At 45.4% G+C, this 239,015-nt stretch overlaps 4 protein-coding genes across 5 annotated transcripts; all 4 read left to right on the top strand.

The window, feature by feature from the left end:
* The first annotated feature begins 14,978 nt into the window (after positions 1 to 14,978).
* On the top strand, positions 14,979 to 16,760 carry LOC135921472 (acetylcholinesterase-like). Its single transcript, XM_070526595.1, has 2 exons — positions 14,979 to 15,245; positions 15,798 to 16,760. Exons 1-2 carry the CDS (start codon positions 14,979 to 14,981, stop codon positions 16,758 to 16,760), a joined length of 1,230 nt encoding a protein of 409 aa, XP_070382696.1.
* A 25,674-nt stretch (positions 16,761 to 42,434) lies between these two features.
* Positions 42,435 to 99,720, top strand: LOC135921428 (acetylcholinesterase-like). The gene is made up of 4 exons (XM_065455785.1): positions 42,435 to 42,554; positions 70,227 to 70,512; positions 79,058 to 80,280; positions 99,579 to 99,720. Exons 2-4 carry the CDS (start codon positions 70,246 to 70,248, stop codon positions 99,718 to 99,720), a joined length of 1,632 nt encoding a protein of 543 aa, XP_065311857.1. The 5' UTR covers positions 42,435 to 42,554; positions 70,227 to 70,245.
* A 25,359-nt stretch (positions 99,721 to 125,079) lies between these two features.
* LOC135921417 (acetylcholinesterase-like) lies at positions 125,080 to 229,802 on the top strand. Its single transcript, XM_070526669.1, has 4 exons — positions 125,080 to 125,114; positions 135,646 to 135,936; positions 224,925 to 226,147; positions 229,649 to 229,802. Exons 2-4 carry the CDS (start codon positions 135,670 to 135,672, stop codon positions 229,788 to 229,790), a joined length of 1,632 nt encoding a protein of 543 aa, XP_070382770.1. The 5' UTR covers positions 125,080 to 125,114; positions 135,646 to 135,669; the 3' UTR covers positions 229,791 to 229,802.
* Positions 163,822 to 202,513, top strand: LOC135921416 (acetylcholinesterase-like). Of its 2 annotated transcripts, none has more exons than XM_065455771.2 (4): positions 163,822 to 166,098; positions 180,486 to 180,776; positions 182,567 to 183,789; positions 202,187 to 202,513. In XM_065455771.2, exons 2-4 carry the CDS (start codon positions 180,510 to 180,512, stop codon positions 202,326 to 202,328), a joined length of 1,632 nt encoding a protein of 543 aa, XP_065311843.1. In that variant the 5' UTR covers positions 163,822 to 166,098; positions 180,486 to 180,509; the 3' UTR covers positions 202,329 to 202,513. The 2 variants fall into 2 exon arrangements, with proteins under 2 accessions (XP_065311843.1, XP_065311842.1); XM_065455770.1 differs by lacking the exon at positions 163,822 to 166,098 and adding an exon at positions 178,039 to 178,163.
* Positions 229,803 to 239,015: the final 9,213 nt, after the last annotated feature.

The raw sequence follows: 239,015 nt of genomic DNA, 5'->3' as shown, positions 1-239,015 counted from the left end.
CGTGTCTCTTACAAATATTGTACTAGCGCAATCCACACCGATGACATCGATCGCGTGCTGATTCTGTGAGCACAGAGTTGGGATTTTTCTCGACGCACAGGTCTGCCGTCGAATTTTTTAATTTAATCCAGCCGTTAATCTTCCTTCGTATCAGTTGCCTACGTATTCATACTTCGTCAGATGACGCGATAATGTGATGTTTACTACTGCGTGCAATGTGAATCGATGACTGTAGCCTACTCCCAGCACGCCAATCGTTCTACAAGCCAATCCGTCCTGAAAGCACTCTTGGCTATAGTACGTTATCACATGGTCTGCATTAAGGAGGCGACGTTTATGTCTTGTCAGGTGTTCTCAGTTTTCTAAATTTTCATTACCGGGAAGAAACATCCTCGGGGTCTTGAATAAGCCGACTTGCGCTCTACTTTATCTTGTCGTCCTAGTCGGTATTTTAGGTTGACTTTTATCTATTCTGCTTGTTTTTTCTTGAGAACCGCAGAACACCAGTTCTCACTGATTTATTTAGAAAAGATTTGCACATCCGCACTCTGGGTCTGCTCTATGAGCCTGTCGTCGAACCGTCTCGATGAACAAAAGTGGTATAGCAATTGATGCTGTTTAATCCAATGCCTCCATGACACCGTTACATTTTCTCGCAATGAATCGCCCTTACATGCTTCTAACTACTGCATGTTTTCCATTTCTTGCTTTGGCGTCACTCTGCAGAAAGTGAAGGATGCCGTTGGATAGTGAATTCTTTTTACGAACTGAAACATTTCCCTCTTCATATGTAAACCACTCATTGTCGGTATCTGCAACACCCTAAAATGTAACTGAGCGTCTTTCACCATAAACAAAAACGTTGCACCCGAAATGTGAAACACTGAAAGCAATTGTGACATACTAGACAATTGCATAACACAGGGCACATCATATTGCCCGCAGATAAAGGAGGGACAGCGGAAGAGAACACATAAACAACACGGCCGGTATTTTTCAACTGGTTTATTCATTGCAGCCCGTGGGCATATATAGACAAACAGAACATGCGCAGAACCAAGCAAACAAGAACCGTCATCAGCCTAGCGGGGCAACCAATTATCAAAAAATCTATTTCCGATTGAAACAACCGAATGGAAGTGTCACTAACACAGTATTGGCTTTTCTTTTTTATGAGATAAGCCTCCATCAGTTCGCGTGCAGTCTAGTCCTGGCTTCTCCCCACAATCTTTATCTGCTTAAAAAGAGGTGCAGAGTGACAGGCATTGCAGTGCGCAGGCAAATGCGCGAATTCATCTTTCGTTAACTTTCGTTCATGTTCCCTGGCCCCTACATTCAGGCACCATCCTGTCTGCCCCATGTAGGACTTGCCACACGCCAGGGGGATTTCGTACACAACTCCTAGATTGCATTTTGCATAAGGCTTGGTATGGTTCTTGCCACAGCCTTGCCTTCCTTTAGGATCACGGGAGGTAAAGGGGCAGAGCCGCGCCAGGTTCAAAGAGGCTGAAAATACAAGGGGGACTCCAAACCTGCCTGCCACCTCCCTTAGGTTGTGAGTGACCCTGTTAATATACGGTACCACTTCAGGTCTTACGGACACAGTAGTGGTCCTCACCCTTGCTTTGCTCCTAGATCTTTTTACTTTCTGCAGGAGGGTTTCCACCATTGACGTTACCACCGAGTCAGGGAACTCTGCCGTCTCAAGACGGGAAATCTGACTGCCAATGGCAAGCGGCATCATGTGCACACACGACTTGCGGAGAGCCGTTTCTAAGTAGAGCATCACGACTCCTCGTTTAACAATCTTTGACTGGGAGGAGTCATATGGCACCAAACTAGGGGTGTGCGAATATACGAAATTTTGAATACAAATCGAATATTTTCCTTATTCGAAGCGTATTCGATTCGAGAAATCCATATTCGGAAATTCCCGAACATTCCAAGACGGCTAAATAACGGTAGAAACGGCGAATATTCTGCCAGACGGAATAATTAAGCAAGTAACGAATTATATGCATGCTCTGCATTCTCCCAAGAACATGTTTATTGACCAAGATCTTCGCATGACCAGCTCATAATTTTCATACTTTGTTTCAGTCTATCTGCATTACGCCCGTGAGACACGATCAGTTTCAGTTTCTTTTTACCAAGCTCTATTCTATGGCTCTTTCATAACCATATATGATGTCCTTTAGGGCTCTGTAAATGACATATGTATCCCAAAAGTTTTACCTGGACAATTTTCAGATGTTTGGAAATTAAAAAGAAAAGAATATACGTCCGAGGAGAGCGTTGTATCGCCGTCGACGACTACCGCCTTGCGTTCCCGTTTTTCACATGTAATCACCGGCTCTTTGCTACCTGCTGCCCTGCTGCTCCGTGAAACAAACGCTTAACGCGCTAACTTCACCACTGAGCACTTTGCAACTAAACCTCTGCTGATAAAGCCCTGGATCAAGCGTGTTCTCCAAGAACGGCATAAACTGCAGATGACGAGCCACCGAGCTAGCAAAAAAATAAAGCCGGAAGAAGTCTCCTTTGGCGTCACTGCACAAAACTCTCGCTGTCGACAGCTCGGAGCAAGTCGTGCGAACATGTGCTTAAAATGCCAACCGGGACAACCACTTCTCTTCAAAATCGCATGAAACAGCACCCTTTGTGCTGTTTCAAAAAGATGCCACCTCAAACGCTCCGTTCGAGAATCAACCGACACTAGATGGTATACTTCAGCAGAGACATCCATCATTGTCTCAGAAGAAAGAAAACGCATTTCACCAGGATGTGGCAGCCATTCATTTCTTCACTATTTCTGCCACATCAGTTCAAAGCACCGGTCGAAGCAGCTGTAAGTCGTGCTACAGTCGGCCATCTCAAACAAAACTGTCGCGTGTGCTCATCCCGCACCTGTACGACGACACAAGAGCAAAGGTACGACACGAGCTGCGAAAAGCACTTGAACACGGAACAAGCATTCTCGCTTTTACGAGCGATATCTGGACGTCGCGTGCCATCGGGGGTTTTGTAATCCTGACGCGCCATTTTCCTGCCGTGAAATTCGACCTGAACAAGTTCCCTTTGAACACGCGACATATGCCGGAGAGTCACGCGGCTGTGAACAAAGCTGCGTGATTGGAGCAGCTATGCACCGACTGGGAGATATCAGTCGACTGCATGAAGTACATCGTGACGGACAGCAGCCGTAATATCCGAGCGACTGCCAGGAGACTGCCTTGGCTCCAGCGAGCCTGCTTTGCGCACACACTGCACCTGGAGATCAGCAATGAAATGTCGTGTACTCCGGAAATCAATAGACTCTGCGAAGAGGCGAAAGCGATTGTAGGGCACTACAAGCATAGCCCTAGTGCACATAAATTACTGAACGATCTGAGGACGTAGCTGAACAAAGACGTGCTCCATGTTGGGCAGGATGTTGGCACAAGATGGAACAGTCAGTACCTCATGCTCTCAAGGCTCCTTAAACTCTATAAGAGTTCATCAGACTTGAGCTCACCACTTCGGACACGAGCGTAGATACCTTTACCCTGCAGAGTGAAGATATGCAGTGGAGTTTTTCGAGGCATTGAAGGCCTTATTTGACGCAACTGTGATCTTAAGTGCTGGAATGTACCCCTCATTGTCATGTGAAATTCCAATTATTTTTGGAATGCTGCATTGCCTCCATGATTGCAAAGGCAACTCAGCATTTGCTAAGAATCTCGGAAAATGCATCAAGACTCGTTTTGCTTATTGCGAATTTGACGAAGTGGGCAACCTGGCCATGTTTCTTGATCCGCGCTTTTAAGGACACAGTTCATCAGGTGTCTGCTCAGATGATCTGGCTGAAAGACATTGTAACAAGGGAGCTCCACGCAGCTGCGTAGAACCCAGTGAGGACACTGCTGTGCCAGCGTCGAATTCATGTCCACTGGCGCTATACACAGTATGGAAAGCTTTTGGCGGTCTTGTGATGACCAAGGAGAATACACAATTGGCATCTGCCTCCGAGAGAAAAGTTACAGTCTATATACAGTGAAAGCTCAATAATTCGAACTTCAATAATTCGAATTTATGGATAATTCGAACTGTACGATTTGGTCCGGCCAAGCTCCACAGAAGTATATGTATAAAAAAGTCCGTTAATTCGAACGCGAGAAGGTTCCCTCACGGATAATTCGAACTACGCTCGCCTGGCACACGGCCAGAGAAACGTGCCTACTGCCTACACACAAGGCTGTATTGCCTCCGAAATAGAGAGAACGGCGAGAGAAGGCAAAATCGGACAAAAATGTAACCGACGCGGGTCAGCCAGAAGGCAGCGGCGGCTGCCGCCTCTCCGTTCTACGTAACCTCGGAGACTTCTTGCCCGTTGCGAATCTCTGAGGCTTTGCAAATCTTGTACAGCTGCTAATGTTGTGCGGAGATGGCACGGCAAGCTCCAAAACACAGCGAATCAAGTACGTCGCAGCTGCGCTTGCAATCAAGAACCAACGAATCAGGGCCTTCGCCACCTTCACATGTTCAGCGGCTTTGTCTCGGCAGTCTTCATCGGTTGTGCACCTCTGTTTTGAGCTTAAGAGGTATCGGCCGTCACGATTCATTGGGATGCTGTTAAGCCTCGGCTAGCGTTCGTTTCGGTCGACATCGGTGGTGTGGCACAGTCGGACCCAGAGCTTCGACTTGAAGATGGCGTGTGCCCACGGCACACGCCATCACTTTCTGACACGCCAAATTTCTGACATGCCCTATACTGCTTCCAAATCGCAGTGTACTGTTGCCCTCCTTCACTTTCATTAGTTCGAACTTTCGTTAATTCGAACTGAAGTGGCTTCCCCTTGCGGTTCGAATTAACGAGCTTTTACTGTATACAGAAAAGCTTCTTCTCGAAAGGGGCAAGGATCCTTGTGAGTAGTGGCAATCCATTGGCCGCTTCACGTATCCGCTTTTAAGTACACTCGCCTAGAAGTACTTCGCCATCCCTGCACCTCATTTCCAAGTGAAAGTATTTTCTACCATTGTAAATATTGTCACAGTGCATACAGAGAGTTTTTTTTCCGAACATGTTTAGCAGTTAATTTTCCTTCATGATACTCATTAACAAGTGCATTACTTGACTGAGGGCATTACCTGTCATTATCTGAGCGCATTATCTGTAATGAGTGCCTGTTTAACCTGCAGCAGCCATGTAAAATGCAATATTATTTTTAAAAGAGCATTAAAGCTATTGTTAGCATGTTTTGCATCTTTTTAATACTACACACATATTCGATATTCGAAGACAGTTTTTTTTCTTTTTCGTATTCGATTCGTATTCGAAAATTTCAAAATTCGCACACCCCTACACCAAACTTTTCTGTACCCGAGGGAAGTACTGCCAGCACGCGTGGCCATTAACGAAGGAAATGCTTAGGTTTAAAAAACGCAGGGAATTGTCGAGTGGAAGTTCGTGAGTAAAAGAAAGCCCTTTACCGTAGGGTATCGAGCTGTTCAGGCCGCGTAACTTGCCCACATTCGCTTACTAACTAAACCAGCATGGTCCCGAGCACACGCAGACCTCAGTCAATGACCGTAAGGGCTCGCTGTCAGAATGTTGGCGTGCGCAGGCAGCAAGATACGAGCGTGATTTTCTCGAGCCAAACGTATTGCGTGGCCGCTAGCTTCACGATTTCAACCGCATCGCGTCTTCAAAATTTAGTTTAAAAATCCTGCAATAGTTGGCTCGCAGGAAAAGGGTCTCGAGAAGCCAGTAGATATTTCGGCAAGCTCGTACACGCTCGCTCTCCGCGCCGGCACCCGCCGCAGATGAACAACACTATATGATGCATGGACTCTGCGCTCGACCACGCTGGCAGCCACGGCTAGGTTAGAGCAGACGATGCACGCTCTGCTCTAGTACCCTGATCGTGTGACACCAGCGGCTCGATCACGCGACCACCATCGTAGGGCGCGCGGGAAGACAGCGGGTACCAGCCGACATCCTGGGCTCGCTGTCGCATGCTTGCCCTTGCACCTGTCGCACATGACGTGGCCACTAGGATACTGCGCACGCGTCATCATTCTCCTTGTGCTTGGACTACATTCGAGATGGCAAGCTGACGGCGACGACACCGGCGGAAATGCGCTGGAGTGTTCGTATAATTGATATTTGAATAAAAGCGAACCGCAGACAAAGCGATGCGCTGAGTTCGAACGGTGCAATTTGTTCTGTGACTGTCACACTGCTTGAGATTCACGTGTGCTATTAGTACCTGATGAGATGTCGTGGTGTTGCGTGTGCCGATCTGCCGTCCATGGCAATAGCTTGTACTTGACTTGCTGTGAGGGAAAATTCGAATTTCACTTTGGTTGCTGTCCTGGTATAACGGATGAAGCTTTCACTGTAAAGCGTGAAGTTTCCAAGAAATTATGGAAATGCGAGTCATAATTATGTAGGGTGGTGGGGAAGGAGGCGAATGCTGAAACTGAGTGGTAAAAGCCGCATAAAGACATAGCAGTTTGACTTCTGGCAATCGAAACAAAGCTAGATGCCCTTCTGGTTTTTCCAACAAAGGTGATGGCCCTGGAACCGTCTGTGCAAAATTTTCTGATAAATTCTATGAATTTCAAATTAGGCTGGGAAAAAGTTACCACGCGAGTCTCAACCAGAGTTCACCACATTAAACTGGCTTGTCGGAGCCGTAAATGGACACAAATCAAACTGGATATGGACAACTTTGAATACCTTAATCTTAGGTTAAATATTGAGATGCACCATGTTCCGGTGAACATACACGTAATGATGAGGGTAAACAAAATAGCGTGACCAATTTAGCTTCCACTACTGAACAAGGAAAGCATGGGCGAGGCGGGAGATGCAAGTCCAAGAAGATGAGCAAAACGAGAACAAGGCGAAAGCAGGAGCCAGCGTTTCGACAAGTGGACTTGTCTTCTTCAAGGCAATACGTGCTTTCCTCGCCACAGTATATATAGGCGGGGTTCTCCGAAATGGGAGAGGGCGTAAGGTGGGTGGGTTGGGTGCAGCAACGAGCAAAGGTGTGTTAGCGCCGAGGGTGGAGAATTGAGAATACAGGAGCGCTGTGCACAAGGCTAGTGACATCGCCGTCTGTCAATCACGTGTAAACGCCCGTGTATCAGCCGGCGTGTCAAAGATGTGCAGAGCAGCCCTCTATTACCTGTTTTGCTGGTGGTCGTGGGCTATCGTGTCTCTGAAAAAGATAATAGGAGTGACAGAAAGCCGTGCTCGTGAAAAGAAAAGATAATGAAAAGAATGAAAAATAAAAGGAAATACTGAAATAGAATGCAGAAATAAATAAAATAAAAATAGGAAAAAAGACCTAAGTAACCAAACTAAGTGTTGCTACCTATAGCTTGAAATTTAGCATAGCGAATAGATTCTAAAGCTCCCTTTCGAACGTTAATGCCATTGGTCGCAATTGTCTTGAACTTATGGATAAGGTATGGTTAACTGTATTTTCTTTCTCGTTCAGAACGGAAATTTTACGGTATGATGTAGAGCTTAAGTTCATCAAAGTTATAATATGGTTGGTTGAAATGCTTAGCGACGGCTTTGGGAAGCTTTTTAGCTGTGTCCGCGTGATGTCCTTTTAATCTGACGTTCATTGATTGTCCCGTTTCACCGACATAATATTTCTTACAGAGGGAACATTCAGACATCACATCACACATCACATCACATCCATCACATCCAAAGTTCTACAAGTGAAGCTAGATTTGACTTCGTGTGTACAACTACTTGCGGTGCTTTTAATTTAGTAAATAATTGTTGCTTGAATGGTGCTTTTAATAGTAAATTAAAAGCACCATTCAAGCAAGAATAATTTTGTAATTTCTTGTACACCTTTAAAAGTGGCCCATTTGACATATGAATAAGTTCAGGCCAATCTTCGTACTTTCTGTCTTCGCAATAACTGCTGAGCGTGCTATTAACAGAAGACAATGTATTAACGCGATAGCGTTAAGGAGCTCGTGTCGCAGAAAAGCCGGTGTCGTCGGCGGCGGTGTCGGCGTCGGCGGCGTTGACCGTGAGCGATAAATCACGGCAGGCGCTTCATAAATAAAAAGCAACTTCCAAGATTGGCCCGGTGGGAATCGAACCAGGGTCTCCGGAGTGTGAGACGGAGACGCTACCACTCAGCCACGAGTTCGATGCTTCCAAGCGGTGCAAACGCGCCTCTAGTGAATGCGGTGTTGCCTTCGAAACGAGCCGTGGAAAGTTATACTGCGGTGCATATCGGTAATTATGAACATGTAACGTACAGAAGTCACAATTACACGAGTTGCGAAGTGCGTTTCCGCTGCATTTCTTCTGCGCTTTCCGCACACGCAGAGCCATCTTGCGGCAAACACAGAAGACCCCCCTCCTCTCAATGTACGGCGCTGCCCCGACAGGAGGCGCGCCGCGCGCGCATTGGGACCGCTGCCAGGCGCGTCGCGGGACTCCCTCTCCCCTGACGACGCTTCGCCGTGCTCCCGGTTTAGATAACTATCTATCTCTCTGCCCGTGCCGATCACGACGTTTGGCTGGCGCAGATCGTTTCCCCTCCGAGACACCGAGTTCTTTGGTTCGTTCCGTTCGCTCAGGCGCGCGTTTCGTTGCCACGCCGAACGCTGCGTTGCTCGACGCTCACCGCGTGATAGGTGGGCGCTAAGTCCGATGCGGGGCGCATGGTAAGTGATCGCTGTGCCGTAGCGCATTGTCGACCCCTTGGCGGGTCGACGGGAACGCTGTCGCGTCCCACTCTTGAAGGCGAAGCTTAAGCGTCCTCCAATTTTTTTTTTGACGCGTAGAAAATTATACCACAGGAGAAATATGGTTTCTGCGAAAGTAAATCTTCAGAAACAGCTTTCCATGAAATAAATGAGCAAATCCTTGACTACATAGAAAAGCGAATGCTAATTCTAGGTATCTTGCTCTATTTTACGAATGCCTTTGCTTGCAGCATGAAGGCGTTTTCGGAAAGCTACCTCTTTATGGAATTGGAGGTGTCGAATTATCCTTAATAATTAGCTATTTCACCTGAAGAACACAGTACACAATAATAAACAGTGTAAGCTCTAAAATTCAGTACATTAAATATGAAGTGCTACAAGGACCTGTTCTAGGGCCTCTTCTATTTTTACTGTACATTATTTATATTGTAAATATCCACGAGTGTTCCAATATACGCGTATGATACTAACATGTTCGCCGCAGGAAGGGGCATACCAAATCTTTTTGAGCAAAGTAACATCTCTATACAGCAACTAAATTTGTGGCTGAATGGAAATAAACTAAGATAAGTAATAAGGCTAAATAAGACTAAGTATTTAGTATTTTAATTGAAACGAACAATAACCCATCAACTACAACTTAAATTTCAGAATATCAAAATCGGACAGGTAACAACATGAAAATTCGGAAGTTCGGAACGATCATCGCTTGTTAGGAGAGCCGCTTCGCATGGAACATCTGGTGGATTGGATTGGATCCAAACGGAGGCTGTGGCAGCTGATTCGCACGTTCGGATCCAATCCATAGTTTATTTCGAGAAAAATGGCGCTTGCGTTGGAAACTTCAGTGTTTGCGCTGGCGCTGCTCGAGGAGGAAGTACAGCTAGCGGCATTGCGAAACGCGTTTGAAGAAATGGCAGAAAGCGAATTCCGGCGTCACTTTCGTTTCTCGAAACAAATAGTGCGTTGGTTGTACAGTGAAATCAACCCAATCATCGGTGCCAGCGAGCCATTGGAATGTTGTTGCTGCTTCTTGAAAAGTGCGCCGCTGCTCCCGTCGTTTCTTTTTTCTTTCTTTGTTCTCGCTGTGCGCGACACCACCTAGATTCCACGCAGAGAAACTAATAGTTATGAATTGTAGTATTCACACTTACTACTATTTGAAAATGTGTTTTGTCTTCAGAAGACAGAAATACAATTTTTAGATAAAGATTTCATTCATTGGAAGACGAGAAACAATTGGTTTTGTAGTACTGCAAGCAGACGACAAACGAGAGAAGTAAACTTCCGGGAAGTTCACCGCTTGCCGAGTGGCTGCTCTCTCCACCCCTTCTCAGAAATTTTGCATACTGTCACTTTGTGACATTGCAGCTGGCAACCGAACAGAACGCGTATCAAACAAGAATCTCCAATTGCGCCCCTGGGCAGGTCGACATCTACGCAATCTAACTTAAGATCCTATCAAACACGTCTAAGCCGCACACTGCCTGCAATAAGAAACTTACTGCGAACTAAAACCCCTCAACCACAGTGCAGCAAATATTTAAAATGCTAACAGCACCAAAACATCACAATTTTATTTATTTATTTATTTACTTATTTATTTATTTATTTATTTACTTACTTATTTATTTATTTATTCATTTGTTTCAGTAGCCTAAAGAAATAACGGGATTTTACGTGGCAAAGCGACTTTCTGAATATGAGGCAAGCCGTAGTGGCGGAAGCCGAAATTTGGACCACCTGGGGTTCTTTAACGGGCACCTAAGTCTAACTATATGGGTGTTTTCGCATGTAGTGTTGATATGGTAAAGATTACGGTAGAACGAAAGTCGTGTTGATTTCCTGCGCATGTCAAGAGAAGATAAGTTGAGTGATTTCTTTATATCTGACATCTGATATCGAGAGTATATTCTCTTCTCGATACCTCTTCTGATATCGAAAGAATGAAGATAAGACGAACCGCACAGCTTTATTTTTGACGGATTCGAGTAGATTCGTGACATTAAAATGATGGGGTGCCCAATTATGGATTCATATTCTAACGATGGCCAGATAAGGGAGCTGTATGCGCAGAGTCTGGAATCTCTATTCGCAAGGTGTAAGCGCCATATCAGGTAACCAAGTTTTTACATGCTTTTGTGGTGATGTGTTCAATGTGAACATTCCAATTTAAATTGGAGGTAAACAGAACACCCAAGTACTTGATTATTATTCATCGAAATATCGCGGAAATTCTGGGAAGACAAATTTTCCTTCTAAACTAAGCAGCATAGTAAAACGACAGGCTATATCTTCTGAAGAAGATTCATTATTATACCTCATTATAGAAGAAAATATGGAGATCAAGAACTGGCAATTCAACTTCCTAACCTTCTAAACGACTACCCCTTACTATTGAAATCCTAAACTCTTTATTTTCATATCAATATTTCAAGAAGGCGGTAAATATTTTGTATCAGAAGACTAATAATAATGTTAAGCTATAGCTGCAAAATATTTCATATACATTTTTGTTAGGTCTTTCAAGTACTTGGCAAGCTGCGTAAGACTAAACTTTTCCTTTTTTTCGGGAACTCTGTATTGAACTCTACAAAAATATGTATACTAGTTAAATTTCGAATATGCTTTCTTACATGTCTGCCATTTTTGCCATACTGCTGCCACTGTACGGTTGACACATCCGCCGTGGTTGCTTAGTGACTATGGTGTTGGGCTGCTGAGCGCGAATTTGCGGGATCGAATCCCGGCCACCGCGGCAGCATTTCGTTGGGGGCGAAGTGCGAAAATGCCCGTTCACTTAGTTTTAGGTACACGTCAAAGAACACCAGGTGGTCGAAATTATTCCGGAGTCTCCCACTGTTGCATGCCTAACGATCAGACCGTGGTTTTGGCACTTAAATCCTGATAAATGATTTTTATTTTCTAACGGGTGGCAGGCTATAGTAAGCCAAATATTCGCCCTTTAACCGTGTCCCCTTAGACAATATAAATATTGTGTAAATAGATCAACGAACAAAAAAAACAATAAAACAATGCTCCCTTTCGCAATCTTACTTTTGTTTATCTTATAAAACAGCCTTGGCTCTTAAGTGAGGAGCTTGGCGAAATCTCGTCTGGTAGAGCAGGACCACGAAGAATGCAGACGCCGTCCAGTGGGAAAATAATCATGACTTAAAGCTTCACGTTTAAGAACGTCACTCTGGAGACTTCATCAGAATAAAATGTAAGGATTAGGGCTAGATTGTAGGTGGTTGGCCACCTCACGCAGGGTGCCATGTACAGGATCTTAATAAAGTTCTTGTTTACATTTATATTGAATGCTCGTCAAGTCGTTGAATAAGCAGTGACTGGAGAAACCGATGTTCATGCAACCTTCTGTATTGAAAAAAAAAATATGAGCACGATACCAGCCTCTGTCCAGAACCATGGCGTCGCCATACCCAGAAAGGGTGGGGTTTCTCTGGCTTTGCGATTCTAGTTTACGTCCTTCAGATGCTACCAGAGTTACCGCTTCCAGCGATGTCTTATTGCAGTCGTACTGCGCACACGCGATAGCATACACGACATGAGCAAAACTTCTCACGTTGCAGATAGCGTTTGACGTTCTCGAAGGTGTCTTTCAGCTTACGTGAGGCCATGGGGGCTACCAGTAACAAGCCCCAGTGAGGCATATTACGTATGTGCCACTTCCTGTGTCAATCACGATGATCACGCGAACGTGTAGAACCAACATTAATTTCAGCTTTGCTATCCTTAAAGATAACCGATGAACTAATTGTCACTTTACAGATGTAGTAAATATACACTGATTGGTTGATTTATTGGTTCGTTCATTCATTGATGAATTGACTGATTGATTGGTTGTTTAATTTCATCTTTGGAAAGTTATGTTGGGGTTATGTTAGACGCTGCATTGGAGGCCCCCGGAACAATTTCTATAACCAGGATCACTTTAAAGTGCGCCTGAATCCAAGTTCACGAGGATTTTGTCTCTAAGTTCGAAATGTGGCCATTGCGACCACTACCAGGAATCGTACCCCTCACCTTGCGCTAAGCAGCAAAACGGCATATTCACTACGACACTACCGCGAATTGCAATGAAAGAAGAGTAGCTACAAGCTGCACGGTCGTATAGCACTTCTCAGCGTCCAGGATACAGCTTTCTTAAGAGCGCACTGTTTTCACAAGCCACAGCAGCGATGACACGACGGATTTCGTAGGCGTGGTTGAGTGAATGGCAATGAAATGTAAGGTGAATGCACTACGGGTAGGCTGGTAATCTTTGACAAGCAGAGAGGTGAGGATTTGCCGGCAACAACTGCAAGGCTAATCCCACCAGTAGCCTGTAACCGTGCACTCAACAACAATCAACTCAAGCTGAGGTTAAGGTAGTGTGTTCTAGTGAGCTAGTGACGAGAGCTTGGAACGTTTGCGTATGAGCCCATCTGGTTTATGTCACGCAGAGATTAAAATACATTGTTTCTTGAACATGTAAAAATCCGCTCTGTGAGAAAACGCGCCAGTCGCAAACGTGTCCTGGGACCGCAAGGCCTTCCAAAAGCCAGGAAAGCACGCAGTGACGAACAAGCCTGCGCTTGGTATGCGTCCACAATCCTTTAATATTGTTACTTCTCCGCTACAGTAGCAACATCACTTGCTTTGTATGTGTGAAACGTTCAAACAAATTTGCTTTATCCTCGTAGACCATGCACCCTGGTGAATGTCTGCTTACGATCAAACGGCAACTGTTGTGAAGTCCACATGCGATTGCGTGTGTAGTTTGCATATGATTTATTTAAACATTTCAAGAGAGCTTCCGGCAGCATCGACTCCAACAGGGGCGTTCGATCTGTGGGCTTTTTAATTGACAGAAGCGCAGACATAAAGACCCGATCGATAGATATTTCATTTCATTCATTTTAATTCTTCATGTTTTGGACAATACAAGGCATTGCCCGGGAGTCAAGACCAAAGAAGTGGCATAACCTCCTATAACCTTGCACTAGGCGTAACAGCAGCAGTGCTCAATTCAAGAATGAGAATGACACATAAGCTTGCTTTTATTACCCTAATCAGACCTAAAGCCGAGTACGCTTTAGCCATATGGAACCCACATCAAGCGTGTATCGCAGATAACGTTAAATCCTTGCAGAACCGTGCTTCTCGTTTCATTTTTTTCATATTACTAACTTTTCACTAGCGTCACGGCGTTAAATGTCTCTGCGGGTCTTGATGACCTTTGCCATCGTCGCAAACTTTCTCGCTTACCTTTTTTTCACAAGATTTATCATCATCCCTTGCTTGATGATGATCTCATTGACTGACCTTCAGCCGTCTTTTCACGCTGTGACCATCCTTTCAAGATCAAGCGCATCACGTGCCCCACTTCTTCTTTTGTCAATTCGTTTATACCCAAAACCAATATTGAGTTCAACCAACTGCCTTCTGCAATCGCAACTGAAATGAATGCGACTAATTTTCATGAACTTCTCAAAAATGAAAGCGACGCGTAGTTTTTTCTTGTAGTTGTGCACCGTTGACCGTAATGTGTTTGATTTTTTGCGAACTTTTTATTATGTTGCGTTTTTTTTTCATTAAGTTTCATTGAGTCTTGTTCCGCCACGTTATGATTCTTGTTGTCAATTCATTTTCTCTAGTTTGTTATGTATTTATGCCACTCCGTTATGTAATACCCTCGTTGTGAGGGCCTTTAGGGGTTTCCTTAAATAAAAAATAAATAAAATCCAGATGTATGAGGATGCAGTACACTTAGTTGGTCATATCTATAGTGAACTGTATATCTTATTAGATTTCATAGAAATCTATTAATATATGCTGCTACTGATAAGGATCTTCGTGCTACGAAACAGCAGCACTGCCTCGTGCCAGTTCAATAATAACAGGGCGTTCGTCACACGAACTAATAATGTGACAGTTTGTCGTTTGCTTCCAATAACTGATGCGCCCTATTTTTACATCCACGTACGTTTTACTCAAGTAGAAAAGCATGGTTCCTGCTTATAGAGTAACTACAGCATGAAATGCAGTCCCTCGGTACTTGGCAGTTACTGTCCATAGATAACTTAAGCTTGGAAATAAGGCAAATATGTGCATTGATATGCTTATCGATCGATAGATCAACATAAATGAGTGTGTATTGCTTGGTTGTGTTCCCTTACCTGCGGATTTACAGAGTGTTTGACTGAAAATGGTCCTTCCATCCACAGGTAAGCACAACAGTAATAATGATGCAAGCCACATCAGTACTAGTGCCCATGCTCTTTGCCGGCCTGCTGAGCGCCGTGCCTAACGACATGCCCGTCGAGAGGGTGACCACACTGGGAAGAGTTCGCGGGAAATTGGTGCGCTCTCTGGGCAAGGTTGTTGAGGAGTACCGTGGCATTCCGTTCGCCGAACCACCAGTTGGCAATCTCCGGTTCCGACCTCCAAAGCCCAAGGTGGCCTGGGAAGGCACTCTAGACGCCACTGAAAGGTCTACTGCTTGTCATCAGGTGAGAAATGATTCATATGTGTCTGCGTTAAGCTCTCAATATTAATTAAGGAGTGTGAGAGACAGCGAGAAGCCTGACACTAATGCATTTTATTAGCTTTTTAGTGAAACGAGCCTTTAGCTACCCGAAGTCAAGAAGGGGGGCCACGGTGGCAACACACTGTGGGGCAAACGTTTGATGAACAGAGTCGAGGTGTCTCAGACAGGCTCGTCGTCGTTTTGATACGTGGACCCATCATCGGTGAAGGTGATCTTGCCGTCCTTGGCATCCTGTATATAAACGAATTAGTGGAGCGACGTCACGTTCTGCTTTTGTAGTTGGCGGCTGTATACTAAGGAAGAAACTAAAAGTAAACTAGTGCTGTTATCGCGTATGAAAATGCCTCAGGTGCCGTTGGCATCGCAAGAAAGATAGAAGTCGACATGCATTCTGAATTATAAGAGTTTCGTTAAGAATATGAAGCCATTTGGTTTTTAATTATATGTACCGACACAAACTTTTGGTATCAATCAACGTAGCTGTTTGTATGCTTGTCTATTTCGCATCACACAGGTGACTGTATCTGGGATCACGCTAGACGGCGCTATTGTAACAGAGGACTGCCTGCACCTCAACGTCTGGGTCCCCCAAAGCACCGAGAACGTTACCTCTGGCCGACCTGTCCTAGTCTGGATCCATGGAGGCGGCCTCACATTTGGCAGCGCCAATCAAGCTATTTACAATGGATCCGTGCTCGCTGCGCTTTCTGGCATGCTTGTAGTCTCAATGAACTATCGGCTTGGCATCCTAGGCTTCATGAACGCGAACTCTCCCGAAGCACCGGGTAACGTTGGCTACATGGACCAGAACATGGCTCTGAAATGGGTGTATGAAAATATCGGATGCTTCGGAGGAGATCGAAAGCGAGTTACTTTATTTGGTGAGAGCGCAGGGTCAACCAGCACGCATGCGCAAATCTTGTCGCCAATGAGTCGGGGCCTTTTCAAGAGGGCCGTGCTGTTGAGTGGCAGTATGTACAGTATCGATACGTGGGACACTCTCAAAGAAAGCATGGCAAAGGGCGACAAAGTGGCGAATGCTGTCAGCTGCTCCGTAGGAGGAAGGATCAGTATGTCGTCCCATCCAGAAGAGATTGTCAATTGTCTGCGAAGCGTGCCGGCAGACGTGCTCTTCAACGTTTCTGTGAACGTCGTAGCCCCAAAATTTGCTCCCTTCAGCCCCACCTACCACAACGAGTTCTTTCCCCGGAATCCTCTGGTGGCCGTGAGACGCGGTTTCTTCTCGCCAGTCGACGTAATAGCTGGCGTAACCTCAGACGAAGCGGCTGGGCTCCTCCTGATTCCACCGAAACCAGAGCTCTTGGTTGAAGATCTCAGCAGCTCAAACACAAAAGAGCTCACTGATTCTCTTCGAGATGCACTGTGGAAGTTTGTGAAAGCAGACCTACCGGTCGTGCTAAAGAAATACACGGATGAGGTGCCTGAAGGCGACAAAAACGCACTGACAATACATTGACTACATGTCTGACAGGCTGTTCAACTGCCCTCTGCAGTTCTTTGCAGAGAACCATAGCAAAAGGTGCAACAAGGTGTTCGCTTACGTGTTCGCCCATAGGCAGTCAAAGTACCCACTACCGCGATGGATGAGGGCCCCGCATGCCTTTGATTTACCATTTGTATTCGGTCATCCCTACGCAGAAGACCCCGATTCAGTTGATGGGCAGTTAAGCAAGGCCTTTATAAGGATACTGGCAAGCTTCAGTGAAAATGGGTGAGTACATTTTTCGTTACAATATCCAGCACATAGCACGAACCTTCAGCAAGATTCTTGTTCCACAATCTTTTCTATGGGTTATTTCTTATTTGTATTTGTATTTGCGTATGCTCCAGTTGCCGTTTCAAATGGCACACTTTATTAATGCACAGTACGTTATTCTAAACGTATACGTCTGCTTCCGTCACGACTGAAGTGAAGTAGCAAGAAACTTGTAAGATTCCACCGTTTAATCTCAGCTGATCCTGTCTCCAAACGTGCCACCTTTAAGGGAAGTGGACTGAGGGTAGTGTACGAAAATAAATGACATAATGTTTGTCTGCATCCTTACCGTTGTTCTCACGCATGAAAGACAGCGCAGTAGATGTTTGTTTCGTCTAGCAACAGTCCACAAAGTAAATATGAATTCATTATTACTTGTGAATTGAGCAATTTAACGCCCGCTCAAATCTTCGCTTTGCTCCTTACGTGATGACAAGGAATGCAGCCTTGGAGCTCTTTCTCAGCTGACCACCAATACCAAAGGAGTTGATGCAATTACATCTGTATTTGACAAGAACAAAAGGGACCGGTCGACTCTGTGTTTGCATTAACTGGCAAACAGACCTGCCGATTTTGATAATTATTTTGGTAGGCCCAAAACAAAGGATACAAGAAAAAATATATTATGGGGTTTTACGTGCCAAAACCACTTTCTGATTATGAGGCACGCCGAAGCGGAGGACTCCGGAAATTTCGACCACCTGGGATTCTTTCACGTGCACCTAAATCAAAGCACACGGGTGTTTTCGCATTTCGCCCCCATCAAAATGCGGCCGCCGTGGCCGGGATTCGATCCCGTGACCTCGTGGTCAGCAGCCTAAGACTATAGCCACTGAGCAACCACGGCGGGTGAACACAAGAAAAACGACAGGACAAGGCTTTCTGGCCACGATCGCCCGCTATCGCGTTTTGCTGCCGAATTTGAGATCCGCGCGCCAATAGGTCTTCCGTTACATTCCAATACGTACATTCTAAATACGCCGAGAGCGGCATCGCAAGACGTCTCCTAGTTAAGAAATTGTGACAAAATTATATTAGCATTATTTTTGAAATAATACTTGGAACGGCTACTTGAATCTAGGTACGGAAATGGTGTCGAGGATTAAGACGTAATCAAATTAGCCTTCGTTGGCAGCGAGTAAAAACATATTTCTTATACACAGCGTATTTCGCATAGTCTTGAGAATATAGCCCAGTGCAGTTCACAGCCGTTGGCTAAAATATCAATCTGAGGATCTGAGAAAAAAAAAAGACGAGAACGGCACGTAAGCTGCAATATAGGTGCTATTTATTACATTGCAGTGGCACGTGGGACAAGTTATATTGGTCAAACGGAAATATGTTCAAATACAGATTACGCGATCATAGCAGCGAAATAAAGAGTAGACAGAAAGTAGTTTAGCGCTTGACTGCAATAGATTTGCATGCGGACCTTTCCTTCACTACAAAAGCGATCCTGGGCATGAGTATCAATGGGCTGACGAGACTCATTGAAGCTGATGGGAGAATACGTCTTCGGGACGTCTTCAAACTTCGTGCGTGCGTGCGTGTGTGCGTGTGTGCGTGTGTGTGTGTGTGTGTGTGTGTGTGTGTGTGTGTGTGTGTGTGTGTGTGTGTGTGTGTGTGTGTGTGTGTGCGTGTTCGTTTGTGTTCAATTCTTGTGCTCTGTGTCGTAAGCTATGCACAAATGTTATCCCCATAGCCATTGTGATAAGCTCTTTACGACTAATGGTGCTTCTCTCCTCTCGCGGTTGATATGGTAGCGCCAGATGTTGCTGTCCATAATTGCTCCTGGGCTTGGTAAGTTTTCATACATGCATAAAACATTCTCATTCAATAATATGATGCACTTATATTCATTTTTCCTTTTTTCTGTTTTGTTAAACACCTTGCTGCTCTTCTACATGGAGGATTTCAGTTCTAGTCTTTGGTAACAGTAACTGCTAACGCGTAAAATAAATTTTCGTATCATGCCTCGCTAGGCTAGTTGCCTCTTAATGTCATGTATTTGTATAAAGCGCAGAAAAGAAAGATAAACACAGAAGTACACATAATACATGCGTATGCGGCTGATTGATGAAAAGGCCATGCTACCAGTTTGACGGTTCCGTGTCCTTCACGGAGTCCCAGATGCCAGTCCTGGACTAGGAGGGCGGCCGGTACTTCCCTACGCTTCAGTGCGGCGCTGTATTGTCAAAACAAAACAGACAGCATATAATAACGAATTTTGAAAACTCTGCTATGTGCGTTTTTGTTATTGCCATTGCTTCGACAATCGCACACTGGGCACCACAAACGGCAAGTATTACTGCACGTAGTAATTTTATTGGGTTTCTTGCTACATTTCATAAAAAAACGATAAGGCATTTTTTTCTCATTCTTCCCTGTTTTACCCCGGCCCACACATCTCTATGGTCACCGTACGCACAACAAACATACGCGCCGCCACAAGAAAGCAAGAATTGTCAGTGGGCCACGAATAATAATGTCATTAAATCATAACTGTTAGGCGTTGTTCTTCCAAACGTGGTCATGAGAGTCAATATGGTCATACATCAGTGCTAACTATTTACGCGTCCAAAATATTTTTGTTACAAGGAAAATAGTCGCGCAGCAATCATTACTCCAACAAATGTTTGCGCAAATAGGACAACTTTTTTTTCTGCAGCATTCCTGAACTACCGAAGGGAAAGCAATGGCCACAGTACACCAGTTCCTCGCCAACGATGATGCTGATCGACAAGGGACACTTCAATGTGACGCAAGGATTCCGATCTAGGTACTGCGACCGCTGGAGATCACTGTATTAAAATAAAGAATATATCTTCGCAGATGTGAGCAAGTCCCAGCAATCTATGCTACCCAAGCAAATAATCTGTATAAGGGGGAGTCCCAATGAGCCCGATTGCCAATGTGGGAAGGTTCCGTTGAAACCTGTGTAAATATAATCTCATTTAGAAATTTGAAAGCCTCTTCGAGCCCTACACTCTATCAATTTGAATTCACTGGCAGTACCTGTGGTCAGTTCGCACGTTTCACTATACTGAGTGTACTCGTTCATTCTACCCAAGGTCTCTTGCGCACTTAAAAGAGCTGAAGTCCAGTTTTATCGTGGCAAACGACTGTCTCCGTTCATCTCAAGCGAGGAGACTTCACTATGCAGTTATTTGCATACAACCCTATTCGAACTAAAAGGCCACCTACAGAAAAATTGTTCTTTGGCTAAATTTGTTATAAATTAGCCCTATACTTTTCAGTTAACTATCGATAACTCAATTATTATTATACAAAATGCAACTGGCTGACAACTCGAGCCTGCACCATCTTTATGAGATGTCCCTCGCATTACGTATAACTCCGAATGCCTCAGTTGAAATAATTCTTTGTTCTATTCGCGTTAATTACAGCCAAAATGCAAGTGTAACTAATTATTATACAAAATGCAACTGGCTGACAAATCGAGCCTGCACCATCTTTATGAGATATCCCTCGCATTACTTATAACTCCGACTGCCTCAGTTGAAATAATTGCTTGTTCTATTCGCTTTAATTACAGCCACAATGCAAGTGTAACTACAATGAATTCTAGCTTAAATTTTTTTGCATCTCTCATATCGCAGTAGGATACGCTATTACTTCTTTTGGAAACATTTCATGAAGTATATCCCGCCTCCTCGCCTATTAAGCTATAGAAGCACCTGCGCAGTGAACTATTCTGCTCTACCGATTACATTTCACAACGGCTAGACCATTATTGCTAAGTAGCCATCCACCATGCCGAACTCATATGCTTTCTTTTCTTGTTTCTTTTTGCAGTCATTCTCAGCCCCGCGAAAGAGTGGAAACATACTCCATTTAGGAAACTTTGAGCTGGCATTACGTAACGGGTTTCTGGTATCTGCATTGTGCATAACCAAATTCTCTTTGTAATATCTACTTTACCACCACCTTCATCATCATCAGCCTGGCTGCGCCCACTGCAGGGAAAAGGCTTCTCCCATACTTCTCCAACTACCCTGGTCACGTGCTAACTGTGGCCATGTTGCCCCTGCAAACTCGTCAATCTCATCCACCCACCTAACTTTCTGCCGCCCTCTGCTACGCTTCCCTTCTCTTGGAATCCACTCCGTAACCCTTAATGACCATCTGTTATCTTTCCTCCTCATTACATGTCCTGCCAATGCTCATTTCTTCCTCTTGATTTCAACTAAGATGTCTTTAACTCGCATTTGTTCCCTAACCCAATCTGCTCTTTTCTTATCCCTTAACGTTACACCGATCATTTTCCTTTCCATAGCTCGTTGCGTCGTCCTCAATTTAAGTAGAACCCTTTTCGTAAGCCTACAGGTTTCAGCCTCATTACTGGTAGGTGACTACTGATACTTTACCGCAATAATTATTAAATAAGTTTTCTGTTCTCATAGGTTGTCAAGACATCCGTCGAACGACCTTGATGATAGCCTACGTGAACTTGCTCTTCTCTGTCGGAATGCCGACATGAAGAAACGTGAAGGTAAAAGATGACGCCGGCGTTTGTTTTTCGAGGCCTGCTGTCAAGACAAGTCGCCGCAGTCTTGATCTGGTGTTGTGAGCTCGCGGGGCTGCCACAAGCAGTCTACACTGAACATGTTATGTTGCCTTCTTCTCCAACATGAATTTTCTAACTTTCGTCCAGTCAACGTATGTATTGACTGGCTGCCGAGAAAATGACGACGAGGATGCCCATGTTCGACTAGGCTTGATAGCAACCATTTAATCACATTCGAATTTTCGCTCGTGAGATAAAGGAAAAGCTGCTTATTCTTCTAGATGGATCTTTATCCGAAAACGAGCAAATCGCACCTTTCAGGTTATTTCGTGGCAACGAGAGCTGACTTTTACTTATTAACGTAAGTTTTAAGTGCGTCCAAGACAGGGACAGTAGGAAAACATATGAAAAAAGGACCAGCGCCGGTCCTGTTTTCATGTTTCCCACTGTACCAGCCCTGTTCGTGCACGAAACTTTCGTTCACGATGAACAAACTAGCCCATTCCTGGATTCTTCTGTCTTTCATGTATGTCACAAGAAAACTGTCTAGTGTGAATAGAAAGCATAGAGTTCAGCGAGTACTTGCCTCGACATTGTGGAGTAAGCTAACCGCTGCGAGTTTCAACTGTAATTACGTTTAGACGGTCATTTACCTCGGAAATACAGGACTGGCTTAATATTCGCCGCGATGCCTGGCATAACCAATGGAAGCAGCATTTCTAATCCCAGTGATACTGCAGAGCTCAATCTTAGCTTGTTACCGTAACTACTGCTATATGCAACGATATCGGGAGCCTGGATGTAGATGTAAATGCCCCTAGAATAAACGCAAATTATGGAAATGCAGCTGTGTAGATTGTGATGTTGGCTTCACTAGGCTACCACGTATGCCAGTCAGGAATATCCTCAATCTTGGTTCAAATTAAGCAGAATGAAGTGTGAAATATGACTATGACGCAATATAACCGCAACGTGATCAAATCAACGATTTTAATAAGTATGGATATGTTCCTATAATTATACGTTCAGGAGAAAAATAACTACGTAGGACCGTGCACATTAGACAAATGTCACGAACTGGGGAACTTATGAGAGCCCAGCTGAACATATGTAAAGGTCACACGACTAATAAAGAAAATTATTCCGCCTAACTTTCGTGCCAAAACCACCATCTTATTATTAGGCACGTCATAGTGGGGCACTACGGAATAATGTTGAGCACCTGGGGTTCTTTAAGGTGCACTTAAACTAAAGGAAATAGATTTCACTGAATTGTGAAAGCTGATAAACAAAAAATGGCTGTGGCTTAGGTAAGGTTAAGCCCAGGATGCGAAGCATACTAGCCTTTATTTTAGTTGTTGAACCACTGTTTAGCCTGGTGAACTGCTGTTGCTTGGCTATATTTGGTTCGGCTAGACGAAGAAACAACTCATGCATTACTGCTTCGCCTTCAAGAGTGGAACGCGACAGCATTCCCGTCGACCCGCCAAGGGGTGTAAGACAATGGGCTACAGGGCAGCGACTACGCGCCCCGCATTGGACGCGGTGAGCGTCGAGCAAAGCAGCGTTCGGCGCGGCAACGAAATGTGCGCCTGAGCAAGAGACGCACGCCTTAGAAACAGCTCGTTTCTAAGGCAACACCGCATTCACTAGAGGCGCTTTTGTACCGCTTCAAAGCGTCGTACTCGTGGCTCAGTGGTAGCGTCTCCGTCCCACACTCCGGAGACCCTGGTTCGATTCCCACCCAGCCCGTCTTGCAAGAGTTGAGCCAAAGCCACTTCTCCTCTGTCGTGACGTCACGGTGTCACGTGGTTTCATGGCGACACCGCCGCGCCTGAGGAGCTGGGTTGAGCTCTCGTAATATGCTTGGCATAAAAGAAAGTAAGCGATATTGCAAATTAGGACGTAGGAAAGATTGATAAGGCATGGAAAAATTCACCGGTGATTATGATGCTCGTTAATGCGAAACTTGAGCGCAGCTGTATATGTGTTTTCATTTCGCGGTATATTAGGTGGCACGGACAGCCTGTCTTGTGTACCAGGTTGCAAACGAGTGAAGCGTGGCACGGCTGGCTCGCTTAACCGGACAAAGCGAGAGACAGCACGCGGGTGACGCGTGGTCGCGATTCCAAGCAGCCGTCGCGGACAGACCTCCACTCATGCAGCGCTTTGTTCATACAGCTTTAAGAAGAATCCAACCTCCTCAAAACGTTACCTTCAGCATTACCTTCAATTTTCTACACCACAGGGGCGAACTTGTCCAAAATCATGTACCTCCATCGAATACTGCGGCCCGTCCGCGGGATCCAAGGAGAAAGAGCGTGCCGTGCGCAGCGCGCACAGCTGGCGCGCGAGGAGAGTAGAGGAGGAAAGAGCCGTAGGGAGGAGAATGCCGCTGCTTTCAAATTATCCAGGGGCGTCAGGTAAACCGAGCGTGGTGCCCCGTAGTCTTAAAATGCAGCTGCGGCAGAGCGGCCGCACCAACTGGCGGCGAAGCGCTGCTGCAGCCACGTGACAACCCGAAAGTCTCGCCTCCTCTATGTAGGTGCGAGATGTCAGATGCTTATTCCTTCGTCTGTTGACAGGTCGGCGTTATATTTACTTTCTTCGTCCTCCGTTTGCACGAGAGTCATGTTTTACGAAGATGACGACGTCGTTGCCACTGATCATAATCGTATTGGTGTGCTGTCTTCAGTTGCGGCATCGCCGCGTCAAGGCCAATGAGGTACTGGGTGTCCCCCTGCGTCCTTGTGTTCAAGGTTTGTCTTGTAGTATGGAAATGGAATTGCAGCACTCGGCCTCTTCGATTTTCGGAGTTCTGGCAGCACGCTGGGAGCCAGACGGCAGCCAGCTAGTTGCGGTCCTGATAGGAAGTCACGTGGGCTTGGATCCCAAGACAACCCGAACCTGGTCGAAGTTTGTAAAATCTAACGCCGGGAGAGATGACCGAAAGTAAACATGCTACCAGCATGGCAGCGCCCGGCGAGGCTTGCGCGCGCTTGGCGTAGTCGGCCCATTTATGCGTTGCCAGCTTGAAAATATATAGTTGTATTCAGGGATACGATCACTCTCGCGCGACTCGGCGCAGGACGCGAACTGGGCCAACCTCACCTTTCGCAGCGCAACAGATGTCCTCCGTTCGATGCGTCCGATGACCAGACGCGAAATCGCGCATGATTGTATACTCGAAAGCGATAGCCCGAAGATCCCTGCTCGCAGCGATCACGTCGCCCACCGCCGACAGTGATGGGTTGGCGTTGCGTCATCACTTCACAAGACATGAAAAAGCAGGATATCGGGTACGTCTCATACGCATAAAATTTCGTGCCGACCTTCCTGGGCTAGCTTCGATTTCAGAAAGTTTGTTGTGGCTGGTGCTGCTTCTCATTTCGACCCTAAGGAGCTGGGGACGCGGCTGGCGCATGAAAATGCACGCCGCCTGTGGCCAGCGAAACATCTCACACGAAAAAACTACATTGGTCGCGGTCATGAGAGCATTAAGCCAATGTGCGTGTGTCTAATGTACGTGTGCCAATTACTCAATCAGTGCATTCTTAAATCAACGGCCTGCAGTTCGAACACATATCTGTTTGGAGCTGCCACCCAAGCATACGACGGAGAGATGGAGCGAGCACGGGCTAGCTGCAAAGCTAGCCTATGCAGAAAAAAGGAGATATCTCCGCATACATACGCAAAATATGTGAAGAGGAGCGCCACCATGGAGAGACGAACCCAAAGTGTACCGCATTGCGTGAGTGACCGTCTACAACATGCGTGGAGCACGATTCAGATAACATGCACGCATGAAAGCGCCACGCGCTGATCACCGCCGCGAAGAAGCCTTCAGGAGACACATACATACACAAAAGCTTCAAATGGTTCACCACTGCTCGTATCACACCGCTTCGTAATGCGGAACGGAGCCTTAGCACCTAAAAAGATAACGCTAGAACTAAGGAAATCCGAAAATTACCATAGGCAATTGGCTGAGCGAGGGAAAATTAAGTCCTGAAGCGCACACGTTGCAATCCGTGAAGTCCCCGCAAAGGTGGCGGCGATCGCCCATCGCCTCTTTTCGTCGTCTGCTAGCCAGAGAACTCCCAGAGAGCAGCCAGACCAAAATCGTCCTGGCAGGTTCTGGCAGCCCGCGGGTAGCCAGAACCGTCCAGCCCCAGCAAAACGAACGCCCGGCGGAAGTGCGTGGCGCGGTGGGCGGAGCAACCCGAGAAAAACGAAGACGCTCTGACTGCCTCTGGCAACCCGCGGGTAGCCTGAAGTGGAAAATCTAAGAAGCCCACTGTCTCGAAAAGCCTTTCCATCATGGACGCGTTGGTTCAGACTCATCCTTGTAAAGAACATTTCAAACAATGGTAATTGCCAACAAGCGCGAACGAGTCCAAACCAAACAAGCGTGAGCGACAGCTGACGCGAGCAGGCGATAGTACGAAACGAGAAATCGAGCTAGGACCAGATACGAGCGCGCATCATGCGGTCGGGTATTTGTATTGGATAATCTGCTGCTCTCGTCCTTGTTCATATTTCTTTGTCTAGTATGGATCATTCTTTAGACCATGCTTTCATTGAGCGGAAAGTGTTAAAAGTATTAAGGTATGTCGATGATTTTTTGGTATTTTTATCGCTTGACTTGCCCTACCAGGATACGATCAACAAGCTTTTAGAGGATCTTAAGGCACACGGGAAAGGTCTTATGTTTACCCACGAGAGTCCACAAAACAATGTATTGCAGTTCTTGGAACCGAAGCTTGAATTCTGTGAACGCCATGTGTGTTGGGCGTATCAACCCCGTGCGAAAAAGGAACTGTTGTCCTTCAGGTCTGCGTACTCGAAGATTTAGAAAAGAGGTATTGCATCGTCATGTATAGAAATGGCTCTTAAAGGGAAGCTGAAACGGTTTTCAATTTCCCTGAATTGCTGGGATTGGAAAGAACAGAGCCAATATTTTACGGTTCCGAAATTTTTTTTTCGTTTTGTTAATATAAGGGGCGGAAATCGCTTTCTAAATCACCCGCGCGGACACGCCCCCATCGCTTCCCGGAGCGCCGGGTGAGGTTGTTGCCAGAGGACAGAACCGGCGAGAGTGACGTCATGGGCGGAGGCCGAGCCAACCGAGCTGCGGACCGGCGTGCTGACATGTGCTGGCATGCCTCTTTCCGTCCTGCGCTTTACTGAACGACGCTACGAGAGATCTGCCGCCGCCGCCGCTCACGTTCGTTTTGCGATTTTCGTAAACTGTTCTTTCCTTCTGTGCTGCGTGAGTGCCTACAGCCAAGGGCGCCCAACATGCCCTCGTTCTGTGCAGCATTCGGCTGCGCGAACACAGGCGGGCGAGACGATGTGGTGTTTCACAAATTCCCGAAGGAAAAGAAGCTTGCAGCGCAGTGGGTACGTGCGGTGAGGAGAGATAAGTTTGTGCCGACGAAATCAACTGTGCTGTGCTCGGTCCATTTCCGCGACAGTGACTATCATCAGAGCTTGACAACGATGCGGGCAATCGGTATTCCAGTTAAATCGGCGTGACTGAAGCCCGGCGTTGTTCCGTCTATATTCTCCTACAAGAGAAACACCTCGCCACCTCCAAAAGCGGCCTTCGCCAAGAGGAGAAAGCGTGAGGTAAGGGTTTTAATGTGCACACGGGCAATTTTTTACCAGATGATCACCTTAGTGTCGAACAAACGGTCTAGGACGAAGCGAGGTGGAGGCACAGCCGGGAATATGCACCTACGCGCAAAGTGCTTGCCGTTTTCATCCTGTTTTGCCTCTCCGCTGTGTCACGGAACACTGTACTACAGCTGTTTGTTCGGCGCTGTTCTGATACGGTGAAATAACTGGCCGGGGGTACGCTTGCGCATTCAGTGATATTTGTTATTCGTCCTACCTCGCGGTGCCCGCAGATTTAGCAGTTCAGCATTCGTGTTCAAATCGCACGACATGAGGCGTTACGGTAATATTTTCATGCTCGCGTTAGAGTAGTTGAACTCGGCGCGTAAAAACTTCGTTCCGTAGATTTCGCACTCACAGCTTACTACCAGCAGTGAAATGCCGCAAAAGCGAGCGTCGGCACAGCCGCGCCCGTGGCAAGGCGAACGGGCTCAAATAATGAAGTAACGTTGTGAGGTATTGAAGTTATCAGCGTTCGACGTGGTCTAGCCCAATACAGGCATCGCTGCTTGGCAAAAAAAATTTTCTTCGCCTTGTTCCTAGGGAACTAGCTATGCATCACGCATGGGAAAATTATTATTTGAAAGTAATTATATTACAGTACTCATGACTGTCTTATTACGCTCGTTGATTTGAATTACATTACCAATTACCACCTTAAAAAAGTAATGGTATTACTTTACGATTGCTTCTGAAAAGTTTTCATGCATACAAGAAGCAAAAAGCAAAGTATAAAGGGACGCCAACCTTTCTTTAAGGTAACATACACTTTCATGCCCCCCCCCATGTTTCTGAACGACACCTCACCACATTACCAACGTTCTGACGCCGTACACAGCTTACTGGTGCATATTTAGCGCAATTACTAAATTACTGTAGCCATGAAATTACAGACACAATATTTCACATTACTATCACTAGACAACTAATACATCACATAAATTACTGAAAAAGTATTTCAATTATTGTAAGTAATCCAACTGCTGTCATGTATACTGGTATGCTGAAATTCATGACATCCATGCCTTGCACTCTTCCAGATACTAGCAGAGCTCCTTGAGAACCGAGCCCCTGATGAACCTGTTCCACTACCATCACCAATCGAAGATTTTGAAGCAGCCAGTGTGACAGGCATATAATAAAGAGCTTGAAGCTAAGATTTCCAGCGCGCGAGAAGGTGCACACATCGCTCTCGCTGTTGGCACGCTCAACATCGTCGTTGCCGCCGTTGCCGCCATCGTTTTCCGTATCGGCTGTGGGTTCAAACATGTACGGGGAAAATGCAAGCTGTCGGAGACAGTGAGAACGTTCCATCTTACAACTCAGCTATGAAGCCAGAACAGCAGAACCATGTGCTACCAGAGAGAAAGGAATGGTGCTACGCTCTGAAACGGAGACATGCGGCGGCGCCGACCGGCGTCTACCGCCGACGACGTCACAGCGGCCCCGACCAATCACGGGCAACAGCGGCGTTCGCGCGATGCCCTGAGACGCTGGTGCGCGTTTTCTTCAAAAAAACAGCCGCTTGCGTTTGTTTCCGCCCTTTTTGAACCTGATATTCGTGTTCAGGGGACTCAAAACTGTAGAATGCCGCAGAGAACTCATTTTTTTTCGAAAAGTGTTTCAGCTTCCCTTTAAGAGCGAACATTGTTTAACTGCGCGAGGAAACGAACCACAAAGACAGCGAGGGACAAGGACGGGCGCTGTCCCTCGCTGTCTTTGTGGTTCGTTTCCTCGCGCAGTTAAACAATGTTCGCTAATACCTACCAACTCGCCCAACAACAAGTTCTACTAAACTATGTCCCTTTAAGAGTTCGAGTGTGCACAAGATGCATGAAAGTTTTGATAATCAGATCAGCCGACTTTTGGCAGCTGGGTTCCCTTTGTCGCTTTTGACTGCCGTGGTTGAAGCTCTAATCTAGAGAAGAAAAACCACAAAAAGGCTGGCCGCCCAACGTGAAACGCGAAGGCCTGCGATGGTCCCTTATACGCATAAGGTGGCCCATCAATTCAAGAAAGTTTCTTGCAGGCATGGTGTTCCTTTGGCGATTTCTGCGCCAAACAAGCTGTGAAAGCAATGTACCCGCACCTGCGGAGAGAACAGAATATGTTGCCAAATTCGGCATGGTGCCTCATACGTGTCCTGCGCTGTCGGCGTGGTTTATGGCATTCCACTCTCATGTGATAAGACTTACGTTGGCCAGACAGGGCGTTGCGTCAATGAGCGACTCAGGGAACATGCGCAAAAAGTAAACGACAATGTAGATAAAGGAGCGTACCTTGTTGCGCATATAAACTCTTGCAGCAATTGTGAGGCACGACTGGATCGGACATTAATTCTTGGAAAAAGCAAGAATAAAACATGCGCGGCTTGCCTTAGAGGCCTACCACATAAATAGACAAGGCAATAATTGCATTAGTGACACGTCTTTGTCCCTGCACCCATCAGAATTTGAATTCCTACGTTTGCGTATACGATAGGTTGGTAGATGTCAGTAATGTGTTCTCTGCGCCTGCACGGTTGTGTGGCCTAGGTATATATTTGCATCAACGACGAAAGGAAAAAATGAAGTTGTTAGTCAGCGCCAGTGTGTGTCGTGTCTTTCTTTTTGTGGATCGTCTTAAGTGTTTGCGCTGTAACGTTAAGTTCAGAATTCGTGACTAGTTAAGAAAATACAAGTTTATTAAAATTTACGATTAATATTACATACATCTCTATCTAGCGCCATCGTTACAGGGGGCGTTGACGCCGCTATCACTCACAATGCAACGCAGCTCTTGAAATGTTCAGAAATGCGCGCTCGTAAAGTTCACCTGTTGAAATACGCACCCCTCACACGTTGTGCTTTTTGCTTGAAACATTTCTCTGAATGTGGCGACGCGAGTAGTTTGATCGCTTCTTAACCTGTTCAGTCAAAAGCTACGACCGCCAGATAATTGTTTAGTTGTTTTCGTGCGACAATGCTGGCCGAAGGGCTTGGCGTCCGACGATAGGACCAGCAATCCGCACCTAAAGCTTTCGTCGGCCTCCAAAGAAAATGCGTTCTTTGCAGGGGTGCGATTTGGACAACCGTACAGCTGCCCTTTTCCTGCATCGCTTACCGCGCAGAAAGCTCGAAATGGCCATCAAGTCGAATGGCGGGGCATTTGAATATATAGCTCAAAAGGCAGCCCTGCAATACCAATTTCGCGCCTTGAAAAACAAAATGACGTCACTTCTGTTTTTTAACGGATTTAGCGTCACATTATTTTTTCTTCTGCCGGAAGTGTTCCCTCCACATACAAATGGCGCTGAGCCCCATGAACCACAGATGAACCGCCATGTTTTGAATGTATGGGCTCCTATGGAAGCTTCGCTACCAGGTACATTTACCTTGATGTTTCCGCCTCTGCCGTGGCATAGTTCAGTCTGCATATCATACATCATATGTGTCCTGTCACCAGGCTGACACACCCAGCCACAACTAAAGCTTTCAGGTGTATTTACCATACGCTAAATAACTTAGTTTGGTAACTGGCACGAGCCATTCTTGCGGAGTGGGCGCCCGCATTGCATACCAATTCCATTCCGGGGAACTATAATTGGTCGTACTTCAATTCCTTTGAATTCCTAGAAATTAAAAAGAAACTTAGCCCATTCCCACTTCGGAAATGGTCGGGCAGTTCAATTCCATTCCTGTAATTCCTCAACGTAATGAAGGCTCATGTGGGTAGTTTTATCGAGGTACCGATGAGCACACCATAAAGCTCATGTCATCAGACGCAAACAGTAGACTGTAAAACTACGCAAAACACATTACCAAGGTCGAGGGGTAGTAGCTTGGTGACATATCTCATGCAATACAACCACCCTACTAATTCTCAAAGGGGCAGTTGTCCCGCTACCTATCGTATTTTTGTGATCAGCATGTTTTAACGACGTGCGATGTTTCAATATTTTTAAGTTTAAATTTGTTAAGGCTAAAATGACAACATAGCATATTTTTGCTTAGGTGTCCTCGTGATTTTGTGACGCTGCAATAAAGGTCACAATCAGTACAAGGTGCAAAAAGAAGCTTTATTGTGGTTTTATTCAACGAACTTTTGGAACAAAATGTCACGAGCTGAATAGGCGCTTCGCCGTTTAGTTTTGAAGACCCGAAGTGTGAATGACGGCTGCTACAACCGTTCTAAAAAGAAATAAGACAAAACAATTGCCTTCTACGTAACTATGGGTTGCGCTTCACAAACATGACATGCTCGAAAGACGTGCTTGACAGGCGATTTCGCTTCGCCGTCATTATCAGGGATGCCGTAAAAAACACGTCCCACGTCAGCTGATCTCGTCGCATTCACAGTGAAAACGGCTCTTGCGAGGCGTGAAAGCAACTGAAAGCGGCTAGCGTCCGCTTTTCGATAGATCAGGGGCTTAACCATGGCTGCGCAAGGTAAAGACAACTTTCCCCCGCAACAAAATCCAGCCATATTGTCTCGATGGGCATTTTCATTTTGCCTGATGTTTTTAAGCATCAGGCTGCTTGGCCCGGGTTCAGGGTCTGCATTCGTGACGCTGCTGGCGACCATCGCGAATGTTAGGGCAGGACAGTGCCAGCTCATAACAAAAGAGGCTTCCTTCCAAGCACAGCAGAACGCATCTGCTTGGCTGTTGCAGCTCATCACCAAGAAGACTTGATGGATCTAGGAGGGTACCCATGGAAAAAACAAAGTCAGTCCACGTGCTTGCGAACCGCTTCTGCAGGCTACGCTGTAGGCCTTTAGCCGCCTCTTTGCAAAAAAGTGTGTCTTTGCTTCAGATTTCCGCAAGGGAAACTTCCCTATTTTGCAACGCGGGAAGCTAAAGTCCGGCTGTCTCGTGCCTCTTCTGCAGCAGCTCCGTGGCTTTCTCTACACGGGAGAGAGTCTCAGCCAAGTCTGTCGCCAGCCTCAGTTCATGTTTAGACAGGTTAGCCTTCTTTCACGCTTGTAGTGATTCTGTCCGGCTAGGATGACTAGTAAAAGTGGTAACGAGCTTTCCCATCATTCGCAGCTGCGAGTTCCACCTCGTCGCGTTGTGAAATTCCTTATGCAGACGAGCCACATTCAACTCTTCCATGTTGGCGGTGCTGCTGCGTATTGATGCAGCGATGGGTCCGTATTTTTTTACTACTTGCTTGGCATATGGTTTCTAAAATAAAGCGAGAACGACCATTAGGGAATATTGACACTGCAAGTACAGCTACCGCTAACGGCAAACATAGAATGCAATAGACTTGCAAAAAAAATAATGACATACCCAATCGCACGGTATTTCACCCGAGGAGACGTTAGACAAAACGAAGTGGAGACAGACAGAGTCGTTTTCTCCAGCCCTAGAATAAATTCAGTGCACATTAATGCATAGGCTGCACCTTCCTGTTCTTTAGGAATAAATGTCGTGCACGTAGTGCCATGGATACGGCACTAGGGCTGGTATTATCTTAATGAAATGGCTTCGTAATTGAAATAAATATACTCACAGCAGGCTAAAGCTGCGCTGACTGGTCTTATATGCCAGGCAACTGTGTTTACGGGCAGAGCGATTTGCAATGTGTAGGAGTGTAGGAACTGTGTAGGAGTGACGTACGCAGGCATTCATTTTTCCGGGCAGGGGGGTTGTTATAAAGAAAGAACAATTAGAGGGAGATCACGAAAGGAGACAAATAGCAAGGAGCACAAAATACAATAAGACAAATATCACCAGAAAGAAAATCACAAAGAATCAACCAAATCGAAATCTTTTAAAATATAAGTTCGGGTCGCCGTGGGAGTTCTTTACATGATATGCCAGTTTTTCTTTTTTTTTTGTTCGTCTTTAGAGGTATTTCAGAACGGTTGATTGACGTGTTGAGAGCAGACCTCGAAGTCACGTAAGCTTGATGACTTGCAAACGGTAGAAATAATGATCCACAACCATTATTTGATGGCAACCAGAGTTCGCGACCTCCGCCATGGCTATAAGTGCACCACGAATCCCTAAGATGAAAAAGCGAAGCACGGTCTAAAATTCGGCTAACCATTCCGCTGCGTTTCCGCTAAAGACGATGATATTTTGGTCTGTACCGCTGATACTAGAGAGTTTTAGCTTGAGCGTTTTTACGGCCAGCGGAGCGGAGCGGGCGAGCGGAGACGCGACTGCGCATGCGCACCACGCTGAGGCGGCCAGCGGTTTTACGGAGCAGCGTTTACGCCCGCTGGAAAGCACTCCCCAGCGGAGCGTATACGCAGCGCGCGAGCGTGCGTAAGGGCGCGCGGGCGTGTATGGGAAATGCAAGACGGCAGCCGCGAACATGAACGCCGGCAGTTCTGCATCGAAGACGGCGACTGCCGCGCTGACCCGTACATTAATACTCAGTACATTATTAACAAATAATGCACTGAGAACATGTAATATATCTTTATTCAACATTTCTTGCATAATAAAAGCAAGCGTAATTCAATTTCATTTCTCAGTAACTCCTATTCGAACCACTAGGTGGGGCAGCAGAGCTCCCCGCTCTTTACCCCGCTCGAGCGGGTGATCCGCTGGGCTAAAATTCTTTTTTCGCGAGCCGCTCCGCTGGCGCAACGGTGGAGACCGCTCCGCTCCGCTGGCCGTAAACCCGCTGGGCTAAAACTCTCTACTTTCCCGGGCGCAAAGAATACAAAGTACTTACATTCTCGAGAGCGGCTTATCATATCATCAAACTTACAGTTACAAATTGCTTGAATGCCTCCCTCTCGACAACAGGAAATGGTTCCATGTCAGAAGAAATCACGTTGATGATGGCGTCGTCAATACCTGCATTTCGATGAACAGCCACAGAGCTGCACCCAGCGGTGAAGGCCGACGTTATCTTCGGATGGCTTGGCTGCACTTTCTCTTGTTGCGTGTACTCACGTTGGTGTTTTCTTTTTAGGCGGCCAATCAAATTTACTGAAACTCCGACTGCAGCATGTGTCGTTTCGGAGCAAGGCTTGCAGCACGCAACTTGTTTGTATTCTTCGCGCGTACTTTCAAAAATAATGTTTCCGATGTGCCGTGTTGACGGACTTACGGCGTACGTGAGACGCTGGGTGCAGGAGCCAGTGTGGCAGTGCGTTATGAAAGCGCTTTTTATTTGCAACAGTAAGGCTGGAAAGGAGGGTGCGGGTTGTAGGACAGAAAGCTGAGAGGGATGCTTCCAAGCATTGCCTAGTATTCAGCGTTTCATCGAGCTACTTAGTGAACCGGTGGGCTACTCTAGCCGCCAACAGGCGCCAGCGCGGCGGCGGCGCCAGCCGGACCTTGCGCCACACCCCTCCCCCACCCTCCCCCACCCTAGAATAGAGCTCCATAGAACAGAGCGAACGTAGGTTTTCTTCGGGGAGGTTCATCGCGTTGGGGCTCGGAGAGGCGCCGCCGTGGGCACTGGTACGTAGGCCTTCTTCGGCTGCCTTCCAGAATCAATGTTTTCAAAAGTTTATTACCCCTCTCTCTGTATGGAGAGAGAGGGCTCACCGTTAATCGTGTACGTCTGTGTGCTGCGCTGACCTGCAGACCTTCGTCGACAGAGTTTCGGGCAAAGGCGTCCGCGTGTCTAGAAAGCGAGGACAATTGCAAAAGTGTTTGCGAGGGGAGGAGTATGAGGTCAGACGGCGCGCAAGCTAACATCCGAAAGCTTGCAGTGAACACAAGCATCGCACCTGTGTCCATACGCATTACAACTTAAGACAAGCGCTTTTTCGAATATGCGTCCGAGTCGCCTACGGAGACAGAAGACAAAAAAATGGATGCAGTTCCGCTCAAGCTGAAAGCTGTCACGAGTGCGGAGCAGAGATTTGCCAGAGTTCCTTTTGTACGTCGTGTTTATCTTCTGTTTATTTGTGTTTTCTTTGTGCGTCTCAAACTTGAAGTTGGATATTCCCTTGCCTTTTTTGCCGTTTCGCTTGAGCTTTCTGGACGTAAAGTTGCGGATTCGCTTTTCCTCGCTTTTGTTGAGCCTTCAATGCTGTCTGACCGGGCTGAAGATTTTTCTCTCTGTTGGAGCTTGCCTTCTGCCTCGCGTTGTCGCTCAGACAAATCGGCCCTCCGGTGTCGCGGTCCTTCGCGAACAAGCGGCCGCTGTCGCTCAATCCGTGTCAACTGTTCGGCGTCCACAGCCGGAAAGAGCGACTCTTTGTTCGCAGGGTCTATGGATGGATGGATGTTATGAGCGTGCCCTTTGGAAGGGGCAGTAGATTGCGTCCCGAAACTTTTGCTATTATCATCATCAGCCTAGTTACGCCCACTGCGGGGAAAAGGCCTCTCCCATACTTCTCCAACTACCTCGGTCTTGTATTAATTGTGGCCATGTCGTTCCTGCAAACTTCTTAATCTCATCCGCCCACCTAACCTTCTGCCGACCCCTGCTACGCTTCCCTTACCTTGGAATCCAGTCCCAAACCCTTAATGACCTTCCGTTATCTTTCCTCCTCATTACGTGTCCTGCCCATGTCCATTTCGTTTCCTTGATTTCACCTAAGATGTCATTCACTCGGGTTTGTTCGCTCACCCAATCTGCCCTTATCTTATCCCTTAACGTTACACCAATCATTATTCTTTCCATAGCGCGTTGCGTCGTCCTCAATTTAAGTAGAACCATTTTCGTAAGCCTCCAGGTTTCTACCCCATACATGTGTACTGGTAAGACGCAGCTGTTATACACTTTTCTCTTGAGGGATAATGGCAGCCTGCTGTTCATGATCTGAGGATGCCTGCCAAACGCACCCCAGCCCATTCTTATTCTTCTGATTATTTCAGTCTCATGATCCGAATCCGTGGTCACTAACTGCCCTAAGTAGATGTACACCCTTACCACTTCCAGTGCCTCGCTACCTATCGTAAACTCTTGTTCTCTTCCGAGACTGTTAAACATCACTTTAGCTATTAGTATACGGTCTAATGTGCTACCTAGGCTACAAAAAAAAACACGACGTATTCTCATAACCAAATTTTTTACTAGCTATTGCGGGCTTTGTTTTTGTACGTCTCCCTTTTTTTTTCGATTCCCTAGTTTTCTTCCACCAATCATCCAATCACAGCTTACTAATAGCCTCTATTGCGGACATGCTTACTTTTCCCTGCTCTCGCTGAACCCAAGGGGTTCGAGGAGGCCAGTGGTGCATAACTGGACCGCTGGGTAGATATTTTCACTCTAATAAAATATGCTCCATCATTTCTCTAGCTTTAACGCAGCAAGTACATGCTTCTTCTTCCTTTTTATATCTCGCTTATAGCTGTGTGTTCTAAAGCATCCTGATCGTGCTTCAAAAAGTAATGAGCTTTTTGAAGCACGACGTATTCTCATAACCAAATTTTTTTACTAGCTATTGCGGGCTTTGTTTTTGTACGTCTCCCTTTTTTTTTCGATTCCCTAGTTTTCTTCCACCAATCATCCAATCACAGCTTACTAATAGCCTCTATTGCGGACATGCTTACTTTTCCCTGCTCTCGCTGAACCCAAGGGGTTCGAGGAGGCCAGTGGTGCATAACTGGACCGCTGGGTAGATATTTTCACTCTAATAAAATATGCTCCATCATTTCTCTAGCTTTAACGCAGCAAGTACATGCTTCTTCTTCCTTTTTATATCTCGCTTATAGCTGTGTGTTCTAAAGCATCCTGATCGTGCTTCAAAAAGTAATGAGCTTCCCTTTGATTTATCATAAATTCTTTCTTTCCTGATATCATTTTTTTCCGCTTAAGTAGTTACTCATTCCAGATTTCTTTTCCATTGCCAACACCCATGGGATTAACTCAGCCTCTCTGACTTTCCGCTTGAGGTCCTTTGTTGCTGGGTTGCTCACCAAACAAGCCGCATAATTGCTGGTAAACTTCCTAGTTATTTTCCTCTACTGTGAGTCAATGTTTTTCCAATACAAAGATATCAACACTCTGACAGCCTATTTACTTTCTTCCATATTCATCAGTCGTTCCTCATAATCAATTTTACTGGGAGCTTCCCTCCCGTCAAAAGTTGTGCAGCCCATATCACCCTGAACAGTTTTATTTGTAATCTTCCTTGTGAGCGCCCACTTACCTTTGGTTGCCATCGAATCCTGATTATACCCCTGATTTAAGGCAAACAACCGCATTTCCAAATGTAAGGCCTATTCAGAGAGGCTGTGGCGCCCTATCTTGACTAGTTTTGGTATCATGGTGGATGGATGCTATCACCTATGTAACTGGGTGGTGGGTTGCACCACCAAGTCTTGTTAGTATATTACCTAATGTCCTACCTATGTTAAAAAAGATAGACAAAGGACAGGAAAAAAACACGATGAATTCCCATAACAAAACTTTCCGAACCCCTGTTGTGAACTTTGCTTCTGCACGTTTCTGTTGCTCGTCATTTCTCTACTTTTCTTGCAGCAATCTTCCAATCACCGCTTACTAATCTCTACCTCGGAGATGTTTACTCTCCCCCTACTATCGCTGAATCCAAGGGTTTCAAGGAGGCGAGATGACTAAATCGACCACTGCGCAGATATCTTTATATTCAAATAAAGCATGCTCGATTGCTTCCTTAGCTTTACAGCAGCAAGCATGTGCTTCTTCTTCCTGCTTATATCTGGCTCCGAAATCTAATGAGCTTCCCTTTGAGTTATTAAAGAATATTTCTTTCCTGATCTCGTTTTTTCCTATTAAATAGTTACTTATAGCAGGGTTTCTTTTCCATTGCCACCACCCATGAGACCATCCACTTGACGTTCTTTGTTATCATGTTGCTCACCATAGAGGCCGCATACTTGCTGGTAAGTTTCCAAGTTCTTTTTTTGCGTTCAAATACCTGAAAACTCTCCCAGGCCATTTACTTTCATCCATATTGCTCAGTCGCTCTTCATAATCAATTTTACTGTGAGCTTCTATCACTTCAAAGCTTGTGTAGCCCATTTCACACTGTACAGCTTGATATGTAGTGATCCCGAGAACGCCGAATGCGAGGCGTCCCACTGACATTTGATTGCCGTCGAGTCCTGATTGTACTCCTGATCAGCCAGGGTACTGTGACGCCCTCTTTTGACTAGCTTCAGTATCAGCCTGCGTTACTCCCAACGACATTGGACGGAAGACATCCTACGCCCCTAAAATGCCCCGTACTTACAATAAAGATGTGAAGGGTTGAGAGAAAGCAGGCGGCGGGCAAACGCGCTGCCGAGGTAAAAAAAAAAAAGAGAGAGAGAGCGAGAGAGAAAAACTCACAAGGCGGAAAGGGGGGGGGGTGGAGTATGCCGCCGCGGTAGTTCCGCACGACGGACACCAATGGCACAGAGCCGCTGTTACGTGAATAATCGATAAAAACTTCGGGGCAACTCACTCTATAAAGACAGAATTGTAGTGGGGGCGTTGCTTATAAATGTACGGTGCTTGTAATCAGCCAAGCCATGTTAAAAATACTGCTTTCTTGTTAAATTTGAGACTCTGACCTAATAATGTTTGTACGTGGGCTGGTTGGTTCTACGGTGTATTTTGACAAAAAAACCGCGCGTAGAAGAACACGCTCTCAATTTTAGGCAAAAGCCGTAATTCCATTCCGATTCTATTTTGGCAAAATGAGCCTAATTCCATTCCCATTATAATCCTACAAGGGCTGTCGCCATTCCGTTTGTATTATATTCCGGGGTCGCGAGCATGTCGAATGAGTCTGAAGTCTATGACAATTGCGTATGACCATATATAACGGTCCAGCAGGCACCAGTTTTGCTGCAGAGTTAGAGCGTCTTCGAAAAGTAAATTATACTGCTGTACAACAAGAAAACTGGATGCAGGAGCTCGACACATGGAGGACATTCCTAATATCTAAACACGTCAAGAGCATGTGCCTGTAGTATACTGTAATACAATGTACTTGTGCGTGGCCAACTTCAGTGTCAAATATGCGTGACCGAAAGTGTTCTGAAGTCTTGAGCGCACTGCTGCCGCAGCGCGGACAACGGTTTCACCCGTATGATAGCAGGAGCGAAAGAGCGGCCCCAAAAATCTTCCGGGCATGGTCCTCACCAGTCCGCTGTGCCGAATCACAAAGCGTGTTTTAACGCGATAGCGTTAAGGAGCTCGTGTCGCAGAAAAGCCGGTGTCGTCGGCGTCGGGTGTCGGCGTCGGCGGCGTTGACCGTGAGCGATAAATCACGGCAGGCGCTTCATAAATAAAAAGCAACTTCCAAGATTGGCCCGGTGGGAATCGAACCCAGGTCTCCGGAGTGTGAGACGGAGACGCTACCACTCAGCCACGAGTTCGATGCTTCCAAGCGGTGCAAACGCGCCTCTAGTGAATGCGGTGTTGCCTTCGAAACGAGCCGTGGAAAGTTATACTGCGGTGTATATCGGTAATTATGAACATGTAACGTACAGAAGTCACAATTACACGAGTTGCGAAGTGCGTTTCCGCTGCATTTCTTCTGCGCTTTCCGCACACGCAGAGCCATCTTGCGGCAAACACAGAAGACCCCCTCCTCTCAATGTACGGCGCTGCCCCGACAGGAGGCGCGCCGCGCGCGCATTGGGACCGCTGCCAGGCGCGTCGCGGGACTCCCTCTCCCCTGACGACGCTTCGCCGTGCTTCCGGTTTAGATTACTATCTATCTCTCTGCCCGTGCCGATCACGACGTTTGGCTGGCGTAGATCGTTTCCCCTCCGAGACACCGAGTTCTTTGGTTCGTTTCGTTCGCTCAGGCGCACGTTTCGTTGCCGCGCCCAACGCTGCGTTGCTCGACGCTCACCGCGTGATAGGTGGGCGCTAAGTCCGATGCGGGGCGCATCGTAAGTGATTGCTGTGCCGTAGCGCATTGTCTTATACCCCTTGGCGGGTCGACGGGAACGCTGTCGCGTCCCACTCTTGAAGGCGAAGCTTAAGCGTCCTCCAATTTTTTATTTTTTTGTTGTTCCACTGGGAGGAATGCCTATTTTTAGGTTCTGAGATTAAGGATGCGAATTAGCGCATTCAATTTCTCCTATAACATACGGCAATAGTTTGACGTAATAGTTCTGCGTAAATCCGCAAAGTAAAGATAAGTAATAAAGGAAAAATCACACATCCACCCGTTCTTAGCAATGGCTACAAAGGAAACCTTTGCGGGTTATATGAAAGAACAGCCTCGCCGCTGCAGAAAAATTCGTCCTGGACCAGGGGCCCCGTAAGGTACGTAAAACTATTCCAATATGTTTCTATTCCAATCTCGTAACGTCAAATTTCCGTAACCACCAACGCAAGCACCGGGCAGTCACCCGCAGGGTTGTCTGAACAGACCAATCAAACGCTCTCCTCGTTCATAGGAGGTCACTTTTGTTTGCTTGAAAAACGAATAACATTGCCTACACTGAGCGGCCTGTCGTATCTAATTGGCTGACAAGATGCGAGGAGAGCGCTCAAGTGGAGAGGGGTTCGATGGGGCTGAGCCACTGCACTGAAAGTCGATAACCGGATGAAAAGGGTGGTGCCGGCGTCCACGATTAGTCGGCTTTCCCTTACTTTGCTTGCGGTGGCTGGTCGAAAATCACGGCGGCATGCAACGGAAGCTCCAGAATGACGTTAAACGGACCCTCAGCAAAGAAGAGTTGGCAGAATGAGGGGGTAAACGTGCCGAAAGTGCTCGAAAACATTACACGACCACGCAATAAGTTTTATTAAACGCAAGTACACTCATGCTCTCCGGCAGGTGCGAGTAGCCAGCGTCTGAGCGATCGGCGGCAGCCATCTTTTATTCCTGTCGGAGCGGGGCAGCCTGCGGCTATTCCGAAGAAAATTCAGTTTTGTTCGGCATATTAATGCATCTTTATCGCGTACACATCACTTTGACGCGGTGAGTTCTTGCGGTTTTGTGACGTCGCGTGACAGGCAGGTGAAGTGGGTGCAGCCGGAAACCTTTTTACCAATAGCCGAGGGCTAATGGCGAAAAGGGGTCGAATAAGAAATAACTGTTTTTCGTTTTTCTCTCAAATCATGCATAATCAGTGTGTACACATCATATCAGATGGGGAGGTATCGCGGTTTTCGTGACGTCGCGTGACAGACAAGCGAAGTGGGGGGGGGGGGGTCGAAAAATGTTTTTGACCAATATGGAGGGCTGATACCAGAATTGGGATAAAAAAGTTTGGAATAGTTTTACGTTATAGCGCCCCAGGACGCATTTTTCCTTTATTACTTAACTTACGGCAATCCTGGCGTAAGTTAGAGAGGTGCGTAAATGAGAGGTGTTGAAAATCTGCCGTCTTAGAATTTAACGCCCTCCAGCTATTCCATATAGCGGCCGATGATTTTCTTGCTCTCCAGATTTAGCGGATTACGTAACCGGGGCGAGGTAGTTGCCGCGGGACATCGTCGCAGCGGTCGGATTCCACTTCTGGAGAGGCTCTGCTTTGAGCTACAGTCGTTTCTGTCAGAGGAGTTGTTCGTTCTTGGAGGAGTTCCTTCGACAGTGGTCATGCCGTTTCCACTCAGCGGCTGATGAATGCGTATGGCCTGAATTTCGACAAGCCTGTTTCTTGTAGCGAGGCCATCAAAGTATTCACTGAATGTACATTTATATGGGTGCCCGTGGTTTCTGTGCGCTCTCGTATGCATTATCATTTTTGTACATACACATCTTATAGCGATGTGAAGTCACATCGTCATTCTACATAACCACTCTGCACACTGTATGTATTGAACATTGTTTTGTTTAATGTGACAAATAGTTTATGCGTAGCTGTGCGTTTCGTGGGTCTATGTGGTTATATGTTAGTGAATGTGGACTCGGACACTTCTTTCAAAACTGCCATGTATACAAGGATTCGTACTTCATATATGTTATCGTCCTGGTGGAAATGTGCCGTAACTGTGACTTAGTGTTCGTATCCTCTTTTGTTGAAATAAACTTTTCTAAAACGTCAGTGAGAAAAAAAAAAGAAGCCGTCCTGGGCCTAAGTTTGTAAACATTGAAACGGCCTTATTGGTGGAAACCAGACAGTGGGTTAGACGCACGAGCGAGAGCGTTCACGAGTGTACACGAGTTTCATCAAGAGGAGCTGTGCGCTGTTGTGAAATCCATACTCGTATCCTTGACACGGGCATGCACCCGCGGTGGCGGTGAGGATTACAGCAATTCGTTTCATCTACTCCACGCTCTCGCGTCACACGCGAGGTTTCCTCTTCGAGCCAGCGACGATGCGTGCCGGCGAAAAACTCACAGCGTCGCCGAGATCCCGCCTACAACAAGCGCATCGTCGGTTGTACTTGTCTGGAGTTGTGTTGTTCGCGATAGCTGGTCGGGTCCCGGAGTCCTTATTAGAGGATGAGGTAAGTGCCAACGAATATGCATATGCGCCAAACGCGTCCCTTCGTGAAGTCCGGTAGTTGAGACGATCAGATTGTTTTGTATCCATGAGCCGCATTTTAAAATGCTTGTATTCATTTTTCTCCACATATCGCCTTTTTTTCTTGCCTTGAACAGGTTCACGTTTCTCTTGGTTGTATGCATGAAATGTTAAATGCTTTAAAAGAAGAATCGTATTATATTATGGCTCGAGGGATATACGTTTGTGAATATTTTCCCGTTGAAGGTCTGTCAGTTAAAATGAAACGCCAGGAAAATGTGCCCACTCTGACAACTTGCATTGGAAATGAGCGAATATATTGTAATCCTTTTCATTCCCCCTTTTAGTGAGTTTTCCGACCACCAGTCCACGTGCATAATAACTGAATCCGCTGCTCTTGAGCAACGTGCGATTACAAAGGAATCAGATAGAGCGAAAGAAATCTGCACGATAAGCTCGCCCTGATATTTATGCCTTCGGCGTTTCCGGCGAACATAGGAGTACGGAGAAAGACCACTCCCCCATAGGCGTATCTACCGGGGAGGGGGAGGGGGAGGGGTGCAAGAGGCACCCTTGCCCCCCGCCCCCACTTCCTATAGAGGAGGGCTCAGTAAGTAATTTGCGCCCCACTTTTGAAAGCGGGCACTTTCAGCTGCCTCGCTGCAACGTCGAACAAAAGGACAGATGAAGCTAAATTTTCTTTCTTAATAGAGTGACAACAAAAGTAAGGCTTTTCTTTACGTCGCATTCCCTGCTTCGACAGCGAAGATTGTCTTTTGTGCCTTCTTAGCGGGCACAACTCGCGTTGCGGAGAGCGCCTGACGCTGGGCAGTTAGCGCCCTAACCAATGTCAGCTTGAGCAATGTGCATCATGCCTAGGTTTTTGGGACCGCTCTTTCCCTTTTGGAAAACAGAATCAGGTTGGTACATTTAACCTGTGGGCTAGGGGCAGGTCCGGATAAAACATTACAGTCAGCGGCGCCCAACGACTGGCGTGGCTTACGGCATGAAATCGATTGTTTATGGAGTGCTGGAACTATTTATTCTCCGTCTAGATAAAGCCTACGTAGCGTTGCAGTCTCAGTATATTAACAGTGCTAATGGGTTTATTTGTTCGCACTAGGAGCAGCGCAGCGGCGACAGCCTAGCCAGAGCACGGACTCCGAGCGCGAGCGCCATTCACGAGAGAAAGCGCTGGAGAGGGCGACCCACTGTATCGTTTAACTCCTGCTCTACAATTACCCCCGGTAACGAAAAGGGAGCCACCCGGCGACCTAACAGCTTGTCGCCTGAGTGGGTTATAGCAGGTCTTGAGGCGGTCGACGCTGACAGCGTCTTCCCCGCGACGGCGTATAGAACATGCGCAATGACAACACGAGCGGTGCACGCCGCTATGGGGTGAATACGCTGGGCACTGGCTCTACATCAACAGTCTAGTCAAGCTTCTTGCACATGTAACTGTCTAATTTCATCGTGTAATCACGACTTATCGTAGATATGCTAGCCAAAATGCTAGGTGAACGTGCAGCGCCATTTGAGTACAAATAGGACCCTGACTTGAAAATTTTCTAAAGGAATTTGTCACTGCTGACATTGACGATTTCATTTTGAGCCTGATTTTAGATAAGAGCAACACTATTACTCGTTTACTGGCAGGAGAAAGAAACGGCAGATATTTCGTCTTTTCAAAAACGAGGGCAACGTTTTTGTGATATGTAGCGAAAATTAGCACAGTGTTGGTAGCTTATGTGCTCAGAAAACATTTATTGATAGTGCTTTCTCCCAATTCTTATGCGTCATACACGGCATTTAGTTGTTGTCCCCCAGTATCCTCGGTAAAATACGTGGGGCCCGGTGTTTATGTTTATTCGAAGTACGAAGCAATGTTCTGAGTGACGGGCGAAATATGCTTATTGTGCGTAGGATCATTACAGCTTTGTAGAAAGTTGCTCAGGGAAGCATTGCAGAATGTCATATTGCCGCTAATTTAAATGTTTCCCAGACTTCTAAAACAACAGCACAAAAAACGGCTGTCATTCCCTGAAAATAGAGTTGATTTTTACATGCAATGTGTTGCGAAACTTTCACTTTCCTGCTTTAAATGGAAGTGTTTCAGATAATTCCTTAATCCCTTTTTTTCATCTGTTTTCGTGCATCATCCGAGATTCGTAGTTTGATTTTCTGGTGTCCACGGTGAGCTAAACAAGGGATCTTGTTTATATCGGGGCATAATTACGGGTATAGTATGGCCAATGTGTAGGTAATGCTCCAAGTGGGTGGGTTAAATGCGCATTTTCTAGTATATTACATATACAAGCGCTCCATAGCGTTATTAGTCGTTTTACAAGGCGTGTAAAACTTAGACTGCTGCGCTCACGTAATTACAACTACAACTGAGGTCGAATTTTGCGAACATAAGGGGAACAATCTGCGAAGTTCATCTGCGATGGTGAATGCGTGTTGATCTAATACAGTGGTAAAAATTGTAAGCAAGTGTTCGAAGGTGTCACGCTGCTGCTATTAGTTAGGTTTCCCATTGTCCCAAGAGAACTCTGCTTTTCACATATTTTATACTTTGAAGGAATAGGCAGAATTTTACGTGCTAACGTTTCTGGTTTGCTTAGAAGCGTTAAGATTAATTATTGAACCCTCATCTTTCTTTTTTTTACTTTTTCGTGCGCGATATATTTCGCCTGGTACCCTTCCTGAAATAAAAGAGGCACATTCGTTTTATTTCGCGGCTGCAAAGACAAGTTAATGGGTAGAGTGTAATGGGTGCAGTTATTGGGGACAAGTTAATAGATTGCCTTTCGCAATAAATTACGTATGCAAATACTCTAGAGTGTTATGAGCGTACCTAACGAGCTGGAGAAAATTGAGCCCACTGCCATGGCAGAAATATGAAAGCCGCCAAGACCAAATTTTGCGATAAATGGTGGTACGCTATGGAATCCCTCTGTGCGAAGTGTGCCTGCATCAAACACAACCTTAGTAAAAAAAATGCTTATTCAAGTCTCAGAGCGTGTGATATGGCTGCTATAAGGTATGCTTCCCAGTGTCCGGAATACCTATATATACAACAGGTTTATATTTTGTGCAACGTGGACGGGGACCATGGGGACTGGAATGTGTCCCAAAATTTTTCGTTCCTTGTGCAGTTAGAAGCGTTGCAAATAATTACTGACAGAAAATCACTGATAAGAAAACAGAGGTAATTTCTTTCGGTATCTTCAGGCGTCATAACATGTTCCAACTGGGTTTCAGCGTTGTCCTCGGTGAACTGAACAAAACATTTTGTTTATAATTGGCGAAATTCAAGGGCACGTTATGGGCAATATGTAGGTAAACTTCAAAGACAGGCGACTAATTAAGGCATTTGCACTTAATTACACATGCAAGCGATCCGGAGTTTTATGAATATGTTTTGCAAACGGAGAATTTATCCCAATGTGAAATCAACTCAAAACTGTGAACTCAACCGATATCAAATCTAGCAGAAAGTTAGATGGGGGAGAGACCAGGGAGGAAAGTAGGAGATCATGGCCAATGTTATGGCGAAGTATCATGTGTGCTGAAGAATAATTGCTGGCATATTAAAATTTCCAGCTAGAAGTGCTCCAAAGCAGTACTAGTGGGCAGGGTTTCAAGCGGGACAGTCATACATGTATATATATATATATATATACACGGGAAACTTGTTAAAGGATGCTATATAGTTAAAAGAGACCTAAACATTTATTGCAACTGTTCGGCAGAGACAGCTTCACTGGAAATCGGGTTGTAATTCCCCCAAGGTCGCACACATCTGCTGCCCTTTTTTTTTGCAAGTAATATATGTTGATTGTACTTCGATGCCTATAACGTCGATAATAATTTCACGTAGACTAGTGACAAATTTATGCTTTAGACCTAAACATCACGTACAATTCGTTGTGTGATTGTTAAAATTGTAGAAGATGCGCATTCTTTATGTGCGCTGTACTTTTGCTACTGGGCGGGATCCTGGACCTCTGCGATGCACTCATTGCCATTTGTACACGTATCATCTTGAGATTTCAGAGAGTTGCAAGAAATAAAAGAAAATTCAAATAATTTTTTGGGTCACCATGGTTCATCACGTCTGATTGATAAATAAGTGTGTGTTTGTTCACAAGAAGTACAACTAATAGACGCATTTCCAGGCTTTTTCACTTATTGTATTAGTCAGTGTTATATATATATATATATATATATATATATATATATATATATAGAGAGAGAGAGAGAGAGAGAGAGAGAGAGAGATGAGGTCAGCTCATTTGTGCATTGCCCCCCCCCCCCGCACTCAAGAAATCGTAAGTGCATCATATGGTGTAGGCTGCCCCCTCGGGGGTCGTCCTGCGTATTTGCTTCGCCAAGTTCGGCGTCCCTGCATGCACCTCGCTCGAATCCTAATTGCATTAGTATGATAACTCGGCGTACATATGGGTGGCACGGTAGGCTATGATGGCCATAATGGTACCTTGACCCTTGCCACCTTCAACCAAAAAATCAGGACTGATATCCGTCAAGCTGCCATGGCGGTGAGTCGGCCTTTATTCCTGCCGAACGTCAAATTACACCTGTTCCGACGGTAGAACACAGAATGATCGTAAAGGCACTTTGAAAATTGCTACGGGATGGTACTTGATTTTGCATTATGCCGATCGCACAACAACCCCCGGAAGCGCGCTGGCCTCGGTTTCGGGTTTCACTGCTGGAGGCTGCCAGGGCATAGGCGTCGAAGCCGCACAACGGGCAACCTTCCAGAGCACAGTTGCCATGTTATGAGTGACACGGGAAACATAAAGCTGCGCCGACAAAGGGCTCCAAAATAATATTGGTGTCCCTTCATTTCAGTTGTGTATTATTTTGGCCTCCCCCTGCAATCTGATAGCCGAGTCAACTAAGATGCTAGAGCAGCAGCCTCTGACAGGCGTGCGCCCCAGGAATAATCTTCAGAATAGTAGATTTTTTTTGTCACATGACAAACTTTCTTCTGACAAAGCTATATGAGTCTCTTTTTTATTTTTTTAATTATATTCTGGCAGATGAAAAAAAATTGGAGGACGCTTGAGCTTCGCCTTCAAGAGTGGAACGCGACTGCGTTCCCGTCGACCCGCGAAGGAGTCTAAGACAATGCGCTGCGGCGCAGGGATCACTTACGAGGCGCCCCGCATCGGACTTTGCGGCCACCTAACACACGGAGAGCGTCGAGCAACGCAGCGTTCGGCGCGGCAACGAAACGTGCGCCTGAGCAAACGGAACGAACCAAAGAACTCGGTGTCTCGGAGGGGGAAACGATCTACGCCTGCCAAACGTCGTGATCGGCACGGGCAGAGAAATAGATAGATAGTAATCTAAAGAAGGGAACGGCGCTTGATTCTGCAACCCGCGTGGGAGCACGGCGAAGCGTCGTCAGGGGAGAGGGAGTCGGGGCCGGTCCGCGCACAGCCCCAATGCGCGCATGGTGCGCCACCTGTCGGGGCAGCGCCGTACATTGAGAGGAGGGGGTCTTCTGTGTTTGCCGCAAGATGGCTCTGCGTGTGCGGTAAGAGTAGAAGAAATTCAGCGGAAACGTACTTCGCTACTCGTGTAAATGCGACTTGTGTAAGTTACATGCTCATAATTACCGATATACACCGCAGTATAACTTTCTACGGCACGTTTTTAAGGCAACACCGCGTTCACTAGAAGCGCGTTTGTACCGCTTTCAATCATCGAACTCGTGGCTGAGTGGTAGCGTCTCCGTCTCACACTCTGCAGACCCTGGTTCGATTCCCACCCAGCCCATCTTGGAAGTTGCTTTTTATTTATGAAGTGCCTGCCGTGATTTATCACTCATGGTCAACGCCGCGGACGACGACACCGACGCCGACGACACCGGCTTTTCTGCGACACGAGCTCCTTAACGCTATCGCGTTAATACTCCGTTCAATTCAACGGTTTCCGAGCGGCCTGTTTCAGGAGAAATAAAAAGGCACACTTCTGCAAAATCCACAGCACTGAGCCCTAAAAAAATGTGGCTTGTTTATTAAGACACCCGGACACACCGAACGGTAAACAAGAATGTTATATTAGTACTCGGTGGGTGCTCTGTCCCATCGCAGATGACTTATAAGATAGGGCCCGCGCCATAAGCAGCTGCCGCCGAAGTAGAGCGACCCCTCTCTCCCCCCTTCCTCCGGTGCATTGAGCACGAGAAAAAACGGCGGGCTTCCTTCCTGTATCCCTCCCTCAGGCGCGCGAGATTATGCGACCATCATCGACTCACCCTCGCACGCTTTCCCTCGCACACACAGCATAGGGGGCGGTCAGATGTTATCGTCCTTGGACTTGAAACCTAACATCACGGCGACGTCGATGTCGACGACAACCGCAGAAATGCACCTGAAGTGTCCACATATTTGCTATCCTAATAAAAGGTGGGCAATGGCGTGCACAGCAGCGAAACAAGGTGTCGAGTTGTGCTAACTTTAAGATTACATTATGAGTACGGAGTTGACAAATGAAGCATGAAAATCACACGTGTGTTTGCTACTGTCAAAAAGTTTTCATGCTGGGGGCATAGTGGTATGGAATTATGGGTATTTATCCTTTGAGGCTAGTATTTCAAGAACAGTCACCTTACCAAGAGGTTGCATATCTTCACGTTCCTAGGTTAGCTATCGAGCGTACGCACACAATGCTGCAATTAACTCGTATTTGTTTGAGCCTGTTGGCCGTCGAATGTATAGTTACAAGATCTAGTCATTGGTAAAGAATGAAAACACAACAGAATAACTGCTATTATTCCGCAGAGAACACTAGTGACCCTTCATACATAAAAATGAGACCATGAGAAGTACTGACAAAAGGTTTACGTGAATGACATATTCTCCTAAGAAAACAAAAACAAATCATGTGTTCACAAAAGCCTATAAAACCACACTGAGTTTCACTGTAAGCTACGTGTCATGTACAGTAACGAGTTAAATTTAGTTGCACGGCAGGCCAGGCTCTGCTGCAAGAATATGCTGAGGCAATAAGTGCTAACTTAGCCACGCGCAAACGCGTATACAGGTGCCTCACACACAATTTTAGAGCGAAGCTCTTAGGCGCCCGTTCCTACGGCTTGCGGTGGCCTCGGCGTCGGCGTAACTGAGCGAACGAGCACAGCGAAAGATGAAAGCGAACGCAGAGTGCGGTGGGGGCATGAAATACGCGAGGATGAAAGCGGACAAAAGAGTCCAGCGCTACCAGGAAGCGGAAAGCGGAAAGCGGAGGAGGCTATGGCGAAAAGGAAGGGGAATTAAGCATAGTGTCGGCACGACCAGGCATGTGGTCGGCGCGGAAACAAAGCGCTGGCATGGCCTTCGGTCCAACTGGGCATAAGGTACTTCGCCTCTGGCGCCACCGCCCCTACAAAATGTGCTCCACGCTAGCTACGCATTGGCCTTTTGGCACTTCGTTCATAGAGGAGGAGACTCAGCAAGAGGGGGCACTCAGTGAAAACTGACGACACGAAATATGTCACGCTAGTATTAATTCGGTCCGGAAAGAGGAAAAGCAGTAGCTGCTGAATCTAATTATGCATAAGAGCAGCTATTGTGGAAAGTGTTTACGACTTCGGGGACAACACCAGCAGCGATCACTGATACCGGTGAGCCACCGTGGCGGAGGGGCAATGCAGCGACGGGTATGGGCAAGCGTGGCAAGGGCTGAAGCTGTCATACCTATGTTCTTTTGTGCTTTAAAAGCCACATTTGACGCGATTCTACGGGCTAATAACCTTCCGGAAGACAAGGCCGTATTATCGATGGAAGAAACAATATTGTAGAACACAGCGCGGGCCACTGTGCAGGCGGGGCATGAATAATTGTTATCAAAATGTCATATTCCAGTGGTACGTAAATAGTCTTCGCTCTATGTGGGCAGAGTTTAGAAAACTGGTGGCTCAGTTCTCCTTTCCTGTGGTATGTATTGCATAGGCCGGTGTAGGCAACGCTTTCTGAGTACCCAACTACATTGTTTATAGGTCCTCTTGATCTTCAGAACTGAGCAGAGCGATGATCTGTGTTTGAAGGGACCTGCCGTCAGCGCTATTAAATGCCGCCGCATCAAGCATACCAGAAAGCGTAACATGTGAACTTCGGTCTGGCAGAGTAAATATCACTATAGTAACAATTTATCTACGACCTACTACAAATATTTCACTTTCTATAATGGTGGGCCTTTTTAAGAAATAAAAAAAAATGTAATATCTTGCGGACATTTCAATACGCACCATGACTTGTGGGGAAGCGTCTACTGTGGCTGTTGTGGAAATGAGCTACAAAAGGCAATTCGGGAGAGTGATCTGTGTTTGTTGTATGACGGCTTAGTAACATTCCTGCAGGGTTTTAATTATTGCAGCTGTCTGGAGCTCACGCTCTGCTTAAACGATATTGCATGTGGAGCCGCCCGGAGATAGGACGTTGAAACTAGGGGTAGTGATCATTTTCCTATTCTAATACAGCGTCCTAGACTACAATTTTCGGCTTTTCAGTGCTCTATAAACTTAACAAATTGGCAGGCATTTCAATATCACATTGCAAGCCTAGCTGATACGGTCACAGATGCATACAATATATTATCGCGTAGTTTGTTAAGGTTCATGAAGGTCACGCTGACGTAGACTCTCAATACGAAAGGCTCGGAGCTATACACCCCAGAGCTGAAAGAAAATACTGAAACACAGGCCTTATTAAAAATTACCGAAAATGTCGAAAAGGTCATGATCGTATGGGTCGGTCGCTGGAGCGCCTAGATACAGAGCGCTGGCAGGGTTTTCGCACTGAACTTTCTCCCCTTACACCAGAATCAAAATTATGGAATTTTCTGCGGTTTTTGAGTGAGTCAGTAAACACGATTCAGAGCTCTAGCTTTGGTTCAGAAACTACTCGAAACCACCGTTACAAACGAACTCTGTCCACTTATTACACGCGCAAATGCAACAGTAAACATACCTCTATACTGTAACGCTCTCGAAGAAGTCAAAGCATCGATCAACTTTTCTGTCAGTAGCCATCATCATGACCTAAATCAGCTATTTTCACTAGAAGAATTAAAGAACGTACTTGTATCGTGCCGCCAGATGACAGCGGCTGGACCTCACGGGGTCACATATGCTACCCTGAAAAACCGGCGTGCTATCGCCGCAAAGCAGTGTTAAAGTACTAAATGATGCATGAATATCGGAATGTCTTCATCATGAAAAATTGCACGAGTGGTTCCAGCACTAAAACCAGGTAAAACTCATTTATCGTTAGATTCTTTTCACCCTGTCAGTCCGACAAGTTGCCTATGTAAAATTGATGAGAGACGCTAGGCTTCCATGGTGTACAAAATGCACTAATGTGCTTCCCAAAAATACGGCGGGTTTCCGCAGGCACTGGTGTACGACGTATGCTATATTAGACCCTGTTACCTACTTAAATCATGAGAGAAGCTGTGGAAGAATCATCATTGCTGTATTTTTAGATCAAAGCACGCATTTCACACACCCAGCCGCACTCACGTACAATATGGGATTATTCAATAGGGCATAGTTGGCGGAACGATGAGATGGATTGTGTATCTCTTGAGGAAGTAAAATCTTTATCGAAAATGGTGATGGCAAAAGTACAGAGCAGAAACTGAATCAAGGTGTTCCGCAAGGTAGTGTATTCTGTCTGTTTCTATTTAACTGTGTTATGGCGCAATTACACCTTATCCTGCCTGCTACCTTGAATTATTCGCTATATCCAGACGACTTGTGTATATAGGCATCTGACTCGAGTACTCAAACCATTCAGCAAAAGGTACAAGCTGGCCTAACAATAATTAATGATTTTTTTAAAGAGCAGAGGTATAGTTGTTTCACATGCGAAAACTGCTGTGCTTCCGTTTACAAGGAAATGCGTCAAGCGATTCAAACGCGTGCTACATCCTCAGCGTCTGCAACTTGTGCGACAACTTCTTGGGCAATATCATAGGGAGACGGCTATATTAGGCGCCCCAAATAAAAGCATTAGAGCGCAAAGTCAACTGCCTAATCAACATTCTTCCTCGATTTGCTGCAGTAAGAAGGGGTAGTTCAAGCTCTTCCTTACTACGCATTGACACGGCGATCATTATACAAAGTATAGCATACTCTTCTCCTGTGCTACATGGAATATCCTGTATTCTAGAGGGAAGAATTGAAAGATTGCTGCCCAGAAGCCTTCGCATATGTACTGGCGTTACACGTGCATCTGCCACTGCAGTCGTAATTGGCGAGTCCCGCCAACCAAATTTCATGCACTAAGATTTACGGACCTTGTCGTCACTTCTCTTCTTTGGCAACACAATACGCTAATGATCCACTATGCCTTCGCGATGGAACCGCTGCGCGTATACATGATGATATACGGTGCTGGAAAAAACTTACTGCCTGCTTACCAATAGTGGCCTCCTTGTGCAACTGACCCGCCGTGGCAGCTAGCCATTCCCAAAATAGTCACAAATTCCTGTAGTAGGTTTCGATTGTAGTATGCCTGTATTCGCGATAAAGCAATTAACTTCATCACGTCTTTACACTAAGCAAATTGAACGCATTCATGTGTATGACGATGGATCATGCAGGAAACAAGGCTTTACATCTGCCTTTCATATACATGCATGCCAAGAGAAAACAGGTTATAAGCTTTGCCAATTTAGAACGTCCACAACCGCAGAACGTTACTAATACTGCCAGCTTGACGTTACATACGTCAGCAGTCAGAACCACTCAGCTGGTTCATCATCATCGTCATCTCCATCAGCCTGGTGACGCCCACTGCAGGGCAAATGCCTTTTCCCACTTCTCGAACTACCCCGGTCATGTACTAATTCTGGTCGTGTTGTCCCTGCAAACTTCTTAATCTCATCCGCCCACCTAACGCTCTGCCGCCCACTGCAACGCTTCCCTTTCCTTGGAATCCAGTCCGCAACGCTTTATGGCTACCGGTTATCTTCCCTGCTCGTTACAGGTCCTGCTCAAGCAAATTTATTTTTCTTGATTTCAACTAAGATGTCATTAGCTCGCGTTTGCTCCCTCACCCAATCTGCTCTTTTCTTATCCCTTAACGTTACACCTATAATTATTCTTTCCATAGCTCGTTGCGTCGTCCTCAATTTAAGTAGAACCCTTTTCGTAAGCCTCCAATTATCTGCCCCGTACGTGAGTACTGGCAAGACACATCTGTTATACACTTTTCTCTTGAGGGATAATGGCAACGTGCTGTTCATGATCTGAAAATGCCTGCCAAACGCACTCCAGCCCATTCTTATTCTTCTGATTATTTCAGTCTCATGATCTGGATCTGCGGTCACTACCTCGCCTAAATAAATATATTCCCATACCACTTCGAGTGCATCGCTGCCTATCGTAAACCGCTGTTATCTTCCGAGACTGTTAAACATTCTGTAACGAAGAAGAGTAGCCGGCCTGCGCCACAGCACCATCGCTACCAACATGAGCTCGTGGTTTCTCTCCTTCGCCGAACGCTTGTGACGGCTACCCGTTCGCGCCCGTTGCTAATAAATCTCTTAGCAAGTGGTGGAGGTGCGGGGTTTCGACCACCCTGGAACTTCGGAGTCGCACTCTACCCCCTATCATGCCCGACGGCGCACGCACTTCTCCAGCTCCTCCAACGGCGCCGGCCACCTTGGTTTGTGCCGGCGACTTGCGCCATCGAGATCCCCCTTTCTTCTCCGGCACAGATGAAAAAGACGTTGAAGATTGGATCTCGTCTTATGAGCGAGTGAGAGCCCATAACCACTGGGACGACGTTACCAAGTTAAGAAACGTCGCATTCTATCTTACATACTTTGCGAAACTATGGTTTCTAAACTATGAAGCCGACCTCACTTCGTGGTTGGTCTTCAAGACGAACTTTACCCAACTTTTCGGTCGGCCAGCAGTAAGAAAGCTTCGTGCAGAACAACGTTTGCGCACGCGATCCCAAGAGGCCGGAGAGAACTTCACGAGCCTTTGCAAACGGGTGAATGCGTCGATGTCAGAGGAGGAAAAAATCAAACATTTAATGAAGCGTATTGAGGATGACGCGTTTCAAATGTTATTATCGAAGAGCCCTCACACTGTCGCTGAAGTGATAGAATTGTACCAGAGTTACGACGAGTTGCGCAGGCAACGCCTTCAACTCGACATCCCACCCCGCCCGCCGACTTTCTGTCAAACCTTGGAGTCAACCACAACCATGCTGCTCTGTTAGTAAAAATTCAGGAATTCGTTCGCGCACCACCACCACCTGCTGTGCATGCTACGATCCGCGACTTCATTCAAGAGCAAGTATCTCAAGCCGTTCCTCCAGCCTCTGAGCAGACACCAGTCACGGCTCCTCTCACTTACGCTGGAGCAGTTTCCCAAACGCCCCTGCCGCCCTCTATGCATCGACCACCGACATTTTTGCCGACATCTATGCCGCTTCACGACCGACGGCATTTTCCTCCTATGCCGCTACCCGACCGACAGCATTTTCCGAATCCTAAACCACAACCCGGACCTTACCCCCAACAGTGGCGCACGTTCGATGACCGTCCAATATGTTTCGCTTGCGATGGTGCTGGTCACGTGGCGCGCCATTGTCGTCGTTGCATGCTTCCTCCTCAGAACATCCGGCGAGCGCCACCTTTCCCCGCTCCGTTTTTCTCTTCGCCTTCCAGCCTTCCTACCTCTTCCTTTTCCGCTGACCGCCCAACCGCGTCTACTCGCCCCTGACTACCTCCCTGCGTCGCTCGCTTTCTCCGATGCGACGCCGTCCCGTGTCCACCGAGCAGGACAAGTGATGGCCGCAGTTCCCGAGCACGAACTGCGTCCACGTCGCTGTGCCCAAGTCCTCGTCCTTCTCCAGCCAAGGTAATTGAAGTCTCTGCCGATGGAATCACCGTCCTGGCACTTGTAGAAACAGGAGCCGCCGTATCAGTAATTTCCGCCGAATTCTGCCGCACACTACGACAGGTTTTGACGCCTCTCTCCGACTTCTCCCTTCGAACCGCGAGCGTTCAAAATATGACGCTTCTCGCTGCCTGTACTGCTCGCGTCTTCATTCAAGGTCTTCTGTATACCGTCGAATTCCTCGTGCTGCCCTCGTGTTCCCATTACGTTATATTAGGCTGGGACTTCCTTGCAAATAATAACGCCGTTATTGACTGCTGTAACGCCGAACTCGAACTTTATGCACTTCCCGACCTCGAGACTATCGAAAACGGCCCTTCTAGTGTTAAAGTGTTTGTGTCCGAACACAATGACGTCCCTCCATGCTCTTTCCTGCTTGTGCCTGTGTCGTGCGGTGCTATTTCTGATCACACAGTTCTCTTCACGCCCTCTGAGGTGTTCATTCGCCGCCGATGTTCTCCGCTGCCCTTTGTTCTCCTTACTCTTCGCAGTGGCGTCACAAAAATGGTCGTCGGCAATCCCACGGCCTTACCTTTAGCTTTATTTTATGGTGAATGCCTAGGCCTTGTTCAACTGGTTGACACCTTTTGCATTTTTGACGGTCCCGCCGTTTCTACTTCTGCGGACCTTGGCACACTTACTTGTGACCCTGCGGCTGATCAGTCACTCCTCGACGCTTTTCACTGCTCCATCGACGATGGCACGTCATCTTCAGAACGAAGCCAGCTTATTGCTCTCCTGCAGAAGTTCAGCGCTTCTTTCAACTGCCATGCTTCCGGTATGGGCCGGACATCGACCGTTTTTTACCAGATTGATACCGGCAGTCATGCACCTTTACGGCAGCGCCCTTGCCGGGTATCCGCCTCCGAGCGCTGTGTGATTGACCACCAGGTTGCTGACATGCTCAAGCGTGGCGTTGTGCAGCCTTCCAACAGTCCATGGGCATCACCGGTCGTCCTCGTTAAGAAGAAGGATGGCTCTATTCGATTCTCCGCCGTCTACCGACGTCTGAACAAGATAATGCGCAAGGACGTTTACCCGTTACCGCGCATTGACGATGCCCTCGACTGTTTGCAGGGAGCTGAGTTCTTTCCTTCGCTGGATTTGCGTTCCGGATACTGGCAAGTCCCTTTGGCACCATCTGCTTGACCTAAAACAGCATTTGTAACACCTGACGCATTGTACGAATTCATCCTAATGCCTTTCGGCCTGTGTAACACTCCAGCAACTTTTGAGAGAATGATGGATAATATTTTACGCGGCCTCAAATGGAACACATGTTTATGCTACCTGTATGACGCAGTTGTCTTTTCCGCTCATTTTCGAACCCATCTCAGCCGTCTCGATAAAGTTCTCAAATGCCTTCCTGACGCGGGGCTTCAGCTTAACTGAAAAAAATGTCGTTTCGGCGCCCGAAAGCTCACTATTCTTGGCCATGTTGTATCGCGAGACGGCGTCCTTCCGTATCCAGCCAAGCTCAGCGCTGTCACCGACTTTCCGCAACTAAAGATGTTAAAGGAGTTTCAAGGTGTCTTTAGTTTATGCTCATACTTCCGGCGTTTCATTCGAAATTTCGCTTCCATAAGTGCACCCTTGACAGCCCTTCTAAGTGGCGACAGAGAACTTTCCGTTTGGTCGCCCGCCTGTGATGACGCCTTCACGAAGTTAAGCCACCTCCTAACCTGTAATTCTGTTCTGCAAACTCTACTAATAACTCTCCCCTGCTATACCTAGAGCCTTTGTCATATTCCCTCACAGGCTTGTCTCCAGCCTGCTTCTTGCCTACCCTGGCATTGAAGTCGCCCATCAGTATAGTGTATTTCGTTTTGACTTCAGCAATTACCGATTCCACGTCTTCATAGAACAAGACCAGCTCCCGCCCTCTGGGTAATGCTACAGAATTCTTGTATATTACCAGCTATATCCTCATCATTTAGGAATGCGACTTCTAGTTCTCGTCTCTCCGTTAAACCCCGGTAGCACAGGACGTGCCCGCTTTTTAGCAGTGTAAATGCTTCTTTTTTCCTAACTTCAGTAAGCCCTATCATATCCCATTTACTGCCCTCTACTTCCTCCAATAGCACTGCTAGACTCGCCTTACTAGATAATGTTCTAGTGTTAAACTTTGCCGGGTTCAGATACCGATGGCGACCTGTCCGGAACCAGGGATTCTTAGCCCCCTCTGCTGCGTCGCAGGTCTGACCGCCGCCATGGTCAGTTGCTTGCAGCTGCTGGGGACTGAGGACAAGGGTTTGATTGTTGTATTCATACAGGAGGTTGTGGCCAAGTATTGCAACAGGGTGGCCAATCCTGCTCCGGTGAGGGAGTGCGTTACCGGTTCTGGTCACCGGGATCAGGTCACACTCCAGGCCTCTTTATGCAATTTTATCAGCACCCGGATTTTTTTTTAATCTGGTGGAAAATTGCGCGGAACCGGGATTCGAACCACGGTCTTCTTGCACGCGAGGCGGATACTCTACCTCTACGCTGCCGCTGCCCCAAGACTTGGCTGGGTAATTATGGGTTACTCAGAAGCCTCATTGCTGTGCGTAAATGAAATCAGCCTAAGAATCGCAAACAGCACATTGACATACAAAATACAAAAGACATAACCCCTAACGAAAGATGTACATCACAATTCCAAGTAGCTGTAAAATCATGGCAAGTGCAGTGCACCAAAATAATAAATTGTCACTACATACTTCCTCTAGCGGTGAGCGATGCGCGATGCCTATTGAACAAACTATATGCTAAATTGAACGCACATCCGAAAGTCTCAGGTACATGGCGTCCTATGATCTCGTCAGCAAATGTTAAGAAATCGTATACAACATTTGTTGTGATAATTGTAATATTGCTTGTGTGGCAGAAACAGAGTACTAAAACATGTGCATTACTCAGCATGGCAATGATGTCAGCAAGAAGCCGGAATGAAGAAGCGCTGTCGCTTGATACACATACACCATGAAACATAAGCTTTACTGAGATGATTTAAAATTCCGGAAGTAGAATGAAATCTGTCTTTAATCTATATCTAAACTATTTGATTATTTAGTCTACTACCATTGCCTTCACCAGAAATATTCATAATCATTATCCCATCTGCGCGAAACCGTTCCTAGAAATATTCAAGCCTTCATCAGCACTTTTTTAGCGCCAATTCTTCGACGGAAAGAGGCGCCTCTATGAAGATCGAATGAGCTACTTGTTTCCCATCTTTCGGTAAATGAGAACTGGAGAAATTCGCACTAGAACTGCAATAAGCTTGAGCAACTTCTCTGCTCGAAGCTGTTAATTCCCTTTCCATTTGCCATCTTTGACCCACCTTCTTATCTAGTAGGCAGCGATGCAAGATAATGATGGCGGCGCGGAGTTGTACTTGTTCCGCAAGCAACCTTTTCATAGTCGCTGCAGGAACAACTGCTAGCAGTCTCGGATTATGTGGTCAACTGCGATGGTGTCGACACCTTTCTTGACGGCCCTGATCATGTCGAAGAAACCTTGCCTCCGCAGGCTCCATAAGAAATGATAATTTTGTGAGCTTTTTTAAAAAAACCATTCAAGTTGTATTCGTAGCTGTGCGACACTTTCGGGTGATGCCAGTTTCACTTTATTGCACAAGACCATACTCATAATCGAGCTGTGGCCGTTCTGAATTCAGCTTGCAACAAATCACAGGGTTATATATAGAAGTAAAGTGCAGCCCACAACAAAAAGCTTGTCATAGCTTTTGTGTCTTGTACTATTCGAATGAGACATTGCTCTTCCCAAATCACTAAATTTATTTCCAAGTATTTCACATGTGCAACTTGCTGTGAGCCATGGAAGAAAGTAGCAAAAACATTCTTGCATTGTTTATTTTTTTAATTCTTTCATCACGGTTGGACACCATGAACCTATTTACACAAAGCTCTATGTGCTTAAATATATTGCAGATCTAAGTAAAATATTACAGTTCTCATATTCGTGTCATACTGATATTATTGGCGACTATGGCTACTTCAAATACTTTTTTTTCAGTAAGGTACAAACTGTTTTCAAATTAAATTGTGTTGCAGCAAGGGTGTGCAATCCAGAAAATCAAGCTGGAACTTCATGTTGTGGTCAGTATTCACATGTTTAGCTTAGGGTGCAGATAAAGTGGATAATGCATGGCAAATATCATAAACACTCTTATGGCTTAACCGGTGCGTTGACTTTTCCAGCCATTAAATTAGGAGATGCAGACACATTGTATTTTGAAACTGGTTTCACCAAGTGCTGTAGGATTCCCGAACTTCTTCTCCAGTTGTGAAAGCTGCATCCACTACATGAATTAGTGATGAGGATAAAAAATTATTTCAACATTTGCGAGCTACCAGAAGGCTCTTTGGGCTCCTAGCTTGTCTTGCGTAAATCAACTATGCCACAGTACTTTCTTTGCGCCAGCACCAATCACTTTTCAAAGCAATGGGTTCAGAGCCCTTGCCCTCAGTTTTTCTCCTTTGGAAATGGTTACCTTGTGTTCAGCTGGGTTCGAGAAAGCGGACACAAAAAATTGGAGGACGCTTAAGCTTCGCCTTCAAGAGTGGGACGCGACAGCGTTCCCGTCGACCCGCCAAGGGGTATAAGACAATGCGCTACGGCACAGCGATCACTTACGATGCGCCCCGCATCGGACTTAGCGCCCACCTATCACGCGGTGAGCGTCGAGCAACGCAGCGTTCGGCGCGGCAACGAAACGTGCGCCTGAGCGAACGGAACGAACCAAAGAACTCGGTGTCTCGGAGGGGAAACGATCTACGCCAGCCAAACGTCGCGATCGGCACGGGCAGAGAGATAGATAGTAATCTAAAGAAAGGACCGGGAGCACGGCGAAGCGTCGTCAGGGGAGAGGGAGTCCCGCGACGCGCCTGGCAGCGGTCCCAATGCGCGCGCGGCGCGCCTCCTGTCGGGGCAGCGCCGTACATTGAGAGGAGGGGGTCTTCTGTGTTTGCCGCAAGATGGCTCTGCGTGTGCGGAAAGCGCAGAAGAAATGCAGCGGAAACGCACTTCGCAACTCGTGTAATTGTGACTTCTGTACGTTACATGTTCATAATTACCGATATACACCGCAGTATAACTTTCCACGGCTCGTTTCGAAGGCAACACCGCATTCACTAGAGGCGCGTTTGCACCGCTTGGAAGCATCGAACTCGTGGCTGAGTGGTAGCGTCTCCGTCTCACACTCCGGAGACCCTGGTTCGATTCCCACCGGGCCAATCTTGGAAGTTGCTTTTTATTTATGAAGCGCCTGCCGTGATTTATCGCTCACGGTCAACGCCGCAAACGCCGACACCGACGCCGACACCCGACGCCGACACCGACGACACCGGCTTTTCTGCGACACGAGCTCCTTAACGCTATCGCGTTAAAATACTGCCTGCACCTCTGATCTCTACTATGTTTAGCCAGCGGAAATTTTTGCCAGCGCAAATGTGGTGTCGTACAGCGGATTGTCCCGGAAGCAGGATGTATGCGGCACATACAAATGCCTGAAGTCATAAAATTGCTGCCGTAAGGATTTTAACGCGACTGCGTTAAGAAAACTGCGTTAACGCGACTGCGTCGCTGAAAAGCCGGTGTCGCTGGCGTCGGCGGCGTTGGCCATGAGCGAAAAAATTCCGGAAGGCAATTTATAAATAAAGACAACTGGCAAGATGGGCTAGGTGGGAATCGAACCAGTGTCGCCGGACTGTGAGACGGAGACGCTACCACTCAGCCTTGAGTTCGATGGTTCAAAGCGCGACAAACGAGCCTCTAGTGTATGCGTTGTTGGCTTAGAAACGTATGGCAAAAAGTCATACTGCGATGTATATAGGTAATTATGAGCATGTAAATTACAGAAGTTGCAGTTAAACGAGTAGCGAAGTACTTTTCCGCTACATTTCTTTTGCGCTTGGCGCACACGCAGAGCCATCTTGTGGCAAACACAGAGGACCCCCTCCTCGCAATGTACAGCGCTGCCCCGACAGGTGGCGCGCCACTCGCCCACTTCTCCCCTTCGTCTCGTTTGAGCGCATCGGGGCCTTTTGGGGACCGGTGCGAGGATGCCCCAATACTCAACTCGAACCCCTCGTGTTTAGGCGACGCGGCTCCACTTTCCGCTCATAGCGCGATTCCTAGGTGCAGCGTCCGATGCGGGACGCCTCTGACGTGATCGCTGCGCCGTAGAGCATCTGGTGGGAAAGCGTCCCCTGCGATGTGCGCCGTGCTGCTGGCGAGGAGTCATCTTGCTGCGTGGTGCTCCCAAGCGAGATAGAGGACGATTCCATCGAGGCGTAAGCCCCATGATCGCGGCCGCCTTCATGGCGCGTCGCATCCCGGCTGTCCATGCCGATCACGACGTTTCGCTCTCGCAGATCATTTCTCCCTCCGAGACGCCGAGTTCTTTGGAACGTTCCGCTCTCTTAGGCGCACATTTCGTTGCCGCGCCGAACGCTGCGTTGCTCGGCGCTGACCGCGTGATTGGTGTGTGCAAAGTCCAATGCGGGGCTCCTCGTAAGTTGATCGCTGCACCGTAGCGCATTGTCTTACATCCCCTGGCAGGTCGACGGGAAGGCTTTCGCGTTCAACTCTTGAAGACGAAGCTTAAGCGTCCTCCAACTTTTTCTCCGTGGTTTTCTGTATTTCAGGAGATATGTGCTCCACATATCTGGTAAGAGCTGTTACCATAGTCTGTACCCGTATACTGTAGTTCTTTCTTACATGAAGTGTCTTCTCATTCGCCATTGTTTTCAGCGCGCTGCACTCATATTAGCGATGTGTCGGTGCTGTGATGAAAAATTCGGGACGTCACTCCGTCCTGCTTCCGTAGTTCACAGCACAGCAGGCAGGTAGTGAAGATGAAGAAATGCCGCACTCCCGTGCAAGCGAAGTGCCACTGCAAAGTGATAAAGAGCCAACTTCCGGTTGCAGGCTGGCTTCAGTCGAGGGCGCTCGATTCGCTGTCCAGCCCTTATAGTAGAGATCAGTGGTGTACACCCTCTTATACTGGCTTTGCTTTATACAGTCAGAACAGTGGCAAGAGTTCCTACGTTGCTTGACTCAACCTGTGTCATGGCAACAGAAAGCCACTTCACTGTGTTGGTTCTATGGTTGTAGTTATCTAAGTGAACTGAGTGCACATTCTAGCAAATACTTAAAAAAATGTCGACACATGTTTACTACATTTACAAGAGGGGCTAGTTGACTGGTAAGGATGGGAAACACGTTACCAGCTCTCTAGTAGGATGGAAGCATACAATCATATATTTGAAAGCTGGACTCCAACTGAGACTAACTTGGCACAGGGCTACTGCAGGCAAGTATGGTTACTGTATCGCCTAGCCTTGTGCCAAGCAAAAGTTCAAAGTGTTTATGGTGCATTTCAACTTATTCTTAGCTATTAAACTGCACAATACATGCTCTAACTTTACACATGGTTGGCTTTTCATTGCCGCTTTGGCTTGTTTTCTCCCTACACATGCACCAATCCTCTCTATCCATGCAGGGAAAAACACCATGATCTGAATATGTCGTGTGCCATACTCTGGGCTGCGCCTTAACTTTGACCACCTGGGATGCTTTACCGTGCACCTAACTCTAAGTAGACGAGCGTTTTTAGCATGACAGTGCTTTGCGTTTCGCCACAATCGAAAGGCGGCACCGCCTCCTGATCAATTGCTTGACCTTGAGGTTAGCAGCACAACGTCACAGCCACTAAGAAATCGCGACGGGTCGTTATAGAATGTTAATCTATGTCTATGTGACATGGTTTATGTTGAAACCACAATAATTTTTGTGCTCCTGAGAGGAAATGACAAAAACTGTTCGACCTAGGCCGAAAATGAAGGCGGTAAATTTCTCATAGCTTCTACGTAGCGTTATCTATTACGAGGAAAAGACTGGAGTGTGCGGGCCGATCGCGAAGTAGCGCTTGCATGTAACACATTGTCTCAAAGCCCTCGCTGCCCAGAGAAATGAATATGAGTAAGTGACATGTGACGAATGCGCAAAATGTCTCAAAGAGCTATTTGGCTTCAGGTCGATAAAAGTATGCGTGCGACCGTGACCTATTGGTTAGAGCAATGCGTTGCAGTGGTGGAAATCAGAGGCTTAATTGCACTTTCGGACTTGCATATCTTTTGAATGAAAGAGGCCTGGAATTAAACGAGTAATGAACATACATACCTACTGTAGGCGAGTCGGGGTCAGGCAATGAACAACTTTATTGCAAGAATGAACGGGATATATATACGAAGTAGTGCCGCAGTGGGTCATGCGCAGTGCATACATATAAGCGTGACGTAGCACCTATTCAGCCTTGCTACATCTTCCCTTTTACAGGGGAACTTAAGACGTGGTTACCGTGTCTCTTGTTGAGGGTACCGACAGGGCTCACGTCGAAGTCTTGTGCTTCGACGTAGTTCTTGCGGGGGCTCCGTGGAAGATACGTCTTCGGGCAGGAGGCTCGCTTCCGTCTGTGGGTCTACCAGGCGGAGGTGCTCTCGTGTGCGCCGAAGTTCCCGGCCGTCTTCAGTCTTGACTATCGTTGAGCGGTGTTCATCGGCTGGTCGGAGAAAGACGGCGGGAGACCAGGTCCGCTGGTTGGTATCGTACACTGTGACCTGCTGACCTGGCATCACAGGCGGCAAGTTCCTGCTGCCACGATTGTAGTAGGTCCTCTGTCGTTGGCGTATTTCTTGAAGGCGGCCCTGGACCACGTCAGGGGGAATTGTCCGGGGTTCCAAGTGGCTGGTAGGTACTGGTAGAAGCGTCTTAGTCTGGCGTCCCATCAGCCTCTGCACGGGGGACTGGAGTACATCATCACGTGGGGTATTGCGCCATTCAAGCAATGCCATTTGAAACACAGGCATTTTAAAGGCACACTTCTTTAACAGCTTTTTTGCTTCCTGAACCACTCTCTCAGTCATGCCATTGGAACGCGGATGATAGGGGCTTGAGGTGATGTGATCAATAGCCAAGGTGTTGAGAAAGGTTACTTACGCCGTAATTTTAGCTCTGGCCCTTCTTCACTGAAGCTAACCCTTTATAAAACTTTAGTTCGCTCCAAATTGGAATATTCTTCAGCCATTTGGGATCCGACTCAGTCGTCATTAGTTTCTTCTCTTGAAAGTATTCAAAACCGCAGTGCACGCTTTATATTATCTAATTATTCTCGCTATGCAAGTATTTCTTCAATGAAACGAACTCTTAACTTACCTGATCTTTCGTCACGCCGCAAATATTCCCGTCTCTCCCTTTTTCACAAAGTTTTTCACTTGAACCCCCTTTTAAAAGAGACCCTTCTTACCCCTCCGTCATATATTTCTGCCCGCACTGACCACAGCCTTAAAATCGGGGTGCCATTGTGCCGTACTAACCGGTACAGTGACTCCTTCATCCCCAGGACAAGCACGGACTGGAATCGCCTTCCCGCCTCAATCGCACTCATCACCGACCCTACTAACTTCAAAACCGCCGTTCAGAATGCCTTTTGTTAATATCTTTTGTAAATTTTTTGTTAATACTTGTTTATTTTTTACTGCATTACTTCTTGTTTTGACTCCACTCCTTTCTGTAACGCCTTCGGGCCTTGAAAGTACGTGAAATAAATAAATAAATAAATAAATAAATAAATAAATAAATAAATAAATAAATAAAGTCCTTAAACTCACTGCTGTTAAAAGGTGGACCATTGTCAGTGCACAACTTCCTGGGCAAGCCATGGACTAACAAAATTTGAGAACACCACGTGTTAAGAGAGCTCGCCGTTGCTGTACGAAACTCTCGAATTTCAAAGAAGAAGGAGTAGAAGTCGACAATAAGGGCGAACTCGTGGCCTTCAAAGAAGAACAAGTCCATGCCGACAACTTGCCATGGCAGTGAGGGCACATCATGACTCAGGAGTGGCATTTTAGGCTGTCGAGGCTGATGCTTTTGGCACACTTTACAGGCTTTACAGAACTACTCAATGTTGCTGGAAATATTGGGACAGAACGTCACGTTCCTTGCTCTCGCCTTCATCTTATCCACTCCCGCGTGTGCCGCGTGAAGAAGACTCATCATTTCCCATATCTTTGATTGTGGTACAATTACCTTGTTGCTTCGAAACACGAGGCCGTCCTGTGCATGTATCTCATCCCGGTACGCCCAATACGACCTAAGTGGCTCCGAGACTTCTTGCTTGTGAAAGGCCACGTTGTATTCGCGTACTCCCGTAGCTTTACGAGGGTGTCGTCATCATTGGTTGCTGCTAGTAAATCCTGCAGGGAGCGTTGAGAGGCTGAAACACATTCAAGAACATTTACTTGAAACCGCTCGTTTTCGTCCAAGAATCTTTTACTAGGAAACCTTGATAAAGCGTCAGCGAGGAACAGCTCTTTGCCAGGATTGTACGTCACAATGATAGGATAACGCTGAAGAGTTAGGCGCATGCGTTGCAGACGTAGCGGGCACTGGTATAGCGGCTTACTGAATATCGCCGCTAAGGGGCGGTGGTCAGTTTCAACTGTTACAGCATGCTGTCCAAATATGTAGTCATGAAATTTGGTGCATCCATGAACAATAGCTAAAGTTTCTTTTTCGATTTGAGCGTATCTTGTCTGTGCCTCTGTGAGTGTCCGTGAGGAAAAAGCAACAGGCTGCGCATCCTGTATCAGCACAGCGCCTACCCCCAGCTGGCTTGCATCAACTGATAGCGTCACGGGTTTGCTTGGATCAAAATAGCTGAGCACAGGTGCTTGAATAAGAGCCTCACGCAATCTCAGAAAGCTTTCTTGCTGTTTTTCCGTCCAAACCCATACAATGTCTTTTCGCAACAAAGTTCGTAGTGGTGCTGTTACTACAGACATGTTTGGGACAAAGCACTGTACAAAATTCATAGTGCCCAAAAACACTTGAAGTTCCTTACAGTTTCTTGGTGTCGGCATTTCTAGAATGTCTTGAACACGTTGGGCGTCCACACGCAGGCCTTCGGCGCTGAGCACGTGTCCCAGGTAGCGCACCTCTCGCTGCAAAAAGACGCATTTCTTCAAGTTTAGTCGAAGATTCTGTTCTCGGCAGCGCGTTAGGAGAAGTTGTAGATTGTGGTCGTGCTCTTGCTTAGTCTTGCCCCAGAGAAGAATGTGATCCATTACTACTGCGACATTTGGCAGACCTTCTAGGACGCGGTGCATCGCTGCCTGAAATATCTCCGGAGCAGAGGCAATGCCAAAAGGCATGCGCAAGAACCTGTAGCGTCCGTACGGTGTACTCATTGTACAAAGTTTTGAACTTGCGTCGTCTAGCTTTATCTGCCAATACCCCGATGCTGCGTCTAAGGTTGAAAAAACGTTGGCGCCCGCAAGCTTTGGCACAACGTCTTCGAGAGTAGGCATAGGATAGTTTTCCCGCAATAACGCCTTGTTCAGCGCTATGGGGTCTAGGCAGATCCGCACTTTAGCTTTTTTAATGACTGTGACCATGTAACTCGACCATTCCGTCGGGCCCTTTACCTTTGCTATCACGCCTTGTTCTTCCATGCGCAGAAGCTCTTCCTTGACTTTGTCTTGAAGACCCACTGGAACTCTCCTCGCTGGCACGACGACTCCTACGGCTCCTGGCTTTAGCTGCATTGTATACTCCTCGCCTTTCAGCTGTCCCAGTCCACTGAAAACGTCTGCGAAAGGTTGTGCTGCCGGGTATAACTCTTCGGCGTGAACGTTTTGCACGCGACAAAGAAACCCGAGGCGTTCCGCCACTGATCCACTCAGCGTCACGGGCACATTTTGTTCGACCACGAAAAACGACTCTTCGTGCACTCTGCTGTTAGCTGACAGTCGCAGCCGAATTTTCCCTCTCGCTGTAGTCTTATGACCGAAAAAAGCGGTCAATGTGGCGTGGCAGGTTTGCTGTGGCTTGCTCGGCAGCAGTTTGGCATCCTTGTTTGAAATGACGCAGCAGTTAGCACCTGTGTCTAGCTTGCAGGTAAACTTACGGCCTTCAATGTCAACTGCTGCACTCCAATGATCTGCCGCTTCGACTGCACTGACAGTCAGGGCTTGCAAAAAGAAATCGTCTTCTTCCGCTTGTACCTCGCGCAGCACGTTTTTAGCGCCTCTGGTTTGTCGTCGCACTGAGGATCTACATGCTTGAACGAAGTGATTACGCCCACCACACTTCTTGCATGTTTTCCCTTCAGCCGGGCATATTTCGCCACGGTGAGTGGTATAGCCATAATGACCACACGGTTTCCTTTCTTTGGTGACTGCTTGAATTACTGTGGCACGTGCTGCTTCTGCGCCTTCACTGATTTCTTTAAATTGCTCTTTGCCCAGTTCCTGGGCCCGGCAAATTTCAATGGTCTTACTGTATGACGGGTTCTCGGAAATAAGCCTTTCCTGCAAGCTTTTGTTTCGCAGTCCCAGAATGATTCGGCTGCGGAGCAAACGGTCTTATTTATTTATTTATTTACCCACAGCGCCACAGTGGCATTACAGTGGGGGGTTGTCTTCTAGGTCCCCGAACTCGCAGTTTTTTGCTAAAAGCCTGAGGTCGGTTAGCCAATCATTGAAACACTCCCCTTGCTTTTGGTCTCTTGATCCGAAATGAAACCCATTAAACGTCAAATTTCTCAATGGTTTGTAGAATTCTTCAACTTTCTGAAGCAAAATGTCCACGTTGTTCCTATCCGCTTCATTTTCGAATTTGAAGGCGTTTTAAGCTTTTCTGCCCTCCTCTCCAACTGTTACAAGTAACGTTGCTGCTTGGACTTCTTTGGGCTGCTTACTTAACTGGGTAGCCGTGGAGAACAATGTGAACTCACATTTCCAAGTTTTCCTTCCAAGCCATGCGTCTGCTGACGGGTCCAGTGGTTTCGGCGGGGGAAGCAGCGTTGACGGGGCCGACATAGCGATAGTGAACCGCTGCCACCATGTAGGCGAGTCGGGGTCAGGCAATGAACAACTTTATTGCAAGAATGAACGGGATATACAGTAAAAGCTCGTTAATTCGAACCGCAAGGGGAAGCCGCTTCAGTTCGAATTAACGAAAGTTCGAACTAACGAAAGTGAAGGAGAGCAACACTACACTGCGATTTGGAAGCACTAGGGCATGTCAGAAATTTGGCGTGTCAGAAAGTGATGGCGTGTGCCGCGGGCACACGCCATCTTCAAGTCGAAGCTCTGGGTCAGACTGTGCCACACCACCGATGTCCACCGAAACGAACGTTAGCCGAGGCTTAACACTATCACAATGATTCGCGACGGCCGATACCTCCAAAGCTGAAAACAGAGGTGCACAACCGATGAAGACTGCCGAGACAAAGACGCTGAACATGTGAAGGTGGCGAAGGCCCTGATTCATTGGTTCTTGATTACAAGCGCAGCTGCGACGTACTTGATTCGCTGTGTTGTGGCGCTTGCCGTGCCATCTCCGCACAACATTAGCAGCTGTACAAGATTTGCAAAGCTTCCGAGATTCACAACGGGCAAGAAGTCTAGGAGGTTACGTAGAACGGAGAGGCGGCAGCCGCCACTGCCTTCTGGCTGACCCCGCGTCGGTTAGATTTTTTTCCAATTTTGCCTTCTCTCGCCGTTCTCTCCGTTTCGGAGGCAATACAGCCTTGTGTGTAGGCAGTAGGCGCTTTTCTCTGGCCGTGTGCCAGGTGAGCGTAGTTCGAATTATCCGCGAGGGAACCTTCTCGCGTTCGAATTAACGGACTTTTATATACATAGCCTTCTGTGGAGCTTGGCCGGACCAAATCGTACAGTTCGAATTATCCATAAATTCGAATTATTGAAGTTCGAATTAACGAGCTTTCACAGTATATACAAAGTAGTGCCGCAGTGGGTCATGCGCAGTGCATACATATAAGCGTGACGTAGCACCTATTCAGCCTTGCTACACCTACTACAAAGAGCTAGGAATAAGTGAAAAAAGTAGTTCGCTTTGACGTAACACTGCAGGGTAACGGGACGGCGCCCCGCATAGCGTGCCATTGACGCTAAATTTATTCGGAAAGGCAAAGATGAAGTGATGAGCGAAATGGCGGCCACGTCCCGGTTGGTGAAGAAAGCGCGTTGTACTGGCGGCTCACGACTCAAGCCACAGGCCCACGCATGACGCTAATGATGATAGCACATTTCGTAAAACACGTTGGTGAAAACGATAACATAAACGGCTCTTCTAACTAGCCAAACTGACCATGACAAGAGGCTTGGTGAGTCAGTATGGTCTTAAAAAGATCAGGTCCTATGGCAACGTAACCCGTAGGTGGCCGCACCAGCCTACCCTGTAGTGCCACCGGTGTTAACAGCTCTTACTCGCATGTAATTTTATAAATAAGGAAGGAGCAAACTGTATCGCAACGAACCAAAACACGAATAAGAGGGCTCTGAGAACTTTTTCTCCACCAAAACTGCCGAAGTATTAGAAAATGCGTGCCACATGAGATCCATGACCTCTCGTTCACGTGTCAGGGCCGAGCTTCCCCCGTAACATTCTGCAAGTGAGGCCTCTCGCATACAGTCTCTCGACTAGCATTCAACTTTGCTCAGCCAAATGAATGCTATAAATTTGAAAGGGTAATTTACAAGCCTAACCAGACCAAGTGTCACTCTCAGAGTCTCTTTAAGCACAGGGCAATCAATCAACCAGTGCAACAAATGATTATTGTGTTTATTCGCGTGATTCCTTTTCACGAAAACATTGAACGCGCAGGTAAGCTGAGTGGAGAGAAATGGTGGTCAAAGCAGCGTTGTTCGCGCTCCTTGCCCTCACGGCCCTTCTGAGTGCCCTGGCTGAAGACATGCACGTCGAGAGGCAGACAACGGAGGGCCGTGTTCGCGGCAAGGTTGTGCGCAGCCTTGGGAAGAGTGTGGAGGAGTACCGCGGCATTCCTTTCGCCGAGCCTCCCATGGGCAAACTCAGGTTCCGTCCTCCACAGCCAAAGGCACCGTGGGAAGGAACGTTAGATGCCACTGCAGGATCTACAGCGTGCCCTCAGGTACGTATATAAATGACTGCGATTACGTGCAGAAGGGGCATGTTCTTTAACATTCATGGAGGAAACCCCAAACCGACAAACGGGGCAACCGCCTAATGTTCCATTCCGTGGGAGCTCAAAAGCTGTAGAGCAAGGAACCTCGCTTGAGCCACGTTCCGGCAAACATTCTTGACTTCCTCAGGGCAGCAACTGCTATCTTTAGCGTTTACCTGCGCCTAGCTAACGCCAAGAATGTGGTAGGAGGAAGAGAACAAGCTAGTCCGGCACCGGCTATTTCGCTCTCCTATTGAGTATGGTGGGGAGTGAACTACGCCTACGTCAACGCCAAGGAAAGCAGTTGCACCCCTGAAGTTTATTTTTTTTATTTCAATATATTGCAAACCTTTTCCGTCCAAGCACGAGTGGCATACAAGATAGGCAATACAGTTACAATGGTGTCGCATACATAAAGAGAGGAACACAATCCAAGTGTAGAAAGAAATAAATGCGGAGTAGACTGTAAACAACAGTGCAAACGATACAATGTTCAGCTCACATGCGAGAACCTACAAAACCCAACACGAAGCGGGAGAACAAAATCACAGTTTAAAACAAACCATGCAGTCCTACCCGTTACCTCGTACTTTAACCACGTACTAATACATTATTTACAAGAAATCGATTTCTTGGATTTCTTGAGCAAAGGTTTCTATCGTTTAGCAGTTCACCGCTGATGAAGGTAGATCATTCCAGTATGTTATAGATTGTGGAAAAAAACAGTTTCTTTGAATGTTGCTGTGGAATTTAGGTAGCCGCATTGTCTTCTGGTTTGTACTTGAGGAGTTCCTGGGCGGTTCAGGCAGATGCTCTGTTCTGTATATATTATATTGCTCATGATAGAAAGGATACAAAAATCTAAGTTTGGATATTATTCTGCGTTGATCAAGACAATGAAGTTCGGCTTTTTTACGCAGAACGGTAACACTGGTACACCTGGAATAGTCTGAAAACGCAAATTGAACTGCGAAATTTTTCACTCGTTCAATTTCGTTAATCAAAAATTTTGATGGGGACTCCAATGATATAGGCATATTCTAGAGCTGGTCTAATCAGCGCGTTACGGGAGCTTAATTTTACTTCAGGTGGAGCTGTACGCAGTTTTATTTTGAAAAAAGATATCTTTCCTTGGCGCTTTCGAACGAATACTTGCTATATGCGGTTCCCAACTGAGGTTGGATGTTAATGTAACCCCCCAAAACTTTGCGTGATCACATCTAGTAATTTACAAACTTCCTTATGTGTAAGGAAAGTTGAGAGGCTTTCTTTTCATTTGTAAAACTTATCGCTACGGTAGTGCCATTCCCCATCGGAAGCACCATGCCTGATGTTTTTCTAAGGAGCAATTAAAGTTATCTGGTCCTTTGTTTAATTTACCTTTGTGTACACAACGCGGTCATCTGCGAAAAGCCTTATTTGAGTGGATGAGTCGACACTAAAAAGAATATCATTAATATATATAAGGAATAAAGTTAGCGCTAAGACGGATCCCTGGGATATACCAGACAGGACGTCTAAGTTGCTCGAGATGTTGTTATTCCCAGAAACAAACTGTTTACGGTTCTGCAAATAGGATTTTGCCCATTTATTAACGTTATGTTCAATACCAATTGCTTGCATTTTATAATTAGATCATTATAATGAAGAACATCGAACGCTCTGGCAAAATCAAGAAAAACAGCATCAATTTGTCCTCTTGTGTTGAGTATACATTTGCAATACCGTTGCTTATCTCGGCTAGCTGTGTGACTGTTGACAAGACATATCTAAAACTATGTTGCCGAGAGCAGAGTAGATTGTTAGTTTCTAGATGCGACATGATGTCTATAAAAATGATATGTTCTAATATTTTGCAGCACGTCCTCGGTAATGAGACCGGGCAGTAATTAGTATCTTTAATTTTGAAAGCGGATTTGTGTATAGGATTAGCCGTAGCCGCACGCCAGTCACCAGGGATTGTGTGTGTAGATATGTAGCTAAGGTATACTTCATGCAAATATATTTTATGACATCAACACAATGCTTCATAGTTTCAGGAAGAAAACGGGGACTTGGCAGCGCCGTCAAGGTTAAGGAACCGTCTCGAATGGAATAAGTGTGTTGCTCACCAACCTGGATAACGAAGAACAGACGGATGAGCATCCGTTCCTTTGTGGTGCAACTAAGTCAGTTAAAACACCTGCCTGCGCTCCGGGCATTTATACGGTCGAAGTAGGGGCCTTCCGTTGACGTCAAGTGGTTGGTCAACCAGGGTTTGCGCAATGACCCTGCACTGTTGACGGGCGGCGGTAGCTCCGTTCTTTGCATGGCGCATTGGTCTGGCTGCGAAAGCTAAACGTTGAAATGCAGCCAGGCATTATCACCGGCCGCAGCGATATGCCCGAAAGGTCACAACGCGACCTGGTTAACCGGGAGGTAATCAAGTCCTTGCTCGAAATCATTGACCCATCAACATTAATTGTTTAAGAAACACTAGGTCACTACCAGCTTGTAGCTCCCGGTCAGCTGCTCTTTTGCTTGGATTCCGTAAGAGTGAAATTCATGTAAAACATTACACTGATAATCCAGAAGAAACGCGCACCGCAGACTTTTGAGACTTTGCGCAGCCACAGCGTTGAAGCGTTTTTTTTGTTTTTTTTTTGCAAACAGTTGAAAAAAATATTTCAATTGTCTCTGATTGAACCGCACACTTCATTATTTCCATCCAACACATTGTGTCCCATTATTTCGAAGTTTAAACTCAAGATAGTTTATTCTCGCAGGACATCAGTAACGGAAGCGTCAAATGCTTGTAAACATAACATGATTGACACATGTTTAATGAATTTTGCATGCGCATAAGCCGTGCCAAAAGCCGTGACAAATTATAGGTTTGTCTACCTGTAGAGTATCTGGGGGTTTGTCTGAACTACGTTGTGTAGAGAAACTATAGATCATGAAAGGGCATGCCAATCATTACCTTTTTATTTTATTGGGTGTTACAGTAAGAAGCCCTATATGTCGTTAATCTGGCATACCTTCTTCGAAAACGTGATTAAAGCGCTTCAAACTAGAGACGGGCGAAGACACCGACACCATTAATTTTCATACTTAATGGGCTTTCTCCAAAGCCCAGCAAAAATTATCCGATGATTACGATACTCCCTAATGCGAAATTTGAGCGCAGCTCTATACGTGTTTCCATTTCGCGATATTTTGAAGCAAAGAATTTGAGAGAGACATGTAGCAGAGTCGGTAATGGTCGAAAATCTGATCTGCGGATCAAGCGAGCCGGCGTTTATACATGACTCGTCAAAGGTTCCAGTGTGATCGCTGGTGCCACATGGCTTCCAGAAAGTACTATACAATTCGCATAGCGCATACAAGCAGATTAAGAAACAATCTCACACAATAACAACCAAAACAAGCGCGAACGAGACCGACCCAACAGAACCAAACAGGCGCGGGCGAGAGCTGTGGCGCGAGCAGACGATAGTACGAAACGAGCGGATCGGCTGAGACCAGACACGAGTGCGCATCGAGCCGTAAGGAGGGTCCGCATGACACCAGCATCGCGCGCGCACGTCACTGAAGGGGCCGCTCTCATTGGTCTCCGCCATTCGCGGCTCGCGTCCTTCGTGTCCCACTCCAGCGAAGGGGGGCGGAGCTGGTTACGAGGCTGACAACGCCGACGACGACGCGAAACCCAGGAACGGACGCCAAAGAGCTGCGCTCTAAAATACCCTCGCAAATGATAACGCCAAGGAAAGCACTTCTTTCCGTGTTGCTGAGCACAATCCGGAACATTTCCAATGAAGGTAACGCGCTGAAGCGACCATTTAGCATTTGCAAGAATAGATTTAGCTACCTTTAAAAATAATCAAACCTTAGAACTTACTCTGCGTAATTCCTGACGACAACAAACAATATAGTATTGCACTAAGGCGGATAACCTGCATATTAGCCTAACATTTATCATGAGAAATTTTATAGCGCTACGAAAAGACGGGAAACCACACAACAAGGCTTTTACTTGAAATGGAAGAAGCATCACATATATGCGCATAGAAGTTGGCGCGCATACCGACCAAATCAAGGGATGAAAATAAGAACGATACACATGTACAGGCGCTCCCAGAATAATTCGGAACGCCACACACGCGGCCGCTCGCCGGCGGAGCGCACCCGCGGAAGAAGTAGTACCATGGTCTGCGCGTGCGCGGTCTGCCTAGCGAGCAAGGTTGGCTCCCTAGCGCATCTAGTTTGTGTTGCGCTGCTCCAAAACGGTAGCCCTAGGTGCCGCTTGATGTTTTGTCAAGGGGGGCTGTGCCGATGGTGTCTGGGACAAGCTGTGTCTGCGCATGCACTCGCGTTGGAGCGTAAGCGCTCGTGTCTGCATGTTCGCGTCCTTGGTCCTTTTTTTTCATTTTTCGTGTGGGCCGTATTTATCACTTACTAAAGATATTTATGGTAGGTGACCGGGACTAGCGCTGGCAAAGGGCGGCGTCTTCGTCTGATGCAACCGTGATGATATCGGCGGCTCCATTGATGAAGGGAAACGAACATATTTAAACAGTGACAGTTACGCGAATTTCGCCCTCTTCCAATCGAGGCAACATGCCGAAAAGAGTGCCGATGAATGGGCGGAGAAATAAAGTTAAGCTCAATTCACAAGGTATACCTCAACGTGAGATATGCCGCTTCACAGGAAAGTCTATAAGTGCGGTCAACCGAATTCAACCGAAGGAAAGCTTATACAAGCTGAATCTGGGAGGGTCCAGTGCCGACGAGCTCTGGCTCACCATAACGCGCGAGTGGAAGCGCCTTGGTGAGAGGAGGGACTTCGTCGATGCGCTCTACGAGTAAATTCCACGCCGCGTAGAAGCTGTGCTTCGCGTGGACGGCGCATTCGCGAGATACTGATATCGGAACACACCAATCGCTTTAGACAAAACAGTTACGTTTAGATTCTTTTTTTTTTACTGTGGAAAAAATAAACCCCGTGTTCTTCCTGTTATTTAGATTTACTGTGTTCTCCTTACTATTTTCTTTTTGCATTCAGCTCACACAGCCTACCCGTGATTATCATTGTATATTTCCTCTGAGCAAAAGAAAGTGAGTATCTTCGCCAACAAACGCCGACTCGCGATCAATACGTAAGGATACTCGCTACCAATGGTCCAGATTCCGTGGTTGATTGGCGCACAATATATGCGAGCCACGTAACGGGGTGCGCTAATAAATGACTACAGTGGTGAAGAGTTCATTAGAGTGCCCTTTGCATGAAGTTACTTCCTGTGCGGGAAATTGGCCTTGATGAACGTGCCGCGTTATTTCATTTTGTGAACTCTTTTATTGCCACTATTGCAGACACACCCGTTACGAGGGGTCATGTAATAGTGGAAATTGTCCTCTTATTACGAAGCTAGTAGTAACACGGATAGGGAGATATTTTACTAAGAGCTAATACTTCGCAGGACAGGCTAACACGGTAGAAAAATAAGGCAGCGTTGCATTGTAGCCAAGCCGTCCCACTAGCACGTAATCACGCAAAGCATTGCTATCTCCCAGACGGGATGCAGACCATGGCGAGAATACGCCGCAAGGAATGCGGGAGCCTTTATATGCAGATTTCGGTGCATGCATGCTGTGCTACAGACGTTCATTCACCCAGCCCCCATTGCACAATGCTAAAGGGCACCTAGCGCCCTTCTTGGAGCAAGGCAACGCCAATCTAGATGCACTAGGGAGCGAAACTTGCTCGCTAGGGAGACCGCGCATGCGCAAATCTTGCCTGTATTTATCCGCCGGCGCGCTCCGCCGACGAGCAGCTGCGTGTCCAGCGTTCCGAATTATTCTGGAAACACCTGTACTTATATACTTAAAACCTGAAAACAAATCACACGGTACGCGTGTACGAACACTCTAGAAATGCAAATTCCTTATAATGTAGAATGACAGAAGGCAGGCTGACATAAGCGTCGTCTCTGACTATTCTCGCGTGAGCTGGCTAAATGATTTAGAAAACTATCCCTCACAATTGTAACGGTAACGGACCCGATGCCTGTGCAATTTGCGATGGCCGAGACTATTGTTGTGGCGCCTGATCCTCACCGTATTGATTTTGTATGAAATATATTGCACTACTTACTCGCTATGTCTAGTATTAAAATTAGGGAATTTTGTATGAACACAGGAGAAAATACATTCAAGTTTATTCTTAGCAGAAAACAGGACGTTAATGTTACGTCCAGAACCTACGCGCTTAAGCTCATGAGTTATCCTGTGTAGGTACGGAACAACTGCTAATTTCCTTTAAAAATTAAATTATGGGATTTTATGTGCCAAAACCACTTTCTGGTTATGAGGTACGCCGTAGTGGAGGACTCCGGAAATTTTGACCACCTGGGGTTCTTTAACGTGTACCTAAATCTAAGTACACGGGTGTTTTCGCATTTCGCCCCCATCGAAATGCGGCCCGTCGTGGCCGGGATTCGATCCCGCGACCCTCGTGCTCAGCAGCCTAACACCATAGCCACTGAGCAACCACGGTGGGTCGAGCTAATTTCCTTTCCCGATAATTTCGATGATAGCGCGCCTTTCAATGGGCGCCTTTCCATTCCTTAGTTAATTTCCCACATACTGATGTGACAACACTCTGCAGATAGCCAGCCTGCTCCAACTTGTCAACCTGCCATTGTAAGGTCAATTTCATTAGGTATTCGCGCCGTTGTTACTTTGTAAAAGCATCACTGGCTTGGAAGATTCCTATTTTTAGCAGTTTGTATTGCACTGAACTATAAACAATGATAGGATTAATAAATCTGAGTACATGATATAGGCAGACATGAAGCTGGCTAAACAACTATCTTCGTTTGAAGAACTGCAACTAATTATCATAGGGCGAATAAAACAAGAGTTTGACTTTAGGCCCATCTCCATGAATTTTTTTTTAAATGATTGCGACATCGCAGGAGGCATTAACCACGTGACTGAACAAAAGCAAACTTATGTACGTATCTAAATACATTTTGAACAAGTTTAGAAAGATTGAATTCCTTCTCTATATCAATATTGCCGAGAAATTTGTCGCTCTAGACGCAAGTGACATACGACCCGTGCAGTTAATTAAAAAAAACAATTTGAGAGGATGAAATCGTACTATTCGAAACAATACGATATGTCATCAGACAAAAATTTGTTGAGTTGTACTCTACTCAAGCTGATTAACCCAAAGGGCAATGAAGCCAGAGTGCAGGCCGACTAAGGAAGGGGTGTTCTACAACGGATCGAGTCAGGTCACCAGCCAAGGAATTGAGAAATATGCGGAGTCAACTACTCTTGATAGATTTCACAGATTACAAAGAATATCCTAGCGAATACCTATGAAAGAATACACGACTACCTCTATCATTCACTAAAAACGGAAACTACTGAAAAAGGAAGTGAGGCATGGCGATACAACCTCTACAGTGCTATTCACTCCATGCTTAAAAGTTTTAATGCGGCTAGACTAGAAAGAATTAGGAGTGAGGATGCAATGAGAACATCTTGTCAAGCTGTAGTTTGCAGATGACAGCGTCCTTTTCAGTAATGCTGTAGATGACTTACAATAAATTCTTGAGCAAATTAGCCGACAAAGCGAAGGAGTAAATTTCATTCGTAATGTGCAAAGTATAAATGTCGTGTCTGATAGCTAGCGAGAGCACGAGAATGTGTGATTAGCAGTCAGCCTCTAAAATTAGTGGAAGAGTAACTTTTACCAGGCCAATTTCTCACATGCGACCCCGTTAAACAGTAATTTACTGAAGAATACTAATGGGTGGAGAGCATACGGCGGGCAATAACAAAGCATGACCGCCAGCCTGCAATCAATGCATTCTACCGGCACTAAGGAAAGGGATGGAAACTGGTGTTAGCAAAGAAGCTCGCGAAGTAGACAACGAGCTATGCAATGAAAAATGGTAGGCGTAGCGTTAAGAGACAGCAAGACAGCGGCGCGAATAGAAGGGCGAGCTTTACGTAGCAGATATTATAGTTTACACTAAGAGGAAGAAATGGAGCTGGCCTAACCGTATCTAATGCGCAGGGCAGATAACAGGGGGTGTATTAGGCTTGCAAAAGAGGTGCCTAGAGAAGGAAAGCACACTGAAATACGGCAGATAATTGAGCGTTAAGGCATTAGGTAGTGTCTACTGGGGCTAAACAGGTGTAATTGGAGATCGCTGAGAGGAGCCTTCATATTGAACTGAGCATAAATAGGCTGCTGATGGCTGTGATTATATTATATCCACCTTCTTGCTTCATACCTGTTACCTGCTGGCAAAATTTCCAAAGTGCCAGTTGTATACGAGCAAATTTCTTGCGGCAGATGGTCGCTGTTATGTGCACCAACAAGAAAATTCATACACTTGCCCTTAATTTCAATTCAATGTCAGTGCCACATCAATCTCGCAACTCACTGCTACCATTACACGATGTTGTTGTTGATGTTGAAGCGCACCTCGGCTGCCTATGTTTTTATGTACAGGTGCGCTTTCCCGGCATCGGCATGGAAGGGCTCGACGATACGGAGGATTGCCTTCATCTCAACGTGTGGGTGCCTGAGCTCGCCAGGAACCACCCTTCGAGTCGACCGGTCTTGATCTGGATCCATGGAGGGGGCTTCACGCTCGGCAGCGCCAATCAGGCGAACTACAGCGGAGCCGTGCTGACTGCGCTCGCGGACGTCCTTGTGGTGTCCATGAATTACCGCCTAAGCATCCTGGGCTTCCTGAACGCGAACTCTCCAGATGCGCCCGGGAACGTCGGTATTCTAGACCAGGTCATGGCGTTGAAGTGGGTGCAGCGCAACATCGAATTTTTCGGGGGTGACCCACAGCAAGTCACGTTGTTCGGAGAGAGTGCGGGGTCATGGAGCGTGCACGCACACATCATGTCACCGATGAGCGAGGGTCTTTTCAAGAGAGCACTCTTGATGAGTGGCACTATGTACAGCATCGACACGTGGGACACGGTTCATGAGAGCATGGTCAAAGGTGACAAAGTGGCTGGCATCGTCGGCTGCTCCGAGGGTGGTTCAATCAACCTGTTTTCAAATCCTGAGAACGTCATAAGTTGCCTCCGCAACAAGTCCACAGAGGAGCTCGTTGCCGCGGCTGCAGAAAGCGTGGCCCCCAAAGTTATGCCTTTCTTTCCAACCTATCACGACGCCTTCCTTCCCCGGAATCCAATAGAGGCATTGAAGCGCGGTTTTTTCGCACCTGTCGATGTCATGGCGGGAGTCACCTCCGACGAGGCGGCTTTCTTTCTGCTGTACCCGCCGGTGCATGACCTCCTAGCCGAAGACCTTATTTCAGTGTCTCCAAAAGGACTCGCTGATTCTCTTCACGGCCATTTGTCACGTTTATGGAAACAGGACACACCAGACGTGCTACGAATGTACGTTGACGACGCGCCGCAAGGTGACAACAACGCTTTCAGGAGGCAGTACGTCGACTTCTCGTCGGACAGGGTGTTCAACTGTCCGTTACGGTTCATGGCAGACAAGCACAGCGAACGGGGAGGAAAAGTGTTCGCCTTCGTCTTCGCCCACAAGTCGGCGACAGCCCCGCTGCCTGGCTGGATGGGGCAGCCACATTCCTTCGAAATACCATTCGTTTTCGGTGAGACGTACGCCGCGGAGCCAGCATCGCGGGACGGACGCATGAGTGACGCCTTCATGCGGATGATGGCCACCTTCTCTGAAAATGGGTTTGTTGCGTATTCTTACCTTCACTTCACTAAGAACCAATCTATGTTTACATAATCAAGGGTTCCACGAATGTTCATCTAGTTATATAGCAACGAATGAGGAGAATCACGGTTACTGCCCAAGTCTGTTCAAATAAATGACGTTTCAGAACCGCGTACGGGTTCCTTATGCACTAAGTTGGACATGAAGCTGTCGTCACTTATGTAGCCAGCACGGGACGTAACGAGTATACGTAAAAGGCAGGCATAGTCACTGATGTCCGGTTCATCGTAGGTGGCGTCGACTGAATGATTAGCGATTCTTGCAGCCGCCGGGAGGACATGCTCTTTTCCTTGGCAACAACAGTGGCATTGTCCAGTCAATCTTGGGGTTATGTTCTTGCGCATGCTCGGCAGTGGCGTTCGTCGTGTGACTGTTATTTCTTACGTCACGTTTAATCATAACATAAGGAGCCAACAAACATTGCCAACAAGGACAACATAGAAGAAATTACTTGTACTCATTAAATCAATTATTTCATGTAGTACGTGCGAATAATTTACCATATGTTGTCCTTGCTGTCAAGATTTCTTGGCTCCTTATATGATTAATGAAAATCTTGCCCCTTGGTTAGCCCCCTTCCTTCTCTTCTATTACGTCACATTTGTGGTTCTTGAAGCGTCTTGAAAACTTTCGTGTTTTTCCAATATATGATTGATGGCAATCAGCGCATGGTGTTTTATACGCGACTGCTGGAAATGATTCAATGGGCAACTTTTATTTCACGTTCATTAGGTGGTTGCGGAAGTCGGGATGTGGGCAACGCGCAAGTGTTATTTGAACAACATGCACGATAAGGCCTCGCTGATATTTGGACGTAAAGAATGGCTGTACGTGCACAGATTGTTCTGTTGATCTCTGAGCTTGGCTGTAATATGCGCTTGTCGGTACTGCATAAGAAACGACTAGGGCACCACTTTCAGGCTAGCTCACGGTGGACCACCCGCAATTCCTTTTTCAATGCATCGCCACCTGAGCAGACGCGCATGGCGCGTGTTATCAAGGACGATACTACGGACGTCTTGTGGTCGAGAGGATGACAGGAACTAAACTTGAGGTAACCACCCACGTGCTTAAGCTTCCTGTAAACCGAGAAGGCGAGAGCACCCCCATCCAGGTGAACCAGTACATTCTAGAAAGGCAGCAAATTGTCAATCTCTAGTTCAGCAATGAATGGTATGTGCACATTTTGTTCGTTCAGGCAGTCCAGGAAACGTGGGCTGTTCTGCTTCTTCAAAATACAGAGGCAGTCATCCACGTAGCGACAAAAAAAAAAAAACTTTAGTTGTCGGGTAGAATGATACTTCCAATGCTTCCAAGGCGCCATTGCCGAGCATACAGAAAAACATAATCTCAAGATTGACTGGGACAATGGTAGTGTTGTCGCCTAGGAAAAGAACACGTCATCCCGGCGGCTGCTTGAATAGCCAATCATTAAGTCGAGACCAGCTACGATGAAGCGGGCAGCAGGGACCATACCTGCCATTTACGCGCGCTCGTTGCGTTAGGTGCTGGCTACATAGGTGACGACAATTTCCTGCCCGACTGAGTGAACAATTATTCCGCACGCACTTCCGCAAGGTCAGATAATTCACCAGACTTAGTAACCATGATTCTCCTCAATCTGTGCTTAGTTCAAGCGCGTCTAGAGGCATACTATTGAAATCGAATATCAGTTATTCGTTTTCACTTCCCTAATGTGTATAGGATCGATGTAATGAACACCGTCATTGAGCATTGAGTGCGTATTGTTTTGACCACTTTGGGTTTTGCAAGGTGCATCCAAATGTAAGCACACAAGCGTTCTTGCACACCGAACACCATCGCACTTCACCTGACACGACTGGGAATGAAGCCTGCGATCTCCTTTTTGGCATTTTTGTTCCCGTAAGTTTATAAGCATTATACCTAAGTTTTATCAGCGCGAGTAAATCAAGGATGCACAGAAATACGCTGACAGGAATCTTCATTTTTATTTGAGAAAGGCCAGCTTTTATATTAACTGCCCAGAATATGGATGAGTACACATATACATATACAATAAAAAATTATAGCCTACCAAGCACGAGATGGCCCGCTAATACAACTATGTATAAAAGGACTCCATTATTTCGCTTACCCTCTTGCTTTCTCCTTTCCCAAAAAACGTATGTGTGTGTATGTATGTATGTATGTATGTATGTATGTATGTATGTATGTATGTATGTATGTATGTATGTATGTATGTATGTATGTATGTATGTATGTATGTATGCTCTATATAGGAGTGCATGAGTTATTACTACACAGCCCCGCTAAGTCGCTTCCATAGCGATCCTTGACGTCAGTATAAGTGGGCATTCAATCCCATGTTTGAGAAGACGAAATTCTTATCGAAAGGAAAAAGTGAATAGAAAAGAGAAACGATGGAGGCATTTTATGTTAGGATGGTTGGAGATAGCTGTGTACGCGCCCTTGCATGCTATATAGTAATACGAAGCGCCATTTTTGCATGGTAGACTGATTTTGTAATGTATTTTCCTCAGACACGAAGCCCGCTGGGGATAACATTCGAACCCGGTTCCTATTACAGACTGGTATAATATGAACGTGAAATCACGATTTTTTCTTTTATATGCACCGGATAGATCCTGGAGCCAGCATACACATGTAAATAGATAAAGTGTGTGCTTACCATTCTTCTCATAAAAATACATTTTTATCGACTAAAAGACACAGATGAATATCTAACATCGTGTGGTACGTTGGCGTCTCGATGCTGCATCCTTTATTTTTTGTAAACTCAGCAATGTAGAGGTAGAGGTACTTCGTGGTTGCCTTTATCCTCTGTGACTACACAATGGCCTAGACGAAATGGGTGGGAATCTTGGTAACAAGCTTACAGAGGTAATGCACCTAATCCACTTTCATGCAATTCCACGTGCTTTAGAACTTGAGACGGGGCATGTTAATTTAAGCATGTTAATACTTAATTCTTAAGACGGGCATGTTAATCTGCAGAAAACTAAAGTAATTGTAACGAAGAAGAGTAGCCGCCTGCGCCACAGCACCATCGCTACAGGCATGAGCTCGTGGTTGCTGTCTTTCGCCGAACGCTTGTGACAGCTACCTGTTCGCGCCCGTTGCTAATAAATCTCTTAGCAAGTGGTGGACGTGCTGGGTTTCGACCACCCTGGAACTTCGGAGTCGCACTCTACCCCCCATCATGCCCGACGACGCACGCACTCCTCCAACGGCGCCGGCCACCTTGGTTTGTGCCGGTGCCTTGCGTCAGCGAGATCCCCCTATCTTCTCCGGCACAGATGGCAAAGACGTTGAAGATTGGATCTCGTCTTATGAGCGAGTGAGTGCCCATAACCAGTGGGACGACGTTACCAAGTGGAGAAACGTCGCATTTTATCTTATGGACGTTGCGAAACTATGGTTTCTAAACCATGAAGCCGACCTCACTTCGTGGTTAGTCTTCAAGACCAACTTTACCCAAGTTTTCGGTCGGCCTGCAGTAAGAAAGCTTCGTGCAGAACAACGTTTGCGCACACGATCCCGAGACCGGAGAAAACTTCAGGAGCTACATTAAGGACATTGTCGACCTTTGCAAACGCGTGAATGCGTCCATGTCAGAGGAGGAGAAGATCAAACATATAATGAAGGGTATTCAGGACGACGCATTTCAAATGTTATTATCGAAGAGTCCTTACACTGTCGCTGAAGTGATCGAATTGTGGCAGAGTTACGACGAGTTGAGCAGGCAACGGCTTCACACCCGACGTCCCACCCCGCCCGCCGACTCTCTATCAAGCCTTGGAGTCGACGACAACCATGCTGCTCTCTTCCTAAAAATCCAGGAATTCGTTCGCGCAGAGGTCGCCCGCCAGCTGTCGTTGATCTCTTCTGTCCAGGAACCACCCCCTGCTTTGCATCCTACGTTCCGCGACTTCATTCAAGAACAAGTCTCTCAAGCCGTTCCTCCAGCCGTTGAGCAGCCATCAGTCACGGCTCCTCTCACTTACGCTGAAGCAGTTTCCCGATCTCGTCCACAGGCGCCCCTGCCGCCCTCTATGCATCGACCACCGACATTTTTGCCGCCATCTATGCCGCTTCACGACCGCCGGCATTTTCCTCCTATGCCACTGCCCGACCGACAGCATTTTCCGAATCCTCAACCGCGACTCGGACCTTACCCCCACCAGTGGCGCACCTTCGATGACCGCCCAATATGTTTTGCTTGCGGTGGTGCTGGTCACGTGGCGCGCCATTGTCGTCGTGGCATGCTTCCTCTTCAGAACATCCGGCGAGCGCCACCTTTCCCCGCTCCGTTTTCCTCGTCGCCTTCCGGCCTTCCTACCTCTTCCTTTTCCCCTGACCGCCCAACCGCCCCTACTCGCCGCTCACCATCTCCCCGTCGTCGCTCGCTTTCTCCGATGCGGCGTCGTCCCGTGTCCACCGAGCAGGAAAACTGATGGACGCAGTTCCCGAGGCACGAACTGCGTCCACGTCGCAATGCCCAAGTCCTCGTCCCTCTCCAGCCAACGTCATCGAAGTCTCTGTGGAAGGAATCGCCGTCCTGGCGCTTGTAGATACAGGAGCCGCCGTATCCGTAATTTCCGCCGAACTCTGCCGCGCACTACGAAAGGTTTTAACGCCTCTCTCCGACTTCTCCCTTCGAACCGCGAACGCTCAAAATATAACGCCTCTCGCTGCCTGTACTGCTCGCGTCTTCATTCAAGGTCTTCTGTATACCGTCGAATTCGTCGTGCTGCCCACTTGTTCCCATGACATCATATTAGGCTGGGACTTCCTTGCAAATAATAACGCCGTTATTGACTGTTGTAGCGCCGAACTCGAACTTTCTGCCCTTCCCGACGTCGAGCCTATCGAAAACGACCCTTCCAGTGTTAAACTGTTTGTTTCCGAAGACAATTCCGTCCCTCCACGCTCTTCCCTGCTTGTGCCTGTGTCGTGCGCAGCTATTTCTGATGCCACTGTTCTCTTTACGCCCTCTGAGCTGTTCATTCGCCGCCGATGTTCTCCGCTGCCCTTTGCTCTCCTTACTCTTTGCAATGGCGTCATGAAAATGGTCGTCGACAATCCCACAGCCTGCGCTTTAGCTTTATCTCATGGTTAATGCCTAGGCCTTGTTCAACCGGTCGACACCTTGTGCATCTTTGACACTCCTGCCGTTTCTACTTCTGCGGGCCTTGGCGCACTTACTTGTGACTCTGCGGTTGATCAGTCACTCCTCGACGCTTTCCACTGCTCCATCGATGATGGCACGTCATCTTCAGAACGAAGCCAGCTTATTGCTCTCCTGCAGAGGTTCAGTGCTTCTTTCTACAGCCATGCTTCCGGTTTGGGCCGCACATCGACCGTTTTTCACCAAATAGATACCGGCAGTCACGCATCTTTACGGCAGCGCCCTTACCGAGTTTCCGCCTCTGAGCGCCGTGTCATTGACCACCAGGTTCCTGACATGCTCAAGCGTGGCGTTGTGACGCCTTCGAACAGTGCCTGGGCATCACCGGTCGTCCTCGTTAAGAAAAAGGATGGCTCTATTCGATTCTGCGTCGACTACCGACGTCTCAACAAGATAACGCGCAAGGGCGTTTACCCGTTACCGCTCATTGACGACGCCCTCGACTGTTTGCAGGGAGCTGAATTCTTCGCTGGATTTACGTTCCTGATACTGGCAAGTCCCTTTGGCACCATCTGATCGACCTAAAACAGCATTTGTAACACCTGACGGATTGTACGAATTCATCGTAATGTCTTTCGGCCTGTGCAACGCTCCAGCCACTTTTGAGAGAATGATGGATAATATTTTACGCGGTCTCAAATGGAACACATGTTTATGCTACCTGGATGACGTAGTTGTCTTTTCCGCTGATTTCCGAACCCATCTCAGCCGTCTCGAGCAAGTTCTCAAATGCCTTACTGACGCGGATCTTCAACTTAACTTTAAAAAAATGTCGTTTCGGCGCCCGAAAGCTCACTATTCTTGGCCATGTTGTATCACGAGATGGCGTCCTTCCGGATCCAGCCAAGCTCCGCGCTGTCACCGACTTTCCGCAACCACAGAAGTTAAAGAAGCTTCAAAGTTTCCTTGGTTTATGCTCCTATTTCCGACGTTTCATTCGAAATGTCGCTTCCATAACAGCCCTGACAGCCCTTCTAAGTGGCGACAAAGAATTTTCCGCTTGGTCGCCCGCCTGTGATGACACCTTCACGAAATTACGCCGCCTGTTAACCTCGCCACCTATCCTCCGCCACTTCGATCCTGCAGCGCCCACAGAGGTCCACTCCGATGCCAGCGGCGTCGGACTTGGCGCCGTACTCGCACAACGAAAAGCGGGCTTTGATGAATATGTCGTTGCCTACGCGAGCCGAACTCTGACAAAGGCCGAGGCTAATTACTCTGTTACAGAGAAAGAGTGCTTAGCCATTATTTGGGCTCTTGGCAAATTCCGTCCTTATTTGTATGGTCACCCTTTCGATGTCGTCACTGACCATCACGCCCTTTGTTGGCTGTCTACCCTCAAGGACCCATCTGGCCGACTTGCTCGCTGGGCCCTTAAGCTACAGGAGTACGACATCCGCGTCCTCTACCGTTCCGGCCGCAAACACACGGAGCTGACGCCCTTTCTCGCTCACCGGTCTCCGCTGACTGCGCTTGCCTATCCGCCCTTGAGCCCACAGTTCCATCTCATGCACTGCGCAACATGCCGTCGGAGCAGCGCAAGGATCCCTGGATCAGTGCTCTCATCAGCATCCTTTCTGATCCACCCACCTCTTCCCCATCTCGCGCTCTTCGCCGCCACTTCTGCATTCGCGACGGCCTTCCTTATCGTCGCAATTACCTCTCTGACGGTCGCAAGTGGCTTCTCGTGATACCCCGCCATCTCCGTGACCTTATCTGCGACGCTTTCCACGCAGACCCTCAGTGCGCACATGCGGGCCTCTTCAAGACCTATGCTCGACTACGCATCCGATTTTATTGGCGCGGCATGTATAACTACGTCAGAAAGTTCATTCGCTCCTGCGCGCAGTGCCAACGCCGAAAATTACCTCCCGGACAAGTCTGCCCGTCACAACCCCTTCCCTGCCCTCGTCGGCCTTTTGATCGTGTTGGCATAGACATCTACGGACCACTACCCTCCACACCAGCAGGCAACCTTGGATTATTGTTGCAGTGGATCACTTGACCCGCTATGCTGAAACAGCTGCTCTGCCGACTGCCACCGCCCGCGACGTTGCCTCGTTTCTGCTACGACATTTCGTTCTTCGCCACGGTGCCCCTCGCGAACTTCTGAGCGATAGAGGCCGCGCCTTTCTTTCCGATGCTTTGAAGGCACTACTCGACGAATGCCGAATCGTTCACCACACCAGTACAGCGTACCACCCGCAAACCAACGGCATGACCGAGCGCTTCAACCGTACTCTTGGCGATATGCTCTCCATGTACGTCGCCTCTGATCATTCAAACTGGGACCAAGTTCTCCCTTTCGTGACGTATGCGTACAATACTGCGACCGAAGCAACTACTGGTTTTTCCCCTTACTTTCTCCTATACGGACGAGAACCTTCTACTACTCTCGATACCATTCTGTCATATACACCTGACGCGTCCGAAAGTACTCCGCTATCTGAAGCTGCTCGTCATGCCGAGGAATGCCGCCAGCTTGCCCGCTCTTTTTCCACCGAGGACCAGTGGCAGCAGCAATCCCGTCAACCTGCCGGCCGTTCTGCACCAACTTTTTTGCCTGGCTCTCACGTATGGCTTCAGGTACCCGCTACTACACCCGGCCTCTCCTCAAAACTTGTCGCAAAGTACCTAGGACCAGTGGCGTAGCAACAGGGGGGGCCGGGGGGCCATGGGCCCCGGGTGCAAGGGTCCAGAGGGAGGGGGGGGGGGTGTCATATACGTCTGAAGACACCGAGAACTTGTTGATATCCTCGCCTTCCTTGACTACAGCCGGGGGGGGGGTGACAGAAGACCTATGGGCCCCGGGTGCCAGACGACGTAGCTACGCCACTGCCTAGGACCCTACCGCGTTCTCGAGCAAACGTCCTCCGTCAATTACATCGTAGAGCCCCTCACGCCATCGACGGACCTACGCCATCGCGGCCGCGAACTTGTCCACGTGTCTCGCATTAAGCCGTACTACGACCCAATAGTAGTCTCTTCGCCTTAAGCCGCCAGGATGGCGCCTTTTTCTGCGGAGAGCGATTGTAACGAAGAAGAGTAGCCACCTGCGCCGCAGCCCCATCGCTACCGGCATGAGCTCGTGGTTGCTGTCTTTCGCCGAACGCTTGTGACAGCTACCCGTTCGCGCCCGTTGCTAATAAATCTCTTAGCATAATGTTTAACAGTCTCGGAAGCGAACAGCAATTTACAAAGGTAGCGAGGCACTGGAACTGGTAAGGGAACACATCTACTTAGGGCACATAGTGACGATGGATCCGGATCATGAGACGGAAGTAATCAGAAGAATAAGAGTGGGCTGGGGTGCGTTTGGCAGGCATTCTCAGATCATGAACAGTAGGTTGCCATTATCCCTCGAGAGAAAAGTGTATAATAGCTGTGTCTTACCAGTACTCACCTCCGGGGCAGAAACCTGGAGGCTTACGAAAAGGGTTCTACTTAAATTGACGACCTCGCAACGAGCTATGGAAAGAAGAATGATGGGTGTAACGTTAAGGGATAAGAAAAGAGCGGATTGGGTAAGGGTACAAACGCGAGTTAATGACATCTTAGTTGAAATCAAGAAAAAAGAAATGGGCATGGGCAGGACATGTAATGAGGAGGGAAGATAACCGATGGTCATTAAAGGTTACGGACTGGATTCCAAGGGAAGGGGAGCGTAGCAGGGGGCGGCAGAAAGTTAGGTGGGTGGATGAGATTAAGAAGTTTACAGTGGTGACATGGCCACCATTAGTACGTGACCGGGGTTGTTGGAGAAGTATGGGAGAGGCGTTTGCCCTGCATTGGGCGTAACCAGGCTGATGATGATGATGATGATGATGTTAATTTACGCAATTGCATCTGAGCTAATCCTAAAGAATAGAAAAATCTACCTAATGAGGTATTACGGCACTGAAGTGGTTATATGTATTTTGGTAGGCATGCCTATTGTGGATAGGATATATAAAGGCTGGAGTTCTTGAAATAAAAATTGAGTCGGCAGTCAGTGTTTGTTCTGTGGTATTTGTTTCGTTGTGCGTGTGTGTTTTAGCCGCGCTATTTGAGCTTAGTTTTAAAGATTGAGCAACTAGCTCTAACCAAGATGCTACGAATACTAAATTTGAATTACGTCTTTTTAAATATCAATGATGACTTAGGGAATCTTACCCCGAACATATCAAGATAAGAAGCGTTACTAAGATATCCAAAATGTAAAGGCGATGAAAAAGTTATTACTAAATATGTTTAATTAATAACTGCCGCAGAAGGGTTGGTATTCTTGTTTGCGGCATTTTCAACCCCCCACTCCCCTTAGAATTAAGTTCATATACATTGTACATATAAGCACATAAACATAGCAGCTGGTACTGCGACATACGTCTGCGAAGTTTCATAGTTATATACGTACTTAAAGGGACACTAAAGGTTGCCAGAAAGTCAAGTTAAAGTGGTAGAGCAATGTTCTAGAACGTCTAAGGCGTCAATATAATCGCGAACAGAGCTTTAGTAACCGAGAAATTGAGGTAAATGCATGACACGATTTGAGATCCCCCAGCGACATTCCGGTACTAAACCGATGACGAAAGGTCTCCCCGTAATTTATGTTACTAATACTCAACTACTCGTGATAAAAATATCATTTCATTCGATTATAAGACGGAAGAAAATGCTACTTGTCTACGTCCACTCGGTTCTAACAAAAAATAAGATTTTGACGTTACCCTTCAGTAGTATGGGTGGTCGAAAGGTTTCGTTTTCGCTCGACTCTGCGCGCACGACTCTGCGCCGCGCATGCTTTGGAGTTTCAGTATTTTCGTTATCGCGTCGTGCTGTGAGGGTTCTGCTGGCTCGCGAAACTTTCATTTGGAACAAGCAGCGAGAATGCCACGTCCATGTGATGTCGTGGGAAGCCCTCATTGCTTTCCCGCTCCGGAGAGCCGGTGTCGAGGCCGCCGTCGTAGTACGCAACGACGCCGGCAGTGCGAGCCCTCAGCAGCAGGTCGCGCTCATCGGTGCTCAAATCGCTGAAGTTGAGCCCACCATCGCGAGCCAATCTGTCGGTGTCAGGGTCCATTGCGACGAGCGTCGAAGTTTGCGTCATAGAATGAAGTACCAGCTTATGGGCGTCTTGCGCTGGAGCTTGAGGTATAGTAGCGGCGCCTGGTGGCGGTGCGGGAAACGACATCTGGGTCGGCTGTGGCGAAGCACGTATAGGCCGAGTTTTGCGTCGATTCGCACTTTATTATGCCCTGTTGCGAGTGCGGAAAGGCTCGTCACTTCTCACAGACCACGCCGACCACGCTGCGAGCTCGCCGCAGCCTATAGTTTAACGAAAACGGACTTTCCGTGTCCCGTGGGACGTAATGTGGGACGTAATTAGTTTCTCCTTCCGCTAGCCACCGTACTCCCGCTTTCGCTCTGCTGTCGGCTCTGTCTTGGCTCTGTTTCTGGCCGCGCGTTTGCGTTTTGCGCAGAAAAGCCGTAGCGCCGTCTGCGGACGCCGTTCTACTCACCGATGACGCAACGTCACTACGAGACCATGATGTCAGTTCTCCTCGATCGGAGGGCGGGCGATTTGAACTGCGCTAGAGGTACGCGGACGCTTCAGAACGCATTTTCTCATAAAATAAGTCTCTCCTTGCCACGAAACAAGCGTTTCGAGGTTTCTGTGATGGTATTTCAACAGTCCACGTTGACTTAATAGTAACCTTTAGTGTCCCTTTAAGAGGGAACTACACTATTATTGTGCATTGCAAAACATCAAAATAAGAGTGACACCTCTGAATGTCGCTACATTTCTAAGTTTTAGAAACCATTATGCACCTGTCTTCGAGAGAAATCGGAGTAGGTGTGCGGTGTGCTATACGAAAAGGGCCCTTCTATACAGCGATGCGCGAAATGATAAAAACTGCGAAACGAAATATTGTGTTACTTAGAACAAAATAATTCATCATGGCCGCTGACAGAATTTACTGTTGAAACCACATAAAGGGCAGTTTATTGCACCAGCATGCTTAAACATTTAAATTTTGCGCCAGACTCAGTAGTCACGCGTGAGGTTAAAAATATCTACAGTAACTTTAGTGCAATGGCACACTTAATATATTCATTTGTTTAGAAAAGCCAGAAATGCATCACATCGGGGGACACAACCCTGAATAAAATATGGTAGCGCAACATCTTAACATACAGAACCAAGCATAAACACAAACTCAATCAATACAGAAAAGATTGAGCAACGACAACACTAATGTCACATATGATCAATATATACGCAATGATTAATCATAACAGCAATTGGAAGCACGTCATACATAATTTACAAATGCACCGTAACCAGAAGTATATGCGATGCCACAACCAAAAACACAACTGCAAAAAGGAACCTCTAAAAAGTACAGCAAGACTGACGTACTGCAATGGATCTGCAATATGTCAAGATGATCCAATTTTGCTTCCAAGAATAATTAGCAGGCATGAGTGTATGGTTTGAAAAAGATTTGAGATGGTTCGCAAATGCATTATGATCAGTGATACGCGCGATGTCAGGCGAAAGCTGATCCCCTGAGGTATGGCAAGATGTAGCGGTGAGTCAAAAAAGAGATTAGGTCTGACGAATTCCGAGGCTTCACTTTAAGCTGAGGACCAAGTCTGAAGGACACACGATGGGCTGGTCTGACCTGAAGCGTAGCCCATGATGACTTATTCTGGTAAACCTTGTGAAAAACTGACAGGAGCGCGTGCCGTCTGCATTTTTTTCCAGAAGAACTAGATTAATTGACGATTTCATTTCTTTTATCCTTGATGTTCTCAAGTAGTTCTTTCTGAGGAATCGAGCATCTTTTTTTGTGAAGAAACTCAAATTTCTGTATGAGGTAGGCCTCACGCCGGTTCTATGTTAGGGATGCATATTGGATCTTAAAGCGTACAAAAGTGCTGTAAGCGAGAAGTTTAGTGGCGGGGCTAGCTAAATGCAAGTTTCACCGTACGAAGCCGAGTGTTTCAGATGTTTGCTAACTATAGCATCTATATGAGTGTTCCTTAACAAATCTGATTACAAATGGCCACCCAAGTACTTTACAGAGCATGCTGAGGTTATAGGCCTATTGTTTATTGTGTAGTTACACAACATGTGGTTATCTGTGGCCGTAAATGTAAGGCTTTGATTTTATGGACGTCAATTGCATATGCCACTCATTACACCATTTAGTGAGCTTGTCTAAATCAGATTGTGAGCAGCAAGTACACAAATTATTTGTAATTTATCTGTAAATCAGGCAGTCAAAAGCAGACCACTACTGATATTGTTAATATAAAGTAAAAACAATATGACCCCGAACATGGACCCTGTAGTACACCAGATATAACGAGATTTAATGGAGACGAACGTTCCTCACAATAAGTGATCGGTAGCGGCCAGTTCACAAATACGTAATTCACTTAGCAATTCTCGTACTAATGTTGAGGCCGGTCAGTTTGTGATTCAGCAACAACTGAGGAACCTTGTCGAAAGCCTTCGCGAACTCCACAAGTACCGCATCAACTCTGTTTAAAGAATGAATAGAGGGATGCGTGTCGGTCAATAATTCGAGGAGTCGTGTTTCGCAGGATTCAACGTGTAAAAACCCATACTGATTCACAAAAAAATAAGTTTGTTCTATCAGAAACTTCATGATTTCAGATGAAATTATATGGTCAAGAAGTTTTCAATACAAGGGTTGGTAATGAAATTGGTCTGTAGTTTGAGCTATTAGATCAGTCACGAGATTTAAAAATGGGAATGACACGAGCTGCTTTCCAGTCACTTCGAACGTACCCCGAGTCAATATATTTTTGAAATAAGGTGACTAATGTGTTACTAATAATATTGCAGCTTTCGCTAATTTGAGTAGTTTAGGGCTTAAGCCATCAGGACCAGGTGCAGATTTGGCCGAAAGATGGTCAATGGATGATTGGGTTCCTTCAGCAGTAATAATTACATCGCACATAGTAGAATATAAAACTGGAAATTATTATCGGTTATTTGTTATTGGACTGTCATCCTTGAAAACACAAGAAAGAAACCTCATTAAATTCCACAGAGACATGTTCAGGAGAAAGAATACCGCCATCCCTAGATACCAATATCGTTGAACCTGACGCGTAGTTAGGGTTTCAAACTTGCGAAAATGATTTCGTATCGTTTTGAACCGCGTTTGAAATGTCATTGGTAAAAAAAAAAACATACCACTGGCGGCTGTTATATGGGTGTTCTACAAGTGCGCACGTTCACGCTGCAGTCTTCCTCCTTGGTTGATAACATCGTTTTTGACGGCCACGGCGGCCGCATTTCAATGGGGCCGAAATGCGAAAACACCCGTGGTGGTGTTTTGGTGGTGGTGCACGTTAAAGAACCCCAGGTGGTCGACATTTCCGGAGTCCTCCACTACGGCGTGCCTCACAATCAGAAAGTGGTTTTGGCACGTAAAATCCCATAATTTAATTTAATTTAACTTTGTTTCTGAGTGCAAACGTTTCTTTTTGTTCGTGCAACGTTTTACGTGCACAGTGAACCATGGGCTTTGCGTTGAGACCGTTATATTGACTTCAGGGATGTACTTCTGTTATGAAAAGCCAACTTGTCATGCATGATACAAAATAAATTTACACAGCGGGCTGGGCGAGTTGATGACTGTACACATTGCTAGGGTTAGGGTTGCGCTGTCCATACCTAGGAATATGCACGAATGAGAGCCAAGGTCGTGCTTACATTGCGAAGGTGGAAAGATCGCATAAAATAGAGAGGAAATGTCGAAAAATCACCAGTCACCACATCGATATTTGCTTAGCCGTAATCAAGAAAAACTTTCTTTGCATTTCCTGTTTTTTCTGCTTGCATACAAATTCACAATGCAGCATATTGTGATTGCTCATGCAACCCAGAAAAGTTACTGGGAACTGTTTGGCTCTTTGGTTAATAAAAGCTCTAAAAGTAAATTTCGACGTGTTGAAGCACCAACCACCTGGTGCAGTTCAAATGACGACAGTACTTGAAGAAATCATGTAATTCACGCTTCTTTGAGCTACTTAGAGGCCTGAATCATTGCCATTCATCATCATCATCATCATCATCATCATCATAATCATCATCATCATCAGCCTGGTTACGCCCACTGCAGAGCAAAGGCCTCTCCCATATTTCTCCAACAACCCCGGCCATGTAGTAATTGTGGCCATGTTGTCCCTACAAACGTCTTAATCTCTACCGCCCACCTAACTATCTGCCGCCCCCTGCTACGCTTCCCTTCCCTTGGAATCCATTGCCATTCAACATGTGGATAATTGAAATCGTCAGCTAAAAATGTTGGCGAATTGGTTACCTGCTTCGCATAAGAGTTACTAATTCAGGCACTCAGAAAATTCGTCCGATGAATCAAGTAGGCGATAGCAGACACCAATTACACAGGTGTCCCGTGGGGACAACCACAGGGCTACCCAAACAATTGTGTGGCATGAATAAATATGAAGAACATAAGTTTCCAGATTGTTTTTACTGCCATTAACGCACCACCACCTCGCGACTTCCCCCTACGTTTTCTGAATGGTGCAAATTGAAGGGACAATGACAACTCGCAGTGTGCAATATTGTGAATAGTAGCCAGGTTATTGTGTCTAAAACTGTATCCGCTGAAAATGATTCAACTGAGGAACAAAGTTGATCATGACGTAATAGTTCTGCGGAAAAACACAAGGTGTAGAGAAGTAATAAACCCGTATGGGTTTTTTTTTGTAGCAATTGCTACTATTGGGTGGATGTCTCATTTTTACTTAATTAAAGCTGACCTTATTTATGGTACAGACAACGTAAGCTTGACACAAGAATCGACGAAAATTGTCCTGGCTTTCGTGTTCCCGTCACTCGATTTTAGTGGGGGCATGGGGCTTCGGTAGGGCCGTCAGCCTGCTTGTGTGTGGTGGAGGGTGTAAATTCTGTTGTTTAAGGCACGCTTGTGAAACACAATGTCGGATTTATATCCAGGCTTTCATTCAATACGAGCAAAGCCTCTTGGCTTCGGCCTTATAAGTTGCAACTTGGGCGAAAAGTCCCCTTCAATCCATGCACGTGGTTATTTGAATTCTTTCAGTTTAGATGCATTTTTTTTTTCCGCGGGTAATTTTTGTGTTTGAAATTGAGGAACTTTACAATGTCCGGCCGAGAGTAATCTTGTATATTCTCCCCTATTCTATGGACAGGCCCAATTTCTTCAGTTGAAATTTCAAGATTTTTTTATACAAATTCCGTTTAAAGATCTTCGGTGTTCTTTCATGACTGAAAATGAATCACGGCTTCCGTACAAATTTAGGTTATTTCGGCGCATTCTGTTAATGAGGTCCTTAACTACTAAGCTTGACTATATGCAGTGTAATAACAACATTAAGCGTCTCCTGTGCGCACACAATTGTCCCATTTGCCTTTGAAAAATATATTCAACATTACTATTAACTCCACGACATATTTTATATAATATTTTTGTTTCAAATATATTCGCTTCCTAATTTGTGGTTGATGAAGAATTCAACACTGGAAATAGGATCACGCACACAGCACGGCTACATTGTAATACTTTTGTAATGGGTAATTTAAGGCGTAATCTAACATAATAGGCATAGAACATTGTATTGACAGTGGACATTGCAGCAGCGTTCCGGACAAACATTGGACCACTCTAAAGTCCGCAATGTCGCGCTATGTGTTTGATAAATCTCACCTGACTTTCACAAGCCAACATACTGATTCCATCGTTTGTGCAAGTACCCGGAAGGCTTGTGTTTGTGGTTGACGGCTAGTGGGACACCTTGAGTAGTGTGATGACTTTTTTCACAATCAAAGCTCTTTGATCGCCCCTTTTTGGGGTTGCAATTATTACATTCAAGAAACCTTAGTACTATCGCGTGGTCAAACTTCAACTGAATATGCGGAGTAAAGCTTCGAGCACAATGGCCATTGCATGGTATTTTGTAATACTGTCACAGATACTCAATAGCTTGTTCATAAAAGGAACCTGCCCTTCGACAAGACAAGCCACTCCTTTTCAGGCTTCAATGAAAGTGTAGGGAGATCGTTATTCCTGCACGTTGGGGCGGAATCTACCACAAAATTCAACTATTAAATTTTCATTGCAGCTGCCTACATATGACAAGCCACATTAAGTCGCCGACTACGGAGCGGTGGTTAGAAGCTCCCTCAGTTCGTCAATAACATTTCCAGACACTGTAGCGGCTAGTTATTCAGCAATAATGTCGAACATCTTAGCTAAACTCAAGCTTCTTGACTTCGATTGCATAATTTGATCAAAGACAGGGCTCAATTCGTTCCGGCCGCATATGAGTTTAATTCCGCCAAATATCCCCTCATCAGCACGTAAGAAACGACTCTCTGCTGTACGATGACTGCTTTTTCTGCAGTCAACTCCATTGCATTTAGTCAGGTTCGTAAAAGTTCATCCCTGAATACCACTCCTCAGGTGCGTGATCTTACGTTAACCTCCTCTAGTATATAAAAAACGAAGCTGTCCTAAAGCCAGAGAAAACGTGGTTCATCCTTATCACAAATTGGTGCCATGTATCGGTTTCCTAGGAAGTGTCATGGACGTGAAAATATTCAGAAAACCTTTTTGTTGAGTGACTGCTAGCACATGCTTCTTGATGAACATACAAAGCGCGTTCTCCAGACAAGTTAAGCTGCGGCTCCAATGTCGCATGAACCTACAACGATAACTCTTCAATTATTTATGAGTTCGAAGGCTGCATGCGTTTTCGCGCTCAGCTTCGACCCAATTTCATATTCTCATGCTCCTGGTATTTGCGAAGTCCCTGCACAAGTTATCCGGCACTTTTATAATAGTACTCCATTAGGCTTCATAAGTACTCCATAGTCTCCAATTACTCCATTAGGCTCCATTAGCTGCCATCTAAGAAACAACTTCGAAATCTTTAGATAATTTGACAAGGATCACAGCTGAAGAGGTTGACCAGGTTGGGGTCACGCAGGGCGACGTTCGCGAGGAGCTTATGCTGGAAAATAATGTTGTTCGCGGAAATGTCTGTCACAATCACAACGATGACGAATTCATGTGATTCGGCTGCAGCAACCGCATTCTTAGAGCCCTGGAAGACATTCTTACCCCATAATTATCTTGCTAAATAGATAAGCAGTATACATAAGATTGTTAGTGCCACATAGAAGAAAAAAAACACGCGACTATGTTCACGATAATTTTGTAGATGCTCTGCTTGCAGCTGCCGAGCCTCTCCTTAAGACCAAAGGCAGAGCCTGTTTTCCTGTAATTTTGTAGTTGAACTTTATGATTGCTTCTGAAATCATTATTGAACATTCAACCTGCAGCCAGAGCGTTGAACTTTTGTCGTTACGTATTTTTCTCAACCCAAAGCCCATACCATGCGGTTGGACTTTGGTCAGTGAATTTCTGAACACTGCACTTGACGGGCAAATTCAGGATACTTCATGTTCATCATTATCATCATCAAAAACATTTATTGGTCTCCGCAGGATCTTTTGTTGTAGTCCGTCAGGTGAGATACCAGGTGATTGACGCACAGCGCGCCTTGTGCCATTTTAAAAAAAGAGAGATCGCTGTTCTTTAACTAATTACCACCGTGTTTCTATCATAAGTAGTTGCTGTAAATTATCAGCACATGTCGTTACAGATTATAATCGCGATTTTTTATAAAATATTGACATGCTGTCGCCATTTTCACGAGAACAATATCTGTAAACTTGTGACTGCACTGTACGATATTTCGCTAGTGTTTGATAGGTCTTGGCAAGTTGTTCCGTTTCTTTATTTTTGGAAGGCGTTCGAAGAAGTGCAGCATTGAAATCTATTGTTTAAATTTGAAAGTATCTGACTTCCATGAGGGGTCCTATAAGCTGAAGGTAATCGAAGCTGTTTTTATTCTAATCTCCTGGCGTCAAATTCATGCAACCACCGACGAAAGCATCGGCCGGTAATCCGCTGCGTTGTTTGAAGAGCCCAATCAAACGCCTTCCTCGTTTAGAGTATGTCACTTTCTTCTGATTTCAAAGCGAATAGCATTGCCTACGTTGAGCAGTCTTTTCTTATCTAATTCCCTCAAAAGAAGCGAGCAGCACGCTCAAGTGGAGAAAGTTTCGATGGGTTGGAGCCAGAACAGTGAAAGTAGATAGCCAGATGAGGAGGGTGCTGCCGGAGTCTACGGTTGGTCTGCTTCGCCTTACCAAGCTTGCGGTGGCTCGTCGAAAATCGCGGGGGTCTCCAATGGAAGGTTAAGAATGCCGCGAAAACAGAGCCTTATCACAGGAGAGTTGGCAGAGTGATGTCGTATATGTGCCGAAAGGGCCTGATAACGTTGTACGGCCACGCAAAACTTTTAATGAACACAAATAGATCCATGCTCCCCTGCAGCTCCGAATAACGGATGCCGGAGCAATTGACGTGGAGGCATATTTTATTCCTTTCGGAACGGCGCAGTCTCCCACTGTTCAAAAAAACATCTAGCTTTTTTCACCATATTAAAGCATCCTTAAGGCGTACGTGTCGCTTTGACGCGGTTAGTTCTCGCGGTTTGGTGAGGTCGCAGACCCGACAGGCGAAGTGGTCACAACACTAAACCTTTTTAGCAATACGAGAGGGCTAATGGCGACAAGGCGCCGAATCAGCAATAATTATTTTTCATTTATTCAGTCTATTCATGCATAACCAGTTCTCACGCGTCATATCAGAGGTGGAGCGAAAAGGCTGTTTTTGTACTAGTATTGCATGTATTAATTTGCACGTTAAGTTTTGTATTGTATGTAATGTCTACAATTGTATTTTGTCAATTTGGACTTCATGGTTTGCTCATTCTTATTTACTGCTGCCTGTACTGTTTTATTTTTTTTTGTTTTGGACGAATGAATGCCTGCAGTGTTTGTAAATAAATAAAAAACGCAGCATGCCGGGAACTGCTGAGATTATAAGGTCTGTCTTTATTCTCGTATGTTTCTGGAAAACAATTGTAAATAAGTATCGGTGACAAACAATATTTCTCTTCTCCCAGGGTTCCCGAATTGCCGAACAACCAGGAATGGCCGCCGTACACGCAGAGTTCTCCCACCATGGTGGTGATGGGCCACGATACCTTCAACCAGACACAGGAATTTCGTGCTAGTCACTGCGAGCGATGGAGGCCACTGTTCTAAACGAATTAAAAAAGGGTTTACTTAACCATGTCTATTATCATTATTCAAGTATTCTACATTTTACGAGTATAGTGAACAAGTTGGAAATCTGCTAGCCTTATTCCCCACTTGAAGAAGTATATATCAAAACGTTTATTTAAAAGAAAAAAAAAATGCAGAAAGCGAGTGGGTGGAGACCCTAGTCCAGGGCCCCACTGGCTTGAGCGGTCCGCCGTGCTCGTTCGAGGAGTGCTAGTTGCATCTCCCGATCCTCGCTGGCGCGCCAAGTCTCCCACTGCTCCCTTCCGAAAAGTTTGCCGGCTATTCTTGGTGTATTAATTTTGGGTGGCCTGTTCTGGCAGTCCCACGTAATGCGGGGGAGAGTTGGCCGGCCTCCGCACCAAGGACAGCGAACGCTGTACAGCGTTAGGTGAATGGCATTTTTCAAATAAAGGTTTGGAAATGTGCGCGTCTGTATTCGGCGCCACTCATAAGAGTCCTGCCTGGATAGGTCAGGGTGTGGTGGACTGTACTTTCTTCGCTCGCGCCGGTGATGCTCAAGGATGTCTTGTGGTAAAAAGGGGTTTTCGTCAGAGTGGTCGGCCGCTCGGTTGACAAAAGCACGAGCTGCGCCGTCCACTCTCGCATTGCCCTCGAGTCCTGCGTGACCCGGGCACCAGATGATCATGTGTCTCTGCGTTAGGTTGGATCCGAATAGGTGAGTGGTGCTGTGTGGTAGCCTCCCGGTGAGGAATAGTCTACATGCGACTTGGGAATCTGTAAGAGTTATCGACGATTGTCCCAGAGCGTCCTTAGTTTTAATAGCAGCGCGATGGCTGAAGCTTCTGCGATATTCGCAGATGCAACTCTAGCCGTGGCGCAAGTCACAAGCCCTTGATTTGCGGCCGCTCCTACCACTGCGAGGGCGTATTTGTAAGCACCACATCGAGCGACATCTGTGTAGACTGTATCCGGGTTTCCATTGAATTGCTGCATTAACTTTCGAGCTCGAGCACTTCTACGTCCCCGGTGGTATTTTGGACTCATGTTCTTAGGGATTGGGGCTACTATGATCCTTTCACGAAGGACTCTGGGCAGAGATTCGAGTTCTTCTCCCGCATACTGTGAACGAGTAGGGTAACCCACGCGGCAAAGTAATTTTCTGCCGGAGGAGGTTAAGCTAAGCCGCTCCCGTTGAGATATGAGCGTCGCTGCCCGTAGCTCCTCGTAGTTATTGTGAATCCCGAGGGCCAGCAGGCGTTCAGTAGAGGTTCCCTGTGGTAGGCCGAGAGCCGCTTTGTACGACGTTTTAATCAACGCATCTAGGGCATTTAGTTCTGTTTTCGTGGGGTCCTGGAAAGGGAGGCTATATGTGAGACGACTTAGCACAAAAGCCTGAACGAGCCGGATCGTCTCTGTTTCCTTGAAACCTTTTCGGTGATAAGTTACTCTACGGATCATACGGGAGATCTGTTTCACCGTAGTCCTAAGGGTTTTAATGGTGTAGTCTACTCGTTTGTTGCTTTGCAGCCACAGTCCGAGGACTCGCATTTTCTGGGCCTCCTTTATCTGGCTGTCTCCTACAAAGAGGTTCACCGGCTCGTGAGTTTGACGGCCTCGACCGCGTATCCTGATAAATTCTGATTTATCGGGAGCGCAGCTCATTCCACTGCTGCCAGCGAAGGTTTCAACAACGGTCGCTGCTTCTTGCAGGATTTCTTCTTTTTGTCCTAACGAGCCGCTGGTTGCCCATAGGGTAATATCGTCTGCATATATCGCGTACCCTAGCCCAGGTATGACGTCCAGTGTTTTGGCTAAGCGTCTCATGCCGATATTGAAAAGAAGGGGGAGAGTATCGCCCCTTGCGGTGTACCTCTATTGGGCATGGGAAAAGGGTCTGAGCGCGTAGTGCCAACGCCTATTGTCGCGATGCGAGAGGTCAGGAAAGAGCGGGCGTAATCACAGATTCTTTGTCCACAACCGATGTCACTTAGCTCAGATAAGATAAGTTCATGTGAAATAGTGTCGAATGCGCCTTTTAAATCAAGAGCCAGGACGAGATGTTCCGCACCAACCGTAGTGTTGCATAGAACTTCGCGAATTAGCAGGAAAACATCTTGTGTCGACAAATGTTCGCGAAAGCCGAATATGTTTGTGGGAAATAGGTTGCGGTCTTCAATGTAAGACGTGAGACGTGTGTGGATCACCTTCTCAAATAATTTGCCAGGGCAGGAGGTTAGTGATATCGGCCTGAGATTTTGTAGATCATGAGGTTTTGCTGCTTTTGGAATAAGCATCATTTTGGCCTCCTTCCACTGTTGTGGAACTACGCCCCTCTCCCATATCTGTTCATTAAAATACCGGGTAAGCTGTTCTCAGTGCTCGTCGCTCAGGTTCCGGATCATAGCATTTGTGAGCTGATCTGCTCCTGGAGCAGTATTTCTCTTGGGAGCTTCAGCTGCCGCGAAGAGTTCTGCCTTAGGTATCGGAGCGTCTAGCACCGCGTTTTCTTGCCCTTGGTATGTCAAGGTGCATGGGGGAGTGATTACTGCTCCTACGCACTTCTCTTTAAGCTTAGTGAGGAGGGCCTGATCTGTTCCTGAAAATTCTCCGGCAAGTTTTTGAAGAGTGCGGTTATTGGCCGTTTTTGTTTTTGCTGGTTCCATTATGCTGCGAAGTATCGCCCATGTCTTGGAGGTATGTAACGTTTCGCGAAGTGAGTCGCAAAAGCTCGCCCAACTCGCTGTCTCTAACTGCTGTGCGTAAGCGTTTGCCCGCTCTGATATTTCAGCGATTCTGTGGCGCAGTTTGCGATTAAGTCGCTGTTTTTTCCATCGTTTAGTCAGCCCCCTTCTGGCTTCCCACATATGTAGCAGATGGTTGTCAACTACCGGCGTTTCCGCTGTGAGCGCTAGCGGCTTAGACGTTGCTTTATGAGCGTCTCATATGTGTGTTGCCCACTCTTCAGCGTTCTCAGGTGATATCTCCGGCATGGGGATTTTGCGATAATTTACCCAGTTCGTGATTACCACCTGGCCACAGGGTCGCCGAATTTTCGGGGAGCCTACCGACACACTGATAATGAAATGGTCACTGCCTAGATTCTCTCCTAGATTGGTCCAGAATACCTCGTTGACATTATTTGTGAATGTGAGATCTGGAAAGGTGTCTGCACTGACGCTGTTACCTAATGTTGTCGGGTTTTGAGGGAGAATGATGAGTTGGAGATCATATGCTTCGGTCGCTCGCTCGAGCTCCCGGCCTTTGGGGGTGTCTGTTCGGTAACACCAGTTGGTGTGAGGAGCATTGAAGTCCCCAAGAAGCAGTAGTCTATCCTGGGTGCCGGAGTGACACATGACGCACCGAATGATGGCCTCAAAATCGGCCTTCCTTTCTTTAGGTGGGCTATACACGTTCGTGATTATGGTTTTTGCCTTGCTACGCTTCTGCGGTAGTATTGTTACAATTTGATGGTTGATGCTGCTAGTCGCCAGATAATCTATACTGATTGCTATGTCCGTGAGCACCATCGTCGCGACCTTAGGGTAGTCTGGGCGGGATATAGTAGCCAGGCAATCTGACCGGCTTGTTACCGATCTCTTGCAAACAAATAACATCAGGTTTGACGGGCACCGTGTTAATGTATTGTTGTAGAGCTGCCGCCCGTTTGTGGAAGGTGCGGCAGTTCCATTGCCAAATTTCGAGATATTCGTGATGTACTCGCGTTCTACTCGCCATGAATAGTGCTTTCGCTGTCCGAGGTCGATATGGGTCGCAGACGGCGGTAAGATTGAGCGCTGGGGCTAATACTGGCTCGCTTACAAGCCGCGCTCATTGCAGTGGCCACAGATTCATCGACGTAAGTTTTTAGGCTTTGAAATTCTGCGTACATCTGCTGCTGAAAATTTTGCATAGTTTGTAATTGATGCACAACTTGTTGGAATGTAACCTCCACAGGATTCGGCGTCGTTATAACCTCGAGAGGCGTGCCTGCTGCTTTAGTATGTGCTGTTTTGTTCGTTTCGGTACAGCGACAAGCTTTGAGGGAGGCCAACTCTCCCTTAATTTCTGCCAAGCTCTCGCGGAGCAGCTTGTTCTCGTTAATGATCTTCCGATATTCGGGATTTTCTGTTATAGGAGCAGTAGGATAAACGACTCTTGCCCAGCTTACCGTGTTATCTTGTGGCGCTTGCTTGGTCACAGTGCCGAAAGCCCCCGATTTAGGTGATTTTGGTGATTGGTAATGAGGTGGGTTTTTGGGATTGGAGTTCTTTCGGGTCCGCGATCTTGACCTGGATTGACGGCGAGTCTCTGATACTTCCGGCGAGGGATCGGATGCGGATTCTCTATCATCGGAACTGAACCAATGTAGGCGTTGAGGTGACTTCGTTGAGCTGCCCTTCCGGGTAGTCCGTTGAACGCCGGTCCTCGGCGTTCTTTTGCTTTGGGGTTTGAGACGTTTTTTACAACTTCGGTCTCCTGTCATGTGACCCTCCCCACAGGCTGCACACTTGGGAGCACACTCATGTCCGGCTACAGGGTAAATATCACTTGCTAATAAACAGTGTGCGCCATTAGCAGTGTGCAGTTTAAGAACCAATGGTAAATACAGCACCCATGGTCTCCATACAAGTAGTGAAAGAGTTCAGTATGGATTTGCAGCCCCTTGAGTTTTCCCTTGGAGCATGAACTTATTTGAAATTGCTGTAGGAAGCAACTGAATACTTTTGCGGAGAAAGATAAGAAATCTCAAAGGTACGATTGTAACGCACACGGTAATGCAAATGGAATTTATGCATATGGTTTTCTCACAAAAAAATCTTCACACGCGAAAGAAAACGGGTCCTTGTCAGGCAATCGAACCCGCGACGAACGCGCATACGAGCTGATCAGTTTAATGATGAACTATATAACAAGGAGGCTAAGCGATCGCATAGCGAGGTCGAATTGAATGAAAGTGTGTTGTTTAGTAGCTTAAGGGCCAGGCATGGCCAAAGAGCGCCATGCCAGTGTAAATGGGCTCGCAGTGCAGCGATGAATTGTGAGATGAGACGTGGCTGTAAGGGAGCCTAGAAATAGTCGCTCTAAAGTACGTAAAGTTTACATGTAATAAGATTGTGGCAATGACTAATGAAGCGTGCTAAAAGCTTCAGAAATGCATTGCGAAAGAATGATCCGATATACAACATGTGTTCGTTGTAACGATTGGCAAGAGCCACTGGTGGCTAAACAGAGCCCTTAAACTACAGGGGCCTGACAACATGCGCTATATAAATCTACAATCAGAGCGGCATGCTCTGGCGAGAGAATGCGCGACGACATTATTGGGCTAATAACCCGTAACACAACATCCTTCAAGGAGCCTAGGGCTGCTTTGATGTCAACAGACGGTTCTGAACTAAAAGCATTACCGGACGACGAGGGATTTGCTATCGGTATGCTAGAATGAAATTTTCTGTCAGCTTTGGTTTCCCCACACTCCAGGAGGACGTGGAGGACGGTCAGCCTCTGCCCACCTCTACATGTTGGAGGTTCATTGCCAGCAAGTAGAAAATTGTGGATGCGATATGTGTGCACTATTCTTAGACTACAATATAGGACATCATATCGCCGTGGTTTCGTTGCGGAGGGCCAGCATCATGAGTGGGATTTTATTACGTGTAGCTTATTATTTATTTGCGCGTCCCACAAGCGTTCCCAGTAGCTTCGCAGTTTCTTTCGTAAGAAATGCTTCAGCTCTGTGACAAGGACTCCAGTGGTACGAATAAGAGCATATGATCTAGGTAATGTGGCCATTTAGTCTGCTGGTACAATACCCTGTGATCCCTCTATGACCAGGTGCCCAGCATATGATGACATACTGGTTATATATTTAAGCTCTACACAGAACGGTGGAGAGCTCCATAAGTACATGATTTTCGTGTTTACTGAGCGACTTCAAGGCTTTTACGACGCCAAGGGAGCCTTGAATATAATTGTTTTTTGAAGTTTTGGCTTTCTTATATGCCGCACAGCCACAAATAGTGCATAGGCCACAGCCGCAAGAGTGTTTAGGGTGTAGTACACCGGATTCCGAGAAGGATGGACCGAAATCTGCGTAAGATACGTCGGCATGTGACTCAGAGGCGTCTGTGTAAAACTCTGTGCATGAGTGCTTTGACAGGAGTTCTACGAAATGCATTTAGATTTCGAGCTCTGGAGCGTGCTTTGTAACTTCTAGGGAAGGTTAATCGCATTGTATCAGCAGCCACTACCAAGGCGGTAGCAGATTATTTGGAGGCATTAAGCGATGATCGAGGAGTGGGACTTCCATTTCAAAGCTAAGTTCGATTACACGCAGTGAAAAAGGCTGTCTTCCAGATGGACGATTACAAAACAGTAGCACATCTCATATAGTTCATAGTATTAACACGCGGTTGTTTTTGATTAGAGTCAACATTGAGAAAATATGTTAGGTTGATTTATGCTCTCTGCAGATGGAGGGACCACTCCTTTTTTTTGTACGTATAAAGTTTCAACAGGACTTTTCCTGAAAGCGCCAGTGGCCATGCAGATATCTAGATGGTGGACGGTGTCTAGTATCTTTAACGTGCTCGGGCCGGCAGAGTGATATATCGCGGCAACAAGTCCAATCGCTATTGAATGATGCTCTTGCAATGACTCACTAAACACTTCCTGTCGTTACCCCACGTCGTGTGGCGTAAAAGTTTCAGCAAGCCCATCGTTTCTGAGCATTTCAACTTGAGATGTTTGATGGGTGGAATGAAATTTTACTTATAGTCAAGTATAATGACTAAAAACTTGTGCTCTTTCTTCAAAGATAGTTGTTGCCCATGCGTTTCAATATTGTAATCTGCAATGAGCATTTTTTTTCTTTGTTAAAGGGACACGAGAGCTTTTGTGGGGGCTCATTTCAAATCCGTTTTCCTGCTGCCCATTTCGACACTTTGTTCAAGCCCTTTGTAGTTGTCTGCCGCACACTGCAAAGTTGCAAGATCAAGATTTAAGACCTATTTCTACATCCTCGAAGTGACGGCATAAAAGATAGTTGGCGATAATGAAGCAGCTAAGCGTGTTCATCTTCATGATAAAGAGCGTTTTGCGTGCAACACTGGTAAGTGCACGAAATGTCTCGTAAACTTACAAAAAATGCCAGTTTTGTAGACGCTAAAACTGATAAGCAGTTCATTGTTCCAGTTGTCTTATCTATTCCACCAGCTACGACAACAAATATAAAAAACAGAATAAGGCTGGTGCATTAATATCTCATGGCGCATGCACTCCGCCCCTATTGAAAGGCGATGGCGTGACCGGGAAATTACCATGGAACCTGATGCTCTGCAGAAGACCCCGTAGCCATTCAGCCACTGAACCGGTTGAGCCTTCGCTTTGTGAGTACGTTTTCAAACGACCATCCATGATGCCAAGTGAAAACGCGACGTCGACACAGCAAGCACGTTAGCGACGGTTACACTGACGTCCAACACCAGCTGCTTGGGCTTGTGGCCAGAAGGCAACGAAAAACGCTGTAAAGGCTCCCAACGGTGGAATTGTGTTACTTGATCACTAATGTACGCATTCTAGCAGTGAGCCGCGAACATTCCTGCTTGAATTCTAGTCTTCTACGTGTATCCGAAGTATGCTTGGCTCACTTGTAGCAAACATTTAGTCTATCATCGATATCACACCATATACTTCTCCGAAATGTTCGCGAATTAGGTGTCCTTTGCAAATCCATCGAGTACCTCTTCTTGCACTTTTTGCTACTTTTGAAAGAAACCAGAACTTGTGTATTCTAGGTGTACTAGTGAATAGAGCAATAAAAGCTGTTAAAGGAGAGCTGACAAAAAAATTATCTATCTTGTTTTTTCCGCTGCGATACGTATCTAATGACCCAGTAATCACGGCACGAAACATCATTTGCTTCAGAGCACGACAGGTAATTAGTTGTAGTCTTGTTTGTAGCTACCAGTCCAAGTTTCGATTTGAGAGAGCTACGAGATGGGCCAAAGAAGTAATCTAAACGCAGCTGGGTGCGTGATCGCACCAAACTGCGAAATATACGCACGTCAGCGCGCTCGCCGGCGTGCGAGTGGCTGGTTCGTCTTCTATGCCTGCACGTGGTTTGCGATTTCCTCGCCATCATCCTCGTTCTCGTCCTCCAGCGGCGACTCCAGCGGCGACTATCCAGCGGCGACTGCTCTATGCTCGGCGAGTTTTGGTTATACCAGGCACGCTCGAAATTAAACGCGCAACTCTGGCTGCTCTTCAGCGGGGTCCGTCCTAAGCGTCCAGCGGCGCGAACGAACTCGGACCGCTCGTCCCGCTCACCGATGCTGGTGATAGCGAACGAGAAAGCGAGGCGAGCTGGCGATCGCTGCGAAAAGGTATAGGCCCATCTCACTGGCCGTCGAATTCGGAGACGGCGGTCCATGCGATCCGTCTGCAACTCCTATTAAAGTACCTCTATTCGTCAACATAATCAACATCTGCACATTTATGTCGCTTTAATTGACAGTAGAACTAGTTTTCCCGACCATGTTGGTAGCGATGAGAAAACACTTTAGCCAGGCGAGCCGCTTCGCAGAGGCGATTGCAGCAGCGGCTGCGCTGACCGCTTTGCGAGTCAAAATCGCGCCAATGATTTACTATCTCGCGCAACGTTTTATGACATGCAAACTTTTGAGGTCAGTTTACTCTCAGTTCTTTCGTGTTACAAAAAAAAAATTCGATGATTTTTGTACTTCCGTCAGCGGCAAAAAAAAAAAATACTGAGCTAACGGTGCGTTAAGAAACTAAAGAAGACAGCACAAACTCGTCACGTAACGTTTGCTCGGTTGTTTACATTCCTTCCTTCATGTCGATGTCGCGAGGTGCTACGCTTTGCGGTTGGCTGCGTGCACGCGTACATTAATATTGATTTTAATTATGTTCTAAACAATATTTGCCATTTATATTTTGCAGACGATATGCATGCGCCTACATAAATCGATCTTACACGTTAACTCTACTTTGAATTTTTGTATCAGAACTCCTTTAATAAGTGCTCCTCCCATGCCATTCTACCGAACGGTACTCGTAATCCGTGCAGCTCCACATCAGGGTCTAATAAACACTTTATCAGGATTCGCCAACTCATCTCAGCAAGTGAGTCTGAACACTGCTTGTACAACTGACTGAAGCTTATGAGTTAACAAAATTAACTGCAGCGCCTTCTTTTTGTTTTTGATGCGGCAGCAATTCGCGGGATTTTCTTCGTGAGAGCTACCTCAGCTGTGTCCCTTGGAACACAGACCTTTTTTCCGTGCAAGTCTTCCAAGTGCCTGTAAGAACGATTTGGCCACCGTATTGTTCCCAATACTGAGGTCCAACGCTTCTATTGTGGGCCATGCTGCAGCATACCGCTCCGCACTACCTTTACACGTGACCATCATAAACACAGTACCGGTGCAATCCACGCAGATGACATGCATTGCGTGTTGGTTCTGTCAGCACAGAGTTGGGCTTTTTCTCGACGCCCAGGTCTGCGTCCAATTTTTGTCGTTTATTACAGTCGTGAGTCATCTTTCTTGTCAGCTACCTTTCATATCTGAATACGAACTTCGTTAGATGAGGCGATTGTTTGATATCTGCCCCTGCGTGCAAAGTGAGTTGATAAATGCAGCCCAGTAAGGCACTGGTTGTAGACGCCAATCCGCTCTGGAAACACAGGTGGCTATGGTAGGTTATAAGATAGTCTGCTTTAAGGAGACGACCTTCATGTCTTATCAGCTGTTCGCCTTTAAAAACTTCAGTACTGGGAAGAAACATCCTTGGCGTCTTTGAATAAACGCACTCGCGCTCTAGTTTATCTTCTCGTACGGGTCGGTATTTTAGCTTCATTACTATCTCCTCTGTTTGTCCTTTTTTTTAGAACTGCAGAACTTACTTGGTTCCCATTCATTTGGCTGTTTTATTGTATATAGAAGTATGGATCAGAATCTCTGTAGTCCCTCAGAGTATTATCATGCACGTGCCTTACTCCTCTTTGCGACTGACTGCCGCAGCTGACGAGCATGAGCTGTTTCGTAATATTCGTCATTATAGGTGAATCCTGTTTTCGTCTGCTTCGCTAGCTTTTCAATTTTCGCACATAGACGCGTCACACCTCACCAGTACTGTTTGGGCTGCTACGTTGAATGATAAAAAACGTAAAAAACGAGCACTGTGCACATTTTCACTCTATACCACTGTGTTTCCACTAGCCTTCAACCAGAAAAAGCACAGGGCACTACAATGGATCACTTTATCAAATTATTGAGTCCTATATATATTCAGTCAGTAAGCTGGCTTATGTATGGCTTTGCTTGTAGTGCTTCCTATTTTTGTGAAAACATGTTCCATACCACATTTTATCAGAGCAGTGGAAGACACTCTGTCGTTGCTTTACTCTCTATGACTACACATAATACCTACGTAGCAGCATAATCCGTGCAGAAATCATGTTTTATGTATGGTGCTTCTTTATCGGGCATGATGTTTCCTTATTGGCCTACGTATCGATAATAACTGAATGGGCGCACTCTTGAGTCAATGCTCAAGGCATGGGTGACGGATTGCACGTCAGTGTAGTCGGTCATACATAAGGCACACGAACGTTCGAAGTTGAACATTTCGTGATGGTCAATAGAGAAGGCAGTAACTAGCGATAATACGTCTTTGCGACAAGCTATGAAAAAGTACACACCATCTAATTTGCGAGCCTTGTGCCTGAGAAGAACAAATCCACCCCAACTGAGCACACCCACGAGCGAGTGGGCAGAAAGGAAACAGCGGGATACCGACCTCACCGAGGAAATCTACTGCGGCAGAAACGGGACAGGCCGCTGTTCAAAGTAGTCTACAAATAAAATCGAAGATCAAAGGACACTGATGCTGCATTATTTCACAAGCGTAAAGTTTCGATAGGTTGGAATTAAATATAGCCCCACTTCTAGTAAACGCACCGTATAAGCTGGTCGCACCTATTGCACAAGGCCTAATAAACCCGGAAACAACGTGGTTGTTCTCTAAAGATGCGGCCGGAGCTTCATGCAGTCCGCCTAGCAACCGTATATGATGTGCACCGAAACGGAGGTTTGCTGAGCTGCACCAGCCGCAGTGCACACCCATTGTAAACGCGGTAGAAACGGAGGCAGCTGAGACAATCCGTGGACACGTCTTCAAGTGATCAAACATGGCGGCACCCGCGACATCACCGTGAAAAGAGTCAATAAGCAGAGATTTGGTTCCGTCTGAAAAGCAAACGAAACGTTAACTCACATGCACTGAGGCAAATCAATCTTAGCGCGAACTAAGATGCATTACAAAGCAAACTATATAATGCAGCCTACTATTGAGAATACGCGATATTTTACTCATGTTTGCTATTACTAATGTTGATAGCAGGGCTAGTTTGCGCGGGTGCATATTGTAAACAGAGCGACAACATAAGACATAAGTTACGAAAGAGAGGAGACGAGTTTCCATCTGCTCCTTTCTTGCCTGGTGACCTGTTTTGTTCTGTAGTTTGTGCAAATGCATGCGTGCCACATTGCGGCACGTGATAAAGTTAGCAAGCGCACTGCCGTCCCTTTGATTAACACTTACGATAGACGTGTTCTTATTTACGCACTCGGCAGATGACTTATATTGTGTTGTGAATATGCCTGCACTCCCCTGTGAACAATTATAATCGTGCTGCCTTCGATGACGTTGTCGCCTTAAACCATGTCCAACGCCTGAGAGCTGGCAAAGATGCAAGGTCAGCAATCAAGATTATTGACGAAGGGTGCGCCCTCGGAAGCGACGGTCCCCACTGGTCAAGTCCTGTGCACCTGGGGAGTTAGCCTACATATGCCCAACACTGTACTTCCCAAGGATCAAGCGCCTTGCCTCGGCAACGACAATCGGGTCAACGGAACTTCTATGGGCCTGCTGCTGCCAACATATGCAATGAAAGAGCAATTGTTAAAGCCTCGGGGAAATGGAGACCGGTGTGGTTATTTATGCTCTGATACTTCTCTTGTGATTTTGTATATGGAGCTCCCTTTCTCGTCCCTTCGGACTTATATTTTCTCCTGGCAACCTGCCTGGAATCAGCCATGGAGTCTCCGTTGCCAGTTCTAGCCCCCCCAAATTCGCAACAGTGAATAGCAGTTTATGGGATCGGCCGCCCTAGGCAATATCGATCGGAGTCATAAACGCTACTTTTTCGCGCAACTATTAGAGCGCAGTTTTAGGCGCCTGTTCCGACAGCGAGCGTCGACTTCGGCGTAAGCATGCGAATGAGTAGAACACCGAAGAATGAAAGAGTGAGCGCGGAGACTTAAATGAAAGGCGCGACCCGCGAATGGTGGAGACAAATGAGATCGGCCCCTTCAGTGACGTGTGGGCAGGATACTGGTGTCATGCGGACCCGCGCGACCGCTTGTGGCGTACGTACTCGCGTCTGGCCTCGATTCATACTAACGTCTGCTCCCGTGAGCTCTCGTTCGCGTTTGTTTCGATTGTCATGGTTTGAGATTGCTTTTACAATGGTGAGTCTAAACTGAAATTCCTCATGACAAGATTTTTGGAGACAGTGCGCCATATGCAATTCTCCACGACAAGACGGACCCTGAATACAAGGACGCGGAGGCGACACCCAGTACCGCATTCTTCTTGAGTTTGGTCCGCGGTGATGATGCAACAGAAAAGAGCACACCTACATGATCACGATCAGTGGCAAAGACGTCGTCATCTTCATAAGGCCCGACTGGAGTCGAGTACCATGGAAGAATAACGTAAACGCCGTGTCGACCTCCCAGCAGACGGAAGAAAAAGTACGCGAAATCTCGCACATAAAGAAAGGAGGCGAGACTTCCATGCTGTCAGGTGACTGACGTATGTTCTCGCAGGCATTTGGTGAGGCCGCTAGGCCGCAGCTGTGGGTTAACGCCGGTGTCAACCCGTGTGCCTTTTACTGCCGTGTGTATGGGTCTTTCTGCGGTGATGATCACTCGGAGATAGCGCAAGAGTAGCTAGGGTCGTTTGTTGACCGATGTCGCCATCGGTAAGGCATGCGGGGGTGCGTCAAAACAAAGCGTTGCATGAATGGACGTCTGTCTGCGGCAGCTGCTCTGAATAGCGTCCACGTGTCACGCGCGCGCTGCCTTTCGCAGTCGCACCACACTTCGCTCGTTTGCAACGTGCCGCAAGAGACAGATTGTACGCGCCAGCCAATATATCGTGAAATAAAAACAGGTATAGAGCTGCGCTGAAATTTTGCATTGGGGAGTATAGTAATGGTTGGTGAATTTTTGCCAGACTCATTCGTGCATGCAGTCGGCAGTTGTTTCGCGTTGGTTGTGATTTTGTCTCAAATACCAAAATGGGAGCTAGGCTCATAGGTTAAATGGCGTGTAGACAAGCGACATGGGGTGCAGTGTAAAATACTTCTGGAATTTTCTAAACAGCGTGACACTTCCTTTCGTCTAGCGAGACGCAAAACTAAAAACGTACGGAACGATCATATTTAGGTTTTAGACAATTTAAAAAATCACTTCAGGCAGGCAGCACTATTCCATTCGTGAATATTCTAAGGCACGGGCACTACTCGAACGAATAATCGAAGCACATAGCCAACTAATTTATTATAATCCACTAATTATCTATGTAATTAATTAATTTAGGTACATATATCAATTCAGAATATGCAGTTGGTTAGTGTATAAACCATATCTATTATTATTATTATTATTATTATTATTATTTATTAAGAAATTTTCAGAATAGCACGGATCTGAAGATGTGCGTCATCTTACTCACGATTAGTATGCACTGTCGCACTGTAAGAAAAAGTTACCTTTTAGGCACTGAAGCACACAATAAAGTGAAACGCCCATGCATTTCGTCGCGCACTTCGGGACTGACTATACCGAAGCTGGTGTTGTCCTCAAAATTCATTTTAACTGGATACGATACACCTTGCGAAGCCATCGGCCACAATTCATAGATTGCAATTTGTGCCGCAAAGCAGTTTATTAAAAGGGTAGCTAGTGCGTTTCCGCTATTTAGTTGAGCACCAGAATAGATATCTCGTGCATGTAATGTCCACCTGTTTAAATGTTTTAGTCCTAAGAAGGGAATTGTGCTACCAGCAAGAGGCGATTTTAAAAATTCTATAAAACTTCGAAATGATAACGTGGCAGAGATTTTCCAAAATGAGGGAGTCCGTTTGGAGGAGGCTGAGAAGGCTACCATACAATTCCAGAATTGAAGGATCGTGAAGTGTGAAAGCAGGAAGCCGAGAGAAAATGGAACAAAACGAATAGTGCAAGTGTAACTCCGAAAACAACCTAATGGCGGCCTAACCACTCTTTGAGCGTGGTAAACAAATCAAATTAGACCCGAGGGAATGCTTACGTGAATACCTGGGCCAAATATTACTGAATTCCAGGCAGCCGATAACTCACAGTGCCTCTGTCAGATGGGTCATGCCTGCCAATGACTCGATCAAACCCCCGCCATATGAACTGTGCATGACAACGGCCTGGCACACTAATACGACGATTCTCTAAATGTGGGACAGTAATGTGTGTGAAATATTATCGAGGCTCCGGATAGTAGATACACACCAAACTAGCAATTTATTTCTTAAAGGTCTGCAGAAGCTTAACAACAACTGTAATAACCTACTCACTCCAGATCACACTCAATAACATGCCCAGCTATAGAAACACAAATACCTTTTTGGAACTTCTATACAAAATAAATATCATTTCAACCCATGTTTAGTCACCGAAGGCAATGAAGTTATTCCCCACAATCATGTTTTAAAGTGAGTGAGTGAAAACTTTATTCTAAATGTCCGGCCATATGTGTGGGGTGGCGCCATAAGCACCCCAGTCTAGGTGACGGCCTCGGGTCCTTGGACACGGGCGGCTTTCTCGGCGTGCCGGATGGACCAGAGTTGATCAGCGAGGGTCGTGGCTGAGCAGGGCCGCCTACCAACGCACCCCTCGGTTCGAGACTGCCATGGCTAGCCCGTTCGTCGGGGACTCCTGCTGCTCCCTACCGGTACATGCACACAGCATGTGGTGCAGCGTCGCTCTGGCTCCGCACGCTTTACGATCGTCGGACGAATAAATGTCGGGGTAGCAGAGGTGAAGGTTCACCGGGTTCGAATATGTGCGTGTTTGCAATTGCCTCCAGGCAACGGCCTGTTTCTTGTTTAGTTTGGCGTGCGGTGGGGGGTATTTACATCTGTTCAACCTGTAGTGTTGCGTAATGTTTCTGAAAGTTGTCACGTCTACTCCACCACGTCTACTCCCGCAACGCGCTCGCGGTGGGCGAGGCATCGGGACAGCCGGCGGGCGTCGCGGCTCGGCTTGTAAGTCCTCGAGTTGGGGCTTGTAAGTCCTCGAGTTGGCCGTCTTGTTTCCCGGGAGTGGAGGGTGCGTGTTGACGGGGGTCCATACGAGGGAGCTGTTGTTTTTGCGGCAAATATTGTCATGTTGAACTTGTAGAATGCGGGCCGCTTCCCGGGAGATCCGGCCGCTAGCGTAGTTGCGTATCGCTGCCTGCGAGTCGCTTATTCGAGGATGTGTCGTCCGGTTCTGTTTTTTGCCAAACGCTTGTACTGCGCGACGTTGTGCGCTTCTATTATCTCGTCTAGGGTATTGTATAAACCCAGTTCGAGAAATTTATCCATGCTGGTATTGATAGGCAATCCGATGGCACGTGTGTACGCCTTGCGGATGAGGTGGTCTAGCTTCGTTCGTTCGGTCACCTGCCACTTGAGGTAGGAGGCAACGTACTTTATGTGACTGGTTACGAACGCCTGTACCAGGCGCATCGTATTGCTTTCTTTCATTCCACTATGGTTGTTACCGATACGTTTCAGCAACCGAATCATTTCATCGACCACACGCTCTAGCCTGCGTACGGTTTCGCCGTTGTGGCCGTTGGCCGACAGGCGAAACCCAGTACCCTAATGTTGCGAACATGCGGGATGACGGTGCCGTCAGATGTGACTACTCCAACTTCTCTGTCTGCGTGCTCGGCTACTCAATCGGCGTTCTTGGGTTTGCGACTCCTGCACGAGGGTCTATAGAGCAAGAGCGCCGATTTCAAGATCTCGAAGAAATTGTCTTCTGAGAAAAACGTTAGGCAGAAGCCAGCAGGTTATTCTCATTGCATTACTGGAACATTGTTTCTGGCGCGCTATATGTTATTGTGCTGAAAAATAAACCTATTGCGCGACTGGTTGAAATTTTATTCACTCATTTGAAATTATACCATAAAACTATGTTCGCTTTTTCTCTTTTTTTCTATAACAGCCGCAATCCAAGCATAACTATATTGAAATCCGGCCTAAATACGGCTTAAAATTCCGCTTTGGCTTATCACCCGTGGCTGCGGGATTAACTAATCCTTTGTCCGGATTACTTTTCCTAATGAATATGCCTTTCTTCCAAAGTAGGCATCTCACTGTGCAGAAACAGTCATTTCATGCAGCCCTTGCTACCAGGCTGGACGATATAGTGAAATCAGCTTTGAGTGAGATCATGCAGAAATTAAGGAACATTCAACTAGCGTCGCCTTATACAAGACAGCTGCATTTTTATCGTTTATAACCCACCCCCTTTGAAATGTCCCTTTTGGCACGATGGCATCTGTTAAAATAATGAATAAAGCTAAGACTTTCTTGGAGCAACCTTTGTTGATGGCTCATGCGCATATATAAGCCCTGATTACAACCTACGACAATTTGCTCCTTCTCCAACCGCATATAGGAACGCAAAGTAAAAATGCACATATAAGGTGACGCCAATGGAATTTTCAAGGTTGTCCAGCGGGATAACGAAAGCTGATGAAATGTTCGTTATGCGGTGTTGTAATTTCATTCTACATCGAGCGCCCTCTGTTACTTCCTACTGCTCCTCCTATTTCACCCGTGCCTCCCTCCTTCGTCACACAAATCTTTGCCATGAACGCTTGTAGAGAGGATAAAGAGAAGAATGCATTAGTTATCTGTGCGCTTGTTCGCAACCATTACACCTCCAAAATGTTGCTCACCAATGGATGGAGAGCGCAAAAATAAGATAAATGAAAGGCAGGCAGGTCAACTAGGACTGAGCCTGGCTGGCCATCCTACATTGGGGCAAGGGAAATGGAGAGGGAAATATTAGGAGAAGAAGGGATAGTTACTCTGGATATCGCCGACGTGGTAACAGGTTTCTCCTTTATATCACTGATGGTCACTCAGTACAGATCACAGATGCTCGCTTCATCCGGTAGCTTTCAAATATCGCAGCAGGAATTTTGGGGCCTTTTGTAGCTGTGTATGCGAGGCCATGGACTCAAGATCTTGTCCAAAAGGAACGGTTCTCTATCTAACCGATTTAGAGCTGTGCGCTGAACATCTCTTTGATATTCAAAAGATGGGCTGTAGCACAGTAGGACTTCTACAGCCTCCACGACACTACAGGCATTGCACTCGCCTCTATCAGCCGTTCCAATCAAACACGTACATGCATTGGTGAATACGACGCCCAAGCTTAAGCGGTGCAGCATTGTTTCCTCATTTCGCGGAACCCCAGGTTAACAGCCAGGGTTGCATAGACGGGTCGAGAGAATGCAATCGATGCTGGGTGAATTCAGGTGTGCACCATGTCTCCAATGTCATAGGGTGCGTTAGCTTCCTTAAGTGTTGGGCGGCGTCCGTTCTCGATAGAAGTACATAAACAAGGTTTGCTCTTTCGTGTTCTTTCCTAGCAGCTTCGTCGGCGAGGTCTTTGCCGGAGATACCGAAATCACCCGGCAGCCACTCAAACACGACGTTGTGTCCTTTCGCGATCATATGATGGTGTGTTTCATGTATTTGCGACACGAGCTGTTCACAGGACCAGCGAAGAGCTCTCAAAAGACATTCTAGCGCCGCCATTGAGTCCCAGACAATCACCCACCGATTAGCCGGTTGACTGGTTATATGATCAAAGGCACCTGGGTGGATAAAAGATTCCTCACATCGACCGGTTTGGAGTTTAGTGCGAATTCAAGGCAATGCACAATAGGCCTGAAGAGAGCTTATCGTCACGAGATATGGAAGTACGCGCGCATTTTCTAACTATAACATTTAATTATACCGTATCAAAAGCTCCCTGTCCTGTACACTCTAAAAACTAGGGAGAGTATCGCAGGAGTAAAGGACCCTATTTCCTCTCAAATACATTGTTTTACTTTTGCAAAATGCCGAGTGGAGGAAAATGCATCGATCACTGCGTCAGCACGGAGAGTGTGAAATGTTCTCTTCACTCTGCCCTATTGAGGGGAGAGTAGAATGTCCGTTCCACTTTTCCTGCAATAAAGAAAAAACGTAGCGTAAGCTGCTGCTTCAAGTGTAGAAGGCTGGCACCGAACCTTCCCATGTATCACTCACACACGCTGAGCAAAGGGCATACCGTTTTGCTTAAAAGAGAAAAGGCCGTCACAGTGGAAAGGGAAGCGGAGCCAGCGCTCTACTTTTTAACTCGCAGTTGCCCCTCCTAACCCCCCCCCCACCCCCCCACCCCCGCCACGCGCGCGCACAATATCGCAGACTAGCACGCACCGGAGAAAGCTCATCGGTCCAGTGAGCAGGAACGAAGGCCATCCAAGGGAGGCCGTGTGTCAGCCAAAACAGGACACTCGTTCGCCATTCGTTGCATATAACAACAAATCCTCCACGCTAATTGAATGCTAACTTAGGTGCACATTCTGCGTTTATGACGTGCTATCGCCAGGAAGTCGTCGCGACGTTAAGCCGACGCGATTAACAACGGACTAGGCAAGCGAACTGTGTCTCTCGACCGCAATCCAAAAAGCCAGTCGACGCAATAAATGCGGGCCATTTTATCACTTGCCGGTATCCATAGGACCTTTGGAACCGCAAACGCTGCTAGAAACATGGTATGTTAATAAGACCTGCGGCGAGGGGACTCACAATATGGTTTGTTTACCAGCCCATGATTCCGAGCCTATGCGGAAGGTGCTTAGCGTGCGTTTTGTGTCTTTGAATTTATTCAGTTTGGTAGCCTACTGTGCACGGAACGCTGTTGATACAAGGAGTCACATAACAGAAGACGTAATTTTGCTGGTGACACGCTTTCGTTATAATAAGCCATGCGCTTGACGGTGCCTTTCGCCCATGGGTAATCTGCGACCACTGAAGTTACGCGCAGCGCCAGTGCTAGTTAGAAACTTCACTGGAGGCATTAAGGTGCATGCTGCAAGAGGTCAGTTGGGCCCGTTATCTTACTGAAAAGAGATGACTAATTCATATTTTGTTCTGAATAATACAGAGCTGTTAATGCTCATGTATTCAAATTTTGAGATTATATGTTTGATTTTATGTCTCGCGTTGCGGTTTTCGAGCACGGTGGGAACGTGAAAGGTTGCTTATGTGAAAGTACTCGGTGAATTGTCCAGCGGAGAGTTACGCATCAGAATTCAATATAACCTCTACTGTATGGTACTACAGTGGGAGGGGCGTTTTACATAACGTTACTGTTTTGGACATGCCTGTGCACTTGCTAATATTAGCTGGCGCTTCAGAGTTGTGTCATATGAACAGTTAAGTCGCGCATTCTCGGGGCTTACAAACGTAGTCTGTGCATTTTACTAGTGCACGACAGATCAAAATGTGTTTTGATCTGCCATATTAAAATATTCAAGCAATAAACAGATTGCTTTACTATATTTAGTGAAAAAATAATTGATCAAAACAAAATGTTGCCTTAATTATGTGTTACCAGCCATCTGCCATACACAAAACAAAGAGTCGATGTAATAAACTAAAAACTACGGTCCAATTGCAACTTTTACACACCTTCAAGAATGTTAAATGCCAGATTTCAAACTGCAGCAATAGTCCAGTCTGTCCAAAATGAACTCCATTTCGTACCTCATAAATGAAAATCAGTTCATGTCTTTTAGTAAGCTTAGACGCAGGCCAGCGTCAATTGTTTTTTGTTAGTCTTGAAATATGGGTAAGCTTGCCGAAACAAGCCTTGTTGTCCCCATTCTTATACGCACATCCAGTAAAATCCATTGAACTGGACGATCATATCTTCATCCCTACTGAGCATCATATTTGCAGATACGATCCTCAAATTACGGCTTGAGCAGTGGCTCAACCAGAGATGGTGTGGCGGGTACACTGGGCAAATGCTTATTATGTAAACCAAGTGGTGTTTGTAACACGCCAGACTAATGACAGACTTAAGACATGTGACAATGGCCAATATTCCATTTATTTGTAGGGGTATTGTAACATTGGTGCTGAACGAGGATGACCTATTTATTTCTATTTTCTCTGAACCTTAAAATTGAAGTTAGTTTAGCAGGTAATTATTGCAGACATTTAGCTGTTTCGTATGCATTTGAGCAGGAAGAGTAAGAGCTTAGACTTCCTTTCACCGCAGTGACCTTATTTCTCGAAGGTGTTCTTTTTACACCATGTCCTTGCGTTGACGATATTTTTCAGGCACCCGCTTTAAGAAGGCATCTGCAAGGACACAAGGATGTCAAAGAGCCACCCCAGCACGACCCCACGTGGTGCAGAAGGACTCACTCCAAAAATCTATATTGCCATGCAATTTGGACGAGAAAAGTAGAGTGTGGGTATATGGGTGTACCGTTTGACTAAATGTCACCAAAACTTTCAAAACCAGTTTATCACTCAACATGAAAATTGTCACGTGCTCTAGGCAGTCATGTTGGCACGGTATTCTTTTGTACTGTCTCTGATGGTAAAGTAAAGATTGAGTATGCTCTCTTGAGACAGAAACATAGGAGCAAGTGTCATTTAAAAGTTAGAAATATGTTTTATAAAAAAACAGATCAGTTTTGCGAGAAGGGACCACTTTTTGTCTTGGCTCTCAACAGATATATCCATGTGACAAAACAATAGTTGTACAATAACATTGCAGATTTCTTTAGTGGCATAATACATACTAGCAGTGAGCACGATGCCCGTGGTCACTATAGAAAGCAAAAGCTGATGCTTGTCTAGGTGCTGACATAATTTAGCAGCACGTAAATGCAAGGCTTAAAATACAAACCAGTCTCATTCTGTATTTTAAACGCTGATAGGAAGCAGATTTTCATGTCTTCTCTCTTATGTATTTTTATACCCAATTTTAGAAGTGTGACTTCCTCTTAGGTTCCAGAAAGGGGAACCATTGGGGGCAGATAACCCCATCTTTAAAAAGTCATTATCGTTTACGTGCATGCTAACAAAACCAGTTCATTAGAGCCGCTCGCGGCTCCCCAAGGGCGAGCAAGACCTTTACCTGTGTGCATCGCAATGCGCACCTTATTTCTTAATTAGAAGCCAGAGTCGCTTGCAATTGAGCAATTAATTTGGCACATCTAAAATTGTTGTTTCTCCTTCTGTGAAATAGTCATATCAGTTCTTCTGGCTGGTACGTGAGATTTTGATTACGGTGAATTAATCTACTTGCCCACCAAGTATGCTAGTGGAGGCAGGTATGTGTTCAATTCAAAGAACTGAGAGCATCTACGTGGAACACTTGTTCATCAATTGACCGATGAGAACATATAGTGTTAATCAAGCAAAAGCCCCTTAATTGGATGGCTTCTGGAGATATAATTTTTATTAGGGAAAATAAATTAATACCTTATTGTACATAATAAAAGAAATATGTGGACTTAAGGTAGAGTGCACAGTGATGCACTGTATCAGTCTTCCCAGACACATATATACTTGTTTTGAGACGAAGATAAGATACTGTGAAGCGCGATAATTTTTCTTACTTGAACGTACCTTAACCACTTGTAGAAGAAAGCTTTGGTTTCTTGTATTTGGTTCACTGGGCACGTATATGCATAGCCACATGCAAAATCCACGGGCATGGAAGGCATATGTAAAGCAGAATGGTGCCTTTCCGAATTTATGAATAGCATCTTCGTCTTTTTCGTGCTCTGCCCTGCCTGTACTTATGATTGTGTTGCCTTTGATGCATCATATTCATGACATCTGATTTTTGGTTCGCATCTCATGCCATGCTATACTTTAGTTATATTACATTTTCAACTAGTCACAATACTTGATAATGTATTTATGGACGCTGCTCTTCAAAAGCATAGCGTTAAGGCCGTAATGCAGAATAAAAGGCTACAATGTATGGCATGAAATTTGATGTGGAGTATTTTAATGTCAATGCTCCTTGCAGTTTTATACTCATTTGCTACACACTAGATGATATTGTAAATTTAATTTTGTATATTTGTGAAAAAGTGTAACGGATTAATTCCAACAGTACCACGAAACTACTATCGGAGGACGCCAAATGAATAGAAAATATGATACGCATATACGCATCTGTACTGCTTTGAGACGGGGCGGGACATTGCTGCGCAACCACGACAAGTTTAGAAACAATGAGGTGCAGCCCACACATGAATAACTTTATGTGAAATATTTATAACCAAAGCTAGACCTGCGGCCTCACGTGAGAATACCCGACACATTTCTAAATTCATTCTACTCTCAGTCAGGAACATCCGTACGTTCTACAGGACATAGTCAAATGAACTGCTTTTTTAGAATATGGCACACAAAAAAGTTCCTTGCACAATTTATCTACGTTACCAGCCTCATACTTTGCAGCTCATCTGGTAACCTCTGCCATATATGTGCATGCGTTTTGTGCTAGAAATGCGCTTGCTCGCCAGTAATTTGGCGTATATTTCTCTTCGATCTTCTTTTTAACTGATGGGGTTTTACGTACCAAAGCCACTTTCTGATTATGAGGCACGCCGTAGTGGAGGACTCCGGAAATTTAGACCACATGGGGTTTTTTAACGTGCACCGAAAGCTAAGTACACCGGTGTTTTCGCATGCGGCCGCCATAGCTGGGATTCCATCCCGCCACCTCTTTCTCAGCAGCCCAACACTATAGTCACTGAGCAACCACGGCGGGTCCTCTTCGATCGTAGTGTCAATACTCTGTGAGTTGGCCCACCGTTGTTCTATGTTTAACTTTCCATTGTATACTTTATTGTTGAAAAGATGGAGCCAATTAAATATAAAGAGTATTTCTACACTGTAATGCTGATGAAACTTCAGACAATATACTTATGTGTTATTTACAAGACGTGTTCTAAGGTTCATGGGCATCATTGTAATCAGATTTTATGCGTGAGTCGGTGTGTTTCTCAAATTCTTATTCAGTTTGTCCTGTGACTGATCAATAAAGTATTTCTCCTTCTAAGAGCAAAAAAATCTCATTTGAGTAACTCGGCGACTACAGATTACATTCAATTCACCAAGCATAATTGCAGGAGCTGCTTATAAAGGAAATAAGTATTCCCCACATGTAAGTATTGCGTATCCCTTCTTACATGACCCTGGTTCTAAATAATGAGCGCTTTCACACTACTAGGAAGAGTACTAGCAGTTTGTTCTCAATTAGTCCAAAACCTCTCTATTAGGAGTGTAAGAACTCTGTTTTGGAGAGTAGAAACACTTGATCTGGAGGAGTAGAAGCACTGAGTTTGGAGAACAAGCAGAACTCGGTCCGGAGGATTAGAAGTACTTCTTCTTGGGGAGTATTATTACCATTGTGGGGAGACTGTTAGCGCACTGTGGAAGAGTACTAGCACTCCATTGCGATGAAATAATAATACTCTGTCACGGGGAGTTGTTCTAATCTCTCTCTCAGAGGTGGTCGATGAACTCAAAAAGGGAGTGAAATATGGGACAAGCAGATACTCGAAGAGACTTCCTGGAACTCTTATCGTTTTTACAGTGTATGAAGAGAAAGCACAAGGTTCAGGCGGTCCTCACCTCAGTAACCTGGCCTAAGCTAAGCGCAGCGACTCTAAACTCCAAAAACACTGGCTGTCATTTACTACCGATATATGTATAAACAATTTACATGCTGCGTGCAGGTAGCTTTAGTATAACATGACCTAAACAGGATGCTGGACGAGTTCGTAGACTACCGCCTTAGAAAAGAACAGGGCGATATTGAGAAGGACAAAGAGGGACAAGGGCGCAGAGTCACGACTAAATGTTTTGTTGCGCTCACAAAATTATTCATACGAGCATGAGGGCACTTGATGAATGAGAGTTATACAAAGTATATCAGAAAATATAAAATTCATCTTTTCAGGAAACCAAGGTGATGTTTCAAAATAACAACAAAATAACCCACGCAGTATTCGAGGTGTACCATGAGCGTAAACATTCTTCCTTGTGTGCAAGCCGAGCGTGCCATCCCCCAATCGCCCTGCACAACAAAGAAGTATAATTCGTAAGTTGTACGATTTCTTAATTCAACTGGTATATCTGGCTGGAATCACGTACGTTTAGTTTGGTTGCAGAGAATGTTGTCGTTGGAATAAACCATTTATTCTTGGTCAACCTCCTGGTTGTCTGGTTCTTGTATTTCGTTTTGACCTCTCTGATTTAGAAAATATTGCACAGCTCCACTAAAAGCAGCTTGTATAAGCTCCATAATAGTCTTTCATACGCAATGGTTGGCATGATCGCTTTCGGACAGTGTATTCCTTACCACTGTTGCTGTGAAAAGCGGCCATACTTGGAGCCTGCATATTGAAATAACTGTCTGCCGGACATAATGCACCATTAACAATTGCAGCTGGACATTTCTGGTGTAGCGGTCACTGATTTTCAATGTCGTTTGAAATCGCATAGAAACATGTGCTACAGATGCTTGTGACACAAAACCAACGCCTCATGCTTTTACGAATGATTTCATTATGACATTGACACACATGTACAGGCCTAGTTCAACACGAGGGTGAACGTACGCTGGTCTTCGCAGCTTCTACAACGCCGCGAACGCACAAATTTTAAGAAAAGGAGGACTTAACGGATTATGCGTCCGAATGTACACCATAAAAGGTCAACCTATATAGCTGAATTCGAGTTTGTTAGACGGACTCCACCTCCACAAGTCCGATTCAACTCTTGTTAGGCAGGCACGAGTTACCTCGCCTGATTGCTCGAAGTAACATTTTTGTTTTTAGCAGTATACACATTGGTGGAAACCAGACAGCGGGTCAGACACGCAAGCGAGCACGTTCGCTAGCTTACACGCACCTCATCAGGAGGGGCAGTGCGCTGCCGACAAATCGGCACCCGTGACCCTTACTAGAGCACACACCCACGACGGCGGTGGGGAATGCAGCCTTTCCTCGCCTTTACTACGCGTTCTCGCGTCGCACGCGAGCTTTCCTCTTCGAGCCTGCGGCGCCAGCTGGTGAAACACACAGTGTCGCAGGAATCCCGCCTAATATAAGAGCATCGTCGGTTGTACTTGTCTAGAGCTCTTTTGTTCTGGGTAGCCGCCCGGGTCCTGCAGTCGATATTACAGGGCGAGGTAAGTGCCGCCGAACATGCATAAGCACCGATCAGATCCCCTCAAGAAGTCTGGCAGCTGAAACGGTCACATTCTTTTCGGTCACCGTAGCCGTATCTTGTAATGATTCTTCTCATTTTTCTCCAGATATTGTTGCTGTTGTTCTTGTTATTGCCTTAGACAAAGTGATGTGCGTTTTGGGTGTACACAGGGAATATTAAACCTTTGAAACCAACAATAAGTTAATATTTTGGCCCCAGGGATACAAATTTGGCAATATTTTTCTGTTAGAAAAGTCAAGATAAAACGCCACGATCATGAGCCGACTCTGACACTCTTCAATGGAAATGCGCCGGTATTAATTGATAAATATATTCGAATACTTTTCATTCTCGCTTTTCGTCAGCTTTTCGAGCAGCGCTCCACCTACATTCTCAACGGATCCGCCGTTCGCAAGCAGAGTGCGATAACGAACGAATGGAATAGAGCGAAATAAATCCGTACTCTAAACTCGCTCTGACGTTTGCATCCAAACAGGTGCCCTCTTGGTTCAATTGAATTACACCTGTGAAGTACAGCAAAAAAACATGGAATGTTTGGGCTGATTTACACACCGCAGGTGAAGCAAACGTCCTTCATTTTGCATTTGAATCGATGTGGGGAACACCGAATTTTCGTCGCTCATGTTCTAATGTGTAAATTCACACAATTTAGCCAAATCAGCTCTAGGGGTATGCTTAATGTGAAAGTATAACCCTGAAGAATAATATTTGTCAGCCACCTGAGAGTATCTCTAGAACGTAAAAAAGAAACCCTTATGGTGTAGGCTGCCGCCTCGGGACGAAGGAATGGGATAGAGCTGTACCCGCCATGGGCTCCACAGAAATATCAGCGTCCTGCGCACTTGCTTCGCCACATTTTCGGTGCGCGCTTGCACATCCCTGTCATCCGAGTACATAGAAACGATCTGGCGCGTACATATGCGTGTCAAGGCAGGTTACGATGGCCGTGACGGTACGTTAAGCCATGCCACTTTGAACCAAAGAATCACGCCTGATATCTAGAAAGAAAGCTGTCTCCGAAGCGAGCCGGTCTTTGTTACTGCCGAACGTCGCATTACACCTATTTAGAAGGTAGAATAGAGTGTTCCTAAATGTAGTCTGAAAATTGCTACCTTATGGTGGTATAAGGTACTTTATGGTACGTGATTGTGCGCATAACCGAATCCACAACTACCCCTGAAAGCACGCTGGCCTCGTACTGGGGTTTCACACCTGGAAGCTGCCGGTGCTTGGGCGTCGTGGCACTAGTGCGGGCAGCAGGCAACCAACCCGAGTGCGGTTACTACGTTTGAGTGTATGGGAAACACCTAACTGTACCCGCCATGGGCTCCACAGAAATATCAGTGTCCCTCCGCCTTCAGTTGTGTATTATTTCGGCCTCCATCTGTGATCAGCTAGCCGCGTTAACTCGGCTGCTAGAGCAGCCGCTCCTGTAAGGCCTTCGTCGCGGGCTTACTCTTTCGATTAGCAGAACTTTTTGTTACATAAGGAGCATATTTTTTCTGACAATGCTTTGTCGTTATTTCTTGTTCTTTTTGTGTTAAATTCTGTCATGTAGTAATGTTACATCAGATACAGCGGTCTCCAGAAGGTCATCTTCTGGAGAAATAAAAATGTACACTTGTTGAGCGTGCACAACACGGAGCAGTAAAGAAGGTCGATCGTTTATTAAGGCGCAATGACCCATCTAACGGTAAACGAGAATGTGCTCCGCTACTTGCTAGAAATTAATCGCATCATACCTTTGGGATCCGTTTCGTCTCTTTGGCCAGTTTTTTGCCAGCCGTACCTAACGGGTGTTTCAGGGAGCACGTTCAAAAATGCTAAAAATTGCATGTGGCAGATAGCACACTTTTGGTCCATGAGATGTCTACTCGGAGATGTGGAAATTATTTGCAAAAAGATTGAAATGCATAATCTACTTAATTATGCATAATCCCCAGAGTACAATCAGCCTCTATATATGGCTTTCATAGATTACAAAAAGGCACTTGATTCAGTAGAGGTACCAGCAGTCATAGAGGCATTAAGTAATCAAGGAGTACACACCCCTTACGTAAACAACCTGGAAAATGTATACAGAGATTCCACTGCTATCTTAATTCTCCACAAGAAAAGTGGGAAGATACCTATAAAGAAAGGAGTGAAACAGGGAGACACAATCTCGCCAATGCTGTTCACTGCGCGCTTTGAAGGAATATTCAAGCTGTTAAACTTGGAAGGCTTAGGAGTAAGGATCGACGGCGAATACCTCAGCCACCTTCGGTTTGGTGATGACACTGTTTTATTGAGCAACAGGTGAGTTACAACAATTGATGGAAGACCTTAACAGAGAGAGTGTTAAAGTGGGTTTGACTATTAATATGCACATGACAAAGATAATGATGAAAAACTGGGCAAGGGGACAAGAGTTGAAGTTCAAATTCAAATTCAAATTCTTTATTTTTCCATGAAAGTACAATAAAAGTGTGTCCAGTACTGTTTGGACCCATAGCCGTAGGCTAGTTATGGGTCCAAGAAATGAAATTACATAATGCAGACACTTCGTCACATAAACAATAAAAACTTGGAAAAGTGGAGAGGGGAATATATACGTAATACATATGACAAACAAAAGGCATAGCAAGAAACAGTTGATTCAATTCAAAAACATCGTGCACGCTATATATAATAAATGAAATGTAAACAGCAGATAGATGTCTTGTAACTTGTTTAAAGCATGCGCTGAAATAATTTTTTAGCTGTAAGTGCAAAATTTTGAGCGTATCTTATTTCTTGTGGAAGTGTGTTCCATATCTGAACACCAGTGAATGATAACCGTCGTTCTCCATAAACGTTGTGCGTGGGAGGTAGATTAAAGTTGCATTTTCTGGTATTACGCGATGATGTAAGAAAGAGGGACATATGGAAGGGGTGGTTGTTTCTTACGATACTCTTTACGACAGTTGCTGTTTTTAGTAGGCGTAGTGAATCGAAGGGTAATATGCGTAGATCGTGGAATAATGGGTTGCTGGGATGATCCTGCTTAGATTGCGTTATTATTCATAATGATCGTTCCTGCGATTTTCTGATTGGCTGGAGATAACTATTGTAGGTCCATCGTCATGATTCCAGACAGCATGATAGATGACTGTGGATAAAGGAGAAATATAAAATACGTAATGTGCTTGTGTCAAAAAAGTCACGTGCTTGAAGCAGTTTATAACACCCCGATGCCACTTTCGCCCCAACTGCTAATAAATGGTCTTGCCAGTGAAGGTTACTATGAAAGATTACACCAAGATATTTAAAACACGGGGTATATTCTAGTACAAAGTTGTCAGTACTAATGTTTACAGAGTTGGCATCTACTTGTTTTCTGCGGGAGTGAAATATAGTATATTTTGTTTTCTTGACATTTACAGTAAGCTTGTTGGCTGTAAACCATTTAGAGACGTTTGCCAAATCTACGTTTGCTTTGGACTGTATTTCCTCGATGCTATTGCCTATAATTATTATAGCAGTGTCGTCTGCATACATCAGCATTTCTCCGAATTTTAAGACACGTGGAAGGTCGGAAACGTATATAGAAAAAAGTATGGGTCCCAAAACAGACCCTTGGGGCACGCCTGCATGAATACGTTGTGGTGACGATGAGACATCATTTATGGCGACTATCTGATGACGTTCATTGAAGTAGCTAGAAAACAAATCGAAAATCCGTTCCCGAAAACCGTAGTGCTTTAGCTTGTACAAAAGGATGGAATGGTTGACCGTATCGAAAGCCTTCTTTGAATCTAGAAAGACTTCGGCTACAGGTTTGTTGTCATTTAAAGCACTGTTTATAATGTGGGCTAAAGACTGCACCGCTGATGAGGTTGAATGGTTTGGCCGAAAACCATGTTGCTGTGGGCAAATTATGTTATATTTGTGTATAAAGCTATTGATACGATTCGCAAGGATTTTCACGAAAAGTACAATAATGGCGCTGAGCACGGTTATTGGTCGGTAACTAGAAGGGCTTGAGCGATCGCCGTCTTTGTATATTGGGACAACTCGGGCTGTTTTTAGTGACGTTGGGTACGTGGCGGTTGCAAGTGAGTGATTGAAGACGTGGCATAATATGGGACCCAGAACATCAATATTTTCTTTTAACATACGTACTGTAATTTCATCTATACCTGCAGCATTATTACTATCCATGGTTGCTAATGTTGAGTGTATCTCGTTAAGTTCAATGTCATCCATACGAAAGGAGTTTGGGAGTGGGCTTGGCAACAAAGAATTTATATCTGTATTATTCACATTGGCACCTGAAGAAATTGCAACAGTAGTGAAATATGAATTAAAGCTGTTTCCAACATTCTGATCAACCACATCCGGAAACGTTTGTTTGTGTGGCTTGCATACAACGCTATTCACGATTTCCCACAGTTCTTTAGAGTTACCGGAGCTCTGTTCGATTAAACGTGTATAGTATTCTTTTCTTCGTGTACGCATAACTGCCACAGATTTATTGCGTACCTTTTTGTACTGACTGAAGTAATAGCTGTTGTCCTTATGCTGTTTCGATTTATGATACCAAAAGTCCTTCTGCTGCTACTGCTAAAATCTGCTCCGTCATCCAGGGTGAGACGGGCAACTTATATGAGCGAACAGATGTTTGAATACTGCTGCTAGTTTTAGCGCAAGTCAGGATGTCGATTAGATTGGAGAATTCTATGTCGACGTCATCGTGGTATATTGTACTAGTGTCGATTAACTGGATATTCGATCTCAGCAAAGCGTAGCCAATCCTCGTACTTACTTTGGCGTGCGTTAATTTAGGTTTTATGACGTCTTTGACCGTTAAATAGGTGGGGAGATGGTCTCAGATGGGTTGGTTGCATACCCCGGCATTAATATTGGAGGTTATATTAGTTAAAACATGATCAATGACAGTTGCGGATGTACTTGTTATTCTAGTGGGGACAGTGATGAGATTTTTAAAATTAAAGGACTCTAGTAGATACGTGTAGTCACTATGGTTTGTATGACTGGTGTCTATGTTAACATCACCACTAATTATAACCGGACCTTTGTGTCGTGACACTAGTGTAAAAAATATAGATTCAAGTTTTTGAAGAAATAAAGCTACAGGTGAATTGGGTGGGCGATATACGACACCTATGATAACAGAGTTGTCCAGTCTGATAAATAAGGCTTCGATATCAGATGTGCTGCAGGAGACATTGGGAAATGCTGAGTAGGTGCGACTGTTATGGACAAAAAGGGCTACACCACCACTGCGCGAATGTGAATCACGTGGATGAGAAATTCTGAGGTAATCAGGAATAACAACATCTTCACCTTTTTTGAGCCAAGTTTCAGATATTGCAATGACATCATAGTGTATTTGGTACTGAAGAAGATAAGCAAGAAGCAAGTTCAAGTTCCTTCTTAAACTGCGTATATTGCTGTGCAATATGTGCAAGCTATTATTGCCCATCTTCGTGAACGCCATGTCTCTACCAAGAGGTAGCTGCGGCTAGGAGTCAGTTACTAGACAATTTTTGAAAGGTCACATGGACGACTTTCGAATTGTCAGCTTTCCTCACCAGGATTTTACCATTTGCAGCCCAGGCAAACTTCCAGCCTTTTTCTTTTTTCAAATGGATGGTCTTGCCTAGCAAGATTTTGTTTTCAGGGCAGAGGTGGTCATTCACAAAGATTGGGTCGTTATCCTCAAAGCCAATCATCTTTGTGTTCAATCGGTTTTTCTTGGCTGCTTTAAAGAATTTGTCCCGCGCACACCTTGAGTTGAACTTCATGATTATGTTTGGAAGCCCTGATCCTTTAACCGGAATTCTATGCGCGATATGTATGTCGCTAGCAGAGAGATCCAATTTCAGGCACTTGGCCACCTTCTGGAGTGTGTCATTTAAGTTCTCGTTCTCTGTCTCTGGCACTCCTTTTAGTTCAATGTTGTTGCGCCTACTATTTTGCTTCAATTCAACAAGATCCTCTTTTAATTCCCCCAGGCTTTTCCTTAGCGTCTGGCATTCTCCTTCATTGTCTTCACTCCGCTTCGTCATCGCAGTGAGCTCCTGGCGTAAATTCCGGATTTCGCTATTGAACTCATCGAAGCTCTCTCTGTTGAACTCAACGGATTGTTTCATGGTCGTTACGTCAGTCCTAAGTTCGGCTACAGCCTCGATAAACTTCGCTGTCAGTTCAATGAACAGCTCTGCTAGTTCCTTAATAGAATTTGGTGCCTTTTCAGACATGGATCTGGCAAAATCCTTCAACACATCCATAGTCTGCAGAACCTCGAAATCGGGCTCGAACAACGACAAAAAGATGCAAAGAAGTAACAAATGGCAAAAATTTCAAACCACGTTCAAAGCAGGCCGGCAGCTACGCCAATAGTTATTGCATAACAAGGTGTCTGAAAGGCCCACCTGCGATGCGTAAGAGCGTCGGGTTAGCAGTCGTTGCAGAACGGCTACCAGCCTGCTCTGAAGTGGGTTCCGTCGGTGTCGGTGCACTTTTATAGGCGTCGGAAAAGCCCTCGGTTGCGTAGATATCCCGTGATCAATCCCGTGGTAGATATGCTGTAGTCGATTATGGCACGTGCTGGGAAGCAAGCGGTAGTGCGCTTGCGTGCAGTCGGTGAGCCTTTTACTCCGCCATGGTTTAGGGCTGTTGCCGGTAGCTTTGTCAAGAAGGCCTGCGATGCGTAAAAGCGACGGGTTAGCAGTCATTGCAGAACGGCTACCAGCCTGCTCTGAAGTCCCTGATGATCGGCAGTCCGCCTTTAGAGTTGGTGAAGGAGTACGTTTGCCTAGGTCAAATTTTTACAGGGAGCCCTGATCAGAAAGAAATTCATAGAAGAATAAAAATGGGTTGGATCGCATACGGAAGACATTTTCTGCTCCTGACTGGAAGCGTACCATTGTCAAAGGAAAGTGTATAAGTGCATTTTACAGGTGCTGACATATGGTGCAGAGACTTGGAGACTGACAAAGAAGCTTGAGAACAAGTTAAGGACTGCACAAAGAGTGATGGGACGAAGTATGCCAGGGATAATCTTGAGAGACAGAAAGAGCGGTTTGGATCAGAGAGCAAAGAGCCGATATTTTCATTGACATTACGAGAAAAAAATGGCGCTTGGCAGGGCATGTAATGCGCAGGTTAGATAACTGTAGGACCATTAGGGTTACAGAATGGGTAGCAAGTGAAGGGAAGCGCAGTAGAGGAAGGCAGAAGACGGTGGTGCGATGAAATTAGGAACTTCGCGTGTGCTAGTTGGAATCGGCTGGCGCAGGATCGGGGTAATTGTAGATCGCAGGGCGAGGCCTTCGTCCTGCAGTGCGCATAAAAATGCTGATGATGATGATGATGCTCAAGCCCTGCATGTAGCGTAAGGGACCTGCTGACCTAATTGAATTTCTTAAGCTAAAATACGTAGAAAAATCATAGTGTGACTTATATCACACATACAGACATTATAGCGTCAGATTGTAATAAGACTATACGAGAAAACATAATGCCGTTATGCGAAAATTCAAACAAACCCCTTTTACAGCGTTTCTACCATGCGGCAGCTTTGATAAGATGCATATATGATTTTACGCGTGTAGCTCATTTTACAGAACACCTAACACCTACAACGAAGGAACTTTCATGAAATACGGAGCGTTGCCAGCATTCAAAAGACGGCTTCGCACTGCACAGTGGAACAACAGAGAAAATTAACACCAGTAAATGTCCTAGTAAAGCGAGTACGTGCAGTCATTACTTTCTTGTCAATATTACTGCAGCGTTTGCCTATATTAAGGAAACCCGTGCTCCTGTCAAATACAGTCTAGCCCGGTTTTAACGAAGTCGGCGGGAATCGGAAATCACTTCGCTATATCCGCTATTTCGTAATATGTGGACTATGAAAAAAAATTCAGACATGGGCATACCGATTTATTGTCGCTGAAAGAAGTGTTCCAGCATCCCCTGAACACGTTCCGCGAGCGCGGACTTCAGGATTGCGGCTTCCATACCATCCAACTGCGAACCAAAGATCTCGTCGAACTCCGGACTCCCGAGGTACATCCGTAGCGTGTCAACAGCTGCGATGGCCGCTGCGGAGGTGACCGGCTTAGGGGCACAACTAGCATCGTCGCATTCGCTGTCGGAGGCGCTGTCCACCAAGGTCTCTTCCATGACAATCCCGGCAACTTCTTCCGTCGTGAAGTCATGGGTGGCAACAAGGTCTTCGTTGGCGAAAACGAAGTCCATGTGGCTTAGAAGCGCAGGCACAAGGTTCAAGTCGCTAGTGGAATCCCAAAGCTGCTCCAAGCAGGCCGTCACGGCGGCAGCATCAGCGGTTGCAGCGACGTCAATCGCGGTAGCTTCGCCCCCAGCAGGCACCGCCTCCGCGCTGCTGCTTCGGGAGAAGCCTGCTTTCTCGAAGCACTGGGCGATGGTCAGGTGCTTCACATCACTCCAGGCTCCGCTAGCGAAGAAAATCGTCTTTACCAAAGGAACCTTCATACCGGCCACGTTGTCGGCAGTGTGAACATCGATAGAGAAATAGAGAACCCCGACTGGCCAAGATGGCCGCTCTCCGCGACGTCATAAAAAAAATTGTCTCTTTTTTACATTTTTCCCCTGCGCGGCGTGCTCTACCGCTCTACGCCGTGACACCGTTCAAGGACGGCGCAACACGAGACCGGCGTGCAATGCGATGGAGTGAAGCAACCTTTCGCTCCTCAGGAGAGCAGACGACGCCACAAAAGGACGCCGTCAGCCGAATTTCGCTCTTATATTCGCGGAAAAAATCGCCTCAAGGACGCAAAAATGTATTGATTGACAGATTATGTTCCGATTGGTATTAAATCTCTTCGTTATATCCGCTGACGCACTCTTATTTACTTCGTTAAGACCGGACCCAAGATGTATTGAAAATGCAAAAATGGGAATGGGAAATTGAAATCCCTCCATTATAACCGCTATTTCGCTATAAGTGGCTTCTTTATAACCGGGCTAGACTGTATTGGCTTGTTCCTAAAAAAACCTTCAATAGCGCAGTATCTTGCCTGAAGTCATAACGTAGCAGTAGCCCGGTGCGCCTCCTGTGCAACGTTGTTCTGTCTGCTTGGAACCTCCGATGTCCTCCTCTGGGGCGTCGTTTTGCCCCGTATGCACTCAATTGACGTCCCTGCACACTGCCTGATTGTCAAAGTATTATGACCTCGGTTTGCAGCGCTCAGTGGTACAACGTAGCAAGAATGGGGCTTATTGACGACTGCCATAGGAGGAAATGAGAGGTGTCAGTGGAAGAGCGGCGGCAATTTCTCGAATAGTAAGCACGCCAGAACAGAAGATAGTAGACTTGAAGCGCACCCCACCTCAAGACAGGCAGAGGGGAACACGCGTGCTCCGGCATCACGTCAAAACGTTGAGATCGTATTATCAGAAGGCTGTCGTGTACACCTCGACTTTCGATAGATTTGAGCCGATGTGTTTGCAAGTACATTGCGCATGGCCATATTTAGGGGAGGTGTGGTGTACGCGGTCTCCCTCTTCTCGTAAAATGAATTGCTCCCCACTTCATTCATGTGAGTTGACAAATGGCGCAGCAGCCCTCGCCGCATTGCAACATAGCACAATTGTATTTCAGCACTTTGCACTTGTGAGCGATAGCTGGACACTATGTGTAGATAATATTTATGCCTACCGTATTTACTCGCATCATGCTCGTACCATCTATCACAAGCATAATCTCTGCATGCATAATGCTCGTGCTATCGGGCATCAAAAGAGACGTTTCCTTTTTTTGAGTAAAAATCTGACCAACGAAACTTGCTGCAGCGACTTTCATCAGCTTCTTCCGGCTGGTAATAAAGATGGCGTATGGTTGCCGAGCCCCACCTATTGAGCTCTACGTGGACTTTTGGCGCGCACAATCACAATCCAATCCAAAGCAAAAAAAAAAAGGATGAGGCTTTTGCCGTTTCGTGAAGTCCGTGACTTCAACGGGGATAGCTAATACGTCTCAGTTTTTCCTTTTTCTCGCATCACCAGAAGGCGAGATTGAATCTACACAAATGGTCTCAAGCTGGACGATGACGACAATGCCTACGAGAGAGAGATCAGAGACTTGAGTGTTGACATCGACTCTGTATTGATCGTGCCAAAGTCATTTTATACGTTTGGTCATTGATTCTAGGTTAAGCCAGTCCTGAAAAATAAAGGGCATTTGCAGTTTACGGTTGTCTAAAACCACCACTTGGAAGTAATACTTATTAGTCGAAAGTAGCTATGGCGGAACTTCAGTTTTGAACAACTTCCCCCCTTATTTTTTTTTATTTAGCACATAAAAAGTTCTGTGAGATATTTTCTGGCAGAATTATTGCATCCCGCAAATTCGCAAAAATTTTCTGCGAAAATTAAAGTACCAGCTTTAAATGAGTAAATACAGCATACGTGGCTCAAAGCTTTAATGACTTGGCGTCTCCTTTACAATTTCAAACTAGGCCAAATCATCGGCAACCCGAGCAATGGCGACCAGTACAGCCCTCGTGGCGGGCATTCTCGTTGCCGTCGTGCACACTGTCACGGCCGACGAGTCATTCGTCGAGAGGCAGACCACGGAAGGCATGGTTCGCGGCAGGGTTGTCCGTGTCCTGGACAAGTCCGTCGAAGAGTACCGTGGCATTCCGTTCGCCGAGCCGCCTCTGGGAAAGCTCCGCTTTCGGCCTCCACTTCCAAAACAACCTTGGGAAGGCACCGTGGACGCAACCGCTGGAAACACAGCCTGTCCTCAGGTGGGAATCACACGAGTACCGTTGCTTGACTTGCGTGATCGCGAAGAGAGAGTGGCAGGCGCACGAACTTAACATCATATTTTAGGAAAACACACTGGAGGAAAAGAAAAGAATGAAAAGGATACATGTAGCTGAAGACGCAAAGTAAGCGTAACACTTAAGCGGAAGGTCACGATGGTGCAGCGCAAGGTTGGAAACTAAGAGACGCCAAGTTTGTTTCAATTAGCCACGTAGCCGCGATTGCGGATAAAATGCGCATGGTCTCGACGCCTGTAGCAGCTGATAATTCTTTATGTTACGGGGAACAAGGCTATGCATCATGGTTGTCTATTACATTGTTGACGAGAGGTCGATGCACTGAGAAGTGTGACAGCTACCTAAATAAATTTCAACCTTCTATGCCGCTTGAACGAGAAGAAAGGGAACCAAGGCGCCCGATTATTATTATTCGAATCATCAGATGCGAACAGGCACTAAGCCCAGCATAGGCGAAATTACTTGTGTGCACTAATTGAATTAAAGAGATTATAAGGACATGGATGAAAAAACAACTGGCCCCATGTGGGATACCAACTCACGCCTTCGCATTAGGCGTGCGATTCTCATAACTGCTGAGCAAAAGATGCGCCGTTTCACCATTCCGTTTCTAAGGTATTTCTGTTTTTCTAGTAGAACTAACCCTGGCAGTGTTAGCCTGCGCCACCCCTCACAAATTCATCCGGCAACTACATTAAGAGCAATAGGTCCAGAGCCTTGGACAGCTGCGTATATACAGCCATCAAGAAGACCTACAGATGGTCGCTATGGTGAGAATTCAAATCGTACACAACACTACCTAGGCGGACGATGTGGCACGTTCTTTCTGCCGCAGGCGTCACAAGAAAGTGATCTATTTAGGTGACGGGTCCCTAAACCCACACATGCTACCTGAAAGCATCAATGTTGCTGGATTCGAAGTCGCCTTAATGCAGTGAATGCGTAAGTACGAGTAATTTCCCCTATCTTGTCCTTGGTATCTGTTTGTTGCCGTCTTATGATATGATTAATAAAAATCGGGTCCCCGTTCCCCTACTACGAAGAACTCCGAACCACGGACAAGAGGCAAAGAAAGCTTCGGTTAAAAAATGCTAGTGCTCCTCCCGCACCTAAGCGCTGTCAGAACGTGTCGTACATTTTATTATGTCCTTCACTTTATTTTCGACACTCATACCGCGTTATGCTCAACAGAAAAAAATATAAGCAGGAAAATAACGGCTGGTCACCTCGCCACCGATTACTCCAGTGAACATTAATCATAAGACTTGATGAACCATCCCTGTCGATGGCGGCTGTATAGAGAGAGAGAGAGAAAGACAGAGAGACAGAGCAAAATAACTTTATTGTCGTCGTAAGCTTAAAGGGCGGGGCCCTTAGTGCGGGACTCCAATGGTCATGGCGATGTCGCGGGCCTGCCAGACCAGCACCTACACAACCTACAGGTTTATTTTCCTAGCACAGCTTCCAAGCTATGGCGAATATGGAGTGGAGGACATCTAAGAGGTGGAGGTTAGAGTAGGTGTAGGTATGCGCTTGCCTCAGAAGTACCCTGTCCCCTCTCAAGCGAGTAAAAGCTAGGGTATGCTTGACTAGTTCTCAGCTCCCCTAATGCAAATACATCGTGTATCTAGGACTTGCAGCGTAAGCATGAAGAAGGCATACACAACGAAACTTCAAAGAGAACAAGAAAATAACTGCACTAAAATCTATTCCTCAGCTCTGTGTACATTTGTACTAGATGTACACACAGGTAGAATATATATATATATATATATATATATATATATATAGAGAGAGAGAGAGAGAGAGAGTAAAAGCTCGTTAATTCGAACTGCAAGGGGAAGCCGCTTCAGTTCGAATTAACGAAAGTGAAGCAGAGCAACAGTACACTGCAATTTGGAAGCAGTAGGACATGTCAGAAATTTGGCGTGTCAGAAAGTGATCAAGTCGAAGCTCTGGGTCCGACTGTGCCACACCACCGATGTCCACCGAAACGAACGTTAGCCGAGGCTTAACACCATCACAATGAATCGCGACGGCCGATACCTCCTAAGCTGAAAATAGAGGTGCACAGCTGATGAAGACTGCCGAGACGAAGACGCTGAACATGTGAAGGTGGCGAAGGCCCTGATTCGTTGGTTCTTGATTGCAAGCGCAGCTGCGACGTACTTGATTCGCTGTGTTTTGGCGCTTGCCGTGCCATCTCCGCACAACATTAGCAGCTGTACAAGATTTGCAAAGCCTCCGAGATTCGCAACGGGTTAGAAGTCTCGGAGGTTACGTAGAACGGAGAGGCGGCAGCCGCCGCTTCCTTTTGGCTGACCCCGCGTCGGTTAGATTTTTTTCCGATTTTGCCTCCTCTCGCCGTTCTCTCCGTTTCGGAGGCAATACAGCCTTGTGTGTAGGCAGTAGGCGCGTTTCTCTGGCCGTGTGCCAGGCGAGCGTAGTTCGAATTATCCGTGAGGGAACCTTCTCGCGTTCGAATTAACGAACTTTTTCATACATAGACTTCTGTGGAGCTTGGCCGGACCAAATCGTACAGTTCGAATTATCCATAAATTCGAATTATTGAAGTTCGAATTAACGAGCTTTCACTGTATATATATATATATATATATATATATATATATATATATATTAGTCATATAATGAGAAGCCAACAAACACTGACACCAAGTACAACATAGGGGAAATTGCATGTGCTTAATAAATGAAATACAGTAACGATTAAAAAATGGAAATTAAAGTGGATGAAAAAACAACTTGCCGCAGGTGGGAACCGAACCCACAACCTTCGCATGTCCACTTTCATCCACTTTAATTTCCAATAATCAATCATTATTTATTTCATTTATTAGGCACATGCAATTTCCCCTATGTTGTACTTGGTGTCAGTGTTTGTTGGCTTCTCATTATGACTAATAAATATCGGGTCCCTCGGTTAACCCCCTTTCTTCTGGTCTCTCTCTCTCTCTCTCTCTCTCTCTCTATATATATATATATATATATATATATATATATATATATATATATATATATATATATATATATATATATATATATATATATATATATATATATATATATATATATATCGGACCAGTACAGCTTCTTCTCTAAAAGCACTACATTTACTGCGCAGTAAATGAAATGGCAAGTAAACCATTAAGGTCAAGGACTTCAGAATACTACAGTGAAAACATATGCCTTACCTAAGCGCGACTCAATGTACCGATTTATTTATTTCTCTATTTTTTTGCATATGGACTGTGCTAATACAGGTGCTGTTGGAAGGAGTCACAATGGGCAACCTGAGCTTTACAGAAGACTGCCTTCAGCTAAACGTATGGGTCCCAGAGGTCGCGACTAGCCCGGGCTCACGTCGTCCTGTACTTGTGTGGATTCACGGAGGAGCATTCACCTTTGGCAGCGCGAATATGGCGAACTATAGCGGAGTCTCGCTCGCCGCGCTGGGCGGTGTAGTAGTCGTCTCCATGAATTACCGTCTTGGCATCCTGGGTTTCATGAACGCGTACTCTCCTGAGGCGCCAGGTAATGTTGGCCTCTTGGATCAGAACATGGCTCTGAAGTGGGTGCGGCGGAACATCGGACATTTTGGAGGGGACGCTGAGCGAGTGACGCTGTTCGGCCAGGGCACAGGCTCAATGAGCGTACACGCGCAAATCATGTCGCCTTTAAGCCGACGCCTCTTCAAGAGGGCAGTCTTGATGAGTGGTACGATGTACAGCTTAGACACGTGGGAGACAGTTTACGAAAGCCTGGTCAAAGCATACAAGGTCGCTAACGTTGTGGGGTGTTCTAACAGTGCGAAAATCGGGCTGTCACCGAATGCGGAAGAAATCGTAGACTGCATGAGAAACAAGTCCGCCGATGAGCTCTCCACGGCTTCTCTGGTGGTAGCGGCACCGAAGATGGCCCCATTTGCGCCTACTTATAGTAACAAGTTCCTTCCCCAAAGTCCATTAGGGGCCCTGAAGCGTGGTTTCTTCTCATCTGTGGACGTCTTAGCTGGCGTAACTTCAGACGAAGGAGCTGCGTTTCTCCTGTTCCCGTTGGTCCCCGAACTTTTAGTGGAAGACCTTCAAGGTTCTCCACCAGAGGAGCTTGTTAAGTCTCTTCGCAGCGCATTATGGCGACGGCTTAAAGATTACATACAGAATGTATTAGAAACGTACACCAACGAAGCACCAAAAGACGATAATAACGCACTGAGACGCCAATACATTGACTACCTGTCGGACAGATTGTTTAACTGTCCCCTGCAGTTCTTCGCAGAGAAGCACAGCGAAAAGGATAACAAGGTTTTCACGTATGTGTTCGCCCACAAAACGGCAATGTTTCCACTACCTGGGTGGATGGGAGCACCCCACGGCTCCGATGTGTCCTTCGCGTTTGGTCAACCCTACGCAGCAAATCCTGATTCTCAAGATGGTCGCACGGCTGAGGCCTTTGTGCGAATGCTGGCCAGCTTCGGCGAAAATGGGTGCGTTGCTTTTCTTATATTTATGTAGCACAGATTGAATGGTCTTGCTAGTAATTTGTATTCATAATTCACCTCCTTGCGCTAGAAATAACACCGAAGTGGCAATGTGAATCCATGAGAGCTGCACATCGACGCATTATTAACATTCAAGAATGTGTGCTAATGCCAATTCTCATAGTTGTCCTCTAACACAGAAACCAGCACAAATATCTGCTTACAGCAGCGAGAACGCGTGGAACTTGTCGAATTTGTGTGGCCACCTGTTGCGAACAATGGCTGTGGCACATTCGTGCACCTTATGCTTGTCTTGCACTCTAACAGATGTGTTGGCATTTTGAACGCTCAAAAGGGAATGGTCCTCTGTCTCTTACCGTATCATTTCTCAGCATAAAAGATAATCAGATTTCATAAAAACACAATGATAATAATTGAGTAAATTAGCGCTTTATTGTCTATATTAGGAAAGTAATCTAGAAGCTTATGAGCTACATTACTGTCTTAGCCACGAAAAAAAATAGGTATCTGAGGAAAATCGTGCATAGTATATCGTGGTTATCAGCAATACACCCCGCTTTGTTTATTTACAATTTCAAAAAACAATTAAAACCCATGCAGCGAAATGGCAACGGGTAATACTGGAATAAAGGCACTAAAATAAAACGAATTTGGTGAGAGCTCATATTACTTATGCCCTTGTGGTCTAGAGCTCAAGGCCGCATTAATCGACTTACGTCAATTGAAAAATTTGTGTGGAAAGCTGCACTCATGAGCCCCGCTAGCGAAGTGATCTGTAGTAGTAAATGGATGAAAGCATTAGGCAGTTTAGAAATAATTCACCCAAATGTACTGACATAACCAATGGGCATAGACCTGATGCCATGTAGGTGCAGGGGAAAATATTTTTTATTGCTCGGGAAATAAGAATGCTTTGGTTACGTTGTGTACACAATGGTTGACAAGCCTCACTCAAACTGAGCAGGATATCGTTCTGAAGGGATTCAAGGTTACTTCTTGATTACGCATAGCGGGAGCTGTAGGAAGGGCATTTACTTTCTCAAGTGCTGCTTGAATTGGAAGCTGCGATATTTAGACAGGTTCAGTTCACGTCATGGAAGTCCCAGCTTTTTCATTAACAGTTGCTGGAAGAGTGGGACTGCTCGACATGCCGTTCTCTTACAGGCACCGAACGCTAGAGCAAACATGATGATGACATGGACCTTCATTTTTTTTAATTCATTCATATACCGGGCCAGAAGCACGAAGGCAGTGAAAAAGGTTTAATTATTCGGATTCTTAATACCCTTGCGGTCTAGAACTCAAGACCGCAGTAATCGACTTGAGTGAGTTCAAAAATCAATGTGGAGAGCTGCACTTACGCGCCCCAGCTAGCGAAGTGAGCTGTAGTAGTAGCTGGAGGAAATCATTAGGCAGTCTAGAAATAGTTCAACCAAATGTACTTACATGCCCAATCAACCACGCCCTGCTAGCGTTCTTTTGTACACGCTTTATGATCGTTTTCCTTTGTCTCCTCGTGATTTCAGTCAGCATGTTATTAACCACTGAAGTACCTTTCACTTGCCTAACATTGGAATCAAACCAGTTCATTGTTTAACCTAATGCTGGGTATTGCTTCTTGATACATTTCACCCACATTGGAGTAATGATTTCGTGTTTGTGATATTTGTACACGTTTTTTACACGCTTCGGCCTTTCGGGAATGACTGCAATAATATTTCGCAAATGATGTTCCACTGGAATCTGTAGCGATAGCCACAGTACTTCGCTACAACTCCTATAGATTTACATTTAATATGCTAATGGGATGTGGCATATTATAATAATTCATAAATATGCAATGATGGAGATGCTGTGTTAAACACTGATAATAACCTGCTACTGCTTTGCGAAACGCAATGTCTAGAAACAGTATGTTGTTGGCTGCTTGAGTTAAAAAGCACAAAAAATTGTAAGAACTATGTCAAATGTCACCAAGGGCACTATAACGTAAAGTTATACCAAACTGTTTCCATTCCGTTAGGGCGATCAGAGACCCTGTATCATAAAGCTATTGCAGCATGTTTCTATTCCTTATGTCAAATTTACGTAACGGTCGACGTAAGCATCGGGTGGCAACCCGCAGATTTGTCTGAATAAATTAATCAAGTGCTCTCCTCATTTGCAGGAGGTCTTTGTTTCCTTTAAAAACGAATAACATTGCCTACACTGAGCGGCTCGCCTTATCTAATTGCCTGACAAGATCGAGTTGCGCGTTTAAGTGGAGAGGGCCAAGACAGTGCACTGAAAATGAATAACTGGATGAAGAGGGCGCTGCCAGCGTCTGCGATTGGTCCGCTTTCCCTTACATAGCTTGCGGTGGCTTGCGGCGGCATGCAACGGAAGCTTAAGAATGACGCTAAAACGGATCCTCAGCTTAGAAGAGTTAGCAGAACAAGGTCGTAAACGTGCCGAAAGAGCTCAAAAACGTTACACACAGCTGCGTGAAAAATTTTATTATACGCAAATAAACCCATGTTATGTGGCAGGTTCAAGTAGCCAGTGCTTGAGCGATTGATAGCAGCCATCTTTTATTCCCTTAGAAACGGAGCAGCCTGCGGCTATTCAGAAGAAAATTCAGTTTTCTTTTTCGGCATAATAATGCATCTTTAACGCCTACACGTCACTTTGACGCGATGAGTTTTTGCGCTTTTTTCGACGTCGCGTGATAGGCAGGTGAAGTGGGCGCAGCCCGAAAACCTTTGACGAATAGCCGAGGGATAATGGCGAAAAGGCATCGAATAAGAAATAAATATTTTTTTGTTGTGCGGACAAATTATACATAATGCAGTGTGTACACGTCATATAAGATGGAGAGCTATCGCAGTTTTCGTGACGTCGCGTGACAAACGGGTGAAGTGGGCGTGGTCCAAAAGTTTTGACCAATCGCGGAGGGCTGATTGCGGAATTCGAATAGAAAATTTTAGAATAGTTTTACGTTACAGCGCCCCTGTATATGGTTAGCCTATTCGTCCGTCGGTTGGCCGGCTGTAGGCCAAAAATACCTCCGGCGCAACCCCCTGCACAAGCGCGAATTAAAAAAGAGAGAAAGTGAGGCGCGCGATTAGCCAACACTACATAGATAGCACGAGGCGTCTTTACTCTCATCCATGACATCTCGCCACCTGTACCGAAATCTCCATGGACAAGGCTCGCGTGAGGAAATCGGTGACGTCAAAAACACTGTTGCCTACTCGAGAGCATCCCCATTAGACTCTATGGATGCCGGGCCAGGTAACATGTGTCATGGATCGGAGTGAAAATCCCTTCTGCTATGTAGGTGGTGTTCTATTAGCTGCACCAGCAGTGACGTCTTAGCTCTCCGTCGCAGCCGATCACGCGCAGCCGTTTCTCTCCGGCTTCAAAATGGACAGGTCCCGCGTCATACGTACTCCTTAGGAACAGGTAGCTTTCGATGGCCAACACCGCAGGCAGAATTGGGAACTAGCTCGTCTACGCCATGCCTATGCGGCAGCCCGCGCACAAGAACCGGCTCGTGGAGCCGAGCGCAAGTAGCAACTGCGTACTGAGGATCCGGCAGATTACCAAGGCGCCGTCTAATGAACCGTCGGTATTAACCCAGTGACAAACACTGGGGCCGCACATTTCAGCTTCGCTGGCTAACCATATGTATAGACTGTAATTTTTGGACTAGCCGGAGAGTACCCCGTTCTGAAAGAAGTTGAAGATTTGCGCCCCCACCCCTGAAATATCTGTCTGCCACTGAATACCCGGAGCTTCCGGGGACCATGAATTTTTTTAGGTATCATAAACATTTTTATTTTTATTTAGGTATCATAAACAACGCTGTCAAACCCTTTCAGCAATTTTTACAACACTGCTCTGCCAACTGTTCTTCACTGGGTATCTAGCTTAGCGGCATTTTTAAGCTTCCTCTGTAGAAACGTGCTGAGGTAGGCAATTTCTGGTTGAAATTCGTTTTGAAGATAAGCAAAGGCGACCTCCTACAAACGACGAGACCGTTTGATTGCTTGGGTCCAAAATTGCTGGAGGTGACCACCCGATGCTTGCTCGGCTTTTAAGCAAATTTGGCGTCAGGAGTTTCGAATAAAAAAAAATTAGAATGTTTCAACGTTATGGGGCCCCAGGTATATCATCTGTTGTATTTGTGTCATTGCGTACATTGAGGTGTTGCTTTCCGCACAGTCAAGGCCTTATTCGGTTACTCCTAATATATGTTGGCAATTAAATATTTCAAAAGCACATAGGTTAGAGTTGTTTTTGGAAGTCGATGCTTCTGTGGAATATATTTTATGAAATTCTGTCTTATCAACAGGATTCCGGAACTTCCCAACAACGAGACTTGGCCACAGTACAGCAAAAACTCGACAAGCATGATGGTTCTCAACAATGGTCATTTTAACGAGACACAAGGATTCCGCTCAAGCTACTGCGAACGCTGGAGGCCTTTGTACTAAATGTGTCACTGAGGTTTGTCATGATTGCTATGCATTACTGGCTTAGTAATTGCACACTTGCACTCCATTAATGGTACTACAAACAAATAATGTAACTCAGGTAGACCTCCCTGCCTTTTCTACGAAATAAATGTATTTCTCTAAACTCATAGAGCAAAGCGCCAACAAAAAAGGAACGCCGAAAAGAACAACATCCGAACGTTCCTTTACTGTTGGTACATTGTAAAAAATGGTTGACCCTTCTTTGAATGGAATTGATCAGAACACGATACCGAAACGTATTTTTCCGAGCTGCGACAGAGTTGTTGCACATTACCTAATACAAGCCTATAAATATGCACAGTATTTTCGCATTAATTACAGTTTCGCTCAAAGGTCGAAGCAATGCCAGCAGAAGCAAACGCGCAGGCCTGTGCTGCTGCCTAGCTTGAAGAGCACGTCGGAGCATACCAGGCGTTATATGTATATAGGACGCGTCGGTGAGGGCGTGTATAGTGATAATGCGTGGTTAGAGCTCTGGTGGATCAGATGCACGCGCCCACACACATGTTCGAAGGTGAGCCCAGTTGAAAAAGACAACAGGAATTCCTGTCGCAACTACAGAAATTTCTGTTGTACAACAGGATTTTTCTGTAGTAACTACAGATTCCTGATGGAACGACAGACTTTTCTGATGTACAACAGACATTTGTTGTTGCTACTACAGAAGTACAGTCTGTCGTATGTCTGTTGTTACAACAGAAAGCTGAAGCTCTACAACAGATTTTTGTAGTACTACAGAAATTTCTGTTGTACAACAGGATTTTTCTGTAGTAACTACAGATTCCTGATGGAGCGACAGACTTTCCTGATGTACAACAGACATTTGTTGTTGCTACTACAGAAGTACAGTCTGTCGTATGTCTGTTGTTACAACAGAAAGCTGAAGCTCTACAACAGATTTTTGTAGTACTACAGAAATTTCTGTTGTACAACAGGATTTTTCTGTAGTAACTACAGATTCCTGATGGAGCGACAGACTTTTCTGATGTACAACAGACATTTGTTGTTGCTACTACAGAAGTACAGTCTGTCGTATGTCTGTTGTTACAACAGAAAGCTGAAGCTCTACAACAGATTTTTGTAGTACTACAGAAAAAATTGTCATCACTACAGGCACCCTGTTGTCCCAACAGAAATACTCCTGAAGTAACCCGAAAAGCTTCTGTAGTGCTACAGAGAGCTGTTGAAATACTACAGAAACCTATTGTGGCAACAGGCCCCCAATTGTCACAACAGAAGTGTTCCTGATGTAATGCGACCAACTTCTGTTGTACTACAGAAAAATGTTGTTGTACGACAGAAACCTATCATTGCAACAGGCCCCCAGTTGTCATAACAGAAGTGTTCCTGAAGTAATGGACAAACTTCTGTTGTACTACAGAGAACTGTTCCACAACGGAAACCTATCGCCGCAACATATACCCAATGATGACAACAGAAGTGCACTGAAATTGTGTGATGCGACAAGCTTCTGTAGTGCCCGGTTGAAAAAGACAAAAGGAATTCCTGTCGCAACTACAGAAATTCTGTTGTACGACAGAAGTTGTTGACATTTCCTAATTGGGAGACATTTCTGACGTTACGACAGAAATTCTGATTTCGCAACAGAAGCATTCTGTCGCGACAACAAGAGTTCTGAAGTCGGAACAACAGCTTTATATCCTGACAGCGACTCCGACGTTACGACACCAATTCTGACGTCGCAGCAGAAACATTCGGTCGCGACGGCCAAGAGTTCCGAAGTCGCAACAGAAGCGCTTCCCGTCGCGGTCCTTTAAAATTGCATGTTTTTGCATCGGTAGTGTACACTGTACTTTTCTCCTGCGCGGTATTCAATCGCACTTCTCTGAAGCCGGCAATGCTGACACCGATGGCACCGACACCGGTATTAAAGTCGACGTGGCGAATAGTTATAATTGTGCCGTGACGACGCGGCACCAGCAACGCCCTACCGGCCTCCTCAAAATCGGCCGCTGATCAAAATCATACCATCTGCGGGAATGGCTGCGTATCCGTTTTTTTTTTGGTAAGATGTGGCACACAGGCCTGTGGACTTACATGTGCTGTTACACTGACACATTAGTTAATTTCTCAGGAATATTTCACAAGCTTATGCGAAGCGGAAAAGAAGATTTCGGTTGTTCCACAAAGTTGCGTGAAAAGCTGTCTCGCTCGGGTCTCATTAATCTGATACAGTGCTGCCGTGAGAAGCCAGTATGCTGTCAGAAAGAACTCTCATCCACGAATATTTATGTAGCTATTTTGCATTGAACACACGAATTATATGAGCGCTCAAAAGTGTAAAGAACGAGAGACAACTGTCGAAACTAGCAGTAATAACCCTAAAAGTCAACGTTGTCTATTTCTGAATTTCTTATTTAATATGGATATCGTACATCAAAATCGATGTTCTAGCACTGCACGATGTACTTGTCGATGGTACGAACACTCTTGCTCTTCTAGAGATGCGGCACTTGACGCGGTGGAGTGATAGCGGATCTTGGCTCTCAAAATGCAAATGTAAACATCAGCGCATCAGCACGTCGTACTATTCACATGGCCAAAACGTACACTCGAAGACAACGTCAGGGGTGGTGCAGTGGTAAGATGCCGGTCTAGGAATCGAGAGGTCGCATGTTCGAATCCTAGGCAAAGACGTTTTTTTTAAAAAATTTTTTTTTACTTTTATGTGTTTCTTTTTTGTGTTAACAAATTTACATAATCTTACGGACGTCTCTGTCAATTTTTAATTAAATATTGATCAAGAACTACAGAACTTTCTACTACAGGACGTCACACTACAGACAACAGAACTACAGGCAACAGAACTACAGGCAACAGAACTACAGGCAACAGAACTACAGGCAACAGAACTACAGACAACAGAACTACAGACAACAGAACTACAGAAACAACGTCCCAAAATACAACAAACTGGTAAAATTTCCTGTTGTGTTTTTCAACTGGGAGGAGATGGTCCAAAACGGTGTAAGCTGTAGGTTGACGGCCGCCGGAGATCATGTTATAAAGAGGCTCCACGAACGCAGTACCCTATAGATGCCCAGGCTGCCAGGCACTTTTTCGGTCGCCTTACTGAGTGATATTGCATAAATGTACGCATCACGATAACTTAATCACACCAAGAACAGATTGCGAATAATGAAGCAAAGCTTTCTAACCTTTCTACACTTACTTTTCTAACCGTTCGTTAGGCACAAATGGCAAATTACGCCATTACCAAAATCGGCATGATGATCATGGCTTGACTACGTAAAAGAGGCAGATTTTTGGCAGGCCCTCGGATAAGACACTTCCGTGCTAAACAGAATGTGTTTCAACATGCCCACATTTTTCTTGTTTTGTTGGGATTTAAAATATTTGACACAATAGTACTCCTTCATTTTATTATAATTTGGAGTCGCACTCATATTCATTTTTGATATGGCCCCCTGGATAACCTGACAGAATAATTTACACACGGCAAGGGCCGTCACTGAGCGCTAATGGGAGATTAAAACATGGCGAATATTTTCTTTTGGACTGTGAATATCACTGACAGCGGAATCAAGCCTGTTTGTACATTGTATTCAGGCACTGTACAACAGCCAATTCGCTTGCAATGTAGAAAATGCAAACTTAATTCTGAGATATGTACTCATAAGATACGGTCTGATAAAATTCAATTTGCTTTTGTTTCCTTCTGTATATGACACGCCCCTACGCAGAAACGGCACATGTTTAATATAAATAAGTATTCGTTAATGCCTATAAAGCAAACAAAATATTTATTGCAAAATCGAAGTAAAACCCAAATAGCATTTCGCGCTAGGCATTTAGCAGGGAAGCCGGCTTGATACTAGCAAGAATTCTTTAAGAGCTCATCGAACATTCTCACAATAACGCCCTAGACAGGTGGCGCCCAACGAAAGATTGTCAAGAACAAGAAGATTCACTCCTATAGAATGAAACGGGGTTTCTAAAATATTTTATTGAGGATGAACAATGACAAATTAACAAACAGGAATTCTATATCGTCCCAAGGTTACCGTAAACAGGCACAATAATGGGTGCGGGGCAGACAAGCCACATCAAAATTCTATCTATGAGTAGGACTGCGCAATCTAGTCATAAGATGTGGGGAAGGAAGCTCGAACAACAGCAGCAGCAGTAATACCGGAGCAAGGAGGAGGCCCCCCTAAAGTCATCAGAACAGCCGGTCCGCAGGCCCAGTCGAGAGGCACCCGTAGCCCGGTCGAGAACGAGGTCGGGATTTAGGACGAGATCCAACTCGATGTCCAAGGCAACCTACATGTCCAGGGATACTGGCAAGGGACGATGACGCAGACTGCCACTCAGGCATACCAATGACCCGCAGGGCCTGCAGAAGACTATGGCGGAAACCAAAGCGGTTAGCCTCGCTAGCGAAACCTCCCACGCGGAAAAGACAGAGATTATCGACTTAGGAAAGAAAAGGAGGCACTCAGAGAGGAGATTAGACAAATGAGGTGCCAGATTCAAAACTTAGTACCAGAATTCAGGGGAGAACTCGCTGATCCAAAAGCATCAGCTGATAGACTCAACGCGACCCCAGAAACCAAGAACGATTCTCCCCCACCGTCCAAACCGAGGACGTACAAACCAGAGGTGATTAACGTAGAAGTATCTAGACCGCCCCCACTGAAGCACACAGTAGGGGAGACCGATTATCTGGTAGCATTGCAGAGGAGACTCGAGCAGAGATTCGATCTACAACAGGTCCAACACTAGGAACGGATCGATGCTCAGGAGGCGAGCATCCAACAGCTCTTATGTGGCCAGGGACAGATTCAAGCGCAATTCAGACGGGCACAAAAAATAATACAAAGCTTTCACGAAAAGATGTGGATAATGAATGCCGCTCTCTTATAGTGTTAAATCAAAAACACACCAACCCGTATGAAAGGTATAAAAGCGTTCATGGAGAGGCACCTCAAGCAAGAAAAATGCTATAAAATCTGGCAATGGAACTGCCGTGGGCATCAACAGAGCGAGCGCTGCAGCAGCACACAGACTAAATTATCGAAATCCCATAGCCATAGCGATCCAGGACACCGGAAAATAACCAGCCAAACTGTCGGTATAGTAAAGCTTCGACAGCGATAGAGGAGAGAAATCCAGGGTAACCAACTTTCGTTAAAAGAAACGTTGCCACTGTAGACCACAAAATCACATTTAGGGACTGTGGCGCGATACTTACGCAAATTATTACAGGGAGAAAGGACCGGAGCAGCATATTCCTCCTTCATGTCTATAGTACACGGAAACAAAGAAAAATCAGATTCTCACAGTTGTTTCGCAAAGCCCTCAAAGCGTCCGGTAATAATCCTATTATACTAGCAGGAGACTTCAGTGCGGCTCATCAGTAGTGGGGGGTATGTAAGGCAGGACTCCAAAGGCAGACAGCTATAGGAAGACACACAAGCGCTTGCCCTTACACTTCATACAGACCCCAGCCCACTCACCCGAATGTGCAATAGCATTAGTTGAGACACAGTCCCGGATCTCACTCTTAGCCTGAACGCAGGAGCAGTTAATTGGAAAAGCGCGGAGCAACACCTTGGTAGTGACCACTACATCATTTCGCTCACGCTAGGCAAGGGTGCCAAGATCAGGCAAGGTAAGAAACCCAAAATTACGGATTGGGACTAATTCCTATCATCCAGGCTGAGGTTCAGGCTGAATTAATCGATGTAAAAACCTGGTCGACCCCGGGACCGTACGGGGTAACAAACACGCTCTTTAGGAATCTAGATGAGGAGCCCATAACAGCACTAACAAGATATATTGGCGAGGTATGGGAAGCTGGACGCCTCCCACAAGCATGGAAGAAAGCGGGCTTGGTCCTCATACCCAAACATGGTAGATCACGAAAACTGGAGAATTTGAGGCCCGTAATGCTAACTTCGTGTGTGGGCAACCTTATGGAGCACGTAGTGAAGACGAAGTTCACTATATGCATGGAGCAGGAAAACCTTCAACAACACGAGATGGTAGGGTGTAGGCCAAGGTTCAGCACGCAGAATGGCTAAGGCTCAAATACGACATACTTAGCTACTAGACAACTGATACAAAGGCCATCCTCGGCCTCGACCTCACTATAGCCTTTGACAACGTCCAACAGGCAGCCATTCTCGCAGGGCTTCAGGAGATTGGGGTCGGCGAGAAAACATATAACTACATCAGAGAGTTCCCAACAAACAGAGAAGTGAGGATCAAATTTCAAGACATTGAATCCCCCACAATTAAACTAGGGATAAGGGCGTCCGCGAGGGTCAGTCTTGTCCCCTTTTCTTTTCAACATCGCAATGAGAGGACCCCCCCTCCCCCCCCCCCATGTTAAGTCAAATGATGGGCTTAAATCTCAGCATGTATGGGGACGATATAAAGCTATGGATAAGCAAAGACAGTGACGCCCAGATAGAAGGCAAACTGCAGACAGCGGCCGACGCAGTTGTCGCACATGCGGCGGGCAGATGACTGTCTTGCTCTCCGCAAAAACCAAGCTACTCATTATTAAATCAAAGGGCCGAAAGAAAAACTCCCCTCTGACAAAAACAGACCTCGGAATCGGGGTATAAGGATCGGTCGTCCCGAGGGTCGAAAAAGTTAGTATATTAGGCATGCTTATTCAGACGAACGGACAAAACACGAACACATTCAAGATGCTAGAAAATTATGTCGCACAGGTAACGGGGATTTTTAAAAAGGTGTTGCTTAAAAGCCACGGCCTCAAGGACAGGAGCCTCCTAAATATGACAAAAGCCTGTATCATCAGCCACACGTGTCACATAACCCCCTTTCTCAACATTAATAAAGCGGAGCGTGACAAACACTACACAATAATTAGAAAATGTACTAAACGGGCACAAGGGCTTCGCATAACCATCTCAACGGAGGTGCTACACAGGACGGATATGCACAACACATGACAAGAATTAGCAGAAGCAGTCCGAATAGCGCAGCTAGAACGACTCAGCCAGTCAGAAACCGCGAGAACTATCCTTGTATGGATTGGCTTCTAGACTGACAGAGAATCTCTGCATGAAAAAGCAGAGATTCCTTCTGACACCAGGAAGCATTTATTGATTGCGCCATTACCGATAAATATACACCCCATACACAACAAACAACGCAGTGAGCAAAGAGCAAAGACCATAATAAGAGGAATGAAAAGTGAAATAGCTAATGAGGTAGCCTACGTCGACTCAGTGTGTGCTGGACATGGGGCTGCAGTCTCGGCTGTCGTAGATGGTGACGGAATATTCAAAATCATGGCCTCGTCACTAGAGATGCAAGTACAGCTGAAGAAGTCGCAATAACGCTCGCCTGGACGGGTACACAGGCGAACATAATCATTAGCGATTGGAAAACAGCTGTTTGGAATTTTAGTAAAGGAAGAATATCGGAGAAATCTAGACGCATGCTCTTCGGTAACCCAATTATTATAAAAATCTCCATTATATGGATACCCGCCCACGAATCTGTCCCTGGCAATGAGCCTGCGCAAGAGCTGGCCTGCGCTCTCTACCACCGGGTGGTTGCGGAACAGACTAAAGGCGGGGGAATGAAAAATGGTGTAATTACACATAATGAAATCACTGATCATTACAAACTTGAAAGGAGAAATCTCCCACGTCCGGATCGGTCTCTCCCCTGCAACGAGGCGCGTATATGGAGGCGATTGCAATCCAGTGATTACTTCTGCCCATTTTGGGTCTATCTTATGCAGACAGGGGACAAAAATGTCGCCAAATGCAAAGATTGTGGCGAGAGGGGTACGCTAGACCAGATATTCTCGGAATGTACCGGTTTCCCAGGGATTCACCAAAACATAGATAGTAGAGAAACCTGGAAGGTCTGGCTGCGGAGCGAAGACCCCAACGTCAAGCAGCAAGCCATCCGCCTGGCGGCTGAGGCCGTGAAGAAGCAACTTCACGAGTCTTTTCTCCTTGGGGCGGTCCCTGATCCGCCCCTCGGGCTTCGTGCTGGGGCTGGGCTCAGACAGCCCCTTTTCGTTGGAAATAAAAGTTCTTCATTCATTTATCCTGATAATTCTCATTCACCATGCCCTTCCCGGTCCAGCGAAAAGGACGAAGTGTGGGGACTCACCGGTACAACAAACCGATGGATACAGATCTATGGCTGCTACAGTGAGGCCATCATCCACAATTTAACTAGTTACGGCCCTTTTGCTTTCACGGAATCCTAGGTGGAGCAGAGAACATACGATTGATACAGCGAAGCCAGGGTCCAACCATTCGCCTCGAGTTCCCATCATCAAAGCAACGAGAAACATTTGGACTCTTCAGTCATCCCTCGAAGTGTGAACTGCCGGTCACTCAGAAAAATAAGACTGATAATCTTATCGAATACATTACGAAACCAAATATAAAATGCAACCTACATTTAAAAATATGCGATAGTTTCCTCATGTCCCCCATCAATGGGGCTGCAAACTTGGAGTTCTTGGGAAAGCATTGTTACAAACTGGGCAACAAGACGGGACATGAGCTATGAAAGAAAACATGTGAGCGCTTATCTGCTTCTTTTACTTGCTTGGGTCCTGTCTTCTTGCGCAAATTGTACCAGTGCATGTGTGCGATATTGCGGCCGATGAAGAAGTCATCACCCGCACGCCGTTGTTTTCAGTAGTTCGGCTTGCAGTAGACGACTTCTGATTGATGCCCCTGGCTGGCGGCCTGTATATGTATCCCGATGGACACACTTTCTGAAAGGTAACGAGTCACTCCTCAACGCTGGTATCACAACAATTTTATAACAGTTAGCCAGGAACATAGGTTTAAATCAGGCTTTGATTTTACTCTCTGGGAAATAGCCTAAAATCAGATTGACACTGTGATGTTTCAGGGTGACGAAAAAGAATATGCTTTGGTTTGCATTGCATTATATTGCATTATATTGCATTGCATTGCAATATGCATTAGGCCCCAACAAGCATAGGTCGACAAAATAAACGGAACTCACTTATACTCACTCACATAATATTCATCATCATCATCATCATCATCATCATCATCATCATCATCATCCAGTTTTATGTCCACTGCAGGACGAAGGAGTCTCAATGTCCTGCGCAAAGTGATTCCCACTAGCGCCCGCGAATTCCCTAATTTCATGGCTCCCCCTAGTCTTTTGTCATCCTCGATTGCGTTTTCCTTCTCTTGGTACCCATTCTGTAACCCTAATGGTCCAACGTTTATCTCACCGGCGCATAACATGACCTGCGCAGCTCCATTCTTTCGTCTTGATGTCAATTAGACTATCGTCTATACCCGTTTGCTCTATGATGCAAACCGCTCTCTTTCTGTCTCTTAAAGTTGTGCCTAGCAATCTTCGTTCCATCGCTCTTTGCACCGTCCTTAACTTGTTAACAAGCTTCTTTGCCAGTCTCCAAGTTTCTGCCCCAGATGCCAGCACTGGTAAAATGCACTGATTTTACACCTTCCTTTTCAATAATGGTAAGCTTCCAGTCAGGACCTGAGAATGTCTACCGTATGCGATCCAATCCATTTTTATTTTTCTGTGAATATCCTTCTCATTATCAGAGTTCCCTGTTATTAATTTACCCGGTAAATGTACTCCTGCATAGACTCTAGAGGCCGACTGGGGATCCTGAACTCTTGTTGCTTTGCCTAGCTATTTATCATTATCTTTGTCTTCTGCATACTAATCTTCAACCCCAGTCTTACACTCTCTCTGTTAAGGTCCTCAATCATTTCTTGTAACTCGTCTGCATTGTTGCTGAATAGAACAATGTCATCGGCGTACCTAACGTTGCTGAGAGCCTTCCCAGTTTAATAGCTTCAATACTTCTAAGCGCGATGTGAATAGCAGTGAAGAGATTGCGTCACCCTGTCTCACCCTTTTATAGGTATCGTCTTCCTTCTGCGTGTAGAATTTCCGACTATGGCAACCGAGTATTCGCCATAGCTGTCAGATAATCCCGCAGGCGGGGACACTACCTTATCGCCGATGAGTTCAGCCACCAGGGCATTACAAGCCTAAAATCCGCCTCAATATAGAACGTTGCTCAATATAGAACGATTTCTAAATGGTCCCGGTCTCGTAGTTCAGGAATCGCATGTGCGCAGGCGACACAGCATAGTATTTCTCACTGGTTCCAACATCGTGATTTCGGAGTCACCCGTGCGCATGCGGCCATGAATGCTGCTAGATGTACCATACATTTTCGGCGAACTTCAACAATACTTAAATGTAGTGTGGAAAAAATATTGCACATTATTCCACATTACTTTCATTATATTACGAATTATGTGAATGTACTGCCAATCCCAGGGGTATCATAGCCGGTGGACTGATAATGCGGGTAAATAGAAATAAGGATATGAGGAATTTTATTACAATACTGTTCGGAATAAAATAAGAATATCATTGCAATGAAAGTACAATGAATGAAAATTATATCTATGTGTAATATAGACAGACAGGGACAGAAAAAAATTCTAGGAAGAATTTCAGTGAACTAAAATGTTCAGCAACGAAAATAAACCCTAAGATAGGAAAATACTAGACGACGAAAAGAAATATACATGCTATGACACTTCAAATTTGTGATGGTAGAAAAATGAAAGTCGAAAAATTGGCAAACATACTTCCATAAGCTTGATGTGGGCGAGTTGGTTTAACGTACTTGAAGTCTTTGCAGCCCTCATTTCTTTTCTTCAAGTATACTTCCATAAACCAAGCAGGTTTAAAGGTAAAAACGTGGCATCACGTGGCATCACTTTCAATGGCAGATGAAAACTTGGTAAGTTGCGCTCATTTAAAAATCTATACAGGAGGTTTATTGGATTCTCTAATAGTTAGTGGGAAAATGAGTTCTTGAAACGGTCGCTATGAAAGGCTATTCAGTTAGCATTTGTGAAAGCGTATATCTGGCTGGACGTGTTTGAATGCTGGAGATGTATTTAGTTGAGTCAATATTTGCTTGATCATGTATGCGTAATTACATGAATTTTTAAGCGACCAATTTCGCTTATTATTGTGTTTTTATTCCCGCGGTTTTGATTAACATGGGAGGTGAATCATATGGACCGTACCTGTTGAAAATAAACCTTACTGTCATTCTCTGTATGCCCTCGAATTTATTAGTCTTCTTTAGTAAACGGGAACCACGCGTTGTTTGCGTACTCTAATATCAGTCTAAGAAATACTGACTATTGACTTGTTTATCTTTTACGGGTGAGCACTTTTCACCGTCTAACGAATATTACGGTTCAGCGCAGGATGCGCGCGCATGTATTGGAAGTTTCTCGAATGTTATCGATGGTTCTGTTCACATCGCATGCGCGACGCGAATTCTGTAGAACCTTCGGGAAGACACGCGGACACTACCGATTACTCTGGAACTTAAGACGACTAGCGTATAAAAGCCCTTGAGTTTGACCCACAGATCAGATTTTCGCCGATCGCCGACCGTGTTCGCCGCTATCGCCGTTCTTTGAGTGTAGGCTGTTTTCGAGGGCATAAGTTCACCTAATAAAACGCTAGTTTCTTCATTTCCAGCTTTGGCGCTTTCTTCATCATCACTTCTACGTGACAATACATTGTAAGACAACAGTTTAGTTCCTATGGGGGCTAATTGGAGAGGGCGTCCGAAAAGTTGTTTGAGTGCGAATGAAGTGATGTGTTTAATACGAGCACTCCATCTAAGGCACTCGCTAATTGTCAATCCAAGGTACTTATGTTGAGTAATCGCACTATATTCAATGGTATTTATTTTAAACGGAAATAATGACTTATTCTTTTTCCTCAAAGTATACGTAAGGCAGACTTTTAGCATTTAGTGACATTTGCCCGTCGGAGTACAATTTGTTCACGGATTGTTAAGCGCAATGTAACTCGCCAGATGATCTTCGTGCGAGTTAATTGCGTCATAACCAATACAATCATCTCCCAGCAATCTAATGTAAACGTGTAAATTTGCAAGCAGATCGTTAATAAAGAGTAGAAATGCGAAAGGAGCCAAAACGCTGCCCTGGGGAACGCCAGACACCACTTCTGCTGCGTCGGATGACTGACCATCAATTTCTACGAATTGAGTGCGACCTTTTACATACTCACCTATCAAGTTACTTATGAAGCCATTACCTACTGTTCATTCAAGCTTACAAAGTAATTCCTGGTGGGATACTCGATCGAAGCCCTTCGAAAGATCTACTGGAATATGGTGAATCAGCTTTTTAGGGTCTATGCCAAGAGACAGGTCTTGGATAAGTTCGGAAAGCTGCGCCACTCTTGCTAGTCCATGGCGAAAAGCATGCTGAAAAGGCCTTAGGAGGGATTCATGTTCCAGATGGTATTTGTTTGAAAATGATGTGTTCCAGAATTTTGGAAACTGCGCATATTATTGAAATAGGCCTGAAGTTGGCTACATCTGCCTTGCTTCCTGGTTTGTGTATTGGAGTCAATCAAGCTATTTTCCGCTCTTTCGGCAGTCTACCAGTTGACAATGACTTCTCGAATATGACACATGGATACCTACCCATCCATTCTGCGTATTTTTGAGGAACGTGTTAGGAATACTGCACGCCCTGAACCTTTTTTGAGATCTAGATTAAGAAGCAGATTACGAACACCTGACTCAGTGATTGTAATGGATTTTATTTGCCTCCTAGCGCATGCATCGAAATGGGCAATATTGCCGTCACCACATGTGAAGACTTATTTGAAATTGACGTTAGGGGCTTTTGCAGTAGCTAAGATTTCGCTCGGAGTCGCTGCTTTTTCTGGGGGTGACCTTGGAAAAAGATAGTCCCAGATTTTCCATACGAAGTTCTTATAATATAATTGAGTTTATAGCTATAGTAATCGGTTTTGGCAGCTTTTAAATTTCACTTCAGATTGTTCATATCATCGCCGCCACTCTTTTTTGCTGTCACATTAAACTTTTTTTTAAGTGATTTGCTTAGGCGCTTCACATTTCTTTTTGCGAGGATGACGTCTAGCGTTGCCTTAGGGCCATGTTGCCTTTTTTTGTCGTTGTTTTAGCGGGTACAAATTTGCGTATGCAGTGTGAGACTATATTTTTTTACATTTTCTACAATTTTTCAACGTCTGCGGAGGCCTAACAGGAAGTTTCGTGGAACGATTACACCTGGAGGTAAATTGCAAGATCGTCAATAATGCTGTTGTCGTCGCCACTACGGCATTCCACCAGCCCATAACAAGTCCACTATGGTGACGTTTGTTATGGACGTGTATGCAACAGGTTACCTACTTGTGGTCCTATTTGCGTATGCGCGGCGTTTTTTGGATAGCCCAATCAAAAACTCGCTTTACTGACCGGATAAACTTTCGTGTTTTCCTCTCTTTTTCCGGGGCTGTATAGTAAATTTCTTGTGTAAAACAACATTTATTAAAAGCGGACTTCCATGCTGCGTAAAGCAAATTCACTTTGTTACAACGCAAAAGCTACCACAGCCTAAAGAAATGCAAACGCAAGTACTCCTATTTTCGAAGCCATAGCCACATATTTGTCGGATGTGCATCCAATCCATGTCGTTCGGCGCAGGCAAAATGGCGGCCTCTGTTGCACCTGAACACCTGACAGCCCATAGCGTGTCCGTAACGCAGCGCAACTAATTGGGGCAAAGAGCGGTATTCTTGCGTCTGAGAAGAATCTGCGCTGCTTGCACGATCCGTGAAATACAAAAGGGAGGTGAGTAAATATTGCTGGTGTAGTGCTTGCATTGTTTTATGGTTTTCGCTGCTTGTATCTTATGACTTGTGAGAAGTTCTTCTTTAGGAAGGGCGAACAAGAATTATTGGTAACACCCGAGGACAGCTTTTGCATCATATTCGATTGAGACCGGTCAAGGCACTCAGCACCTGCCAATATGGCACTGCCACGACAGAACAATAGCATCGTGAAAGTGTTTGCAGCAACGGTAATACTTCCTCCGGTTACGGTAATACTACTTCCAGTTACGCTCCGAGGAAGACGCTGTTACAACGGTAAATGTGAGTAGCGACTTCTCCTTTTTTTTTCATTTGTGGTATAAAAAGGTAAAATTAATTAAGTCGTAGTGAGCATTATAAGCAGGCGCTTAGCTTAGACAGAATTTTTTCCTCTAAATTTCTTACTGTGTTGCGGGCCGACTTAAATTCAAAAGTTTACGAGAAAATGGCGGCAAAAGTGCCACGGGTCTCAAAAAAATGGCTGTGGCTTAGCTAAGGTTAAGCCCAGGATGCGAAGCATACTAGCCTTTATTTTAGTTGTTGAACCACTGTTTAGCCTGGTGAACTGCTGTTGCTTGGCTATATTTGGTTCGGCTAGACGAAGAAACAACTCATGCAGGCGAGCGCACGAGCTGAGACCCGGCTATGTAGCTACGCGGCCGCAAGCGAGCGCACGAGTTGAGCCTCCGCTTTTGCAGCTGTTATGACGTCATATGGTAGCTACGCGGCCGCGCGCGGCGCAGCAAGGAAGAGCGTGGTTGTGCGGCTAGTACGCTTCGCATAAAAAGCATCCGGCTTTTCTCCTGCAGTTTATCAGATCTCTCGCCAAGAATGACCCCAATAGTAACGAAATTAGAGTAATGTTGGGGCACAGAGTAGGCGCCAAAACTCGTCGCAGTAAGACTCAGTACTCGCTAAACTGCGTCACAGCGTCCTGTGCGACTAGCATGCCCAAAAACTAATGAATTAAGTTAAGAAAATATAGGGGCTCACAGAAAGGGTCGCAAATATCTCCCAGTACGAGTCATTATATTCAAATTAACTGCGTCACAAGGCCGCGCTGTTTTTCGTTAACTGCGTCACAAGTCTAGCATTGGTGCCGTGCCGAAAGCCTAGTTGCTTGAAATGCGTCCCAGACTCTCGAACAGAATTTTACTCCTTGCCGTAGCCCAATAGCACAGTGGTGCCATGTCGAAATTCAGAGGGAACGCAAGAATTCACCTGGAGCCCACCAAGCCAGGCTGGACCCACAAATACAAAAACAGGCTGACGGGTCGCCGAAGAGGCCAACGCTCACGTGCGCAGCCGGTCTCGCTGCCTTCAGCGGTGTGCCTGAATATAAGTGTGTTGCCTACAGTGACGTTCTCGCCTTAGTTCCTGTCCAACGCCTAAGAGCCGCTAAAGCTACAAGAGCAGCAATCACGATGATCGACGATGGGTGCGTCCCTGGAACCAACAGTCCCCACTGGTCAGGTCTGTGGACGTCGGGAGCTAGCCTACATTGCCGACACCCTACATCCCATAGATCAATTTATTTATTTATTTATTTATTTACAGTACCCTCAGAGTAAATATACATTATAGAGGGGAGAGGCATCATAAAGGAAGTAAAAAATGATATACAGGAAAGGCACAGTATAAGAAAAATAGAAAATTATACTAGCTCAGTAATTTATACAAAAAATAGTTGTAGTTCACCATGAAAAACTCGTCATACACTTCAATATACAGATTGGGAATGATAGGTAAATACACACATAGTCAATTTGAAAAAATAGCACTTACACAATAACAAGTCACATGATATATTGAACGCAAGTTTCATGATTTACACGTAGTTAACTAAAGCGTTTCTAAATTGAACAGGATTACTTATATTAACAATAGATGCTGGCAGACCGTTCCATTCGTTGCATGTTTTAGGTAAAAATGATTGCGAATGTGTTAGTGTGTTAGAGCGAGGAACATGTACCTTATGCGTATGATCTCTACGTGAGAAGATGAATGGTGCTGGGTTAATCCACGCCGACCGAAGCGCAGCGTTCTGGTAGTAAATCTTATGAAATAAGCATAGACGTGATTGTTTCCTGCGGGTTAATAGCGAAGGTAGGTTCAGAGTAGTCTTCATTGGTGTTACGCTTGCTGTACGATGGTAATTAGCTAGTATAAACCGAGCGGAGCGATTCTGGACACTTTCAAGGCAGTTAATTGAGGTGGCATGATGTGGGTCCCATACTGATGATGCATATTCCAACTGTGGACGGACATAAGTCGTGTATAATAAATGTTTGAGTGATAATGGTGCGAGCGAGAAGTTTCTACGAAGATATCCAAGTGTGCGATTAGCTTTGCTCGTTATAAAGTCGATATGGTATTTCCAGGATAAGTTATAGGTTATATGGACGCCCAGATATTTGTAATTTCTTACGCTCTCTAAAGGAATGTTATTAAGTAAATATGCAGGACAAGCTTCATTAGTACGGGATATTCGCATTGATTTACATTTCTTGACGTTAAGCTGCATGTGCCATTTTATAGTCCAGTTATGCAATGTGTTTAAATCGTCCTGAAGAGATGAAATACTAGTGTCATTAGTAATTTTGCGATATATTACGCAGTCATCTGCAAAAAGACGAATTTTAGACGAAATGTTATCAGGTAGATCGTTAATGTAGATTAAGAACAACAGCGGCCCAAGCACAGACCCTTGTGGAACACCTGATTTAACTGGGGTAAGAGTTGAATTAATATCATTAGCGCTTACAAATTGCATGCGGTGTGTTAGAAATGCTTTTATCCAATTAAGTACATTAGTATCAATGTTTAGTGCGCTGAGTTTAGATAGCAGTAATATATGGTGTACTTTGTCAAAAGCTTTAGCGAAATCAAGGAAAATACAGTCGGTAAGAAATCCTGCGTCCAAGTTAGAATGCAAGTCGTTAGTAAAGCAGAGAAGCTGAGTATCACAGGAGAATGTTTTACGAAAACCATGTTGGCTAGATGTAAAGAAGTTGTTAGATTCAAGGTGATTGATTACCTGAGAATAAATTACGTGCTCCATTATTTTACAGGGCACTGAAGTTAAACTAATGGGCCTATAATTAGAAGGGTTATGCGTATCACCAGATTTATGAATTGGAACTATCTTAGCCGTTTTCCAATCTAAAGGCAATGTGCCGCTGTGAAGCGACTGAGAAAAAATTAATTCTAAAATTATCGAGCAATATTCACTAGTACTGTGTAAAAATTTAATGTTAATTCCATCAACACCACATGACGATTTCAATTCTAATTTATTTATAATCGATTTAATACCGTTACTATTAAATGCTATGGGATCCATGGGGGGGTATCCTTTAGGCCTTATTTCGGGAGGAGGAGTAACATGTGAAGACGGCGAAAAGGCCTGTACGAATGTGTCATTTAGCACGTCAGCGCATGCGTGGTCGGCGATTGCTTTCCCAGATAGTGAAGTTAGAGTAATCTTTCTAGTGTTATCTCCTTTCATAGAGCTCCAGAATCCCTTCAGTAGCTTGGGAAGGGTAACGTTGTAGTAGGAAAATTTTGCAGACCGTAAATTTGAAAAGTACGTGGCGGCAGCAGATTTGTATGATAACCAGCGTTCAGGATTTAGTGACCGTTTGGCGATAAGAAATAGGCGTTTCTTTTTGTTACTTAGTCTGCTAAGGTGTCTGTTATACCACGGTGCGTTACTATTTGAATACATACGTCGGACTGGAATATAACGATTTATTAAATCAGATACTTTTTCTTTAAAGAGGCGCCAATTTGTCTCGACAGAACGATCAAGATGGCAAAGTAGAAACGTGTCAAGAAAGGAAGCAAGTTCGTTGTTTATTGCCGAGAAGTTAGCCTTTTTATAATCTTTTATTTCCTTAAATCGTTTACGTTTCAGTGGTAGTGATATCGTGATTGTAAAATGTAATGTATCGTGATCGCTAAGGCCAGGTAAGTGCGTTATCGGGGATATAATATCAGCTGATGATGTCAGCACAAGATCAAGTAATGATGACGTAGTGCCTGCTACACGTGTTGGAATAACGACCGTTTGTACTAAAGTAAAGACAGAACAAATAGCGATAAACTGATTAGCCTCACTGGATGATGGGTTAGAGAAGGGACATATGCTTGACCAATTTATGTTAGGAAAGTTAAAGTCACCCACAAGAATTATCTTTGCTCCCGGGAATCTTACTGTTAATTGATTTAGACAGTCATGCAGGTGATCACAAAACGAACTATTCGAGGGTGGCCGGTAGCAGACGCCTAAGATAATTTTTTTGAAATTAATGGTTAAACAACACCAGATAGATTCAATTTCACTGATTATCGGTATATTAAAGCACTCAACGTCTTTACTAACAGCAAGTAATACACCGCCCCCTATTCTGTCAGTACGGTCATTCCGATACACAACGTAGCTTTTACGGCAATGAAACAATTCTTCGTTTGTTATTTTGTTAGTCAACCAAGTTTCAGTTATCGCTATTATGTCAGCATCAGTGTCATCAACCAGAGAACACAATTTGTCCCTTTTGTTAAATATACTGCGAATATTCGTGAATACAACAGAAATACCATGTTTCGATGAAGTGCGAGCATCGCCCCTGGCGTTTCGCTATCGCGAGTTCTGTAAGACACGTCCTGAGCGCAGAATTCGAGGATCGGAATTTCTGTTTCCTGCTGTTATTTCGTAGACTACATAGTTATCTATGTCGTAGCCGTAACATTTTTCTCCCACGAAGAGTCTTTTATAACGTAGCCTGTAGGGTACATTTAGTCCCTTGCCATATTCCGTTAATTTATGTCTGATATTGCGCGTTGCCTCGCAGAAGTCTTCGCTCACAGTCAGGCTGCTTCCTTTTAGAAGAGAGCGCTTAGACAAAACTCCTTTCGTTTTATAAGAGAGAAACTTAACTATTATCGGTCGTGATTTTTGTTGACTGTAGCGACCAATCCTATGTGCACGCACTATGTGGTCGCAAGTTAAACTAAGTTTTAAAGTGTTATTTATCAAATCTAGGGCTTTTTCCTCTGACTGCATTGAATTTTCCTTTGAAGTATCCGGTACTCCAAAAAAAACCAGATTGTCGCGACGTGAGCGATCTTCCGCGTCATCAATTCGCGCGCGAAGTGTGTTCGTGTCAGGTACTACGCTCTCAATCTTGTCGTGCAATAAGCTGACATCCTGTTTCCATTCATCAAGGATGGCCGTCTGGCTTTCCACGTGCTGCAGTCTTTGATCGATGTCTGATATAGCATCTGAAACGGTTTTTTGCTGTTGTTTCAGGTCATGAATTGTCTCCGACATAGAATATTGTACAGATTCCATTCTAATAGATCTTTCATTTAGGTCCCTCACGGTTTTAAGTACTTCAGCAAGGACATCGTCCTTGGATGGGCCAGGATTGCTTTCCACGTCACCACACAGTGAAAGAAACAATGAACAGAACGGGTCACTCAAGGCTTCTGGGCACGGAAGCACGACAATGAAGCGATTACTAGATTTAAAGCAAAGAAGTGGCAGTTTGGAAATGTAACTGACCTGCAGGGTGAAAAAAGACCAGTGCGAGGCTGTCATCCTGTCGGTGCCTCCGTGCCCTCTGACTGCCCAGAGCGTGTTGCTTGGCTTTAAGCGTCCCGCTGCTGGCGCTGTCGATGCTGTCGCGGTTGCGCAGTGATGAACCGAAGATACAAATGGGGTGTCGTTCCAGATGTAGATTTGATGGCGGCTTTGATCCGGGTGAAGTGTGGCGGGAACAGGCTCAGCGAATTTGCCGGCCTCAGAACCACGAACGATAGGTTCGCCATACGAATCCAGTGGAACAGCGCACCGGAAACCGGGGTTGAAGGCAGCGAGTAACTGCAGGGTGAAAAAAGACCTGTGTGAGGCTGTCATCCTGTCGGTGCCTCCGTGCCCTCTGACTGCCCAGAGCATGTTGCTTGGCTTTAAGCGTCCCGCTGCTGGCGCTGTCGATGCTGTCGCGCTTGCGCAGTGATGAATCGAAGATACAAATGGGGTGTCGTTCCAGATGTAGATTTGATGGCGGCTTTGATCCGGGTGAAGTGTGGCGGGAACAGGCTCAGCGAATTTGCCGGCCTCAGAACCACGAACGATAGGTTCGCCATACGAATTCAGTGGAACAGCGCACCGGAAACCGGGGTTGAAGGCAGCGAGTAACTGCAGGGTGAAAAAAGACCTGTGTGAGGCTGTCATCCTGTCGGTGCCTCCGTGCCCTCTGACTGCCCAGAGCATGTTGCTTGGCTTTAAGCGTCCCGCTGCTGGCACTGTCGATGCTGTCGCGCTTGCGCAGTGATGAATCGAAGATACAAATGGGGTGTCGTTCCAGATGTAGATTTGATGGCGGCTTTGATCCGGGTGAAGTGTGGCGGGAACAGGCTCAGCGAATTTGCCGGCCTCAGAACCACGAACGATAGGTTCGCCATACGAATCCAGTGGAACAGCGCACCGGAAACCGGGGTTGAAGGCAGCGAGTAACTGCAGGGTGAAAAAAGACCTGTGTGAGGCTGTCATCCTGTCGGTGCCTCCGTGCCCTCTGACTGCCCAGAGCATGTTGCTTGGCTTTAAGCGTCCCGCTGCTGGCGCTGTCGATGCTGTCGCGCTTGCGCAGTGATGAATCGAAGATACAAATGGGGTGTCGTTCCAGATGTAGATTTGATGGCGGCTTTGATCCGGGTGAAGTGTGGCGGGAACAGGCTCAGCGAATTTGCCGGCCTCAGAACCACGAACGATAGGTTCGCCATACGAATTCAGTGGAACAGCGCACCGGAAACCGGGGTTGAAGGCAGCGAGTAACTGCAGGGTGAAAAAAGACCTGTGTGAGGCTGTCATCCTGTCGGTGCCTCCGTGCCCTCTGACTGCCCAGAGCATGTTGCTTGGCTTTAAGCGTCCCGCTGCTGGCGCTGTCGATGCTGTCGCGCTTGCGCAGTGATGAATCGAAGATACAAATGGGGTGTCGTTCCAGATGTAGATTTGATGGCGGCTTTGATCCGGGTGAAGTGTGGCGGGAACAGGCTCAGCGAATTTGCCGGCCTCAGAACCACGAACGATAGGTTCGCCATACGAATCCAGTGGAACAGCGCACCGGAAACCGGGGATGAAGGCAGCGAGTAACTGCAGGGTGAAAAAAGACCTGTGTGAGGCTGTCATCCTGTCGGTGCCTCCGTGCCCTCTCGGCATATATCAGGTCAACGGAACTTCTTTGGACCTGCTGTTGGCAAGGAATACGGTGACAGAGCACTTGTGAAAGCACGCCGGACATGGGGAACTGAGTGCTTATTAAGGTTTGATACTTCTCTTGTGATTGTCGCCGTCTAAATTGATGTATATGAAGCTGACTTTCTGGTCCCTTCGGAGTGCCCTTTTTTTTTGCCGTAACCGTGAGAACAAGTACAACAGCGAAGGATGAAAGAGCTAACGTTGAGCGGGAAATGAAAGCGTGAGTCGCCAAGCGCGGAGACCAATGATATCCGACACTTCAGTGACGTGCGTGAAAGAAACTGGTGTCATGCGGACACGCATGACACCAGTCATGACACTCCTTTCATGACACTCCTTTTGTAGTATCGTCTGCTCCCGTCAGCTCTCGGTCGCGCTTATTTCGAATGTCTAGGTTTGAGTTTGTTTTTGCACTGATGCGTGCAAAGCAAGACGTCGTGATGAAAAGCTTTTCGGAGACGGTGCACCTCATCCAATTCTGTACGACAAGACGAACCCTAAATACAAGGACGTGCAGGTAACACCCAGTAATTTATTGTTCTGGAGTTTGGTACCCGGCAATGATGCAACAGAAAAGAGCACACCAACAAGATTATAATCAGTGGCAAGGACGTCGTCATCTTCATAAGGCACGACTCTCGTTAAGAACGAAGGAAGAAGAAGGTAAACGCCGCGGGCCGACCTCTCAGCAGACGAAGGAAAAAGCAAGCGACAACTCGCACCTGAAGAGAGGAGGCGAGATTTTCATGCTGTCAGGTGACTGGCGTATCTGCTCGCAGCCAGGAGGTGCGGCCGCTATGCCGTAGCTGCGTTATTAGGCCGGCGGCGCACCGCGCGCGTTTTACCACTAGTGTGAATGGGGCTTTCCGCATCGACGATCGCTCTGGGATAGCGCCAGAATCGCTCGCGTCCTCTGTTGTCCGATGACGCAATTGGTAAGGCATGCGGAGAGCTCGTCAAAACAAAGCGCTACATGAGCGGAGGTCTGTCTGCGGCGGCTGTCACGCGCACGCTGCCTCACGCGATCTCCCGAATTGCGAGGCAGTTGCACCTAACTTCGCTCGCTTGCAACGTGCCACACGAGACAGACTGTCCGCGCTAGCCAATATATCGTGAAATGAAAACAGGTATAGAGCGGAGCACAAATTTTGCACTACGAAGTATCGTAATCGTAGGTCAATTTTTCGCCAGACTGATTCCCACAGGCAGTCGGCAGTTGTATCGCGTTGCTTGTAATTTTATCTCAAAGGCAAAGACTTCGGTGGCTCGTAGGGTCATTTGCTTGTAGATAAGCGACACGGGGAGTACTGTTAACGTGTACATCTTCAGTGTGCGAAGAGCTCTCGAATTTTCTAAACAGCTGGACATTTCCTTTCGTGTTGCGAAGCGCAAAATGAGCAGTGTAGGGAGGGATCATTTTTAGGTTTTAGATAATTATAAGAAAGCAATTGAGGAAATTAGCGCGAATCCATTCATTCAGCTGGAATATTCAGAGGCGGACATTCCTTGCGCGAGAAATCGAAATATAGTAAATTAATGCATGAAAATCCAGTAATTAACTCGTCAGATAATTAGTTTACGGTACGTATTTTAATTTACAAACTGTAGTCGGTTAGCCTACAAGGCACATTCATTATAAAGGAATTTGGAGGACAGGACGGACCTGGAGATATGCGCCATCAAACTCATGATAAGGATGCATTGTTGTTACACTTACTTTAAAAAAAAATCCCTTTAAAGCACTGAAAGAGAAAAGCGACTGGAACACCCACGAATTTCATCGCGCACTTTGGGACTCAATATTTCGAAGCTGGTGTCCTCCTGAAAACTCATTACGACTGGATACCATACACCCTACTAAGTCATCGGATACAATTCGTAGATTGCAATTTGTGCCTCAAAGTAGTCAATTAAAAGGGTAAATAGTTCATTTCCGGTATTTGGCAGAACATGTGGTTAGATATCTCGTGCAAGTAGTGTCCACCTTTAAACATTGTAGTTCGAAGAATGAAATTCTGCTATCAGCTACAGGTGACATTTAAAAATTCCGTGCAACCTAAAAGTGATGACGTGGGCAGTGATTTTCAAAATTAGGAAGTCCGTTTGGAGGATGCTGATGAGGTAATCACAACATTTAGGAATTGAAGGAGCGCGAAATGTGAGAGCAGGAAGCCTAGAGAAAATGAAAAAAAAAAACAAATAGAGCATGCACAATTGCCAAAACAACTTAATGGTGCCCTAAAAACTATTTCATCATGGTAAACAAATCGTACTAGGTGCGAGACAACGCTTCTGTGAATACCCGAGACAACTATATTATTAAATTCTATGAAGCGGAGAATACACTATACCTCGGTTAGTTGGGTCATGAAATCATACGGCTCCGTCAGAAGCTCGCCATTTAAACTTCGCATGATAACGCGTTGGAGCCCTCATACGACTATGGTCGAAAAAGTAAGTTGTGGGAATAGTTATCGAGGCTACGGATGGAACATACACACAAAATTAGCAATTTATTTTTTAAAGGTCAGCAGAAGCTTAATAGCATGAAGTGCAATCAAATACTCATTCCAGATCACATTTAAAAACGTGCAATAACAGCTTTAGAAACGTAAATTTCTTTTCCAAGCTTCAATACAATAAAATATCATTTCACCCATGTTTAGTCGTCGAAGCCAATGAAATCATTCCCCATAATGATGTTTTTAATGTTTTGAAGAACATGTCTTCTTACAAAAATAGGCAGAAACAAGGTGGTTATCCTCATTGCGTTTATTTGAATCTGGTTTCTGGCGCGCTATATTCTTTTGCGCTCAAAAATAACGCTATTACTCAACTGAGTGAAATTTGTTCGTTCATTTGAAATGGTAGAAAAACACTATGATCATATTTTTCTTTTTTCCTCTCTGAAACAACAGCCGCAATCCAAGCATAACTATAATGAAATCCGGCCTAAATATGGCGTAAATTTACTCTTTATAATATCACCAGTGCCTGTGGGATGAACTAATCCCTTCTCCGAATTACATTTCACAATGACTATACCCTTATTGCAAAGTAGGAATCTCACTGCGCCGAAATAATCATTTATTGCAGCCCTTGTTACCACGCAGAGGGATAGAGTGAACTCAGCTTCGCGCGACATCATGCCCAAATTATTACCCATTTAACTATCATTGCATTATAGAAGACCGTTATATTTCTATTGTTTATAACCTACTCCCCTTTGTAATGTATACTTCATCATGATCGCATTTGTAAAAAAAAACTAATACGTAAAGTTGAGACGTCCTTGGAGCAACCTCGGTTGATGGCTCATGCACCGAAATAAGCCCTCTCGACAACCCACGGCAATTTGCTCCTTCACTGTCCGCATAAAGGAACCCAAGGCAAAAATGCCGATAGAACTTGATGTCGACGACATCTTCAAGGTTGCTCATCGGGACAAGGAAAGCCGCCGCGTTCTTCACGCGATGTTGTGGGCTCATTCAACATCAAGCGCCCTCTGGTGCTTCCTTCTCCTCGTCGAATTACTTGCGTTCCTCCCTCTTTCTTTACACAGATGTTTGCCATGAACGCCGGCGGAGAGGATAAAGAGAAAAATGCATTGGCATTGAGTAGACATGTTCGCAACCATTCTTTTTCGAAAATATTGCTCGCGAATGAAAGGAAATCCTCAGTAGACCTGTAGAGAGTCACGAGATATGAAATCACAACATATCACAATCACTGTCACGAGATAGGAAAGTAGGTAAGTAGGTGCGTATTTTCTAAATATAACGATCAATTATGACGCATGCAATGCTACCAGAATGAAGAGAAAGCTAAAAGTTCAAGCTGTTGTCATCGCAACATCCTGCAGGAAGTTAACAGCAGCGACTCTCAGCTGTAGTAACATTGACAGTCATTTTCTGAGGATACATGTAAAAACAATTTGCATGATGCGTGCAGGCAGCTGTGCTATAACCGCATCTAAAAGCGAGCCGGACCACTTCGTAGATTACCATCGTAGAAATATAACAGCGCAATAAGGACAAAGGACAAACAGGGACAACAAGCGCGCTGACTCACGATTAAAATTTTTGTTACGCTGAAAGAATTATACACACGAGCATAAGACTCTTGATGAAAGAGAAATATACAATGTGTATCACAAAATTATGAAGGTCATGTATTCAGCAAACCAATGCGCTGTTTCAAAATAACAATCAAATAACCGACTCAGCTTTTGAGGCATACCCAGAGCGTAAACATCCTGCCTTATGTGCAAGCCAAGCCCACGTGCCCCCCCCCCTCCCTCAATCACCCTGCAAAACACAGAAGCAGAATTCATGAGTGGAACAACTTCTTCATGTAACTCGCATATCTGGCATGCATTACGTACCTTTATGTGGGTTGCTGTGAATCCTATCAGTGGCATAAACTATTCATTTTTGTTCAAGCTCCGGGCTGTCTGATTCTTGTATTTCGTTTTTTTTTTTGGGGGGGGGAGGGCTGTTTGATTTAGAAGCCTTTTTTAGAAATACGCCAAAAGCAGCACCTAGAAGCTCAATAATGGTCTTTCATAGGCAATGGCGGGGATCATCGCTTCTCAATGGTACATCCGTCACCACTGTTGCTATGAAAACAGCCATACTCGCAGCCTGGCTGTTTTAGGCTTGTAGCGCAGCTCGGAAGAGCAAAGAAGGAATGAGGTAGGGGTAATCAAAGGGAACGGAAAACAGAGTGAGCGCTAACTTCCAACTGACAGTTTATTTCGTGACACAAGACTACTTCGGCAAACCATATGACATCAGGAGATAACAAAGAAATGAAGCAACAAAACTGATAGTACCCAAGTGGTAACATCGAACTTCGAAGCTGAAGGGAACTCAAACGTACATTTCGGAAGACTTCTCACCTAGGCTAAGAACAATTAGAAAGCTGCTCTGGGCTACTGCTAAAGATAAGGCGCCTGAGGATAAAGTGTACCTTAAGTATGATAAATTAGTCATTAACAAAGAGGTCTACGCGTGGGACGAAAAGAAAAATCAAAGGTTTAGAGTACCTGAAGCTGCTTCACGCGGTATTGATCACAGTTATGAGAGCGGTGTAACGCAAGCCTCACAACCGGGGAAAAATGCAGGTCGTCCGCGAAGGAAACGCGCCAATGCTTCTAGTACTTGACAAGCCACAGGTTCAGAATCACTGTCTTTTTTTTACGCACATGGTTCTTCGAATCAAGCGAAGCATAAACCACCATCGATTAATATTAATGCCGGTAGTTGTCGTGACGTCAAGACGACCCCATCGCCAGATACGTGCCAGTTACGTGTGATATCCCTGAATGCTAGAAGCATTGTAAACAAAATATATAGCCTTGAAGTTCTGCTCATTTCTTACGATCCTCACCTACTGGTGATTTCCGAGACATGGTTACATAGCGGTATCCTTGATGAAGAAATTGTGCCACCGGACTACGTCATATACAGACGCGATCGCGGCTCACGTGGTGGAGGCGTTGCTGTGATTGCGAAACGTGCAGTAAGCGTAACGCTGCTTGAACAAATTGATCAGCATGAAAGTTTGTTGTTGCACGTTACTGCGCATGGTCTCACTTTTCTTCTTTGTGCTGTGTATCGTGCCCCTGATGCAGCGGATTCTTTCATGTATAGTTTATTTGACCGCTTACTGCCTTACCAAAACAGGAACTTAATTATTACCGGTGATTTTAATTTCCCTGCTATTGATTGGGATAAACCGTATTATGGCCTGTCTGCCTCATGTGATATTATTCTTGATCTGATGTTTTCTTTAAACCTTAAGCAAACCGTTCATGCATACACCAGAGAGACATCTGTCTTAGACCTTTTCTTTGTTAGTCAAACCTTTTTTGATGGAGTGCTTAGTGTTGAAGCTGGAATCTCGGACCATCGTCTCTTGTTCTTCTGTTGTGTTTCGTCAGTTGTTGCCGGGAAGCGACCGATTAAAATGATCAAGGACTACGCACGCGCTGACGATAACGCAATCATCGACTCTTTACAATCACAGTTAGATAACCCTAGCAGCGATGACCTTCATAGTTTATGGCAGCACTTTAAGAATACAGTACAGTATACTATAGAACATTTTGTTCCCCTTAGAAAGGTTTGTATTAATCGCCGCAATCCTTGGATAAGTCGCGAAATTATTCAAATGAAACGTAAAGTAAGGCGCTGTAGGAAGAAAAAATTACCTTGTCCGCAACACTTCCAGGTTCTAAAAGAGGAACTTGCCTATAAGTTAAAACTAGCAAAGTCACGTTATTTTGACACGACGCTCCCCGAATTTATCAGAAGTGATCCCCAAAAATTTTGGAATTTCCTAGGTCACAGGGCTGACCACTTGACCAAAATTCAAGTTAATAACAGCGTTGTAACCGACTCCGCGATCATAGCGCAAAGTTTTAACTCGTATTTTCAAAGCGTGTTCCTTATGGAACGGGCAACCACAGCAAGAATTCCAGTTGAAGATCCTGGTGACGTACCAACTATCTCTGTGAACGGTGTTGTGTGTATGCTGCGTAAACTCGCAGATAAAAAATCCGCGGGTCCCGATGGGGTTCCAAATGCCTTTTTGAAGCGTTTTGCAGCACAGGTATCTGTTTTCTTAACGAGGATCTTTCAAGTCTCGTTACTATCGGGAGATGTACCGGAGGACTGGAGGATGGCCCGCGTTGTGCCAATTCTAAAAAAAGGGGACAAGCTAACCATTTCTAATTATCGACCAATCTCAATCACTTCCTCTTGTTGCAAGCTGCTTGAACACATAGTATCGGGTTATCTTAACTCTTATCTTGCTGAAAATAACATTTTATCACCTGCACAACATGGCTTTCGGAAAGAAATGTCCACTGTGACACAGTTAGTTACAACATTTCATGATTTTTCTGTTGTGCTTGATAAATCGGGGCAGATTGATGTACTTATTTTAGATTTCCGCAAGGCATTTGACACAGTTCCCCACAGTAAACTTATTTATAAACTGGAAAGTATTGGCGTCCCTACTTACCTTGTTAATTGGATTAATGCTTATTTAAAACACAGGACACAGTACGTAGAGGTTAATGGTTGTAAATCTGAAGTGCTTCCAGTTACGTCAGGTGTACCCCAAGGAAGTGTTTTAGGCCCACTGCTATTCTTAATTTATATTAATGATTTGCCGGCTGCTATTTCCGAAAATGTCTCTGTCAAGCTTTTTGCAGATGACTGCATTCTTTTCAAGAGCATAAACGAGCGTAATGATCATTACCTCTTACAAAACTCACTATTAGCTGTTCATCAATGGTGCCTTAAATGGAATATGCAACTTAACCTAGATAAAACTGTCCTCTTGCGAATTTCGCGCAAAAAACAGGTTTCTCCTTTCTCTTACAGCCTTCTAAATCATTCTACTATGGAGGTCACACATCATAAATACTTAGGGGTTACAATAACAAACGATTTAACTTGGTCTGAGCATATTTCAGACATTTGTTCCTCATCATTTTCCAAGCTGTGCTTTCTGAGGCGGAAGCTTAGAGGCGCTCCAAGTAAGCTTAAACGTCTCGCATACATAACATTCATCAGACCAAAATTAGAGTACGCGTCGGTCTTATGGGACCCGTTCATAAAGAAGGACATTTACCAGCTTGAGATGGTGCAAAGGAAAGCGATTAGGTTTATTTATAACAAGTACAGAAGGCTTGATTCACCTACGACACTAATGAAAACAAATAACATCCAACTACTTCAAGTACGTAGGAAAATGTCCCGTTTGTTGTTTTTGCATAACCTTTTAGCACATAAACTAAACATTTCGCATCCCACAGAACTTAAACAGTTATCGTCTAGACGAACACACCACACAGGAAGTCATTTACTGGAACCAATTTTTGCAAGAACTGAAACATTCAAACACAGTTTTTTTCCGAGGACCGTTTCCGACTGGAACTGTCTTCCAGGGGCCATCTTCCAGTCCGCTAATTTTGTTAAAGCTCTAGAAGAGCATTTGTTTGAGTGAATGAGAGCTGCATATGTGCGAAAGCATATATAAATGAATATGTACATGTGTATACATGTTTTTCTGCTTGTCTGTTAGCGGCAATCTGTTAAACTGCCGTTCTTTCTTTTTATTTTTTGATGTTCCAGTGTATTTACATGCCTTGTATAGCCCCTCCTGCATGGGCCATAACTGTTGGCCTGCAGTATTCTGAAAAAAAAAAATATTCAGACAGCCTGTGGCTGCAGTCGGAGATACGCCAATTCATTGTTTGATAATGATAATGAAGGTGAGCTTACACATGCATGGCCCAGACCAATGATAGCCTTTGCTTCGATGATTTCTCTTGTGAGCTGATTACGACTGCGACCAAGAATGACGCATTCCTCTAAGACAGGTTCGCAACCACACGTTTTGCAGTGCTGCGCAAGAAACCCCCCAGCTGTAATACAATTCTTGGCATTGTAACGATGTTCGCGCAGCCTGTCATTCAGACATCGGCCAGTCTGACCAACGTAACGTTTTCCGCACTTGAGTGGAAAGCAATAAACGACACAATGTGTGCAATTAACAAACTTATTTTTGTGGTTCTTGTCACAGGAAAGAGGAGCTACCTTATTGGGATTAGTGAGTTTGCAAATCCTCATTAGCTTGTTAGGGGCAGAAAACACTACACGAACATTCGCTCGCTGGGCGATTTTCTTAAGATTATGCGAGACGGTGTGAATATAAGGGATTACGCTTGTCCTACCCCTAGTAGTTACAGGATTATCTGCGTGCTGGTTGTCTTTTCTACGCTCTCTTAGAATTCGTTCTGCTATTGACACTTGTAGGGACACGGGATAACCAGCCTGCGAAAGCCGATCGCACTGAGAGGCAAAGCTAGACGAAACAGTATGGTGGCACGACTTTTTCAAAGCATTATTAAGGCAAAGGTTAACAATGCCTCTCTTGATCAACTTGGAATGGGCAGAATGAAACGGAAGAAGTGGTTTGTTAGCACGAGGTTCATAGGACCAACACGTATGAATATCCGAACAAGCTAAGCGCAAATACAAAAACCGGATCTCATGATCCTGTGGGAGCTCGTAGGTAACGTCAAGGGGCGCTAGGCATTCTTGGACTATTGGCACTACCGAGGCAACCTCAGTCTCAAGGTCAGCCGGAGAACACTGAACACAAAACAAAAAATCGTCCACGTAACGAAATATTTTAAAAATATTTTTTTTTATTTGTCATCTACGTTCATTACATGGAATGACACCATCTATTTGCAGAAAAACGGAGTGTGCATTGGTTCGTGCATTGCCCCGCTCCTCAGTGATTTATTTTTAGCTCGCCTAGACGTCACCATGGCAGTCAACCTTTGTCAGACTAACATTTTTAAAATATTTCGTTACGTGGACGATTTTTTGTTTTGTGTTCAGTGTTCTCCGGCTGACCTTGAGACTGAGGTTGCCTCGGTAGTGCCAATAGTCCAAGAATGCCTAGCGTCCCTTGACGTTACCTACGAGCTCCCACAGGATCATGAGATCCGGTTTTTGGATTTGCACTTAGCTTGTTCGGATATTCATACGTGTTGGTCCTATGAACCTCGTGCTAACAAACCACTTCTTCCGTTTCATTCTGCCCATTCCAAGTTGATCAAGAGAGGCATTGTTAACCTTTGCCTTAATAATGCTTTGAAAAAGTCGTGCCACCATACTGTTTCGTCTAGCTTTGCCTCTCAGTGCGATCGGCTTTCGCAGGCTGGTTATCCCGTGTCCCTACAAGTGTCAATAGCAGAACGAATTCTAAGAGAGCGTAGAAAAGACAACCAGCACGCAGATAATCCTGTAACTACTAGGGGTAGGACAAGCGTAATCCCTTATATTCACACCGTCTCGCATAATCTTAAGAAAATCGCCCAGCGAGCGAATGTTCGTGTAGTGTTTTCTGCCCCTAACAAGCTAATGAGGATTTGCAAACTCACTAATCCCAATAAGGTAGCTCCTCTTTCCTGTGACAAGAACCACAAAAATAAGTTTGTTAATTGCACACATTGTGTCGTTTATTGCTTTCCACTCAAGTGCGGAAAACGTTACGTTGGTCAGACTCGCCGATGTCTGAATGACAGGCTGCGCGAACATCGTTACAATGCCAAGAATTGTATTACAGCTGGGGGGTTTCTTGCGCAGCACTGCAAAACGTGTGGTTGCGAACCTGTCTTAGAGGAATGCGTCATTCTTGGTCGCAGTCGTAATCAGCTCACAAGAGAAATCATCGAAGCACAGGCTCTCATTGGTCTGGGCCATGCATGTGTAAGCTCACCTTCATTATCATTATCAAACAATGAATTGGCGTATCTCCGACTGCAGCCACAGGCTGTCTGAATATGTTACCACTTGGTTACTATCAGTTTTGTTGCTTCATTTCTTTGTTATCTCCTGATGTCATATGGTTTGCCGAAGTAGTCTTGTGTCACGAAATAAACTGTCAGTTGGAAGTTAGCGCTCACTCTGTTTTCCGTTCCCTTTGATTACCCCTACCTCATTCCTTCTTTGCTCTTCCGAGCTGAGCTACAAGCCTAAAACAGTCATGACATACCAACTCGCCCAAACTGCCACGCTTTCGCAGCCTGGATATAGAGGTAAATAGCTGCTGGATGCAATGCATCTCTAAGCATTGCAGCTGTGACAACTCTGCAGTAGTTTCACTCATTTTCAACGTTGTTTTAACTTGTATAGAAGCAGCTGCTATAGAAGATTATGACGCAAAATCAACGCCTGATGTTTTGCCGCGTGGATGCTGCGTGGACCATCATTTCAGCAAAAATCATTCTGAACCACGCATGCTCTACCATGCGGGCCCTCCATGCAGTGTAAAGAAGTTACTGAACTAATTGACTTCCTCAAAGTACAATAGATCAGAAAAATTGTACAGTAGAACTATAGCACAAGCTACAGGCAAAAGAGCGTCGGATTGTAACTTGAATATACGAGAAAAAGATCATTCTTTTACACAAAAACTCAAACGCAGTCCCATTTGCCAGTGTTTCTGAAATTAATAGAACGGCCATGGCCTTCGACATTTGGTTGCGCCTACGCGCGCAAAATCTCAAAGGCCATAAAGAGACGCGCCCGGCGCCTTGCAACAGCTCCAGAAGTAGGCAAACGACAATCAATGACGTGTGCACGAACAAAGTTCACAATGGGGGTTCAAAATTTTGCTTATGGGAATTCGTCATGGATGTTTCTTTTATTTTGTTTTTCGTTGTTTTTTATTTTAACATAGGCAGGACATTAGGCAATGTAACAACAAAAGTGATGGATGGATGGATGGACGCACATTGCATCCATCCATCCATCCATCCATCCATCGCGGCCCACGCAAGAGGCCGCGTTTCTACCAGAAACTCGCCTTCGTGCATAGCGTTCGCCGTCAACTTTTCCCGGTAAACGTTACGGTTACATAAGCTGGAGTTGCCGGGAAGCTTGAAAAGCAGCCTGGGATCTTCGAATTCTATCGGAGTTCTACTTTTAAAGGCGAAGTTTAAGCGACTTCCAATTTTTTTTAATGCCTACTTCAACACGAGAGTAAGTACGCGGGTTTTCTAAACTTCTACAATTCCCCGAGATCGCTAATTTTCGAGAACGAGGCAAGTGAACGGAGTATAGGTGCGCACGGGCAGCATAAGAGCTCAACCTATATAGTCGAATTCGAGTTTGCCAGATGGACTAAGCTCCGTGAAGTACGATTCAACTTTTGTTAATCAGGTATAAGCTATATGTCCTGATTTCTCGAAGTAACATTTGTTTTTTCTTACCCATGACGCACAAGCGAGCACGTTCGTGAATGTACACGCGTTTCATCAAGAGGGGCGGAGCATCGCCGTCGAAATGATACCCGTGACCCTGGCACGAGCAGGCACCCTCGACGGCGTTGGGCATTACAGCCCTTTCTCTAATTCACTCGACGCTCTCCCGTCGCACGCGAGCTTTCCTCTTCGAGCCAGCGATGGTGCGTCTTGTTGAAACACACCCAGTGTCGCAGGAATCCGGCCTACCATAAGCGCATCGTCGATTGTGCTTGTCTGGAGTTGTGTTGTTCTGGATAGCCACTGGGGGTCCCGGAGTCGATATTAGAGGACGAGGTAAGTGCCGCCGAACATGCATGTGTACCGGACGCATCTCTTCTGGAACTCTGGGAGTTCAGACGATCAAATTGTTTTGTGTCCATCAGCCGCATTTTATAATGATTCTATTCATTTTTCTCCATATATCGCCTTTTTGCATAGCTTAATCTAAGTCACGTGACTCGTGGTTGTACACGTGGAAAATTATACGTGTTGAAAGACGAATAGCGTGTTATTATGTCTCCAGGATAGGAATTTTTGAATATTCTGCCTTTAAAATTATGGCAGTCAAGGTAAAATAACAGGAAAGTGGGCCCGCTTTGGCAATTTTTGTTGTAAAAAGCAAATATATCGTAATTGTTTTAATTCTCGCTTTTATATAGCCATTTTTCGAGCTCCGCTCCACATAAATTTTCACAGGATCTGATGGCCGTGAGCAGTGCGCGATAAGAAACGAATACGATAGAGCGAAAGAAATTCGTACGGGAAACTCGACCTGACAAATGTTTTGTTTTTGGCGTTTGCGTCCAAACGGACGGCCTGTAGGTTCTACTGAATTACGCCCGTGAAGTACGGTCAAAACCCCGCAGAATTCGGGCCGATTGACACACGGCAGATAAAGCAAACGTCGTTCTTCTTGCGTTTAAGTCGAGGAAGCCAACACCGAATATTCGTTGCTCAGATTTTAATGTGTAAATTCATGGGATGTAGCCAAATCAGCTTTAGGGAATCGTTAATGTGAAAGGAAAAACATGAAAACTGAAATTGTCGGCCACCTGAGAGTATCTCTTGAATGTAAAAAGTAACCCATACGGTGTAGGTTGCTCCCTCACGACGCCCTGCACACTTGCTTCGCCAAGTTTTCGGTGCGCGCATCCACGTCGCTAGCATCCGAGCCCATAAGTATGATGGTCCGCGTACATATGGGTGGCAAGGCAGGTTATGACAGCCAGAATGGTACTTTGAGCGATACATCAGATTGGACACGGGTTAAAAAAGGCAACCATGAAATATGGTGTTGAAGTCGTCTTTTGAGCTGAAAACCCGTCAAACCGCATTTACAATAGCGTCCATAGATCTGAACAGGCGTCCAAGACCATGTGCCACGTCAAACACACGGGACACCTCCTGGCATGCTCTGTGGGAATGGTCTACGTTATTCCACTTTCGTGGGGTGAAAAGTACTTTGGGCCGACGGGATGCTAATGGTCTACGTTATTCCACTTTCGTGGGGCGAAAAGTACTTTGGGCCGTCGGGATGCTAATACAACATACATTGAGTTTGTATTAGCGGAAGGCTGTCATGTTTGGTAAAACAGGAAGGTACTTCAACTTCTCGGTGATTTGAGCCGACATGGCTGGAAATATACATTTCTCGTAGGCATATTTATTGAAGGTGTGGTGTACGCGGCCTTCCTCTCATACAGAATGGAGTGCTCCCTATTTAATTCAGTTGAGGTGACAAATTGCGCAATGCCCAGGCCGCCTATAACCATAGCACACTTATATTTCAGCACTTCCCGCTTCATTTGTGTGGTACCAAAATAGCTGAACATTCTGTGAAAATAATATTCAAGCCTAACCCATTTAATCGCATAATGCCCTCCATCTTGCTCCTCCGCCGGCCTGCAAAAGATGGTTAAACTTGGAGTAAATATCGCACCATCCAAAATTGCTGCAGCGACTTTCGTGAGCTTTTGCCGGCTGGTAATAATGATAGCGCACGCTTGGCCAGCACCACCTGTTGAGCTCTATGTGGGCTATCGGCGCGCACAGTCACAACGCACTCTAAACCTAACAAGGGGTGGCGTTTCCACCATTTCGTGAACTGCAGTACCAACACGAGGGTACATAACTTCGGCTTAGTATTTCTTCCTGTCGCTTCGCCATAGGGCGAGATGGAATCTACACGATTCGTGTCAAGCTGCAGGATGATGACAGTGGCGATGTCTACAGTAATGGCATGGACATGAATTGGTTGATCCAAGGTCACTTTATTTATTCGTTCTTGATTCTAGGTTCAGCCAATGACTTAAAGGGTCTTCGCAGTTGCTAGCTGTGTAGAACCACTGCTTTTATTACTAAAGTAAGTGCCGCTTGGAAATAATACTATTAGCAGGCAGTGGCTCCTGTGGGAGTTCCATTTACAGCCACTTCATTTATGATTTTTATATTTAATACATAGTACGCTATGTCAGAAACTTTCTCCGCAGCATTATAGCATCACTGAAATTTGCACAAACATTCAGGGGGAACGAGTTCTAGCATTCCATGAGTAAATGCGGCATACGTGGTTCAAAGTTTTACTGCGTTGACGCCTCCTTTGCAATTTCACCCTAGGCCAAATCTGCGGCGACCAGAGCAATGGTGACCAGTGGAGCACTTCTGCCAGGCCTTTTTCTGGCTGTCGTGCTCACTGCCACGGCCGACGATGCATTCGTCGAGAGGCAGACCACGGAAGGCATGGTTCGCGGCAAGGTTATCCGTGTCCTGAACAAGACCGTCGAAGAGTACCTGGGCATTCCGTTCGCCGAGCCGCCTGTGGGAAAGCTCCGCTTTCGGCCTCCACTTTCCAAAAGACCTTGGGAAGGCACCGTAGACGCAACCGCTGGAAACACAGCCTGTACTCAGGTGGGAATCACATGAGTGCCATTGCTTGACTTGCGTGATCGCGAAGAGAGGATGGAAGGCGCACGAACTTGACATCACATTTTAGGACAGCCTACTTAAGGTGATGTAAAGAACGAAACAGACACATGCAGCCTTAGACGCAAAGTCAGCATAACACTTAAACGGAAGGTTCCGATGGTGCAGCTCAATGATGGAAACTATATGACGCCAAGTTTGTTCAAATGAGTGAAGCAACAGCTATAGAACAAGGAACGCGGACGGTATCGTCACCAGCAGTAGCTGTTGGCTTTCTGTCTTACGAGGAAAAGGCCATGTGAGTTGCTTGTTGATGGTACGATGTTAAAGAGAAGCATATGCACTGAGAAGCGTGACACATATGTAAATACATTTCAGCCTTTAATTACGTTTGTCAAAGCGGCACGCACCCATTCTAGTACACTGGCCAAGAATGGCCGGATACCCAGAGATCAAATGTTTTACCTTCGCGTGCGGGCCTGGCGGTACATACCCAGGAGCACATACTCCGAAGCACATATAGAGTAGCCGAAGCCCTTGTTTACACGGCGAGGAAATGGCTAAGATCTCCAAACCATGGAAAAGAGGCAAAGAAAGGTTCGGTTTAAAAAAAAAGGAAAAGTGTGCCGCCCCCACATAAACGGTGTCAGAACGTATGTCGTACCATGCATAGGTTTCTACGCTTTATTTTCACCTTTTAAAGCACCTTAGCCTAAATGAAAATATTGTTACGTCCAAGCGCGCAAAAGGGACGCGGGGATCAAGAAGAGAAGAGGAGAACGAAGGCTGTGCAGGGGTGATTCCTGTTGTTCGTAGCCTGCGGTTCCTGCTCTCGCACGCCTAAATAAACCCACTTGCCCCCGTGCTTGTAACAATATAATAGGCAGTAAATTAACGGCTAGCCACCTCCCAACAGCATACTGTAGTCAACATTGAGAATAAATACATCGTTTACTATCGGTGTTGATTGAGGAGATAGAGAACTATATTATCGTTGTAAGGTTAAAGGGTGAAGCCCTTAGTGCACCACTATAATGAGCCTAGCCACCAAGCTTGCACAACCTGTGGGTTTGCCTGTCTTAGCACAGCCTCCCAGCTATCCAGGTTCAGCATATAGTTGTCGTAAGCTCTGTGCCTACGGGGCAGATGTTAGCGCTCCAATCTGACATGAAATAACGTAGGGGTGCCCCCGAAGACCGGATAACGGGGACAGTATGGTGTGGGCTGGAGGACATCTAAAGAGCGGAAATTGGGGGAGGTGTTCACCGGAAATCGCCTTACAGTCACTACGTTCTCTCTCAAGAGAGAAAAAGCTAGGGTATGCTTGACTAGCTCTCTGCTCTGCGGAATGAAAATACATTTTGATTGTTGGACTTGCAGCATAAGCATGACTGAGGAAGACATAAATACCTAAACTTCAAAGGTACGAAGAAGGTAACTTTACCCTTTTCTCGTTCACTTAAGTAACCTAAAATTAGCTATTGAGATCGGTGAACATACATACAAGTAGTAAACGCCGGCAGCATATAAATCTGTACGACCAATATGGCTGTTTAGTGCAAATGTCTCAATTTACCAAGCAAAAGAGGGCGCAATGAAAGCAGAAGGCAGGGAGGTTGACCAGAATAACGTAGAAGCAGAAGAGGGAATGGCAAGCCCACCATTAGGCTCGAGGACTTCTGAGCACTACAGTGAAAAGATATGCCTTACCCTAGCGTCAGTCAAAGAACTGACTCGCTTTTTTTGTCTTTTTTGCATGTGGACTCCAAATCCAGGTGCTCTTGGACGGAATCACACTGGGCAACCTGAGCTTTACAGAAGACTGCCTCCAGTTGAACGTATGGGTCCTAGGGGTCGTGACTAACCCGGGCTCGCCTCGTCCTGTACTTGTGTGGATTCACGGAGGAGCATTCACCTTAGGCAGCGCAAATATGGGGAACTGTAGTGGATTCTTGCTGGCCGCGCTGGGCGATGTAGTCGTCGTCTCCATGAATTACCGTCTTGGCATCCTGGGCTTCATGAACGCGAACTCGCCTGAGGCGCCAGGTAATGTTGGTCTCTTGGATCAGAACATGGCTCTGAAGTGGGTGCAGCGGAACATAGGAAATTTCGGAGGTGACCCTGAGCGAGTGACGTTGTTCGGCGAGAGCGCAGGCTCAATGAGCGTACACGCTCAAATCATGTCGCCTTTAAGCCGAGGCCTCTTCAAGAGGGCAGTCTTGATGAGCGGCACAACGTACAACCTAGACACGTGGGACACAGTTCCGGAAAGCATGGTAAAGGCAGACAAGGTCGCTAACGTTGTTGGCTGCTCGAACGGTGGAACCTCCGAGCTGTCATCAAATGCGGAAGAAATCGTAGACTGCATGAGAAGCAAATCAGCCGATGAGCTCGTCAAGGCTTCTGTAGAGGTAGTGCAACCAAAGCTGATTATATTTGCGCCCACTTATCACAACGAGTTTCTTCCCAGAGATCCATTAGTGTCCCTGAAGCGCGGTTTCTTCTCATCTGTGGATGTCTTAGCTGGCGTAACTTCAGATGAAGCAGCTGCGCTTCTCCTGTACCCGTTGGTCCCCGAGCTTTTGGAGGAAGACCCTGAAGCGACTTCACCAGAGGAGCTTGTTAAGTCTCTTCGCAGCGCATTATGGCGACTGCTTAAAGATGACATACCGGATATATTAGAAACGTACACCGAGGAAGCACCAAAAGACGATAAGAACGCACTGAGACGCCAATACATCGACTATGTGTCGGACAGATTGTTCAACTGTCCCCTGCAGTTCTTCGCGGAAAAGCACAGCGAAAAGGACAACAAAGTTTTCACGTATGTGTTCGCCCACAAGACGGCGATGTTTCCACTGCCTGGATGGATGGGAGCGCCCCATGGCAGCGATGTGGCCTTCGCGTTTGGTCACCCCTACGCTGCAAATCCTGATTCTCCAGATGGTCGCATGGCTGAGGCCTTCGTGCGAATGTTGGCCAGCTTCGGCGAAAACGGGTGCGTTGCTTTTCTTATATTTACGTAGCAGAGAGTAAATGGGCTCGGCAGTAATTTTTTTCTCATAACTAACTTCCTTGCACAAGAAATATAACCAAAGTAATATAATATCGCCAACCAAGGACCCGGTACAGTTGGTTAACCAGCGAAGCTGAAAAGTGGAGCCCCGGTGTTTATCACTGGGTTAATCCCGACGGGTCGTTAAACGACGGCCTGGTAGGCAGCCGTATCCTTGGTACGCAGTTGCTGCTTGCACTCTGCTGCCCGAGCCTGCTTTTGTGCCTCGGCTGCAGCATCGGCATGGCGCAGACGATTTCGTTCCCGGTTCTGCTCGCGGCGTTGTTACGAATGACGCGGGGCCTACGCATTTAGTTCCCGGAGAAAAACTGGTGCTCTGCGCGCGCTCGGCTGTGACGGAGAGCAACTACATCACTACTGGCGCAGCTAATCCAACGCCACCTAGATAGCACAAGGCCTTTCCACGCCGATCCATAACGTCATGTTACATGGCCCAACTGCCATAGAATCTAGTGGGGATGCTCCCGAGTAGGCAGCAGTCATTTTGACGTCACCGCTTTCATCACGCTAGCCTTGTCAATGGAAATTTCGGGCCAGGTAGCGTGAAGTCATGGATCGGAGTAAACAGGCCTCGTGTTATATCGGCGGTGTTGGCTAATCACGCGCCTCTCTATCTGTTTTTTTTGTACAGGCGACGGACAGAGGGACGGATGAACGAATCGACTAGCCATGTACGGCTCCACTGTAAAAAATATACCGTGGTTAATCTTGAAGTGCGTACATTGTTCCGGAAAGCTAGAAGCGCGTACAAGAATGCTGTAAAAATAACGCTTCACTCAGCCGCCAACCCATAAATAATGCGAACTGAACACCTCAACTGGGAATCAATAATGCGAAGCAACTATATTTCATGCGAATAAACAAAGACCTGAAAAAAAGGCCCTAAAGCTTTCTGGAAATATATAAAAAGTTAAACCACTGACATTTTAGTTCCCGCATAAAATGGAATTCTACTTCTATAACGACAAGCGCTGAAAAGGTTGCCTTGTTTATTCACATTTTAAATTCATGTTTTTAGAAGGACTACTGGATGACACGTACACATCACGTTCTGCTGACTATGCCTTTGACCTCTGCATGCCTGAAATAAACATCAACGTACATGGTATGGACTATCTTTTGCAGGAAATGGACGCCTCTAAATGTATGGGTCTGGAGCGAATATTATTCTATATCCTAAAGATATGTTATGGCATCATTGCACAATATCTCTCTACATATTTCAGATATCGTACGAGGCTGGGTTGGTTCCACGGGACTGGGAAATCGCAGCTGTCAATCCCGTCTTTAAATCAGAAGCCGAGAAACTGCTGGAATATTAGAGACCTATACCTGTAACTTATGTATACTGCAAGGTTTTGGACTACATTTTATAGTCATTTATTTAAATACATTGATAGTATTAACTTTTTTACTGTCGTACAGCGTGTTTTTGTATTAGTTACTCAAGTAACACACGATTAGCTGAATTCCAACACTTTATTGGAAACAGCCTTCACTCTAAGAAAAAAGAGATTAAAAAGTGAGTCACGGCAACTTGACTCTCTTTTTTCTCCCGAAGACCCACTTTTGCGCGAGTAGAGTCAGAAAAAAGAGTCACCATTCCCGCATGGGTCGTTTGACTCTCAATAGCTCGCTAAGAGTCATGGAAGATCGCCATTCCTCTGATATTCGAGATGAGTCTGGCGAGAGAAAGATTTTAATGCAGGAGAAGAAATACCAGATAAACTCTTCTGTTTTAGGCAGGCCCTCGGGTTCCTGTCCTGGTTGTAATGCCGTGTATCATTCTTTCATCCTTGTCATGTTCTGCAATTACTTCGAACTCTATATATTGATTTTCCTTGACCATGTTTGTTGATACCTCACACGCTTAAGCGATAGCTGGATTCCCATGATAAGGAAAACTTGGATTTGTCACACTGGATTCTGACCATAAGTAAATCTAAAAAAAAGTATTGGCTACTAAAGAGAGCACAGAAAAGAGATAAGTTCAGTAGGTGCAGTCAACAGTGTCGATTGTAAATGTAATTCCGCGACTTAAACTAAATTTTGAAGATTTAAGTTCCAAAATCAATATGTTGTTATGAGGCGCACGGTAATGGAAAGCTGCAGATTTGTTTTTAGCAGCTCGGGTTATTTAACGTGTACGGAATGCACGGTATACGCGTATTTTCGCATTCTGCCCCCGTTGGAATGTGACTGCCGCGGTTGTGGTTGGACCCGTCGCGTCGAGCTCAGCAGCGCAACACCAAAGCCACTGGGCTACCGCAGTGCGTTGCGTTCCGCGGCCAGAAACAAATATTAGCGTACGCAACACTGCTTTGGAACCCCCTAGAAATATAAAAACAAAAATACAGCAGTTTCGCCCCAATGCTGCATGAACCACTGCACGAACTATTGCTCGAACCAAGGTTCGTTGTTTCATCGGCTGAATAAACTGCAGTAAACATTCGCTTACTCCTTAAATTAGGAAGCACTGGCTCACGCGCGTACGTGCAAACAACAGATCTCACTCAATGACGGCGAACACTCGCTGTCACAGCGTTGGCGTGACGAAGGGCGCGAACAGAGCGGACCGAACGCTTCTGCTGCCTCTTCCGTCAAAGCGTCTCCGCAAAATTGCGTTATCTGAGCGCCCCCCCCCTCCCCCCAGCTTTGCGTCCATCGGAAATTATCACCAAAACAGAGCGAGGGTGGCGCAAGACCGGGCTAGAGCAACGGCTAGAGGAGGAGAAGCGCGCTAAACTAGCGCATCCCTCTCCCGGCTTGCGCGCGTTTTATCACGTGACCTCCTATAGGTACTTGGGGCGCCCATCGAGCCCGGCTCAGCCTCAAACACTTCCTTTAACGCGCACAGCCAACGGCGCGGGATAGGATCTTATCGCACTTGACTTTATACGAAAGCTCACGGTAACACCGACAGATATATTTCGACGGTTGTGTCCATATAATTGCTATCGCAAAATTCGCAATAAATAGAAATTTTCACTAAGGACCAACCACGCTGCTTCTCCATGTCTTGAGAGAGCGGTGAACGATAGTTCTAGAAAATCTGTTGCTAAATCTCCGCCAAATGACTACGCTCGCATTTGGTGACAACGGCACACAGTCGCAAGAACTTGTGGAGGAAATACCGGAGTTCTGGCAGCTTCAGGTGCACTAGATTATTCAGTAACATGGGCGGCTTTGTAGTTCTACCTCACATCAGAGCAAACTGCACTCGACAGAAATAAAGGGCAGCCGCACCGTTATAGCTAAGCAAATTAAGGACAATTACGCCGCGTCTTCACACTTCGAGCATGCTCCGACGGCCCCCCGATAGATATTTCAAACGTAACCACGCTCGGACGGGCAAATTTTGCTTCTGCCAAGTGAACGTAGCGGGCATTTCAACACGCGTGTTAAATTCATGGCTGTTTCATTCGTGAACATTACTTAAGTGACGTAAAATTATCAGTGAGCAAAACAGTTTTTATTTCAACGCGAGGAAACAAAACCGAAACTAGCGCAACTGTTTTGCTCAGTTGTGCAGATACAAAATGATCCAAAGCCGAAGCCGTCAATAGCATGACGCCATTTTAAAGTTGCGCTGTATCACGCGCGAGTGCGTTGTCGTTGAGTGGTTCTGAAATCACTGCGTTAGGGGCGACTGCAACCAAGCGTTTCGGCAAGTTACGTTGGGAGCTTCTGTCCGTGCTGTGTGATTTCGACGAGGGGACCGCCGCCAGCAGCAGCGTATCGCCGACTTCGTCTTTCGGTTTGCACTGCATCTTTCATTGTGATATGGGAGATTTCAACGGACAGAGACGACCAGATGCATACGAACCACTACCAGCGGGGACCTGTGACCTGTGCCATATTTCTCTTAACGTCTCAGGTAAGCATATCAGCTTTTGTTCCGAGTTTACAAACGGCGGGGACTCGGCCCTTCCGGTGTGGCTACATTTTGCGCCACGTTTCTCTTGGCAGTTCACAGACGTTTCTTGGGCATGCGTGCGCGTATGTATGCGAAAATACTACTGGCAGATGGAAGCCTCAGGAGAGCAACTGAAATTATTGCAAAGCTGTACTGCCAGGAGAAACACCGTTCTTAACGACTCCGGTGACGAGTGGCCTGTCGCATCGAAAAATCCGTATAATATCAAGTACTGCGTAACTTGAAGTGTAGTACAATACTAGCACCAGTGTGAGTTTCGCTGGCGAAGACAGGTAGTCGAAAAGACAGCTTGTGTATTCCGAAGATTTACTAGCGCTTTAGGTATATTACCGCGAATAATAAAAGCGCTACAACGCTGTATGGCAGTGTCAGGCGATGTGGCAGCACAGATATCTTAAGAGCGGTAAAGCGGCTGCATGCACAAGCGAACAGACACAGCGCTTTAAAAGCGCTGAAACAGAAAAAAATTTATGTGCATTTGGCTGTAAGTAGAAAACACAAAACACGTTAGCTGACAATCTAAGCCGATGTATAATGTTATTATTTTTTATGTAATCTTTATTTTCATGGTGGTAAATATTTAAAAGCATGAATTTGCTGCAACCTTTATATAGTAAATCCTACTAGGCGTACAAAACCTGGCTGTGTTATGCACAGAAGTTGTGGTATTCCTACTGGATTTTTTATTTTGAGTCCGGTGTTTTATGAAAAAGAGGGTCTTTTTATTTGTAGTCTTATGTTAGTGCAGATATTTGGCAAGCAGAAATGAATTGATTGCAAAGTGGTACCTCCTGGTGATCTGCATATAAGCCCAAGTTTATGCTGTCTTGGCTATTGTAATGTGCATATAACAATTTTAAGTATATACTGCTATAGTTGGCTTAGTCACTGTCGTGTATTTTGTAAAAGTAGAAGGCTATGATTATTTTACTGTTTTCATGCAGAAATACTTTTCTTTCTTGTACCAAGAAACGCTCACAGCATTGAATGAAATGAAGTGTGGTGTATTATTCTGCTAATTTAATAAAGGAAATTTCGTCTGCACTGCATCAGAGATTAGTTTACTTTCTTTTACTAAACAATGTGTTATCTCCTCTGCTACTGCTGTTCTGTGTATTTTTGTAATTTTGAAATGTACTTTATTTTAGGTATTCAAGAAATGCCAACATCCAGAAGATGCCATCTTATCCAGCACGTTATGAGTGAGACAGATCATAGCAGGCACTTTCGCATATCTCATTAGCATATGCTATTTGTTGTAATTTTTGTGTCCACTTTCCTGGCCTTTATTCATTTCAGCATTATTGTGCAAAGGGAAATGCTTTTACATCGAGATAGAGTAATCGTCCAAAGGAGAAACATGGCTGGAGGAGACGCACACATAAGCCTCGTTTGTCCGTATCTCTATGTTGAGCAGTTACTCTGTCATTGTCTACCAACAAGCCCAAGTTCTTCATCAGCTACATTTACTAATTCTCCGTTATTACAATTTCATTGATACAACATTGAAAGTACAGAGGTGCACAGGAAGACAGAGACTTGAAATGATGAAGAGGCGTAGAACAAGGAGCATCGCTGGAGCCAATGTTTCGACAAAGAGAAGGAGATAAGTTTTCTTGTCAAAACATTAGCTCCAGTAAAATTTCTTGTTCTATCACTATTTATGATTAAAAGACAGCATTATTGCTCTTGCTGAAGTATTATGCATTATGGAATAAAAATTAGCAGGGTTAAATGTCAGGAATGTGAAATTTCTTGTGTATTTTAATGCTACAGTGAAAGCCAGAAAAACAAGATGTAGAGAACCACATTGTTATTTGTCACTACCCAGTTTGGCCAGCTTCATCAGAGCATGCACTTTGTTGCATTATCGACCACTGGAATTCATTAATTGAATTGCTTCGTGATTACTTATATTTAGAGATGCTGAACTTGTTTTAATGCAGCTTAACATAGTGCGTGTAAAAATATACAATGACATTTTAAGAGGCTTGCAGTTGACTAGCAGATCATTTGATGGTATGAGCTCGGGTTTCCACTGAGCTTCCATGCACAAATCGGATGCACATTCTTTTTTTTTCATTGCTTGGATTTTCATAAGCATGAGTACCATTTCTTCTTTGTCGATGTTCTAGTTGTGTTGTAGGACCTAACTGTTTACATTTATTTGTATTGGTATCCATGTTACACAGACAGCTGAATTTTTCTTGTAAATTGTGACATGTTAGGACTAAGAGCATTTGTGCAAATTTGCTGCAGGTACACTCTGGTGGCTCCCGCCCTTGCATCCTACCACCACTGTGTCCTGACTACGTCCACTAGAGAGTTCGAAGCCTTTGGCGGCTCCTGCCACTGCGTCCTGCCACCACCGTGTCCTGACTACGTCCACTAGGGAGTTGACAGCCTTCGTGATGATGCCAAGCAGGCTGGAAGCCGACAGAAAGATTAAGGTAAATACATGTGATTAAGTGGCAACTTTTTGAGTGAAGTGGCTTGTAGCCACTCAGCAATGAAAGAGTTAACTTCAAAGCAGTTTAGACTCCCTGCTATCTGTGCAGGGATGCTCAAGTCCACGTAGTTTGCCTTAGCCGCCAAAAGGCTATGTGGATTACACGAAATGCGCTGCAAATTTTGAAACCAGTAGGAGACCACTTGTACAATTTTTTTTCTTGCTTAACAAAAAACTGCTCTGATAAAGCTTTAGCAATCTAAAAACAATACAGTGTACACTCATACATGGTAGTGGGCATAAATTTACTAGGACTGCCTCAGTAGTAAGTATGCCGATAAACACACCAAAACTGACTTTTTTTGCTTGTTCATCCTCATCTCTGTGCACTGCTGCATAAATTATGTTCCTGAAACCAGTTTTTGCATGCAGCACAACTCCTAAATATGTGGATTACATAAATTTGCAGCTTTTGCTGTAAGCCAGATTCATGAAAATAAAGTTAATAGGCCATTTTGTCCATTTTTAATGACCCATAATAAACTGAGCAGTGGCTAATAAGCAGTTCAATTTTTGGTGTAAGGCCTCTCTTTATTGTCCTGAAAAATTTGGCCCCCTTATTGAAGGAACCAATTTTTCTGCTATGCCTTTTATGATGCATAGATTGGTGCATTACACAAAATCTCACTTAGTGCTTGCGCCAGTAAAAAAACTTTTTAAGTTAAGTATTTCTTGAAATTAACATTTGCGCTATATTGAAGGGCCTCCAGTTTTTCAAAAAAAAATTTCAAGTGGTCGTGTGCCAGGTTGGTACAGCTCGCATGGAATAGCCTACTTACACAAATAGGGAGGGCCATGCCCTCCGTGGTTGCTCAGTGGCTGTGTTGGGCTGCTGAGCACGAGGTCGTGTGATCGAACCCCGGCCACGGCGGCCGCATTTCGATAGGGTTGAAATGCGAAAACACCCGTGTACTTAGATTTAGGTGCACATTAAAGAACCCCAGGCGGTCGAACTTTCCGGAGTCCTCCACTACGGCGTGCCTCAAGATCAGAAAGTGGTTTTAGCAAGTAAAACCCCATAATTTTAAGTTTTTTTAGGGAGGGCAAAGTAAACTTGACTTTATGTTAAGATACTATTATTGATCTACAAAAGACAAAATGAAACATTCCATCCTATAAGCAGCTCTTCACACTCATTTACACTTTTGCACATTTTTATACCTGAAGTCTGGTGGCTTGTGTCTGTTTTCATTATCTGCTATGTGTCGATGGTAAACTTCAGGTTTGCCCTATGGTGAAGAATATTGTGGTGCTTATAGATATCGATCTATGTTTTTCAGGTTGCCTCGAAATTTTACCAAAGCCGTACCACACACTCGGGCAAGGCCTTTTTGCAAATGGCTTATAACCAGGCTCAACGCATGAGTGTCGAGTGAGTCTGGAGATCAAGGCAACCTGCTGTGCAACCAGCATGCAACCTTTGGTGGCCCCTCTACATGTTCCACCTATTTCACAGCTGCACCTCAGCCGCAACTTATCCAAACAGCATCACCAACTGTGGTCACTCATCGAACCAGGGATGAATGTTGGGGTGGAGTGATTTGAAGAGACATTCTATTTGTCTCTTGAAATTCTTAGCAAATACTTGTGTTATTATAATTAATATGTGTCTTTAGTGCCGAGTTTTTATGGTTCCTTTCTATTAGAATTCTCACCATCGATTCCTGGTATTATAATGTGTGTCTTTATGCCCAGTTTTTCGTAGTTGTTTCATACTTGTTTATGTAATTGATAGGTTCATACTTGTTATACAGAAGGCTAAAATGCAAACTTACAGCATTTTTTTTCTTTCTTTTGATAATCTACAGCACTGCAAAGGGTTCAAGAAATGTAACCTAACGTGGGCTCTTGTGCAGGAAAAATTTAAGAGCAATATAGAGTACTTATTTCAAACACCCATTATTCTTGGAAAAGTCAAGAATATAGGAGCACAAAAAAGAAAATATTAAACTAGAGAAACATGAGTTCCCCTCATAAGTCTGATAATAATGCGACTTCCTTTCACTGCAAAGATACCAGTAATGTACTCGCATACAAGGTTTCAAACAAGAAAGCTATGATGCCCTTGGCATTTCTCAGTGCCTATTTGCCACACTGACGAATGTCAAAGGCATCGTAGGTTTCATGCACACATTGGTTGTGTTACACTTTTGAGTATTGCATTTCTCAAACACAAAGGTTTACAGCAGTGCTTTAAATAGCAAGTGCATTTCCTAATTTATTAGTACAAGAGTAACAGTACAGATCATGTAAAAATTATTTTACAGACTATATGTCCATGGATGCACGCTTCTGATGACATAGCAGTGACGTGTTCGTGGGGTGAATGTCTTTATTTCAGATTTAAATATTGGCTTCCAGGTCTGGGTTAGTCTCCTACACTGAGTAGTCTAGGTCAGAGCCCATTTACGAGAGAAAGTGAATTAAACTAGGAATTATAAACCTCAAAAGATCTTGTTTAGGACACCAATAAGACAATCAGCAAGGTTCTTTGGTTATTCATTTCCAAATTTGTGAGGATATATTTTATCACTGGTTTCAATATTGTGAAAACAAGTATTTGTTTATTGTCACACTAGAGTTGGCTGCCCCCATTTGTATACAACCCCTTTACAGGCTAAAAATTCAGTGTGTTACCCTATTTACTCGCATAATGATCGCACTTTTTTGTAAAAAAAATTGACTCAAATTCAGGGGTGCGATCATTACGCCGGTTAAATTTCCCGCAAAAAGAAAAAAATATATTATCTGGCATTTACTACGGGATGACAACAGGTCAACAAATAGGCGGCTGCTGCTGTATGTAGTGCAGGACACGAAAAAAAACGGTGGCCGGCAGAGCAAGCCGAACGCGCTGATTGCGTTTTTCTTCTCGTCAGTACATTACAGTGCATTCAAACAGTTTCTTCCATATTAGTAATGAATAACATCGGCGAGTTTGCGGCAATAACATAGCCATGCCCACTTTGAGGGGACAGAGATGGGCGCGCTTAGCTCTGCCAGTGACATAGGAACACATGGTGGGCATGCTGCGGAAACTGCGGCATTTGTCTTCACCACTATCCTAATGTGGCACGTTTCCGCTAAGGGTGGGCGAATATCTTAGCTGCGTTACAAACGTCGGCGAATGAATAGGGTACACTTCTAACATATCAGTGTAAACGTGGCTGCTATCATTGCCGCTCGCGATTTGTTGCGTGCCCACAAGTGCACATGAGCAGAATCGAAAGAGCCTTTTTTGTTGTTTTTGTTGACCACAACCATTATAAAGCCTACACATAATAAAGGAAAGTTTGGTTGTAGCTTTTTTTGTCGTAGAAATGCAGAAAGTGATGAAAGGAATGAAATGGGGCATCTGCTTAAGAAAGTTTTTTGCATGCAGTCTGCTTGGTTTGACTTGGAGTCGTTCGCATAGCAGTTGACAGATGGTAAGCGCGATCATTATTAGCTAGATTTGGCACATGACACATCGCTGCGGCAAGTTCGGGGTGAAATCGTTACATGGGAAATTTTAAAAATCGAATTTTGACGACAAAATTTAGGAGTGCGATCATTACGCGAGTGCAATCTCTATGCGAGTAAATACGGTAATAGGCTGGTTTTGGTTTCGTGCACTCTATGTTAAGGGATGCAAATGGTGACATACAACAGAATGCAAAAATGACTAATGAATTCAAGCAGGGCATGGGGCTTTTTAGGCAGATGCGTGCGTGTGCTATTTATAAAGCTCCCCATGGTATGCCTGAAGGCATTTTCTAACACTTTGGTAGAATACACTGACACCCCCTTATTAACTCTTCGAAACAACTCTTTTATATATTTGTACTAGAGATTTGAATATACTGTCATTCATAAAGTGTTTTATTAGATTTGAATTGTCATTTATTTTTGTGTAGCTGCTGTTTTTCAGTTATGTCCTACACAGTGGCAAAATACTTTTGTGGGCACTTTCCTGTGTATAAAATTTTCAGAAATAGCTTCATGCTGTATCTTATTTAGCTACTCGTATACTGCAAAGTGGTGATACCTATCCAAACGGCTTGTACAATTACTGGAACTATGCAAAAATATATTAGGCCACATTAAATAATTTTACAGATTGCAAATTCAATTAGATATCAGCATTCTGCATATCTTGAAGAGTCCGTATGCCAAATTTCGAAGTATAGGACAACTATAAGTGCATAAGGTTATTCTCATGCTATTGTGAGAAAATGTTTTTGAAGTATACTCAATCGTTTTTTTTTTCACAATAGCATGAGAAGTATGCAAGATTAGTAGGCAGGCCTCTCTGCCTGCCTACCAATTTTGCATACTTCTAGTAACTTTACATGCTCTTTGAATAGATATCGGCACTTTGCAGTCTACAAAGAGCTGAGGTAGCTACAGCACACTGCTTTTTGTGAAAATTTACACAAGAAAGTGCCCGCAAAGATCAGTGTATTTCCCCATTGTGTAGGACATAACTCAAGAAGCAGCTAAAGAAATACTAATGACATATATGACATCTGCATGAAGAACTCTACAATTTGCTCTCTTTTCAAGCCTCTAGCAGGAATAATAAGACTGTTTCGAGTAATATTCAATCAGCAAAACATGCCCCTTGCTATAGTGACCTACAACCTAGAAACGCAAATTGAACGCAAGTCTTTTTGTTGAAGCGACTCTGCGCTGTCTTCCCAAGGGCTTCTGTTAAACACTGAAATTTCCTGCATTTACCAGAAGTGCAATACTCAAATGTTTGTGTATGTGCAATTGGTATTGGCAAACTAACAGAAAAAAAGACAGTTCTGTGAAATGAAGAATTGACTATAACTTTGTTCGACATTTACATTTTGACTCCATATCTTTGTTTTGTGCTTTGTACTGAGTGTTTCAGCAGTGACTGCCGCTAAAAATTGAACATAACTGCTTCATGACAATGCGACAATTTTCGCTAACAGAAATTTATAGCACTGGCAGGCATTATAATTACCGTACTCAATAACGTCTACTTTGTAAGAACTCAGACTAGCACCAGTTCCGAGATACACAACCCAAAAAGACATGATCAGAAAGGTTTATCTTCCACACAGAATTGTCCCATAAAGCTTACAAAATGTTTTGTGGCTAAGTAATATCTGCAACAGCAAAGCATGTTCCACCAAGTATGGCGATAAATATTTCAGAGCTGTCAGTCTGAGGACTCCTACAAACTAACAATACCTTCAGCACTGACTAGCCTCAATAATAGGAGGTCAGCCATTTTGCTGAAATTAATAAAACTTCAATTGTGATCTTGTTTACGAAAACATTTGCAATTGTAATTCAGTTCTAGTATCTGTCACTTTTGTAAATATTTTCCAATTAGTTTTTCAGACTACAATTTTTGGTAATAGAGGTATTCATTGCAGAAAGATCTAGTACATGGCACTTAATAATAAAGGTACTGGTCATCGTAGACTTTCTGTTGCACAGCTGTTTCTTGAAATCTGAAAGGATGTATCCGCCTCCTTATGTAAGCTAGAAACGGAAATCTGTCAGTATGTTTTGTTTAAAATACAGCTGATCAACCCGATAGTTAGGCTACTTGCCAAATATAAATTACAACGATAATAGTGAAGGACCATAATAACAGAGTGATGCTGACTCATAACTATGCCCAGCTACATCCACGCAGCTGTGCCATACAATGTGCATGTGTTCAGAAGAGCCAAATGCCCCAGAGAGAAAGCAACAGTAACTCATTGTTTGTCATCTTGTTCAAGCAGATTATGCGCTAGCTGTAATTTATGCTCAGTAAATACATAAATCAGTCATGTCAGGTGTCTTACTTTAGGTTGCAAGTTCGAAGTTCTTGTAATCTTGCTTGTTTTTATTTTGTTTTCTTTGTGAGAATGAATCACTTGGTTGCCTTCGCACATATTCTCAAAACTTTCATCACTGGGAATCAGGAAATTTAATTTGCATATGAAATTCCCTGTTACTAATTTGTTAGGCTTTGAGCTTAATTCTCTTATCTTTTATATGTTTATCCACCAAGTAGTCTTATCGTTCATTGAAACATATCCATGTAATGCAGAGAGGGCACCCAAAATATAAATATCTCTTCTTGCTTTCTACCCTGCTCTGGTGTTTTCAAAACCTAGCATTGGTGCAATAGCCTGTCTGCAGAAAAGTAGTAAAGTGGCTAAATTTAAAGGTCAACAACATAATTAAGATACAAAGCAAAAATATAAGTTCGCAATTGTCCCCCATAACGAGAGTTCTGCTTAGAATTTAAAAAAAAAATTGACATCCTGCTGTGGTGTGAGAATTGCTTTGGGTTCCAAGGGGACTACGTAGCACCTGTACTAGTGTATACAAAGCAAAAAAAAAGATCACTCCAGATTGGAGCGGCAGTGGGAAGTCAGGCACAGATGCTTTATTTCACGCCCCATTAATGTGGTTTATCATCTGCTCCTGTTGTATGGGAATGCATACATTGGGAAGACAATCCTTTGCGCCATTGTTACCTTAGCGGGACACCAGAGAAAGGCAGAAGTCGAGAACAGGTATTCACACTTGGTTGCCCACAGTGTGTTATTTGGATGTGTTTCACTCTACAAAAGACTACTGTGGTAGGTAATCATAATGACAAAGACAAAAGAATTAAAAGAGGTATGTGTCTGTCATCCGTCCGTGACCTCCAGTGTTTATAGAAACACTTCTTTGTGTATATGTGCCAAGCCGTAGGGAGGCTTTACGTAACTCAGTCATGCTTGCTAAGCTAAAGATTGGAATAAGGAAAATCACAAGAACATTGTATGAGTGATTTATAAATGTGGCACCTAAAGTAACTTATTCATGTATGTCCTGAGGATAGATTACAGCCAGTGCATAATGTGCTCTTACAGGATGACTTGTGATGAGGAAAAGAAGCCTTCCTCCCATCTTCCTCTTTGTTTCTTTTGGATCTTTGTGCACTATGTGTATTGTTACAGCTGCGTGCATGCAGCTGGGTATAGTTTGTTTGTGTTCTGCTTCCCCTCTTGTACTCGTCATTCATGCGCTATCTTTGCCGTAACAAAATACAGCTGCCTGTGCTACTTATTTTGTCAACGTGTTTGGATTATGGAAAGTTTTGTATTAGCGGTTATTTCTACCTGTGAAATTGTCTGTGTCAGCTATTTTACTTAGTCTTGCAAAAGTATGCTTCTCAACATAAATAAATTATCAGTGTAAGTGTTGCTGTATTTATTTTTGTAATTTTGTCAGTTATGAGGTTTTTATACACTGTTGCATGTTGTATGACAGAATAAAATTGATGCACAACTTTTTAATGTGGTGTTTTTCAGATCAATTTTCATGACGCTAACATGCACAAATTGTGTGGGAAAAAGTGCCAACAAGAGTACCATAAGGTAAGACAGCTGTTTTTACTATTAGACTGGATTATCAATTGCCAACCAGTTGTTTTCAGCAAGCATAGCATAATGCATAGATAATGTAATCTAAGTTGGAATATTGTTTTTATTGCACTTCATTATATCGGTCTCCTTTGTACATAAGTGCAGCCTCTCTTATTTGTTATGTGTAGCTTACTTGCTTAGAATGTTAAGTCGTAAGTTAAGTCTTTTAGAACAGGGAAATAGGTTGAACTTATGAATATTTTGACATATTATAAGAGACTTGTGCGGTGGTGAATTAACCTTCTACATGAGTTACATAATATTTTGGGGTCTCATTATGGTTCTGAGTGGCATTGCAGTGTCATGCATATGCAGCTGCAGGCTACATATTGGATATTTATTTAAGACTGTTTTGCTTAGTTGGCTATTGATTCCAGTTTAATGGTAAAGAGAACTGTCTTGCTTTCATAGTGATTCTGTGCTGACTTATACATTTGAATTTTCCAGAAGACAGTAACAAAGATTGATGAAATATTAACTTTTTCTTGCTAACCTGTCATGTGCTTTTTGTCAAGTTTACTGTGGATTCTTTGTTATCCTATGTTGTCTTTTCATAGTAGTCTTCTTGAGAACTAGCCGTAGTCGTGTGTACTTACAGCAAGAGTTGTTGACACATTTTGAAAAGCGGCTCGACACTGCCATCCAAGAGTGAAACGACTTGCAAGAGGCCGCATTTGCCGCTAGCATTTGCAAGAGGCCGGCACCACGGACTAAGGGTAACTTGGCACACATGGTGGAGTCATCAGACTCGTCTAGAATAGTTCCCTGAATCATTCTTGCAGTGTTCACGAGACACTTTATCTTGAGTCGTTCGACTCATTTAGAATTGTTAACGGGCTCCCTCAGCACTAGTCTTGTAACCCTTTTGAGAGGGTATAGGCGACTATTACAACAGAGTATGCATGACTATTGTGTGCAGAGTCACGCGAACACCTTGTATTGAGCACAGATAGTCTCGGGACTCTCTGCCAAAAGAGAGTTCGGGTGTCTCCCACAAAGTGAGTCGTATACGTGACGAGTCCAGACTCTTCGAAAAGAGTAAGGGATACTCTTTTTTTTCTTAGTGTGTTGATAAGAACAAAGTGGTAGACGCACATTCCTTGACTTGAAAAAAAAGCGTTTGGCACAGTATCTCATCACTCGCTGATTATTAAGTTAACGTCTTTGAATAGACACAATAAAACTGTAACTGGATTTCTAATTATCTAAATGGCTTTTAAACAGTGCGTGCTTATGAATGGGTGCAGTTTCTCACAGCTAACCGTACATTCATTAGTGCCCCAGGGAATTGATCTGGGGCCACTCTTATTTCTCATATATAATAATGACATTGTAGATTACGTACGGTCCCATTTGAAATTATTTGACTGTTGTCTTTACAGAGAAATAAAATCACCATCAGATGTAACAATCTTGCAGAGTGACATTGATAAAATGTAAATTGTGCCTATGCTCGCAAATGAGCCTGAATAATAATGAATGTAATAACGTCCGTTCTTTCGATAAAAAAATCGATTATCAAACACAGTACAAAGATGAAAACACAGAAATAAAAAGCGTCTTAGAGTGCAGGTACCTTGGTGTTTACTTCACGCTGAAGTTTAAGTGTAACGCAGTCTTTATCAGTAATTCAGCAGTCATTCAGCATTCAGCAGTCTGTATCTAAGGCAAGTGAAAAGTTGCTTTTTATTCGTGCAAATTTCAAATCACGTCCAGATATATCAAGGAAACACTTTTTGCACGTCAGATCTATCCTCAATTTTGCCTCTATGATTTCGGAACAATATCAGGAGAATTTGATACAAGTAACAGAAAAACTTTAAAATCAGGCTCCATGCTTCGTCTCCAATAATCGAAACCCTTTAGAGTATCACTGAAATAAAAGTATTGCTTGGCTGGGAAATCATAATCAGCAGAAAAAAAATAAGACTGAAATTCTTCCACCGTACCTTCTATACTCAAATAGTCACTGCTAGCTGCACCTACCTGTAGGAGGCCACTTCTGTATCGATTTGACTAGACCACTAAAAGAAGGCGCTTGGATACAGCTGTAATACGCACCGTTCAGTCAAATCCTTTTTTGCAGAAACTGCGACAGACTGGAATTTGTTACCAGAAGAATGTGTTCAGTATCTTATAATCACGATATTTATTCCAGCCTATGTTTGTGAGAATTCATTACAGTCTTAACTTTGTTTTACTTTTCTGTTAGGCTTGAAGACGTTAACTTTTTTTATGTTCCCACGTTGATGTTACTTTGCTTTATGTATTCTTTACTTATTTCTGTGAACAATGTAATACATCTTTTTCCTATTTGTGTCTCCTGCGATAGTGCCTTCAAAGCGGTGCAGGGATTCTTCAAATAAATAATAAATAAAATGATCATACGAATCCACGAGAGGGGTATATCAGTTTAAATAGCATTAAATATTGTAACGCGCCGATTCTCACTGTTGTCCTATCCCTGAACACAGAAAACTACACGTACATCTACTTTGAGCAACGGAATGCGCGAAACTTATGGAATTTGTATGGCCACCTGTCGTGAATAACGGCTGTGGCCCATTCAAACACGTTATGTTTAACATATGCTTTCAATGCTGTGCTGATGTTTTGAAAGTTCAAATGTGAGTGGTCCTGTATAAATTACCGTATGGCTTATCCGGATAAAAGGGAATCAGATTTCATGAAGAAAGAGTCGTAATAATTGGCAGTTTCGTGATTTATTGACTTTATTGACAAAATAATCTAGAAACATATTAGAGAACACTACACCACTGTCACAACAATGAAAAAAACAACAAGTACCTGAGGAATATCGTCCAAGGCATTTTGTGCTAAACATCGATACACCTCGCTTCGTTTATATACAATCACAAAAAACGATTAAAACGCACGGAGCCAAATGGTCACGGGCAATAACGAAATCAAGGTGCCCAAAAGCTAATTCTCTACGAACACAGAAATGATAACATAATTTTCACTCTCCATGTGCTCAGGAAATCAGAGTTCTTTGCTTAGGTTGTGTAAACGGGAGTTGACAAACCTCATTCAAAATGTGCCGACCATCATTCTCAAGGGTTGCAATGTTACTTTTTGCTTTCGAATAACACAAGTAGTGGGAAGTGTATTTAATTTATAAACTGCCTCTTGAACTGGAAGCTCAGATTTTTAACGAAGTTCCAGTCGCACCGCGGCAATTACAGATTTGTCACTACCAATAGTTACGGGAAGAGTAGGACTGCGCGGCTTACCGTTACTGCTCTATGGTTACCATTTATTCATCTATTTTTCCATTTATTCCATCTATGATTTGCATATATTTAACTCTTACGCCCAAGAAACGCTAGAGAAGACATGAAAATGGCATAGACCTGCATTTCTCTAAATTGATTCGTATAAGTGTGCAGAAGCAGAAAGGTACTAAAAGACGGTTAATTATTCAGACTCTCAATGGCCTTGGAGTACAGAAGTCAATGCCGCCGTAATCGACTTGAGACAGTTCAAACATCACTGCGAAGAGCTGTGCTAACGAGCCCCAGCTAAGGAAGTGATTTAAGAATGAGACAATGGGGGCGGCAGGTAAAGCTGAACTTAAAGTTAATCTGCAAGGACAGCGTGGTGGTAGAATAAACGTGCTGATGGACTTCTACCGTACGTTTCGTTTGTACCATAAGTTTCACTATGCTGTAGCAGTAGCCGGGTGAAATACCTTCTAAAATTTACAAATACTGCCCCCATGTGTATTCACAAGCCCAATTCCCCACGCCCTGCTTACGTTCTTTTGTAGTGCTTTTACTGATCGTTCTGCTTCGTGCCCGTGTCATTTCTGTTAGCGTGTTATTATCCATTGAAGCCGCTTTCGCTTGCCTAATAATAAAGTCATACTAGTTAATTCTTCAATGTAATGTTGGGTAATGCTTCTGGACATATTTAGGCATATTTGATTGATAATTTCCCTTTATGATATTTGCACCCATTTTGTACACATCTTGCTATCACTCTCTTCAAGCTTTCGTGCACGACGGCTATTGTATTTCACAAATAAGGTTCGACTCGTACCTGCAGCGTTACTGGTTGCATTTGTTATACTAATGGTGCACGGTATTATTTATTACTTAATAAATAAACCGTGGGGGTGATGTTATACTAAGCACTGACATTAACCTTTTATTTCTTTGCTGAAACAAACATTCACAAGCAGTATATTCCTGGCTGTTGGAGTTAAAACCAAAAAAAGTAAAAGTCATGTCACCAGGTCACAAAACCGGCCTAATATTAGCTGCTGTACCTGTGTCATTGCGTTCATTGAGGTCAAGCACTTATTCGGTTTCTTGTAATGTATATTTCCAATTTGCTATTTCTAAAACACAAAAGTTACCTTTCTTTTGGCAACTGATGCTTCTGTGCAAAATATTTTATGAAATTTTGTCTTCTCAACAGGATTCCGGAACTTCCCCACAACGAGACATGGCCTCAATACACCAAGAACTCGCCAAGCATGGTCGTTCTCAACAATGGCCAATTTAACGAGACACAAGGATTCCGCTCAAGCTACTGCGAACGCTGGAGGCCTTTGTACTAAATGTGTCACTGAGGTTTGCCATCGTTGGTATGCCTTACTGGCTTAGTAATTGTACATTTGCAGTGCATTAACGGCACTACAAACAAATATTACTGTTCAGGTTGACCTCCCTGCCTTTTCTACAATTGAAAAATTTATTTCTCTTAACTCATAGAGCATAGCGCCAACAAACAAGGAACGCGGAAAAGTCAGAGAACGTCCATTTTTTGTTGGTACTCTTTTCTAAATAAAAATTGGTTTACCCTCCCTTCGGAAGAATTGGTCATAACACGAAGCTGAAACAGGTATTCTAACAAGCAATGACAGATTTGTTCCACATTAACTAATACAAGAATATAAATATGCACAGTATTCTTGTATTATTCACGGTCTCGCTCGAATGCAGAAGCAAAGAAAGCCATAGCATGCACGCGAGGTGTGTGCTGCTGCGCTAGGTGAACAGCTCACCGGAAGGTACCAGTCATTCTAGGTATATACAACGCGAAGGTGCTGTGCGTATGTAATGATACTGCGTAGTTATAGCTCCAGTGAAACCACATGCAAGCACCCATACACATGTTCAAAGGTGAGCGGTCGCGTGAGAACGGTGTGCGCGGCCGTGGTGCCAACGAGATGAGACGGTTGTCGGAGACCATCTTCTGAAGATGCTCCAGAAATTTACTACCATCTTTTCTGGCCTTATGAATGTCCAGGCTGCTGCACATTCCTTTCTGCAGAATTACGCAGTGGTAGAATAAATAGTATTTAAATATGGTCATAGGATGAATGGATGAACTTCGTTGTGGTTATCTTCGTTAGCTAAGATAACTAAGCTAACTTCGTTACTAAGCTAACTAAGCTAACTTCGATAACTAAGCTAACTTCGTTAGCCTCTCCGCCGTGTCATTTACACTAAATATAATAATTACATAATAATTAGGGCGCAGCTTTCTATTCTTTCCACGCCTACTTTTCTGACCATCAGGTGGGCACAAAGCGGCAAATTACCTTAGAAGTGTGATGGTTTCGGCTAGTTGGTTTTCCATTTTAGGATGTGTGGTACAGCGCGAAGCACGGACAAGGGACGCAAGAAAAACGAGCACTTCTCCTCGATTTTCTGGCGTCTCTTTTCCCTGCTTCGCGCTGTACCACATCTTTTAAAATGGAAAATTATCGCCATTGCGCGGATAGGTGTAATGATGATAGCGTGACTACATGCATAGGAGAGATTTGTCGCGGAGCCTGGCATAAAACATTCCGTGTTAGAGAGAACATGTGTAAACTTGCACAACTTTTTCTTGTATTGCTGAAATTTAGATCCTTTGGAACGATAACATGCCCTCACATTATTGTAATTTGGCGTCGTAGGGATATTGCTTTTTTAGTATCGCCCCCCGGATGTCCTGATGGAACCAGCTACACATGGCAAGGGCCGTGATCAAAAGCTAACCTGAGAGCAAACCACAGCGAATATTTTCCTTTGTGTTATAAATATCACTGGCATTGGAGTCAAATCTGCTTCGATATTTAATTCTGGCACTGCACAACAGCCAAATGATTTAGAATGTAGAAAATGCGAACCTAATTCTGAAGTATGTTCTGATAAGCAAAGGTTGGAATGAAATTTCATTGCTTTCAATGCCTTCTCAATATGAGACAAACCCACTGCAGAAAATCGGCATAGCTTTAATAAAAATAGATATTGATTCATACATGTTTAAAAAGCAAACAATTATGTAAGGCAAAATCGAAGTGAAACCAAAATAGAATGTCGCAGTATGCATTTAGTAGAGAAGCCGGTTCGATACTATCACGAAATCCTAATCAGTATACGGAACGTTCTTACAATGGCGTCCAAGAGAGGTGGTTCCTAACGAAAGAATGTCAGGAACAGAAAGATTCACTCAGTGAAACGGGGCTTCTCAAATGTTTGATCAAGAACGAGGAATGGCAAATTAATAACCGTAGATTGTAAATCGTCCCAAGGTTACCAAAAAAATAGACACAAAAGTGGTGCGGGCAGACAAGCTGTACAAAAGTTCTATGCATGAGCAGGATTATGCAATCTACGAGTAAGATTCTGCTGATGATTTTCATTCACCACGAGTTCCCGGCCCCATCGAAAAGGACGAAGTGTGGGAACTTACGGGTACAACTTACAGATGGAGATACGTCTATGGTCACCACAGCGAGGCCATCGTCCATAATTTCATTACTTACCGGTCTGTTTGCCTTCCATAAACCCTGGGTGGAGCAGTGAACATAGAATTTATGGAGCGAAGCCAGCATCCAGCCGATTACCTCTAGTTCACGACATCAAAGCAAATAGAAAGATGCGGACTCTTAGTTCGCCCCTTGAAGTGTGAATTGCCGTTCAATGATACGAAAGAGACCTACTACCATATCCAATTAATCATGAAAGTAAACATTAAATGCTACCTACAGTGGAAGATATGCGATAGCTTCCTTACGTAGACAGACAGACAGACAGACAAAGAACTTTAATAGCAAGGTCCTGAGACGCTTTGCCCTAGGGCAGAGCTGCGGGCCGCTCCCACGTGGGGACTGGTAGGCCGAGCCTAACCGCCGCATCGTGGGCTCTCTGGACAGCCCAAGTTTGACGTGCATATTCTGAGCTCCGGATGGCAGAGCTCCATTCTTGTTCTGTGATGCGATTGGGTCCCTGTAACGAGAGGCATCGCCAGAGCATGTGTCGCGGCAAGTAGTCGCCACAGCCCCACAGTCGCGGCAAGTAGAGCTGAAAGCCTCTGGAGTGATCGTGTGGAAAAGGGCCAGGTTCGGATAGCACTGCGTCTGAAGCATGCGTAAAGTGGACGCCAGAGGTCTAGCCAGTTTGCAGTGAGGGGGAGGATAAGTCCTCCTACCCAGGTGATAGTGCGTAGTAATTTCGCTGAAAGTAGTGAGGGTGTCCCGAAACTCGAGAACCCCAAAGTCTGAGCTCAATATTGCTCCCGCGCGGTGGGTTAGTGCGCGCGCTTGGGAGTGGGCAATGTCATTAAGATTGGAAAACGAGTGAAGCTGGGGGTCGAGGTGAGCCGGAAACCACGTGATGGTGTGCGGAGAGATTATCTTGTTCTTGAGAATCTTGTGAGCCTCCTCAGCGATGGATCCTGAAGCGAAAGCCCTGACCGCCGATCTCGAATCAGTGAAGATTTGTGATCTGCTGTTGTCTAGGAGTGCTATAGCAGCTGCGACCTGCTCCGCTCTGGTTGGTGTTGAGCACTTCAGGGAAGCTGCATTCGCTATCTGTCCGTTGTGATCAACTAGGGCAATGGCGAAGTTAGACGAGTGTCCATATTGGGCTGCGTCGACAAAACATGCCGAGTAAGGATCGTCTTTGGTACGCTTGAGGAGGGCGAGGGCTCTTGCCCTGCGTCTGCCTACGTGGTGTCGAGGATGAACATTACGGGAAACGGTGCAACTCGTATGTTGTTCCTTTGATTTTCTGATATTTCATTTTTCCGCTCTTCCATGAGGATAGGGTTGATCCCAAGAACTGCCAGGATCTTCTTTCCAGCCGGGGTACAGGATAGACGGGCCAGTTGGGCTCACTCCTGGGCCTCGTTTATCTCGTCCAATGTGTTGTGCACTCCTAGTTGCATAAGGAGGTCCGTGCTCGCCCGTAACGGAATGCCTAGTACTTTTTTATACTTTTTCTGATGAGAGTGTTTAATCGTTTCTTCTCGGAGTTATACCAGTTGTGCATGGCTGCCACATAAACTATATGACTCATGAGGAAGGCGTGGAACAACCGGAGGAGGTTGTCTTCCTTTAAGCCTCCACGCCTATTCGAGACTCTGTTGATGAGTCTCATCATGTTCTCAGTCTTGGCTGTGAGCTTGTTGAGCGTGGTATTACTGCCATTGGATTCGATGAACATGCCAAGGAGCCGAATGGTGTCCACTCTGGAGATGGTACAGCCGCTTTTAGTGTGGATATTGATGTTTATTTCAGACAACGGTTTCCATCCTCTAGGTTTGGGACCTCTCCTGACTGGCCTGTAGAGGAGGAGCTCAGACTTGCTCGGGGAGCATCTAAGCCCCGTATTTTCCAGGTACATCTCTGTTTGATCTACAGCCTCCTGTAAGCCTAATTCAACAGCTCCCTCGCTTCCTCCGGTGCACCAGATTGTGATGTCATCAGCATAGAGCGTATGATTGATCCCTTCTATGTTGGAGAGTCTTTGCGATAATTTCTTCATGTATGCAATCAATAATAGGTTTGAAAACTGAGAGTTCGGGGGAAAACACTTATACAAACTGCGCGACACGACTAGACATGAGCCACGAAAGGAAACATGTGAGCGCTCGTCTGCTTCCCTTCCTTGCTTCCGTCATTGTCTTGTTGCGCAATTTGTGCCAGTACTTGTGCGTCATGTTCCAGCTCATCGTAAAGCCATTAACCACATCGCGGTTGTTTTGAGTGACTCCTCTTTCAATAGACGACTTCTGATCGATGCGCTTCACCGGCAGCCCGTATATGTGTCACGATGGACACACTTTTGGAAAAGTAACGGTTCACTCCTTCTCAGTGCCCGCGTATCGCAACCATATTATGCCAGTTAACCGGGAACAAGGTTTCAACCAAGCTTTCACTATCCTATTTGGGAAAAAGCCTTGAACCACATTGCTACTTCGAAGTTTCAGGGCAACAAAAATAATTTTAATTTTAACAATGGTAGTAATAGCAACCTTAATATTTTCCTTTTCACGTGTGGTGCAGATGTAGTCATCATTACTGAAACTTGGTTGTCAGGCAGAATTGATAATTCTGAACTGTTTGATCGTCAACGGCATTACAATATTTATAGACAAGATCTTTAACAATGGTAGTAATAATAACCATAATATTTTCATTTTCACGTGTGCTGCAGATGTAGTCATCATTACTGAAACTTGGTTGTCAGGTAGAAAATTCTGAGCTGTTTGATTGTCAACGGCATTACAATATTTATAGACAAGATCTTTAACAGTGGTAGTAATAATAACCATAATATTTTCATTTTCACGTGTGGTGCAGATGTAGTCATCATTACTGAAACTTGGTTGTCAGGTAGAATTGATAATTCTGAACTGTTTGATCGTCAACGGCATTACAATATTTATAGAGAAGATCTTTAACAATGGTAGTAATAATAACCATAATATTTTCATTTTCACGTGTGCTGCAGATGTAGTCATCATTACTGAAACTTGGTTGTCAGGTAGAAAATTCTGAGCTGTTTGATCGTCAACAGCATTACAATATTTATAGACAAGATCGCTTTGGCCATTCGGGCGGCGGGATTTTGATTGCTGTTGGGGATAACTTATTTTCTCATGACGTTTTGATAACCTCTGAGTTCTTGTGCACGAGTAAGAAGATAAACCATAAAGTGATAGTCTTTTATGTGTGTTACTGACCACCCCAATCAGCAAGCAATTTTTGTGATGACCTTCATGGATGTCTTAACAAAATTGTTCTCAGATGCCCAAATACACCAATTTTTCTTTTAGGTGATTTTAATTTCCCTGTCATATCACGGACGGAAGCCTACCCTTCTGCTAAATCCTCATCCTCGGAATCACTAGCCTTCATCGATTTATTGCGTTCCATTTCATTTTTATTGTCTTAAAGACCCATTCGGGCTATTACATAAGGGGTGGTTATCATGTGTACACAAGAAAAGGCAGTGTTATGGTGAAATACAAGTTTAAACAGTTGCCAAAAATTGTGAATCACATGGGATGGAAGCTGCATTGAAGGGTAAGTCATTCCAGTCTTTGGCAGCTCGACGAAAAAATGAAGCTTGAAAAGTGACACTTCGTGTTCGAGGACAAGAAACTTGGAGTTGATGGCTGGTGCGCTGTGACATGCGTGGAGAAGATGGCATGATGTAAGGTGGGAGGCTTAGCGAGCTGCAAAAAAAAAATTCATAACGAGAGAGCGTGGCGATACGACGACGAAAACATGTCAAGCTAGATTCTGCCTTTAAGAGTGAAATGCTGACGTTATATGAATAAGAAGAATGGATTAATCTAGTCGCACGGTTATGAACTGACCCGAGTGCCAGGATGATATATTTTTGATGAGGGTTCCAGATGGCGGAGGCATATTCCAGTTGTGGTCTGACAAATGAGTTGTTTGCGAGTAGTTTGACGTGCTGTGGAACATGACGAAGGTGACGCCTCATGAACCCAAGGGTCTTGTTCAAGACGAAATTGTTAGTCGCATGCGCATTCCAGGAAAGGCCATGGGACAAGGTTACACCTAAGCACTTTTGGCTACAAATGATTCTACTGGGATGTTTGCAATTCTGTAAAAGAGAGATAAGGATTACGATGGCGGGAAATGAAAATAAAAATTTGCACTTGTTAGAGTTCAAGGCCATTTACCAATGGTTGCACCAGTTCTGCATGTTATTGAGGTAATTCTGGAGAGATGCTTCGTAAAGATGTTTGTCACAGTACGATAAATCACACAGTCGTCAGCGAACACGCGAATAGGACAAGATACATGCAACGGAAGATCGGTAATGTATATTAGGAAAAGAAGCGGTCCTAAGACTGAGCCTTGAGGGGCGCCTAAAGAGACAGGGAGGGGTTCGGAGGAGAAGTTATTGAGTAGGATTAACTGGTAACGATTAGTAAGGAATTCTTCTATCCATTGTACTACGTGAGGATCCAAGTTTAATCTGGTTCATTTTATTAGCAAGCGCTTATGAGGCGCTGTGTCAAAAGCTCTATAGTAGTCTAAAAATATGGCATCGGTTTGAACGTTGTTATCAAGATTAACGTGCAGATCATCAAGGAAGACAGCTAGTTGTGTTTCACATGAAAGCCATTTACGAAAACCATGTTGAGAAGAATGAAAGAAGTTTACCGAGTCTCGAAAATTCATGATATACGAATATATGACATGTTCCGTGACATTGCAAGGGACCCTACTTAATGAAACAGAGTGGTAGTTTAAGGGGGAGTCCTCGTCACCCGCTTTGAATACTGGAACGACCTTTCCCACTTTCCAATCATCCGGTAAGTGATCTGTCGACAATGATTGCGAGAACAAAAGAGTGAGACATGCCGCGGATATATGCTTAGTATTCATTAGGATCTTTGAGTTAATTTCAGCTACACCAGAAGACGTACATAATTTCTTTTTTTCAATGATTCTCAGTATACCATCTATCTAAAATACAATGGGTAGCATATGCGATGTTATGTTAGTAGGTAGTGGAAAGTGTGGAGCGGTAGTTCTTTTTGCAAAAACGAAAATAAAATGCTGCTTTGAGTATAACAGCGCACTCGGCGTCCGTGGCGGTGTCGCCTCCTGCATTCGTCACGCTGATAGTGCGAGCTTCTTGAGCATTTAAAATGCGCCAGAACTGCCAAGGATTACGAGCAAGTAGCTGGGATAGGAATTACACTCAGGTAGGTGTTCTCTGCTATGTAGTATTTTGATTAGGCTTCGGTGCTTCCAAGACGAGCGGCTAGGCGGAAGCGACGTTTCTTTTGGTTTTCAAGCGTCTTTAGAGCTCTGGGGAACCATTGCTTATTTTGAGTGGTGTGCATAGTTATTCTTGGTGTATGTTTGCTTACGAGTTCATTGATTTTGTTTTGAATAGTGTTCAGTTTTCTCGAGGCGAGTGGCCACGGAATAATGTCTCAAAGGTTGAAAATACGTCGCTTAACTCGTAATTAATAGCTTCGTAGTTCTCTTTAAAATATAGGCATATAGTTTTGTTGGATTTTTGTTGTGGCATGGGTTGAAAGGTGAAGGTGGCATGCCTTACTTTATAATGACTTATCTCACAGAGGTAAGTTATGGACGATAAACTGTCACGATGGCTGGTTAGTATGAGGTAGAGTACCATAAATATGTCTTTTGTAACCCCCGTAGGCTCTAGTACTAGTTGAGTTGGACTGATATTAAGACAAACATTAACAAAGTCTTTCCCAGCATCATTCCCTGTGATTAAAGCACTATTGTTAGTTCAGTTTATTTTCGGAAAATTAAAGTCACCAAAATGCAGGATCTCTGACTTAGGGTGTTTTTCAGTGAGTTCGCTCGAGATGTTATTAGGTTAGGTGAAAAATCAGGAGTGTTATGTGGTGGTCTGTAATAAACGCCCAAGAGAACAGTCGGCGGTGAAGCACGGCAGATTAGCCTTGTGATGCTGGCATCCATCGGGTAGCAGAAGCCAGTTCTATCGTAGTCAATGTGCCAGGTAGGATGCGGTTGGGGAACATCTGGAGAAACCGTAGCCAGAGCAGGGAACAGAAAGTGGGGACGATCGAGTGAAGTGACACCTGCATGACGAACATTAGCAGCATGCTGTGTTGACGCACCATAGCCGCGCCCACCTGTCCACATGTTCGACGTTCAACCTTAGTCAACTTGTGAAAGAAGCGACTAGCGTCACAGCATCCACTGCCAATTTACTGGATCTTGCGCTAACAACCTGCCCTGATTCCGTTAATTATCTCACACTTTTACCTGCACTACGCAACCGTTCTGTTACAACTACACTATGCCGTTGCGCTCACGTCGTCCATGTGAAACATCATAAGATAATTCAAGATTACAAAACAGGAAATTACTCTGCAATTAACACTAAACTAGAGGCTTTTGCCGACCTATCCCTTCCGAAATGCTGGGAACAAACGCTACGCGATAACTAGTCGAATTTTAAAGGCAAATTAAAAGCCCCTACTTAAAGGCACATTCAACTTCTTCAAATAACGTGCACTAAAACCGAAAGCCCTACGCCACTCCTACAGAGGGAGTGGTTTATAAAATCCTTCTGTCCTGTAACAAGGTATACAATGGGCAGACAGGCAGGGGCTTGAATTCGAGGATAACTGATCACTGTTATCACTGCATGGCTAAGAATTCAGGTCATTTAGCCTTTACTTGCTCGGATTGAGGCTGCAGTCCCGTCCTGAAATATACGGAAGTTGTGTGCAGGGAACACAAAAAACAAACAAGAGAAATTCTTGACACAATAGAAATTGAGAAATGGAAAAGCACGTATATCACTTGCCCCTCGGTAGCACGCCGCTGTCTCTAAAATAATGTCGTCTTTTTTTTGCATTTTACTCTGTGTCCTGTTAACACGTTACTGCCGCCAGCGCACGCGCGCTTGAGAAGGGACATTACTGAAGGCGGGTCTTTGAGCAATAAAGCTGTAGTTTCTGTCCAGCGCCTGTGTGCGCCCTTTCTTTGTGTGCGTGTACGTGTTAGGCGTAACTGCGCTGCTTCAATATATTTATACCGTTTATACAAGACTACTCTTTGTAAGGTCCAATTTATCATGATTGGATTTGTAAAAAACAAATAAATGAAGTCAAGAAGTCCTTGGAGCAACCACGATTGACGGCTCATGCACCGATATAACCCTTATGACGGCCTACGACAATTTGCTCTTCTCTGTCGGCATATAGGAACCTCAAGTAAAAATGCGGGTAGAACGGGACGCCGATGGCATTTTGAAGGTTGCCCATCGGGACAACAAAAGCCGCCGCGTTTTTCACACGGTGTTGTAAGTTCATTCTACATCGAGCGCCCTCTGGTGCCTTCTTCGCCTCTTCAAAATTCTTCCGGTCCCCCTCTTTTGTCACACAAATGTTTGTCACGAACGACTGCAGACACGGTAAAGAGAAGAATGCATTCGTTTTCAGTACGCTTGTCCGCAACGATTCCACCCCCAAAATCTTCCTCGCCAATGAAAGGAAATGATCAGTAGACCTGTGGAGAGCTCATTGTCACGGGATATGAAAGTAGGCGCACATTTTCGAATTGTAACACTAAATTACGTCGCATGAAAAGCTCCAAGTATGAAGAGAAAGCAAAACGTCAGGGAAGTTCTCCCGACAACATCCTGGAGTAAGCCGCAGCGATTCTCAATCCGAATAACATTGGCTATCGTTTGCATCCGATACATGTATGAAGAATTTCCGTGGCTCGTGCAGGCAACTTTACTATAACCGGACACTAAACAGGAAGCTGGACGAGTTCGTAGTTCAGCTTCTTAGAAATAAAATAGCGCGACACGCACGACGGAGAAAGAGTGTGACAACAAGGGCACTGACTTTTGACAAAATTTTTTGTTACGCCGACAAAATTATACATTAGGGCATAAGGTTCTTGATGAAAGGTAAATATACAAAGTGCATAAGAAAATTGCGAAAGTGATGTTTTCAGGAAAACAAGGTGCTCTTTGAATGTGACATCCAAATGACCCGCGCAGTATTCGAGGCATATCATGAGCCTAAACATTCTGCATTGTGTGCAAGCCAAGCGTCCGCAGCCCTCCCCCCCAGCACCTATCATCCTGCTCAACAAAGAAATAAAATTTGTGAGTGGCACGATTTCTTGATGCGACTTGCATATCTGGCATGGATCACGTACCTTTATGTGGGTTGCCGAGAATCCTGTCAGTGTAATCAACTATTTATTTTTTGGCCAACCTCCGGGTTGCCCGATTCTTGTACTTCGTTTCTTTCAGTGGTTTGGTTTAGACCTTTCACAGACTGGCGAAACGCAGCATGTATAAGCTCGATAATAGCCTTTCATAGGTAATGGCTGGGATGATCTGCTTTTCGACTGTATATTCCTCGCCACTGTTGGTGTGAAATGTGATCCTACTTGTAGCCTGGATTTATAGATAAATGTCTGCCACAGGGTATACAAAATCAATAATTCAATCAATAATCAATAATCAATACAATCAATAATCTCAAGTAGTTGTCACTGATTTTCAATGTTGTTTCAACTTCTATAGAAAAATGTGCTATGTAGATGGTCATGACGCAAAATCAACGCCTCACGTTTTTGCCAACGACTTCATAATGGCACTGACTCATATTTAAAAGCCTCGTTCAACACTAGAGTGAGTACGGGCGTCGTTGCGACTTCTACAACGCCGCGAGAATTTCAGACAACAAAAGAACTGAGCGGATTGTACGTCCGCATGGGCATAATAAAAGCTAAACCTGTATAGTCGAATTCCGATCTGTTAAACGGAAGAAGTGCGATTCAACTTTTTTTAAGCAGGCCTAAAGGAATAGTGAATAAAAAATTTGTCGCCGAGATTTCGGTCTCCAGTCATAGCTGTCGCGCCGAGAGCGACCAAAACAACACTCTTTCTGAGGAGAAGTAAGCGAAAAGTAATTATTTTAATGAATATTTCTCAAATCACAGCACCTACCGGCCTCCTCCGAAAGCTCTGGCAAAACCGGATATCACGTCACGCTTACCCACTTCGAGGCCCATTGCGAGCGATCGTCCACACTGAGCGCGCGAAGGGGCGAGTTGACGTTTGCAGCAACGAGCTTTCTTTCTTTGACCGTCCTATTCGTACCGCTTCCTCGTGTGTCTCGTGGATTTCTGGTTTGATGTGTGGAGCAGCCGTGTCAACGCCGCAAAATGCCGAGGGTCTGCTGTGCGCATTTGAAAACGGCAGGCAGCGGTAGTATTTTTCTCGCGTACTTGTTCACGCTGTAGTTTTACGCACAGGTGCCGTATTACCGTAGTTTGGCGTTTGCACGACGTTCTGAACCAGATGTTTGGCGAATTCTGCCAGAATGAATCGAAATCTGCATCGTCTGAAGCGACGGCTGACGAAGAAAATTCGCCATCATGAGAGCGGTGACGCCATCTCGTGCGCACCAAGGGAAGGAGTGCTGCTGCGATGAAACAACGGGACGCTGAAACCGCTGCGTATGTACTCGTTCACTCCGTGAACAACAAGACGTTCCCTACTTACAGAGGCGCATTTCAGTCACTGCACATACCTGGCTTCAATCCTCACCCATTGCGTCATCGCATCTATTCTCAAAACAGCTACTTGCGCGCATCAAGCATCTGCCGCACGAGAGTCGGCAGCCGACTGTTATGCTCACGCCGCCGGCCACACCTGCTGTAGGTACAGGGAGGTCTACACGCGTCAATATCTTCAACGATTTCGACGTTTCTTTCTTTTTAACGCGATAGCGTTAAGGAGCTCGTGTCGCAGAAAAGCCGGTGTCGTCGGCGTCGGGTGTCGGCGTCGGCGGCGTTGACCGTGAGCGATAAATCACGGCAGGCGCTTCATAAATAAAAAGCAACTTCCAAGATTGGCCCGGTGGGAATCGAACCCAGGTCTCCGGAGTGTGAGACGGAGACGCTACCACTCAGCCACGAGTTCGATGCTTCCAAGCGGTGCAAACGCGCCTCTAGTGAATGCGGTGTTGCCTTCGAAACGAGCCGTGGAAAGTTATACTGCGGTGTATATCGGTAATTATGAACATGTAACGTACAGAAGTCACAATTACACGAGTTGCGAAGTGCGTTTCCGCTGCATTTCTTCTGCGCTTTCCGCACACGCAGAGCCATCTTGCGGCAAACACAGAAGACCCCCTCCTCTCAATGTACGGCGCTGCCCCGACAGGAGGCGCGCCGCGCGCGCATTGGGACCGCTGCCAGGCGCGTCGCAGGACTCCCTCTCCCCTGACGACGCTTCGCCGTGCATCCGGTTTAGATTACTATCTATCTCTCTGCCCGTGCCGATCACGACGTTTGGCTGGCGTAGATCGTTTCCCCTCCGAGACACCGAGTTCTTTGGTTCGTTTCGTTCGCTCAGGCGCACGTTTCGTTGACGCGCCGAACGCTGCGTTGCTCGACGCTCACCGCGTGATAGGTGGGCGCTAAGTCCGATGCGGGGCGCATCGTAAGTGATTGCTGTGCCGTAGCGCATTGTCTTATACCCCTTGGCGGGTCGACGGGAACGCTGTCGCGTCCCACTCTTGAAGGCGAAGCTTAAGCGTCCTCCAATTTTTTTGTACAGTGTGTGCTCACGGCACCTGTATTGTGCATTGGTGGCTTTCATGTTTTACGCGCTAGCAGCTACCCATCCAAGCGGGCGGAGCAAGCCGCTTTGCGCAGAACGCGGAGTAAATTCCTTACGTCGCCTGACATTGCATAGCCTGAGGCATAAGCGTCCTCGCTCTGTTGAAGCCAAACATGGCAAAGCGTTTGCGTCAGTGAATCACGCTGGGCGCACCGCCACGGATGCAACACTGTCAATGAGGCGTGAGCCTCTGGTCTCGCTAACTCATTCATGACAGGTGTGAGCTTGCGTTCCGAGCCGCAAGAACCACGTTTATATCTGGTGTCCACCTATGATGCCGCCCCTGATCTCTCGAGGCGAACGCGTGTACATGGAATGCACAGTGTAAACACCACTTGGCTGCTCCAGACTCTCTCGGCACCGCGGAAAAGGACTGCTGCGGCGGGTCGTCGTCAATTTCGCTTGACGACGCGGACGGATCGTAGGCATACGCCTTAATCGTTCGTGGTCGTTCAGTAGGCCGCTCATCCAAGTCGGAGTCATAAGTTCCGCTCATGCTATCGCTCTCACTAGAACTTTGCATTTTGCACTGCGCAGCGCGAGGAAAACAAAACTGAGCAGCCGGCCAGCTCGCTCCGCGGCTGCCGAGGGTAGGTGTGACGTCAGATCCGCCGGCTTGTGGTCGGGAGCGCTTTGCGAGTGACGCGTTGGCCGCTCATAGAGAGTCAAAAATAAAGCCATCCACTCAAAAGTAACCCGAATAATGACTATATACTATAGCAATCGTGTCTTAGGAATGCAATTGCGGGGCTTTCTCTATATTCTTCGATTTTTATTCTGTATCCCTTCAAGTTATCTCGCCTGATTGCTCGAACTAGCATTTGTCTTTCGCCAATGAGCGTTGGTGGAACCCAGACTGCGGGTCTCATGCACGAGCCAGCAAGTCCGTGAGTGTATACATGCTTCATCAAAAGGGCCGCTGTGCTGGCGTCAAATCGATATCCGTGACCCTGACACGGGCATGCACGCTCCACAGAGGCGGGGATTGCAGCCATTTCTCTCTTTCACTCGACGCTCTCGCGTCACACGCGAGCTTTCCTCTTCGAGCCAGCGACGGTGCGTGTTGGTGAAACACACACAGTTTTGCAGGAATCCAGCTTACCCCTATCGCGTCGTTGGTTGTGCTTGTATAGAGCTCTTTTATTCTGGATAGTCACTCGGATCCCGGAGTCTATATTAGAGAACGAGGTAAGTGCATAAGCGCCAAGGCATCCCTTCGGAAAATCCGAAGGCTGAGACGGTCACATTTTTTCATCTCCGTACCTGTATTTTATGTTCATTCTATTCATTTTTCTCTATATATTCTTTTGCTGTTATTCTCGTTGCATTGGACAGAGTCATGTGCCTCTTATCTGTGCGCAGGTAAAAGTAAACTTTTGAAAATAAAAATTTCTTGATATTATGGCCCCAGGTGTCGAAATTTGGCAATATGGTTCTGCGTTAGACGTTGTGGAAGTCAGGATAAAAAGCCAGCATCATAAACCCGCTCTGATTGAGTGATACATATAACGTAATACTTTTCATTCGTGCTTTCCGTCAGATTTCCGAGCACCACTCTACGAACATTATCACTGAATACCCTGGTTGTAAGCAGTGCGCTACCCAAGAGTATCGCGTGAACGTAAAAAGGAAATCCCTTGGGACGTCCTGCGAACTTGTTTCGCCAAGTTCTTGGTCCGCACAGGCATATCGCTGGCATCCGAGTACACAAGTACGATTCTCCGCGCACACATGTGTGGGAAGGCGGGTTTAGATGACCACAAGGCGTCTTTGAGCCATGCCACCTTGAACCAAAGAATCACGGCTGATATCCATCAAGAAAGCTGTCACGACGGTGATTCAATCTTTATTGTTACCGAACATCCCATTAAACCTGTTCCGACGGTAGAACATAGAACGATGTTAAAAACAATTTGAAAATTGGTACGGGATGGCACGTGATGGTACTTTATCGTACTCACAGAAAGTGAGAGAGGCACAAAGGAGAGATGCCTCGACCTGCACCACTAGTGTATCGCAGGTAATATCGTACTCACAGCCAACCTCACAAGTACCCGTGGAAGCGCGCTAACTTCGCATTCGGATTTCGTTCCTAGAGGCTGCCAGCGCTTAGGAGGCGACGCACTTGTGCGCTCAACGGGCAACCTTCCCGAGCACAGATACTACATTATCAGTGACACACGAAACATGAAGCGGTACCCACCATGGGCTCCACAGAAGGAGCGGTGTCCCTGGGCTTGCAGTTGTGTACTATTTCGGCTTCCGTCTGTGATCTGCTAGCCGAGGTAACTGAGCTGCTAGATTGGCCGCTCCTGAAAGGCCTTGGTCTCGGGCTTATTCTCCTGATTAGCAGAATTTTTTTGTCACATAAGAAACGCTTTTTTTTTTCTGGCGAGGCTATATGTGTATCTTTTTCGTTTTCGTCCTACATGGTGTCATATCAGAATGTTCCCTCGAATACAACGGTCTACAAACGGTCAGTTTCAAGAGAGATTGCATGTTAGGGCGTGCTGACCCCTCTGACGGTGAGCAGGAATGTTATCCGATATTGCGAGAAGTTGATCGCATCATACTTTTCGCGTTAGCTTTGTCTATTTTGCCAGTTTTCTGGCAGCCGTACATATCGGGTGTTTCAGCGAACACGTTAAAAAAAAATTTTAAATTGTATGTCGGAGTTAGCACAATTCTTGTCCATGAGATATCAACTCGAACAGGCGGACATTATTTGTTAAAATGTTGATGTGCATAATCAACTACATAACAAACATTTACTGATTACATTTTTAACTAATTACCTTATGGCACATATTCCAATCAACAAATTCAGGCGGAGGGTTCGCAAGGAGGATCCATTTCCAATGCATTCTCAAGATTACATTACTTTCGAGATAATAATTCCATAACTTTTGGGTCAGATACATTGGCGTTCCAGCGACTTTTGCGCTTCAATGTAGAGAACGACGTTTTCTTGACAAAATAAGTGCAACGACAGTGCCTTTTCACCGCAAGTTTGGTGACGCACATGTCGCAAATGGTGTCATCCATGCAATTATTTTTACGTAGATATGCCTTGCAGTCTGATCTGCTGGAATTGAAAATTTTAGTGTGTCAAAATAAATTAGATATTTAAGATCCTCATTAGTTAATGCTTTAATTAGTTCAGCATGAGTTCCATTCTTTATGAAAGTAATGTCTGCCTCTTCGAGTACACCCGATAATGTATCAGAATTGTGCTGTTCACCACTTGGAAATTTAAACAGGTTTTGAAAGTTTCCACTGAAATACCCTGTACATCAACACGGTGGGTGGCGGGCTTGGTAATTGGGGGGGGGGGGGGTGAAGGGGCGAGCGTTGATAAGATGCATATGTGATTTTCCGTTTGTAAGTAGCTCATTTTACAGACACCCACCAACGACAACTAAATGAATTTCATGATACGCAGTGAGCTTGTAACATTGAAAAGACTATTTGGCGCTGCAGTCCTGAACACCGGAGGACATTGACGTTGGGATACGTCGAAGTAAAGCGAGCCCGTACTGTACTATATTATCTATACTATCTATAACATCTATACTACTGCAGCGCTTGCCTAAATTAAGGCAATCATTGCTCCTGTCAGAGGTTTTGTCCAGTGGCGACAACTACAAACCAAATCATACAAGGCTCCTACACTAATGGACGCTATTTATCCAGAGCTATACACAACAGATAGATGCAAAGTGTGTGGCACCAGAGCCACGCTAGAACACATGCTATGGGAATGCCAAGGACTAATACACGACAATGAGAGCACGACTTCCACCGACAGCCTCCGCACGCAATGGCAGGCCGTGCTACTCAGCTCGAGCCTGGAAGACTAACTCTGGGCAGTCCAGCGGGCCAAGGAAGCCGCGGGGAGGCAAGAACTTTCGGGCGCAACCTCGGCGGGTGCCCTAGTCCACTACCTCGCCGGACGCGAATCGTTCAGACTCGAAATGAAGTTTTCTCCCTCTTTATCTCCCTAACAAAACTTTCACTAGCGCAGTATTTTTCGTGCTGTCGTAACATCGCGCAAGTCCTTTGCGGCTTCTGTGCAAGGTTGCTAACACTCCTTCAAGTTGCCGTTAACGCATGCTGGGGCGCCGTTTCACCCCGTATGCGCTCTATTGACTTGTAAAGTGTTATGACGTCGGTTTGCGGCGCCGAGGAAGCCCAACATTGAGCAAGAAGGGCGCTTATTGAACTCTTTAAGAGAAGAAAATGAGAGGTATGAATAGAAGAGATGCGGCAACTTGTCGAATAGTAAGCACGCCAGACTAGAAGATAGAAGACTTCAAGCGCACCCCTCCTCGAGACCTGCACAGGGGAACAGGGGAACCCACGTGATCTGACACCACTAGAAAACGTTGAGTTCGTATTAGTGGAAGGCTGTCGTGCTGGGTAAACCACCACGCCACCTGGACTTTTGAGCGATTTGACGCGACGTGGTTGCAAATAGGCATTGCGCATAGGCATACTTAGTGGAGATGCGGTGTACGTGGCCTTCTTCATCACGCAGAGTGAAGTACTCCCCACTTGATACACGTGAGGCGACAAATGGCACAGCAGCCCCCCGGCTGCCTATCGCCCTATCATATTTGTATTCTAGTACTTCACATTTCAATGGTGTAGGGATAAGACAGCTGGACACTATGTACAGACAATGCTCATGGCTATCGTATTTTCTCGCACAATGCCCATACCATCTACCTCCTCCATTGGCCAAGTAACACACCATCGAAAATTGCTACAGTGACTTTCGTCGGCTTTTTCCGGCCGGTAATAATGATAGCGGATGGCTTCTGAGCGCCACCTGTTGAGCTCTTTGTGCGCTACCGGCACGCTCTACCAATCTAACCCAAATGAGGGATAAGGTTTCTGCCATTTCTTGAAGCCCGTGACTTGAATGCGGGTATCTAATGTCGCCTAAGTTTTTCTTTATTTCGATTCGACATAAGGCAATATGCAAGCTGCACTATTGCTGTCAAGCTGCAGGATGACGACAATGCCGATGAGATAGCGATCAGAAACGTGAGTGTTGACGTAGACTCCTAATTGGTCGCGCCAAAGTCACTTTATTCGTGTGTTTATTGATTCTAGGTTTAGCCAGTGTCTGAAAATAAAGGGCATTTGCAGTTTCTGGTTGTGTGACAGTTCTGCTAATGTAACTAAAGGAAGTGCCGCTTGCAAGTAATACGAGGGTTGTCCGTAAAGTAAGGTTCCCAAGGTGCTTCGGTTGCGAGGAACGCTGTTACACGGGATCTGGCAACACTGGCGTGTAGCTTAGTTCCTGCTCTCCCCGTCCCCGCACCGGCGAGCTGTCTGCGACGCTCTTTCTTGGCTTAGCGGGTGTTAGAGATGGAACTCCCACTCGCTTCTTCCGTTAGGTGCAAATTACGCTCCGTGAATTGTTTTTTTTTTGTGTGTGTGTACAAAAAAACTGCGCCATGAACATTCATTCCCAATTTTGTGAAGTATACGGAAAAAGTGTATGAGCGCACAACACGTGCGCAAGGTGAAGATAATTCAACGAAGGACTTACAGACGTCCATGACGAAAAGCGTTCTGGACGACCATCGGTTTTGGAGGAAACGATTGCAAAATTGGAAGAACCAATGCTGAAAGATTGAAGGGTGGCGTTTCGGGAGCTGTGCGAGATGATTCCTGATATCAGCAAGACTGCACAGACAAAATTTTGACAGACCATTTAAGGTACGCCAAGGGTTTGTGCAAGGCGGGTCTCGAGAATGCTTACGGAAGGCCACAAACGGCAACGTGAAGAAGCAGCCCGCGAATTTCTTCAGGCCTACAAAACCGATGGCAAGGAGTTCTTGCACTCTATTGTGACAGGGGACGAAACCTGAGTCCCCTACACGACACCGGCAACGAAAAAACAATCCCGTCAGTGGAAACATCCAGAATTGCCGAAGCCGTGGAAGTTCAAACAAGCACTGTCTGTCGGCAAAGTGAAGGCGACCGTCTTTTGTGACAGGAAGGGGTTACTGTTGTGCGAATTCATGCCTGCCGCTACAACAACCAATGCAGACAGCAACAGTGAGACGTTGCAGAACTTTCTCCGTGTGATTCAAGACAAGAGGAGAGGCACGCTCACGAAAGGAGTGCGTTTCCATCAGGACAACGCTCGTCTGCACCATCGTCCGAGTAACAATCCCACCAACAAATTCGGAAAGGATGCTGTCACCCACCCGCCCTACAGCCCAGACATAGCCGCAAGTGACCAAGCGACTACCATCCCTTCCTTGAATTCAAGAAACACCTAGCTGGGGCGCATTTCCCTGCCGGGGAGGAGCTGAAAGAAAAGGTTTTAAGCTACCTTTACGGTGCATTGAGAGAAGGCTACGATTAAGGCATAAAGAAGATGATACACCGCATGCCAAAATGCTTTAATCTCAACAGTGATTATGTCGAAAAATAAGGTAAAATCTAAGCTTTACAACAAATGTGCTATTCAATGCAAATAAACATGTTCTTCATTGTGAAAAATCCTCGAGAACTGTATTTTACGGACAACGCTCGTACTCCTTTAGCGGACAGTGGCTCGGGTGTGAAGTTCACTGACAGAAGCTTCATTTACGATTTTAAAATTAGCACATAGAACGTTCTCTGAGAAATTTTTTAGGCAGATCATTGCGTCGCCAAAATTTGTACAAATATTCAGCAAAATATAGACCCGCATTTAACGATTAAATATGGCATACGTGGTCCAAAGCTTTACTGACTTGTGGTGGCCTTTACACTTTCAACCTAGGTCAGATCTTCGGAGACCAGAGCAATGGCGATCAGTGCAGCACACCTGGCGGGCCTTCTCATCGCCGTCGTGCTCACTGTCACGGCCGACGAGTCATTCGTCGAGAGGCAGACCACGGAAGGCATGGTTCGCGGCAAGGTTGTCCGTGTCCTGGACAAGATCGTCGAAGAGTACCTGGGCATTCCGTTCGCCGAGCCGCCTGTTGGCAAGCTCCGCTTTCGGCCTCCACTTCCAAAACAACCTTGGGAAGGCACCGTGGACGCAACCGCTAGAAACACAGCCTGTCCTCAGGTAGGAATCACGCGAGTACCGTTGCTTGACATGTCGGCTCACGAAGAGAGAGTGGAAGGCGCATGCACTTGACATCACATTTTAGGAAAACACACTTAAGGTGAAGTAAGGAATGAAACAGTACAATGTAGCGCTGGACGCAAAGTACGCGTAACACCTAAATGAGAAGTCGAGATGGTGCAGCGTACTTTTGGAAACTAAATGACGCTATCTTTCAGCCAGCGAAGTAGCAGCCATGGCGGATGAAACCCGGATGGTCTCTTCCCCTGTAGTAGCTGGTACTTCTCGTTGTTACGAGGAAGAAGGTCATGTATAATGGTTGTCTGCGGTACATCGTTGACGAGACGTCTCTGCACTGAGAAGCCTGACACATATTCAAATACATTTCAACCATCTATGCCGCTTCAATGAGAAGAAAAAAAACTGAGGGGACCCATTTTTACTAATCATATCATAACAAGGGGAACAAACAGACAGCAAGGACAATGTAGAGCAAATTACTTGTACTTACTGACTAAAAAAATAGAAACGATGAATTAATAGAAATGCAAGTGGATGAAAAAAACAACTGGCTGCAGGTGGTCTATGAACCCACGTTTTCTCATTGCGCGTGCAATTCTCTTACCAATTGAGGTATGGCTTGCGCCGTTTTCACATTACCTTCTTGGGTATTTAGGCTTTACTACTTGAACTAACCCTGGGAGTGTCAGCCAGCACTACCACTGGCAGACCTAGGCAGTCGATGTGGAACATTATTTCTGCCGCAGGCGTCACGAGTACGTGATCAATTTTGAGTGACGGCGACTGGTCACTAAATCCACACATGCTACCTGAAGGCATCAACGTTCCGGACTCGAGGCCCTCGCAATGTCATTAATGGAGTAGGTACAAGTAATTACCCCTATGTTGCCCTTGGTGTCTGTTTGTTCTCTTCTAAAGATATGATTAATAAAAATAGGCCCTTCAGTTAACTTTAGACGAAGAACTCCAAACCACGGTCAAGAGGCAAAGAAATATTTGGTTAAAGAAAAGCTAGTGCCCCTACCCCAGTTAAACGCTTTCAGAACGTATGTCGTACATTGCATAATGTCCTTCACTTTATTTTCGTCACTCATAGCAGCTTATCCTATGTAGAAAAAGGTAAGCAGGAAAATAACCGCTTGCTAACTCGCCATCCAATACTCCAGTCAACTTTAATCATAAAAGTTGATTTACTATCGGTGCCGATGGAGTCTGTAGAGACCGAGACAGAGAGAGAGAGAGATGAAACTTTATTAATGAATGGCCGGCAGTTTCGTTGTGGTGGCCTCAGGTGGCGACTCCAAGTCCTAGACTCGGGCGGCATCTTTGGCTTGCCGGATGGCCCAGAGCTGGTCTGCCAACTCTGAACTTTTGAGAGCCGCCTCCCAGCAGCGGCGACGCCGATGAAGAAGGTCCCCAGCGGGCCCCGCAACTGGGGCGGCGTCGGGGAGAGGCGAGCTCGAGGCTTCCTGTACTGTGGTAACGGCCGCGATTACGGAAGCGTCGCGAACGGATGTGGTCCCATTACCGTGGTTGCCGGCACATTCCCAGAGCATATATCGCAGTGTTGCTTGCTGTGCGCAAGCTTTACAGGCATCTGTTGGATATAAACTTGGGTAGAAGTGATGTAGGACCGCGGGGCTAGGGTAGCTGTGTGTCTGGAGCAAGCGTAAAGTTACGGCCTCATTCCGGTTTAACTTGTCGTGTGCTGGCGGGAATGTGCGTCTTTGGAGTCTGTAGTGTTGGGTGAGATCACTGAACGTGGTCAGGCGATCGCCCCACGCCCATTGTGATTCTTGTTGCTGCATTTCTGTTGTAGTGTCCAGATCAGGCCCGAGACAGATGTCCCGAGACAGAGTGAAATAACTTTATTGTCGTGGTACGCTTATATGGTGGGACCCTTAGTACGAGATTCCAATGGCCATGACGACGTCGCGGGCCTGCCAGGCGAGCGCCTGCGGCACCTGCAGGATTTCTTTTCCTAGAACAGCCACCCAATTATCTAGGGTAAGGATAGAGTTGTTGTAAGGTCTGTGGCCAGGCGACGAGTGCGAACACTGCATTCTTACATGAAATAGCGTAAGGGTGGCCGCACAACACGGACAAGGGGGAAAGTATGATTTGGGGTGATGGAGATCTAAGAAGTGGAGGTTGGAGGAAGTGTTGGTCTGCGTTTACCTTAATCTGAGCACGTCCTCCCCCAAGAGAGAAAAAATTAGGGTATGCTTGACTGGCTCTCTCCCTTCCGAACGAAAATATTTTTTGATTTTTGGCCTTGCAGCAATAGCACCAGAAAGACCTGCATAAGCGAACTGGAAAGATAAAATGAAAGTAACATTACCCATAGAACATTTTCAGCGTCACTGTAGCACCATGAAATGTGTTCTTCAGCATGGTGTACATTTATAGAAGACGTAAACGCAGGCAGCATATATATATATATCGAACAAGTACGGCTTCTTTGTGCAAAGTGCTCAGTTTACCGTGCAGAAGAGAGAATGGCAAGCCCACCATTGAGCTCGAAAACTTGAGAGCACTAGAGTGAAAACATGTCCCGTATCGAAGCGCCAGTCAATGCCCTTACTAGTTTTTTTCTCAATTTTTTTACATGTGGGCTGCATCAATCTAGGTACTGTTGGAAGGAATCCCACTGGGCAACCTGAGCTTCACTGAAGACTGCCTTCAACTGAACGTATGGGTCCCAGAGGTCGCGACTAACCCGGGCTCGCGTCGCCCTGTACTTGTATGGATCCACGGAGGAGCATTCACCTTAGGCAGCGCGAATATGGCGAACACTAGCGGAGTCTTGCTTGCCGCGCTGCGCGATGTAGTCGTCGTCTCCATGAATTACCGTCTTGGCATCTTGGGCTTCATGAACGCGAACTCGCCTGAGGCGCCAGGTAATGTTGGCTTCTTGGATCAGAACATGGCTCTGAGGTGGGTGCAGCAGAACATCGGACATTTCGGAGGCGACCCTGAGCGAGTGACGCTGTTCGGCGAGAGCGCAGGCTCAATGAGCGTACACGCGCAAATCATGTCGCCTTTAAGCCAAGGCCTCTTCAAGAGGGCAGTCTTGATGAGTGGTACGATGTACAGCCTAGACACATGGGACACAGTTCCGGAAAGCATGATAAAGGCAGACAAGGTCGCTAACGTTGTGGGGTGCTCTAACGGTGGAACCATCGAGCTGTCATCGAATGCGGAAGAAATCGTGAACTGCATGCGAAACAAGTCCGCCGATGAGCTCGTCAAGGCTTCTCAGGAGGTAACAGCACCGAAGATGGCCCCATTTGCGCCTACTTATCACAACGAGTTCCTTCCCCGAAATCCATTAGTGGCCATGAAGCGCGGTTTCTTCTCATCTGTGGACGTCTTAGCTGGCTTAACTTCGGACGAAGGAGCTGGGTTTCTGCTGTTCCCGTTGGTCCCCGAGCTTTTAGTTGATGACCTTCAAGGTTCTATACCAGAAGAGCTTGTTAAGTCTATTCGCAGCGCGTTATGGCGAGTGATTAAAAATGACATACCAGATATATTGGAAACGTACACCCAGGGAGCACCAGGAGACGATAATAACGTACTGAGACGCCAATACATCGACTACCTGTCGGACCGATTGTTCAACTGTCCCCTGCAGTTCTTCGCGGAAAAGCACAGCGAAAAGGACAACAAAGTTTTCACGTATGTGTTCGCCCACAAGACGGCGATGTTTCCACTGCCTGGATGGATGGGAGTGCCCCACGGCTCCGATGTGGCCTTCGCGTTTGGTTACCCCTACGCAGCAAATCCAGATTCTCCAGATGGTCGCATGGCTGAGGCCTTCGTGCGAATGTTGACCAGCTTCGGCGAAAAAGGGTATGTTGGTTTCCTTATAATTATATAGCATAGAGTAAATGTGCTCTGCGGTACCTTCTTTGATAATTAACACCCTCGTGCTATAAATAAAACCAAAATGCACTTGCCAGTCTATGAGAGGTGCACCCCGACGCATAAATTAACATGAAAAATTGTATGCTAATAACAATTTTTTAAATTGTCCTGTCACCGAACACGAAAAACATCACATATATCTACTTTCACGCTTAAGAACGCGTGGAACTTGTGGATTTTATATGGCCACTTGCCGCGAATAACGGCTGTGGCACATTCATGCACATCATTCTTCGCATGTGCGTTAATACTGACTTTTGAACGCTCAAAAATCAATGGGTATGATTTCGCATCATGAAAGGTAATGCGATTTAATCAAAACAGCACTGGTTATAATTGAGTAATTTCCGACTGATTTGTCCAAGACATTATTGACCAAGTAATCTAGGAACTTACGGGAGAATACTACATTACTGTCAAAGTAATGAAAAAAATAAGTATCTGATTAATGCCATGCAAATAATTTTGTGGGGAACATGAATACACCTCGCTTCGTATAGTTGCAATTTCGAAAAACCATTGAGACGCATCCAGCAGAATGGACACGGGCAAAAGTGAAATATAGGCACTAAAATAAAAGGATTTCTTTGGGAGCTGAGAATAAGTTAGAAAAAATCTCACTGTCCGTGCGCTCAGGAAATAAGAATGGTTTGGTTACGTTGTGTAAACAAAAATTTGGAGGATGCTCAGGCATGGCGTATCAGCTTGAAACATGATAGCTTTCTAAGATTCCTGACTGCTTCTCACGCTCCCGGCAAGTGCAGCGTATGTAAAGATAGTGTTTACCGGCAAACGCTGGCGGCGAACGCTACGCACGAAAGTGAGTTTCCTGGTACAAACACGGCCCCTTGCGGAAGAGGCGAGCGCCATCTGGAGGTATTGCAAGGAACCGGGCGCGCCGCTCCGTGGCCTCCAAGATGTTCGCGCGCCAGCGTGCGCAAATAGCGGACGCCGTGGCAGGTGTATACATGGTAGAAACGCTGGAAAAGGTGTTTGAGTTTTTGCGTAACAGAATTATGCTTTCTCGTATATCCAAATTACAATACGACGCTATCATGTCTGTAGGTTGTGTGTAAGTAGTACTTTACGATTCTTCTAGGTGTTTTAGCTTGAGAAATTCAATTATTTCAGTAAATTCCTCGCTCCACATGGAGGGCCTGTTTATTCGTGGTCCGAAAATTGTTTCTGCGAAGTGACGTCGGACGCCGGACGCTCTGCTACACGGGCCCCTTAACGCTATCCCCGTTAATAGTTGCCAAGCGTCACTCAAAATGTGTAGGGCATCGTTCTAAAAGGTTTCAATGTTGCTTCTTGCTTGCGAATAACGGGAGCAGATGGGAGGGTATTTCATTTATCAGCTGTTACTTGAACTGGAACCTGCAATGTTTAGAGAAATTATAATCGCGCCATGGCAGTTACAGCTTTGTCACTAGCAAGAGTTATCGGAAGAGTAGGACTGCGCCTGTTCTGTTACACGCACCGGAAGCTAGAGTAGACATGAATATGGCGTGGACTTGAATTTTCTTAAATTGACTCATATACGTGTGCAGAAGCATCAACGCAGTAAATGAGGTTTAACTATTTGGATCCTTAAAGCCCATGCGATCAAGAACTCAAGGCCGCAGTAATCGACTTGAGACATTAAAAAATTAGCCTGAATAGCAGAACTGACTAGCCCCAACTAACGAAGTGATCCGCAGTAGCAGCTGGATGAAATCATTAGGCCGAAATAGTGCACCCAAATGTACTTACGTGCCTATTTAACCAGGCCCTGCTAGCGTCTGTTCGAATTCATTTTTATAATCGTTTTGCTCTGTCTCCTCGTGATTTCAGGCAGCTTGTTATTACCCGTTAAAGTCCTGTTCGCTGGTTTAACATTACTATCAAACAAGTTCATTGTTTGATTTAATGATGGTAATTCTTCTGGATGCAGTTAAGCAACATTGGAGTTATCATTTCCTCTTTGTGATATTTCCATCAGCTTTATACGATACGACTGCTATCACCCTCTTCGATCTGTTGAGCAGGATACAATAATATTTCCCAAATTATATTCCACCTGTATCTGTAGCAATAGCCACGGCACTTCGCTACAGCTCTTATTCATTTACATTTGTTATGCTAATTGGGCGTGGTATAACTTATTTCATGAAGATGCAGTGAGGCTGATCTTCAACTAAGCGCTAATAATAAACCTGCTACTAACTTGCTGAAGCCATTATCGGGAGACAATATATTCTTGGGTGCTCAAGTTAAAAAAACTATTGAGAACAATGTACAATGTCACCAAGACCACTATAACCTAATGCTATTCCAAACTGTTTCTATTCCGTCACGGGAATGAGCCCTCCACGATTAATCGAAGAATTTTCGCGCCACCCGCACCTCACCTGTCTGTCAGTCGACGTCGCAAAAACCCCGAAATCTCCTCATGCGCTTTGACATGTAGATACTGATTATGCATCATTAGACCGAACAAAAGAGAAACATTAATATTTCCGGTTCTACGCCTTTCTTTTTCGATTAGCCCTCCGCTATTGGTCAAAAGCTATCGGGCTGCGCTCACTTCGCCTCTCTGTGACACGATGGCACAAAACTACGAAAACTCGCCTCGCCAAAGTGAAGTGCATGCATTACAAGTGTACTTATATTGCGAACCAAAACTGATCTGTTTTTCGACAATTCCTATACTACCCCATTCCGAAAGGAATTGAAGATTGCCTGCCATTCATATGCTTACGACTGGCTAGTCGGAGCTACCAGGGACCCTGAATTTATTTGCGTATAACAAACATTTTCGCATAATGGTATAACGCCATCGAGCCCTTTTAGCGTGTTTATAACGCTGTTCTGCCAACTCTTTTTCGTCGAGGATCCATCTTAGAGTCCTTTTAAACCTTACTTTGCACGCCGCCATGATTTTCGACCAGCCAGCGCAAGCTAAGCAAGGACACACTCGGCAATCGCATAAGCCGGCAACACCCTCCTCCTGCAGTTCTCTTTCCACTACTATAGCTCGGCCCTGCTGAAACTCTCGCAACTGCTGCGTGCTCCTCGCTTTTTGTTAGCCAATTATATGAAAGAAAGCTGCTCAAAAATGCAATTTCTGGTTAAAATTTATTTTTAAAGTAAACAAAAGCAACTTCCTACAAACGAGGAGACCATTTGATTGATTGGTTAAAACAACGCTGCGGGTCCCCACCCGATGCTTGCGTCAGTTTTTACGTAATTTCGACGTCAGTTGACTAAAGGAATTGGAATACTTTTACGTTGGAGGGCCCCAGATATATCAGCTGCTGTACTTGTGTTATTTCGTCTATTGAGGTATTGTTTTCCGCACAGTCAAGCACTTATTCTGTCTCTGCTAATGTTTGGCAATCGATACTTCTGTGGAATATATTTCATGAAATTTCATCTTATCAACAGAATTCCGGAACTTCCCAACCACGGGACGTGGCCACATTACAGCAAGGACTCGCCAAGCGTGATCGTTCTCAACCACGGCCAATTTAACGAGACACAAGGATTCCGCTCAAGCTACTGCGAACGCTGGAGGCCTTTGTACTAAATGTGTCACTGAGCTATTCCGTCGTACCTATGCATTACTGGTTCAGTAACTGCACATTTGCATTGCAATAATGGTAACACAACCACACAGTGCCGGCCAGGCTGACCTGCCTTTTCTGAAAATAAAATGTACGTCTCTAAACTCTAAAAGCAAAGCGCCAGCAGACAACGAATGCCGAAGTCAGACAGCATCTGAAAGTTCCTTTCTGTTGCTATGATGCTGTAGAAAACTTGGGTGACCCTTTCAAAACACTTGGTTGCCAATCGCATAGCCAAACACGAAGCTGCAACGTGTTTTCCAACAAGCAGCGAAAGATTAGTTGCCCCATCACATACACAATCCTATAAATATGCACAGTACTTTTTTATTAATTACAGTTTCACTCGAAGGTCGAAGAAAGACAGCGATAGTAAACACACGAGGCCTAGCTGTGCTGCTGCACATCGTTAACAGCACGCCGAAGGCTACCAAACAGTATAGGTACATGCGACGCGATGGTGTCGCATTCAAGGGAATCGCACCCATACACTAGTTCAAAAGTGAGCAGACGCTCCAAAACGGTGTTAGCTGCCGCGGCACCATCGATACGAGACGGTTGTCTCGGACACCACCTTCTAAAGATGCTCCAGGAATGCATTGCCATCTTTCTACCCTTAGAGGCCTCCCAGCGGCGGGGCATACCTTTCCGTAGAAATACCCAATGATAAAAGAAATTCTGCATAAGTATGCTCATTAAAATAAGTATACCGCGCCAAGAACGGAATTATATTAATGAAGCAAAGCTGTTTAACCTTTCAGGGCCTGTTTTCCTGACCATTCGTTAGGCACAAACCGGCAAATTATCGCCATTGCGGGGATGGGCGTGATGATCATCGCTTGACTACGTACATCAAATAGATTTTTGGTAGGGCCTGGCCTAAAACATCTGTGTGTCAAAAAGAATGTGTATAAACCTGCCCATATTTTTCTTGTTTATCTGGGATTTAAATCCTTTGACGCAATAGTACCTCTACATCATATTATTCTTTGGAGCCGTATTCATATTCGCCTTTGATCTCACCCCCTGGATAACCTTATAGAACCGTCTACACGTGGCAAGGGCCGTGATTGAACGCTAACGGACATTTTTTTATCATCAAAAGATTACTGACATTGCAATCAAGTCGGTTTGTGTATTTAATTTAGGCACTGTACAACAGGTAAATGGCCTGCAACGGAGACAATGCAATCCTAATTCTGAAATATTTGCTGATAAGGGGTGGTATGATAAAATTCCATTTGCTTTCGTTTCCTGCTGAATGGTATGCAGACCCTACGCTGAATTCGCACAGATTTAATTATTACAAATAAATATTCGTTCATCCCTATAGAGCAAACAAGATATTTAGTGGAAAGTCCAAGTAAAACCTACATAGCGTGTCACGCTATGTATTTATCAGGGAAGGGGGCTTGATACTAGCAGGAATTTCTAAACAGCTCGTCGAACATTCTTGCGATGGCGTCCGAGAGAGATGGTTCCCAACGAATGTCAGGAACAGAAAGATGCACTCCTATACAGTGAAGCGGGGCTTCTAAAATGTTTTATTAAGAATGAGGGGGGAATAAACTTTTATTGTAGAACCAGCACTTTATGATGGCCGGGCCTAAGCTTCCCATGAGGGTGCGTCGAGTGCTTGCCTCACCGCCGCCTCACGGGCATGCTGGGTCGCACATGTTTGGCCGTCGAGGGCAGAGCTCCGCAGAGCTTCATGCAACCTCGACGAAAGGGTCGTGATGTTAATGTGTGCGTACTGTGCTGGGCACCTCCACAGCATACGCGGAAGCGTATCCGGGTGAATACCACACCAACCGGCAGTTGGGGGTATACCCCCAACTGACATTTACACTATAGTGTAAATGTCAGGGAATATAAGGTAGAGGCGAACGGTGAAGGATACGGGTACGTCTCTAGCAGACGCAGGGTGGTAGCCTGTGCACGGCTGAACTTGGGGTGAGGTGGGGGGAGTGTTCGCCGACAGAGGTCAAAGGTCTTAACGAGATCGTTATAAGAATGAAGAAATGACAAACAATAACCAGGAATTTTAAATCCTCTCCAAGTTTCTGTAAACGGGCACAATAAGGGAGTGGGCAGAGAACAAGTTCTATGCATGGCTATGACGGTTCAACCTACTGGTAAGATTTTTCCTGATAATTTCCATTCACCATGCCTTTCATGGCGCAGCGAAAAGGACCAAGTGACTAAGTGTGGGGATGTGCGGCTGCCTCTTATAGATGTAAATAGATCTATGAGTAACTAGAGCGAGGACCTCCCATCCACAATTTCAATAAGTGCCAGCGCTTTTTCATTCATGGCATCCTGGGTGGAGCAGTGAACATACGATTCATATACCGAAGCCAGCGTCTAACCGATCACCTCGAGTTCACGTCATCAAAGCAAAGAGAAACATCCGAGCTCTTCAGTCGCCCGTTGCATTGCGAACTGCCGTTCACTGACACAAATAAGACCCACTACCCCATCAAATACATCACGAGACTAAATATGAAATGCTACACACAGCTAAAAACATGCGATATTTTCCTCGCGTGTGCAATCGATAACAGGGTTGAAAACTGGGATTCCGGGGAAACGCACTTGAACAAACTGAGCGACAAGACGAGACGTTAGCTATGAAAGAAAACGTCTGAGCGCTCGTCTGCTTCCTTTCCTTGCTTGCGTCCTCTCTTTATTGCGCAATTTGTACCAGTGCATTTGTGCCATATTGCGGCTCATGAAAAAGACATCAACCACACCGCCATTGTTTCAGTGATTCGACTTGCAATAGACGACTTCTGATTGATGCGCTTGGGCGGCGGCCTATATATGTATTCCGATGGACACACTTTCGGTAAGGTAACGGGTCACTAGTTCTCAATGGGCGCGTGCGCGAACCCTTTTATACCGCTTAACCAGGAACAAGGCTTAAACCATGCTTCCACTTTCCTGTCTGGGCAAAAGCCTAAAACATGATTAACACTGATTTCTCAGGGTCACAAGAAAGTGTGCGTTGCTTTCTGCCCCAACCAGCATAGGTCGGTAGAAATAAACGGAACTCACCTGTACTCACTCACAAAACATTACTATCTGAATATACTGCCAATCCCAAGCAGGTGGGCATATAATGTGGGTAAATGTTATTAAGAATAACACAAATTTTAATACAATAGTAATACGAATACAATAATAATATCATTACAATGAAAGTCCAGTGAATGACTATTAAATATATCATTAATATAGGGAGACGTATACACACGAAAATTCAAGCAATAATTTCAGTGAACTAAAATGCTCAGCCGGGAAATAGCACTAACATAAGAAAATACTAGAGGACGAAAAAAAATACATACTATGACACTTAAAACTTTTGATGCTAGAAGAAGAAAGGCGAAAAATCAGCAACCGTACTTTTATAAGTAAATGAGGTGTAAAGGTAAAGAGTCTCAGACTTACCATTTCGCTTTCAATGGCAGATGAAAACTGCGCAAGTGTCATACATTTATTAATGTGTACAGGCGGTTAATTTCATTTTCTTATTTGATACTGCTTATGTCTGGCTGGACGTGTTTGGCAGCTCGAGATGTATTCAGTTGCGTGAATATTTGCTTGATCATGCATGAGTAAGTACATAAAATTTAAGTGAGCCGTTCTGACCCTGCGTTGCAGTGTTCGTATTCCAGCGGTTTCCATCAACTTGGTAGGTGAATTGTATGGCCCGTACCTGTTAAATATAAATCTAACTGCCTAAGCGAACAGTTTAGTATCTATGGGGGCTTTTTGGAGACGGCGTCGGTTATAGAAGAGTTTTTGAGCTTGGACGAAGTGATGTGTTGAAGATGAGTGCTGAGCCTGAGCCCCTCCTTGATTCTCAATCCAAGGTACTTATATTCAGTGATTGCAGTATATTCAATGGTATTATTTGTAAACATAAATAATCATTTATTCTGTTTCCTGGAAATATGAGTAAGGCCGACTTTTAAGCATTTAGTGACATTTTCCCATCGGAGCACCGTTTGTTCACTGATTGTAAAGCGCAGTAAAGGACCAGATGATCTTCGTGCGTGTTGTGTTATAACCAATACAATCATTTGCGAAAAATTTAATGTTAATGCGTATATTTGCAGGCAGATTTTCCATAGAGATTAAAAACACAACAGGAGCCAAAACGCCGCCCTGGGGAATGCCAGACACGACTTCTGCTGTCAGAAGACTGACTGTCAAATTCTACGACGTCACTGCAACCTTATACATAATCAGTTATCTAGTTAATCATGCGGCCATCACCTACCATTGATTCGAGTTCGCAAATGAATTTCTGGCGGCATACTTGATCGAAGGCCCTCGAAAAATCTATTAGAAAAGTGTCAATTAGGTTTTTTTGGAATCGGTGCCAAGAGACAGGTCGTGGATAATTTCAAAAAGCTGCGTCTCTGTTGATAATACACGGGAAAAACCATGCTGAAAAGGCGTCAGGAGGGATTCAGCTGCAAGGCAAGATGTTAAATGTTTGAGAATGATGTGTTCTAGAATTTTGAAAACTGCACATATTATCAAAATAGGCCTGAAGTTGGTTACATCTGACTTGTTTCTTGATTTGCGTATTGCAGTCATTCTAGCTATTTTCCACTCTTCCAGCAGTCTACCAGTTGACAATGATTTCTCGATTACTATACATAAATACCTACCAATGCATTGTGCGTATTTTTTGAGGAACGTGTTAGGAATACTGCAGGCCCTGAACAATTTTTATATCTAGATTATGTAGTAGATTAAGAACACCCGACTCAGTGACTGTTAAAATTATGAGGTTTTACGGGCCAAAACCACTTTCTGATTGTGAGGCACGCCGCAGTGGATGACTCCGGAAGTTTCGACCACCTGGGGTTCTTTACCATACACCTAAATCTAAGTACACCGGTGCTTGCGCATTTCACCTCCATCGAAATGCGGCAGCCGTGGCCGGGATTCAATCCCACGGCTTCGTGCTCTGCAGCCCTCACCCCATAGCCATTGAGCAACCAAGGCGGGTTACTCATTGAGTGTAATATATTTCATGTGCCTGCTAGCGCATGCGTCGAGATGTGGAATATTGCGGTCATCATATGTTAATATTGATTTGCAATAGTTATTAGGGACACTAAAGTGAAGAATGATTTCTTCTGCATCAGTAAATTACCGCTCTAGAACACTAAAAACACCAAAAACACCACTCCTACAACGATAATACCTTCGTAAGCCAGAAAAACGAAAGAACGAAATACGGGTGGCGACGCCTACTTGTGTTGCCGCACCTGGAGGCTGTGACGTCTTGGATTTTTATGGCATCTTCTAGGGCCTACTAATTATATGTACGGTACAGATTGACTACATTGTGTTCTAATGGAACCAAATATTAAACATGGCAAGTTTCGGCAACCTTTACTCAGCCAACGCGGCCCAAATGCGAAAACATACTTTGGAATCCCTGACGTCACGCTGACGTACCGGCGCTGGGGTTTCAGCGCGAAATTCAAATGCTGATACTTGGACCTTCATTTTCTCATCTAATAATCAAACTGTCTTTTTAAAGGACGGCCTGCAGGGTTTTCAAACGATGCTTGAGTAGTCTAATCTGATTTTTTGTTTCGTTTTAGTGTTCCTTTAAGGGCTTTTGCAGTAGCTAAGTTTTTACTTGGAATCGCTGCTTTTTCTCGCATTGACTTTGGTTTAAGACAGTTCCAGAATTTCCATGGCGTTGTTCTAATAAAGTTATTGAGCTTATTGGTAGAGAAATTGTTTTTGGCTGTTCTTGAATTTAACTTCAGCATATTCATAGCATCACCGCAACTGTTTTTTGCTGTCGCATTAAACTTTTTATTCAGTGATTTCCTTAGCCGCTTTACTTTCTTGTTTGCGAGGATGACGTTTCACTTTAAGCAAAGGGTATGTTTTCTTATTTTTTGCGTTAGTTGGTACAGACTTGCGGCTGCAGTTTGAGACTACGTTTTTTTAGACATGTTCAATAACTTTTCAACGTATGTGGAGGCTAATTTGGTGGAATGATGATAATTGAAATGCAAGATGTTGAATAATGCTGTTTTCGTCACTAGTACGGAAGTCTACCGTTCCACTACAAGGCCACTCGGGTGGTCTTTGTTGTGAGCTGGTATAAAATAGGTCAAAATCTTGTAGTCAGATATTCCGTAGGTTACCTTTATTTCTGCTTGTACAGATGGTAAGTAATCGCTCTGAAAATATAGGCAGGGTACGTTAGCACTGAGACATTGAAGGCGTGTAGGTGTTTTTATCACTTGGCTCAGGTTGAATCTAACATAATGTTAAAAATTATACCGGCAGGGGCGGACTGGTGTGCCATTATTAACCAATTTAGGTCGCGGAGTTTAAAATCCAAAATCATGATTAGTCTGCTCGTTTACAGGTGGCAGCGCATGCAATGGTATAATGAAAGTGTAGTGTCGTGATTCGAGGTAGGACTTCGATAAACACATCCGACAACAATTGTGTAGCAGCTAAGCATCAGCTTGCAGAATATTGCCTCGACTTTCTGCTCATCCGGTTGTCAGCCAAAGTTTATTTTTGCATTTATTAATAGCGCGACTCGGCCACCTCGTGTGTTTCTTTGAGCAATATCGCATAATTCAGGGAAGTCCCTTCTACATCTAAGATATCCGGTGACCGCCAAGTTTCCCTGAGTGCCATGAATTCCGCTTCAAGGGAGATGAGCAGATATTCCAAACAGTATATTTCGTTGAACATGCTGAGTCTATTAATGCTTACAAATGTGATCTCTGATGCGCGCATGGACGCTGTGTCCGTTCGTTGTCTTGGCAGGGTTTTTTTTTGTATGTGTTTGGGCATCGCTACTAAAACAAGGTGCCGCACGAGTTATGTCATTCTTTCCGCTGTCCCAGACAAAGAGCTCTCAGTGGTTTGTCGTAGCTGATAAAGACCCTGTCACCATCTTGCTTGATTTTCTTTGCGCAGTTTCACAATTTATTATGTCCTGCACTCATCTTGAGAAGTCCTCGCTGATGGAAACCTTCGAGCCTTTAGTTTGTAGCAGTCTTTGTGTACTCGTTTTTGTCTCTGTAATCAAGTAGCTTCACTAAAATTGGTCTGACTTTCTTTTTTCAGTGGCTTTGCCTTGTCTGATTCTTATTTCGATGGCGAGAGGCTCAGTTTTCGGGATATCGTTCATTATGTCAGTGTTAAAAGCAATGTTAAGGGAATTGTGTTCCTCATTTTTCCCTTCTGCAGTACCATGTATAATGAGGTTATTTCTTCTAGGCCGATTTTTCAAGTCATCTATTTTCAATCCGAGGGTGAAAACAAGGAGTTTTAGAGAGGTGATTTCTTTCATGTATAAAGATACCATATTGTGAAGGGCTGGTAGGTTTTTCTCACTTTTTATCGTTGGATGCTAGCCTTTCCTCCATGATTTTTTTAATGTCCATTGCAATTAGTGCAAGCTACTTTAACATTTGAGTGATATCAGGTTAGGGTTAGCTTCTACGCCACTAGCAAGAAATAGTAACTTTTTTCATAGGCGATCCTATATCCCGTGGCATAGAGAAATGAGTCATGGGCACGGCAGCGCAAGAACGCCGGGTCTACTAATCCAGTGCTTAGCGAGTGAAACGCGGTACTCAGACAGCTGGCAGCTGACACCGGTGATCGCTGGGTGATCGCGGAGGAGGCTGAATGGAGTTATAATGCGCCAAAGGGATTCTCGATTTCATGGGGCACAAGAGTGCACCATCTCAATGTCCCCAGTGTTTATCGATGGCACAAGAAAGTACCGGCCACCAGGTTGGCCGAGTATCCCTTTTCAATCGTTGAACCCTGTATGTAGGCATGTTCCATATTCTCTTCTCACCTGCACTACATAGAGGAACGCATTAACGAAGTGCATCCCAGCTTTGCCGCCGTGCCCATAACTGTCCGAAGGTTTCAGGCGCTTTTACAGCGAAGCTTTATATGGCTAGCCGATTTGTCCGTCCATCCATCTGTTTGTCCGTCGCCTGTCCACCGAAAACTCCTGCGGTGCAACCACATACGCATGCGCAAAAAAGAGAGAAAGAGAGGTACGATTGGCCAACGCCACCAAGACAGCACAAGGCATGCTTACTCAAATTCATGACGTCACGCTAGCTGGCCCTATATCCCCATTGACAAGGCTGGCATGATGAAAGTGTTGAAGTCAAATTCGCTGTTCCCTTCTCGGCAGCGCCATTTGGATTCAATGACAGTCGGGCAAGGTAACATGACGCCATGGATCGGAGTGAAATGGCCTTGTGCTGTCTAGGTTGTGTTTGACTAGCTGCGCCAGTAGTGACGTCGTTGTTCTCCGTCGCATCCGAGTGCGCGCGCAGCAGTTTCATTACGGCTCCTTAATGGGTAGGCCATGCGCCATACGTACTCCTGAGGAGCAGGTAGTTTCGATCAGCAAAACCCCAAGCAGAACGGTGAACGAGCTCGTCTACGCCATGCCGATGTCGCTGGCCGGGCACAAAAACAGGCTCCTACAGCTGAGCGCAAGCAGCCACTCCGTACCGAGGATCCGACAGCGTACCATGCCATCCATTAATGAACCGTCGGGATTGATTGAACCGACGAGTGAGTGAGTGAGTGAGTGAGTGAGTGAGTGAGTGAGTGAGTGAGTGAGTGAGTGAGTGAGTGAGTGAGTGAGTGAGCGAGCGAGCGAGTGAGTGAGTGAGTGAGAGAGTGAGTGAGTGAGTGAGTGAGTGAGTGAGTGAGTGAGTGAGTGAGTGAGTGAGTGAGTGAGTGAGTGAGTGAGTGAGTGAGTGAGTGAGTGAGTGAGTGAGTGAGTGAGTGAGTGAGTGAGTGAGTGAGTGAGTGAGTGAGTGAGTGAGTGAGTGAGTGAGTGAGTGAGTGAGTGAGTGAGTGAGTGAGTGAGTGAGTGAGTGAGTGAGTGAGCGAGCGAGCGAGCGAGCGAGCTTTATTTCTACCACAATAGACGCTAGTAAACTCAAGCTTCACCTGGCTAGGCCCACCAGGGCACCATCAGGTGAAACCTGACGTCCCTCTCGTGGGCCCTCTGGATTGCCGGGATTTGAGAGGTTTGGTCCTGGGCCCTATTGAGCTTTATCATTTACTCTTGGGTGAAAGGGGGAGCGCCAGACGCGTGGCCCCACAGGACATGCTCGAAGTCCGCATAACCACCACAC

This window comes from Dermacentor albipictus, chromosome 10 (genome assembly GCF_038994185.2).
Source record: "Dermacentor albipictus isolate Rhodes 1998 colony chromosome 10, USDA_Dalb.pri_finalv2, whole genome shotgun sequence".
Taxonomy (NCBI): Eukaryota; Metazoa; Arthropoda; class Arachnida; order Ixodida; family Ixodidae; genus Dermacentor; species Dermacentor albipictus.
The sequence above is the reverse complement of the archived record's forward strand: the minus strand, read 5'-3'. Positions and strand labels throughout refer to the sequence as shown.

Coding starts and splice junctions, on each gene's coding strand:
- LOC135921472 (XM_070526595.1), top strand. CDS start 14,979: ATGATGCAAGCCACATCAGTACTAGTGCCCATGCTCTTTGCCGGCCTG. Junction 15,246..15,797: donor GGTCTACTGCTTGTCATCAG/GTGAGAAATGAT, acceptor CGCATCACACAG/GTGACTGTATCTGGGATCAC.
- LOC135921428 (XM_065455785.1), top strand. CDS start 70,246: ATGGTGGTCAAAGCAGCGTTGTTCGCGCTCCTTGCCCTCACGGCCCTT. Junction 70,513..79,057: donor GATCTACAGCGTGCCCTCAG/GTACGTATATAA, acceptor TTTTATGTACAG/GTGCGCTTTCCCGGCATCGG. Junction 80,281..99,578: donor GCCACCTTCTCTGAAAATGG/GTTTGTTGCGTA, acceptor CTCTTCTCCCAG/GGTTCCCGAATTGCCGAACA.
- LOC135921417 (XM_070526669.1), top strand. CDS start 135,670: ATGGCGACCAGTACAGCCCTCGTGGCGGGCATTCTCGTTGCCGTCGTG. Junction 135,937..224,924: donor GAAACACAGCCTGTCCTCAG/GTGGGAATCACA, acceptor GCATCAATCTAG/GTACTGTTGGAAGGAATCCC. Junction 226,148..229,648: donor ACCAGCTTCGGCGAAAAAGG/GTATGTTGGTTT, acceptor TCTTATCAACAG/AATTCCGGAACTTCCCAACC.
- LOC135921416 (XM_065455771.2), top strand. CDS start 180,510: ATGGTGACCAGTGGAGCACTTCTGCCAGGCCTTTTTCTGGCTGTCGTG. Junction 180,777..182,566: donor GAAACACAGCCTGTACTCAG/GTGGGAATCACA, acceptor CTCCAAATCCAG/GTGCTCTTGGACGGAATCAC. Junction 183,790..202,186: donor GCCAGCTTCGGCGAAAACGG/GTGCGTTGCTTT, acceptor TCTTCTCAACAG/GATTCCGGAACTTCCCCACA.